Source organism: Hippocampus bargibanti, linkage group LG20, assembly GCF_051943395.1.
Source record: "Hippocampus bargibanti isolate YZ-2025 linkage group LG20, ASM5194339v1, whole genome shotgun sequence".
Taxonomy (NCBI): Eukaryota; Metazoa; Chordata; class Actinopteri; order Syngnathiformes; family Syngnathidae; genus Hippocampus; species Hippocampus bargibanti.
The window spans coordinates 6,245,477-6,503,557 of NC_142753.1; the positions used below are offsets into that span (position 1 = coordinate 6,245,477).

Below are 258,081 nucleotides of genomic sequence, written 5' to 3' on the forward strand. Positions count from 1 at the left end.
TGAGGGCGGCTGTACAAAAAGGCAAATCCTGCCCCTTCGTGGGAGGGAAAAACGATGCCAGAGGTCTGACCAGAGCTTGATCTGTACCCCTTGCCGCAAGAATAACCAAAACCAAAACACATTCGGGAATGGCAGTGAATGAGGTAATATTTTCCCTCAGATCCCTATTTGCTAATAATTGTCCCAAAATTTGAATTACTCCCTTCTCTGCAAATTGCTTTTTTATTTCGTGAAACTTCGCTGAACCCTCAAAGAAGACTCAACCTGCCTTAACTGTCTTTGATTTACTCCTCCATTAAGAAAAATGCCGGACACGCTCAACACAGTCGAATGCTCTGAACAATGCGGCCCTATTAAACTGCCGGCGCGGCAACCTGAGCATAACTAGCCGATAAAAATCATACCGTTATACAGAAAAAAATGGAGGTGGCTCATATCATCACACACGGATGTTACGGTGACAGCACGCATCGACACAGCGGCGCTAAGACCGAGTGACGGCTTTGCTTTGTTAGTTTATTAGAGGCTCCGAGGGACTGGACAGGCTATAGATCACGATGGCGCAACGCCGGGAATAAATCCATCAAAGCGACTTTAATAAAGTCGGGATTTGGCCGACTGGCTCAACAGATGAAACGCTTTACTTTAGGGTCCAGTGATGAAGGCCAAATTCCCGACAGTTCCCGTTGCCCGTTTATCAGATTTGAAGTCAAGTAAGCGGTGCGTCGCAATGTCAACCAATCTTTCCTGGTGATGTGGAACACAAGGCGGCCACAATGTATTGCAAAAAAAAAGGGGGTCTGAGATTAAGCGCTAAATTGACTTTGACCGGCGCTACACTGCAGCTGTTCAATGTTTTATTACTTTTTTTTTTTTGCTCTCGAACAGGAAGCTGAACAGAAAAATTATTTTCCAGGTCCTATTGGAATGGATGTTGAAATGCTAAATGGCAGGGTCCCGTTATTTATTACAAAAAGCAGCTTGCAGCGTTTTCAATTTGCCGTATCGGCACCGCTAATGTTAATGAACACTTTTTTGGCGAAGCACGAAACGATTTCTAATGTCTGTTTTCATAGCCAACAACATTAACTGTGATGATATATGGAATTCCCTGAGTTCTTCCTTAGATGATAACCAAGACAAAGCGGCAATCGGGTTCGCAGAGCATGACAAATAGCTAATGCTAGCTATTTCGTGCAAAGTTAGCAAAACATGCCAGTAGGAATAAAATAATTGAAAAAGCCTGAGAGAAATGAGCTTCCGAGTGAATTCACCTAGCGTCGCATGTGACTCGTAGTTCAGTTCTTGACTGAGAAATGGTTCCGCGGTAACGGCTATGTGTTAGTCTTTGTCTATCTCCTCTTTAGCGTCAGCGTCTTTGGGTTGCTTTGGATGGCCGGGGCAAGGCCCAGGTTCGCGTTTGGCAAAGGGAAGAAGGTGCTCTGGACTGATTTGTCCCCGTCATCCTTAGCAGCGGCGGTTTACTGTGTCAGCATGCAGAGAATTTACCTGTGGTCATCGAAAAAGCAATGGCGGCCATATATCAGCCTGCCGCTCGCAATACATCAGCTACTATTTCTTCTTTACACAAAAAGTGGTGAATAAAGCTTAAAGGTGGGGGCTAAATGTGCCGTCTCTTGGGGACGCTGGTGCACAGAGAACACGTTTGGAAGACGGCCATATGTCTGAAATAGATTTTTTATTTATCCCCCCTTTTCAACTTAGACGCGGTAAACAAAAAGCAGGATATGAAACAATATTATAGCATCAGCATTGGATGAATAACATATGTTCTGGTGAACAGCTTTCATAAAAAAGCTAAAAATTGCATCTTATACATTGTGCAGATCCAGATGTAAATAATAGGCAAATAAAAGCTTTAGTGTTCATCAATTGTCTAATGCATTTTCGTTCATCAACCCAAAGCGAGACTGAATAAATAAAGGAATGAAAAAGTAAATAAATACATAAATAAACACACACACATACATGACTTGATCCTTGGGAAAAAAATACAAACATACTGATCCTTTAAGGCACAAGTGTCAAAGCCAAGGCCCGGGGTCCAAATCTGGCCCACCACCTCATTTTATTTGGCCCGCTAAAGCAAATAAAACTTCATGGCGCTTGCTAAAGTCCGAACTAAAATTTCAAATAGTCGTCTGTAAACCACAATAACGTTCAATATTCTTGACTTCAGATTTCAAAACTAGTTATTCATTTATCTATAGCCAGTAGAACTTCTGAACAAAAGGAGAAGCCAAACCGACTGGTTACGACACAAAGTACGTACGCACAAAAAAAAAACATTGTCAAGGATTCTGCTTTGACAAAGAAACTTAACTGTGGACAGAACGATGTGTCAAGTTCAAGGTCTATGGGCCTCAGTGTCATTTTATTCGGTCTGTGTGAATCACATCAGCCAGTCCAGACGAAGCGCCGCTTGCTACAACACTTGCCTGGAGTCGTTTGAGCTCACGAGTGTACCTAACGTTGTGTACAACGAGCGTAGGCCACAAAAAAAGCATCGCAATAAAATAGTCTGGATGTCTGTCAGAAGCCATACCGCCGTAAGACCTGCCATATTCTGTACATCCAAACAAACAGCGGGCTGGGCTAACCCGCCATCTCCTGAGATCTGAAACGTCTCAAGAGCTGACTTTGAAAATGTCACAGCCCCAAGGGTTCAGATACTCTCAGATGAGCAATTTTACCGGAGAAATATGGCGAGGTTCAACTAGCGCGCTGTTGCTAGCTGTATTTTGTGGCCCGTGAAAAGGACGTGTCATGTCGTCTCGGTCAATCGGGATTTCCCCTGCCCTTTCCGTGGATGCAAAAGTGACAGAAAGTTTATTTTGCAGCTCTTTTTTCATTTCTTAGCTTAAAAAAAACATTCTTTGCTAACGTTCCCCTGCGGGACGCATTCATTTGCCCTTTGTCAACAAAACCAGACCCGAGGGGGACCCGAGTGCAGGCTGGAGGAACAAACAAACACTGGAAAGTACAATGCCAGGAATGACTGGCGAGCAGCTTTATAATCTGTCTTCGGGCTACATGCATGCCGTGTTTTTGTGTGTGGGTGTTTGCTTTGCTTCCGTCTGAAGGTAAAAGGTGTGCAGACTGAGCGGGAGACAATATGCGTCAGCCAGAGAGGGAGAAGGACTACTGAGGGTGAGTTCGGTGGATGGGAAGTGAATGAAAAATTCATACGGCTGCAGGTCCCAAAAGCCCTTCTGTCTTTGCCAAGAGTGCTCACTTTCAAACAGGAGCTGTGGGACTGTGCCAAAGAGATAGCAGGGCAATCGCACACCCGCATTCTAAAGCAAAGAAGGCCAGAGGATGTTCTTATCTCGGAATGGGAGTCTACAGAACAACAACGTCAGTACTTAGCGGTTTCAATCACTCACTCCCAAAAAAATTGTGAAATGAATGCGGATACGGTCCACGGCCTTGACAGTGTCCTGAAAAGTTTGATTAACTCATTCACTGCCATTCAGATTGTTTTTCGGTCATAGAAAATATGACGTAGAGCGCCATTCCTGAATTTGTTCGGGTTTTATTTTGTCATGCTTTGGTGCCGATAAAGCGCTTACCACGGCCTCTGGTAATGTTTTTTTTTTCACAAGGGGGCAGCATTTCCACTTTTCCTATGTTAGCGCTTTGTTCCAGCTTCAGCTGTTGTTAAAGCAGCCACCCCATAAACAGCCACCCTCATTTAGATCTCATATAACTCCAGGCCCATATAATTTAGGAATTAACTCTTTTTTATGAAGGAAGACATTTTAAACTTTCTAACGCTGTAAATAATGCTTATGTAGTCCCAAAACTCACTATTCTGTTGGTCCTGTAACTCGAGTGACAATGACAAAAATCCTGGCACTGGAGTGAACACATTTTTGCACATCGTCTGGCAGTGAATGACTTAAAATGTTTGCTGCAGACAAACATCATTGGTACGAATTAATAATTGTTCATTTTATCTGGTAGTCGAAGCGAAATTTAGGTGCAAACAGCCTTGAGATGAAAACAAAAACAAAAGCGAGGGCAGAACCGCCGTGTTGCCATAGCCACTGCGATGTCCTTACGCTGCCGAAGCAAGTAGGCAGAATGGGAAAGGGGTGGTGTGTGTAACTTTTGAAGCTCTCTTGCACTGTGCGAAACTGGGTCAGCAAAACATGCATAGGACCCAAAAATTTCAGTTCAACTCCTTCGCAAATGACGTCGTCAAGAATTTTGGGCGTTCCAGGACCAAAACTGCCCCATCCTCATCAGGTTTAACAACATGAATCCTTCAATCGTTGAGTTATTTTATTTCAATGTTGCGCTACCTACGTTACAATACTATTGGGAACCCGTAATTCACCAATCGATCGGAATAATTCAATTGCCTACCAAAAAATGGATCAATAATAACAAACACACTTCAGGAATATGCAATCTGTATAAAGATTTTCTTTTCCATCTTTGATTAAAGTAGAACAGAAAAAAGATGGGAATGGATATGTTCAAAGGAGATATTTTACTCTTGTTCAAGGCCTCAACTAGCGGATTCTTCGTTAGCTTGATGTTTGAAAAAGCTAAAAATGCAACATGTACGTACTCCCAAACGGATTACGTGTCAAGGTTGTGAAACTTTGAGGCACAATCCAGTTCTACTTTAACTTTATGACTTATGCCTCCCTTCCAAGTGGACACTAAAGAGACGTTAGTATTGCCTGAAACTTTTTTAAGGTTATAACCGTCGACACCTTTTGTTGACATCTCACTACTGAGGTGGTGAAGAAGTAGTTCATAAAGCCGTGTCCAAAATGCAGCCAGGGGGTCAAAAACGGCCCATGGTCAATTTTAATCCGGCCCGCAGCCTTCCATCATAAAATCGATGAGGTGCAGCCCACATGTAGAATCAATAAAATGTCCATGTCTCAAGTCATACACACAGGAAGCAATGGTTGTCTATGAACACATCCTTTTCTGCGATGGGAGCTTCAGACTCTCCCACGGACCCCAGGGGGGGCAATTGTTATGATCAACGGGATCTTTGACAGATGGACCCGCCAAAAGTACTTAATCACATTGAAAAGTAAGAGTTCTCATGCTTAATTTCTGTTTTCTAAAACCGTCTCATTAGTCATTTTGCTTCTACAACACTCTTTATGCTATAGCGCAATCAATGTCAAATTTCTTCTCAACATTTCTTGACTGACCCTCCGCAGACCGAGCTTTGTCCACACTTGAGGCCCGCGAGCATCGCCCGGGGCAGTACGACCTCAGCAGCTGTGCATGACACATGTTCCGGAGGATCCACCCATTTTTGCTTCATTTCATCCATCCTCATCCTTCATTTGACCGGAGTTGCCAACCATCTTCATTCCGCTTTGGCCCAAGCTGCACACCACCGCAAACAGGTAAAGCCACCAGAGGGCCACTTGTATTACACCCTTGACTTCCTGCGATTCTACAGCTACTATTCTTCTCCACATGGCTAAACTTCCGGAGAGTCAAGATGTTCCTGACCACCAAAGACATCTGTCCCAAAAGCCGTAAGCACAACGAGAGGAAAGTGCCAAACTCATTAAAGACAACATCTGGCAAGAGTAAGTTGGAAAGAGACTAACTTCGCAAACTTTTAAGCAAAGTGACCTGGGGGAATTTCAATGTCTCATCTATAGTGCATCTACATACAGTATTTTATTGACTAAATATATTCATTTTGAAGTTCCTCAAGAAGTTTTAGGAGACCTTTTTTTGCCCCAACCACTTCCATGAAATCCAAGTCACATCAACGTCGTCAAATTTCTAATCCGAATTTTTTGAGCAACGTCCTTATAAAAGATTACATTTAAGTCCAAGTAGGCGATTTATTTCTTAAAATTTCTGATTTGTACGGACCACCATAATTCATTGAGAAGATTGGGTCAAATGCCAACCCAAAGGTGCCCAGAAATCAAATCTGTCAGGCTTCATTTCGCCATTGTAAGACGAATAAAGCTTATCATATTTTATCTTAAATTCATCAGTCATATATGACTTGATCTCAGCAGTGTGTTCCATTAGCACACTGCTGGATTTATCTCGAAAATTCCCTTTGCATCTCATTTTACCCACTTTAGGATCCCGCAAGGTCATTAATCCCAATCACCGTGTTCATTATATGGCAAGCCATTATTCCACACTTTGTGTATCGTTTTTAAATCCCTGATACATGTTTCCCCACCATCAGTCCCGTTTTCTCAACTTGGACATTGTGTTGTTGTTGTTGTTTTTTTTTTTTTTTTTTGTTTTTTTTTTTGTCACGCTGCACTTTCTCAAACTACTCTGAGGGAAGAGATTTTAAAACAATCTCTTATCGACAACAAGGCATCAGCTTGGCAGTACGTATGGAGGACATGACTTTTTCTCAGGGTAAGTTGTTTTTTTTTTTTTTTTTTCTGTCTCGCCAGTTGCTGACTCGAATGTAATTCGGGTTTTTTAGCAGTAAAACCCTTCAATAGCCTTTCTCAAAAGTGCCCATTGATGCTAGATTGGGCCATTTTTTACTGTTTTGGCCTTGGCTGATGGACCCTGTCATAAATTTTCAGAATAACCGATTCCGACAGTCAAAGAATCTTTAAAATACAAAATACAAAAACCCGACAATTTTCCCCAACCTTCAATTTCAGTCCTGATCTACTGGTGAGATTCATACTTCCTTCTTTCCCTCCGTTGCCAAGCCGACAGATTTCACAGGTCAAGAAACCACTCAGATGGCTTTAATTAGCTTTTTCTGAAGTGAACGGGGTTCCGAAAAACAACACAAATCGTTCCGTCGATGCTCACTTTGAGCCTGCGTCAATTGTTTGGGTGTGAAGTCTAGAGTGGCAAAGAACTTTTAAAATTATGTTAAAATACATTACCCCCGACAAATGATTGATGTTTCAATCTGGCCACTGATTTTGCCTATTGTGTGTGGCCAGCGCTCGGCTCACTAAAGACCTTGTTTTGTTCAAACTTCACTGCCGGGAATCAACCTGTTATTATCTACGAGCATTCCAGGGGAAAGTAGGAATCCTGCAGAGATGCTAAAAAATGGAAATATGACCTTAGTTTTCGCTGTCAGATTAACATTGGCTACTCTTTACCACAAAATCTTCCGTTGGATGCAAAAAGCCGTCGCATCAAACCCATAACGGTGTTGTGCTTTAAGGGGTATTTTCAAACCATGGGTTTGAATTGAAGTCGTGGCAAAATGAGGAGAGGATTTATGTCGCTATGCAGTGGAGGAAGGGGGCAGCGGGGCATTTTGTCACATTCACAAAGACCGCATTAAGGCTTTGACCCACTTCATGACGAGCCACAATGATGCGGCCGCCTGCTCGCTTAATACTTCCATTATTGCCACTGTCAACTTCACTCTGGGTGGCATTGTCATCGCGGCCATGTTTAAATTTAGATACTCTATTATTAGCCAGTGGATCCCAGGAATGTTTATTGCGGGCATGCGGCGTATTTCAAAATCAGCTAGATCGCTCTAACCATGTACGTCGCATACCGTTTTTTTTTTTCTCCATCCAACGAGCTCACAGCCACCGACAAGTCCTCACAAACAAAATCAACACGGTTGATGGATCAACCCGGAGAAAATTAGTTGTCAGGGTACAGGAAGCCCTTCATTAGCCCTCCCTGCCGTCGACGGCGCTCATTTGGCCTTTTCCCCTCCCTGCTCTCTTTTCGGCTCTACGCGTGCATTGGTTTAAAGTTCGGCGTGCGGGGAAATGCATACAAGATAATTCCACTTTGGAAGATTGAGTTTCGAGAGCAGCCCACGACGTCGTTTTCATTATCAAGGGCATAATGATATGACAAGGTTACTTCCACAAAGTTCTAATCTCTATTTTCTCAACATCACAAACAATATTCCATCCATTTTGTGACATTTTGGCAAAATCACAGTCCTCAAACATGTTCCATTAGTCCAAAAACGCAGTATAACTGGAGCACGGAAGAGGGAGCATGTAACTCCATTTATTGCCGTCACTTGCTACCTGTTCATTTTACGACTGTGTACTTTTTTGTTTTCTTTTCAATCAGCAGTTAAAGGACAACCGACGTCACTTTTTTCAGAAATCAGAAAAACGTTTTATAGCATCTAAAATACCCAAAACACGCAGTATGATATTTTTAGTCAAATGCAAAACGCCAATAAAAATGACTTAAAGTGTCCAAAATCTGCAAAAAAATTGAGCTGCCAATTGGGCATTTTCAGAAAGTCCCGCCGCCAGTTTGTGACGTCACGCCAAGACGTCTATAATTGCTGGAGAATAAAAACAATGGCTTCAGATTCGGATAATATGCTTTCTCGTTACACATCCAGTTATGAATATGATTCAAATAGTTCTGAAGAGGAAAGCATACATGTTTGCCATCGATTAAAGAAGTCTTTCCGTGTCATTTTGAAGCCTCTGGACTGCAATGTAATGTCCCACAAAAGAGGCAGAAAAATGGTGACATGCTCCTGTGAGGAATGAATCAGCCCGTTTCCACAGGCTGATACATTCCTTGCATGGAGCTTGGACTGCGTCTGCTGGCGGCTTTTGGATGTAACACAAGGGTTTAAAAAAAAATGTACATCAAAATATATTGACGTGATGGAAAGACGCGACAATGCGTCTTTTTTACGGTCAGGTGGCAGTCCTTTTCTGACATCACGTGAGGACTCGTCACCAACTCAAAAACAAGACTTCCTGAATGTTCAGCGCGAGTCTTAAAACATAAAATATAGCTATATGCGGTGGAATGTTATTAAAATACACCCAGTAGAAGTCATTTGAAGCCATTTTAAAAATTATGGACACAACTTGTCCGGAGACGTCGGTTGTCCTTTAAATATCCGTTAAATCTCTAAATTGACATGATACATCTTCCTGCAGTCAAAACGCTGCAACTGACCTTCTTGCTGGAACTCGTAAGAGGGAGCATTTAACAATTATTGCCGTCACTTGCTTCCTGTTTGTTTTATGAATGTGCATTTTTTAAATTAAGTTAAATATCCGTGATTCTATCAAAACTGACGTAATACATATTTATGCATATGCAGTCAGAAGTCATGAGAATAGCCTGCGCCTGTTTTGGGCTAGCACTGGTCTTTTTTTATATGTAAAATACGAGCTATACGCCGCATTTAAAGACGATAAGTAAGGGGACTGACTAAAAAGCTCACTGACTTTATTTGCTAACAGTTGTGATTTATAAGTAAGACCACATGATTAACATTCGAAACCTATAAGCAAACAAGCCCACCCGCATCATGGCTAGCATAGAGATGCCCAACTACCCGCCTCGTGAACTGCAGACGAGACAGTCAAGAGGGCCAGGGAATAATTTAGGCATGGTAAAATGTGACCCACTTCGAAGTCGCGCTGACTGCAAGGTGCGCGAACGTGGAATAATATTTCCCGGAGATGCATCATGAATCTTCAATCACAGCCCCCACGATGCCTCACTTGGTACGTTTCGGCTCGATTTGCGAACGTCGAGGCAATGGCTGCACTGTGTCGTTTGCCATTGTTCAGCAAAATGTTGCAGGCAGCGAAACGCAACCCAAAATGACAGATCCACCATCCTCAGCGGTACATCACACAACCCGGGCCCGCAAGCAAAGGGATCTGTCGTCCCTCGACGCTGACGCGCTGTATTTATTTCCTATTTTTTTGCTGTTTACTTTGTTCTGACGCACAAATGGGGACACATGATGGACGAGCGCTCTTGAGATTGCGCATGGTTAATTAGATTGTGACAGGAAGAAAAAAACTGGATGAACCCCCTTTCTCAAGATTCACAGAGGAGCTACTTCTCTTCGTTAGTTTTGTTTGCATCTCCCGAGTGCAGAATTTACCACATTCATTCGACCCGCCTTCCAAATACTTCCAAAGACATCTTTCGATGACGGAGAGAGCTGCGGGGGAATTGGGAACAATTAATTTCAAACCTCCTACAAGGCATTTGCACATTTCAGCACAGATCCATACATCGAAAAAGTTATCTTGACAAGTGTTCTAAAGTTTTGTGACCTGAACTCAGGAGAAAAGCAACAACAACAACACGTGTAACTTGAAAGAAGCTCCTCTTGCACAACATGTACGAACGCAGGCAACGACATCTCAGCATTGAAAGTCTACTACCAGAGCCCCGTGTCACTTATTTTAACCCTTTAAACCATTTTAACCCCTATCGAACTCCGTGTCACATCAAAGTCAAATAGATATATCACACAAACTAACAATATCTGGCTTTGGCATCTCTGTGGAATTGCGTATATTTTTAGTGTCTGAGGGAAAATTGAGTTGGGAGATAGAAACGCTGCTCAGTGATCCATTCATGGACGACAACCTTGGTGGCCGTTGTGACAAATTTAGACAAAGTGTTCCGATAAGTCAATTTAGATCAGGTCAGTGGGCCACCGGAAACTTGTTAGTGTCTTGGACATAGCACAACATACAAAAATATAAAACGGAAGGACATTTAGTGGGTTAGAAATAATTTCGTGGCGGGCAGAATCCGGCGACTGAGCAGCTTTTCGCAACTGGAGGACTTTGCGCCGCACGGAAGGATGGAATCATTGTCGAAAGCTTGTCAGGTCGTGAGACGTGGACTGTCTAGCATGTATGTAAGCGGGCAGAAGTACTTGCCAGCCAAGCCGAGGGCATTGCGAGGTCATGATTTTGGTGTTCCGCAAGGAACGGTAGTAATGTGCCTTGACGTTGAGGGTGAGAGGCACGCTCATATGCCATCCGCATCAATCGCATGGAGTGCTAGTATTGCATTGCTAATGTCCATGTGGCTAAGAACCTGTTGTGAGAGAGAACCGAAGCAACAATGAAGCCCAGAAAGCAGATGCAGGCAGTGGGTAATTATTTCGCTAACGGCCAATGACAAGAAACAGATCTTCCCCTTGGATCCCAAAGAACAGAAATCATTATTTTTAAAAGCGAGTCATTTTATGCCGTACATTCCATTCTAACCCCCTTCCATTTCCACCTTCCATCTATCGGGGCGCTCATATGGAGCTGGAATAAGCATATGCGTAGCGTCCAAGCTAATTGGGCTTCATGGCGCGTGTTACCAAACAAGTCACTTGTTTAGCATGAATGGCGCCTTCGGTGGCATTGATTAAAAACACATCAGATTTCAGCGAATTCATTTCAAATGGCTTTAATTAATTGGGTGCGCGTGTTGGGCCCCACCGTCCATCCCTTGTGATTTGCAAGAGCTCCATGTTTTCTGTCGGGATAACGATGTGCTTTCTTACCGGCGCGGCAGCTTTGATATGTTAAAGCGCTCTGACGAATCGACGGGCGGCGGCAATTGAAGTGCATTAACTTTGCCTTGTAGGGAGTGGAGAAAGGTGGAGAGAGTTATCAACGGAGGCACACCGAGTGGGAGGAAAGGAAGCGATGGAAGGGGGGGGGGGCAACAGAGATGGAGTCAGGCAGCTATCAGAAGAGGAAAAACTGATGAGACAAGGACGACGGGGGCGCTCGACATGTACATATCCTCAATCACACCTATAAGGCTGTCAGTGCCAGCGGCGAGGCCATTTAGAGGCATAGGTGGAGTCATTGGAATGGGTGCATTCCCGTCCTTCTCAGCACTTTTTTATAAGATATATCTCGGGTTAGTTTGTTATTTATTTTGGTGTACTTCTCAACTACTGTGCCGTGACTTTCCTCATCTGTGGGGAAGAACCGGGAATTCGTTTTGTCACTCCATTTATTTTTCGGGAAATTTCATCTGTATGCAACATATACAGCTTAAGGGGAGTTTCTAATTTAAATAGTTCCAAGTTCAACTTTTAATTTTATTTATTGATTTGGAAATAATGCCCATTTCATATTATTTATTTATGTATTTATTTATTTTTTATATATTCATTCATTTGTGTACTTGCATATTTATTAAGTGATTTATTTGGAAACTATCTATCTTATTTTTTTTTTTATTTATATATCTATTTATTTCATTTTATTCATCTACTACTATTTTTTAATTTGTTCAGTTATTTATTTGGAAATTATATACATTTCTTTTTATTGTATTTATTTATTTAGTTTTGTTTTTTTTTTAAATTGTGACATCTTACGTATCTAAGGTTTTCTGCAAATGCTTTATTTTATTTTTGTGTACATTTTGAGGCTTGTCTTCAGCATCAACTCTGCAATGCCGGTGCACTAATTGCAGATGTTATGCAATGTGGCATTCTGCATTCTCCTTTCTTTAAAAATAAACAATAACAAGTAAAGTGAAAGAACAATCTCAGGAGTCGTTCCAGCAATGGGAACAAAATAAAAAAAGGAATCTCTATTATTGTTATTATTACTTTTTTTTTTTACCCCCGGCAATATTTTGCTTTTGCTTTTTCAAAGGTTTGAGTCCGTCTACAACATCACCGACTGGGAATTGCAGGTTGTTTGAAGATGACACTCGCTATTCTCATTGATGCAGAGTGTTTGGCACAATGGTTCAAAAAAGAAAACAAATATGAAAAGTTAAAAAATGCTCCTGATAAGTGACTCTCTTTTTAACCTTTCTTTGCAGATACTTTCTCTGCGGGGGATTTGAGTCAGGCATATAATAAATGATAGCAAAATCAGCCATCTGTTGGCTGATGCATTATAGATCCCAGGCTGTCGCTAGGGTGACAATTCGAGCTTTCTGTGGGTGGAGTTTGCTGACCATTCGCAGCGGCACATGAGCAGACCAACGCAAATCTACTTTTCCATTACGAGGTTACAAAACAACAACTACAAAAATAGATGCTAATTTTCTTTGGTGATATCGCCACATTTTTCTCACAGAGCCAGTCCAAATCCTGAGCATGTAAAAAGTTAAAAATGAATCTCTCCGGGGCTGTTTTTTATGACATGTTATGAAATGACACCGTGCATCAGGTGCACTGGGGGAAAATTAGACAGCAGATTAATTGCATCGAGTATGTGGCCGTCCCGCAACACACTATATAAATGAGCTCATTTCCAGACTGTCAGAGGCAAACGGATGACTTCATAAAAAAAAGACACCAGAGGACAGCGCTTGCGTGTGGAAGTGCAAAAGAGAGAAAGCCGGAGAAAGCCAAACATGTACACAAAAGCGTGTATCTTGGCGAAGTGTGATCAGTTTTCTGTCATGTTCGTCTTATTTGGGTTGCAGTAGAGATATAGACAATTCCCAATGACTTCTGTCAAGCGGCTGCATGCATCCATTGCGGTATTCCTGACCGACACCCCCATGTTAGGATGCCCGGCCCTCGCTTAGCAACGCTACTGATCAACTGATTGAATTAGCTTTTATTAGTCTTGCAGTGGAGAAATGTACATTTCACAGCAGCAAAGTGATGAAAAGAAGAGGAAAGGAAAGAAAGAAGTAGAAAAAATACAGGAGCTTCTGTAAATGCAGTCACTCTCGCGAAACCATCTTGAAGTCAAAAGAACAAAAAAACAACAAATAACACGACAACACAAAGACACAGACAGTCATTCAGTCTTAAGCACTTTCTGCACCATCAAGCTAAATGTTAAACGTAAACATGAGGCTGTAGCATCCATTGACAAAAAAGAGAGTGTCTCACATTTCCTGTCCTACGTCAATCCGCTTCAATTCCAAGCCACGACCGTTCCACATGCGCATCGGCGCTCTGCGCTGAAACATGATGATGATCATCAACCATGCAGGATAAGTAAGATCATTTGAGTGAATTTGTGACATGGATGATGCTCAACAAGCGCTTTATTCTCAAACAGACTCGGGCTTGACGACAAGATTCTTTCATAGTTGCTCTCTGCACTTCTTTTCATGGGGATTTTGGGGGGAGGGGTTAATCGCAGGGGCGGACCATGTCACTTTCAGTCATTTAATTAAAAACAGTGTGGAACTCAAAGTCAAAGTCATCTTTATTGTCAAATATGCTAATATGGATGACATACAGCACAGATGAAATGACTGTCCTCTCACTTATAATGACTATAATGACAAACATAATAAGCATGAAAACTGAGTCCCTCGTGAAACATTCGCACACACCTGCAGCCAACACCACCTCTCTCAGCGCTGTTAATGGACCTCCGTATTTTGAGCCCAACTAGCCCGTAGATGAATCTCATCGTCCATAGCGCCAAGCTAATGGATCGGACTTTCATCTTTTTTTTCATTTCTCTCGCTTCCTCTGGCCTGTCTCACGTTGCAGTGTGCTCTGCCGGTAGTGGAAGGTTGGAGTGCAAGCAACAAAGGAGGACGTGAAGGAAATGGGTGCATTGCTGTAAACGCTCTTAGAGCGTGTTTCGGTTGGCAAGAGGAGAGCTAACGTTGTCCTTGGCTCAGTCGTAACCACATCAGAGTGGTTCAATGAAACACGGAGTGTATTCACAGCTGCCCCCCCCCCCCCCCCCCACCTATGATGGGAAGGCAGCTTTGATGTAGTCGGGAAATGGGGATAAGATTGGGAGTGGGTTAGGCCACAAATGCATTAAAAAAGTTTCCCTGTAAAGGAATTAGCAATGAACTGTATTACCCATTTATCTCATTCAAAACCATTCACTAATTTATTTGGGAGTTGAAACTATGACATAGAGAGCCATTTTGGAATGTGTTGGTTTTATTTTTTCCTGCTTGGGTGCCGATAAAGCGCTGGCCATGACCTCCGGCAATGTGATTTTTTTTTTCTCTTCCACAGGGGGGCAGCATTTCCCTTCTTTCCATGTTATCACTTTGCCCCAGCTTCAGCTGTTGTTAAAACGCTACTGTATAGAACCCAAGACGTATATGTATTGCATTGTATTTTGCACAGTCACCCTCATTTCAAACTTGTATAATTCCAGACCCATATCATTTAGGAATTCTTTTTTTCCTGATGAAAGAAGATAGCATAAGGCAGGGGTCTCCCACGAGCAACACATCTTATTCAAATTATCAGGACCATTTTGATGCTGCTTCAGAGCTGGCTGATGAGCTGATCATTTGAATCAGGTGTGTTGCTCCTCCTGAAAAAGACAGCAAAAACAAAACAAGTGTTGCGTTTGAAAAGTAACTTTAAACTTGACATTATATTTGATTTTGAAGTCCTCGGGCGCACCACAGGGGCCTTGCCCATTTAATGTACTTCTGTTTATATTTTTCATTCTGATGATTATCCCCCCACTGAGGAAGATTCAATTTAGGCGCTGCTGAATATCTTCATAGCACATTGCAGAGAGATTCAGACCTGTAAAACGCGGGCATGTAAGGATGGAAGTTGCTCCCCTACATGAATTTAAACACACCCTGTAGCTATAATCTTATACCCACATCTAAGTGAACTCTTTCCCGGGTAACCTTGTGTAAAATTACGGACCCACTTTTCACAGTCGCTTCCAAAGACCCCTAATTTCACCGCTGATTTCCAGCCCTTGCATTGTTCCATCAACCTCAATGCTAACCCTCCAAGGAGAGCTGAGCCACCCTCAAGTCAAGGTGAAGTGAGGACATTTGATAAACTCGTAAACGGAAAAACTTGTATTTGCCGAGGAGAAATGTGCAAGCAGATTTACATTGTGAATTAAACGGCTTAAGTGTTTAAGAGGCTTTTACAGGTGAACTTGCCTGCAAATGAGCGAAGATGCCGGTGAACGACTTTCTCCTACTTTGAAGACGGAAACTGCCATGGCGGAGCGACTCGACCACGCAGCTGCAATGCAGCGGTGCTGGTGGGTGACATTTGACATTTTTGGAGGAAAATTCTAAAAAAATTATATTCAAGCCAAATATGTAAAGCCTAGTTCCAAAGTCATTTCAGGAAGTTACCGTCGCCACGTTTGCATTCCTCCGGCTTTTCAATTTGTCAATAATTTTACCCTTCTCAGTGTAATATTTTTTCCAGTCAGTCAAACTACAAATAACTGAAAAAAAATCTCGACAATCCAATGTTTTGTTCACATATTATGCCTTACTAAAGCTTTCCCCATCAGTCCCGCGAGATACATTTTTCATTTAAAGAAGTCACAGACTTTCCATAACATTATATTGTGATGTACTTATTACATCAGCTGAATAACAACGCCATTTGAGAGTCTTCCCGGTGCCGCGGGGGAACCACTATAAAAACTGACGCTCAGTCTTAGATTGCTTTAGTATAGTATATGTATATGGATCTAATAATAATATATGTTATATGGATCTAATAATAATAATGAAACTTTTCTGTCAGGTTTTATGGCATAGCTGTACTCCCGGTCCAAGTTCAAAAGTGAATCAGTGTATAAAATTTCCAAACGGCGTCCAAGAACTGCAGCGGCCATTTTTCGTTGTGTCAAGTTTTGCAACAGCTGGATGGAATGATGAATGACAAATGGAACAATTTTTACATCCCATGATCATCGGTAAGAAAAATCATCATGTCTGTTAATTGTTTACCGTAAACATCGTCATTGTCGAGTTACATAACAACGTCGGTTTATATGAACGGCTCTGGATTAGCCCTTCGTCTTGTGGTTCGTGCAGAGAGATATAAACTAGCGTAGCACTAAACAGTCCCAAACACTCTCTTATCCCCGCGGCTTAAGGTCTACCGGTACTTAGAGTAAGGCGAGAGATGGACGGCCCGGACCTCTTCCTTCACGTCAGGGGCCCGGGTTTGTGAGATTGGATGATACGATCGACTATCGCTCCATCCTGCGACATTCAAATAGCTAAACAAGACCCCTTGCATAAATACACCTATTACGAAACCCCTCGGACGGATTTATCACACCATTGTGGCGTTCTGACATATCCTTGGCCTCATCAAAGCGACGCCTACCCATGGTCACGGGTGAGGGACACGTGCGCATAGACGGACGTATGGTGCAATCAAATGCACGAAACGGAGCCCTCCATCAAATGCCGATAATGGCCATTCATTGTTTCCTACATTTTCTGTCCGGCTCACATCGCTAGCGCTCTTATCTGTCCACATCCTTGACACGTGATGATCAAATGGGTTCTTTTGGAGTTCAGTAGTCGACCCAGACTTCAATAGCACGTCTCCAAACCCCTGACCCCCATTCCATCACATCCTCACTCGCATCTTTTAATCAGTCCATCCCTCCATCACATAAGCTGCAAATGGTCTGAATGGACTTATATGACAAGACTGTCAGTATACAAACCTTGAAAGTAAAATGTTGATCCCCATGGCGACCTCTACCCTACCCCGGAGCTTCAATGACCTGAAGATTGTCTTTCAAAAACATAAGGTGTCCACATCTCAGCAGATGATAAGTCGACTCTTGAACAGCATGAGAGTCACGTTTCGGTTTGCGTTCAACAGGTGGCGCTGTATGGCCTCACCTGCAACTTCATCGGTGTCGGTTGTTTTAATTAGTGGCAGTAAAAAGGACTCCCGGCACGATCATTTAGTGTCGGGTCATTGTTTGTTTCATCCTGTCAGGTTTGTTGTGTCTTGTCTTGTTTTAGTCATGGTTTTGTTTGCTACTTTGGACATTCTTGTCCTGATGGCTTTGTTGTTTGAGATTTTGTTCCTACTGACTTTATTGAATACAATTTGTCAAATATACACCACTCCTCTACTCCTGCCTGCATTTTTAGGGTACACCAAGACCAGTACCTTGCGTCATCGTCAAGTAGAAATATATGCTTAAAGGCACACAACAAATTACGGAGACATTTTAATTTTTTTTTTTGCCGTAGTGTACCCCCTCATTGTTGGTCACGTTTTTCTCAATGAATTGTTTGACGTCAGGATATCGGCAGTGGTTCCGACTTTTCATGCAATAATATCACTGTGTCGTGAACTTTTTTTGACCGTTTCCTAACGTCATCGTCAAGCAGAAATCGATGCTCAAGGGCGCACGATGAATTCCAAATACTTTTTTTTTTGTTTTGCCGCAGTGTACCCGTCATTGTTGTTCACGTTTGTCTCGTCAGAATATTGCCCGACTTTTCCTGCTATGATATCACCGTGTCATGAACTTGTTTTTGTTTTTTACATTTCCCATAAATATCACCTGATGGAGTGAGGTAAACATTACAGGCTGTATCGCCAGTCATTTGTTGGTGGTCGGCGATATCGGAGGAGAACCAGTGCAGTGGTGTAAAATGCAGAGCTCAGTGTTTGCAATAAACGAGATATTCGTTGTAAATCTTCAGCAGCCAATGAAGCAATAAACATCCCAAACACAATCGGCTGCTACTTTGCTGCCGCCCGCGCATCTGTTTTTCCTCTAGCAGCAAGACGTGGTAAAAGTAGAATTACTGCCTTGTTGTTGGATGCCTCAGCCCACACATCAAAGTGCAGTTTAGATGCGTGTCATCTCGAGCTCGTAATATATGTGCTGAGGACTTTGACGGAATGTAATTACAGGAAATAAATATCACCCTTCTGTTCACTGAGTCGGCCTGCAGAATGAAAATATAACATGTTGTTGTTGACATTTAGCTCAATGGAGCCGTCAGGGTATGTAGCATATTTTCCACTGTATAAGGCACACTGGACTATAAGGCACACCCTCAATGAATGGCATGTTTTAAAAAATGTTTTCTATATATAAGGCGCACCGCATTATAAGATGTGACAGTAGAGGCTGGGGTTACATTATTTATCCACTCGAGGGTGCTCCGTGAAAGGGACTGCCAACACAGAAGTCCAATTTCGCCATCAATCCCGAAGCAGAGGTGGAATTCATTATTATTGTTTCTATCGGCGACTAACATCTTGATTATTCTTTTGAACAGAGCTTTGTTTTGATAAAGGGCAATGTTTTTTTTCTTATTTTTCTAACTCATTCACTCCCATTCAAAAAAATATTCTGGAACTGAAAATATGACATCGAGCGCCATTCCCAAATTTGTTCTGGTTTTTGGTTTTCTTGTATTGTCAATAAAACGCTGGCCATGGCCCATGGATATTTTATATTTACTTTCCACAAGGGGGCAGCATTTGCCTTTGGTCAATGTTAGCGCTTTGTCCCAACTTTAGCTGTTGTTAAACCGCTATATAAACCAATATGTATTGCATTGTGTTGTATTGTATTGTATTGTATTGTATTTTGTACAGTGTCCCCATTTCTAGCTCAGATAACTCCAGACCCATATAACTTAGGAATTAACTCTTTTTTTCTAATGAAAGGAGAGAGTCTATGGTTTCTAACACTGCATTGCATGTTTTAGTAATCATAAAACTCAATATTCTGTGGGTCCTGCAATTCAGCTGTTGTTGAAGGGCAATATGTATTGTATTGTATTTTGTACAGTGTCCCCATTTCAAGCTCAGATAACTCCATACCCATATAACTTAGGAATTAACTCTTTTTTTTCTAATGAAAGGAGGTAGTCTATGGTTTCTAACACTGCATTGAATTCGAGTGAAAATGACAAAAAGCCTGGTACTGAATGACACATATTTGCACATCGAGTTAACTCTATTTTGACTCTCTGATGAACTGTTTTGATTCATCTTTACAGAAATCAACATTGACATTGAAAGGAAAAACATGTTGGATTCGTCCTCACCATATAGCAAGAGTGCCAGGAAAAGAAGACTGAGGATGTGAGAACCCCGACGAAGGTGAGAGTGCACCATCTGTACCTCCTGCAATTTCTCACCTCACTGATCCACGACGCATTGACCTCATGACACCTTCTCGTTCCTACTGGCGACTTTCTATCAGGCCCATCACGCCCGTCTGTGACGCACTTGCCCGAATTGTTTCACTGTACTCCACATGATGAGGAAGACTTGTAGGAGGAGTGAATTTATGGTTTGTTGAAATAGCACGGTGTCTTGGAAATGATGGTGGCGTGGCCGCATGGCGAAAAGAGAGTTGACCTCCATTCTAAAAAGGGGGCGGCCTACAATCGGTGATAAATGAATGGAGCACTCAAATCCGGACAGTATGCTATCTGAAGACTAAACGTTTCGGGCACTTGGAAGGCGGAAAACGGTGTGAGGATGATTTTCTGTCGCGAGGGCATTTCATAACTGAGCACACCAGGGGAATTTCAAAGCATTTTAAGGCAGGGGGGTCACCAAATGTTCTCGTTTGAGGTCCGCGTAGAGAAAAACGGAACGGTGAAAGGCACACTGGAGAATTTTGAAAAACGCTAACGGAAGAACGTGGATAATATATGTATTGGCTTGTTCATTCCATCCGATTTCTGTGATTTGATTTAAAAAAATCTCACCTATAGAAAAAAAAATAACTTTAATAGGATTTTTTCAGTAATTTGAGGATCACAAACTCAGCCACAAGGCATATAAAGTAAAAGTACTCCAAAATGAGTTGCTGTCCCAGTGGATTGCTGAATCCACTGTTATTGCCAAACCTCTTTTTTTTTATTCAAAGTAGAATTGACTCTGAAATAAGGTATGCCCGTTATTCATGTGGGGGCACGATACATAATGCTCACGATCTCACTTGAGATTTATAAGGCAACGTGACCCGACGGATGGCCATTTTATCCGATTGAATGTCATGCAAAGCAGTCCATCAAGTCCAGTCCAATCCGTCACAGACTGTCCAAGCTACGCCGACAGGAGCTTTGTCTTAAAGTCTTGAAGTTAGGACGTGGCAAGCTGTGTGAACGATGGCCAACTAAATTGCAGACACCTCTGAATATCCAACAAAAAGATATCATCATATCATCATATGTGGGGATTTTTTTTTTTATTGTGGTCTGTCATAATAATTTGGTAGCCTCGCCCAATCTCTGACTGGAGGAGCTGCATTTTGTACGTTATTTTTAATGTTTTAATTTTTTTATGAAGCCTGAATAATGCATGTTTGCCCCCCAGAAGAAAATTTCACCTGCTATCACTGTGGGATTTATAAGACCAAACTGATGCGATCTTCGTTGATGAAAGTCATTTGAATACATTTTCAGGTTACGTTTAAAAAGCTGGCATGAACCTGGGGGGTGAGTAGTGCACATGCATTTTTTTTGTGTGTGTGTGTTCGGCGTGATCAGAGGAGTCATCGTGCTTGGAGCTCTTGCCAACTCTTCCCGTCAGTGTGCAAAAGTCAAGAAATGTAATGAGAGTTGACTGGGGGCTTTAATTGGATTTTTTAAAACGCTGACCGTGGAAAGAAACTGAGAAAGAGTCATCGTAGATATAGATAGTTTTTTATATATAGATATATTTTTTTTGCTTGCAACCACAGGCTCTTGTAAGCGTAGAAACTTTGGTAAGGGTCGTCCAGTACCATGCCCGACACCATCCATTCGTCGTAATTCAAAATAATCATCGTCTGTTTTTCTCTGTCTTTGTTCTTTTAAAGAACTTCTGTCCCAGTCTCCAAAAAAATAAATCAGAAAGTGACATTTGGATTTTTGTGATTGGATGTCTGTACACATGTTGCTCTGTGACTATAAGGCAAAGTGAGCAACAAAGAATTTGGTGTTACCAACGAATGGCGGTGAGTAATAACGGCAGTCTATATCAAATTATATACTGGGTGTATTTTCTCCAAATATCAGCATTCGGAGCACTATAGTCTTGCTTTCCAAATCCGAAACCATCAATTTTAGATTTTGTCCGACTTCACGCTTGCCACTCTGACGCTTGAGCATTTTTCTTCCCTCACTTTTTTCACTTTCCATGATTGAGGGGAGACAAGATAATATGGCCCTTTTCGTGCGCTGTTGGGGACAAGTGTGCTTGGCGAGACACATGACTACCGCCCCAAAAGAAGTATTACACACTAAGAGTCGGGTGCCTTCATCTTGAGTAACGTCCACTGAAACATGATTCAAGTCACGGCGACCTTTTATTTCATCCAATAGATTGTCTACCGTTTGGTCGCAGTTGGACGGAAAATGAAGGAAAAGTCAGTCAAACCAATAAGAACAATGCTTTACATTTGTATGTATATATACGTATGCATGTATTTTCGTTTGTTTCTTTGTCTTTATTATTATTTGTTTGTTTATTTATGTGTTAACATATTCGGGTCTGTTTATTTATTGCTTTATTTGTTTTTGTATTTAGTGATTTATTTATTTGCCTGTCTTCATGTATTTATGGATGTGTATATGTTCTTATTTATGCATGCATGTATGTGTTTATTTATTTGTTTGTTTTCCATTCTCCTTCGTTCGTTCCTTCTCTCGTTTATTTGTTTATTAATGTGTGTCTGTTTATTTATGTGATTGTTCGTTTTCTTTGTGTATTTAGGGATTTCTTTATTTGCCTATATGTTTATGTATTTATGTATGTATACATTTTATTTCTTTTCTTAATTATTGATGTGTTGATTTTTATATTTCTTTATATATTAATGTATCATTGCTGTTTGTTCAAAATGGCACCGGCGCACATTGTCAATATTTTGGTAGTATAAACCTCTACTTTAAAAGAAAATATAAATTCCTGTTTCTGCGTTCATTTTTGGCATGATTTCAATGATCCAGCCCACGCCCCACCCCCATCCGTAGTAGTTGACACCAAGCCATCAATTCCATTAGGCACTGGCTTGAATCGCCAAAACCAAATCTTCCCTGGAGAATATGTCTCCGATGCTGATAAAATTGAGCCCAGAAATAATCCTGTCAAAGTTCAAACTTTGCTTGTCCACCTTTTTAACTCTGTGATAACTTTTGGCAGTTATTCTTTGACACTTAATTACAGGCTGCAGTAATGCTAAAATAAAATAATCTCTGATGAAAAATTGGATTTGTCACCCTAAAAAGCCCAAAAAATGGGAAGTGGGACGACCAATCGGAATGATTTCTGAAGATGATGGAACCATATTTGCACGACTGCTTTCCATTATATTTCTTTTATAAATTCCCAGTTGAAAAGCCCCTTCTTCGCTAATCCACCCATCTAATCATAACCATCCGGTAATTTTAGTGCATGTTAAGACCTTCTTTTACAGTTTTAGATGATGTTAAAGCGTTATATAAATCAATATGTATTGTATTGTATAATCCTTCCTGTTTGTTTTTTTGCCCAAGCGTACAACATTGGTGAATATAAATTTATAAAACGCACCCGTGTACACTAAGTGAGTTCAGGAGAAGGTACGATGAGAAGCTAATGAGGTCGCATCCCTTTGGAGATAAGTGATGCTAATGGCAACTTCCGCGGTAATTCGTGAAATTGCCTCGGGCTTATGTCATTGAAAAGATAATGCCAACATTTAACATTTCCAAAGGGGAAGTCAGTGAGCCACAAACACACTTTGGTGTATCCTCTAAGGACTAGACACTTGTCGGCAGTTAAATTGCAATCAAATTATTGGCAAAAGCGCTTTTGGCAAAAAAATAAACTGCTATGGATTTCAGTTTAAAGATGCAAATTGGACGAGGAGCGGTTTGAATCGGAATAACTGAATTGCAGTCGTAAAATTACATTGGTGGCTTCGATATTTGCCCCCCCCCCATCCCACCAAGCCACAAGTGGATTCACTGGCTGTTTTCGAGGATGGCTGGCAAATTATACCGCACCAACCTTCCGTTTGTTATTTTACAACCAAAACTTTTTGAGGCAGGTGATTCCATCATCAATGATCGGGGGGGGGGACGTGAAAACCACGATGCAGCATAGTTTGTAGTTAAATAACAAACAGACTTTTAATTACGGCTGACTGAATTACAGCAGCCACATTAGGTGTCGTGTCTCCAGTTGATGGATCGGACTCGCTCTCCTGCTGGCATTTTCTCTCATCCGTCAACTCCCTGCTGCCCCATGGCTGTGATTGTATTACTCATTCTCCTGCATCATCTGTCATTTCCAGTCGCTGTGAAACATACCCACATACTGTATCAACGGAGGAAAGACATGGAAATTCCATATTCCTTCCCTTTTGGATAAAATTAGGCACAGCTGCCCAAATGAAGTGAATTGCGTTTAACTCATTGACTGCCAGACGTGCAAAAATGTGTCCACTCCAGTGCCAGGGTTTTTGTCCCTTGAATTCCAGGACCCTCAGAATATTGAGTTTTAGGACTACATAAATATTCAATCCAGCATTAAAAACATTAAATTCTCTTCATTCATCGGAACTAAAGAGTTAATTCCTCAATTATATGGGTCTGGAATTATATGAGCTTGAAATGAGGGCAGCTCTCCAAAATAAAATGCAATACATCCATATTAGTTTATAAAGCTGAAGCTGGAACAAAGCGCTAACATGGAAAAAAGGGAAATGCTGCCACCTTGTGGAAAAGAAAAAAAAACATTGCCAGAAGCCATGGTCAGTGCTTTATCAGCACCCAAGCATGAAAAATTAAAACTTGAAAACATTCGGGAATGGCAGTGAGTTAAAAAACATAATAAAGAAAAACAATTGCTATAAAAACAATGCTCTGTTCAAAAGAATAGTCAAGATGTTAGTTGGCGACACAAACAATAATAATCAATTCCACCACTGCTTAGGGGCTCATCGTCTAAATATCTATGCTGAAGAATAGTCACTTCGGGAATTTTACTGCAGCGGATTGATGAGTGTCGGGCATTGGCAAGCCTGTTGAAATGTTGTTTCAAAGTGAGCGCTTGCTGCAGACTTTGGGTCATCATTGTAGTCATTAAGCAGACCATAATGGGCCATGAGAGAGGCTGTTTTGCTTTGGCTTGGAGCCGGATGACCTACGGATCAGACCGCTATTACCAGCTAACAGATCGCACCATTATGTCCCTGATGGAGGGGAACAAGACAAAGAGAGAGAGGAAAAAAGTCACTTTTCTGCAAAGTAGTTTATGTCATGGAAAATATTTATTTTTTCGCATGCTTCAGAATGAAAAAAACAAATCAATCTACTTAATTGATTTAAGTTATTCACAGATGCAAGTTTTTTTTTTGACTGATTGGAATTTAATCAAAAACAATGGCAAAATATGATCAACTATTCGCTGTACTCATCCGGGACAACATTCATCTGGTGTTCTATTTTAAAATTAAGTCATTGTGACAAATGGCATGTCAGTGGCAGAGTCAAACTGGGGTGAAACAATCTTTCACCAGACAGGGCCCACCGTGCCCTTGTCTTGTGACCTTTTGTCTTATTCATCAATAACGTCACAATGTTTTCATCTGAAAATCATTTATACTGTACAGAATGCAGGATCGGCGACACATCAGCACATTTTTGTACAAAATGATGAATGATCGGGTTGGAGTGGGTTCCTTAGTCAGTGGTGAAGGTTGCGAGTCAACCTTGTGCTGACAGCCCACACGTCCGTCAAGTTTCTGACAAGCTTTTAACCATCGGGATCTCGGTCTTTGGGATTTGGATAACGGCTACTTGTTGAACTTGTTGAAATGTTTATTTAGAACTAAAAATTGTGTATTTTTTATGGAGGGAAAACATCTAGATTGGCATTTGAGATGTTGGTCCGTTTCTAATTCTTACCCTTGAAACTATGACTCACCAGCAAATTGAGAACTGGGCAGAAAATGGCGATAGCGAAAGAAGTAACCGTGTATAGTAAGGCATTTTAGCCAAGAAAAAACAACCATGTATACTAAGGCATTTTTAGCCGAAAAAAACCATGTATAGTAAGTCTTTTTTTTTTTTTTTTTTTTTTTGCTGTAAGGCGTTCTTAGCCGAAAAAAAAAACATGACTGTACATGGTCGTTTTTTTCGGCTAAAACTGCTTACTATAAATGGTGTTTTTTTGGGGGCTAAAAACGGCTTACTATACATGGTCATTTTTTGGGGGCTAAAGAGGTCAGTGTTGACCAAACCTTTTTTCCTCTGTTACATCATCTGCGAATGCCTGACTCATGTTGCCTGGTCACGTGATCTTTCCCACTCGACACAGTCATTTCGAAATGTAACTTAAGCACCTTTTAAAACTTTTCTTTAAGTCGACTGTTTAATGCTGGAGAACATCAAGTCATGCGTGTTTTTCGAGGGCAACGTTGCCTCAGTTTCGGATTGAGGCTCAGGCTGGAATATGTTGACTTTGCTGTCATCTTGTGGTCGTTAAAAGAACTTTGTTATTTTTGCCTAAGAACACCAGGGGTCACTATAACTCCACTTTGGCATTGCAATTTATGAGAATAAATGAATGAATAGATTAATGAAAGAATAAAATAAAATGATAAATAATAATAATAGATAAATACAATAATAAATACATGAATAAATGAATGAATAAATTAATAAATGAATAAATCAATGAATGAATACACACATAAATGAATAAATAAATGAATAAATAAATGTATGAATAAATGAATAAATAAATACATTCATTTAGCAATTGCAATCTAAACATTGAATGCATTTCAGTCATCCAGCAGCTGCGGATTTGGGAGGATTATGTGTTTCTCTGGGGGGGTGCATGCGTGCCAACAAATAACCAATCAGGGCGAGCCTGTGACTGTAAAGTGACCTTGAGAGTTTTGAAAGGCGCTTACAAAGGAAATATATTATTATAAATGGAGTTACTTGCTTCTTTCTACAATGTCATCATTACACCTCTGCCTCCATCTCACTCGCTCCCTCCCCCCTTACCCCACCCCTTGGTCCCCTAACCTCACAGTTGGATCTCGAGTGTGCACATACCTGCCGCCCCCCTCACTACCCCCCTCACATTTTCTCTAAATTCGTTTTTACCCCATCACTCCCCCTCAGCGTTGGCCTGGAAAGCAAGACGGGAGCAAGAAGAGTGGATTTGGTGAACCGAGGAGAGAGACAGACGGTGGAGAAGGATCATGGCTTCTCTATCGGTCATGCTGAAGTCCTGGGTAGTTTTGCAGACTCTGTGCCTGGTTCTGGCCCAAGTGGTAAGTGGACAGAGGGGAGTGGGGGGGGCGTGGGGGTTACCTGTTTGAAGCAACTTCTTTATGCTGAGGTCGCTGTTGTTTGGTGAGGGTTTTCTTCAGTTTTAGTTTGACAGGAGAGGTACTTGAAATCAAAATGATTTGTCGCTATCATTTGTGATGCAGGGGGTTGGGGGGGTAGTCACCTGACTCCAGCCGAATAGAAAGTAACGACCATGATGTGGATTCTTTGTTGGAAGTATTGCCCCGTTTGAACTTTCCTCTTGTCCTGGGTTTAAAATGGAGACCGTGATGGATTTGGGGTTTTCTGGGTGATGTTTTTCGACATGATATTCATTTGTCAAACTGTCTGTGCAAGCTCTCAGGAGTACAGGAGTGATCCATCAATGAAAAGGTTTATTCAGCCGTCATATGTACTTCTTTGAAGTACAAAGAAGTTGTCAAACTGAGAAGAAAATGCACTCTCCCCCTTCTTTTGTGGTTTTCCTCTCAAAGGAAAGTCCTGATGGGAATCTCTGGGAAGTAGCACAGAGAAACTAAGCAAACTTTGACTGCAAAGTGTTTAAAATAACACCCACATGCCATCTCTGTTGGATGTTGTTTTTTTTCCGAGTGAAGGAATAATGAAATGTTCTTAATTGTTTTCATCTTGGATTATGTTTTATATACGGAAGGATGGACGGTACTTTCATACATTGAGTATTCTCTGTGTCTTTACTGTATGTATTATATAATATTTATTTTGAACATTCTTATGAACATTTTATTTCATTATTATATAATTTAATTGCAATTTATAGTGTAAAATGCATCACATAAGTGAGATTGTGTGATGGCATTTCTTGGATTGTGGAAAGTCATTGATCCATATATAATTATAAATATATGACATCACTTGTTTTTTAATTGGATTATTTTCCATTTCAGCTCTCCTTTTTTAAAAGCAATTTTTATTTTAAATACATTAATATATTTTTTTCTAGTCCAATATTTTTTGGGGGTATGTCAACATAAATAAAATAGTAGTACGCTTCCCTTTAGAAGAATAAAAAATAGATTCATACAGATGTATCTAATATTTTTGTTCAACTTTTATTCACCTCCAGAGAGGTCCACCTGGTCCTCAGGGCCAAGCTGGCCCACCAGGACCTTCTGGCACTCCTGGGTCGGACGGCATTGATGTGAGTACCCCCCTGCCCCTGGTTTGCCGCCCTCCCCAGCCTCACTACAAAGAGCATCATTGTGCTAAAAAAATACCAACCCAGCAGTTGAGTGCAATACTCTAATTTAACCAGTAGAGGGGATTGCAAATGCAAACATTCCTACCTATAAAGGAGCTCTGTATTCAAGCAGAGAGACGTCTTTGACAAGCTCCCCGCCCCTGGCAGACCTCAGGAAAGGAGTCTGCAGTTGTGTCACAGTCATGTGATACATTTTGAGATGTTTCAGGTTGGGAAAGCAACAACTGCAGGCTGCCCGAAAAAAAAAAAAAAAAACATAGAACGCTGCAATGTGCTTTCGGTTTAAGTCATTCAGTGTCCTTCTTGAAAAGGAACAGTATGTCGGACATTCGGCAGCATTGTACCGAATTCAAAATTAATAACATGGCGGGGGGGTTCATGATTTTGGCCTCAACCATACGTGACAAATTTCGAGGCGGTTCGGTATCATTGTTTATTCCCCCCACCCAATTTAAACGAAACCTAAATCCATATATGCACACGCGTACAGATCAATATGTAGATGGATTTGGTTGTTCATCACTTTGGCTTTCCTTTATAATCAATAATTTCCTTATTGCAGGGAGACAAAGGTGCACCTGGTCCCCCCGGTCCACCAGTAAGCACTCATTTTTTATATTATAAATTCATGTAGAAATATGGCTTCCATTTATTGTTATATTTCTGTTTTATGTATTTATGTAATTATGATTTTTTTGTTGTGTATTAATTTGTTTGTTTATTTAATTCAGTTATTTTTTATTTGTATGGTTATTTGAGTTTTTATTTATTTATTTAGTTATTTGGCAGGTTATTTGTGTGCGGTATGCATTTATTTTTATATTTATGTAGTACAGTATTTATTGATTTATTCTTTTTAGGGACAAAAGGGAGAGCCGGGAGAATCAGGTCCTGATGGTGCCCCGGGAGAGAACGGCATTGATGTGAGAACACGGGAAAATGGATCGTTTACATTACAAGTCCTTTTTGGTTGTCACATGATGAGGTCAAAGGGTTGCACTTATGGTGTCTCGTCATGGTGCAGAGTCGCATTTGAATGGTTGATTGTGTTTATTATGGAAGCGCCGTGTTGATCTGATTGCGTTCAGTTAGCATGGTTACATGCTAACTGAACTGCATATGCGTTCTTTTTTTGAGTGTTTGCCCTTAATCCCCCTTGGAATCTTAAATCTTCTGTTTGTTTCCTAATGACCACCAAGACCTGTGTCAAGTTGAATTAAATGTCTGATGTTTTCAATGTGAATTCACGCCTCATGTAGCAAACAAAGTGGCCGACCTCTGTACGCATTTTCTTTCTCTTTTTTCCCTCTCTCCATCGGCAGGGTTTGATTGGTGCAAAAGGTGACCGAGGTGCAGTGGGAAGCCCCGGGCCGAAGGCAAGTGTCCAAAAATACATCCCTTCTTCAATCTTTCCCAACTTTAAAATGTACTCACGACTCAGGAAAAGGTACCCCCCCCCCCACCCCCCGTAAGATTATTTGATGAGAACTCCCAATTTACCGCCGCTACATTTAATGATGCTCGTTAAGGCATTTCAAACTTTGGCTGCTTCTGGCTTATTGGATTTATAGCACCTCATATCCATATATAACACCAATCTGCAAAGTAACCCGAATAGCTGACGCATTAATCAGCCCAAGTACATTGTGAAACATAAAAAAAGCATCTGAAATGTAATGGAGTGGAAGTATAAATAGGTTGTAAAGTGAAATGCCCAGTGTGGCGCTGTACTTAATTTGCGACGATGAATGGAAGAATAGGTAGGTAGGTAGATGGATGGATGGATAGATAGATAGATAGATAGATAGATAGATAGATAGATAGATAGATAGATAGATAGATAGATAGATAGATAGATAATTTATTTTATTTTATTTATTTATGGTTTCTTTCTCATCTGCAGGGTCGTCCCGGGTTAAGCGGTGAGCCAGGCAGACCTGTAAGTATGCGTTGATTTTTCTTCACATTGCTAATCAATTCAAACGAAGCACTTGTATCCGACAAATAACAAATATGGTCCGGGTAATGTTGAAATTACAAATAGGCCAAGCGTGAAGAGAGAAGATGGAATCGAATATATTTTCAACAGAAGCGGAATCTTATTATTTATTTATTTATTTATTTATTTATTTGGGGGGGGAGCAGACAGGCATGCCGAGATCACAATCATGTTTATGTTCTGAAAAAATGTCAATGTTATGAAATGTTTTGAAGAGAAAATTGGATGAGTTAAAAAATATTTTTTTTTTTTGCATATCAAGTGAGGATGAGAATTTCAATCCCAGCATTTCCTCTGGTAGGACTGTAATGTGGATTGTAACCAATAGGGGGCGCTGCGTCTCCATCAAGCTGACACTTAGCAGCACAGCCCAAACTTGAATTTCCGAGTCATTCAATGTGATGGTCGAAAAAAAAGGCGAGTGGGTGATGAGACACCAAATTTTGTGCCATTGGCTGTCCTTACCGCAAGAGGGCTCGCGTACTTAATTGTATCATTTATAATCACATACAAAGCGAAATAAACAGAAAAATCGACTGAAGGTTTATCCTTCTCTTGGGCATCACTGAAAGTCATTATGGTATATCGAGAATCGATAAAATAGAAATTCGGTGTCACTTGTCGGAAAAGTCATTGACCGCTTGTGCTTCTGGTTCACATACAGGGACCCGGACTCCCAGGACTGGCAGTAAGTTTTTTTGTTTATTAGATTGACTTTAGGCATCTGTTTCTAACTATTGTTTTGTTTTTTTTTTTTTGTTTCTGTTGTTTTGTTTTGTTTTTTTTGGTGGACTGAAAGTATTTGATTGTGTCAATTAATTATTCAGGGGGCTCCAGGTCCAATTGGGCTTCCTGGCGAAATTGGACCAACCGGACCAAAGGTCAGTATCATGAGCACAAAAAACACTTTTTGAAGCAACCAAACACCAAGTTCATCTTTGTGTTTGTACCTCCGGGCCCTCTAACAACCCCCCCCCCCCCCTGAATAGGGTTTGATGGGACCACCTGGGCCTCCAGGACTTCCTGGCCATCCAGGGAAGCCAGTAAGTCTTGAATGCTCATTCTTTGCTTCTAGTTGTCATAAAAACGTCTATTGTGGATTTTTATTTCAAATGTCTTATCCAAGTCGTGGTCCAAATTGTAAGTTATCCAAAATTGGAGGTTTGTTTACCAAACTTGTGGTGAGATGGGAAAATCATCAGAGCTATTGCGCAAACTCGCAACTCGCGGAAGACGTAACGGCGGTTCTATTGAGGAACAGAGGTAGAGGGATATGTTTATCGCAATAACCGCTGTGTACAAATGCACCGTACGCGCGTATCAGAATCAAAATCATCTTTATTGCCAAGTATGTAGAACACACAAGGAATGTGTTTCCGGTCGAACACGCTGCACTAGTATCATCATCAAAAAATTGCAAAGAGGCACTACACAGTTCCATTTGGGCTACTGTTTAAAGAGTTAATGGCTTGGGGGAAGAAACTGTTTAAATGTCTGCTGGATTTGGTCCGCATGGATCGGTAGCGCCTGCCTGAGGGGAGTAGCTGGAAAAGGTGGTGGGCAGGGTGCGGAGGGTCCAGTGGGATTTTCTGCTCCCTTGTTTGGATTCTTGCAGTGTGCAAGTCCTCGAGAGTGGGTAGGGTGGTGCCAATGATTTTTTCCGCCGTCCTAACTGTCCGTTGAAGTCGGATTTTGTCCATTTTTGTGGCGGCCCGGAACCAAACGCTGATGGAAGAACACAGGATGGATTCGATGACAGCCGTATAGAAATGTTGCAGCACCTCCTATGGCACGCCATGCATCGCCGTGAATCTTGCAGGTGTCCCTGCAGAGAAATCGCACTAATATCAACAGTTGGGGAGCAGGAGACTTTCAAGTGTATTTTCTACGGTGAGATGGAGTCTCCCGGATGCATTCGGGGGAAGTGGAGCGGTTGTCTTCAATGAGTGTGATGTTTCTGGCTCTGGGGAGTCTATTTGCGTAAATACCTCCCCCTTCCCCAAACACCCACCTTCTATGAAATCTGTGGGCTGTCTCTTATGACGGCGGTAACATGAATACATCGGCCTCGCTGGAGATATTTTACCTAAGCATACAGAGAAAAGGAAAGATGGAGAATGGGTGGATAGCTCTTTCTTACCAACTCAGAACAAAGTTTATTTATTTATTTGTTTGTCCGTTCATTTATTTGCTAATTTATTTTCTTTGTGTATTTGTTTATATATCTATGTATTTTATGATTATTATTGTTGTTGTTATGATTATTTATTATTTTATTGTATATGCTTATTTCGGTATTTATTTGTTGTATTTTTTACTGTATTTGTGTTTTTTTAGTTATTTAGTTTTTAGTTTGTAATTATATAGTTTTTAGTTTGTAATTATTTAGTTATTTAGTTATTTTTTAGTTATTTTGTTATTTAGTTATTTTATAATGTTTTTATTTAGTTATTTTGTTATTTAGTTGGTCAAAAAGGGGCAATAGTCCATGTCTCTGTCTGTCTTATCTATTTAGGGCCCACCAGGGAAGTTCATTGGTGGAGAAGAAGGAAGTGCCGACTTCCAGGTAAGACCTGGAACCTCATAAACGATATTCTCAAAGATGTCTTCAATTGACAAATGTCCCTCTCCCCACAACAGTGTCCTCTTAACTGTCCAGCAGGACCTAAGGGTCCACAGGGACTTCAGGGAGTCAAAGTGAGTGTCCTGCTTCGCTGGTTCAGGTTTCAGGACTCTGCCAAGGCTGAAACATTTAAATCTTGTTGATGTAACAGGACTTGATACCTTGAACCATTGTGCCGTTTAGCTTCCATGGTATTGGACTTTAACTGCAGATAAAAAAATAAATAACACATCTAATTTGTCATATTCAATTTTACGGTTTCTCTATAGGGCCACAAAGGACGACCTGGAATCCTTGGAGACTCCGGCAGTATTGGAAAACAGGTTGGCTGCACAATCTCTCATGTTCATTTCAGAGGCAAGATTACGTTCTAGTGAGGCACATGACTGCCGCTAATCTGGCTCTAGTGGTCGGACCCGTCAGTATCTGTGTGATCGGGATTAAAGGGCGGTGAGGAGCCACATATGCCAATGGTTCGTCTGCTCACCTCACCTAGCTCGATTTAAGCAGATCTAATGAGCGCAGTGCAAAATCTTGGGGGCAGGCGAGGTCACCTCCCCAATCGTGCAAACTCGACTACCAAGACATGTTGTGATGTTTCTCTGTCTTCAAAACGATACTCACCAGGACTCGGTCATACACCGTTTTGGATAGACTACATTTCTATGACAGAAATAATTTACCGTACATCAGTGGCGGGCCGTAGATGTAATCGCTAGGCCTTCAGTAGTGCTCCGTCTGAATCAGTCCAGACTGAAAAAAGTGTGGTGTGATTTAATACAAGTCCACTAGAGGGTACCATTAGCCAGGAAATAACTGACCGACCTTTCTTAATGATGTCCATATGGACAAATATAATTAACATCAGTCTGTGATTCAGCTATTTTAAGGCCAGGAGAAAAGGCTTTGCAGGCCTTGACGGTCCGCCACTGCCGTACATTAAGTATTGGCTAGCTCGCCATAGCACATTTTGTTTTCTCTACTCTATATGGATCAAAACTGTTTGTTGTCCTTCGATGCGTACTGAAGGAAAAACAAATCAATGTTTTCTCTCCTCATGCAGGGAAACAAAGGAGAAGTGGGCCTTTCCGGAGAACAAGGCATCCCAGGACCTTCGGTAGGGCAATCTTACCTACGCGTACTTAGTTATTCTCACTGAAGTGTTTTTTTTTTCTATTGACCAACTTTGTTTCGGTTATAAAGTCAATGTAGCTCTGACTTTTTATTTGATTTTGGATGTTTATACTCTATAGGGTCCAATGGGTGTAAGGGGTTATCCGGGAATGATGGGTCCAAAAGGAGAAGCGGTAAGAAATACAATTTCTTTCGTGTTCACGCAATTTTATCTTTCAAGGCACGGCTGATCTCATTTTTTTAAGAGCTCCAAGTAGGTGTAATACTTGCTATCCAACCATCATCCATTATCGGCACTGGGGACATATGGAAATGATGCCACCGCGCATCCCTGGCCTCCTCTAATGAGTCGGGGGTTATCTGGGTCCGCGGTGTCTCCATATGTAGTTAATGATCCTCCATAGCAATCTGTCTCACCGTTAACATTCGCCGTGTTAGCCAAGTTAGCGTCAAAGTCAAAACGGCCCCATGTTTTCCCCGCAGCTCCCATTAGTAGAAGGAGCTCACCACTAATTGCCCCCTAAGTCGCGATGAAGGGTAGCCGACCCCGATCTCCAGCGATTAAAAAGACTTTTTGTCCTTTTCCGTAGGGACCTCGTGGGTACAAGGGCATCAACGGACCTGTCGGGATTCCTGGACCTCCAGTAAGAACTCACACCAGGACAGGATGGTGTTGACGTTGAAAAAGAGGATGCGATCCTTTGAAGCAATCCGTTTCATTTTCAGGGTGAGGAGGGTCCTCGGGGTTCTCCCGGAGAGGCAGGAGACAAGGGGGATAAAGTAAGTGACCTTCTGTAACTCCAGATCCTTATAACTTAAGAATTAACCTTTTTTTCTGATGAAAGAAGAAAGTCTAATGTTTATTACGTTGCATTGGATGTTTATGTAGTCCTAAAAGTCAGTATTCTGTGGGCCCTGCAATTTGTTTGAAAATGATAAAATTCCTGGCACTGTAGTGGATACAGTTTAGCACATTGTCTGGCAGTGATTGAGTTAACATTCATTGCTTTTCTCCCTCAGGGCAGTCGTGGTATCCAGGGTCCGCAGGGTTCAGTTGGCAAAAAAGGAGAAAATGTAGGCGGTTCTTCATTATTCATTCATTCATTCATTTAATCATTCGTTGGAAGGGGGGTACCTGAGTAAGTTTGAACAGTCCACTCTTGAAATTTTCAGGGTCTACCTGGCATCGATGGAAAAGACGGTACACCTGGATTTCCGGGAATCAAAGTAAGGCTTACCCGCATTTGTCCCGATAGGAAACCAGACGGTGCGGAGTCATATATATATATATATATATATATATATATATATATATATATATATATATATATATATATATATATATATATATATATATATATATATATATATGTTCTTGTTTTCATTTTTTGGTAGGGTGGACCCGGCCAAGCTGGGATGCCAGGTCCTCCTGGGCCTCTGGGAACTGCGGTGAGTGATTTATGGAGACTAAAAAATCACCAAAACGAGATTGTCCGCCAACGTTCATCGTCATGCAAGGCCACGAAGGCGATCGTTGTAACGTTTTGCTTCCTAAATCCACAAGGGCAGAACACAAGCAAGGGTGAATACCAGCAGGAGGTAGCTGGCATATTTTGCTATTTTGTTTTCTGGGCTCTCCTCCAGGGGAATCCTGACCCTGTGACCTTACTTGTTATAGATTCAAAACTCCCAGAGGCAGCCTTCCTCCCCTGCCCCCTCCCATGACATTATGATTTATCACAATAAAACCGGTAGCTAGTCACGTTTGCGTGCGTCATTGGAGCCGCAATGTGACGCCGTGATGCATATCGCAATAATAAGCTGCGGCGGAATATACGGCAGAGTCACTGCGAGGAAAGGCTTTATGCTAAACCACAACTTGACGACAGGGGGATTTATTTCACTGACATGATGAGTCACACCCGTCAAATTGTTTTGAATTACCTCGGTGTTACAAGAACACGACAGAATACCTGCGACGTAGGTCACTCCTTGATTGAACGTATAACGTTGAAATTTTGTGTCTATAGGGCTTGCCTGGTAGTCCCGGTTCCAAAGGAGGCCCTGGAGTTAAGGTACAATTCCGATTTTACGCTCACGCTTCATTTTATGCCCCCGATATCTCGTTCACTGCCTGTTCTTAGGGTGAACCTGGACCAAGGGGTCTTTCTGGCTCATCTGGCGCTCCTGGACCTCTGGTAACGCATTCAGTCAAAATTGCGTCTTTTAATACGTTGGTCTTATACTGGACTCTTAAAATGATTTGTTGCTAGGGTGAACCCGGCGTTCCCGGTGAAGCTGGTATGGCAGGAGTTCCTGGTCCAAAGGTAACCGTCCTAATTTATACCCTGAGCAATGCAGACAGATGCCTGTCCGGGTACTCACCCCTATCTGCAAATCCAGGGAGACCGAGGTCAGCGTGGACCAGTGGGTCCTCAAGGAATCATCGGGAAATCTGTAAGCTGCATGCTAGCCTTTCAGTTTTTCGATTTGTTTATTTTTCATGTAGTAACTGTTCATATGTCGTATACGGTTGACAGGGGGGCAAAGGAGAGAGGGGCCCAATGGGTGTTCCAGGTGCTCAGGGTCTGAGTGGAACCAAAGGAGACAAGGTGTGTTGGGAAATACAGTATGACGTAACAGATGTGTCCTTAAGGGGGGAGTATTTATCCGTTGAGCAAAGCCCCCCACCCTGTCTAAACGACAACAATGTGAGGCAGCACTATTTGTCACCTTCACCATCCTTATCGCCCTTTCCTTCAATGTGAGGTCACATCTTCCTACCTCGTCTCACCTTATCTGCCTGGATCGCTTGCTTGAAATCAATATTCGCATTTGAGAAGATGTGTATTCAAAATCTATAAACATCTCATTTCAGGGATTCCAAGGGAAAGGCGGACCGAAGGGAGACATTGTGAGTTACGATTTAAAATGAATAAACTCAGAAAGTAAATCGTATTAGCGTGCATAAATTCGTCGTGTGAATTAACATTCCCTCACGCTCTTTTTTTTTTCTTGGGAGAAAGGGTGACCCGGGTGTTGAGGGATTAGCCGGCGAAAAAGGCGAAAAGGTAAGCAAGCAAGCAATTAGGGCTCAATTGAATGTTCGGAGATGACAACAGGGTGAAACATTTGCAACATTTGCACTTGTTGGAATTTGATGTAAAGGTCAGACGTGTTCTCAAGGTTGCCTTGGCAATAATGGAAATCGCTACAAAAGTTGTCAAGAATAAACTATTTTTGGCAATCTTTAAATAATTAAACAAATAAATAAAAACAAAGTAACAGGGGAAAAAAACAAATAAATAAATAAGACAATAAAAAATGAAAATATAAAATGAATAAATAAATGAGTAAACCAAAAAAGAAAAATGACATCAATAAATAAGCACAAAAAGAAATTAATAATAAATGAATAAATGAGTACATAAATAAATTTGACAAAAAAATGTTTTTTTTTTTATGTTGGCTATTTAATTAGCTGCATTAAATTTTTTTCTTAAACATCAATTATTTTTATTGCTCCGTCAGGGTTTGTCAGGAGAACCCGGACCTAAAGGACAGGTGAGCTTTGCTTCATGAATATTTCCATAAGATAAATGATGAAGCATGACTCCTTCTTTTGCATCACTTCATTCATTGCACATACCTGACAATCAATTCATTCAACATGGTGGGGGCTTCTTGCAGCAAGGAGTGAGGGGCGACCCCGGACACAATGGGCCGACGGGAGACCCCGGGAAACTGGGTGACCCGGGACCTGCAGGACTCCCTGGTCCCAGAGGACTGAACGGAGTACGAGGTGTACCTGGCATGCCGGGCATTCAGGGGTCGCCGGTGAGTCCAGTTCAAAGATCTTCACGCACCGAATGCCAACGCTTACGACACATTTGGATCTTCTTCCCCTCAGGGACGGGACCCCTCTGATCAGCACATTATTGATGTGGTGCTGAAAATGTTGCAAGGTGGCCTACTTGACATTTGTCCTTGAAATGACTTTCACCGTGAATATCCGACATGAATAAACTAAACAAGTGTTCTTTTTTTGGGGGGCGGGGGTAGAGAAACTAGCGGAAGTGGCCATGAGTGCCAAAAGGGCTGTGCTTGGTGGAGCTGGTGTAATGGGACCCCCGGGCCCTCCTGGACCTCCGGGATCACCTGGTCCCCAGGGGCTCCATGGTCTACCTGGATCGAGGGGTATTCCAGGCATGATTGGAGCTGCCGGGCAGATTGGAAACACTGGCCTTAAAGGTAAAATACATCAAGTCCCGAGAAAAAAATGGATTATTTCTCAGGGTACATCCGAGTTGATGTTCTTTCTTGTCAATGCCAGGAAAGAGAGGGGCTCAGGGTGACAGAGGAGATCCTGGAAAACCCCATCAAGGACCACCAGGACCCCCAGGAATTCAAGGCAAGTGATTTGAGGTCACCTAAAAGGCTCATGTGAACATAAAGCTTTTATGCAGATTTTTTTTTCGTGGGTGGGGGGCTGCTTAAGTCTACTTAACTCACTGTCATTCACAAATTTATTCGTAAATTAAAACTCTGACGTAGAGTGCCATTCCCGAATTTGTTGGGTTTTGTTTTTTCATGCTTGAGTACCGATAAAGCGCTGGCCATGGCCTCTGGCAATGTTTATTTATTTTCCACATGGGGGCATAATTTCCATTTTTTTCCATGTTAGCAATTTATTCCAGCTTCAGCTGTTGTTCAAGCACGACATAAATCAATATGTATGTATTGCATTGTATTTCGGAAGGCCACCCTCATTTCAAGCTCATATAACTCCAGACCCATATCATTTAGGAATTAACATTTTTTCTTAAGAAAGTAGAGAGTCTAAGGTTTCTAACGCTGTACTGAATGCCTATGTAGCCCTAAAACTCAATATTCTTTGAGTCCTGGAATTCAAGTGACAATGACAAAAACCCCGGCACTGGAGTGGACAATTTTTTTTGGACATGTCTGGCAGTGAAAGAGTTAAGGACGTTTCAAAAGCATCAGTAACTTGAGTCATTGCAAGGGATGGTCTGTAGGAATCAGGATTTCAACAGCGGAATCTCATTTAAACCGACGGAGAACAGCCTCCCACGTTAACGATACGCCTACGCGCAGTCCTCCAAATTCCGCGTGTACTTTGAGGAAATTAGCCAATGAGAAGTCACGCTAACCAAATCGCCCACGAAAAAAACGATTGACTGTTGCCCGCTCAGGTCCCCCCGGCGTTGACGGTGTGGCTCGAGACGGCAAGCCCGGCGACAGAGGCCCCCAGGGAGCAGCCGGTAATGCCGGCTTTCCCGGTAAGGCGGGTCCGCCAGGCCTGCCGGGCTTTTGCGAGGCTGCAATGTGCCTGGCGGCGTCTGCGTACACCTCTCCCAGACTACAGGAGGCGGGAAGCATCAAAGGACCCAACATTTAGACCTTTTCTCTCCGTTCACCAAGTTCATGATCATGGGGAAGGACAGAGACCACTTTTCTCACTTGAACATCATGAGCGAAGGGGGGGGGGGGGGCTGGATGTATGCCTCCCACCATCACCCTCCTTTTTTTGTTTTTTTGTTGGGAAAGACAAACCAGTGGGACATTCACTCTCCTTTAATCCCTTCGATCACAATGACAACAGAAGGTCAGAGCCACCCATACCCATCTGAGTTTTTCAGAAATCAGAATCAGAAAGCCTTTAATTACGGAAGAGCATTAGGGCCAGGTTGAAATATATATATATATTTTAGAGATGGAGTATTATTCTGAGAAAAAAAGTCACAAATTTGTGAGTTTCACACTTGCAAATTAGCGAAATTTAAAGTCACAAATTTGCTAGATTTAAAGTCACAAATTTGCTAGATTTAAAGTAACAAATTTGCTAGATTTAAACGTTTGAAAAATAAAACTTTTGGAATTTGAGGTACATCATTCGGTCGTGCGGTGGTTTAGCAGCCTAATGCTCTTCAGTAGCTGACGGATACGGTCTTGCTGAAATGGACGAGTTAATCAGTTGTTACTTTGAAATCAGGGATAGTAACAAAGAGTTCCTTCAGGTGTTGGCTCTGAATCACAAAATTGTGATTTCCACCCGCAGTTTGAAGAGGTGGTGTTGTGAACTCGGTCGCGGCCAAGAGTATTGACATTTTGTACGTAGTTCGGCCATGAAAACCTTATAAAATAAATGAATTACGCCATAACTGCAACTCCACAGGTACCCACTTATGTTCTGAAAATTATCTCGTCTCACAAGGCTGCTGACGCTAACCCACCGCACGACCGAATGATGTATCTCAAACGGCAAAAGTTTTTTTAAACGTTCAAATCTAGCAAATTTGTGACGTTAAATCTAGCAAATTTGTGAGTTTGAAACTCGCAAATATGTGACTTTAAATCTAGCACATTTGTGACTTTAAATCTAGCAAATTTGTCACTTTAAGTCTAGCAAATTCGTGAGTTTGAAACCCGCAAATTTGTGACTTTAAATGTAGCAAATTTGTGACTTTAAATCTAGCAAATTTGTGACTTTAAATCTAACAAATTCGTGACTTTAAAAAAGTCGCAAATTTGCGACTTTTTTTTCTGAATAATACCCCATCTCCAAAAAAAATATTTCAACCTGGCCCTAATGCTCTTCCGTATTTAATAGTCCCACAATGGGAAATTTTGCACATTTCTGCGGCATTTTAGAGAACATGCACATTTCCGTAAGATGGGACGGCAAAAGTAGAAAGTACATTTTTTGCGACATGGGTTTTATCGATGTAATATGTTGTGATTAGCGACCTAAAGCATCATCCCTCTCATGCGGCAAGCCACAGCCGGCAAATAAATGCCTTGGATGGGGCGGGGGTAGGGGTGGAGGGGGGTGGTAGTTGAGAAAAACGATGCAAAAGACTCATGAATCCGAAATGTTCTCTCTGTACAATACTTTTTGTCACCTTTATTATTGCCAATTGTAAGCTTGAGCGAAATCCCTTACCCCCCAACACCCCCCATCCCACCCCACCTGCGCCCACTTCTATCCTTCCTCCATTACCCGCTTTCTGCCCAAGTCTCATTTTTTTAGCAACTAACGACTACTTTATCTCTTCCTCCTGTTGCCTGGCAACGGCATATCCCAACGGACATTCCCATCTCCCACAATGCAGTGTTGTAAATCTTTGTAAATGTGTGTTGATTATTATGAAGCGGGGGGTAACAGTATGCGCCGATCAAAAAATAATAATAATCCAGAGATTAATCACATTTTCAGAATTAATTTTCCTTTGGTGTCTGAAATGTGTTTCCCTGTAGCCCTGTCAACATTCAGCGGGGTGTCAGCGATGATAAGAGAAGTTATTTATTGTTCCAAACGTAATCGAATGTAAAATCTTTTTTCCTTTTGGCTGTTCAAGTCAACTCAAATCAATAAAAAGGAACCTTTTATAAAATTCATTCTTCTTTATTATTATTATGTAAAAAAAATCTGCTTCTCCTATTGTCATTTAGATCAATTCAATCATTTTTTTGTACGAGGGTGGGTGGGGGTGAGGTGTGGGGGTGTGTTGTAGTTTGCAATTTGTCAACACTCATTTGGCGAGTTTCAACACGCTTGCTCATACATACTGTAAATCATGTCATTTCTACACACGGGACAAACCAATTGCACAAATATAATGCAATGAAAACAACAAACCTAGCTTTGCATATTCTTTTTTTTTTGGTCAAATGATTTATAAAAAAAATAATACGAGTTGCACAGCAATGTCTCGAAACAACATATACACAGCAAGCATGGAGAGTGACTTTGTACAGCCATTTAAAACGGTTTTCTTCTATTCAGAGAGTAGAATAGCATTTTGCTAGCTTGTGAATCCCCAAGCTAATAACTTCCATTTAACTAATTCACTGCCATTCACAAATTTATTCAGGAATTAAAAATATGACGTAGAGCGCCATTCTGTAATTTGTTTGGGTTTTGTTTTTTCATGCTTGGGTGCCGATCGAGCGCTGGCCGTGGCATTTGGTAATGTTTTTTCTTTCCCACAAGGGGGCAGCATTTCCCATTTTTCAATGTTAGCGCTTTGTTTCAGCTTCAGCTGTTGTAAAAGCGCTAAATAAACCAATATGTATTGCATTGTATTTTGGACAGCTGCCCTCATTTCAAGCACAGATAACTCCAGACCCATATAACTTTTTTTCCCATAGTGGATACATTTTTGCACGTCTGGCAGTGAATGAGTTCAGATGAACGACTTCAAATATTCTCTGCATCAAAGCGTGTCCAAAATTTTTGAGTACACAATTTCAAATTCTTCACTTGAAATTTGATTTGACAAGCTCTGCGCACGTATTGGTGGACAGTATTTCCATAGCGGTGGTATTACGTCGCTCATCCAATGTATTTAAAAAAAAAGCTGCTATGTATAAATAGAAATATTTACAAAAACGGTAAACCCCTCAAAGGGTGTCTACCCTCATCCATTCTCTTCGAAACCTAATTTCAAGTATGTTGTGACGGTGTGTGAGGCACTGCGATATGGGAGCTGCAAGCAAAGTGCGACAGTAAACATGGCTGCTTTTTAAACTCAACAAAGAAAATTGAAGAAAAAGAAAAAGAGATCTTTTCATCTTCTCGCGATTGGTTTGAAGGAGTGAAACATGGTGAAGAGAAGGTAAAAGAACAACAACAAAAATCGATATGAGAAAGAAGTGGAAATCGGAAAGAATGATGTAATTGAGATTCACCGCTTAGGTCAAATTTGGGAGAAGAGTCAATTGGATTCTTGTAAAAACAAAAGAACACGGGTGCTGTTCAATGACAAAGTTGAAGTTTGCGGTTCCGAATTACCGACTCAATGTCCTTTGCTTTGCCCGACCACTCCCCTCTTTGCACCCTCCACGTTTACCAGGGGCCCTTGACAGACGGGCCCTTGGGGCTGTATTCCACTTGCCGGCTCATACAGTCTGAAGGATGACACCGACCGTCGATTCCCTTTGAACCAGCCGGTCCAGGTGGACCTGGGATTCCAGGAACTCCTTGCAGGCCAACGGAACCCGGAGGTCCCATTTTACCATATCCTGGGCTACCCGGCATACCTGAAAGGTAAAACGCAACAAATTTAAGACACATTCTAGATCAGAGGTGTCCAAACTTTAATTGCAAAGGGGGCCAGATTTGATGTGCTAAAAATATAGGGGGGCTGACAATGGCGGATGTTCTTTGGTTGATTGTCGCCATTTTAAAACATTTTTAAAAAATTAAAATATCGTCATTTTGGAAAATTGGGAGGCAAGGCAACCATTCAGTCAATGGCTCCTATACTAATTTGCTATTCCAAATTGAGCCTCTAGATGGCTGCACTAAGCACACGCAGGTTACAGTGCTACTTCCCAATGTATTCATTCTACATCCGGGCTATATGTTATTGACCGCGGGCCACATTTGGCCCCTGCGCCGGACTTTTGACATGTCTGTTCTTGATGATCAAAGTCAGTACAGGTTTATTTCACTTTGCATACTGTCAACAAAACGATGGGCTGGAAAAAGATAAGAAACCCCAAATCTGTGATTACAGATCTCTACTTGTAACTGGAGCAATGCAAAGTTGTGAAGTAGCCCAGATGTTGACTCCTGACTTAATTACGACAGTAATTAAGTGTTTGAAAGTGATCATGAGCATAATCACGTTGGAAATTTTTAATCAGTGACTGATTAAACATTTTCAGAATTACCATACTTAAGTGTCAGGAGTGTTTTTTTCCAATTCTGTGTGAAACTAGGGCACTATAGTTGCAGAATTGAGTGCAAAAATATCACAAAGTATCTGATCTCAAAAACATGCCTTGTGAGGACTAGTTCTAAACCTAAATCACCTGGTGCTCCTGGCGGTCCAACATCTCCCATTTCACCCACACCCTTATCTCCTTTGGCACCCACTGGGCCCCTTGGTCCTAAAAATAATGACATATTTCGAGCGCACTACAACTTTTAAATGACCGATGACATTTAAGTTGGTCGTCTGTGATTCCTCTCACCGGCTGGGCCCTGGGGTCCAGGTCGACCTAGTCGACCGATCTGGCCTGGGATTCCAGGTGCACCGGGGGCTCCAGGATTACCGGGAATGCCGTCTTTCCCTGGGGGTCCGGGCCGACCGGGAGATGATACCATTTCTACAGGCATCTGCATACGAGACATGTAGTAGGCCATTCTCTCTGGGGAGATGAGATGCATCAAATGATTGCTCATGAACGATATCTAGTCACTGTCAAAGAAGAAAGTGAGTTCAAGAAGAGTTGATGCATCTAAAACTGTTATTTTGTTGCCTTGCATAGTTTATTGTGTTCCGTTACCGTGGTCATAACTCAAATCATCCTTCCTCGTTAAGGTCAATTAAAACGGTATTAATTGGTTTCAGCTTCACTTTGTGCTCTCTTGTGTTCGTCCCTCGTCAACCAGACGAATGTATAATGTTTTGACTTTCACAGGGGACTAAGTCTGCAGTAATATAGTTATTTATCGTAGAGGATAAATAATATTTACAGATGAGGATTGTTTTATTGTCCATCTACATCAAGGGTGTCAAACTCATTTTTTGCCGGAGGTCACATTGTAGTTACGGTTTCCTCTCTGGGGCCGTTATAAATTTGGCAAAGCCATTTGAATGTTTATTCCCCTGTACATATTACATATAGAGTGCACAACTAATTAATTAATAACTAGTCTTTAAATTTGCGTGAAACATAATTACTCTTATTGTGGTTTACATGGGACCATTTGAAATTTCGGACTTTAGCAATGATCACGGAGCATGATTTGCTTTCGTGGTCCGAATAAAATTATATGACGGCCATATTTGCCCCCCGGGCCTTGACTTTCACATCGGTAATCTACATTCATTGCCTCTCCGTTTGCCTGTTCATGTTGCATTTCGTTCATCTAGTTCTCAAACCTGCTTGATGTCTGTTTTTTTTTTTTTAAATACAGTGATTGTTTACTAGCTTCCAAGCTGCTGTGAGGTGTAAAATCTAGATTTTAGGAGGAGTCCTAAAATCTAGTTATTATCTATAAGTGTAACTATCGTAATAATAACATAAAAAAGAGCACCAGTGTTATGTAAATGTTCGTGTATGACGTTCCTCACCATCAAAAATCTTGATGACTTGCTGACGGATGAAGCCCTTGATTTCATCATAATTCACAACAGCCTGCCAAGTGATGGAAATCATTGGTCAAAGGTTTCAAACAACTCAAAGTATTTTTAAAATGTTGGTCGTTGCACTCACATCATTTCCCGGTGAGCCCGGAGTTCCCGGTAGTCCAGGTGGGCCAGCTGGGCCAGAGTTTCCCCTCTCCCCTCTCGGCCCGGCCGGGCCAATCATTGGCTGTGCATCTTTGGAGTGATATCCCAAGCCACCACCGGGGGGCCCTGGTCTACCTCTCTCCCCCGGGGGGCCTCTTTCTCCGTTGGCCCCTGGTTCACCCTTTCGAAAGATGGAGAGACAGCCATTCAGTTAGTTCCTCTAATGTTCTCCGTATTTGTGTTAACACCAAAAAAATGGCAAACACTATATCAATTCCCTTTCCGTAGCACTGTTCACTCTCATTGGATTAAAAAAAATGCAAAAAAAGCAGACTTGCCACATTAGGGAGAGTGATTTAGCGAGGACAAAACCAGCCGTAATGGACGACCCATGTTTACGTGTCATGGAAAGACAGGCGTCTCTTGAAGTAGAAAGCGTGGAAAAGAATCGAGGAGTCCGTTCTTGTCTTTCTCCTCTGTGCGGCTAAAATCCCTGACAATGGCGTCCTGTCAGCGTGACAAATAGCCTCATCTAGCATCTCCCTTTCATGCTTAATAGCATTATCCCCGAGGCGGCAAATAGCTATATCACTGTATACACAGACTGGAATTCCGAAGAAGAGATTGTTGGACGTAGGTGGCCGACTGCCATTGTGAAGGAGGCTAAACTGAGGTCAGGAGTGAGGATGATTTCACCAGTATTATCTGAGAGTGAAAGTACAAGCATGGGTGCAGAGTGGGCAGAAATGCGGAGAGAACGCATGTTCAGCAGTGCGCGACATTGGCCTGAGCGCCGGTATAACCTGAAGTCGTAAAAAAAAAGGCATCGACCCGCTTTTTTGAGATGTTCTGCTGACGGGGAGCACTTGCTGAGATGGCGCTTACCTTTTGACCTGTTTTCCCATTCTCACCAGGAAGACCCGCCAAGCCCTGAGGTAAAACAAAATAATGGGAAGAAAAAAGATGGATGAAATTGCCACAGAGGAACTGAACATGAAACTCAACGCTGGTCGTTACTCACGTCTTTACCAGCAGATCCGTCATTTCCTGGTTCGCCCTATAGAGCAAGAAAAAAGGTAAGAAAACATTTGAGATTACGTCTATATTTGCATGTGGATTCCAACACACTTGAATTGTGCTTACCATTAATCCTGGGTGACCAGGAGGACCTGGGGCTCCAGGAATTCCCGGGAGACCTCTCTCTCCATTCTGACCTTTATCCCCTTTTATCCCCTACATAGCCACCAAATGCATATTAATTATTCAATTATATCAATCATTGTATTCCCTTTATTCCCAAATTAAACAAAACAGAACAACAAAAAACATGCTTGTGAGAATGTTACCAATCCAGATGGGCCGGGAGGTCCTGGAGGTCCAGCTGGACCTGGTGAACCCTGTTGGTTCAAAATCAAACAGGATAACAGCGACGTGCCGTGCATTTGAAGCCCCCTTCACAATAGTCTAAAATAGAAATTAACCTACAATGTGACCAGATGGTCCCGGTCGTCCCTGAGCTCCTGGTGTGCCGGGATCTCCCTGGAAAGGTCACAGATTGAGATTGCAGTCATTGAGGTGGGGGGGTGGGGGGGGCTTTGTCTGCATGGATAATGGCGTTTCTCATTTTAGGATAAGGGAACACCCACCTCATGCCCTGGTCTACCTGGTGGTCCAGGTGGTCCTGAAATTCCAACTTCTCCCTGGAGGTACGAAAGGGTCAAAAACGTGCATGCGAGTGTGGAATGTAGCATTCATAAAATAACGACTTGGACACTAATCAAATTAAATTACAGGAATCAAATGATCATTTGTTGGTATCATTTTCTACAATTGCCAGTGGAAATAACTAATTAACAAAATAACCAAATCACTAATTACCAAATCCTTAATAACTAAATAAATAACTAAATAATTAAACAAACAGATAAATAAATAAATACATTAGCAGTCAACCTTTGCTCCTGGAAATCCAGTGTGGCCAGTTTTCCCCTTGAATCCCTAAAGACACATATTGCAGAACACAGTTAGCATAGCATCAAAACAAACTAAATAAACAACACAAAAGTACTCGCAAGTTTAAATCAAACATACGATAGTTTGATTTCCAAAGAGGAAAATCAACAAACGGAGAGGAAAAATCCAAAAACAATCAACTTTATTGGATTGCACACGGACGCCGACGGTGACTACACACGCGTAACCGTCAAGGAAAATACGATAAAATGAGATCATCCCAAATTGCCAGAAGCACTTATGTTAGAATCCCCTGTAATGTTCATACAATCCAACTATTCACATGAATATAGATATGATCATAGCGGATAATGGTCCACATGATGATCATCCCAATTGTGTTTGCTCGCGTTCAAGTGCTCGTAAAACAGGATACCTTGCAGCTGTGGCTGATGGAAATCTCATTAGTGCGGAACGTATTTGGTGATAAAACATTGACTACGACGCAAACACGATTAGCTTATTTGCAGTGTATGCCTGTTTCTATATATGTAAGGTTAAAGCTAACAAAACCAGCATATTATATATACATAAGTTGCATATACAAATGTTTAATTGAACAAAAATTAACATTCTTTATCTCATCCTGAATTAAATTCTACCAGGGCTAGTTTTGTGTGTAGCATACAGCAAGATGGACTTATTAGACAGTTTAGAACTCTGAAGGTGCTACTCACTGGCATTCCTCGTGGTCCGGCTGGTCCCGGAGGGCCCAGATCTCCCTGGCAAAAAAAAAACAAACAGACAAGAAATGAAGATAAAATGAAGAAAGCCTGCCCAGAACAGCTGCAAACAGGAAACATGCCCCATGACCCCCACCCCTCACCCACCTCCCACTCTATATCTATGCATATAAACATACCCGAAGGCCTGGTTTTCCGTCTTTTCCGTGAACTCCCTCAATGCCAGGAGGACCCTTTAATTGCAAACACAAGCAGCTGAGATCTCATAATGAAGTAAAATGGCTCCAATGTAGCACATGTTGAGTTATTAACGTTGTTTCTACCATTAGTCCTGGGGAGCCTGATGGTCCTGGAGGTCCAGTTGGTCCTTGAGAACCTTGCGCACCATCGTTGCCCTGTGAAAGAGAGATCAAAATCAATTCGTATTTGGGTACGATGCAAAATTCAATGCATACATTATACTCACCTTTTCACCCTTGAGTCCTTGGGTTCCTTCCCTTCCAATTTTGCCAGCAAGGCCAGGTGGGCCCTGAATATACATGAACAATTTCAGAGTTATTCTGAAAGTAATAAAGCGCGCACGTACCCTGAAGCGGTAAAGCATAAAACCGTACCGGAGTCCCAGGGAATCCGGGTTGTCCTTGAAAGCCCTTCAAACGTCACAGAACATAAATATCTTCAATTCCATTTTATACACCGTCATGTTGCTTATATCTACCTGATCACCCTTTGGTCCAACAGGTCCTGCTGGTCCGGTGTCTCCTTTACCTCCCTAAAAACAAAGACACGATTTATGATTGATGTCTGTCGATAAACTATTGAGTTTCTAAACAAAACGTCATGAAACACTGACCGGTGCGCCAGCCTGTCCTTGATAACCGGGGAGACCCGAAGGACCCTACAGGAGAAGATAACGTGAAACACTCCGAAAAAGACCCATTGTGTCTATCAGCAAGGATGGCAGTGTTGTTCTGTACCGATTCTCCTTTCTCACCACTCGCCCCTGGGCTCCCACGGTCACCCTTCAATCCCTGACAGAAAAAAATGGAGAACAGTCAATCAATTCCAGGTCACATCGCAGACACCTCGTAGCCAACCAAGCGATCAGATCTCCATCAGAGTCATTCTTCCGAGTATTTTGCTTACTGGCATTCCCGGAGGCCCCATGGATCCAGGATACCCCGGCGTACCCGAAGGACCCTGAGCGACAGTTCACCCAAATAATAATTTCATTTCTACAAAGCATCATTGGAAGGCATTGTTGGGCAGATACTTTCCTGTTCACCCTTGATTCCGGCGATACCAGCTGACCCATGCTCACCTTGAAGACCCTGATGATACATCGGCAAAGTACACAGTATGCATGTTTGAGAATATGTTTTTAGCTGTGTGCTGGAAGACTATTATCTGGGGAAAAAATGTTGAATTTAAAGTTCGTTTAGGTTTTTCTAATTGCCTTCATCACATTGTAATTACAGACGGTCCTAAGTTAGTGATTGCTAAACGATTGCGGAATAAGAAGTACTAAATGGCACCTGGCCACTGGCGCAATTCCGACTGCGATGATGCTGACTAAGGTATTCGAGGGCTTTTTTCACCTTAATACGGCGCAGGAGAAGCTCAGACCTGTTGTTAAGTCTTCCAACACGAAGAAAAGGTTATATAAAAATTATATTCGCGGTGTGAACCAAACATACAGGTGAACCAGATGGGCCCGGGGGACCTGGGAATCCTGGAGGACCCTGTAAACAAATAGCAAGAAGTAAATAAATCATATCCATAGCATAATACATATTTAAACTTTAGAAACAGTTTCAATGGACTACGCGGAATTTTCACCATGTTTCCTGGAAGTCCGGCTTGTCCTCTGTCCCCTTGCATACCCTGTCAGGAAAAAAATATAAAAGAACTCTTTTTAATTGTGAAAAAGGCTAGCCACGGTAACCTTTGCGGATGCCTACTTACAGGCTCCCCGCGTATTCCCTGTGCACCAGGAACCCCTGGAATTCCGGGTGATCCTGTGCAGGTGCAGGGGTCCTACAACGACCCCCACAAAAATAAATATCACGAAACTTTCACACAATCTCGCACAATGTGTCGATTGTCTGACCCTTGGATCTGTTGCCTGTAGTTTCTCCAGACACTGCAAGCAGATCATATAAATGCAAAATATTATTGTTTGCTCATCAGCAACAACAAAAAAAGTTGTTATTGTGTCAAATATTGATTAACAAACAAAAATAAGATTTGCTTTTGTTTTTCTTACACTATCACAGTTATCCAAGGGTATGACGCCAGGCTTGCCCTGGTCTCCCTTTTCTCCTTTGGCCCCAGCCATACCTGGCACCCCCGGCATCCCTTGGGAACAGTCCCCTACGCAGGCTTTCTGCGTTTTGGTGTAAATAATAACAATAATGAAGGTTCAAAACAATCTTTCAGTCTGAATAGAAAGAGATATAAAATCAACTCGCATCTCTGTCTTCGTCAGAAGCATCTTGAGGCAGCAGCTGTAAATGGGGCCGCTGTAAAAAAATAAATAAAAAAATGACTTTCAATGAGTTTTTGTCTTTGGAATTTCAATACAGGAGAGACCGAAGGCACTCGTGCGGAATGAGGCTCGCTCATTTTTTTCTGGTACATTGTGGAGTGCATATGAGGGTTGGCGCAACTAAGATGAATCAATTGTGATGCATTTTCATAAACACGCATGATACAAATGAACTGTCACCAAAAATAACGTTGCAAATAATAATAATAATAATAATAATAATAATAATAATAATAATAATAATAATCATCATCATCATCATCATCATCATCATCATAATAATAATAATAATTCAGAAAACACATAATAGTTAAAAAAATTAATGTAAACAAATACTTGAATGAATAGACAAGTAAATAAATACATAACTAAATACATAAATAAACAAATAAACATGAATAAATGAATACATGCATGCTTGCATACATACATACATACATACATACATACATACATACATACATACATACAGTAAAGTCTCGTTATATCGATATTCAAGGGAGTCCGAAAAAATATCGATATAACCGGGACTATCGATATATCCGACCCCGTTTGCATGTAATTTTCTCCGTGCCTGCATAGAAATAGTATCGATATAACCGGGACTATCGATATATCCGATATCGATATATCCGATATCGATATAGCGAGACTTTACTGTACATACATACATACATACATACATACATACATACATACATACATACATACGTACTAACGCACGCATGCACACAGACACACACACACACACATACATACATGTCAAAGATGTAAAAAAAATACATCAAAATGTAAACTCCAAAGCATCAAAAAAGACAGGAACAGAAGCGTGAATGTGATGTGATGATGAATTCACCAACACAAGGTCAAACCGACCTTGTCAACCCTTTAGACTTGTTCAGTGCAATGAAAGACCTTTTTCTTTTTCTCAAAAAGATCGTCTTCAATATCAATCCCAGAGCTGCCACCTTATATGTAAACATTTTGTGTTCATTGTAGGGTTGCTTGAAAGTCAATCGAAAAAAACGCCACCTCAACCCCTTTTCATTCTAATTTTACTTACGACGTATGCAGGCAAACCCGGATTCCCTGGTATCCCGTCGTTTCCAGGGATACCCTGAAAAAAGGAACTGAGGTTGAACGCATTTGTTGCCAATGTAGGGATAACCACGCCCATTTCCACCAGCGGTCAAACGTAGAGTCAAAGGGTGAGATTGAAGAAAAAAAAGATTGGAACTTTTTTCCTTCTCGTACGGGTAGTTAATGAGTCCACTAAAAAAAATAATAATAATAATAATAATTAGATTTGAACTATAAACTGGTTAATATTTCACAAATTTATTGTGGAAAAAAAACACTAGTTGGTGATGACTTTGCTTACATTACTGTTTTTGAAATAAACTAAAAAAAACACCTTTGACTCTGGGAGCACAAATACCAGTAAGATTTTATTTGAAGGCGTATCAGGGGAAAAAATACTGATATAGAACGGTAGACCTTCAAATAAGTCTTGTCTTAACAGACATTACCCAAAAGTTGGCCCGGTAGAGCTTCAAGTTGAGTTGAAGCGTGAAGCATTCGTGCATTTTTAGTTTTTTTTAAACGTTGAATGTTGATGACTCAGGTTGCACACCTGCCATTCCCTAAACTAATTCCAGCATGCGTTTTATGAGCCATCAATTGTCGAAGCGTATCAAATCCTCACTTAAGGACCCCAACCAAGCAAGCTGAAAGCCTCGACTGGAAGTAGCGAGAAGGAGACTGACCCCCACCCCTCTCACCAGTGCGTTCCCACTTTTCTTACCTGAGGTCCTTGAAGCCCGTTGGCACCATGAGTCCCGGGTGGGCCCGGTGGACCTGGTGGTCCTGGGGGTCCCTGCGACATATAGCATAAAGCGAAACGTAACATTGCACATTCAGGATTCAATAAAATGAACACGACTGCAATGCGGATCAAACCTGAGGGCCAGGCTGCCATGTGCTTATCACAGCCCCGGGGGCTCCCTGGAAGTGGTGTGTGGGAGTTGGGGGCAACAAAATCAAGCAGATTATCAAAACGAGGATGCATATAGCGCTCATGAGTTCAATCAATGTTTCTTTTGATACTCACAGGTCCTCCCGCACCCGACTGCATTGGCAGGATGCAGTTGCACTCGCCGGGGTCACCCTAAAAAATGCCAAGAATGTAAGTTGTCCGGTGCCAAATTTAAACCCATTTGACTTTTGGAAGCATGATTATTTTCTGCCATCGCGATCAATCGCACACGACCCTCTAGCTGGATGAATATGCTGAGTAATCGCCGAAAGTAATGTCGAATATGCGGCCCATGATCAATTTTCATCCGGTCCGAAGCCTCCGTCATAAATGACTGAATGGGTTCTCCAAAGTTCTAAAATGGCGATTTACAGTGCTACATTTTTTTTAGGTCACAAAAAAGACTGGTTAAATTAATTGATGGTATATTTAAAGAACATCCGCCAAGGTTGCCCCCCACTTCTACATTTTCACACACCAAATCGTTGCAAAAAGTTTGGACACCTCTGGCTTGAAGCAACTGCGGACAAAAGACTCTGGAACTGCTCTTGTTTACCAACCACAATACACTTGTCACTTCGACTGCTTCTCCGTCGATTGCCCCATAGCCAGTGTGTGAATGTGTGTGTGCGTGTGTGTGTGTGTGTGTGTGTGTGTGTGTGTGTGTGTGTGTGTGTGTGTGTGTGTGTGTGTGTGTGTGTGTGTGTGTGTGTGTGTGTGTGTGTGTGTGTGTGTAATTACCATCTGTTCCACCCTCTCATATTCTAACCCCTCAGAGATCACTTCATCCAAAAGAAAATGGTAGACTCACCTTGTCCCCCTTAGCGCCGTCAAGTCCCTGCAAGAGGGGATAAACACAAACAAACAAACAAACACACACACATACTTGTTTTTTAATAAAAAAAAAAGCTTGAGGCCGTTAGCTGGGCACAGATCAGGGGACCGTGGATGTGATTTCAAAAGACTGTTCTAGATCGAGGCGTTTATTTGTTGTTGCCTAAAATCAAGGGTGATTTCAAAAGAACACGGCACTCGGTGGCAGATTTTAACACAAGGAGGCATCAGAATAATCATTACCTTCCCAAACATTGTTTTTTTTTTTTTTTTTAAGACGATACCTAAATAAAACAACTCACAGGTCTGCCATCAGCTCCATGTGCACCTGGGGCGCCGTCTCTACCCTGCAGATGCAAAAGTCAAGAGTTGCATATGCAGCGGGCGACATCGAATGCTTCTGGAAAAGATGGCGACATACCGGTGGTCCAGTTACCCCAGAGCCCGCTGGGCCTTGCGGTCCTGGAGGTCCAACATCTCCTCTGAGACCCTGTGGAGAGAAAAACAGGAACCGTGTTGCATTGTATGACGACAAATAAAAAATGTTTGGGATAGTTGACCTTTTCTCCAGCGGGACCTGAGGGTCCGGGTGTTCCTCTGGATCCTGGAGGTCCCTAAATAAAGCATCAACATTTTTTTAGACTTTACTCCAAGTAATCAAAAAAGAAATGTGTGCAATGGCGTTGAAACTTACAACAATACCCGGCAGTCCTCTTGGTCCCTCGGTGCCCTTTGTGGGACAGTAAGAAAAGTCACATCAACAAAAGTATTTTCCAAATATGTCGGTTTAACTTATTCATTGCCATTCACAAAATATTCGGGAAATCAAAATATGACATAGGACACTCTTTCCGAATTTGTCCGGGTTTTGTTTTTTCATGCTTGGGTTCTGATAAATCCCTGGCCATGACCTCTGGCAATGTTTTTTCTTGTTCACAAGGAGCAGCATTTCTCTTTTTCTTCGTGTTAGTGCTTTGTTCCAGCTTCAGCTGTTGTTGAAGCGCTATATAAATCAATATGTATGTATTGGATTGTATTTTGTAGAGCCACCCCCTTTTCAAGCTCGTATAACTCCATATAATTTAGGAATTAACTCTTTTTGAATTAATTAATCAAACATGCATGGAATCAGCTTTTACTGGCCTGCAAAATATTGCTTCGAATAAATAAATAAATAAATAAAACCCTTCCTGCAGAATTCTGCACCGTGCATGGACTCAAACAATAAAACTTTTACTTTGAAACATCTTGACGTCGTGCGTGGTTGATTGAGGTCCAAGTACAGGTGCGCCCATTTGTTTGGAAGGTGCCAGTATCACGGCGAGAAGGACGACGGCGTTACCGGGACGAAACATTCAGAAAAATGGTGACATTTGGCCAACATTTAACGTGGGGAGACACCGGAGTTTTGCACGCCAAGCTCCAAGAACAACGAGGCGATTCTTTTGCAAGAGCGCAACCGAGGACGCAACAGCCACGATCGGTGTTGTGAGCGGCCATAACATCGCCCAAAACACGAAGGAAGGAGGAAATTTGTTCTAAAGTGCTTCGTGTGGACTCTGCAGCGCTACTTTGCAAGCAAAGAAGTTCAACAAATCCAGGTAGGAACCCTCCCTCCCTTTTTTTTTCCTCATGAGCTGTCATGTGTGCGTCATTTTGCGTCATGTCTATCATCCTACCTTCATTGGCCCATTGGAGAAACTCAAATGATGCAATTTTTATCTCACTGAACCACAAAAACAAAACAAGACACTGAAAGTAACTTGCTAAAATTATTTTCTCCAATGTTTGGCAGTTGTAATGTAAACGTTGCATTGTTGTATCTTCATGCAAAGTTACAATCTAAGAGTGTTGTGATGTGCATTTTCCCAGAAAATAGTAACAAATGTTGTGCATTAAGAATTATTTTTGTGTAATTTCCTGTATTAGTTTCTGCACTCTTGTTTTTCTAAACAATAGCGCTTAACCCTTTTTCTTTGCTGGCCTGTGACATCTGAGGAATGTATTTATTACTTGGTTTTAATTGTTGGCCTTTTTCTAATATCTCAGTTATAACTATGCTGGAGGCTGGGGGGTTGGGGTTTCTATCATCTTTGGAACCACTTCGTTGGGTGTTTGAAGCTAGCTCGTGATCCTCGTTAGGTTTAAAGCAATTTTGTTACTTTTGTTATTATTGTTGTGTGCATCTTGTTTTGATGCAAAACAGCTATTTGTGACTCCCGTGTGCTCCTAATACAAAAACTGATGGGGTGTCGGGGTTGCAGCTGGTCAAAAAACAGAAAATGTGTCCATATTATGTTGCAACTGATTCTATCTTACCTGTGAACCTGTTTGGCCAACTCCTACAGGTCCAGGTTCCCCCTGCGTAGTAGAGCAGAGCAACATTTTAAATCCATCCAAGCAAACGGCCAGGAAATGACATCATACCCTGCTTCCTTTAAGACCGGGAGGACCTTGTGTGCCTGGCAAGCCTGGTTTACCCTATTTAAAAAAGTAATCTAAAGTTATGTTATGTAATTAGCACACACACACACGCACACAAAATCTACGCACATTTTTGCCGGTTTTCCCCGTTCCCGGTGGGCCGGGTTCTCCTCTCTCTCCTTTTGGCCCAGGCACAGCCACACTGTCACCCACTGCAGTGCCCAGAGATGAACAGCTGGTACAAGCTTCACCCTGGCAAAACGCATCAATATCAAACTTGGATGCAGAAACCTCGAGGAACTAGCTACAATTAGCAAGTCCGTAAAGGGTGACCCCCTCCCCCGTTGCTAAACGGGGTCACCATTTAGCAACGGCTTCTAAATACCAATCATTCAAGTGCGTTAGCTTAAATCATGATTACCACATGACAGATTGCTCAGTACCTTTTCTCCCTTGAGACCCATTTGTCCGTCTCGACCAGGCTCTCCAGGCAGTCCCGGAACTCCAGGAGCACCATTGTCACCCGTATCCCCTTTGTCACCTTGGTCACCCTAAAAACATACACACACGTGGACATCAATGTATTTGTCTTTTCATCCATTCATTCCCTACCAGTTATCCCCAATCGGGTCGCACTACAGACTCGCCGCTTCCCTAGCCACGTATTTAATATGTTCCCAGGTGGGAGACATCATGGGTCATCCCCAGGGTCGCCTTCCTGCTATGCCCACATGCCCACAACACCTGACTTGGGAGGCATCCAGGAGGCTATCTTTATTAGATGCCCAAGCCGCCTCATCTGGAGTTGGGATCTTTTCTTTTCCGTCACGACAGTCATGCATTTCTCTCTCTCTCTCTCTCTCTCTCTCTCTCTCTCTCTCTCTCTCTCTCTCTCTCTCTCTCTCTCTCTCTCTCTCTCTCTCTCTCTCTCTCTCTCTCTCTCTCTCTCTCTCTCTCTCTCTCTCTCTCTCTCTCTCTCTCTCAGTATTGATATTTAGATCAATAGTATGTACTATGCAAATATATTGGAGATATTTTTATGGTTTTGATTGAGTGGCTAAAATGTGGGCACATTGCTACTTTTGAATCGGAATTTACAGATGATTTAAAGCAATCTGGCTAAGTCAATAGCTGAAATGTATTCACTATTTTGGAAGGTAAATGAAACCGAAAGACCTGATCATAATTCCGGTCAGACTTTTTGAAATCAGCCTTTCATGGCATCTAATCAGTTCCGATGGTCTAACGACCTACTTAGGCGTTTGAAGCCGGTTTTATGAGGCTTGGGAAAAAAATAAAAAGCAGGTTTATTTATGTACTTTCCTTTTTCGACTGAGACAAGGCCTGTTTAATGTTGTGTGAAATAGTTGATGGGACTTGAACCTTTCCGAATCTTACCTTATCTCCTCTCTCTCCGGCAGCACCCGTGGGGCCCTGGGTGGGTGTAATACAGTCAGGTGAGCACGAACATAAACACGTCCCGAAATCTCTGCGATTTATTTTCTCAATCCATTTGGCTTGAGTTGAGTCGTGACTATCGGCACCTGTTTGCCTTCCGCTCCAAGGCCCGGAAGCCCGGGGATGCCCGGAGGGCCCGGTTCGCCCGGGTTGCCTATTGTTCCCTCAGGCATTTTGATGCTGGCCGGTCCGCTGCCAACTTCGTACGGCTGGCAAGAGCCGCACTTGCCCTTGAGAAGGGCAAAAGAAGGTTAGGTCCATTCTCACAAAGACTTAGTCCTTATGTCTTTACTTACCGGCTCCCCTTTTTGGCCCGGAAGACTTAGACCTGGTAATCCAATCTCTCCCTGTAAATAGAAGAAAAGAAGGGAGAGCGTGTGACTGCAAAATTGGAGTTTTCTTTGTTGTATCCTTGGGAAAATTGCCATTATTCATTGTTGATGTTAATTTTGTGTCAATTAATTGGATTATTTCGGAATGTCGTCTTTATTGAAAGTAGGGCGAGATCGTTTTTGTACCTTTTCACCGTTGACGCCATCCTTGCCAGCAGATCCTTTTGCTCCAACTTTTCCCTGTTTTTTTTTTGAGACGATAATATTTTCATGTTTTGACAGGATCACGATTTAAATCGGCGCATTCTGTTTCAAAGAGCTTAATCCAAACTCACCGGCTTACCGTCAGGTCCTCTTCTCCCCGTGTTACCCTGCACACGATTTTTCGAATTAATACAAACATTGAGATGTGTCTTTTGAATTGGTTAATATTTCAGAGACGAGCGTGTAAAATGCATTTACGTCATTGCTATCTTTTTACCAAAAGCAACTCAAAAATAAATAAATACATAAATACATATTTTCTGTTGTCCCCGTAGTTAATTAAAAGACCTATTTAAAAACCAATCAATTCCTTCAAGCATAACCCAATGATTGAGGTCACCCAATTTTCCAATGTCCGTGTTTTCCGGTGTATAAGGCACACCCAAAGTCTTGCTTTTCTTCAAAAGATGACCCTGTGCCTTATACGCAGATGTACCTTATATGTATGAATAATATTGCGCCACAACAGATCTCGCAACTACTACAGACGCTCCCCAACTAGGTACAGACATTCCCCAATTTACGAACAAGATACATTCCCAAACGGTCGTTCGTAAATTGAATTCGTTCATAAGTTGCTCGAGTGCTATATTTTGTATTGAATGTATGTTTAAGACTTATATAAGAATGTTTAAGGGTTGTATAAGTAACTAGAATTGATTTGTATTGAAAAATAAACACTTTATAAAATATTTGCTATACAAAGATATGTACATGAACACCTTGAGAGATTACTACATAAGCTACTACAAAAATGTTCGTATGTACCGTTGTTCATAACTCCAATGGTCGTAAGTAGAGAAGCTGCTTTCCGAAAATTACTTTACGTACCTTCTCTCCTCTTGGGCCAGCTGGTCCAACATTTCCAGCATGTCCCTGCAAGCGGGGAAGAAAACATGAAATAATGCATGATTTTAACGTTGGTCCTTGCACGGAAAAGCACCGATGTAAACAAAAATGTCAAACCAATCGCAAAGAAACTCAATGATGGAATTTATTTCATGCAAGCTTTTCTGAAAACTTTGTGAAAGAAGTAAAAGTAATGTGGAGCAAACTCTAGACTTACTTGTTCTCCTTTTTGGCCTTTTGCTTGCAGAGTTTGTGCCCCCAGGTTTGGGGATAACTCGCTCAACGTGGGGCACACCGAACAGGGTTCACCCTGGACAAATACGTCACGGATAGGAATCAGTGTTAAAATATTATTTCAACACTGGCATGCCAAACTGACCTTTTCCCCTTTCACACCATCCGATCCTGCTTCGCCCTTAAAAAAAGACAAAAAAATCAAATTATAATTCATCATCGAGTCTTTCGCTGGGAGATGTCGTGTCGTGTTTAAAAGCAGACAGGTCACTGTAAATAGGCAGACGTGAGAACGTGCGAGCGTGGCAACGTACTCGGACAGGCTCGGTGCAGAGATTGAACAGGTGGGCTGTATGCGAAAGCACCCAAAGGAAAGTCATCCCTATTTTCCATCTGCTTTCCGAGCGTGTCGGAATGGGCTGGAATGCCAATGAGTGTGACCGAAAGAGACCAAAGTCGCAAATGAAGACCAGAGAACTGAACTCTATACCTTCTGTCCGCCCGTTCCAGCCACACCTGGAGTTCCCTGGTGAACACGGAGAGATGGCAGATTTCAGCGATTTGTCAGTCTTCAGCGAGTGAGGCCCTATCTCCCTTTGTCGCTCTCTGCTGCTTCCAGTTTCATGATCTTCAAGAACCGAGTGGAGGCGGAAGATAGTACTGAGTACTATCTTCCACTCACAATATTGAAAATCATATCATGTCGGATTCCATTTGAAAAGATTCCATTTGAAAGTGCCTGGAATACTTGTGGTAAATTACAGCTACAGGTACCACCTCTGGGCCACTATCATTCTGTAGAATTGTCAGGGAAAAAAAAACTCAATTTTGGGCGGTTTTCCAAATCTCAGTTATTGAGGTCACGTGATGAAAAATGCAGTCGTGGTTATAAAAAATGTCAACGGTATCAGAATGGACAGGTTCAACATACCGGTGGTCCTCTCTCTCCGATTCCTGGCAATCCAGGTTCTCCTTTGGAGCCCGTCATCCCTTGCAAAGCCACCGTGTTGCCGATATCCATGGGCAGCGTGGGGCACACTTCGCACGGGTCTCCCTGAAAATCAAAGTCAAGTACTCAGTGCAAGCGAGGCGAAATCCCACGGACATGCAAATGAGGAGATAATGAAATAAATACCTTTTCTCCTTTGTGCCCCGCTGGTCCTCTTGGCCCCTAAGAATTGATTGAGCAAGCATATAGTGAATAGTTTATGCGACTAATATTGAAATAAACCCGGTCACTGGAGTTTTTGCATCTTTGCATGTCTGGCAGTGAATGAGTTAATTTCTTGACCTTTTTCACAGCCGTCATTTTGATGGTATCATAACAAAATATGCAGAGGACTGAGCACACTTCTTTTTGACGTTCCACAACAACTTCGAAATATTATGTAAAACTATGCCAAAATGCACATCAAACAACAGTTTCCCATGAGGTAACAACTCGTCTAATGGTTCCTAGGACCTTCTTACACATTACTTCATTTCTTAAACATATCTCACAGGATCTCCAGGAAATCCATCAACACCCTGAGGTCCAGATTCACCCTGTTTAGGAGACAACATGATAGAGTTTAAAACAAAGTTGACAAAAAGCTAGAGCCAAATAACTCATTAATGGGTGACCCTACCATGTCGCCTTTTGCACCACCGGGCTCACCAGGAGGGCCCTTGAAAAGAAGACCATTATTTGCTTAAAACGGGTGTACAAACGTTTTGAAAAGGGGGCAAGATTTGGTGTGTTAAAAATATTAGTCGGGCAATTTTGGTGGATGTTCTTTACATATAATAGCAATTAATTTAAATACATTTCAGCGAGACATTCTGTGTTTCACATTTACTTTTTTATTTTGATGGCTGTCTTAAAAAGTTAATCCAATACACTTTCCTAACATGATTCTTTCATTTATTACCATCAAGCGTCATGCGGTAGTGAGTAAAATGGGGCTTTCGGGTGAGTTGATTTAGTGGCTTTACTTACAGCTGGACCTGGCTTTCCGACTCCAGGTGGTCCTCTAGGTCCGGGCAAACCCGGCTCTCCAGCCAAGCCTTCAGGACCCACTGATCCCGAGGTACCCTGTAAAAAAGGCCAACAAAATCTGGTTTATAACCATGCGACAGTGAGGGATGTGATTCACACGGAATGACAGAAAGATATTCGGGATAAAACCGAGCGCGGACCTTCTGTCCTTTGGGGCCTACAACGCAGATGGAGCCCGCTCGACCCTGGAAAATGATAACAGACAGACAAAAAAAATGTGATGGCGTCAGTACAGGTCAGCGACATCATCAATGTCAGCCTGAATGACGGAGCGACTTTGCTGAACCCCATGTGTGATAGATATATAAAAAAATAAATACATAAAATATAAATAAATACAAAAATAGTTACAAAAATTTTAATAAACGTATAAATAAACGTAAAACTAAATGTAAAACTAAACGTAAAACCAAACATAAACACAAACATTAAAATGAAATAAAAATGAATACAAACCTAAAATAAAATACAAAATAATAAAATACTAATATTTTTGTGCCTATTAATCATGTGCGCCAAATTCTGCCTGCCTTATTCAAGTCACATCACCAAGCACATTTATATTCCCCATGTCAGATGGATGGCGGCTTAAGAAAAATAAATCTCTCCTCCGCCAAATCCATCTGTCGCAAAAAAAAAAACACTTAACCCGGTGAACGACCAAATGCCGGAACCCTGGGAATATCTCAAAGCAGACGTAGACCTTGTAATTTGTTCCTCCAAACTTTTCCATTACGTCGGCAGAATCACCGCTCCGAACAGGCGAGATTAAAAAGTTTTAAATCTTCCCGAATGGAGATACGCCTGGCGCTCAAATGAGGCGGCATTGAGTTGAATGTATCATTGGGAGCATTTGTGGAAACGGGAATGGGAATTAAAACAGCCTGACTGTACAGGAACGTTTAACTTGTAAATCTTGAGAGAGAGGAAAACAAAACAATGAAGTAACAGAAGCAACACTTACATCCTTTCCTGGAGTGCCTGTGAGACCCTGTGGGCCAATGTCACCCTTCTGACCTTTCAGTTCCTGGTAAAAGGCAGATTAAAAAAAAGAGAAGATTATTAACTCGTTCACTGCAATTCACAAATTTATTCAGGAATTAAAAATATGACGTATTCCTGAATTCATTCGGGTTTTGTGTTTTCATGTTTGGGTGCCGATGAAGCGCTGGCCGTGCCCTCTGGCAATGTTTTTTTACTTTCCACATAGGGGCAGCATTTCCTTTTTTTTCCCATATCAGCGCTTTGTTCCAGCTTCAGCTGTTGCTAAAGCGCTATAAAAAAACAATATTGATGTATTGGATTGTATTTTGGACAGCCACCCTCATTTCATGCTCATATAACTCCAGACCCATATCATTTAGGAATTAATTAATTTTCTCTGATGAAAGAGGAGCGTCTAAGTTTTTTTAACGCTGCATTGAATGTTTATGTAGTCCTAAAAGTCAATATTCTGTGTGTCCTGGAATTCGAGTGACAATGACATAAACCCTGGCAATGGAGTGGCCACATTTTTGCCCATCGTCTGGCAGTGAATGAGTTAAAGAGCCTCAAATTAACAGGATGGTCCTCCCCTCCTTTCTTAAAACATTTTCACCTTGAACGTGGCTGCTTCGCCCCAGCTGGCTGGTAGTGCCTGTGAGGGGGGGGGGGGGAGAGAACAATTCAAATCAATGAGACAATTCTAGAAAAAAAAGTGCAGATGACCGGTGCAAAGCTAAACACGACTGCAACTGGTCATCCGTCCAATACGACAAGCAGTCAGAAATACACACAAACACCACCTGGAGTGGATTCATGCATAATGTAGATAAAAACACAGGCGTCACACTGAACTAGAACCGCTTTGACGCCGTCAAATCTTACTCAAGCCGAACCGGATTGACACTTGCGGAGCGGACACTCTGATGCATCAGTGAAACAAGCACACCAAGCATATCATCAAAAAAAATTCATCCAAATAGCGTTTTTAGATTCGCGGACCCATCGCGGATGATTGGCACCCATGGCACTCACCATCTCTCCTTTCTCTCCCTTCTCTCCCTTGGTGGTTGCCGCACACTATAGTTAAGAGACACACATTCGAGACCATTTTAGGCCAGATTTCAAACAACCGAATCATGGCCGATGTTTGTTTCATCAAAACGACTTACCGGACTTGAATGAACGCCAGAACAGTCATCACCCTAAGAGAGAAATGCGCTGTAAAAGGCTAACCCTAAAAGCTTTTTTTTTCATTGTGGTTCCAATGTCGCTTTTAACTGTGTGAGGCAATTTGAGGCTTGTCAAGACTTGAAACATTCCGCAGATGTTAATTCTTTTTGTATGCACAAAATGTGACTCACCCGGTTGCCTTTTTCCCCTTTGAAGCCAGAAACTCGAGCAAGATTTATGAGCTGAAACACACACAAACACACACCACCCGCCGTGGTTTACACGGTCTAATACAAAGTGACGAAAGCTACCGTTCATCGATTGATTTTTTTTATGTTTTAAACGACACACATGCATCACCTAAGGACGAAATATTGATTCGAAACATTTGCATGTTGAATCAAACAGCTGTTCACCCCGTACACTTCCAATAAAGCATAAAGATGATTTCTCAGTGTCTCTTGTCACCAGGTGGTGGCACTATTTCATAAAAATAAACAACCCTACATCCCTTCAGTTTATAGTAAAAACAAAAAACAAAAAAGATGTGAGGTGTTCTTGCGCACTCCCACATTAGCGTATAGCTATTGTGGGAGACGAGGATCAGTAGGAATGTTTCATTCCCGCCGCGACGCTCGCCTCCTACCGCTTTCCGATGTTTTGAAAGCGAAATCGAGAGATGACTCACCGTTTTCCAAGCTCTGGTCTCTGATAGCGGATTTAGTCAGACCCCCTTGCGGTTAAAAGCTTTGAGGCTTTCCCCTCTGCTGTTTACAAGGAGTAGTAGCTGAATGTCCATCATACAAATTGCTAAACTTTCTGTTTGGCGGCTTCAAAGGATTGGAACTTTTATTGTAGTTCTTTTTTTCCTTCTACATTCTTCAGTGTGTTTTATTGACTCAGCTATTATGTTATATTTGAAGAATAAAACATGGCCTGAACATGTCATACGTATTTTATAAGAGCAACATGATGTACCAGGAACGAAATGTATTCACTTTCATTATTTCCTATAGGAAAGGTGTTTTGGAATTGGAACAGCTTAAACGTCAACCGGGCTCATGAAGCGAAGTGAGGTTGCATTTCGTTTTTTTTTTTTTTTTTTTGGGGGGGGGTTATATTGCTCTCTATCTCTGTCTGTCACATCACTTGGAGAAGACATCTGTCTTTATTTGCTTCTTAATCTCCTTTTCAAGCAGATTTGATTAATTCACATAATTAAGTTCTATTAAAAGTTTGCAGAACAATAAAACTGTAAAGGAAATTGGTTTCAGGTGTAGTTCGAGGTGAATACAGTAAAAGCATAAACAAACATACACAAATACATAAATAAACAAATAAATACATAAATAAATGAATAAAAACTACAGTCCAGGAAGTCAATTTTTGGGCTCGACATACATGAAAATTCATAGGTTTTGAATAATAATCAGACTTACTTTCTGTGACAGGTCTTCGGATGAGAGAATGTCCTTGAAGTGAAGGGGAAAGGTCAGGGTTAGTCGCAAAAGCGAGATGGCGGCTGAATTTTGTTGCAATAGCATAAAAAATACAGTTTGAAGTAATACCTGGCTAAAATTATTTTCCAAGTCATTCTCTGCGGCTCGTCGACTCTTGGAGGCATCCGGTGGGCACTGTAAACACATAACAAAATATTTAGCATAAGAAAAACAATGAAAACAATTTGGCCAAATCTTACTTGAGCTCCTGGTATCTCACAGCACAACTCTTGAATGGCTAGGGATGGATCGCAATAGAGCACCACCTGCTGAATGTCCATCTGGTAGAAACAGAGGCGTGTGGGGCATATGGGGGGGAGGGTAAGATATACAATGTAGGCGTCAATGAGGCGGTAAACAAAGCTGAGAGCCAATTAAGCGCTCGTTTATATGAAGCGGTTGCAAAGCCCTTTGTCGGGAGGTTTTTGTGCGCTGGTGTGTATGAATACCCATTTCCCTATGTTCACCAAATATGCTTTCGGACTAATGAAGTTAATTGATCTTTAAACTAATATAAACAGCGGGATGACTGGATCTATTCATCTGTAATAGGCCCGGGCTCACGGCGTTCTCGCACGGTAGTCAAGATTTCCTCACCCGGAACATTGGTTAGCGTCCAGAATGCATACCCAAATATGAATTTGCAGACGTGCAAAGAGAGACTTTTCGGAAAGGTTGATTGGAGTACAACCAATGTTCTCTTATTCTCAACAAATGGGAAACGGAGGGTCTTCAAATCGGCCGATCTGCGACCAAAAGGCTTATCGGACCATCGCTATGCAGAATATGAACTATAAAATTAGCCAACATTGTTTGTCAAAATAAAATTTAAAAAGTAACATGGAAATTAAATGCCCATTCTGAGAAAAAAAGTTCAGAATCACCATATAGGGTTATGCAAACGTTTGGGAATGAATGAATAATAATACATGAATAATAATATGTAAATAATAAAACATAAATAATAAATAATAAATAATAAATAAATACAAACATGGTAGTCTGACAGTGCAATTCAATTACAAATGTACCTCTCCCCAAATAAGTACATACATAAATAAATATCAAATAAATATCAAATAAATACCAAATGAATATTAAGTAAATATTAAATATTAAACACACATTAAATACATATTAAATACATATTAAATAAATAAATATTAAAATAGAAATGAAATGGATTATTATTATTATTATAAAATAACATGTTAGTCAGACCGTGCAAGTCCATTACAAATCTACCTGTACAGGCCCGGCGTCCGTCGCCCGAATGGCCAACAGCGTATGTCCATCAATGGACAGTTTCTCACGTGGCTCCAGGGCCCTTGTGTCGACGGGGCCGCAGTCCACCACGAGTGAGGCGGAATCTCGCCGAACGCTCAAGGCCACCTTGTGCCAGCGTAGATCCAGCAGAGTTTCCACGGCCTCATTAGCGAACGCGCAGCTCACCAGGTCGCCCGGCACGTCTGCCCGTCTCGCTCTCAGCGACAGGGTGCCGTCTTGGCTGTTGAGGTCTACTGAGAGCTAAAAAAAAAAACAGAGTTCGACTTGAAGCTATGTGATGTGAAAGCGACAGAAATAGGTGTCAACAAAGACTAATGTGTTCAATGTGTGGAACGCGTACACACGCGGGGAGATTTTGTTTAAAAAAGGAAAGACATTAATTACACACGCGATCAGTGAAGCCAATAAATCATTTTAATGAGGGGACTCGGCTTCCATTCACCATGCATATTAAATAGTTAAATCTGGCTTCTCATGATTATAGCTACCTCAAGGAATACCTTGTCATGCAACACACGTGCGTGAATAACAACGATGAGTAAAACACACTATCGTTGAATTGGAATAATCCGACAAATAAATCGAGAGAGACGATTCGAAGGCGGAATAAGGTGGGTTAAGGCACCGGGATTGACACGGGAAGAATTGTAAGGGTGTTCAAAAGTTACGATGTCATCAATAGTTGTACTATCAGAAAGAAAATACAATTAAAAACATACCTGAGGGTATCCCTGCTCATCGGATATCTGGAGGAGGTAGGTGGTGTCTCTCAGGGCGGCCTTCTTTAAGGTCAAGGTGAATATGAGAGAGAATTCCTCGGGAAGACCATCAGGAAACACCTCACTATGAATACAGGAAAAAAAAAAAAAAAAGCGTTTGCGACGGGTGAAATGAAGGAAATTTGTACAGATTCAATTTTTTTTAGTGCGGGTATATTTACTTTGAAACAAAAGAAGTTGTTTGGCCAAGGCGTGTGACCTCATTGCACTCATTTGCAATGAAAGATGTGCCACGTTTTAATGTTTATTTCGGCTGTGGGCCAATTATTTCGGAATGTATAACCTGCGGAAGATCTAAATGTGTCGGTCTGTCGATCTGTTGGTCTGTCGATCGGTCTGTCAATCGGTCCTTCGGTCCGTCTGTCAGTCAGTGTGTCTGTCGGTGGGTGGTCTGTCGGTGTGTCGTCTATCCGTCTGTCTGTCGATTTATTTATTTATAATAAAAAATACAGGTCATTTCATTCGTTTGCAAAAAAACGGCTTTGCCTATTTAACGGAAGGGGACATACAGGTTTCCTGTGATGTGCCGGAAAGGAGAAATAACAAATGCGTCGTGCGCCCCGCGCAAGCTTTTTGATATGCAACGGTGGCTTTGTGATTCCTGTTTACTTTCTCCCAGCACATAGTGAAGATAGCGCCCGCATTACAATGCGAAGCGCACAATGAGTCAGTAGCCCTTTGGCATTTATATTATCCCGAGCAGATACGGCCCAGCAAGCTTTGCAACTCTGCTGTTTGGTCAAGGACATCGAAACACACAAATTCACCCAGACAATTATGAATGAAGGTGCGGTGAGGGATGACGGGTTTTCGCTAACATCCCCCGTGAAACGTATGCTTGATCAGATGGTAAATACTTTGAAATGCCCCCCCCCCCCCCCTCCCAATGCTTCCTTATGCAGTGAATGTTCGATGATGGCTGCCGGTTTTCAAGCTCATAATGTGATTTATGAGTGGAGGACGAGGCAAAGGGTGTGGAATGTAAAGGTGAGAAGGAGAGAATGGGGATCTCCAAAGAACTGGACGTTTGCTTAAAAAAACCTAGAAAACTGGCAAAAAAAATATGTAAAATTTCAATTATACGTTTTTTTTTGTCGGATACACAAATATGGTAACACTTGTCACGAACTCGGCGCGTAGTGATAAGGAATTGTGTTTTCATATATTTCAGAAGAGAGACGGTATGTCATGCAATGTCAAAATGGAGTTTGTCTCGCTGACGATTGCCATGAACGCATTCTATGCACACGCTAATCGTCATGCGAGGAAGGTGATAACGTTTTATATTTGTTAGGATGTTGAGCCTTGAGGCTGTGAGCCCCCCCCCAACCCCTGCCTGTTCTGAAATGTACTTTGGACTTTATATTACAGGACCAACAGTTCTTTTATCGCAATCTGCGTTACGTGCCACCATATCAGAAAATGGCTTTTCTCTTCTTTTCATGCCCTCCACCATCATTAAATATAAAAAAAAACAGGCCTAAAGCGATCAAATCCTATTATGCAGAGTGGTGGCCATTCTGCCGGTAACGCACAAATAAGACTGCCTAGAAACAAGCGGCTTCATTTGGCCGTCACTCATTTGCGAGTCGACGACTCTTGAATACATAGCAAAGAATTCATTTCCAATCACTCACACACCCACGGATCTCAGTCTCGTTACGGGTGAATTAAAAAAAGGCGCCTGAATGACAGCGAACGACGCATTTATCCTTTGCCGACATTGAGCCGGAATTATCAAATTAGCGCCAAAGCGTGCAATCACTTTAGTGGAGTGAGAAGCCTGAGAATAAGCCTGAGGGTTGGTTACTAATGCGGTTGGATCGGAAACGGTCAATCTGGGCCAAAACGACTTTGTTTTACACCACTATGTGAAAAAATACATGAATGCATGGAATTGAATGTCTGGGTGCTTTATCGGCAACCAAACAAGAAAAAACAAAACCAGAACAAATTCGGGAATGGTACTCTACTCCGCATTTGCAATTCCTGGATACATTTTTGAATTAGTTAATTCGTTGTGCTCTCTAAATGTAATATGTGAGATGGGTTCAACATTCTAAGGCTTCCCCAAATTCATAACAGCCCTTGAGAGTAAACCGTAACTACAATATAGCCCACGGCAAAAAATGAGTTTGACACCCTTGAATTAGAGCGAACAGAGCTATGAAACTGCTCTTGTCAAGGTTCGTAAACATGCTTTACGGTTGACAGATATGTCAGAAAAACGGTTGTAGATTGATGCAGGCAGGCGACAGGTTTTGCAAATACTAATCAAGGCGTCCATTTGACTATTTTTTTTTCTTTCGGTCTTTTCATACAACACGGCATCTCTAGTGGCGGGATGGAGGAAGTGGGCCATCTGGACATGCAATCAGACTTGCGTAGATATGGCATTCCCATTATCAGCGTTCAACTTACTCGGTGGGACGAATGAGAGGAGTCTTGCCCAAGCGCAGGATGACGGGCCCGCGAGGGTTGCGGATTTTTTTCACATCTTGATTCTTGAGAAGGGAGAAGCGCCTCACCAAATCAAAGCCTGCGAACGGTATCAGAACTCAGTTAGACATCCTCGCCAGAACAAGAGGAAAAGAGACTTGACGTCACCTGTGATGTTATCCGGCGGCGAATTTGGAAACTTCCATTCTTCCACTTGTAACGCCGGGCACGGAGCGTCTGGGGAGATAAATAGTAGGCCTGCGGCGAAGCGATTTGATTCGTACGCTTTGTCGGTTGATGAAACGCGTGACAATGGCGTCGGTTCTTGACTGCACGTTCAAAATGTATAAACAAAATGGATCCAAAATGATGTTAGAAAGAGAACGCTGCGCTCGATGAAACCAGGTCATAGCTGAGACGAACGCCATTGCCCGCGCCGCACTTGACAGATATGTTCACACCTTGTCAAAATGTACGATGGGGTTGGAGAAGAAAATTGGCGATGCTTAACAGACTAAAGGTGGGAGATTATGTGAGATGTGTAGAAAAAAACGGGGTGATTAAAGTAAGTAATCCTGTGAATCAAAGGCATTGATCGTTTTGGGGCGGAGGACTGAGCAAAAGACTATACTGGGCCCACTTTTATTTTGGTTGTGGAAATAAATTCTTTTTTGTCATGTTCAAACTAAAACTTACAAATCGCCGTTCAGTGGTTCATTGAACCCGAGTCAAGTATGTATTTTTCTTTTGGGATGTTAAATCAAACGTAAAAGATCAAGGCTTATTATCATCGCCAGAAGAAATAAACCTCCTTGCAAGCACGTAACGCTTTCATGTCACTCTTGTCTGGAGCTGAAATGACGACGGAAATGAGAGCATCATTACAATGAAGTCATTTCAGTTCAGAGAAGCTCGCTGGAAAGAAAAAAAAACAAATAAGTCAACACCTATTCATTTTGATGCCCTGCAGCATCTGCTCCAGTCGGCGCCAAGCCGCGAGACAAAGCACGAGCACATTGCGCCGCATGATGTGTTGTTGTCGACGCGCACAAATCAAGGTGTGGGCAACACCCGTCAGCGATAAGGATGGATTGGTAAGCAAAAGAGAAGGAAAAGAAAATCCCAAAAACTGTATTTTTAATTTTGCCGAGATTCTGCAAAGTCAGCGCCGAATGAAATCTCGCGCAGCCTCTCAAACGCTGCCTGTCAAAAAAAGAAAAGAAATGAAAAAAAAATCATAACACAAACACTGTCTTCATTTCGTATATTTCAAGATGAGTCAAGAGAAAACCTTTTTGCTGCTTAAAACTTTCAATTTTCCTTGTGTTCCTTTGCGATTGGCTGGCAACCAGTTCAGGGTGTGCCCAGCTGAAATAGGACGCAACACGCCCAGAGCAGAAAATGGCTGGATTGATGGATCCTTTTCTTATTCATTGGCTTTTGATACTTGATTTTTCCTTTGACTATCGTTCTGTCGATTTTTTTTTTTTGCTGTGCATTCGTCAAAACAATGAAACTAGCTCTTTGAGCATTTGTTTCTCGTGAAAATATTATAACCACCATATTACAAGAACATCTGTAAAAATCTCAACTTCAACCCACATTTTGTCACACCGCCAGTGGCGTCAAAAGTAATCCTTGCCCGTGGCAAGGGTCACCGCAACCCATTAGGTTCTGTGAGCTTCCTTTAGAAAATACACACTGTAAGTCGTTGTTCATTAGGAAGAGGAGGTGAAAGGTCTGCTCGCACCGTGTGGTTATTAATAAGGTGGGGAGACTAAGGTATCGAGTGCGCTTTACAGTGTGGCTTTCACTGATAATTGGACCGGGGTGCTGATCAGCCAAAAATTGGTTCTCTCTCATAGCTTTACAGTATGCCGGGCCATTAAAGTCACGCAAGGCACACGGAGGGCGTTGGCCGATGTCGTGGATTTAATACCGTCACTTTGTTGTGACATTGGGGCTCAAAACAAGGAGCGGAAAACCTCAGACTAAGAAACGGCAGGTGGATCTAAAAGTGAGAGTCTCGCACGAGGAGTCGCTCACGCTTCTGTTTGAAAGCAAATGAGCGACCATTCCGGGTTGTTTTCCCAGAGACAAAAACTGCAGCATAGATGAGTGGAAAGACATAAACCAACATTTTTAGAGGGCTAAGCACCCCCGTTAGAGCCCCCCTGGCTCAATTTTATTATACGACTGTTATTAGGGCACGCAAACATTAACCTTGAAAGCTTTGTAAACTGTTATGTGACATGTGGAGCAAATGTTTTCTATAGGAATCGGGATAGGGGGGTCAGGGTGAGGGGTGTCTCCATTGGAAATAGCAAAGCCCGACTTTGTGAGAAACAAACTGAGTTGATACTTTGACCAAATTGACCAACAAGTTCTTTATGCCCACCATCATATCAATAGTTATTCAACACACTTCAAGATCATGCTTTGTAAGGACATATGATTAGTTTTCAAAACGCAGGGCATATTTTAACATTGATTCTATTTAGTGAAACGGTCGTTGCTATATGTGTGAAGATGAGTGACAGACAGGATGGTGAGCGATTGGTGTGAGATTGCAGAAGAATTGACACGATTCAATCACTACGAAATGGGGTGTCGGAGGAATTCATATGGCGGAAAATAAAACATCATACAGGTGCTTTCAACAATACTTAAACGTCAGGGAGTTTGTGGAGGAAGATTTAGAGGTGAGTACATGAATCAAATACGTGACAGTTTACCTGAAATGAGGAGTCATGGATGGTAGAGAAGATTACGGAGACACGTTCAACGCATTGTTCTCCCATGAACTTGGGCACGAGTGACTGCCAGTAAATAATTGTTCCAAATATTTATTGATGAAGCAGACTTAAAGAACAGGAACGGATCGCAGAAGTGGCCTGCGCTCATATTCAGCCAAATGTGGAGACAACCAATAGCAAAGACTGATAATGATCCAAAATACGCCGCCAAGACAATGCCGGACCCTCTGCTGCACGGAAATGAAACATTCTTCAAATATCCTGAACCCAAACACGCATGATCTTCACTTTTCACAACTCTGAATGTCACATTATGGAGCGGATCTACGAAATAACTCGTAACTTCCCTCAATCGTGCGTCTGCGCTAATTAATTTGCCCGAGAGGACCAGTCCCCGAGGCTGATTGGCTGCAGTTCCCTAGCACAATTCCTCAACAGTAGTTTTAATTAAACCCGCTCCCCAGATGTCATGTCAGCAAATTAGCGGTAAATTGGGATTTGGCTTAATCGGACCATGTTTTTGCATCGCTGGCTGGCGCGAAAGGTTAGGTCCCCACTTGCGACGCGGCTTTCACTCGTAGCGTTGCGGCTAAAAGACTCGCGAGCTGGCTCTTGAAGAGAAAAGCGACCACACGTTCCAACCACACGCTGACCACCCTGCCATTGAGGGATGGCAGTTGAAACAAAGTTAGCCATAATCATGCTTTGTAAAACAGCTAGCATCGAGTCGTCGTGGCGAAGGCCTTTTTTTGTGGCTAGAATGTGGTCGTGAAGTTGAAGTGTCTAAGGTGTTTGTTGTCGACGAAATTGGCAAATGGAAGATTAATGGCGTGAAATCGTTATGATGTATGAACATTATCGGGATGAAAGTGATACATTGAAGGTAGATTTGACCACATCCATTCAAATATTGAGCATTATTCAATCAACATTCACCAGCTCTTACGGCTTCATTAATTTGAATATCTGCGGGTCCGGAATGATTTTCATTTCTGTGGGTCCGGAATGATTTTCATTACCTTATCAAGTACATATTTGCATTGTATTAAAGCCCAAAAACGAATCCGAGGCTTACCTTGCTCGGACGGAAGCGTTCCACATGATACGAGGCCAATGGCCAGCAGAGTCAGGCAGGGACAAAGAAGCCACATGCTTTCGCACGCCTCGCCTCACCTCAGCCAACACCTGATGGACAAATGGGCACAAAATGTCAAACAACCTCCCCCCCATCGTTTTAGCCTGCGCCCTCCATTCGGCTTTGTTTCCAGTGGCACACTGGTGCTGCAGTCAATCTCAAATAGACTGTGTTTATTTATGAGTGGTTCACAATCAATGCAGTTATGATGTACAGAGATAAACATCCTCATTATCCCATCCATCTGGTTGGCCTTTCACAGGGTGCAAGCATCATAAAAAACAAATAAACACACACATGTATGCAAATATGACAAACGTGCATCTGTTGAGCCACAAATAAGCTTGAGGAAGAAAACAATTATGAGATGATCCGGTCTCACAAATCTGATCATCCTCAACCCAAATGTGAATGAATGAATCAATGAATGAATGGATGAATGAATGAATAAATGAATGAATGCATACATGCTGCACACACACACACACACACCGGCAGGACAAAGTGCCGAACACAGAGATTCTCCAACTAACAGGAATGTCCAGCGTCTTCACCATGCTCCGGACGTCTCAACTTCGCTGGGCTGGCTACGTCAGCAGGATGTCAAATGATCGACTACCCAAGCGCCTTCTTTATGGAGAACTACACACTGTAGTGCGCTCGCAGGGTGGTCAAAAGAAACGCTCCAAGGACACACTCAAAGCATCAATGAAGGACTTCGGATTGGACCAAAACTCATTGGAGACACTCTCATAGAATCGGACAGCCTGGCGTGTGTCAATTCACACAGGAGCGGCAGCGTATGAGCAACAGTGTTCACAGACTGCCAAGACCAAGCGAGCACCATGCAAGGCCAGTTGCACCAACCCTCCAGCTCAGGCCTCTGCTCTGTTGTCCTGCCCTCACTGTCCAAGGACTTTCCGGGCTCGGATTGGCCTCATCAGCCACCTCCGAACGCACCATGCCCCCTCGTAAATGTGTACACAATTATAGTGAAGATGGTCATCTCTTGTCAAAGACGACGAACACACATTACATATGTACATACGTATTATACATGAATACATGCATACATTAACAACTAAATAAATAATTGAATGTGTAAATAAATACATATTTAAATAAATAAATAAATGAGGAAATAAACGAACAAATACATGGATAAATAAATAAGTACATAAATGAACAAATAAATACATACATACATACATACATACATACATACATACATACATACATACATACATACATACATACATACATACATGAAGAAACAAATGAATGAGTAATTAAAAAGAAAAACAAAGAAATAATCGAATAAATAATCACATGAATGAATGAATAAATGAATGAATAAACTTTAAATAAATAATCTCAACAACACAGACCAGATTTAATCCTACCATTCCTAGAAAACCATTTATCGTCAGCATCTGCAATCCTTCTCCCTTTTTTTTCTCTCTCGAGTTAAACATGACAATACACTCACATGAACGCACCACGCAGCCACACTGAGTCGCACTAACTCATCGCCGAATGACCCGCATTTGCCCTCAGCCGGCGAGAGAGGCTCAAATTGTCACAGAGTGTTTACACGTCAAGTGGAGGCCTCAAGATAGGCGAATGCACAAATTGCACACCTCAGTAAAATAACCGAGCCAAACCTCATGAAACTATATCCTCGCCCCTGAGGCTCCAAAGGTTAATCAAAGCATCGGATGGGTGTTTGAGCAGTTGACACCTGCCGCGATTATAGCTGGCCAGATAATCACACTAAATAAATTCACATAAAATGTAATAATACAGACCGTTCCAGAGAACGGAAAGTAGTGCATATAAAGTAGCTTGTTGCAACCATTTTCTGGCCATATTTTGTTAGCCTCCTGTTATGTGTCGCAAAAAACGATTTTTTTTTCACCGCCATTGCCACAGTTTCACTGCCACAAATCTGTCCAGAAGAGATAAAATCGGGACTTTTGCGAAACACCATTTGCAAATGCGAAAAAGAAAGTCAACAAATGTTTAAGTCACTGTATGACATTAACGCCAGGCTGAATGCTTGCAGTCCACGTTGCATTCTTCCATTTTTTTTTATGCACTGGACTTTGACTGCAAGGCTTTGATAGTAGATCCTCAGCAATAACTGGGAGCAACAGAAACTTCCAAACTAGCTGAGGCAACATCCCAAAGTGTGTTTTGCACAGGATAGGCTGAGGCAAGTATTCATGAGTCTTACGTTCTGGACAGTGTCCAAGAACTTGAGTAGTCGGTAATGAGAAACAGGCCGCTGCAGTTGCAGAGAAAGAGGAAAGAGGGAAGAAAGAAAAGAGAAAAAACGCAGGACAGTTAATCGCAAGCAATCCTCAGAGTGAGTCGACCCCACGTTGTCTCAAGTTACCAAAGACATGGACGCTTTGAAAATGCTTACACTGTAAGAAAGGGTGGGAGGGCTGGTGACATAACCTGGTGGCCCAGGGCCCATAAAATGCACGGCTGGGTTGAATGTTTTGTGATTAATCCCTCATGATATATTCACTATTGATTGAATGAATAGTCAGTGAGGGCGAATGGACGTTGCTGCAAGCCCCCTGTAGAAGCTACTGAAGCACATTCTGCATTTGTCAAAAACTCGTGTGTAGTATGTTTCCAGGATTGCATCACAAAGAAGGAAAAAAAGTAGCACACTCATCACTTGACGCGGCACTCTGACAGTCCAAAGGGAGATTGATCAAATTGTTGCAAAAGTATTTATTTATTTATTCATTTATTTATGTTGAATAAGTTTATTTCTATTGTGTATTTATTACATTTATCGACGTATGCATTTTTAGTGAGTTTTTATTTATTTATTTATTTATTTATTTATTACCATCTTTATTTCTTCATTTATTTCATTTATTTATTCATACATTCATTTATTTAATTATGTATTTATTTTATATTTATTTATTTCTATATCTATTTCTTAATTATTTTTTGTTTATTTTTTTATTGTATTTTATTTTATTGTATTTTATTGGATTTTACTTTATTTTATTTTATTTTTGGTGTATGTTGCTATTATGTGCATCGATTGTATTTGGAACTAAGCAGCGAGTGTTCTTAGTCCGTCTAAGTTACACAGCTGAGTCAGTCCCCCATTGTACCCGCCTCCCCTGCCTTCAAAAAAAAAAAAAACGCAAAGTTGATGTGAACTTTTTTTTTTTTCCTTTCGTGACTTTGACCTATTTCCCTTGCACTTGGTTGAAAGCTTGTTGGAGGTCTAGTATCTTAAAAAAGGACAAAATATATCCCAATTCCGTAAAAAAAACTCCGTAGTTGCACACCATGTCTGGCGACTAACAGCTCATTGAATACATACCTTGAACACTGGATTAAATCCGCAAACTTGTAATTACATGAATCCGATAATCGTTTGCGTAGCAAGATTTGATGTAAATCCAAAGTAATCCAGTTTTTGGGGGTCACTTTTTAATCCGTGCAGCGACTTTTCTTTTGTCTTGAGGCGTCCTCCACGGAGAAAGGGAAGAGGAGGAAAAGTCACGGCGGGAGTGGGTGTCCAACTTTTCCCCTCCCCTCTAATTCCCGAGTCTCTGCCTCTATTTTTTTCCCCCCTCTCTGTCTCAAAATCTTCCCCTTGCGCGGCTCTGTTCCTTTTCTCCTCGTTTTTCAAGAGGGAGATCCCTTGATGACATCATCACGCCTGTACAAGGAGGCCCGGGGGGACCTGGGTGGGGTTGTCTCTAATCTTTCAAGCGTCTTTCCTCCAGGACTTTTCTTACCTCATTTTTTTTCTTCATTCCGTCACGGAGAAGGTGTTGTTGCCATTCGGAACGGGGTTGGATCCTCGGTGATCGTGACCTTGCGGCTGCATTGTCATAAAGTAGAATTATGACAATCTCCCTCATTTGCATATGTTGAAGGATTGCATCTTTTTGCTGTACTTGTGCAGACTTGACTCAAAATTTGCCTGTGTATTGCTATTAAGTAGCAAAGACAGGATAGGGCGTTTGCGCCGTTGTGGATGGGAACGCGGTCAACTCACGTTTTGAATTCCCGAATAAATTCCTGAATGGCAGTAAATGATTTCACTTTTATGTGACAGTTGAAAAGAAGTCATTGTTGTTTGGTTGAGTGTTACCATTTTGAAAAAAATGTAAAAAAAAAAAAACAACACTATTTTAGAAAATTGGGGGGCTCGTTCGGTTAATTACTCCAATATTAATTTGTTGTTCCTAATTGAGCCTCTAGATGCATCATTTAGCACACGCAACTAACACAGCTACTGCCCAATGTATTCATTCTACGTGTGGGCCAGATATTATTGATTTCAATGGAGGCTGCGGGCCGAATGGAAATTGACAACAGGCCACATTTCACCCTCAGGCCGCATTTTGTGTGGCTTAAGCAAAAGCAAAAGGTGTGGTAATATTCCCCTTTTCAACTTCTCGTCTTTTCCAATTATCTGTCTCATTTGTCTCCTTCCAAGTCCACTCGTCCATCATACTCTGCACCACACGGTCTGCCATCCGTAACGTTCCTTATATCGACCCGTCGCCCCACCACCACCACCGCCGGGTCGCTTACCAGCTCGTTTCATTAGTAAATATCCCAAGCGCGGTGAGTGGATGGATTGTGGGCCTTGTCTTTATTGGCTTAGTTATTTCCACTACATGCTCTCGTGCTCCGCGAATGGGATGGGCGAAGCGCTGAAAGAGGGCAGCAGATCTTATCACAAGGCCAAACGCTGCAGAGGATTCGTGTCCCCCCCCCCCCAAAAAAAAAAATGAATAAAAAAGAGCACCATGTTTATCTTTTGTTCACCCCCCCAAACTCCATCCATTCACTTAAACTGTACCCCAAAAAAACCTGAATTGACAACATTCCCCTTCTTTTTTACGACCGCCTTGTGTTTGACCTCATTTTCCTCCATCAACCCTCGTCGACTGAGTGCAAGTGAGACTTGTAACGATTAAAATAAATACATAAATAAAAATGTGTTTGCGTGTCCACCGCCGCTCTGTTATTACGGCAATAAGGCACGGAATGAAGTTAAAATGCCAAACGGCCAGGCAAAAGACTCCCACTGCTGCAGCAAAAGGGGCATTAGAAGATACAAGATTAGCGGATGCACGGATTGTGGATTTAAGGTTGGGAAGCGGGGCAAGGGTATGATATTACTTCGGTCTTGTTTGCTTTTTGTGACAAGATAATAATAATACATTTACAGTAAAGTCTCGTTATATCGATATCGGATATATCGATAGTCCCGGTTATATCGATACTATTTCTATGCACGCACGGAGAAAATTACATGCAAACAGGGTCGGATATATCGATAGTCCCGGTTATATCGATATTTTTTCGGACTCCCTTGAATATCGATATAACGAAACTTTACTGTACTTTTATAAGCGCCTTTCAAAACTCTCAAGGTCACTTTTCAGTCACAGGATGAGTTAGCGTTCACTCAACCCAGAAGTAACTCAAATACATGTACAAAGCTAGCTAGCTAATAGATAGCCAATAGATAGAAAGCGAGGCAACTAGCTTTATAACTAATAAATAGCCAGCCAGATAGCTAGTTAGCTGGCCAGTTAGCTAATAGATAGCAAATAGAAAGCTAATAGATAGCAAATAAAACTCTAGCATATGAAAAAAAAAAACTTAAAAACGGAGGGTGGTTGAAGTTCAAACCCCCCCTTTAAAAATCAATAAAATACATAATTTATTTAAAGAGTGAAACACTATATAGGTTGACGAAAAGGCAAAAAAGGCGAACAAAAAAAAAAGAATTGAAGTACACATGACAGACGTCGGCCACGTGGACCCATTTTTTTTTTTTTGCCAACTGGCACATATTCCCAAATACAGCATTCGTGTCTCCCTCCCATCATTCTTTCCAACCGCGAGACGCTTTTGTAAAGGGTAAGGTGGGTGGGCGAATGGAATAAGCTGACTGGATCATACAGAGTAAGACGACAAAAGATGCAAAAAGACTGAATAGAAATACAATCGCGGTGTTTTTCCATTTCAACATCAGAAAGCATTGGTGATTCCCCCCCCCCCCTAACCGCCTCTTCCCATGTTTTCTCTTTCTGCCGGCTTGTTTTAGGCTTAAAGCTGTTGATACTCCCCATACGCCCTTTGTTTTTTTTTGCACAACCTTCCAGTGGGATGTATTAATGTCTTTTTGGTGGGATATTTTTGGCTCTATATTGGAAAGGTGGAAATGCCAACAACCCTGGCATTGGAGCTGATACAGTCTTGCACATCGTCTGGCAGTGAAATGAGTTAAGCATGTGTTTTGTTTCATTTTAAACATGAGTATCTCAGTTGAATTGACATTGAGAGTCAACTTTCCTCATTTTGTTGATTGTCGCCATTTTGGAAAATTGGCGGGCTCCTTCAGTCAATTAATTGGTCACATAGTAATTTGCTGTTCCTAATTGATCCTCTAGATGGCAGCACTCAGCTACTGCCCAATGTATTCAATCTCCATGCCGGCCAGTCATTATTGATTTTATGATGAGGGGCTGCACTTTGGAAATGTCATTTGTAAAGAGTTGTGACTGTATTACACGATCGTACAAAGTAATCTGACATTGAAACCAACCCCATAATATACTTCAAACTTGTTTAATATTTTTTACAGCAGAAAAAAATGAGGATGGCAAGAAATGGATATAAAAACAGATATGAAGCAAAAGATGAAGAATGCTGGTCAAAATAAATCATATGGAAGCAAAGCAGGCAGCAAGCAAGCCTAATCAAACGTGTATCAACCCGCTTTGAATGCATTCGTGACTTATTGATTCGAGTGAATATTTATCATGGTGTGAAAGGGTTCGGAAAAAAGCAGAAAATCAGGCCGCTGGCCAATATTCAATCCGGGCCAAAGAAAATATTCATTGCAAGGTCATCAACATATTGACTTTGAGAAGAAAAGGTTGGACACGGAGAATTGTCTATATGCAAAATTAAAGGACAACCGACGTTTTTGTTTTTTAACTGACATCAGAAAAACGTTTTATAGCATCTAAAATACCCAAAACACGCAGTATGATAAAACACCAATAAAAATGACTTAAAGTGTTCAAAATCTGCAAAAAATTGAGCTGCGAATTGGGCATTTTCAGAAAGTCCCGCCCCCAGTTCGTGACATCACGCCAAGACGTCTTGCGTTGCTGGAGAATCAAAACAATGGCTTCATATTTGGAGAATATGCTTTCTTGTTTCACATCCAGTTATGAATATGATTCAAATAGTTCTGAAGAGGAAATCATACATGTTTGCAATTGATTAAAGAAGTCCTTCCGTGTCATTTTGAGGCATCTACCGGAAACAAATTCCTTGTGTGTTCTACATACTTGGCAATAAAGATGATTCTGATTCTGATTCTGATCTGCATTGCAATGTAGCGTCCCAGAAAAGAGGCAGAAAATGGCGACCAAGCCCCCTGTGAGGAATTAATCAACCCGCTTCCACAGGCTGATAAATTCCTTATATGGAGCTTGGTCGCCCTATTCTGGCTCTTTTTGGTGCAACATGAAGTTTTCAGACCAAACAAGCACAGCAAAAAGCATTGGAGTGTGAAGGACTGCTACAATGTGTCCTTTTTTTCGGTCAGGGGTGTTCCTTTAGTGACGTCACGTACGGACTCGTCACCAACTCAAAAACAAGACTTCCGGAATATTCATCGCGAGTTTTAAAACGTAAAATATAGCTATATGCTGTGGAATCTTTGTAAAATCCGCTCAGTAGAAGTCATTTGAAGCCATATTACAAATTATGGACACAACTTGTCCGGAGACGTCGGTTATCCTTTAAGCTAAGACCAATAATAGCCGAGCTTTGAATTTGTGTGTTTTTTAATTCAGGTGTTGAAGTACCAGAAATGTTAACTTTCTGTCAAGTTGCTTTGCACGCATCTTCAGTTCCATACCCATGCAAATCATGGCTTCCTGAACCTCCTTTTCAAAGCCACTCCCAGAGGACACAGTCTTGTACCAAGAAGAAACAAAATCCCTGATAATCTTGTTCACCGAATTGTGAATCTTTTTTATTTTTATTTTTTCTGATGAGCAAACTCAATTTGTTCAGGTGGTCTATATATATATATATATATATATATATATATATAGGGCCAGTGTTACCAGCACAATTTAGTTCGCTGACGAATCTTTTCGGATGAGGAGAAAAACGTCCGACACCTACAAATAAGTAAAGATGACGGCTGAAGAAACCTTTTCCTTCAACCTCAGATGTTGAAATCAAAACAATATATTCAAATATCATTGACCATAAAACATACATACGCCATCAATGTATATCTTTTTGTTTCTCCGAGCTTTGGAAAACAGCCGTTGTTTTTCATCCCTGGCTTGCCACTGTGAATTAGAGAGAAGGTTAGTCTGCCTTCCTCTAAATGTTTCATGATGTTTACCAGCCTGTTTGTTGTGAGAGCAGATCAAGGGCAGGCCACTCCCATCGGCGCGCAGCGGAGGGGAAGGTCTCGCAGAAGGAAATGTTGGTGGGATGAATGGCCTGATGTGCAGCCGGAAGGGGCGTTTGGTGATGGATGCTCGGCTAGATGGAAACGGGCGTCGCGAATCCGTCGCGCGGATACACTGCGTTGTTGTATGCTGCTATTTTGTTGTCTGCTCAAATAACACGCATGTAGCAATCATGTTTGAGGTGTGCGGGAAAGAAAGCACGACGGTAAATCTATTTCAATCACCACAATACAGTCCAGGTGTCTCCAGGGCATTAAAATCCCGAATCAAGGCAGATCTGAAAAAAACAAACAAACAAACAAAAAAAAAACAGGGAGACGAAACAGCTGAACTGATTCAATATTTGTGCATCAGTGGCGAGCCGTGCATTTGACAGCTTGGCCTTCAGCAGTGCTACAGCATAATCAATCCAATCCTTCATTACTATTTAATACTATACAACCTTTACTGCAGCGACAGCTGCAACTGCGACTCATATAAAAAGTGCGGTATGATTTACTACAAGTCCACTAGAGGGTAGTGTTAGGAAGGAAATAAGGCCTGCGAGAAGGCCTTATGTGTCCACTCGAGTGGACACATTTTTGCACGTCTGGCAGTGAATAACTTAAGAATTATAATTAACATCAGTCTGTGATTCAGATATTTTAAGGCCAGCAGAGAAGGCTGTGTGCTGCATATCATGTATGTAGCATTTTTTAATTGAGTTTTTTGAAAGCAGTCTTAAAAGACTAATTTAAAACAGATTCTTATCTTACAGACAGTGTATTGTCGGTGTTCAAATACCTGACATGTTTCGGTGTCTACTTCCGCCTTCGTCCAATCTTAGAAGACTGTTCACTTAGCAACCCATACCCTCTGCCCCAGTAATCTTTTCTCGAGACTATTTGGAGCTCTGACATCTCCTCCTTCTTTTCCTTTCGGCTTTTCCCTTCAGGGGTCGCCACAATGAATCAATGAATCAATTCCTTTAATCCTAGCTGAAACCCTTCTATCACACATCACACCTGACATTTTTCTCCAGCCGCTCCAGCCTGCCCGGACACGCTTCTTCACCTCTTTTCCACACTCTCCATTGCTCTGGACAGTTGATTCCCATTTACTTAAAATCTTCCACCTTCTTTATCTCTTCTCCCTGTAGCATCACTGTTGCGCTTGGATCTCTATCATTCACACACATATATTCCGACTTGCTGCGACTGATCTTCATTATGTAGAATTTGCTGGCTTTGATCAAGGTTTCCCGCCGTCCGTCGCAAAGCAATTACAAGCAACAAAAAAAGAAAGAAATGCATCATGCTTCTATTGTGTCGTCTTTGTTCGTTCTTCAACTTGAAACTACTGGGACCCGGGAGCTATTTTGTTATTTTTTTATTTTATTTTTTACACATAAGATAAAAAATAACCACGGGGAACAAGAATAAAATAAGAATCATTACAAGAGAACGCCAAAGCCATACACAAATAACTATGCTAGATAAGGGAGAGGGGGGACGGGGGGTGTTGAGACGACATTCGTCTTTGTTTCAGAAAAAAATAGCTACATGTTTTATTAAAAGGGGGGTTGTTTGTCATAAAAAAACATCCCTTATATTTGTGTTTTTTTTCTGAAAATGATCAGTATGAGCCGACACGATTGGATGAGAAAAAGTAGCTTTTCATGTGCTTTTCGTTTGTCTCATCTGGTAGATCCAAAATGGCCCCTTAGGAATGTCATCCATATCGTCCTAATCAATGACACTCCCTCTCTAGCCCCGACCCCCTTTTTCTGTGCGTACCGCATTCCCCGCCACATTCTCCAGCTCATTTGTTCCATAATTGCCTCTTCAGCCAACATTCTCATTATCCTTTTTTAGTATTTCTATTGGGTTTTTATGAATCCTCGCAAAGGTCATGTTTGAGTCAAGCCGACTAACAGATGACTGCACTTTTTCAACCCCCACCCCTCCCCATCCCTCCCCCCGCATTTCGCACTCACTCCAATGAGCTGCAATCACAAATGCTGTTTTCTTTTCTCCGATTGCCGTGGCTGCAGTGTATTTTTGCTTCAATTGTTCATTAGTCTTCCACTTGGGGGCGTCCTGGGCATATGCTACCATGCAACAGAACCCCCCCCCCCCTCTACCCCCCCCCCCTTTCCACAATCTCTAGCATCACCATGAGTTGCGTACCCTCCGTCACCATCCCCTTCACGCCACCCTCCCTTCCATTCTTTAAATCAGCCGCAATAAAACAGATGCCACTGTGAAATGTCACTAGCATATCTCAAACCGCCAGAGCATTTACCCTGGTCCACCTCAGGTACCTTTCCCGCTTCTGCAAGGGGTTGGTAGCTGGGTGGTGGAAAAAAGGGGTTCTCGCAGGGGGGTTTGAATGATCATAGATTAAGAGCACTGAGGCAGGGGTGTCCATACTTTTTGCAAAGGGGGGCAGATTCGGTGTATTAAAAATCTAGGGGAGGGTAACCTTGGCGGATGTTCTTCACATATAACAGTAATTAACTCATTCACTGCCAGACGTTGATGGTCACCATTTTAGGAAAAAGAATGACAAATGAAAATCACCAATTTAGAAAACTAATGGCTCAATCAGTCAATAATCTGACACTATTTTGCTGTTCCTACTTGAGCCTCTAGATGGCAGCACTTAGCACACACAGGTAACAGTGCAACTGTATTCATTCTACATGCCACCGGATGTTGATTTTATAACAGAGGCTCCAGGATGGATGAAAATTGACCACAGGCCGCATTTGGCCCCCGGGCCGCACTTTGGATATCCTGCCTCAAGATTTTCAGGTTGATAACAGCGAAAGAGAGAGAAAGTGCACATTATCTTCGAGATGGGCAATATATCGGCAATAATATAAGTGAAGATGAGTAAAAAGAGAATTTCAGGCCATATCAGAATGTGAATGGTAATGGCGTTGTGCATTGATCTGCAAAGGTCGGTCGGGGATGGATCCAGACCCGAGAGTAGGTCGGAGCTACATCTCAGCGGGGCCGATTTGTTTGATAATAGACTAATAAAGCAGAGCCTTGCTCCCAACGCCTGTCATAAATCTTTCATTGTTATTCCCGTCTCCTCCATCCCTCCCCACACCATCCATCCATCATTTTCGCCCGCATGGCCATCTCGTGCGCACGATAGAAAGGGGCTTCATTGATGCGTTTTTGAATAGATAGGAGTTCCAGGTTAGATAATGGATGCAGCTAGAGCAATATCAGAGCTCTTAGTTGATGGAGTAGCTGAAAAGGTACAGCAGAGGACCTTTAAAAGCTGTTGTAAATAGGTTAAAAAAGATGGTTTGGGGGCTGTAAATAGCTGGCGAGCTTGTGCCGTTATACTCAAACCAACAGTTGCTTGACAATAGCCACTTTGCTGAGATTCTTTGTCCACCTTGGCTAATCTTTGTGGCTCCTCTTCATTGACTTCAGCATAATTCACCACTTCTCATTTACTTTCATTTCATTTTTTCTTTGTGAAGTCAAAATGTGGCCAGGTTTTGAAAAATATATAAAGCATCCTTTGCAACGCATAGTTTTACATGCAAATGAAAGAATATTTCTAATTATTGTAATGTTGGAATTGATTCATGAGATGGATCAAGTGTTGAGAATATGATTTTTTCAACACAGATTATGGACGCTAAAATAAAAATAGACATCCAAACGTTGCTATTTATCACCGATACATGAAAAATGTACATTAAGTTATTTGAGAGAACGGAACTTTAGGCAACTGTTTTTTTGTTCTTCAAAACCCGTTAAAAACGTGCAGCAAAACTATTTCCTTCAACAGCAAACAATAAAACAATCAGTTCATATCAACTCTGGTATCAAGTAAAATGATGGCAGAGTAGGAGTGGTATGCTCCCTCTTGCGAGTACCAGTCAACAAGCCAACGGCAGCATTCTGAAGCAACTGGAGATGATTCATGGAGGATTCCAGTTATCCATTGGAGACATGTTGAATGCATGATTGTAGCTTGTTTACTCATCTAATTACTGTCATTTTTTACAGTAGTGGGAAAAAAAAGACATGAAAAATGCCGGGGCATACAAGTACATATTCTTTCATCATACCTGTTGCAAAACGGAGCAATCAGAGCTCCGCCTTTGTGGCTGTTCAGGGCAAGTAAAATGAACCCACCTCGCCAAATTTGGAAAAAAAAATAAAAAAAAGCAATTTCTATCCTTTCTAAATGTCTCTTCCTGTCACATTGGCACAGCGCCGCTCTCTCAGCGGAGGTATGCGCGCATCCAGCTGGTGTGTGTCATGCTCGGCTGCTTGGTACTCCTCATTAATGGCCACGGTGGCCGGGAGAGCAGCTGGACACACATACACACAGACTTACAAAATATTCATTCCTCTGATTACCATAATGCGTGTCTCTCAAAAAAAAGTGTGGACAGGTGGATAAGGAGTGTTTGGGTTGCTGTTGTTTCACCATCTAAGCGCCGCAGAATGGCTTTCACGCCGATGGCCAAATGGCAGGTTTCCATTTCCGGCAAGGCAGAAAATGCCAAAGGGGGAAAGGTTTTAAGGCTGTATTTCGAATGACTGGAATTGTGCACTAAGTGCCTGTCAACAAAGGCGTTCGGCGCTGCATGTGTCCCACAAATTTGACAACTCATGACAGGCTGTCTAATGAACTAAAGAAGTAAGGCAACAGAAAAATAAGCTATTTTTATAGTGAGCACTAGATTATAGATTCATTTTAGTTGGCTGGCTCATACCACCATCCCTAACCCCATTTTATGGCACCCACCTCTCTCCAAAGGACTTTTTATTGTCATTCTAACATTATATAGGACAATTAGAGGTAAGATCGGGGCTAAAAAATCCGACCCAACCCGAGCCCGACCAATCAACTTAATTTGCAGGCCTGAGCCCGAAGCAAACCCGAAATGTCATCATTTCATGTCATTTGTGAGTACTCTGAGGATTTATAAAACAAATGAAAGCATTTGTCATGAAATCTAAGTTAAAAAAACACTGTATAAACAGTGACATCTTTTATATTTCTGTGAAGGTTAAATTTACCAACTATTTTCTATCATTGACGGAGATTATTTAAGAGTTGACGGAAAATTTAAGGTTGTCCGTCATTTTGAAGGCCGGTTTGTGTCATAAACCACAGCAGCAACAGGACGTCCTTAAGAAACGCGACACTTTAATAAAAAGAGAGGCAACAATACAGAAATACAATTAATGTGAAAAATAAACAAATAATAATATTCTTTTTTATAATAGGTCTTCCATTGTTTTTGTCTACATTTTTATAAACATTAAAAGAAAAAGTCTGCTAGAAAGAAAAAGTCCGCCGAGTTTGAACCCGACCCGACCTGAACGCATTGATTGACATTTTGAGCTGACTCGGGGATTAATATCTTACCTCTAAGGACAATATTGTGTCAGATGTTGCCCACTCGCCACCATTTTTTGTTTCATTTATTTTGGTATTTTTGTGTGTGTTTTTTTAGTTTAGTTTTTCGATTTTCTTTATTTTTTTTTTTATTTTTTTTTTTTGGGGGGGAGGGGCGGGGTTCTTTTGCTTTTTCATTGCCCAGCTAAGGGTTAAATCCGGGCTGGCTTGAAAAATAAATATGACTCGACTTGACTGACTTGCACCAACCATAAATGTCAGCAAACCAGTCGTATGGGCTGCAACATTTAGAAGAAGAATCTTAATTTTGCGACAACCATGATTTGAAACGGATAATGAAAAAGTCATCTAACACAGAAGCTATTTTGCCTCAGGCAAATGTCAGCGAGCGGCGCTTGGCGACCTGTAAATAAACATTTCAGAACAACATTAACAAATGGCAGGGATTATTAAATAGAAATTGTGCTGTGGATTTGTGAAAAACAATAGTGTTTTTGTTTTTCTGCAACGTTGTCTCGATAGGCTTGGTTTCTTTCAGGGCTAGTAAGTGTTTGGCAACTGGGAAAAGGAAGTGTTCTAATGGCGCCATTTAGCTAATGCTGTCGAAGGCAGCACTTTTGGGGCCCGGCAACACATGCGTACGTGAACAATTTTGCTCTTACTTTTAATCCGTAGTGAAAAGGATACGCCATTGCTGGTCCTTTGGCTCGATTATAAAAGAAAACTGGATAAATGTGTTTAGTAGCTGGAAGAATTCGCCAGGAAACCTACCCGACTTTAGTTAGCCGATCGTCACCCAGCGTCATTACCGCAAATTAGCTCGTATATTTCCGGTGTGATTTTCACCCCCTGCGCTGGAGTTACAGAGACACGCGATCAAAGTGTTTGTGGCAGCCTGCAAATAACCCCCGACAGCCTATAATTTCAATGTGTATTTGACTTTGCCTCAGCTGTCCTTCAGGCTCAAGCTGCTGACACCACGAACCACCAGGCGGACTCCGCTGCTTGTTTACCGACAACGGCTGAGCTCACTCGGTCTCTAAATCCTTGGTGGAATCATAGGAACGCACAGAGACTTGTTGATCAATGCAATGAGCCGATGTCGGAGGACGGAGGGAAGGGAGCCAAAAGTGAGAGAAAGAGAAAGGCCAGTGCCATCGCTCTTCCACCATGCTGAGGATCTAGATCCGCTGGGCTCCCGGGCTAAATTAAAACAACCGGCGTCTCATTGATTCTCATGCTGACAGGGACCATACATCACCTTATACATAGCCAGGGAGAGGGGACGAGAAAAGAGGGAGTGCAAAAGACGGGGAGGTTGAGCGGCAAGGGAGAAAAGGAAAAGAACGACAAAAAATAATGCAGTGGCACAAAGTAATATATCAGTTTTCTACTGTTTGAATCATAGCTTCCAATTTGCTACTTTCAGCCATGATGTGTTTAGATCTGTTGTTTTGTCTCAGCAACTAAAATGTTACTGTGAAGTAGACATCCACCAATTTCTTCAGACAAAGGCAAACAAACAAACAAACAAACAAACAAACAAACAAACAAACAAAGGTGTATAGTGCCACTTAGCAGTTTTTTTTGACGGCAGCGTGTTCTACCGGAAACAAATTCCTTGTGTGTTCTACATACTTGGCAATAAAGATGATTCTGATTCTGATTCTGAGAAATTCGTTGTTTTTATTTTCTTGTTTGGGTTCCGATAAAGTGCTGGCCATGGCCTCTGGCAATGTGTCTTCCCCTTCCACAAGGGGGCAGTATTCCCATTTTTCTCCATGTTAGCGCTTCGTTCTAGCTTCAGCTGTTTTTCAGGCGCTATATAAAACAATATTTATGTATTGTATTGTACTTTGAACAGCCGACCTCGTTTCAAGCTCAGATAACTCCAGATCCATATTATTTAGGAGTTAACTCTTTTTTTCGGATGAAAGAAGAGAGTCGAAGGTTTCCTACGCTGCAGTTTTGATGCAGTCGTAAAACTCAATATTCTGTGGGTCCCTTGAATTCCAGTGACAATGACAAAAACTCTGACACTGGAGTGGACACATTTTTGCACGTCTGGCAATGAATAACTAGTTTTCAATACTGAAGTCATGAATAATGACTTTTATTGTGGTTTCCATGGGACAATTTGACGTACGGACTTTAGCAAGCATGATGGAATTTCAAGTTTGATTTGCTGTCACGGGCCGAATTCAATGACATGGCGGCCTAGATTTGGCCCCCGGGCCTTGATTTTGTACACCTGTGCTCTAAACAATTGACTCCAGCCCTAAAAATGGTTAAAGGTAGGATGTGCTTTATTTCAGCCACATCCTGAGATTCATCAACCTCCCCAACACGTCGACCTCGCCTTCTGTTTCAGGCCATTTTCTGCCCTTTCATCTTGATCACCGCCTGTCACGATCACAATCCAAACCCCCCACCCCCCGCATGTCCTCCCAATACGAGCCGTCACGCCAAGCTCACACACGATGGGCGAAAGCAATTAATCAAGGCGCTTTGAAACAAGAGGCTGAATCAGAACGAAGGGGGGGCGTTGGAGGGGGGGGTGAGAAAATGAAAGGAACGTGCGGCGCAAGACGAACGGGCAAATAAGAAATCAGAGAGCTGGTTTCTGCCGTTGATGAGCTGCGGGGTTGCACCTGCGAGTGCATAATAAGGAATGTTTAGGATAGCGGATGGATAGATAGTTCACTGTATTCTCAATTCTGTACAACGGTCAGCTGTCTTTTCAAAACGAAGGTATTTTTTTTCTAACAACAGACAGTGTTTTAAATCTACAGCAGGCTTGGTGATCTTAGATAAAACGATCTAGGCAGGAGGACGAGCGGCCAAATTTATCGTGAGTGAAAGCTGTAGGCACTTTGTACTATCTCAGCATGATTTAATCTTGGTTTTACTCTTTCTACTATCTTTGTGACTGCTTTATTTCCTCTATAGGATCTCTGTCCATGTTAAGTGCTTTGTTTCAGCGTCAGCTGTTGTTCAAGCGCTATCTAAATCAATATGTATTGTATTATATTTTATGGTTGGACCCCACCTGGTAGTGTATCTGAAAATACAATCTTCTTTTCCTTTCGGCTTTTCCCTTCAAGGGGGTCGCCACAGCAAATCAGTGTCCTCCATCTTTAGAGGTTTGATCCGCATGTTTGTTTTGGCCAAGCTTTTATGTTGGATGCCCTTCCTGACACAACCCTCTGTATTTATCCGGGCTTGGGACCGGCACAAGAAGACTTGTGTAAAAATGTGTTTGAAAAAATCCTGCTAAGATAAAATAGCTTGTTTTTAAAATTCTTAACATTTTCGGGATTTATTATTATTTTTTTTCTTTTCATCTTGCGTCCTTGATCCCAAAAATGTCCGTTCGTCCATCCCGGATGGCCCATCTCCGGCTTTTTAGAAATACAATACAAGGTAGTGTATCCAAGATAATGTCAGCTGCTACTTTCTTCCATCTTACGGCCTTTAAATAGAGTGAAATGTCACACGCCATCAACCACAGACTCAAAATCGACACGTACCGTATGGAACGGAAAGGCCCCTTCTTGCGAAAACTCTTCCACCGCAACATTACTGAGAGCAAAGCGGTGTCCCCTACTGATAAAAAATCATTAGTGAGCGCAGCGGCGGGCCTCGAGTAGGTCCCTCAAAAGGACAGCAACACCCACAGCGAAAATGCTTCTTTATGTCCCGTTTACTCCTTTGTTTGGAGTCAATGGGGAATTATCACAAAGGATGTAAATAAATCAATCAATCAAAAGCCCGCACATGCTTGGTTCAAGTGGAACTGACCCTCGAGTGTGATGATCAAGCACAGATAGAGAAAATATCCCCCCATGCCCCATCTTCTACCTGCTTCTACTTTTAAGTTTCCGAATCTGGGAGATTGGTTGCAATTCCTGTCTGACTTTTCGCGCTTCGTTTGATCTTTCCCTGCCACCTGCTGCTTTTCTTGCGCTGCAAGGCCTTTCAATTAGAGGAAAACTGGAAATGGTCTTGCCCTCATAAATGGTGTTTTTCAGGGGGATCCAATTTTTGGGAAAGGGGCCATGTTTGTTAAAAATGGCAGACATTCTTTACATGTAATAGGAATTAATTTAGATCAATTTTAGCGAGACATTCTATATTTCACATTTGCCTTTTTATCATGTATAACAGGGGTGTCAAAGTCATTTTTTGCCGCGGGCCACATTGTAGTTATGGTTTCCTCTCGAGGGCCGTTATGAATTTGGGGAACCCATTAGAATGTTTAAATCCCTTCAAATATTACATATAGCATAAATGTAAATTTCACCACTGTGAGACTAATAAAGGCATATCCAATCCAATCCAATATAGAACACACAGAAAATTAATGAATAACTCGTTTTCAAATCTGAAGTCAAGAATAATGACTTTTATTGTGGTTGACTTCCAAAAATATGAAATTTTGGCTCAGATTTTAGCAATCATCATGGAATTTAACAAGTTTGATTTGCTTTCGCGGGCCGAAAAAAAATGATGTGGCGGGCCGGATTTGGCCCGCGGGCCTTGACTTTGACACCTGTGATGTATAATTTCATTTGGTTCAATTGAAACATCAAAATTGAACTGACATTCTTCTTTCTTCTTTTCCTTTCGGCTTTTCCCTTCAAGGGGTCGCCACAGCGAATCAGTAACCTCTATCTTCAGAGGTATGATACGCATGTCTGTTTTGGCCAAGCTTTTACGTCAGCTGCCCTTCCTGACACAACCCTCTGTATATATCTGGGCTTGGGACCGGCACAAGAAGACTTATGTCCCTTTGTGGCTACAGAACAAGCAACTCGCTCAGTGAAAGGCTCCCAAACACAAAATGGTCATCAGCACAGCAACAATCAAAAAAGCAAAAACTATACTGACCATTTGATGCTGTGATCTTACCATGAACTGGGCATGTCTTTCCCTATATTACATCACAAACAGGACTTCAAAGTCTACGTTTACAGCTCATTGATTATCTACTATTCACTCATTCACCACAGTGACCTCAGGGGCCATGAGCAAATTCAATAATAATAATAATAATAATAATAATAATAATAATAATAATAATAATAGTACAGTACTGTATATAAGAAGACTGGAATTAAATATTCATTTCAGTTTTTTACATTTTTTGTAACAGTTGAGCAGAAGTAATTGTTGTTTTGTTGATTGTCGCCATTTTAGAAAATTAAAAAAAACTGAAAATCGCCATTTTAGAAAATTAGGGAACGTATTCAGTCAATGACTCATTTACTAATTTGTTGTTCCTAACCGAGCCTCTAAATGGCAACACTTAGTACACACGTAACGGCGTTACTGCCCAATGTATTCACTCTCCATAATTATTGATTTAATGACAGAGGCTGTGGACCGGATGAAAATTGAAAATGGGCCGCATTTATCCCCCCGGCTGCACTTTGGTGTTGTTGGATACTGTTTGAAGACATGTCACATGATCTCAATAACCTCTCACTGTCTCTTGTCTTGCCATCTCATTCGTGGCTCTGTCCTGGTCTTGCGATTTCGTTGGTCGAATATAACCCCCTTTAATGTGTATTATTACTATTATTATATACAGTAAAGTCTCGTTATATCGATATTCAAGGGAGTCCGAAAAAATATCGATATAACCGGGACTATCGATATATCCGACCCTGTTTGCATGTAATTTTCTCCGTGCGTGCATAGAAATAGTATCGATATAACCGGGACTATCGATATATCCGATATCGATATAACGAGACTTTACTGTATTTGTTTATGACTGCTATCCCATAGTTGACCAACAGATGGCTATGCTTTATTTTCTTGACATTGCGTTGGGTTGTTGTCGCTTTCGGTGCAGGTTTTGCTTTCCGCACTTCATTATTTAAGTTTCATTTTACTGAGAAGTCGGCGAGAATAGACATGCTTTATCGCTGTACTGTTTAGCAAGAAAAAGACAAAAGGACAAAGACCAAAAACATCTATTCCGGACAGGAAGCGGGCAAAGTGGTTTGTACGATTTTATTGCATATGTTTTATTTAATTGATGTAAAGTCCAAATGTTTATGTAAATAATAGCTATAATTTTTATACTTGTTTGTAGTTCTACAGTGGTGGTGGTGAAGGTGGTGTGAAATCACATTAAAGAATTAACCATCAGTACAAAGAACCGGATTCCTCTGTTTGGAATGGAAGCACAATTAGAATTGCAATAAAAAACAAAAGATAAACCCTCGATTTTCTTTGGTTATTGACTCCTTAAACTTATTCGGCAGCATTTAGAGCTTTTTTGAGCTTCGTAACATGCGCACACATTTATAGCTTTGTGACCTTGGGGACAGATTATGCATTAATAGGACACGGGGGACCAGCGAGATATTTATATTGCGACATATTCCATCCGTGGGTTTTCACATCTTCATCCAGGGCGTCATTTTAGAGTGAAAAAAGAACGATTACAGGGTGTCCATATTCCTTCTGTCCAATATGTTTTGCAGGGATCACACAAAAAATGTATTTAATCCATTCCTTTCATAACTTTGCTGCTGTAAAATGTAAATTTCTCCACTGCGAGACTAATAAAGGCAAATCCAATCCTATCCAATGCCACCAGCAGATCGTCTACCCCCCGCCCCTCAGTGTATTGTCAGTCACGTGCATTTTAGTTTCTTGGCTTCTGTCGTTGTGTTCGTTTGCTGTTCCGCCCCGAGTGAAGTCATGTCAAGTTGAGTCTTATCTCACTGTTTGTTAGTAACTTTGATTTTAGCTTTTGGGTTTTGTTATTTTTGGTGTTTTTTTTTTTTGTATTTCTTGGGTCTTTGTTTTATTTTTTCCATTTGAGATTGAATTCCCAACCTGCTTCCCCACGTTTAGGTCGTCAACCGTGTCAAATTGCGACAATGTTGGTGTTGATTAGATGTTTGTTTTTTTGGAAATCATTTGAAACGTTGAACGTGTCAAGCTGTCACTTTGCATTGAGAACGCTTGGAATGAAAGAGCTGTTTGAAGTCAGCGACGAGGCAGCGTGCGTTAAATCGGGTTGAATTGTGCTTTATAAAGTGATTTTTTTTCAGGTTGTTTTGCAGTAGCGAGGCAATTAAATCCATAAATTATATTAAAATATGTCCCCCGGTTCAAGTAGAAGATTTGGTCTAAGCTTTCTATACGTTCCTTAATAGGCAACCTCCAAGCACTTCATGAAAATGACACACTCGGGAAGGAAAAATAATATTTGGCCCAATTTATTTATTTATTTCATGCATATTCATGAAATGTGTCCTCGCCATTGCCTTTTAAAAGAAGTGCTAGGGGTCAGCTCAAGCACATACTGAAACGCAGGGCGATTTATGCAGTGTTGTGGTAAGAACAAATTAATAACAAATTAATAATAAAAAACAAAAACAAAAAATAACAATAATTGAACATTATAATTTCTGGAAACTGCAAGAGAAGAAGTCAACCCTTGGGAATTGAGCATCCCTATTTTTCGAATCGTATTATTATTTTTTTTAATGGCAATTATCTGACGGATTTTGTGTAGGTCAATAAATGAAGACATCACATATCTTGCATGGATTAATTTGTTGAGGGAAACACATTGCAGCATGTTGCCATCTCCAACTATATTCACGATGTTGATGTGATTCATGAGTAAGGATGCTTGAAAGAAAGACAGGAAGAAGAGATGAAGCAATCTATTTCTATCATGCCACCGGCTGTCTTGAGTTGGCGCATGGAGGTTCTTTGAGTGGGATGAAATAATATTTCCATTCTCTGTGGAGTGAAATGGGGTCCCTGAACACATTCGCGTTTTTGATGCGAGGCCACACTTGAAGGCTTTCGGCGTCATCAGCGAGAAGAGGAAGATGACACGGTGACGAGGGCACGTTGAGTGGTGGGTTAAATCCAGCGTATGTATCCTGGATGTATCCATATTATATTAGCAATGTTTAAGAATGAATGAATGAACAAATACATAATTAAACAAATATATAAACACATGAATAAACACACAGAAAAAACAAATGGCTACATATATAAAGAAAAAACATAATCAACAAGTAAATAAATAAATACATAAGTAAATCGACCAATAACTACATAAATAACTGAATGAATAAATAAGTACATACATTGATAAACATAAATAATCAACTAAATAAATAAATGAATAAACCAATGAATGAATGAATGAAATTTGCAAAGTTAAACACATGGATAAATATATATACATATACCTACTAGTGGGCCTCAATCGGCAGTACATTTGCACCTAAAAGCTAGCAACCACTCATTTGACGACAATGAGGTTAAAATCTTAGCGAAAGAACATAGATGGTTTGAAAGGGGCGTAAAAGAAGCGATTCTTATAAAACAACAAAATCCTTCATTAAATCGGTCTGGTGGGGTGAGGTTCAATTTGGATCGTTCATACAATAGCCTGCTTAGGCAAAACAGGTTAGGCAACCTTCGCAATGCTGATGAGGGTCGTTATGCTGATGAGGTGATACCGGGGGCAGTGGGGGTAATAGGCCAGTCGTTAGTCAGGAATGTAGGAACAATCAGTGGGGCCACAGGGAGGGGTCCCCCGCCCCCCCCCCCCCCCCAACCTGAGAGTAGGGACCTATCATAGCTGTGTCCGGCGCCACCAGGTCTGGACATTAGGGATATATAAATGGGGCCGATACGACCAGTCAGACTTTAGTTCGCTGACGAAGCCTCTTGGATAGGAGGCGAAACGTCCGAAACCTTCACTTTTGTACAGATGACGGCTGAAGAAACCTTCTCATCGATAAATAAATAACCTGATCAATTTCTCTTGCAAGTGACACACAGATTTCCACCACAGGAAAACATGAACACTTTTTTTTTTTGTATTCAGTATTTATATTCAAGAAATATTACTTTCCTACCTGCAGTGATTCATCATTCCAAATATTCATCGGACATTAACTTTCCCCACAATCGATATATTTTTACGCTATTTGGACGAAGTGTTTACAACCAGGATGTGCATCTTACACAGCACTTTTGTGGCTCCTGTGAGCCATTATCTAAATGAAACATCTCAAGTCCAAAAAAATGAAGGGGACGGTATTGATTTTCATGGAAACGATGGCCCTGAACCCGATCAGACAGTTGGCATTTAAAAAACACTCGCTCTGTTGTTTTATAACAAGGATCTGCGGTACACGTGGGTCGTATCCTCGCCCTCTTGACACTTGCAATTTTATCTCCAACATGCTTCCCTCCTCGCAAAATACTCTGCAGGTTTGAAGCCACCTTGTGCATCCTAGTCCCGTCACCTCTACTTAGTTCTCTCAAGGATTATATTATTTGATTTTTTTCCTGGCCAAACATTAGAAGGCTAAATATTTCTAAAGAATGGAGCAAGTGCCGAGTATTTCTGGGTCGCCTGGCATGTGAAAGAGCCCGTAGTGGATTACATTAGCTGAATGCCGGCCACTAAATGATGCCAGCATTTCGAGAAGCCCCCTCGGCGCTTTGGAGAAGCGATTCATCCTGACGGGAAGTAGGTTGCTACGATATGTGACGAGGGTTTTGTTGAGAGAGCTCGGTAGAGCCGAAAGGAACATTTTAGCTCATTTTGAACACTCCAATCGGAAATATCACATGGTTGTTTCCCCGTTTGTATGATACGGACGATGACATTTAGCTCATTGGTTTGGATGTGGGACAGACATTGAATGCTATAGTGGGAATGGCTCCTTAGATGACCGCCATGGCTCTTCAATCGGAGGCAAATAACACAGGATTTGAGATTTTGGCAGCCAAAAACGCTGAAGCAGAGTGAATTCGGGTAAATGGACGAGATATTGAAATGCTACGTTGCCATTGGTGCATTGTTTTTCTAAGATCAAAGGATCTCCTGATATGTATTCTGCTCTATTCCAGTCGTGGGCATTTGCTTTCTCCATCTGTCATGCTGACAAAAAAAATGAAATAAAGAAATAAACTGTAAATAAGATTCAATATTTTTTATGTTGTAAAATCATTTCACATATTGTCGCTGTCAGTCAAAACGGGCCATTATGCAAGTCGGTCTTGAAGGACCGACTTGGGGGATTTTGTTCCCTCCTTTTGACCTTTGTTGCATCCTTTGAGATAATTCCCGTTGGTGCCCTCACTCCAGGTCGACTGACTCATCCAATCTACTCTTGATTACACATTACCCCTCACCTCGATACCCCGCTCCTCCCCTTACAGTGCAAAATATGGAGTGACTAACGTATGCGCACTTTTCATTGAGAATTCCATTGCTCATTGGATGCCCCACATTACAAAATAAAAGACGCAATTTGGATTTACATTCAAAACACACCCAGCAAATCATCCAATGGCCCTTTTTCACTGCACTTATGCCGCTACTAGTTGTGAAAATAAACTCAAATAAAGTAAAATAAAACTTGGGTTTTATGTCGGCATTTGTTCTGCACCAACTAAGCCCAGCAGCGGCCTTGGCGTCGTATACGTTTATTTGGGTAGAATCGAGGGTCGGATTGGTTCTCGTAAAGCTTCGGTGCTTATAGGAAATTCCAGAAATTGTGAGTAGACTGCAAATTACCCACAGATGCTCTTGCGGCGGTCTATACTGGAGGACTAAATGCTCAGACGGTGTGGAGGAAGTGAAAAAAAGACTGAATGGAAGCAGTTTGTACAGAATGGAAGAGCGAATATAGACATTTATTTGTTGTTGTTGTTTGCAAATGTTTTTTTTTACTCCAAAAATTGTGGTGGGATTGGCGTGTTTCAGCGCTTTTGAGGACCTTGGTGTCACGGCACGGAAAAGCTTTGTCACCACAGACTACCATACACTGCACTGTATAATAAAGTCACTTTATTTACCGTTGTGATGGTCATTGATGGCTTGATGGAATGGCGTTGTAGGTCGGAGGTCAGAGGGAATTGCTGTTTGGAAAGAGTCATTGATGGTTTATGGGCGGAGACTCACCTTCCATAAGGACTGTTGGTAACTCAACCTCTGGTGCGGCTTCTCTTCTTTGCTTCTTTGGAGACTCCTTATCATTTTTGCTGACTAAAAACCTCTTAATTGACACCTGTTGCTTTCTGACTTGTAAGGTCTTACGAAACTGCGGCATCACATTATCGTTCATCATGTTGATGATTCTCATAGCCACAGTCTTTTCTGGATGGAACTGTTCGATAAAAGCCTGCACATCATTCCACTTTGCTAACATTGCCTTGATGCGCTCACTTGATGCTACAGCCATCCGCTCATCCTCGCCCTCAGATGTTCTCTAACCATCAGTTGCTGGCTTTAAAATCCTCAATAAGCGCCGAACTTCCAGGTTGCCGCATAGCGATATCGGAGTGAATTAGCCGTGCTTTCTCGCATATAATTGCTTTACTCATGCTGTCGCTGGATAGCTGCTTTTCGTTAATCCAAATTAACAGAAGTTTTTCAACTTCTTCGATTGCCCGAGACCGTTGCTTTGACACACGTAAACACCTTTTGCAACAGACACACCTTTGATGGCTTCTCTGTTGCGGAGGATGGTAGCAATGGTTGACTTAGCATATCCATACTGGGCCGCTAAATCACACAAACGCACACCTCGTTCGTGTTTTTCAATTATCTCCTTCTTTTCCTCGACTGTAATCTTGTTTTGTGTCTTCTTCGGCTGAACACGAGCCTGTGATGTTGTCTTTTTTTGGTCCCATAACAACAAAATTATCTGTAAAAAACCTCCTTGGAGGCTATCGGCCTTTGCATTCAGAGAAAGGATAGAAAGGGGGTGTGGAAAGGTGGGCCGGCCGTCTGGGGTGCTGTTCGGTCGTGTGTTTTTGTGTTTTGTCATAAGTAGTGCTTATGCCAAGGTTTAATTTTCAGAAATTTAACGTTCGTAAACCGAAAAGTTCGTAAGGTGAGGTGTTCGTATACCGAAGCCCCACTGTATATATATTTTTTTAAGAAAAGTTTCAAACCATATGGGAGGACATTTCTTTAATCAAGCCATAGAAAATACAAAATGGTGGAATGCAATGTAAACACAGAGGATGTGCGGTGTGTCAAGGAGGTGGTATTTTTTTCCAATTGGGACCTGAATAAAAGGTTGGCGTGAGCAGCATGTTTTGTGCCCCCCCCCCCCCCATAAAGTAATCAAAAAATGGACACACACCATTTTTTTATAAAAAAAAGAAAAATACTGAGAAAAAGAATGTTTATGGGGGGTGGTTCGCAAAGGAAATAAATGAAAGTGGCCGCGTTTTTCTTTTTTTTTGGGGGGGGGGGGGGGGCAGACTGTGACATTTCCCCTCTCCTCTCGCTATAAAAAGAGCTGAAAGTCTTGATTTTATTTTCTCATCACTGAAAACCAACGTTTTCCCTTTTCTTTCTCAGCATCGGTAATAAACATTTTCTCTGAAATTCGCGTCCATAGTTTTTTAGTCCAAAAAAAGGTCAGGGGTTACAGACATGTCAAGTTTCTGTTCTTTCTTCTGAATAGTCTCTGTGAAAATATAGATTCGAACAGTTTTCTCATCATGTCTGACCACCACTCCAGCGCTGTGTGTGTAGTTCTTCTTTATTTTCTTGCTTTCTTTTTTTTTATGTGTGCATTGAAGTCAATATCTTCTGAAGCTTGATGTGTGCGCATGGATGGACAAGGGCAGTCACACTTCGGTCTGGAAGTCACCCTCGGAGGAATCCGGGGTGTTTGCCGAGGATGAGTCCCAGTTTTTATGGTGTAGCTCCATGCGGTCTTTCTGCTCCCCTGGTATGATGGTCAGCTCAGGGGTCATGGTCTTAAAATTGTCCCACGAGCTTCTTTCCTCGGGGGTTGATTTGTCCTGACAAAGGGATGGAGAGGACAAAAAAAATAATAATTAAAAATAACAGAGCCATGTAAGCTAACGTTCTAACTCGAAGTAAAACAGATGGATTACTGTCCTCCCTGCAGAGGGAATCTTGTCTTCGGGAAGCTGCTACTTGTTTTTTTTTTTTTTCCCGAGCATCCAGCAGCAATTTTATCCGTGTTGTTTAAAGTGGAGACAATGCTCAAAAGTGCCTTGACAAGGAGGGAACAGGAGCATTAAGATGATCCAATGCTTTTTTTAAACATAACATCTGTTTAGTCCCATTGACTTGGAAGAGAAATTGAAGCGGGCAGCTGCCCAGCCGCCTTTTGAAAATCAAGTACCCCAAAGTCCCAGTTGTGTGAGCTACAAAATATTTTTTTCAACCAACTATAGGCTGATTTAGTGAATATAAACATGGCTCTTTCACTCATTCACTGCCTGACGATGTGCAAAAATGTGTCCACTCCAGTGCCAGGCTTTTTGTCATTTTCACTCAAATTGCAGGACCCGCGGAATATTGAGTTTTAGGACTACATACATATTCAATGCAGCATAAAAAAACCTGAGACAATCTTTTTTTATGAGAAAAAAATAGTTAATTGCTTAGTTATATGGGGCGTGAGTTATCTGAGCTTGAAATGGGGATGGCTGTACAAAAGGCAAATGTTGCCCCCTCGTGGAAGGGAAAAAACATGGCCAGAGCTCTGACAAGTGATTCATCAGCACCCACCCCCTGCAATAAAAAACCCGAACATATTCGGGAATGGCGCTCCACGTCATATTTTCAATTCCCGAATCAATTCAGGAATGGCAGTGAATGAGTTAAGGGATGGCGTGAGTCGTGATTAAAAATTTTGAAATAGATGCGTAGAGTATTATTTGAAATGTGCGAAACAAGTGACAAAAGTTATTTTTCGTTTATTGCGAATTGTAAATGCTTCATCTGGGATAAAAATGTCAAAGCAGGTTTTCATGAACAAATAAATGATATCAGAAGGTCCCAGAAATTCGGGAATGGCCGTGCATGAGTTAATCTGATACATTTCATACATATCTATCGGTGATATTATGGTCCGTCCTCCTGGTTATCGTTGGACTTTTTGAAGTCATCAAAATATTTGTAGATTTTTTTTGTTTGTAGTTAGTTGATGTTGATGTATTTAGCGACCAAGTAGCAATCCACCATTGCCTCTGACTCCCAACCATTCGGCTCCATTTCACATGGATTAATCACAGCATAAAACCCATACAATACATGCACGCGGTTCTCAGATATCACCCCGCACCCACTCCGCACATGGAAAATGCATATAGAGGGGATTAACCATCGTCAGAAATTAAGCACCGGCTAAGGATTATTATTCAAATGCCATTCTTGTGCTTGTGGAGAAAATGATTTGCAGATTTGTGCTGTTGAGACAAAGGGAGGGCTGGGGGTGTGTAGGGGGCTGAAATGCCTCTTGCTAAAAATTAACCATTTTAAATAGAAGCAAATGAGATGGACTAATTGGGACCATGTGAGGTTTTTCTGGTGATCATCCACAGCCAAAGTTGTTTTTTGAGCATCCTTACACCTCCAAAATCCATTCCATTCAGCCATTTGTTGCGCAATCTACACGCTTATTCCCCAAATTAATCCGGGGAGCAATATTTAGCTTATTGTCATTCTTGCTGCGTCACATTCTGACAAGGACCCAATTTGCATGCTACCCGCTGACGAAGGAGCATTTTGTAAGGCAGGAGTGTGCGTCATACAGCACAAAAGCCCCAGCACGATACCACCCTTTTTAGGTTAACAGGATTGTGTTGCTTCTGCATGTCGATCCAATGCTTGTCGCCATCTATGCTGGGCCTCTGTTCCATCCATGCCCAAAAGCGACAGGTCATCCCGTTCACCCCCCCCCCCCTTCGAACCCCCGTCCTACCCCCCTCATCCCCAAACGCCCCAAACTACATCTCTGCCAGAAAGCCCTCTACTTACACTGGATGAGTTCTTTTCACCTCCAGCAGACGAAATGCTCCATCGCTTTTCCCTCTGTGGCAATAAAAATAAGGGTGGAGGCATGCACGAAGCGGCGAGCAGAGACACAGACAGGAAAAAAAAGAAAAAGAAAGGACAAATGAGAGAAAAGGAGGAAATCAAAGTCACTCTGCTATTAAACAACATTGCTCTTGCCACTGGCAGGTGAACAGGTGGCTTTTGCTTTAAGAGATCTATTTTTACAAAAAAAAAGACAGCATCAGAAAACCTAAAATTTGGGTCAATCGCAATATGACAAATATGACAATGTCGATAATTTATATGGTCACGATATTAAAATGTGAGCCCTAAAATGCATACTTTTAGTAATGGTGATGTGAATAAAAACAGGTCTTTTCTTCCCCATTAATGACAATATGTTTTAGTTTTCGACAAACTATGCAATATTTGAAATTTTTAAATGCAATAAATAAATAAATAAATAATCTTCATGTTGTCCTCAGGACTAATAATTATCCACTGTAAACATTAACTAATGAATTAATTGATTAATTACTTAACAAAGTAATGAATTAACCATTTATTTATGTATTTATTTATTTACTCCGTTAGTTATGTATGTGTTTATTGATGTATTTATTGATGTATTTATTTATTTATTTATTTACCCATTTATTTGTTTATTCATTTATTTCTGTATTTATTTGGGGCAATGAAGATTAGTCAATAGGCATCCGTAACTTTGGTCTAACATCCTTCGGCCCAACTCTTTCTCCATTGCATAACTGCTTCCCTCCCCCCTCTCCTCACAGAGGAGGAGAACAACAACAAAAAAAATGCATTAGAGGTTATTAATTTCACGCAGAAGCTTTGTTTGCTGAACCCTGCAAGTGGTCAACCATTTTGTGCTCAGCGTCAATCAAATTCCCCTCAAACAAGAAAGGAGCTCATTATTGGTGACAGACAGGATTAGCGGTGACTGAAACCTTGACTTTTTAAAATCGCCGTCAAAACTGTAATTGGCCTAAGGGTTTTTGAATATAAAAAAATATAATAATTAAATAAAATATGTATGAAAAGACAAAAAGCAACACACTTTTTTTTTGTGAGGAACATGTTCAGGACCAACTAAGCACACCACTAGCCCTGGCGCTGAACATTTTTTAGGGGGGTGTGAAGGGGGTATGAAAGGACAAAAGGGGTGAGTGGGTCCAACTTTACCTTTGTTGACTTGATTGGCTGTGGATCTGCTGCCTTTCTGGCGACACTCAAACTGAGACGTGACAATAAGCAACACAAAGACCCCCGTCAGCCAACAAAGCACATGAAACAGGGGGAAGGGGGTAGCAAAAGAAAGATCAATACAGCAAATTAAAATACAGATATGGAGGATTAGGCTCACTGAGGGAAAAATGTAAATGGCGTAACACATGGAAAAAATAATATTGAAAAAAAAAAGGCAAAAGCAGACTGAGTGGATACCAGAAATGTTTTGTTTTTTGTTTGTTTGTTTTTAAGGTCTCCCCTTTCTGAATTTGCATCTTCGTCAGCATGAGTAGCATCATTTAGCCTCTTATTTGAATGAAACGGGTACTCCAAGCAACCGAGGCCCTTCAAAGAAGCCAAATTAGAAGAATGTAGTCTGAATAAATTCCATTAGTCCAACACATTGCAAACAAACAAGCGAGCAATCAGACGCTCACTGTCTAGGCTGGAATGAGAAAGCCATGTGATACACGGCCAGCGCCGCCGCCGTCGCACTGAAAACACTCCCCATTGCCAGTTAATAAGCTTTTTACGCCTTCCCTTTAATTTCCCCAAATGAATTAACTCTTTCACTGCCAGACATGTGCAAAAAATATGTTCACTCCAGTGCCAGGTTTTTTATCATTGTCTCTCGAATTCCAGGACCCACAGCATATTGAATTATACGACTACATAAACATTCAATACAGTTTTAGAATCCTTAGACTCTCTTCTTTCATCAGAAAAAAACTTGATTCCTAAATGAGATCCGTCTGGAGTTATCTGAGCTTGAAATGAAGGTGGTTGTCCAAAATACAATGCCATACATACATATTGGTTTCTATAGTGCTTTAACAACAGCTAACATGGAAGAAAGGGAAATGCTGCCCCCTTGTGGAAAAGAAAAAAAACAGAGGCCATAGCGAGCGCTTTACCGGCACCCAGGCATGAAAAAAACAAAACCTGAAAACCTAAAACCTAAACCTAAAACCTAATTCGGGAATGGCGCTTCACATCATCTTTTCAATTCCCAAATAAATTTGGGAATGACAGTGACTGAGTTAATCGACTTAATCAAATGAATCGAGTTAATCTATTAAGACTCCAACTGTGTAAAGAAGGAGGGAAACCGTCGCGAGGTATGACGCAACCTGTGAGGACAAACAGAAGGGAATTAGAGAAAGGGTGGTGAGGCGGTGGAGGAGCCAGACTTTGTTTTACTGTCGGAATATAAAAGACCCTTTTGCTTAACTCCACCAAATTGATTTCTGGGACCTCCCTGGGTTTTAAGTGCAAGCAAATTGTCCACCTTCAATCAACAAGGGAGAGGGAAAAGTGGCTGTCAGAATAAATGATCTATCTTCAATTTATGAGACATCACCAAAGTACACACATTACCTTGACTAAATGTCCCTCGCCTTGCCAAAAACCATCAATTGTCGTTGTCGCGGTTAACTATCGATTCATAAAACCTTCACCCCTGAGTAGACCCACCGTTTTTTCATCCATTTAAGATCCATGTGCCCCCCCAATACATGTCAGCACTGGAAGGGGTCTACGCATTGGGCTTCATCATCGTCGCCATCGTAATTATCAGGCAGTTTGAAACTACCCAGAAAAGTTTCCGTCATCTTCAGCCATTTGCATTCGACACAGACGTGCGGCATCTCACCGCAAAAGGGGAGCCGAGAGCACCTCGTTTTATCAAGAACGCAGCGGGCGACGGCAGGCGGATACTGTATACACCTAATGAGAGCCACAAAATGCCTCTGTAATGCAGGCGTCCACCGCCAGCACAAGTACTCCATCATACGCACTGCCGGCAAATATGTGCAATATGTGCAATGACCCCTTCGGGTACCCCGCCGAGACAAAAAGATGACCGTTCTGGTTTTGTCTGCTAAAAAGCAACTCGATATCAAAACAACGCTACCTCTCGCAAACCTCCCTGACTGCATGTTTTATGGATGATCGTGACATAAATAAATAGATAAATAAACAAATAAATAGATTAGTAAATCCATGAAGAAACACATTCATAAATACATGAATAAATACATGAATACGTATAATAAATAGGTAGGTAATAAATAAATGAATGATTGAATAAATACATTAATGAATAAATACACAAAAAATGAATAAACACATCAATGAATGAATGAATTCATCGATAAATGCATCAATAAATGCATAAATAAATGCATAAATAAATACATTAATAAGTGGATTGATAGGTAAAACAATGAATGCTTGAATAAATACACGAATGAATAAATACACAGAATGAATACACAGAAAATAAATAAATAAAATAAATAAATAAATAAATAAATACGTGGATAGATGGATAGATGGATAGATAAACAAATAATCAAATGAATTAACTAATTAGTTAATTAATAAGTGGATAGATATATCCAAATAAATAAATGTGAATAAATAAACAAATAAACACACAAATCAATAAATACTTTGTTGTATTAAGTTCATCCTGTCAGAATCAGAATCAGAAAACCTTTATTCGTCCCACAATGGGGAAATTTGCATTTGTCTACTTGATATCTAATGTAAAACAGATGCTCTTCTTACAGACAGTGTACAGTGGATGGATGGATGGATGGATGATGGATGGATGGATGATTGTCACCATCGTCATCATCAGGCAGTTTGTGTGTTTTGATTTCAGTCCAAGTATGTACCACACTTAGATTAAAAAAAAAAGTATAGAAGACTTGCAATCAGAGGCTTAGCAGAAAAGTCAGTGATTGATTTTCATCGTTTGAGGTTAATGGGGAGCTTTGTGATGAAGTGTCTGCCTGCCTTCATGCGAGTTCTTTTCATTTGTGCTAATTGGGCATAACGATGACTCATTACTTTATGGCCCGTAGCGATCAATTTGGTAAACATTACCGATCAGGTAGCAAAAAGAAAAAAAAGAACCATGTGTATGTCTTGGATATCTTCTGGTATCTACTCATCTGCTGAACAATATCAGAACACGGATCCAACCTTAGCGGAGAGGGGAAAATGGATCAAGCCTTTTTAACCCCCAGCAAGCCTCGGTGATATTTCCCAGAGGCTCATATGCAGCAGCGCCACATGCACGCCGCGCAGTCTCGGTCGCTTTGCGGCCAACGGCCAAATTTATGGCGAGGTTATCATGCTTTATGAGGTGATTATGAATGGGTTCCTATGGGTCATTGTCTTTAGAATTTATTCTTAAATGATATTGGTTAGAAGGCTTTAATTCGGGTTTTGGGAAGGGGTGCAATAGCTTGACGGTTGGACACTCGACCACGTCAGGATGTATGTGACAGCAATAGAAGCACAAAAAATGGACAACTGTGATTTTCCAACACAGCTAGTGGCAAACAATGGCATTCACACAGATGAGGTGTTCCCATCCAAAACTACTTTATCTGGCACCGGAAGGGACTCTAAACGCACGAGGCTTACGTTGACTTTCTTTGTAAACCAAAGATGCTCTGCGCACGAGCGACGGTTCGGTGTTGTTGTGCCTTGGTGGTGGCGGTGGGGGAACCTGGTTTAGAAAAGGTTAAAAGGGTGTTTAGGACCTCGGTGACCGCATTGTTTTTCGTAACTTTGGAGAGTCCTGCCCAGAGTCAAGAAAATGACTGTATTTTCCGGACTATAAGGCGCACCGGACTATACGAAGTACCTTCAATGAATGACATGTTTCAAAAAGTTTTCCATATATAATGTACCATTTTTGAAGATATTGAAGGCTTTGCGGTACGCCTTACACACCGAAAATTACGGTACTCTGTTTTGTTGTCGTTACCTACAATAAGTCATGAATCGTGAGTGGCAGTGACAGAGAGGCATTTTTTTATAGGTAAGTCAAGCATTTGACTTTAAGAACGAGTTTGGACATTTATGGTTGTCGCTCACGTAGCCGACGTTGTTATCGTTGACATTTACCTGTCACGCGGCGAGGCACAGAGATTATGGGCGTTAATATGAAATTATTAAATCATTACTTCTGCCATAATTGTCGATGAAATGGAGGAGACACTCTACGAGAGAAAAAAACAAAAACGAACACAATGACAAAGGGGTACCAATCCCTACGCACTAGCTAATGTCACCCTCTCACACACACACACATGCCTCATTTGCATAATTAGTATACCGTCAGCACGTCCGTGTCTGGGGGTGACTCTCAAATTGAGTTGTTGACAGCGTCACAGAGAAATTGAACCTGGGTCCTGTCAAAAGGCTGACATTGATAGCATTAGCCGTGGAATTATTTGCAGTTAAGTGAACTGCCCATTTTCGTTTTCAAAATCAACGACTCGAATGCCGTTCGTATTGTGTTTTTATTGCACGGCCTGGCCAATATGAGCCGTGTCAGGCGCCATTTCTGAACTGAAATGAATGTGAAGCCATGTGAGGCCAAACCCCCCTTGGGGAAGCACACCGATAGAGGCCGCCCGAGTCTCCGTGGCCGAACTCTACGCTGATGAGAAGTATTGAAATCGTAATGAAAGTGCCCCTGTGAAGGTTAGCGCCTAGCGCGTCGGGACTGGCTTTCATCTGCCGCTGACTCTTTTAATGAGTCAAAGATGCCAACCCGAGAGCAACATCTTTCTCGCGCAATCACACACACACAGTCTTGTTCAAACAAAGTACACAAATTATGGAGTCTAACGACACATGTACTAATAACACACAGAGCCAAAGCAACTTTAGCCAAAATGCATGTGTTGTCATTGATAACGTGTTGTCTTTGCACAAGTCGGAATATGCAGAGTTAACTAATTATCGAAATGTGATTTTATCGCATGTTCGGCAACAGCTGGGATCATGTCTGTTGATCTGTATTTACCGCCATGAAAATTGATACACCTGATGTCAATTTCTGGGGGGTTGGTTGACTGAAAAATCAGTTCAGAGGTAAGCTATCGTAGCAATCTTTAAGATAGATCAGTTGATTATTTAATACATGTAAACATGGACGTTTACTTTTCCATGTCAGGGGGGCTGTGACAAATCGCAGGACTTAATGAATCGGTGCAGGGAAGCTAAATTTTAGATAGGTGGTCTTACCTTGAAGGTGGACAAGGCCCGGTCCCTGCTATACCTGTCTATGGTGTGGAACTTGGAGGAGTGGTTGAGCTCATGGTACAACTCAGAGTGTCTTTTGCGAGTGTGCATCACTTTCTGGAAGGGAAGAAAGGAAGGGGAGACCCCCCAAAATAAACCAAAGAGAAAATAAAATTAAGTGGAAGGGAGAAGGGGCAAAGTAGGGTGGCCAAAATGGGGCTGGGGTGGGGGCTTTGGTAGCGTGTGCGTACAGAGCGAAGGGAACTACGGTGATGGGATTGAAGATGGCCAATGGCTTGCTAGCTGATGCAGTTATGGATTTTGTTGCCCCTTTTTCGAGTTTGGCAATTAGAGGGCTTGTTTTAATTGCTCGTTCGTGAAAAAAGTTTAAGTGCTTATTGCGCCATGTGTATGATAATGTCATTTCATACGCACAGTTCCCAGCTTGACCTAATACAGCCCCCCTCTTGAAAATAATTTGCCTTAGCTTAAAAATCAAAGAAAAGGCTAAATGCTATGCTATGGTCATGCAACAGCCAGTTGTGAATCCACTTCACTTGGCAGAAACAACAATTAGTAGCTTGCCACATGTCATACAGACGCTAAAATCACATTCTCCAATAAGATCAGGAGTGAATTTCCAGTCTTGAAAAGAACCCGATCCGAAACAAAACCCCTCCAAGTTCGGAAAGACCATTTTTATTTGACTTTCACGTGGAAATTTGGACAAGACTGGAAATTCCCAGCAAAGCAAAGTCGTTCTACAGAGACCGTGACTAAGGCACAGACATACCACAGCCAAACGATGCTGTTCCGACAAAACCAGCCGGTCAACCAAATGCAGTCACCCAAAACTCAACTACAAGTAACTATCCAGACACACAAAACAATCTACTTTGCTGTTTCTTGAACCAGAATCCCCGCCAGCGACATTGCGGCATAATCTCTCTTAATTGTAGGATACCACGTGATCAAGCTATAATTTATCCTCACGTTCATTTGTTGAGGCAGAAATAAGGGCATTTTGTTGGAGAAACAGCATACGTCTGTTCCGGAACCGCTATTTGTATTGCATGCAGGGGAGTACAGGGGTGGGGGGGGATTATGCGATGCTCCGACGTACGCTAAATCAAGTCCTTGACGGAAGCACTAACGGAAGCCAAGACAAGCAGGTGATGACGGTCCAAGACCTTACCTCAAAGTCCAGCTCAGAGTATCGTACTCTTTTCCTCTGCAAGAGGAGGGGGGAGGCCGAAGGGGAGAGAAGAAGGCATCAGTATCCACCCCCATGATCTTGATTTCTTGCTCTGACCCTCACCTTGTCGTTATATATTTTTTTAAATGCTAATATGTTCTGGTTTCCCAACACGGGACAAATTTTTCAGTCTAGATCAGTAATTTCTAAAAAAAACCTTGAACCCAGCCTCAAGTCATCCACTCGCAAGCGACAATTTTGCAGCTCCGGATGGTTCCGGCTAATCTGCGGCCACGGCGCTGAGTGGCGCCATGTTTTTCTGTCTCGCAATCTGGAGAACATATTGTTGCTGGTATAAATATTGATGCCCACCAAAGAAAACTCGGTTGTGTAAATGTACCGCTCACAAAAGATTTCCGTGACCTATTGACTTACCTTGATTTATCTGTCGGATTTACCTGCCTATGACTTTATAACCTCAAGCAAAAAACTGAAAACGGTTAACAAGCCGCGGCTCCCCGTGGAATTCTTCTTTGACTTCCAAAACGCGTACCCACCTCGAGGGATCCCGCCAAGAAGCTCGCGTCTGCGTTGTTGCTGCCTAGGTTGCGCGGTAGGGTCCTTGTTCTCTCCACCGCGGCCCCCCCTGTCAGGATTTGTCTGACTGAAGGCCTCTGGCCTGGCTTGAACTGCAGCGAATGCCCGTGAGGATGCATGTGAACCCCGTGAGGGTGTACGAGACCCCCCGGGGCCATCAGGTGGCCGTGTCCGTGGGGCAGCGTTTTGATTGTCCCGTAAGAACGGTTCAGGTTCATGTTGATGTTCATGTCGCCCACATTGGATGGCACAAAATCAGCCGGGTAGGCTTCGCTCTCGGCAGGGTGGAGGGTCAAGGGGGACGGCGGAGGGGGGAATGGGGGGTCGTCCACGGCGATGTTAAGAGGCTTGTCTTCGCCTCCCAGTCCAAGAGCTCCTCCTTGGGAGGACGGCGCTGGAGGTTTGATGCTCACCGTCCGTCGAGGTAGGACCATGTAGTCTCCTTCTCCTCCACTGCCCCCTCCGCCGCCGCTACCCCCGCTTCCGGCACTTCCGTCCTGGGAGGTGTTGGAGGACCCGGGTGGCCTTGCCCACCCGAGCCCGCTGTCGGTGCACAAGTAGATGGGAGCGCCACAGCGTTGTTGTCTTTGCTGGTCGATATTCATCTCCTTCTTCAAGGAGGTCTCGCTCAGCTCGTTGAGCCCTCCAAGCTGTGGAACCTGAAGGAAGTACAGTTGGTACTACTTCACGTATATTCTTTTAAATGCGATAAAATCAACAGTTTACCTTTCATCCAGTGTTCATGCCGCCAGACTTCCCACAGTGGGAAACACATTTTCCCTTTTATGTTTGACTTGATTTGAGGCAAACTTTTGCAGCCTTGACGGATATATTTTTCTTTTCAAAGTGATGCCGGTGTTCCGGAAACTTGTCCGATGGCGTATTTTTTCAAAAGTTTTTTCTTGTGAAAAGTAAGGTTATCTCGAATGACAGCCTGAACATTAATCGCAATGGTAGCAAGAGAAGTGTCAAATATTTATCCGTGCTGTGTTTTGATTTTTGTTTTTGGGAGAACGTTTGCATTAATGGAGTTCTGGGACTACAAAAACATTCAATACATTGTTAGAATCCTTAGACTCTCTTCTTTCATTAAAAACGTGTTAATTCCTAAATTATATGGAGTTATTTGAGCTTGAAATGGAGGTGTCTGTACAAAATACAATGCAATACATACATATTGGTTCATATAGCGCTTTAACAGCAGCTGAATCTGGAACAAAGCGCTACCATGGAAAAAAGGGAAATACTGCCCCCTTGTGGAAAAAAAAACCCAAAATAAAACCCAAACTATTTCGGGAATGGCGCTCATATTTTCAATTCCCGAATAAATTTGTCAATGGCAGTGAACGTGTTAAGGAAAGAATGGCCATCCCCATACCTGCACGCCAAGGTTGGGAGGTGGGATGTTCCCGGGGAGGGAGCTGAAATTCACCCCGTCATGATGGGCAGCAAGTTTGGGGTCATCGTCATCATCCAGGGAGATCCGAGACAAGGTGCCCGTGATGGTGGCTGGGTTGCAGGTGTTCACCTCCTTGAAAATGACTGAAAAGGGACACGAGGTACGAAAGGTTCCCGTCGGGGGAAGCAAAGGCGCAGAGGGTGGAGGAAAAATCAGGGGATGAAGCATTAGGTTGTCAAAAGAAGAAGAGCGGTTGAAAGGGACACAATTTAGGGATCCTGTAGCTTTTAGTTATGTGAGCTCTAGTCGTATTCGCCACGACAAGTCAACCATTTCACAAAACACATCGATGCTATGTTGGTTTTACGTTGTTTGTGACCTTAAGCCCAGCATATAATTGGCTCGAGGGCCACCATTTTTTTTTAACAGCTCACAGAATGAGCCTCAATCCCCACAAATGAAATCGACCCAAATGCCTTTATTATCTCTGATCACGCAGGCATGCTGTGGCAGCATGCATCGATTCATGCCCAACTCATTTTTGTTTTTATTTTTTTTCTCCCCAATTTACTGCAATGCTGTCAATGGAAGAAATGTTGCTGGAGGTTCGTTGCCATGCAAATTAATTAGGACAGAAATTGTTTTTTTAGCTCCATGCTGCTTGTAGAAAAATACATCCAGGCTATATCCACACATAAACAGGTATTTTAAAAAATGTTAATTTAAAACAGATTCTTATCTTAGAGTCAGTGTATTGTCGGTGTTCAAATACCTGACATGTTTCGGCGTCTACTTCCGCCTTCGTCAGAGTGTCATGTCAGGTATTTGAACACCGACAATACACTTTCTGTAACATAAGAATCTATTTTAAATTAGATATCAAGTAGACAGGATGAACTTAACACAACTAGTATTTTTAAAAATATTGTTGTTTTGTTTCTGTCCAGCAACAAAATATGTATGAGAATGCTGCCAGGAAAAAAAAACTATGCTGTTACATTCACAAAAATCCATATATCCGTTTATGTGGCTATCGCCTCTTTTGAAATTGTATCATTCCACGTACGCCGTAAAGGGCCAACGGAATCATGCTTTGACCTCATGCTCACGAATGCCCCCGACCAGGAAACAAAGAGCAATTATTGTTAAAAAGGCATCCTTTTTTTATGAAGCGCAAAGTGGATTCGACTCATTGGACAATCGCCCTTATGCAAAACGCGATCTATGCACGCAAGAAAAAAAAAAGTGCCCCTTATAGAGTTGAATGTCGGTGCACATTCCACCATGATGTCTCTTATCCACTGGCTTTCATCCTCTCCTCTTTCATCTAGAACTGCTTCATATCATCGTGTTTGTACTCAAACCCCATAGAGTACATGGGGTTGTTAAGCTTGCACAGCTGTCCATGTTTTTATATTCCTGTTGTGTTTATTATTTTGCTTTGTGTTGACTATGATGTGAAGAAGCGCTTTGTTAGAGCTGCAGCTGTTGTGAAAGCGCTATATAAATTAGGATTTATTGTATTGTATTGTATTGTATGGAGCTCTGTAAAGATTGAAAAGTGGAGTTCTTGAGAATGACCCGGGGGGAGTTCATTCAAGTTTATAGTCGGGGATCAGGCAGGGTTAGTGCGGGTTAGGGCGACTTACATGGGTGTCCTCTTTCTGCAAGGTTGGGAGGAGGGGAAAGTGACTCCGTGTTAATCCTTCAAATGTACAATTGGATACATCCGAAAACATCCAAAAACACACATCTATTAAAACACACTGTTAACCACTTTGAAGTCACCAGTGTGGCATTTTCATGCGGGATTAAAATGTCACATTAAAGCAGAGTGTGATTGATAAGCGAGAGTAATTCATTCATGGGCGCGTGCGGTATATAATCCACTTCCATCTTGACGTTATTCTTATGTAACTGTGATGCCAATTGCATTGAACAAAAGAAATGGTGGGAAAACATGGCCGACTCACCTGTCTGGCATGCCAAGTCCACATCCTTCTCAAAATCGGTCTGAGAAAAGAAAAGCGAAGTGAGTGGAGAAAAGGAAAGAAAAAAGTGACTGGCTAGGATATGCACATTGACATGAGAAGCAGCTTGCATCAGATGAGCGATGAGGATCTCAAGCGGCCGCCTCCGTGCACCCGTTCACTATCAAATGAAGTTGTTGTTTTTTTTCTTCTTCTGACAAAAAGTCAAAACTAAGTCTGATCATCTTTACAACATCCTTCTCGAAACAGATCTTGCACAATCTGGGATTTGATAGTGAAGGAGTACCTCGTAGATATATATATATTTATTTTTCTAGTGGGTTTATTGCACTCATTGCAATTTATTCCCGCACAGCCACAGCTTGCTCGGTTGAAACTGACAGAAAGGTGCAATGTGTAAAAAAAGTGAACGCAATGAATTTGATGTTCGCATGATAGCGTCCGCGGCCATTTTGCTTAGCGCGGCAAAAAGCGGTGAAGGGGGAAACCAGTTTTCGTCCATATCGACGTAAAAACTGCTTGCGTGAATCACGTTGCGCTCGTATCACTAAAGAAATCATTTTATGCGCTCATTATTTGATATTGATATACTTTGCATTATTGTTGCATTATTGTTTTGCATTTTGCAATGCCGTCGCGTTGGATTTTATGTAATTATAAACCATTTAAAACTACCCAATCGTACAGTACAGCATCATTATTATATATTTAATATCTATATATTTTTTGTGTGTTTGTTTTATTTGTATTTTATTTAAATTTTTGTATTTTAGTTTGTATTTTAATTTGTACGTGTTATTGATTGAATTATGTATTTTTTATTGAATCGGGTATTTATTTATCAAATTGCTTGTCGATTTTTATTTATTTATGTATTTATTAGGTTTTTTTATTTACTTGTAGAATTATTTACTTTTTCAATTATGTATTTATTTCTTGAATTATTTATCAATTTCTATTATGTGTTTATCAAATTTATTGAATTCTTTGTTGAATTATTTATTGTATTATTTATTGAAGTAATTATGTCCTTATGAGCATATTTATGTATTTATTCATTTATTTGTTTGTTTATTGTTTTCGTTTATTTACAGATTGCACCTTTCCCCTCCTACCTATTCGACTGTCATTTTTTTTTTCTACTCGTGACATACTGTTTGGCCGGCAATGTGGTTGTAATTGTGGGCATTGTTGTTGTTGACGAGGCTTTGCTCGTGCAGATAGCCGAGACCGCGTCTGCGGTCGAGGCCGCCGTCGTTGCGGGGTAGACTGTGGGAACAGGCCTGCCGCTGGCACTCCGGCAGGACCAACTGTGGCCGGCACCCGGTCACGCACTGGCTTGTGCCGTAATGGGCCACATTTGGACCCTTCTGATGGTGCGGGAGAGCACAAAGTTGTCAGACGTGAAACCAAATTTGCGCAGCTTTCATAAGCGATCATCTTGTCACATCATGTTCCTTAAACGGAACATTTGATTCAAGTTGAATGAGGTGCCGTAGCGGGACGCTGTGCCAGGTAGGACGTTTCCAGGGATTAACATTGTAATGAGATTTCCTGTTGAGCATTGCAGGGGGGGGGCGGAGAGGGTGGATTCTTGCTACTTTGAATCAGCAACTGTCAAATTGTTTCAAATACGTTGTCTTTTTGTACTGATGACGCAATGGAAACCGGGAGAACAAAGTTCACTCATGCGCTTCCGTCCCTAATTGGAGGTTTATGAACACGCAATTGTCAAGAAAAGAATGAATTTTCCTGGAAATTCTCCGCTAGCTTAGCACAACTGAGGCTGATTAATTCTATAAAATATTCCATCAACTGGCAGAGTTATTAGGACAGTGTGGTCAATCCTCACAGAGGCATTCGGTGACCAATCATCTTTGTTGCAAAGATTTGTCATAGAAAAAAAAGATGTTAGGTAATAAAATAAGGTACAATCACTCCCTAAATTCGCATCTAAAAAATAACAACCTGATCGATCGTTAGTATGGAGGTGAATCCGTAACGGGATGAAATGGGTTTGCTTATTCACCATGATCTGCACCTGTCCGTTCTTGCAGGAGTCGGGAGAGTTCTCGCTGTCGTCTTTGCATCCCCCCATCCGACAGCGCATTGCATCTTGCACCTGAAGGGGGCGACAAAGGGTGGTGGTATTGAAAATATATAACATAGAGCGCCATTCCCGAATTTGTTGGGGTTTTGTTTTTTTCTTGCTTGGGTACCGATTAAGCGTTGGCCAAAGCCTCTGCTAATGTTTTTCCTTCCAGAAGTGGCCAGAATTTTGCTTTTTTCCATGTTAGCGCTTTGTTCCAGATTCAGCTGTTTTAAAACGCTTTATAAACCAATGTTTGTATTGCATTGTATTTTGACAGCTGCCCTCATTTCAAGCTCATATAACTCCAGACCTATATCATTTAGGATTTAACTGTTTTTGTCTGAAGAATGAAGAGAGTCTAAGGTTGCTTACGCTGCATTGAATGTTTATGTATTTTTAAAAATCAATATTCTGTGGGTCCTGGAATTCGAGTGACAATGATAAAAACCCTGGCACTGGAGTGGTCATGTGTGCAGTGAATGAGTTAATTGTGTACAAAATCAACCAGCCATTGATGGGCAAGCAGGCGTGTCATAACTAATCGACATCCGTCAGAAGCTTCATCGAACCCCTGACACGATTCACCCAACCACCCAGGATTCAAACGAACCCACGTTTAGAACAAAATGCTCTAACACGTGTACCGTCCTGGTGTCATATTTGCTTTTATTCCATTAAGCGTCCTGGCAACGCATCACAATTATTTGTTGAAGTATCATTTCTCATAACGGATTAAATCAAATAAATTGGATCGCGCCAGCCTTATTTTCCTTTCAGACTCCCCTGATATACCCCCCCCCCCCCCTCGCCACCTCCCTCCATGGCAGGAGCAACTTCATTTGTCAGCGTTGCCACTGTCAAATCCCCCAAAGACCACCACGGGCCGGGAAACAAGAGCACTCGGATAGCAAGTGATGCGAGAGCGAATGAGTGCATCTCCATTCTCACTGAGGTGGTCTTATGTGAGTGTACGCGGCGCTGCAAATGGATTGGATTGGAGCGGCATCCATGTCTGAATACTGCATGGGCGAGCTTATTGCCTCCATTGTTTCCTTGCATCCGTCCTTCTCTTCCGTCTACGCCTGCACTCGTCTTCGGAGGCCATCGTTGTCGCTGTATGTGTGCGGCGTCCATTTCGGACAATGACAAAAACCCTGGCACTGGGGTGGTCACATTTTTGCACATCTGTCAGTGAATGAGTTAAATGTGGCTTGCCGTTTTCATATTCACTTACGATATGCAAGCGGGTGATGCCGGATACAAGGAAGAGTGCAGGTGTAACAGCAGAAAATCCGACAATCGCTCTCCGTGTGGGCGTATCAATGGCGTCGAATCATATACGTGCATAATAACTTTAAAATGCAGCATACCCGGGAGGGCGCCGCAAAGCCCTTTGCAAATTCACATTGGGGAGGTATTAGCCAGCGACTTATCGTCTTATTCCATACAACATCTTGCTAAGCTCCTTAAAGCAGGCTTGGCTCCGATGGACAATGCGGTGGTGCGATCTGGCATTATGAAGACGGCGCACACCAACATTGGACATAAGCAGCCAGTTAATCCCCGTCAAGTCTGATCTGCTTGTGTTCCCATGCGCCCTTAACCTGACCTGGAAACTAGCATGAACTCTTACAAAATTCAACCCCACCTGTAGAAGAACACGATTGCGCGGGAATGGGACTCACCTCTCTCCGCATGGCGCAGTGAATGGTGATTATCACGAAACCTTGGACCGAGTCGAAGACGGCAAAGAGGACCTAAGGCGGAACATTTGACACCTGTTTAGTTTTTGCGCATATAGTTTATCAATCTCCGGGATCAATCACCTGGAAGAGTGTGGAGCGGCGATCGGTTATGGCCAACACAGCTGACATCCACGTGAGGGCCAGCAACGGAAGGACCACACAAGAGCTCCACAGAGACGCACTATAGAAAAGCAATCGGGAAGAACGAGGAATAAAGAAGGGAGGACATGAACAAAAAGCAAAATGCTGCCCCCTCGCGGAAGGGAAAAAAAACATTTCCAGAGATCTGACCAGCGCTATATCGGCACCCAAGCAAGAAAAACCAAAACCTGAACAAATTCGGGACTGGCGCTCCACATCACACTTTTTAATTGTGGAATACATTCGGGGATGGCAGCGAATGAGTTAATTAAAATTAAATCAAATAAAACAAAAATAAAGTACATTAAATTAAATCATATTATTAATCAAATTATTAAAGTACATACAATTAAACTAAATTAAAGTAAATTAAATTAACCTTTATTAGTCTCATAGTGAAGAAATTCACAACATTCCACATTGATGACATTTTATAGAGTAGACTGTTTGGAGTCCTTCAATCATCTCCAATTGGTCCAAAATGCTGCTGATCACCTCCTATCTGGATGGACCTCAGAGAAGCTAGCCCAGAATGTTTTGGCTCCCTGTAAATTTTTAGGGTCCGTTTTAAGACTGTGTTAATCTTTTAAAAGAAACATATTTTCATTTTGCTCTCTAAATGAAGGTTAAATTCAGATAGCATGCACGCTAGTTGATGTCCAACCATCCATCCTGCAACCAGAGCAGGAAAAAAAATCAAAAACTGTCGCTAACGTACACCACAAGTGCGATTACATCACAGCAGGCAATCGTCCGGAACACACATCTGAGCTCTGGGGCGGGCTCGTTTTACAAAAATACGGGCAAACTCAAACAGGTCATCCGAGGACGAGACTGATGACATGCAGAGAATTGCAGTACACTTGATTTACCGTGAGCGCTTTCAGGCTGCCGAACCACGACGGCACTTTACCACGTTGAGGTATGGCATACCGAAAGCCATCAGACTATGCAATCGGATGTTTGACAGCAATAGACTGCGCGAACTTCTGCTGGCCTCAAATCTCAGTAAAATCGTTGCGCGTTTAACATGTTATGTTATGGCATGGGTCACTTGTATTCTGCATCACCTGAGGACAATTGTCATAAAATCTGATCACTCGCAGTGGAAGCGTTGTTCCTTTCATTCTTCTTCTTCTTCTTCTTCTTCTTCTTCTTCTTCTTCTTCTTCTTCTTCTTCTTCTTCTTCTTCCTCTTCTTATTCTTAGTATTATTATTATTATTTTACTATTTCATATATTTATGTATTTATTTGTCAGCCGAACACATCTAAATGTCACCTTGTATAATTACCAACAGCTGGAGATTAAAAGGACGGTGCGGAGCGTGTGAAAATGTCGAAATGGAGAAAGAGAGACTTCCAAGAAATGAGACATGTCGCTACCGCACAGTGAAAGTCACATTTTTGTTTTTCTTTTCAAAATGACAATAATCACTTTTTTAAAATTGCTTTTTGTCATTGCGAAATGTGGATATAGTGGGCTGTGACGATCACTTTGTGGTTGCTACAATTAAAAAAAAAAAAAAAAGGAGGGGGTATTGGGGGAGCGTGAAAAGAGATGAAGATGGACTAACATGGCACTGCTGGCAGTGGAGCTGGAGAGAGCGGTGCTCGAGATCACGCCGCACTTGGAGCATTTCAGTAGAAGTCGGCTACGCGCCTCCACCGGGACACTTTGGGGCATATCGTGCACATGCGTACACGATACAAAACACGGTCACAAATAGTGAAGGTCGGGGGGTGGAAACAAATGTTCCATGTATCCAATGTACACAAGTGTGGCAGGAAAATAAGGGGAGGGAGGGACGTCACGATGAGCGGGAGTGGTAGGGGGGGAGAAAAACATAAGCAAATTAAAATCAGATTTTAAAAAGCAGAACAGAAGAAGAAAAAGAAATAAAAATACGAATTTGGAGTCAGAGTGTGAGGGAAAGACATTGCATTGACACAGATGGGAAATGTGCCGATCATCCGATTCTGCTACTGGCAAAAACGGACAATTCCATCAAAATTGAAATTTTGTTCGAATTTACATTCCAAATTTGATTTTGATCATTAACTCATTCACTGCCAGACATGTGCAAAAATGTGTCCACTCCGCTGCCAGGGTTTTTGTCATTGTCACTCGAATTCTACAGAATATTAACTCGATTGATTGCTCAAGTTGCAGATTCACCTACGCACATACACCCAACCTGTTTTTAACAGTTATTTAGTGGGATAGCGGAAAGGAAAACTGATTCATTTAAAAAAAAAGTCAACGACATAGGCTACCATTAGCGTAATGTCTTTTTCTTATGAAGCCAATGAAAGCAACGGGCTGTGATGGGATCCTAATGTAGCGCGGCCGCCGCATATTTTTATTATTTTCAACTTGTTTTTCTCATAATTAAACGAGAAATCACAAGGAAGTGCAAAAAAAAGATTATCAGTCTTTTTTTTAACTCATTAACTGCCGTTCAGGAATTTATTCGGGAATTGAAAATATGACGTAGAGCGCCATTCACAAATTTGTTCAGATTTTGTTTTTCCTTGCTTGGGTTCCGATAAAGTGCTGGCCATGTACTCTGGCAATGTTTTTCCCTTCCACAAGGGGGCGGATTTTCCCTTTTTCTCATGTTAGCGCTTTGTTCCAGCGTCAGCTGTTGTTAAAGCTCTATATAAACCAATATGAATGTATTGCATTGTAATTTGGACAGCCACCCTCATTTCAAGCTCAGATAACTCCAGACCAATATGAAATAAGAATTAATCCTATTTTACTGTTGAAAAAAGAGATTCTCAGGTTTCTTACGCTGCATTGAATGTTTATGTAGTCCTAAAACTCAATATTCTGTGGGTCCTGGAATTCGAGTGATAATGGACAAAAACCCTGGCACTGGAGTGGACACATTTTTGCATGTCTGGCAGTGTATGAGTAAAGAAATAGAATTTTTTGTTATGTTGTTCTTTTTGTGGCGTCACTGCAAGTTATTTTAATCGCATCAATGGTGTATAGCATTTGATTAGCATTCTGTGCTCATTTTCACGTCAGTGAATATCACGGATGGACTTGAAAGCATCAACGTGTCATAAAATGCCGGCAGAGTTACAAAAATCACCATGAATAACAGTTGTTTTGTAGTTTGTGTCTTGGGGCGGGAGGGGGGTGAGCGATTCAGACAAAGTGTCAAATATATTTGAAGCGGCACGGGTATGGTTGAACATGGCTTTGTGTGACTCGATGGGTTGAGTGTGAAGTCTACTTACCCCGCTCGCTGCTTTTTGGACTTGTCGGAGATGCCGTCTCGAGACATGAGCTTGTTAAACACCACGATTCCAATGAGCATATTCACCTGAGGGAGGCAAAAGGGGGGGGGGGGTGTTTGATGAAGATGGCGCTAATGGCTTGCCAACAGGGACTTTCATCTCCAATCGCATCTCCATGGCTTTGTGTTTTCAAGCTCTAGCGGAATCTCAGATTACTTTTGAATTGCAGTGATGATTTAGAAAAGGGAAATGATAAAGTGAATAGCGGAAAGGCTCCCGTGTTTTCTTTGGGAGAAATATTTCGAGCTTTATGCATAGTCTTGCTAACACCGGCGACATTGTTGGTGATGACTAACTTTAAAATTACTCATTTTAATTTTCCAGCCATGTTGTTTGTTTTTGTTATCTCTATCAGGACCTTTTTTTGCACAGTCAGCAGATTTGCAGTTGCAGAAAAAAATGAACGAACTGACTAAAGGTGAACTTTCTCTTTGTCAATGTGACGCCTGGAAAGAAGACGTGTTTGTGATGTCATGAGGGCTTCACAAAAAAAGCAAACTTTTTTAAACAATGTTTATGGCTGTTTGTGTGTGATTGATGCTGTAGGTCTCTATCGGTGATCATGCCAATCTGAATTAAGATTTATTTATATTTTTACACCCCACCACCCATCTCCCCCCAAATTATAGAACACTCACCAATACTATGAGAGCGGCGGGTCCGACGAAGGCATAAAGCAACCCCCCCTCGAGGGATAACCAGCAACTACAAGAGAAGAGGGAACATGTGTATTAACGCGAGAACGCAAATTTTGTGTTGTCAATTTGTAGGAATGCATAGTAGTGCTAAATCCCAATCTATATATTTTTAATATATCTTTTTTTTATTTCATTAATGTGTTTCTTTACATAAAAGCAGAAACAAGAAAAATAATTTTACATTTTGGGCCAGATGCTGCAACGCTGGTCAGAGTTTTACCTCCATGTCAAGTCGACATATTTATTTATAGCCCTGATACTACCCCGAGCCCCCCCACCCCGTTTTTCCCCTTATTTTTTAAGTCTGAGCGAGTTACATAATCTCTGACTGGGGTCGAGTGAAGCGGTACATCTCCTTTGCATCTGATCAGCATCTCTGCATTGCAGTAAGTCTGCGGACTGATCTTTCTGAGATTGCTACCGCAGCGTCGCACCCCCCCCCCCTCAAAAAAAAAAAAAAAAAAAAATAGCATAAACCGTCGCAAATAAACGGGAGGATTTCACCTCCCGTTTATTTGCGCCAGCCTAACTCTAATGAAGATGCATCGCTGCGGTGGAGGGGTGGAAAGGAGGGTTTGATCTCAACGCCATTTTCATTCAATCACAATAAATGTAACGCCGCTCTTTCATTTGGTGTTTCCTTATTGAACCTCCTGATGGTTAAAATGCCATCTGGAAACGATAAATTAACGCAGCGTGAAGCGGCAAGGCCGCCATTTTTTATTCTCGACCACCGGACGGGATGGTTAATCTTCTCCGAATTAGGCAGGGGGCGCTCTTTTTCCCCCTCTGTATATTTTGCTAAAATACATTTTTAAAAAGTAGTTTGTAAAGGGTGCATCGATCAGGAAAGGGCGGGTGGCGGCTACTCACTAGCTGGCGGTGCCGTAGCCTCTTGCTCTGGTGAACCCAACCGACACGGCGACGACTAAGGCTGGAAGACCTGCAAGGCAAAGAGAAATAAATCCAAAACTGTGACACGATTTAATTAGATTCTGAAAAAAAAGAATGTGAACCCTTTTCAATCGTCGACTTTCGACATTCTCGACATATTTGATGTGCAGCTAGAGGTCGCGCTGCGCCCATAAATCACCTTGCCACCTTGCTCGCATCCCATTTTTTGGTTTTATTTATGTCTGACATCTAATGGGAACGTTTTCTGTAAGTCATTTGATTCACGCCGTACATACATAGGTTTTAAGATATTGCATCCGATATTCAAAACATATGCATGAAATATGTCAATCGAGGTAGTAAGCGGCACGAAAAATGAATGGATGGATGTCAATCGAGGTGTGTTTGAGACCAAAGTAAGAGACTGGGTGTCCCATAATGGCCCGTCGTGAGCTTGATTTTATAAATGATCATGTTTAAAAATTGATTGTGGCCACCAAAGCGACGGGAACAACATTAACAAAGTGCGGACCTTGGGCAAAATGCGGCCCCCAGTCAGTTTTCTTCCGGCCCGCAGAACTGGAGTGGATGAATTTTTGCACATGTCTGGCAGTGAATGAGTTAGTTGAAATAAAAGTAAATATTTGTTAAACACAGACTAGATCGCTGTAATGTATTTAAATGAATAAACACCCCGGCCAACTGTTGCATGAATTGGAGGCTGCAAAATTCCGTCGTGCTTTTCTGTCGATATCTGACTGTACAAACATCTGCCGTATTTTCTTATCTGGGAAGACCATAAGCCTGGTGGCTGATTAGACCGCATGGATCAATAGGAAGTGGAATGAAGTGCGAAAAAACCTCGCCGGGGGTGGCTCTGATCTTATCGTGTCTTGGATTGTCCTCGAACGTTCCTGCAGGACAATGAAGGCAACAAGAGAGCCCCTTTTTACACCAAAACAAAGTTGGTCTTTTGTTGGGCGTTTGATCTTAGCTTCTTTGGTGCTTAACCAGTTCTTACAAAAAATGTGTTGGGCTTCAAAAAGAGCTAAATTGAGATTTTATTAATTCGTAATCTGTTACATTTGTACATGAAATGTCTTTGTCACCCCGTCCGCTACCTCCCGTCAGTCTGAATCCAAGTCATAAAAGCTTCCTCACAGATATTTGCAGTTGACTCCGGCATAGGGATGAGATCTTGTGTATTGGAAGTGAAAAGAGAGGGTTTTTTTTTCCTTTCTTTCTTTTTTCTTGCATCACAGTCAAGCGTGATGGCGAGTGCCAGCAAAGTGGAGGCAATTAACGCAAAGTTTGGAGGAGGAATACTCCAGCACGCCGCTAATGCTATTAAGTGTAGCCAAATTGAAATGAACAATCAGTGGGCTCGTGAAGATGGGCGGCATCGAGATTCATGTTGCGTCTCTATTTATTTTTTTTTATTTTTTGGGTGCATATTGAATGGCAAGATGAAAGCCCCGTCATCTGGCCGAGAAAAAGACGGGAATCATCCATGAAGAGAAACCTCATTGCAACAATTTAATTTTGTCTCCCGTGGCAGCTTTGAGTTGCTTGTTTGTCAGCTTTGAGAGAAATGAGAAGGACTGCTTGTTTCGTCAAGTGAAGGGACTTGGAGGTCCTCCGCAATAATTGGAGAAAAAAAAAAACACGGCGTTGCAGCAGGCTGAGGGTTGCGCTCGGTCCATTTTGTGAGAGAAATTGATCAACTGGAATTAACATTTTCAACCCAGTTTGAATCCCTAAGCTTTTTTTATCACCAAAATCCCCCACGCGAATGTAAACTGTCTCCATCTACCAGTTCAACAAACGATATTGAAATCCAGGTTCTGAATTCAAATAAAATAGGACTGAAAAACAAAAACAAAACAAACAAATAGATATAAAGTAAATAAATACGTAAATAGCCCAATAAATCATAAATGAATAAATAAATAAATAAATAAATAAATAAATAGCCACATAAATAAAAACTAAATAATAAATAAATGAGAAAAATGAATGAATAAATAAATAAACAAATACATTGTGCTAAGTCAATTCTGTCTTTTCTGAAATGCTACAATAGCTATCTGTATCTAAACTGTATAGTGCCACTTAGCAGTTTTTTTGACGACGATACTAGTGCAGCGTGTTCTACCGGAAACAAATTCCTTGTGTGTTCTACATACTTGGCAATAAAGATGATTCTGATTCTGATTCTGATCTGGCTGGCTGGCTAGCTATCTAGCTGGCTAGCTATTAACTATCTATTGACTTGCTCGCTAGCTTTCTATATATTGTCTTACTATTCTATTTGAGTTACATCGTTGAGTGAACCTTGGCGCGTGTGGCTGCCGCTGTTCACCCACAGAAAAACTTATCCTGTGACTGTAAAGTGACCTTGAGAGTTTGGAAAGGCGCTTATTAATGAAATGTATTATTATTATTAGTATTATTATTATTATTATTATTATTATTATTATTATTACATACATAAATAAATACATTAATACATAAATAAATATGTGAATAAATAAATACATGAATAAATACATAAATACGGCACTATAATAACCACAGTGGTCATTTGTGTGTAGCGTGTGCCACTCGTGAGTTCGACTCACCCCAGCCGAGGCACAGAAAGCGCTTGCGAATGAGTCGCGACCTCATTTTGCCGATGACCGCTAGGTAGGACTGCCAAGCTTCCGTCAGCACCCAGCAGAAAGAGGCCAAGAAGAAGAAATGAAGGAAGGCAGCAGTCACAGTACAAAGGCCCTGAGGGGAGACAAAATGCAGATGCATTTAATAAAAATGCTAATACAACGCTCGATATGTGCACTGATGCTCCTTATCTATTTCTTATGAAAAACTTATTTGGCTTATAGTCACATGTTCATTACAATCTTGACAGAAAATCTAATTCATACATGCAGTTTGCATTTCTGTGTGTTTATCGCTGTGCCGTACCTTGCTAAGCGTTTGTGATTGTCCCACCAAAATCAATAAATTGGAGGCCAGGATGGAAAGGCAAAAATTGACCAGGATGATGGACCTCTCTGAGCGGATATACCTTCCAATACACAGAATAGAAAAAAAGATAATATTTCTCCATAGATTGACTTTTACCATGTCAAAATTATTTGATGCAGGGGGAGGTGCTTACACGTTGCATGACGAAAGGCAATGTTGCATTAAAAAAAATGCCACATACCTCCAGAAGGCAGCATAGATAAGAAGCAGGATGAGCAGAGCGGAGCAGGAGACCCCGCAGCCCACCATCAGGGGCACTGAGGGCATACTGGTGGGACCCATTTCCTGATTAAAAAAAACAGATAGGAACGAATAATGAAGGGGTTGGGCCATTTCTGTTCACGGTAGCAGCCAATAAACATGGCTCCCATTGCGCTTGGCTCTTTGCTCGTCACTATGGCACTTGGCCTCTGTCCCAGAAAAAAATGGCGGCGTGAGGACACGAAACACCTCGCTTCGCGTTTCTGGCCGCGTTGGAGTTCTCCATCACAGTTTAGTCGCCATCTCTGTCTCACACGAGCCCCACGAGGTGTTTTAATGCGAATGACAGACGCGCACGCGCCACGTCGTAATTGAAAGGCCGCATGCCCATGAGCGCATCTGCTCAAGATGAGAAAGTTCAGCACCGAGAGTCCAAGGGCCAGTGAGAGAGGAAACATCGAGAAGGAGAGTGTCAAAGCTATCCTTTTTTGGTGCCCTTCAAAAGGAAGGCAATTTCTCCAGAGGAGAACGGAATAAGGATGGAATATCAATATGATATGCTCACAAATGCGGCGGGCCAAGTCGCAAACTCAAAACTCCTTCAATTTAGATTCTACCGCCGGCAAAGATTTCGAATCATGTTGAACTTGACACACAAAGGATGGCAGATTTCATGATGTATCGTATATGAGTAGCGCAGGGGTGTCCAAACGTTCTTGCCAATATGCATATCAAAATTTGATTGACTTTGAAAATTTTAATTAAAAAACACTTAACTTCACTTTTTTTAACACAAACTTTTCTATAACAGTTGAGCAGAAGTCATTGTCCTTTGGTTGATTGTCGCCATTTTAGATTTTTTTTTAATTTAGAAAATCACCATTTTAGAAAATTGACTAATCTACTGATGAGATTAGAGTCGATTAAAACAGCCTTTATTCATCTCACAGTGGAGAAATGTACATTTCACAGCAGCAATGTAAAGAAAGGAAGAAGTCGAAAAAACAAAATACAGGAGCTGCTGTAAAGGCATCCCATCTCGCGGGGCCATTTTGAAACCCAAACAACACTTTGCTGTTCCTAATTGGACCTCTAGATGGCAGTACTTAGCACATGCAGGTGACGGCGCTACTGCCCAATGTGTTCATTCTACATGCGTTCCAGGTATTATTGAATTCATGACGGAGGCTGCAAGCTGGATGAAAATTGACCTCATTCCGCATTTAGCCTCCGGGCCACACTTTGGACATATCTAAAGGAGCGGCTAGTCAGTTTGTTGTTCTTTAGCGTGAAGTCAATTACCCTGCAGCAGGTAATATAAAAAAAATATGATGTGATGCACCGCGAGCTAAACTTTAACAACAAATATAACATACCCCGTGTCGGTGTGCCTAATTATGTGGTTGCTAATTGCCGGGACATGTCAATGTTTTACCGGGTGAGTGATCGAATATTAAAGTACACAAGGTTGGAACACATTTCCTCTTAAATTACCCTCAAACAGACGCGGCTTAAGAAAAAAATATACTCGCTTGTGCAATTTACCCCGACTTACATCCACAAATCGTCCCTCAGCTCTTCATTGTGTCAATTTGTCCCACCGTGTTTTCTTTAATTAGTTGTGTTATGAAGGGTGATGCCATTATGCGTCTATTTCCATTCTGCCACGGTACAAATAAGCAAATACAAATTGGGCCGTAGGCTACAGTGTCATGCAAATGTCTCCTTTCATTTTTTATTCACTTTGTGTGTCTGTGTGTGAGAACCAAACAACGTCAGGGACCCCCCCTAATAAAATTAGAAGGTATGCATGCCTCTGCTTTATATGACCGAGTTCTCCTGAGCCCATCTGATTACCGTGAGATGGAAAAGCCAGATATTTTCAGCGCAGGAAGTATAACCTACTTAGCATTGCTCGCAAACACCCCTCCACTGGCGCAGACATGCCGATCACTGGAAAATATGGCAATGAATATGCAGTTTTCAAATTTGAAGTCAAAAATTATGACTGTTTTTATACAATAATAATACATTTCATTTTTAAGCGCCTTTCAAAACTCTCAAGGACACTTTACAGTCACGTGATTTTTTGTGTGCGGGCGAGCAGCGGCAGCCATTCGCGCCAGCGTTCACTCTACCCGGAAGTATGGTTTACATGGGACTATTTGAAATTTTCGTTGGAACTTTAGGAAGCATCGTGGAATTTTACAAGTTGGATTTGCTTTCGTGGGCCGAATAAAATGATATGACGGGCCAGATTTGGCCCCCGGGCCTTGACTTTGACACCCGAATTTTTAAGGATTGTTTGATTGCCTTTGTTTTTGCGTGCATGCCTGTTTTGTTTAGTTTTGTTTGGTTTTCATTGACTTGTGACGAAATGGGTGCAATGTCATTTGGGTTGATAGATCTGCACTTTAACCATCGTGACTAATACATTATTAACTACTGCGGCAAAAACTTACTGGGCTTCTTTCTCTCCGTATTCCTTCATTTTCCCTCCAAATTTCCACCTTTTTGACATTTCCGTTTACGCGTGGGCTCCATTTGTCCCACAATCTGCTTTGTAAGCCACATGACACCTGTAGTTACTCTCCTTGGATCTGTTTGTGTCTGGCTCGATTTGAAGCGTCAAGAGGGAAAATCGCTGGAAACGCGCCAACCGCATACACACAAACCCACATAGGCACAAAAGCCACTGCGTCTTTTGCCAGTCTCGGAGCGCTGTCTGACTGTGGTGAATATTTTGCGTATCTGGAAGTAACACAAAGTGGATTCCCAGGAAGGTCAGGGGGGGGGGGGGTCATGGAAAGGCGACACTTGGTCGGTAAAAGTGGAGGTGCACCATTAGATAAATGGGACTGGGTGGACAGTGGGGGAAGAGTAGTTGGCAGTCAGAGGAAGTAAAGCAAAGTGCTGTCAGGTCTTTGGAAAGTCTATTAGCACCCAATGCGAGAGTGGGTCAATCTATAAGAACATGCCCCCCTGCACTCCCCCCTAAACAACTTAAAAGCCTTTTTCAATCATGTCAAATGCACACCACAAGCCATGTGAGCTATTTATAGCTTGTTTTGCACCCTCAGGCTAACACACACACCCAGTCCTGATAAAATACTGACTGACTGTCCTCTTGACGGTTTTTCTCATCCATCACATGCACGCCAAAAAGTGACCTTTGCTAAGCTTAAGAAGAAAAATAAATAAATAAATAAATAAAAGAAGAAAATGAGTTTTGACACCTGCAAGGTTGCATGAAACATGCTCCTGTGACGATGGCGGTTTTCAATTTGCAGGCATCTTCGTATGTGTGGCGAGGTCATAATATCTTGATTATTTATAGATTTTTTAAGTCAGACACATTGCAGTCAAACTTTACCCCCACCATCCATCAAATTCTCACGATTACGACAAGATGCTAGGACCTGGAGTCTGCTGCCATAATCCAACTAACAGAGATGCCGTCTAAATTTATACTACGCAAACAGTTCACTGACCTGACCCGTTGGTAGTAGCTGTCTAATTACCCCCCCCCCCCTCCCCTCCCCTTCACACACCCCTCTATCAGAGTATGCACTGGTGACTCACCGGCTCTTTAGCTTGCTGTGCTAACACAGCGTAGGTGGATATCCTGCTGCACAGGCATTTGGTTTGGACGGTCGTTGATGCAAGCGTCTGGCAGCCTTCTGTGCCCCAGTTTTCAACGCCAGCTTCCCTGGAGGTGGAGGGTGGGTGGTGTGGGGGGTTGATGGAAATGGAATGGCATAGGGGACATAAACAGGGATTGTGAGTATGGCCACATCAGTGTATGTTCTCTTCGGTGAGAGAGAGAAGGAGGGACAAAGTGTCTCAAGGGTCTTCCGCCCAACAACTGACAGGGCTATAATTCTGTTTGTGTTTTGATGACATTTGTTGTTCAGGGGGAGGTTTGGGGTCTTCCGTTGAACAATATCTCTATTCACGTTCGAAATAAAATTGATGCGCTACTCTTCAAATTCAGAAAATTTCTTCCTCTCGGCTATGAGGGCAAAGCTCTCCCGTCTGTATCATATTTGGGAAATGAGTTGGAAAACAAAAACAAATCGCCAACATGGAAAAACCAGAAATGCTGCCTCCTTGTGGAATGGAAAAAAACACTGTCAGAGGTCTGGCCAGCGCTTTATCGGCACCCAAGCAAAAAATTAGGGAATGACGCTCTACGTCATATTTTCAATTCCCGAATAAATTCGGCAATTGCTGTGAATGTGTTAACATGTCCACTATTCGCTTTACTAAGCCTTTAAAAAGATGAAACATAGACAAAAAAAGAGCCGATTTGTGTGACAATCTGGCTGGTGAAAGATTTCAAAAGATGCATTTAGGTGAGACACCTTCACCTGATTGCCGTGCTAAATAAAACATAAGCGCCGCACCGAGGCCCACCATTCTTTTCCCTCTGGGGACCATAAACGTCCGCGCCAAATGTCATGGCAATCCATCCAAGTCTTCCAGCGATATCTTTTTTTTTTTCTTCACACGGCAGAGTAAAGTCGCAGAACAAGCAATAAATTGAGACAGCAGCTACACTACAATACGCGTGACGAATGATTTTTATTTGTTTTCAAATTTCGATTTTGTTTTTTACTGAGCTCCCATTTAATGTTATTTTCACTGTTTGTGTGTCAGCGAAGCCAAAGTTGGTAAATGACCCTCTGAGAATCAGTAAAAATTGACCTTTTATGTCTCCACAGTATAAATTGGCACTGATTCTTGACTGAAAGGGCACCCTATGAAAGCCAATTGCACCCTATTAAGTAAAGAAAAAGGTTAAACATGGTATGAATTTCCAAAAGTGATGTTGTCAAAGAAAGGGATTTATCTCAATGCAGGTAAAGCAACACGTTTATGGGCCTTGCTTGTAAACGCTACAAAAAATAATGTTGCTAAAGGTTCCAATGCAACATTCGTTCACTGAATCCTGAGTCAGAGTAAACCAAAGTCAGCAAACATTATCCATGATTTATTTAATATCAGCAACGTGCCAATATCATCACACGTTTACACAGTCATTAACGTGCTAACGATTGAAACTGGAAGCTCATTTACGATGCTATGAAATACCTTCAAATACGATTTATGAGGCTGAACATCCGTTTTTACACGTCATGTAACATTTTAGGAATTGTCCATTTCTTTGGAAGGTTGTTAGAAATGCACATTGAGTGGCTGTGCCATTAATAATGCTCGTCTCTTGAATCATAATCCAAAACATAAATACAATCTCTTGATGTGAAATTACCAATTGATAGATTAGTGTGGCGAGTTTACATACAGTAGATGATTATATGGACCCAAGACAGACTAAAATGAACATTTAATCAGACACAGAATTAAAAACTCGTGGGGGAGACAGAAGGAGAAGCCTGCAATAATTAATAATTATTCCTCATTGATTCCCGGCCAGTCAGAGCAGCTCCCCTGACCCACTTTTAAATTCTGTGAAGTGTGCGATTTACATTGCAGCATTCATCAATCAGTTTATATTTAACTGAAAGATCCCCACTTACGGATGATGTCGAGTTGGCCGCTGCAAAGCCTTCTAATGATACAATTTTATTACTTTTTATTTTACGTACATTATAAATTATATTAGGTGTCTAGAATTATTACGGACAATGTAATCGAAGAGTTATTGGGGTCCCAGAATGCGTTTTATCCATGGACAGTCAGTCGACTTGTCATTCCCGCGTCATCCACGTTGGAAATAAAAGTTGGAGAAACTGTACACAGAGGCCTTCATAACATCCATTATGCAAAGCGCACTTATAGACAAGAACATCGGCCAAAGATGTTTCATGAACGTCCATGAATATGTACTTGACCCACATATCGACGATGTGCGATGTTTATTTATTTATTTATTTATTTCCCCTTCCGCTGTCTCTCACTGAGACTGCCGCAGTTTAGAAGCACAAGAACGTGCGATTATCCGTAGCTTGCGGGGATGTTTATTTACAGGGCAGAACAGCCTCGTGTTTCTAAATGTTAACCATGTTGTAAAGTGAAATATTTAGTGGAAGCTAACGGAAGGGCGTCGCGGTATATATAGAGTCAGCATTTCGCATGCGTACGCCGTGCCAATCGCTTAGTCGAAAGGTTAAGTGACAAATGTATCGTGTCGTTTTCGCCATTTGAAAATGATTTGCAGACACGATATTTGTCAGAAAGTCTTAATAAAAATGTACATACTCGAAAGTCCGTTTTCTCCGTGCTTCAGTTGCGAGCGGCGTGCTTTGTCATTGACCTCCATAACCCCTGAGCTAATTTCCAAATCTTCTTTTCAAGGGATTATCTTTCTTCCTGACATGCAAACCAGAGCATGAACCAGAAAGCAGAGTTGCGGGGTTTTCCGCAACTCTGCTTTGGCCTGGGCCTGACAATTCGACGGACGGCTGTCTCGATTAATACGGACAGGCAATATGGCTTGAAAGAAAGTGATTCATGTGGAAACCGGATTATCAATCCTCTTGTGAAGGAGAATGGAAACATTTAATAATTGTGCAGTCATGACTGATCATTTGAAAGCCAAGATTTGAGCTTACATTTAATCTTTGAAGTTTTTGGAAAAATTGCTTTTGCTAAATAAATAAATAAATACATACATGAATGAATAAATAAATAAATAAATAAATAAATAAATAAATAAATAAAAAGAGCAGGCAATGTCGGAGATGCTACTTGGAGACAAGTGTGGCCTTTCAGCCCACATCCAGTATCACAAGATTAAGGAGGATAATGGATGTGTAAACTGTCTTGTACGTATCCGCCTTTTCCATATTCATCAGGTTACGGAGACACCGCTGGTAGATTTTGCCGTGCATGGAGAGATCACTTACCCTTCCCAATTGTCCAAAATTCAAAAGTGAGGAGAACATATTTTCCAATGTCGAGACAAATGCGTAATTCTGAACCGTCTTCCCATCAGTGTGTTATCCAGACGGAAACGTCAAGGGCCTGCCTGTATATCCATGCGGTACGCCAACAGACGCAAGTCACTGGTCAGACTTGTAAACACGCTACTTTGAATTAATCCCAGCAAACCGCAGCTGTTCAAAGTCACCAAAGCCACCAGAAAAATAAATAAATAAATACATAACTAAGCCGAGAAAGATCCTCAGGAAGAACGCGATTCTTGAGAATCCGAGCCGTCGTAGGATAATGCGCCACAAAAGTCGCTTTTGATAAGTGATGGGAATGAGCCTGCGGAACATCTGAGACGCCCAACCGAGGCAGATCCCGCGTAAGCCCTACTGGCCGACTCCCTCTGATTCGCTGTTTGACACACTTCTGAGCCCTTCTGCTCAGTCAGATGGGAAAGTGGAGCAATCCCCATCAGCCCGTCCGTCCCTCCCCGCCGGCTGATATGCGTCTAATACGCTAAGTGTGTTCCATGGCAAGTATTTGCTAATGCCGCGGATGGGAAAATATGGAACAACGTGGATCAAGTAACCGTTCGCATGATTGGACGTGAAAATGACATCAGATGCAAGGGGGATGAAGAGGGTGGGTGGTGGTCTCCTGGCTTAGTAATAAGGATCATATGATAAAAGAAATACAGTACAGCCTTTCGAAAACTCATTTTACATCGCGTGGAAATTCTGCCAGCCCGCCCCCGATTAATCAATAAATAGATAAATTGATAAATGGATAAATAAATAGACTGACAAATGAATAAATACATACATACATAAACAAAGACATAAACAAATACATAAATACATAAACAAATACATAACTACATAGATAAATACATAAATAAATACATAAAAAAAAAAAATACATACATACAGTAAAGTCTCGTTATATCGATATTCTCGGGAGTCGGAAAAACTATCGATATAACTGGACTATCGATATATCCAACCCTGCGGCATGTACATTTTCTCCTTGCATTCATAGAAATAGTATCGTAATAAGCAGTACTATCGATATAACCGATATCGATATAACGAGACTTTACTGTACATAAATGCATATGAATATGCATACATACATGCATACGTACATGCATATTTACATGCATATGTAAATGCATACATAAATGCATGCATAATAAATACGTACATACATAAATAAATAAAAGCAGAAGTAAATAAATGCATAAATACACAAATAAATGAAAACATAAATAAATACATTAATGAATACATAAATACATTTAAACATAAATAAATACATAATTAAATAAATACATAATTAAATAAATAAATACATAAATAAATGGCTGTCGATATGTTGCAAAAATGAATTAAACTAGAATGGTTCAGAATCAGAAAAATCAGAAACAGAAAACCTTTATTTGTCCCACAATGGGGAAAGTGCATTTTTGCAAATTTGTTCAGTGGCAGAAACAGCTTACGCCTGCTCGCCAATGTGCAGGACTGTGTTGTTGAAGTCCAACCAACCATCAATAAGGGGAGACAAGATGCAACACAAATAACTCGCAAGTAATTCAAATTGCCAACGCGAGAGTAAGCGGCAATAAAACACCGGTCGGCCAAGGCAATCTGAGCGGAGCTACTTTTGAACTATTCACACGAGGAAGGAGGGTGTTTGCTTACACAGCGTCATTTAATTAACACAAACAGGAAGTGCAGGGTAACGTCGTTAAACCCGCCTCGGTCCATTAATCAAACGAATGTGGCTGAACACCGGCGTGAAATCAGAGAAGCATTGACTAGGCATTGCAGCGGGAGGGAAACGTTTAAAAGAAGATTTCAGGGGAACTCACGGGTTGCCGTAGTCCCACACCACACACTGAGCATCGGATGTCCCCTGCAAGACAAGAAGGGAAAGTAATCGGTTAGTGTTGAAGCTTGTAGCCTGAGCAGAAAACCGTCAAAACCATGCGACAATGACAACCGAGCTAAAACGGCCATTTTGAAGGACCACCGAAATGAACAGCTGCCATTTTATTGTATTCTCCCAGTACAGAAGTTCTGGGTTCAATTCCCACTGCAGGCTTATTTGTCTGCAGTTTGCTTATTCTCCGTGTGCCTGTGTGGGTTTTTCCGGGTACTGTGCTTTCCTGTAAAGCACTATATAAACCAAAATGTATTGTATTGTGTACAGCTGCCCCCATTTCGAGCTCAGATAACTCCAAACCCATATAATTTCTGATGAAAGAACATAGTTTAAGGTTTCGTACGCTGCATTTAATGTTTATGTAGTCCTTAAACTCAATATGCTGTGGGTCTTGGAATTCAAGTGACAATGACAAAAACCCTCGCGCTGGAATGGACAAATTTTTGCACATGTCTGGCAGTGAATGAGTTAATTGTCCTAAGATGTCATTGTTAGCATTGCTACTTGTTTTTCTATGTGTGCCCTGATGTGGGCTGGCAACAATTTTGGGGTAGTGGCCCCCAACTGAAGACAGCTGGAAAAATGAATGGATGGATGTTGAAGTACTCGCTCAATCGATTAAAAAAAAAAACACAACAGAGGTGGCAAGAATCAATCCCAAGTATTCGTCAGAGGATCAATAACTGTAACCGACTCATCACAACCTGTTTCGTTGGTGATCCCCGTATTGATTATCTTCCGGTAAAGCCCACTTTTTTTACCTGTTGTGAGTCTTTGAATTGTAAACGGTTGGAATTAGAATTGATGGATGACTAAAAGACGAGGTATGAACATTGCAGTTTTTACTTAAGCGACGACGCTCAGAACAATAAATTGGAACATGCATGCTTGTCTTTGTCTTGCATGAGCAATTTGCATTTGGGCTCCCCCTTTTGGCAAACCGTCGTAGGAAGCTATTCACAATTTCTGAATACCAACATGGTTGTATGTGAACATTCAAGACGGACTCTTAAGAGTGAGTAAGCCGCAAAGTTGCTTAACCTTTAGGGACCAAAAAAAAAGTTCACAACTAATCTTCCATGAACAAGGAAAATTCCGGGGGCACCGACACAGGCTGGACTCGTCAAGATAGAAAGATGCAAGATTTATGCGGCGACCCAGATTGATGGATGACAAGAGTCCGCTTCGCATGCAAACTGCCGCCGCTGACATCAGACGTCGCTCGGTGTGTGTTGGAGAGCAGAGATGCGCGTTAGTATTCGGCCATCAATCAAAGCGCATCGCGCCTGACTGCGCATTACGGCGGGATTGACAACAGCATACTCCCGCTGTGCAGATGTGTGGCATCTGCTTGTTTGATATCCCACAAAAATGCCGCTTGTTTTATTCAAACAAACAACTGCTCTGAAATTATTCCTATTGTATTTTTATTGCCACGGCAGGGCACCGAAAATCTCACTAGACCCTCTGGACACTGCCTCGATTCAGGCCGTGCCATCAGAGCACTTGAGATTCAGCGCAGCCTTTTTCCTCCGCCGCCGCTTGAGTCCTCAAACACAAGTAGCTGGAGAATCTCATTTGACTTACGTTGAAAAGGCTAGCAAGCTCCACCACCACCACGGGATCGCTAGGCGTCAACTCTGGTCGTATTGTCACCGTGAGGATCTTGGAGTTGATCACCGCCGGTTGGCTACGGGAGAGATTTAGTATGACCGCGATTGCAAGAGAGATTCTGGTCGACATACAGGACATGATAGAGAATGAAAAGCTAGCATCTGGCGGAAAAATACAAATGCAGTTTTTGTAGATCTAACACATTTGCAGATGAAAGCAGATAAGCAAGAGAGACAATATACTGAGGAAAGACGGGTGAGAAAAATACGGCATGGAATTAGATAGGGAAGAAAGAGCACAGAAATAGAAAAAGGTATCGAGTGCGGCGCCATGAAAAGTTTTCAAAGTGAAAAGTTGCATCAAAGTCAATAGAAAGTTCAAGATGGGAGTTTAAAAAAAATCACAGTCAGAGTGGCGTGCTTGAAAGCCGTGAATGACGTTTGAACGGTGAATCTAATGAGCGGCACTCACTTTGGTGCCGGTAAAATATTGCCCAATGTCCGGTACAAGATGGCTCCAATGACGTAATACATTGTAGCCTCGGAATCTGTCTCCGCCTCTGCAACACAAAAACATTGTATTTATTTATTTAATTCATTTATTTATTTACTTATGTGTTTATGTATTCACTTGTGTGTTTATTTATACAATATTTCATTTATTTATTCTATACTTTATTTATTTGCTGATGAAGTGATTATTTATTTATTTATTTATTTATTTATTTATTTATTGATTTATTGATTTATTTATTCACATGTGTTTATGTATGTAATTCTTTATATCTTTAACAGATTGGATTTGGCATTTCATTTGAAATATCTGCAAGTCTGCATCAAAGACTGAAACATTAGCGGTGAATAGTACGATGTTTCAATCGGGATTGGCTCCAGTTCACCCGTGACCCTGCACAATATACGTTACCTCAACGGCATTTACTGAAAGTCAAGGTTTTGTCTAGTCGCCGTCGTCATTACGCCCACGCTGTTGTTATTTCCACTCGGAAGCATTTACATCCATCAAAGGCTCTTTCTTCTGTTACGACAATCCTTTTGGTGTTATGTCATAAATGGAAAAAATAGTGTGCCCTACCAAGGACAAGCTGTGTTCTTCTCTAAATGTCATTACGACTCTGACGTAAAGGAGAGTGGCGAGCGAAAGGGGAATACCAGATGAGTAAAAGTTCAGACGCTCGGATACCCCTCTGGGAAACCACCTGGGTGGTAGGGAGGGTGGAGAGCTTCTAAATAAAAGAACAAAGATCTACATTGCCCAGAAAGATCACATTTAATTAGCTTCGACTCAAACGAGAATTGATTGACAAAGTCGTCTCCCAGTATTAAATCAAAGATGCCCCAGATTGTCGTGCAGAAAATTCACAGATGGTTACGAAAAACTTGACTTTTTGGTGAGATTTGTCAAAGTTAGCTGTTGCTCCCTTGTATCTCTGATTACGACCCCAGAAAGTGGATTCCATTGACTCCGGGCGCGTAGGCCGAATCCCTCTCGGAATGTTGTCATGGTAGGTCGGTGGGAAATTTGAGGCTTAGCTAACGACTATTGGGTGCTGTGACAATAGTTCCCTGAAAGGTACCTGAATCGCCACCATGTAGTGCGCCTGATCTCTGTTTTGAAGCTTTGCCGTTAAAAGACTTTTGCTGCGTATAAAACTCACAGTTTCAGACATTGACATTTTGCGGAATAGGCTTGTAAAGATGATATATGACAGGATGTGAAACACCGATCCTCGGACACGCATGAAGTCCTGGCGGTATGTTAGGAACGCTGGTCATAACACATCAGTTTCTGTGGTTGTGTCTCGCTACCTTCATTTGGGACAGTAAAGACCTCCTTGGGGATGTAGAGCTTGTCCTCTGCAGTTCTGGCCCAGTCCTTCATCCCCCTCCGGCCCTTCATGGGGAAGTTAATATCGCTGGAAACCGCTGACACGGGTTCCCGCTGGATGGTTATCACTGTTCAAACAACGGATAGTCATACTTAAAATTCAGCAGTGTGTGAAAAGCACAGATGTTTCTCGGTTAATGACGTTGTGAGAGTAAAGCCAAACATTCCATGAAACTGAACAGGATCCAGTCGAACCTCGTTTAAGACGCAACCTCCTTTTCGCTCTCATCGATTTTATGTTCACATTCCAAAGCCTTGTTTTATCTTTGTTGCAAATTTGCCAATTTTATTTACAACAAACATTGTTATAACTTAAGCATAGTGATAAGGCTTTCGTGAGGATGAAATGTACAGTGCGGGAGTACCACCTTGTTGCCTAGCAACACTCCCGATGGACTCTGGCTCAAGATTGCAGCGTTGCAAACCAGAAGAATCAAAAACATTGTCGTTGACATGTTTCAGATTCCTTATGTCCCTACCAGGGAGGTTGTGACACGGTTTGACTGGTCTCTGTTTTTTCTTGTGAATAGTTCCACGATACGTACTAAGGTTGTTGGTCACCACTAAAAAACTCTGGAAAGGCTTTTGGGCTTCACCAATGAGATGGATGAAATCTTCTAAAATCCTCATCAACAACGCGGCACCAGGAGCGACCTGGAAATGAATTAAAAGATGGTAAATATTGTTGCGTTAAAATGTACTGGGTTTCAATATCGGGGGGCGAGCAGTAATGGAATATTTTTAGGGCGGACCAATTCAATGTTTTGGGGATTTTTGTGGAAAATATGCAATGGTAGCTAGGTTGGATAAGTAGTTTTAAAACTGCATTGAATAGTATGCATCCATTTTAAAAATGTTTTACATGTCTTAGAATCGGGGGGGGGGAACACACATTTTCGTTATGGGACGCTTGAAAAATTGCAGCTTGTCTTGGCAGCATGACTAATCTCAACGTTATTTATTACCCATGACAAAAATAAGTTGACATTGTGGTGCACATTTCAGCAAGAATTCTGAAAGTTGACACATCTGATTTGCTCTCTCGGGCCACATAAAGTGACGTAGAGGGCCATATCTGTCCCTGAGTTTTGATTTTGACACAGTCTGAGGATTTCACCTCAAATGAGAGCTTATTTAGGTCAAAATACTAATACAGTTGATATTGTTGATTGTGGGGACAGGTTGTACTATGTGAGATGCGAGACCCCCCAAGGCCCACTCTAGGTGAGGCAAAGTCTCACGGTCCCCCAAAACAAATCAACAGGCTTTACCTGATGCACGTCTTCCCACTTGTCCAAGTTTTCCATGTCCAACATTTGACTGATTATCTGGAAAAATTTCTAAGAGCAAAGCAAAACGGGTTGAAAAGCAGATCTCGGAATTGTAGTCCGTGAGAACCGACGTCATAACTTTCTGTCTGACCTGCACGTCGTCAGGAGCTGGGATGTAGGTTGCTCTTTTGAAGGTGTCCGTCACATTTCGCAAGATCTCCGTGGAAAAGAGAAGGTCGCCACTGTGGTAGCTCCTTCTCTGCAAGAGCTCCAGGAGACTTCTTACGATCTGAGACATGCCCTCACCAGCCAGGGTCCTCTGACCCTTCGCGAGATGCTCTCGTAACTTTGGATGAGAGGGAAGCGGACATGGAACATATTTTTCAAACACTAAGAATGCAACAGACATAAACAAGGTCTTTGAAGATAGTCAAACATCCGGAGATGGCGATTTATCTTGCCTGTGGTGAAAATAGGCAAATTGTACAGAGGCTCGAAGCAGTCAAGGCAAAAGAAGAACGTAAAATGTGTGTGGGTGTGCATGTTTACAATGTGTGAAATGCAGAGTGTGTAAAAAAAACAGAGAGAAGATAACATCAATCACCAAAAATTATTGAGTCACGCAATTAGTTGAAGGTTGGAACAGAAGGTAACCATGCAATCACCCCCCTCCACTTTACACCCCCCCCCCCCCATATAATCTCCTACGCCATAATGGAGGAGAGGAAAAGGTGGAAGTTCACGAAGCTTGGGAAATTCTGTCTGATGAGCACATTCATTAGCTATGTCTATTAATTGATAAGTGCGGGTGTGAAGTGGGTGTGGAAAAAAAAAAGCTAATTATAGATACTGGAAAGCCGAGAATAACAACACGACAGCGAATCGACTTTGGTCGTGCGTTAAGATAAGTTGATAAATGCCCTTTTTGGTCTTAGCGCGTTGTTCAAAAATGTGTCGACTCCAGTGCCAGGGTTTTTGTCATTGTCACTCGAATTCCAGGACCCATAGAATATTGACTTTTTGGACTACAGAAACATTCAATGCAGCATAAGAAACCACAGACTCTCTTCTTTCATCAATTAATTCCTTAATGATATGGGTCTGGAGTTATCTGAGCTTGATATAGGGACGGCTGTCCAAATTACAATGCAATACATACATTTGTTTATATAGCGCTTTAACAACAGCTGAAGCTGGAACAAAGTGATAACATGGAAAAAAGGGAAATGTTGCCCTCTTGTGGAAGGGGAAAACCATAGCAAAAAGTCCGACCAGCGCTTTTTAGGCAACCAAGCATGAAAAAAAAAAAAAAAAAAACCGAACACATTCGGGAATGGTGCTCTACGTCATATTTTTGATACATTTTTGAATGGCAGTGAATGAATTAAAATTAGGCAAGGCTCAGCAGATGTACAACGTTGGTGATGCAGTGTGTGCGTGTGTGTGTGTGTGTGTGTGTGTGTGTGTGTGTGTGTGTGTGTGTGTGTGTGTGTGTGTGTGTGTGTGTGTGTGTGTGTGTGTGTGTGTGTGTGTGTGTGTGTGTGTGTGTGTGTGTGTGTGTGTGTGTGTGTGTGTGTGTGTGTGTGTGTGTGTGTGTGTGTGTGTGACAACAACTTACAGATATATGCAAATATCTATATTCAGTTGAGATGCATCTGGCGAAGCTCGGAGGACCCCAGAAAGCAACTCCATAATTGTCCAGCATACAACGACGACTAGCAGATCCTAAAAGCAAACAGCCAAAAACATGAGAAAAATATTATTTTTTTGGACCGCGAAACCGACATTGAAGGAGGAACAACGAACCAGTAGCATTTGTCGGACACTTGTTGTAAACGGTTTCTCCGGCAGAGGCTTTCTTCCATGACATGGCGAGGAGGTTCTCGTCTTGACAGATCTGGTGCGGCGCTGCGACAGCAAATAGGATACAAAGGGAAATTGAAATCAAGTGAGATGGCCTAGTTGGCCCCATACCGCAATCACCAGTTACAGTAAATGTGATTCTAATCCAAATGTTAACATATGTTAGTATGCTATATTGCCATTTATACTATATACTATATATTCAAAGTAATTAATAGTTGCAACATGATAATGCAACATGATAATTTCCACTTTTTTTCCCCAGCAATTATTTTAAATAAATTTCAGCTCCGTGTCGCATTTGACAATTGAAATTTCATATTCACTTAATTTCACTTTTTAACACATTTTGTAACGGTTGAAAAGAAGTAATTGTGTTGTTGATTGTCGTCATTTTAGATCATTTGTAAGAATGTAGAAAATTGCCATTTTAGAAAACGATTGGGTGCATTCACTGAATGACTCAGCTACTAATCTGCTGTTCATAAAATATCCTCTAGTTGGCAGTACTTAGCACACGCAAATAACAGCGTTACTGTCCAATGTATTCATTCTATATGCGGGCTTGATATTGTAGATTTTTTTTCGTGGAGGTTGCAGGTCAGACGAAAATTGACTATGAACCCCATTTGGCCCCGGGCCATACTTTGGACATTGGGTCAACATAAATAAAAAAGTCTCTCCCAAAACAGAATAAAATTGAATGTTCCTCTGCAACCGCTCCCGATTTCATTCATTTACACACAGTTCACTGCTCCCCTGTCATGTCGCTGCCCCCCCCCCCCCACACCCTCCCAACCGCCAGTCCAGTATCTCACTCCTGCTTCATCTGAACGCCGCCTCGCTTCCTCTTTCATAACCCCTGATGAAACAAATGTGAGCGAGTGCTCTGACGATATTCCAAGGGAGGGTAGATGAGTGCTGGCAAGATGAAGAGGGATGAAGGCAAAGCAGAAAGCAATAGGTGGACGGGAAGATAATATGATATCACCTCCCCTCGCTGCGCCCCCCTCCAAGCATTTCCACCACTTTTCACGGCCGAAATGTGCCTTGAGAGTTTTGTTTTTTTTGTGCACTAGGAGCTCCATCATTAGAGTTTTATTTAGGCATGCTGTTTGCTGCGAGGCTGACACGTCACAATGAGCATGTCGCCCTAATAGGGCGGGGCCGGAGGGGGGGGGGGGGGGGTACCAGAGTGCAGTTAAATCACACGTCGTAGAAATAGGCAAATAATCATCCCTGCCTCACACTGATTTGAATGTCCTGACTTGGAACAAAACAAGACATACAAAAATGTTGATATTCCGAAAAGGGCAAACCAACCAGGGCACTTTTTTTCGTTACAAGACCGGACCTCCTCCGCCGAGCCCTCGCAAGGGTACCCTTGCTCCCCGTTGCCCTCGCACATCCTGGAACGTCGTTGCCATCCAGAGTCGCATGTCTTGCTGCAAAGGCTCCAGTGGTTCCAGCTGCCCCAGTTACCGCCGCCTAGATGGGGAGCAATAGGGAGGAGGGGGGGGATGTATATTGGGGATACGCAGAAAACTTCAAACTATTAAAATTGTGATTGAGAAGCTTTTTGGATTTCTTCGCATGGGAATTTCAGCCACAATGAACCAATTTCAAGACTACTAGTATTTACAATAGAATTTTGTCCCCCTAACAACCCTCCCCCATCCCCCTCCCCTTGAAAAACTGTGCCATGACTTTCAATCACATGTCCAAAGTCCGGCCTAGGGGCCAAATGCGGCCCGTGTTCAATTTTCATCCGGCCCGCAGCCTCCATCATAAAATAAATAACGTCTGGCCTGCATTTCGAATGAATACATTGGGCAGTAGTGCTGTTACCTAGCGTGTGCTAAATTCTGGCATCGAGTGGCTCAATTAGGAACAGAAAATTAGTGTAGTAGTCATTGATTGAAGAATGTCCCCATTGCAAAAAGTCTGTACGTCCCTGCCTTAGATCATATGAGTTGCACGCTTACGTCATATCATCGACGAGGCCGTGAGGGTGAATGCGAAGCCCTGATTTGCACGCCTTACCGGTGCATGAAGGGTTGCCACACTCTCTGCTCTCTTGATGGGGGCCCTTACACTCGGCCCACCCGTGTACGGAGGCGCTGCAACGTCTCTGCCTCTGCTGGATGCCCGTGTTACAGGAAACGCTGCATCGTGACCACGGCCCCCACTCCAACCACTTGCCCTCCACTGGCGCCGTAGAAGTCGCGTGATGCGGAAATTGGGGGAAATATGATCCGTTTTTTTATTTTGGGTGGATATTCCGAAGGGGTGAAATAGAGGAAAGAAAGACAGGAGTGCAGAGATTAAACGACTTTTGTTAAAAGGCCATCAAAACAGGTTCATCAAAAAAAAAAAAAAATAAGAGTGCAGGTGTTATTTTGGTTCCCATGAACAGCATTTTAACGTCGCACGTGTTGAATATTTAAATCTGTTATGAAAGACCCCACTATTCCTTTTATGCTGCTTCTAGGTTCATACAGAGTGTTGCATGTTGATAACAAATGTATTTCTTGACTTGTTTGTGCATGAATAGATGGACTTTAAAAATAGATCGACTTGGTTGCCTCTCAAATGATCAACGCTTACGCAGAGTTGAAACAAAGCCCCATGACGTACATTATGCAATCAAAGTCCACACCACCGTTCAGATGTGCTCGAAAAAGCATCGGCGGATTCATCGAGTTGTCAAATGAAGTAACTCAAAAGCCCCCGAAATTACAACCATCAAAGTCAAATTGTTTGTCAGGGCCTTGAAAGCGAAGAATCCAATTTTTAGTGTTAGAAGGTACCTGTAATATGACAATGGCCCTGGCAAATCGGAGACTTGTCTCACACCTCCCCTTGGGTGCCGAGGTTTTTTTTTTTTTTTTTATAACTCCCTTTTTTTTTTTTTCTTCTTGCTGGGGTGCAGATAAAGCGCTGGCCAGACCTTTGGCAATGCTTTTCCCTTCTACAAGGGGGCAAAATGTCCTTTTTTTCCATGTTAGCGCTTTGTTCCAGCTTCAGCTGTTGCTAAAGCGCTATATATATATCATATATACAGTAAAGTCTCGTTATATCGATATCGGATATATCGATAGTCCCGGTTATATCGATACTATTTCTATGCACGCACGGAGAAAATTACATACAAACAGGATCGGATATATCGATAGTCCCGGTTATATCGATATTTTTTCGGACTCCCTTGAATATCGATATAACGAGACTTTACTGTAACTCCAGGCACATATCATTTAGGAATTAATCCTTTTTTGCTGATGAAAGAAGAGAGTCTAAGGCAGGGGTGTCCAATGTCGGTCCTCGAGGGCCGCTGTCCTGCCTGTTTTCCAGCTCTCCCAGGAGCAACACACCTGATTCAAATGATCAGCTCATCAGCCAGCTCTGAAGCAGCATCAAAATGGTCCTGATGATTTGAATCAGGTGCGTTGCTCCTGGGAGAGCTGGAAAACAGGCAGGCCGGCGGCCCTCGAGGACTGACTTTGGACACCCCTGGTCTAAGGTTTCTTACGAAAGTTTATGTAGTCCTAAGACTCAATATTCTGTGGGTCCATCAGGTGTCTGACCTCTTTGTTGAATAGAATCAAGTATTAGACAACATTCTGCACTATTTTGTTGAATATCAGAGAAGCATTTGAGACAGTAATTCATAATGGAACCTCATTGAACAGTCCTAAAATGGTTTAGGTTGTACTCGAGGAACATATTTATTTTGGGAACCACCGGATGTTTTGACTCTGATATAATAGAAAGCATGTGGTGTTCTTCAAGTGTCAACCCGCAGTACCCTTTTGGTTCAGCGTAATAGCTGAAAGTAAAAGCCACCTAATGTGCACATAAAGGAACAGAAACCTTCAACGACACAACACTTGATCACGTAGTGCACTTGAAGAGCAAAATTCAGTAAAAAAAAATATATATATATATTTATTTTTGCATGATATTTGACATGTTTATCTGACGAAAGAAGTTATCGGTGATCGGCGTAGATGTCTGTATGTATTGTTCCGGCACAAACACCTTTCAAATGAATCCACCAATGTCGCTAAAATAGATTAAACAGGAAGAGACCAATTAAGCTAAGTACAAATTTGCCTTGTTCCTCCGCCAAAAAATTAGTTTAATGTGACAGGCGTATATTCAGAGAAAAGGCGATCATTCAAAGCACCGTTGTCGGCACAATGAAATGCCGGTATTCATTATTTCCAAAGTCATTTGCCTTTTAACTTTGCTATGCCCATCGATGCTCGACACACATTTGTCTAAGCTCAACCAAAATAAAAGCAATTTATGGCTTTATCTTCGTGTATTTGTCAAATAAAAGCTCCAGCGGGAGGAACATTGCAAAAAGCACTTTCTAGAATTGTAGTTTTTTTAAATATATGTATTTATTTCTGAGAGTGTCCATAAACTTTCCATTTTAATGTCAGTACTTTCATAATGTGTGACTTTTAAAGGGCACCGATAATGCAAATGCATTAAGGATAGCTAAAATCGACATATTTTTTGGGGAATTCTACGCTTTGGAGCAGCGTTTATTTTGTAGCAAACGCGCTTTAACTCATTCACTGTCATCCCCGAATGTATTCGGGAATTCAAAATATGACGTGGAACGCCATTCCTGAATTTATTCGGGTTTTGTTTTTTTGTCGTGGGGATGCCGATAAAGCGCTGGTAAGACCTCTGGCAATGTTTTTTCCCTTCCACGAGGGGGCAGCATTTCCCTTTTTTCCATGTTAGCTTCATCAGTTGTTAAATCGCTGTATAGATCAGTGTATGTATTGTATTTTGTACTTCCATTTCGAGCTCAGATAACTCCAAACCCTTATAACTTAGGAATTAACTCTTTTTTTTCTGATGAAAGAAGGAAGTCTAAGGTTTCTTACGATGGATTGGATGTTTTTGTCGTTCTTAAACTCAATATTCTGTGGGTCCTGGAATTTGAGTGACACTGACAAAAACCTTTGCACCGGAATGGACGCAGTTTTGCACATCATCTGGCAGTGAATGAGTTCATAAAAAAGTATCAATCTGACACGAGAATTCGATGGAACCGTGAAAGCATGTTAGTGAAGAGGTGCAGGCCTAATAGATCATCTTGGCGACAATAACAGAAAGAACTGCTTCCGCTCCGTAATCCAAACTGAGCCAAACATGGACACAATGGAAATTAATTTAAAGTAAAAAAATACAAATAAATAAAATAAAAATACGATGCCCGAGTGATCATGCACACACGCATTAAAACGGGCCAAGGGGGCCAGGGGGGAGCAGCATGGTCAGGTAGTGAAATGTTAATGGACATGATACTAACCAGGACACACTGCTATGTTGCAGAGTTTGGTCTGCATCTCGGGCCATCCGCAAGGCACGGCATCACCTTCGTTCACGCACTTCCAGGTTCGAGTCCTGGTGCCCCGCCCACAACTCACTGAGCACAGACTCCATGAGGACCACTCGTGCCACAGTCCATGCACTGCAAATGTCCATAAAAGCACCCCAAAAAATATATGTATATATGGGGATGGGAAATGGGGCATTAACGCCGTTAGATGTCAATTGAGAGAAATGTGATAGATTGATGAACACAAGCACATTCCTTAGGGAACTTCATTTCAGGCAAAAAAAAAGATGGAGGCCTGGGATGGGCATAGTCATGCAATAATGCGGATTTCATTCAGACTATTACTTACCAACAAAAACTCACAACCAATTACTGCTCTAAGCTAGCTTTGCAAAGTTCCCCCCATCCTACTTGGGCTAATTTTAGCCGTTGAGGTAAATGCGAGTGGAATAAACGAGCGGTGGTATTGCGCAAAAAAAAACGTGTCAATAATAAATGTGACCTCAAGCCTCCTCTTGCGTTGCTTTATCACTGAGCTTAACGTGAAGCGATGTCGACTCGATCTGATTTCAACGCGTCACGTTGGCTGCGCAATGTCCAAAGTGTACGCAGATGAACGTGACGCATCATTTGGTAGACTTTACAAAAATATTTCGGAAGAGGCCGAGGCAACCAACCCATGCGTGTTCACAATGGTCTAATCAAGGAGAAAGATGTCTGTGACTTATTTTTGATGGAAGCGCGACGGAATTTGGACAAAATGGGTAAGAGAAAAAAAATGAGGATGAAGATAGTTGGCCTTGTTGAGCAAAGCTAAATAAATCATTGCAATAAATGTTTAAGTTTACTTTGTGAAAGATGGCTCAGAGGAGCGGGGAAAGGCGGAGGCGCAGAAAGAAAAAAAGTGTGCGGATAGATAGCGGGACATTCATGGAGATTTTAAACAGAGTCGTTGTCCCCTTGTACATTGTCAGAAATTGAAATAACGCAGTATGAGGAGTTTTTAAACCAGAGGTGTCCACATTTTTTAACTTGCTTTTTTTAACATTAGCTTTTTTTGGAACAGTTGAACAAAAAAATTGTTCTAATTTAAAATAGATTGTTTTCTTACAGACAGTGTATTGTAGGTGTTCAAATACCTGACATGTTTTGGCGCATACTTATGCCTTCGAAGTATACGAAAATATATATATATATATATATATATATATATATATATATATATATATATATATATATACTTCGAAGGCGGAAGTATGCCGAAACATGTCAGGTATTTGAACACCTACAATACACTGTCTGTAAGAAAACAATCTATTTTAAATTAGATATCAAGTAGACAGGATGAACTTAATACAACAAAAAAATGTTCTTTTGTTGATTGTTGCCATTTTAGAAATAGAAAATCGCCATTTTTTGAAAATGATGGATCTCATTCAGTCAACAACTCAGATGCTAATTTGATCTTCCTAATTGAGCCTCTAGATGGCAGCAATTAGCACATGCAGTTAACAGTGCTACTGCCCAATGTGTTGATTCTACAATCTACATGCAGGCCTAAAGTTATTGATTTTATGACACAGGCTGTGGGCCGGATGAAAATTGACCACGGGCCGCATTTGGCATTTAAAAGAATGAGTTCAGTGATTGCTACGGGCTTATGGTTTGCTTAAAAAAGAAAAGCCCACACTCATACGCCTCACTCATACGCCTTTATCATCAAAGCAAACTTCAAATAGCGCCACGTTCGCTGACAGCACTAATCAGACCCGGGTTATGTGTCGTTTCAATATGGGAACTCGATGTCCCTTGAAAATGTATTTTAATAATTAAACACGCTCATTTAATTACATATACATTATGGAATCAGCTTGTAATTTTTCATCAGTAACATGTGCTGCAGCAAAGCCGTAATAAGACTCATGCATCATATTAACCCTTAAGATACACCATCATTACCGGCGTTTTAATGTGGGGTCAAAACACAAGATGTTGCATTATTCATCTTCTAGTGCTCAGGAGTTGCATGTCGCCATGAACACAAGCTTTGCATCCTTGTTCCCGGTATCATAGTATTTTTTTCCCTGTTTTAAATGTCACCAAATCTACGGCAAATCAGCATTTGCTAAATATAACAGAAGCTATGCTGCAACTTTACGGTTTCGTTTGATTGCCACTATAGAGAAGATGTTTTTATTTTTATTATCTAGTTTTTATTGATTTTTATTATCTTTTATTTTTATTTATGTTCATTTATTTCTCTTTTACTTCTTTTCATTTGTTTTTTATTTGTGTTTTATTTCATTGTCTGATTATTTATTTATTTATTTATTTGTTTGTTTGTTTGTTTAGTATTTTTTTAATTTATTGCGGTCATGTCGCAGGCCCTGGGAAATTGACATTGGGCCGCAATTGACCCCCTGGCCGTACTTTGCACACCACTAATTTATCACAAGTGAACTTTATACGGCAAATGAAAGTGAGAAGGGAGAAAAAAAAACATTTGCTCGACCACTTACTGCCTAGTTGTTTTTAACACTGACAAGAGCATTTAGCTAAATTGACTTTAAATTGGGGGAGGTTTAACCATGAAGGGGTGGGGGTAAAAACGGCCTTCGGGGCTTCATTGCTTTTCGCGTATCACATTATTTCTCTGCTGTTGCATGTGAAAATGTGCACAGAGATGCCCACCGACAGATGAAACCAATCGTCGTGCAAAAACAAAAGAAACTCGTTAAAATGGTGTCGCGGCGCACTCGTAATTGAAGGGTTATTTTTAAAAGTCAATTACACCAATCTCATGAAAAACATGGCTGTCTCTTTGCTACCACCCCCACATTTGCCATTGAACTGAATTTGTCGCGGTAGGGCTATCCCTGGGGTGTCCCTCCACTCTCGACGGAATGCAACAAATCGTATGTGGAACAACACGGCAGGCGATGTCCCATCAAAGGAACGGCGGAGAAATTAATAATCAACACTGAATGCAAAAAGCAAAACGCTTTGACGTACAAATCACACTTGGCGGATTTGAATTAAAACATGATATGACTTTCATTACGCGCTGACGAGGAGGCTGGGATGTTTCTCTATTATCCGTTTTGACCATTTCGGACAAAGATTTGAATTCTCACATGCGTCACCGATTCCGCCCCCATTTCAAGCTCAGATAACTTCAGACCCATACAATTTAGGAATTAACTCTCTCTTTTGTGTTAAAAGAAGACAGCCTAAGGTTTCTTACGCTGCATTGAATGTTTATGTAATTTATGTCATTTTGAGTGACAGTGACAAAAACTGGACACATTTTTGCACATTGTCCGACAGTGAATGAGTTAAAATTGAATAACTGTCAGTGTCTTTTGTGTTATGTTACATTATTTTGTTTTTGTTTTTGTGACTTCAAATAGGCGCTGTAAGAGTGGCCTTTACAGCAGCACCCGTATTTGTTTTTCTACTTCTTCCTTTCCTTTCCTCTTACTTTCATCACTTTGCTTCTGTGGAATGTAGATTTCTCCACTGCGAGACTAAAAAAAGGCTAATCCAATCCAACTCCGGCATGACGTCGTTTCAAGTCAATAGTCGCGATAAATACTGGCATTTTGTTTCAATCCAAGACGAAAAGGTGCCCGGGGAGCCTACCTGAGCTAATTATCCCGGGTTCACCCGGACAGGAAGCTGTATTGTTGCACATGCGCGTCTCCCGCAGGGCGCCGCTGCACAGCGTGCCGTACGGCGACGAAACGCACGATCGCGTCCTCACTTGCCAGCCGTGGCCACAGGTCAGAGAGCACACGCTCCATTGAGACCATTCCTCCGCTGCGGGGTCACCTGGAGATTTGAACACAGAGGCTAGCGCGTAGAGGCTAGCGTTTAGAGGCTAGCGCTTAGAGGCTAGCGAGGAGGGGGGCATTCGCTCGTTGAGCAATTTGAGAACTTTGGGTTGGGTACTAAAACAGCTGGGTTGTGGAAGCATGTATGCAAAGTCTTGAGAAGATGCCATGTTTTTTGTTTATTGAAAAAGCTATGCTAGTTCTTCGCAATCCTATCTGATTTTTCCCTCGAAAGAGATAATGAAGTCACCCCGCTTCTCTCTGAATTGTTGTTTGTTTTTTTCCAAGCACCGTGTTCTTCGATAGAGGCGTCATCACGTGGCAGCGGAAGAAATCAAATTAATTTCATGTCCTTTAATCGCATTACATCTTCATTAACATGCCGTGAGTCAGGGTTTAAGCTCATCTCCGGCGCCTGGAGGAATGTACCAATGGGAGTGGGACGGGTACGAGGACAGAGAGAGCCGCGGGTTTTTTTTTTTTTCCCTGACAGAAATGGGGCTTTTCTGCTGCGCGCAGTAGGACCAGCCACGACGGATGCGTGCGCCTGCTCGTCGGCGCAGGTCGCCCTATTCGAAAGGAGGTCAAACTGCCTACAGGAATAATGAAAAATGTCACGTCTGTTAATAAGTAAATAAATAAAAAAGGCAGTACAGCTCACTTTTCAACTACATTTGACTTTTTTGGGCACTTATATGATATCATGTTTTTTCTGTTCAGCTCTAGTGACATTTTCACCAAAGACAGCAGTCAACAGAGCCATGCGTTACTATCTATGCAAATTAGGAAATTGAGATTTCTTTCTCTTTATCACTCTGTATATATTTTGTATTTATTTTCAAGACTCCTTATTTTGGGGCTGTGAACGCACACGTTACACACCTGTCTGTGCTTGAAACACACCTGGCTGGTCAGCTGATCTTGGTCGTTGCGTCTTCACCTTTGAGTCGTCATCGTACGGGTCTGAAAGAAAATAAGATCTTTTGAATGGTGTATTTTTTGGGGGACTCGATTAACTCATTCACTGCCACACTGCAAAAAAAATGTGTCCACTGCAGTGCCAAGGTTTTTGTCAGTCACTCAAATTCCAGAACCCACAGAATATTGACTTTTCGGACTACAGAAACATTCAATGCAGCATAAGAAACCATAGACTCTCTTCTTTCATCAGAGTTAATTCCTAAATGATATGGGTCTGGAGTTATATGAGCTTGAAATGAGGGCGGCTGTCTAACAATGAATATGTGGTTTATATAGCGCTTTAACAACAGCTGAAGCAGGAACAAAGCACTAACATGGAAAAAAGGAAATGCTGCTCCTTTGCCAGCCACCATGGCCAGCCCTTTATCGGCACTCAAGCATGAAAAACAAATTTGAGAATGGCGCTCTACGTCAAATGTTCAAGTCCCGAATGAATTCGTGAATGTAAGCGAATAAGTTAATTGTGTATGTTTTTGTCTGTGCGCATTTTAAATCTGCAGATTATCAATATTGGGGTTGAGAAAGCCGCGTCAGCAGTAAGGAGAGAAAAAAAATGGAGGATGAGGTATAATCAAGCTGAGATCTGCTTATCCCAAACAAGGTTGCTTTTGTCAAACGTTCGTCCAAATAGAATGATTGCCTTTGATTTCAGACGTAGCGGAAGTGGAAACAAAAGCAGAACGTCAAAGCCCGTTATCGCCCTCTGCAAATCTTTTTTTCATTTCTCGGCAAGGCGATCACGAGACAAGTGGAGGGCAAACATTGAAGTTACTCACTTTAGGGTCAATAACGTAACGATTATGATGATTGCGCAATGTTCAGACTGTTTAATCACCACTAATCAATCAATAAATTAAATTGCAGTAGCACGCAAATGCGCAGTGGGCTCACAGCTTGTTTATCAATGCTTGTTTAGCCGACGCTTCGGTTTTCGGGATCCGGTTGATAAGCTTGAAGCGCTAGATTTGACGATGACAGGCATAAATAAGGAGACGCCGGGTGCAGACGTTGTTTTGATAACCCGCGTGACGTGTTAAGATTCCACTTGTGGCGTGTCAGCGTGATGTTCATTTAGGGAGCAAAGGATGAGAGACGTGGCGATTGGGATTTTAACTCGCGGGGAGGGGAAACTGTCACTGTGAAGCCGGCGGAGTCACTGTCGTCTTGACAGTGATTGGGTGGTGCGGTGCATCAGACTGGCAAGGCCTGTAAACAGTGTTTTGTTTAGTTTTTTTCTTCTATCGTGACATTTTTAGAAAAAAATGTTTTTCTGAGAGCCTTCTTGGGAAGGTGGCCAAATAAATGATTGGCAGATGTGTTTTCGCCCAACGGCGCTTATCGTCGGAGATGGGCATTCCGTTCCCAGGACGGACGGTGGATGAGAAGATTTGGAAAAAAAATGGGCGGGACTGAGGACGAAACGAAAGTTTTGGTCTGGCGACCCATGTGAGAATAAAGAATCAATGACTGAATCAATGAATTAACATATGAATGAATCAGTGGATGATTCAATGGATGAATCAGTTAACGAATCAGTGGAAGAATCAATGAATCAATCAATGAATTATCAGTGAATCAGTGTACGAATCTGTGAACAATTGTATAAATGAATCCTTGAAAAAATCCGTGAATCAATCAATAAATCAAGGATTAGTAAATGGATCAGTCAATGAATCAGTGAATAAATCAGTGAATGGATAAGTGAAGGAATCAGTAATTGAAATCAGTGAACGAATCTGCGAACGAATCGGCGAATTGTGTAGATGAATCCGTGAAGGAATCAGTGAATCAATCAATGAATCAAGGATCAGTGAATGGATGAGTCAATGAATGAATGGATAAGTGAATGAATCAGTAATTGAAATCAGTGAACAAATCAGCGAACAAATCCGTTCACAAATCCGTGAACGAATCAGTGAATCAATCAAGGAATCACGGAATCAAAGCAGTTATTGAAATGCTAATATAGAGTTGCGTATCATGATACATCAAAACATGAATGTCATTTTTAGTTTGCGTTGCACATCGTTTGCTTGCGACTTTACATCACGGAAGGACACTTCTTTCTTTTTCAAGCCCTACATCCATTCTCGCTATTCACTCTCTGGTGCTCGTCCATTTATTCCAGAGTCCATCTGGGAAGTGTCCAAGCTGATGGAAGCAGACTATAATGGACATTTTATAAGCTACTGGACAGATAGATCTTGCTTACCCCTACCCCCCACGCCCCCTTCACCCTCCACCCCATCGCCAGCTCCAAAGCAAATATGAGATTGGCACAGGACAGCTTCTCCCCGGCTGTGAGGACCTCAAGGACATTGGTGTGCTTTCAAAATGGATTCCCAATCGAGTTTTCTCACGCCGGCGGGTTGCCTGTGTTTTTTTTCTCGTCCTCCCTTTTGACGCAATCCCAAATAGGTGCAATGATGCTCGCTGGCCTCGCTTCACTTCTTGAAGCCAAATTGATGACATGGCATAGTAGATATTGGTCTACTCTATCAACCCATTGCCTGTGTTGTAATTATTTTAAAAAGTAGGACAGACTTCTGTCAAGATTAAAAGCACAACACATTGTGACGGCAACAATAATTTGGAAAATACACAAAAGTATCAAAAAAATTCTGCTGAGGTTTGCCTATGCAGGAAGATGGTGTTACCATAGCGACATGCGCATCTCGACGCTAGGAAGGAATTTAAGAGGTATCAAAGACATCAAATCTTGGGGGGGTACGGATTGTAAACTGTTGTCCAGTCTCAAGATGCTCCATGTCTCCGGTGTGATGGAATCGTTTAATTTTTAGTGGCAGCCGAATTTATCGCGTCCATGCGTGACCACGTTTCGAGTATTCAACAAATAGCTGCGACAGAAACGCATTCATGATTAAATTCCTATACAAACAAACTGATTGCTTGCGTTCGGGTCGATTTAAATCACAGGCCAGAACGACTCCAGAGACTGGATTATTCATTTATTTTGTTTCCATAATTCATATCACACAAGCACATGATGAGGCTGTACATTCGCCATATGTTGGTTCATTGCTTAGTAGGAAGAGGGTGGAGAACAAGCCAATTGAACACTAATTGTTGTTCTCGGATGCTATCCGGACAACGTGTACGCTCTAGTCGCGCAGAAAAATGAGGAGGGGGAGCATTTTGAGGGAATCGTTTCAGCACTTATAGACATGCATTCATTTATTTGGTCTTTTTTATTAATGATCTGCTTTGCTGAGCAGTTTAGTTTTGCTATGTGATGTTTGTGCGGTTGTTAGGATAATGTTAGATGGCTTTTTCATGTATTCATGACATATCATCGCTTTCCTCCAAATATGAGAACTGCCCAGCAAGTGACCAGTAAATTCAAAATGGCCCCCAAGGTAGCAACATGTCTTCCACAGTGTGTAGTTGTCCATACATAGCAATTGAACTCCCTTAAATAGCCCAAGGTGAGAACACTCCAGCCTGCCTGCCTCATTTCAGCGCTTACCGTGTCGACAAACACTCTTTAATTCTGCTTCCCTGTAACAAAATGGTTCCAGGTAATTTGCTGCGAGAAGAGAAAACATGTTGAACGTGCACTCGGTAAATCGCATTCAGTCCGACGAGGCTAATCGGCAGTGGTTACGTTGACCAAAGAGAACCTAATGCGTTTCTGCTTGAAAGAATTTGAACAGTCAGGGAGGACGGTCATGAGCATCCGCCATTTTTTTGGTCTTGAAGTGGCAGTTCATCAAAATGATTTCTTCACCTGATTACGTCTTTATGTTCAATGTTGAGCGCGATTTGCTGGTTCAACTGAGGTAGACTGTCGGAAAGAGCCTTGCTTGCACTTTAAGCTAGTTTGGAATCAATATGCACCGCTGTGCTGCAGAGATACAGAATGACGACTGTCGACGATGCGATATACTCGAAGGCAGATAGGAATGGTGCCAGATACGGCAAATTGCCCCGTCGATCAGCGACCCGTCATTCCTGCAGAACACCCCCGCACTTGCACTCAAGCCATTGCTGCAAAATGGGGTTTTCGAAAATCAGCGCCTTTTACCATAAATCGAGGAAAAGGTTTCTTCAGCCTTCATCTGGATTGCTGTGTCGGACGTTTCGCTCCTCATCAGAAGAGCTTTGTCAGCGAACTAAAGTTGTGCTGGTAACCCTGGTCCTATATCCCTAATGGATATGCCAGACCACTGCTTTGATACGTCCCTGCTCTTAGACCAATACCACGTAGGCTTAGTCAAGCTAATAAGGTGAAACCAGAGCCAGGGAAAGAACAATAGATGTAATCAGACTTCATTGGCCAATAGACATAATCAGACTCCTTAGGCTGATACTGCGTAGGTTTAGTCACGCTGCTGTCGCTACTGTTATTCTTTTCTTCTGTCATTCGGGTGTGCATTTCGGCAACCCCATATCATCGGATGACCCATTGCGAATTACAATTCCAGTGAAATGCTTCGACCGGGGCTCAATACCAAAGAAAAGAAATTTGACGCAAGTCGCGGCAGGTATACTTTCGGCGCCAGCGCTACTAGCCCTTCTGGAGCGTGACATAAAACGCATCATGGAATGAAAAGCAAGATTAGCCCCAAGATCGACCAAGTCATGCTTTCAGGGCCTCCCTTCTTTCCACAGACGAGCTGTCAGCATGAGTTTGGTTTGAACCGGAGTGCATCGCAACAAGCGCAGCCTATGATCGACACCTCATATGCACTGAACAATCCTCATCTGTAAATCCATCAAATAATTTTTGGGCCATGGTTGCGGGAGAATGTCATAAATTTGACTGGTCAGTCTATGTTTTCTGATAAAAAACAGATAAGTGAAAGCGATCCCATCTAGCAATTACGAACTGTCAGTCTCATTTTTACGAATAAGGTAAAATATCTTCCAAGATGACCAGAGCGGTCCAGTTGTAACCAATTCAAATCCCTGAGCAGAAAATGACCGTATGAATAAGAATAAACCTCAAGCGCCCCCGTCGAATAATCCAACAATCTCAGAGCATGCCGATGTAAAACTGAGAGTTGGGAAGACATCCGCAGGCCAGGGGTTAGTTTCATCCACATGGCGCTTCCATTCTTCAGGCTAAAAGGTCAGCCTGGATTTTTTTTTAGCCATCTGCATAAGCCTTGAGGTGATGTTGATGGAAATGAGACTGCTGGATTCAATCGTCATCTTTTTATTTCTTTATTTTTTTCTGAACTTGGGAAGGTTGGAGGGGTTGGAGCCCAGTCACGCTCCTCTACCAGTTGAACCCCGGTAACTTTAAACGAGCCCCAGCGGTCCTCATTACCCTTTGAGATCTCCCTAGACACTCTCATGAGTACAGATGCACTCTTAACGCACTCGCGACGCCCTCGTAGATAGAATCGAGCGCCACTCGCATGGACACCGCTGTTGTATCTATCTGCCGAAGTGTTCATAAAAAAAAAAACGTTAATTTGCCATCGTTTACGAAAAGCAGCTGTCCGGGTCTTGTAAGCGGTCATTATCAATGACGCTCAGACAGCCCAAAAGGTTTTGAAATGACGAGAGTCCAAACTGCTTGGAGTCAATTGAAGCTGTCATTGCAGCGTTGCCAGCCCGTCCGCGATGCCTTCAAGGGCATTTTGTAGGAGCGCAATATGAGTTCACACCGTATTTACCTCATTCACTGTCAGACATGTGCAAAAATGTTCCAGGGTTTTTGTCATTGTCACTCGAATTCCAGGACCCACAGAATATTGAGCTTTACAACTACATCAACATTCAATGCACCATAAGATACCTTAGACTCTCTTCTTTCATCAGAAAAAAATAGTTATCTAAATTATTTGGGTATGTAGTTATATGAGCTTGAAATGAGGGCGGCTGTCCAAAATCCGATACAATAGCGCTTTAACAACAGCTGAAGCTGGAACAAAGCGCTAACATGGAAAAAAGGGAAATGCTGCCTTCTCATGGAAGGGGAAAAAAGTAGCCAAAGGCCATGGTCAGCGCTTTATCAGCACCCAAACAAGACAAAACAAAACCTGAACAAATTTGGCAATGGCGCTCTATGTCATATTTTCAATTCCCGAATAAATTTTTGAATGGAGATGAATGAGTTAATGAATTGTGATTTTTTTTTTTCTGTTAATTTAAACATCATGTCAGAGTTTCCGCCTGAGCTTTTGTCAAGTTCATTGGAAAAGGCCATTGCGCTCACTTGCAAAAACACACACTGACGAGTCACTGGGGTCAAGTTGTAATTTGCTGCTTTTTCAAATCGTTTCCACACTTTATGTTCTTGTTCCTTCTAATGCGTGCTAAAGATTGGCCTTTCTTTGTAGCGTGAACGTCGTTTTGCCGCGTCCTTTGTGAATGATGCCTTTTGATAAAGTGCCGTGAAGAGAAACATTGCCTTTGCCACTTCTTTGATTCATTAGCGGTGTGAGAAGGCATTCGCTGCAGGCAGATCTGGGCTCCCGTTGCCGGGGTGGCTCGATAGTTTGTTATTATCGTCAGGCTTTGCCCTTCACTTGCAGCAATTCCGCCCTTGCTCTTAATCTTATGTCACATTTACGCCACAAGACGCAAAGAAAACATGTTTTCTTTAAAGCAAAGATACTGAACATGCAAACAGTTCGACGACATTATCGGATCTCTCTCTCTATCTCTGTTTTTTTCTATCCATATCTCTTTCTGACAAGTTTGCTGCAGTGCTTCAGGGACAGCTAGCTTGTCGTAGAGGACACGTTGACGACTATTGATCCATACCGTCTCCCGAAACCTTTGGGACCTGTACGTGTGAGTCTTCATAAATGCTATTTTGTGTGTGATCTTGTTGAATCATGTGAAAAAAAATGACATCCGCTGTTATTGTTGACTGGTTGATTCATAGCAATAGTGTAGATCACAGTAAAGTCTCGTTATATCGATATCGGATATATCGATAGTCCCGGTTATATCGATACTATTTCTATGCACGCACGGAGAAATTTACATGCAAACAAGGTCGGATATATCGATAGTCCCGGTTATATCGATATTTTTCCGGACTCCCTTGAATATCGATATAACGAGACTTTACTGTATATCCGAAGTGAGGCCCACGGGCCAAATGCGGCCCGTGGTCAATTTGCACATCTGGCAGTGAATTAGTTAATTTAGAATCATGGAGCGCTCAGGCTTGCTGTTTTGAAAAATATATACATTTTTTGTAAATATTTGGTCATGAATAGAATTTTATCAATGTGGTTCCGAGACGATAACCTCCCGTGATCGAATGCACACTGTCAAGGACGTTTTTTTTCAGGGCATGTGAAATACCCGATCGATCGTTTCCTTTCACACACATTTCAAATGAAGACACAAACAAAAAAAAAGTGTTTTGTCTCACCGACGCCGACCCCTATCATGATGGTGAAGATGCTATTGTCTTAAATTGGCAAAGCATCGCCAAGTGGAGACATTGGAAAACGGCATAGCCACCCGCCAATGCCGCCGTCCATCTAGAAACTCAAAGATTCCGATTTCTTTATCTTGTCGTGATTTGTCAATTGGCCTTCTTTGCCCCCGGATAGATTTAATTGCCACACACCGGCTGATGACACTAATGTGCGCTGACTAAACGAGAGCGAGAGGCCGGAAAAGAGCTAGCGAGAGAGAAGCGAGCCACTTGTTGTCAAGTAAGTTGGACTGAGCAAGGATGGCAGTGTCTGTCACAGGGTGGACGGCTACCGAAACGAAGGAAGAGGGAAAACGGTGGGAAAATGATACGTTTCAAGGCTGGCGGTAATTGTGAAATGGAAAAGCTTCATTGCGACATGCACGCCTTCCCAAATGCGTTTTGTGACGCTTTGCCTCCCTGTATTAGGATAAATAGGCCTTGTCTATCATGCAAGGTTGTGTGTGGCAAACAGATTCTCCTTCACGTCTTGCCAGATCCACACAAATGAGCTCGCTGGGAAGGGGAGCAGGTTGATACTTGAATGTCAAGGACATATTTGGGGGAAACTGTAGGCAGGTGCCGCGCTTGGAAAATGGCTGCATTCATCTTGATTATTGAGCTCATAAACCGACAAGTCAATCATTTGCACTTTTCAGTCGGCAGATTGTAATTTCAGAAATAGAAGCGATGAAAAAATAGATAAATAAATGAACAGATAAATAAAGACATAAATACATACATACATGCATACAGTATATGAACTAAATAATTAACAAAATAATTAACAAAATATATGTAATTAATGAAATAATTAATGCAATAATTAATGAAATAATTAACAAATAAATAGATGAATAAATAGATAAAATAAATAGATAGATAGATAGATAGATAGATAGATAGATAGATAGATAGATAGATAGATAGATAGATAGATAGATAGATAGATAGATAGATAGATAGATAGATAGATAGATAGATAGATAGATAAAAAGCTAAATAATTACCAAAATGATGAATTAATAATTGATTAATAACTAAATAAATAGCGGAACGATATGATAATAAATAAATAAATAGTTTTTGAACTCATTTGCTGAAAGTAAAGTGCCAGGTTTTTTGTCATTTTCACTCAAATTCCAGGACGCACAGAATATTGAGTTATTTTAAGAAAATTGTATGACAACGGAAGGTGAGTGACAGCGCAGCATCCGAGATAGAAACCTCGAAGATTGAAAGCAAAAAAATAGCAATTTGGAGTGACATGTCAACGAAGGAAGATAGAAATCCGGGGAGATGGGCGATAAAGGCACCAGTGGGGGAAATTAGCTCACCTCCCAAGCGCTCCCACGCATGCTCGGCTCGGGGGGGGGGGGGTCGAGTGTATGTACACTTGAAGTGGATGACAGAATAGCTTGGGAGTCGCACTATATCTCAGCAGGCTCGGTCGGTGCTGCTTCTGAATGATTGTAGAGCAAATGAATGGGAATGTAAAACCCAGATGTATGACCCCCAGCCCCCACCCCCAACACTCACATGTTCTCTCTTCCAAAACGCACGCACGCATTCTACATCACACTCTCGGTCCGCTGACTCCTTGTCGAGCTCTAGTGGCTTCGTGTGATCGATTTAACTGTAGAAAATAGCCTCGCGTCCCATCGTGCACCTGTGCCCATGATGTGCTGCAATCCCCCAGAGTGTTTACATTGGACTGTTTACCGCGCGTGTGTATCCATTCGCTTGTTTGAGCGCACTTTGCGTGACCGTCTGAAAAAGTAATAATGCAAAAACACAAATATTCCCTTCCAAATTCCAACTATTCAAATCCCCGTGGCATGTGTGTCATTTTTCATGAATATCAGCCTCTGGGGCGGACGCCTTTGCCCACGACGTGAAGCTTTGCGACAAAAAAAAAAACATTTAATTTGTACAACAAATGAGCCACCATCCGCCGGAGGAACGCCGCCAAAGGTCGTAAAGTAAAAATAAATGTCTTGGAAATTTCTGATTATGCCGTTTTGTATGTTCTGGAACAATGTGGCCGTGTCTGATCCATGTATGTAACCACGCCCAGGCAAATATCAACTGTCAATCAAATTTGAAGTCCATCGTCATTTTGCATCATAAATAGAGACTGGAACACACCAAAGTGTGTCATTTCTATGCCGTGAGGCACTCTCAATTGGCCTGATCGACACAAATTTTGCTGTCAAGTCGGACTTCATTCTTCGCCCGGTGTTGTCCGCACACTCACGGCCAACAAGGCACTCTAACATAGCTGCAAGTCTACAGTAGATTCTTCCTAGCAAGGTGTACTATTGTTTCCCCACCACCCTATTTTTTCATTTACTTGTATTCGACCCTTATTTTTAAATGTTCCCTGTATGTACGCGAGGCAGACCACAAGGCGCTCACTGTCACCGGTTAAGAATTTGATCACCTTATTAGAATTCCGAGCTTCCTCCCGCATCTTCCGGCCAGCCGTTTCAAATAAAGCACCGGGTGATTTTTGACAAATGACGTTGTAATTGCTTCAACAGGTAGTTGGCTAGCGCCGCTCATAAAATACAGCATTGCTACGTGACCGTCGCGATGCAAAGATAGACGCTAACTGTGTGTGTGTGACGAAAGCACAGTGTGTGGAAGGACCTTTTTCCATGAGCATAAAGAGGCTCAGTGCTGATCCCCGTCAGAGAGAAAGCCATCGCTCATGAGCGCGGAATACTAATCGCCGCCGCGTTAGTCACCCACCAGAGACACTTGCGCTTTTCCTTCATTCATTTCATTTGTTATAGAATGTCGGATGAGAAACAATTACTCATGTTCATCGATGGAGGCACGCCATACGAGCGGCCATTACTCAGCGTCAGCACAGTGGTGTGTGTTGGGGTGGCTTATTAGGGGTATTAAAATGCACGGGTGTCCTTTTATGCCTGCGTGGTGCTCAGGGTGGGTACAAACTAATGAAAAAACAGATTCCAGTCATTCTGACATACAAACGCATGCCACACCTCTTTAGAAAGTGATTATAGGGAATTAATAACGTTCCAGAAGATGGAATGTGTGATTCTTTGGGCGCGGTTGAGTCTGGAGTATGAAAATTAGCTATTTGAGTATGCACCAATACAGTACAATGTGAGGAAACTGTCAAATAAACGTTGACGTGTCACACGAAAGTGACGAAATGACAAAGACGGAATGTTTTTTTTTTTTTTTTTGTCTGTGAGTATCTGATCCCCTTGAATGAGGCAGGAACTGGTACTCGCCCATCCCAAACGAGTACAACTCACAGTTCGTTTTGTCAGACAGTACAGACGACATGACTTTTCCCCTTTTCAAGTCATCCCCGATGTCCCCCCTAATTAGCGATCACCGAGTTACCTGTCGTGTTCCTAAGTTGTACGGTGTTCGTCGTCTGTCAACCGTGTTTTGTTGAAAATCGCACCTAATCTCTGATCTTACAAAGAGATCAGTTGCTGAAACATGTTCAGGATATTGTTGTTCGGTAATTATCCAATTTTATTCAATTTTAGCGGTTGGGATAAACACATAGTGCATACACACCAACAGGAGAGGACGTCCCCACAAGGGACGGTTGCGACACACATGCATGTAAATCCCCCCTCGTGCTGTGTTTAAAAATGGACTCTGCTCCTCATGTTTGACGCACCGATGTATGAACGACCATGTGCATGCGCATGGTTGTCAAATATCATCTTGTCCCAACGTCAGACAAGCAAAAAAAAAATCAGTTCTGAACACACTGTCACGCATGTGCAAACATTCATGCACGCGGTATACCAAAGTGCCCAGAACGACACTTCCCGGGCCATGAGGGGAAGACCCGGGGTGATCTAAAATATACATCAGAAGGCTGGAATTTTGATTAGCACATCTTTTTCATGAAAGGCTTGCAGCGTCCACTTGGAGCTGATTATTTTAATTGAAGGTTGTCATGCAAAATTCAAACATTGCATAAAAAAACATGGCTGTGTGTAAAGGCTAATAGGAAATGCAGCCTAACATTTACATTGTTGGCAGTTTCCCTGAAAATGTGGTCTTACCTTGCCGAACGTCTCTTGGCGCAATGGCGATCGCATCATTGGAATGCAACTCCGTCACGCAGCAGTCGTCCGGAACCGTCGACCCATTGCGGTAGCTGTGAGGGGTCTCGGGTATGAGCGGTACAGCAGGTGACATGATGTTGTGATTGGGACATATGCAGCCCGTTTGCGTCAATCCGCAACCATCCCTCGTGGGAACAGCCTCTCCCTTGCGGTCGCCTGTTCGTAAGCATTCTTCAAACCATCGGCAGAGGACGCCGCAGGTGAATTGACTTGAGTTCTCGTTGTTGATGAGCAACACCTCCACCAGCCTCATCTCCAGTAAATCCTCAGATACCTGAGGTTCGTCTGCGGCCGGATATCTGCTTAGACATAGTTGGACGAAGTTCTTATCAAATTGCAGGAATGAGTAAGGAGCATCAGCATTGGATTGTCTCCGACAGAGATCGACGACTTCCTGATCCCGAGCCGACGCCGCCTCGAAGTGAAGCGGACAACTTTGATTGGCCAAATGGTGATCGAGGGAAAGCAGCATGGGGGAGTGCGTCCGGCAGACGGAAGGGTGGCGGTTGAAGCGGAGGTAGAGGGAATATTTTGTGGGATCCGGGTTTTCCAGGGACCAGGAACACCCCGGAGCCCTGGAGGGGAAAAGCTCCCTTAGGGAGAAAGAGCCATAGAGCACCCCGGCGACTAAGCTGGAGCACGGCGTCGAGATGGTCGAGATGGTCGAGAGGGGTCCCGCTACCCCGGCGCTGGGGATGACGTCGGCGGCAACATTGGCCAGGGCGGACAGAGGAGCCAGAGCGAGTGCTGACACGACGGCTAGCGCCCCGAGCGCAGCCAGGAGTGAGGACAGCACAGACAGATATGCCCCACCAGCAGTGTTCATCCTATGACATTCGTCCTGTAGGAACAGGACAAAAATGGTGAGAAGAAAAGGTTAGAAAACCAGGCGGAACTCTCTTGGCTTTGGGTGAGCACACATGTTCAAATGACTGGAACTAAAAAGGCATCTGGGCATTAGGTAGCTTTTCTACCCGAGTTCCCATGTGGTATTTTGACCCACTACGACTTGTGTTTCTGTACAATGTTCCCTCACCACCAAGTCCCGACGATATATAAACGAATCGATCCTTATTGCGGAAAGCGTGCCATCACTGGCGTAATTTAACTTGTGTACTTTCGGGCAGAATTTTTTTCTTTTTTGTCTTCAGTTTAGAAGAAGAATAAGACGGGTAGTCATGGCAACTAGCTTACTTTTACACAATAAAGTGGATGAAATCTCTAGGATAGTGGCTACAATGGAACATGGGATTCTGGTTACACTGAGCCACTTTCAACTACAAGGGAGAAATTTTAATGTCGGGCGTTTTGCCGTCCTTGTGTACTTTCCTCATTAATTTCTGAGCGCAGCCAATAATCAGTCACTCGTGCTGCCACGGTTTGTTTTCTTTGTACTGCCTAACATGTCGGGCTTGGATGCTTCATGATTGGGGCCACCCCGTAGAACCAAAGGACACATTTAAACAACGTCCAGAGTTTACAAACGCTACTAGAGGAACAATACATGGTCCCCGTGTTGAGGCAGCAGTGATTTGAGACCGGTGGAGTACAGCTCAAATGTTTATGTTGGAAGGGAATTTGGACTCATAGACTGCACATCACACACATTAAGTAGCGCACGTAAATATTTAAAGTGTTTTCGTGCGGAAGTGATTTAGTTTCCGTTACGTATTCGGGATACTCGGCGTATCTTTTCCGTCACAGGAGACTGCCGAAGTGGTTCAGAAATGATGATAGTGAAAGGAGGGCGTGTGGTAGATCATATGTTTCCACACCGCTGCACCACTTGAGAGTATAAGAGGTTCAAAACATTTTTTTACATGCTCCATAATCAACACAAACATACACCTTTCAACTGTATTATAAAAGCAGGCTTCCGGACATGTGACTGAAGGCCTTGTTTTGGTTGTTTACTTATAATATGCATATATAATCGCCCAAAAATGAAGTTTATGTTAAAGTCGGTGATTAGTCATACTTTGAGAAACTATTGAATAAATAAGTTTAAATAAATAAATAGAAAAATAAACAAATATATAAATATCTAAATACACAAATACTTAAATATTTAAATGCATAAATAAATACATAAGAACATATATAAATAAATAATACATTAATACATAACTGCATAAATACATACATAGATACATACATAAATACATAAAACCTTAAATGGTAACTTGCTGTTTTTAAAATGAGAAGCGCCTTTCAGATATTCAAAATACAATGCCAAAAGACATGACTGTATTTAATGTAATTTAATGTTATTGAATTGAATTTTTAATTTTAAAACGAAGACCAATCCGAAGTCCAGTGAACATTATTCGCCAAGCCATGCATAGGTAAACCCAACACAGATTTTACGGATGAAAAGAAGCCAAAAGCGTTAAGCAAATAGTTTTTGGGACAATGAACAATGAATATTCCTACATGCAAGAACAGGCCCTAAAGTGCTGTCTTCAGCTCCATTCTGTCCCACTTCACTCTAAAGCAGCACTTTACTGTGGGCACAATAAATATTCATTGGCTCGGGTGTCTTCTTCTTCCCCCCTTCCACCTTGACATTAATATTATCTCAGAGGAGAACAAAATCAAGAATCTCCCTCTTTGGGCCTGAATCAGCGCACCGTCTCCTTTTAGCCTTGTCTTCAGCATTTAATACACTCCAAGCGACAACATGAGTCATCTGATGTTTGTCTCTGCCGTGAAAAGCCGTCCGGCGCATAATCAAGACACGAAAAGAAAGTCTCCGCACACTTTGGCACGATGATGGCCTGTTTGGATTTCACAAAAGTGGTTCGGGATACACTGGAAAGTAAAATCCGAAGATGAGAACTGGGCTTTTGAAGTTTGTATTTTGCATTGTTTTCAAGACTCGAGATTGCAAAAGAGAGTTTTGGTCGACTACATACATAGTGCCAATACACCCATGGCGAAAACTGACATTGATCGTGTCAAGTTTTCCACTTGAAAGTGCCACAGCATTTTTTGACAGGTTATGCTTTGGTCATAGCATGTCAAGTAAGTATTGGGTGAAAAATTCCCATTTGCCCGTCATGAGAAATGCCACAATAGACGTACCCCTACTTATGAACGTTCAAGTTACGAACAATGGCAAATACTGTATGAACATTTTTGTAGTAACATATGTCGTATTCTCTTCACTTGTACATGTACATATCATTATAGAGCATATATTTGATTAAATGATTATTTTTCAGTACAAACATTACATGTTACTTATACAAGCCTTAAAGGACAACCAACACCACTTTTTTGTTTCCTAACTGACATCAGAAAAACGTTTTATAGCATCTAAAATACCCAAAACACGCAGGATGATATTTTTAGTCAAATGCAAAACACCAATAAAAATGACTTAAAGTGTCTAAAAACTACTTCAAATTGAACCCGCAAGTGGCCAGTTTCAGACGGTCCCGCCCCCTTGTTCATGATGTCACGCCAAAACGTCTTGCCTTGCTCGAGAATCAAAACATTGGCTTCAGATTCGGAGAAGATGCTTTCTTGTTACTCATCCAGTTATGAATATGATTCAAATAGTTCTGAAGATGAAAGCATAAATGTTTGCAATCAATTAAAGAAGTTATTCCATGTCATTTTGAAGCATCTGGACAGAAATGTAGCACCCAAAAAAGGCAGAAGATGGCGCCAAAGCTCTGTTGGAAATGGGCTGATTTGTCTGCTGGGAATTTGTGTCAGTGAATATTACATAGTTAGTAGTCTTGGTGCAACACAAAACGATTCACCATCGCATTATTTATGTGTTTTCCTTCTAATTTCGCCATCAATACGGATCAACATGAAGTTTTCAGACCAAACAAAGTACCCAAGATGCATTGTGTGTCGCTTTCTCGGTCAGGGGCATTCCCTCCGTGACGTGATGTCAGGAATCGTCACCAACTCAAAAACAAGACTTCCTGAATATTCAGTGCAAATCTTAAAACGTAAAATATATCTATATGCGATGGAATCTTTGTAAAATATGCTCAGTAGAAGTCATTTGAAGCGATTTCACAAATTATGGAAACAACTTTTCCAGAGGCGTGGGTTGTCCTTTAAACATACTTATATAAGCCTTAAACATACATTCCATACAAAATATAGCACTGAAGCAACTTAAGAATGAATTCACCTTACGAACGACCGTTCGAAGCGTATCTCGTTCGTAAATTGGGGAGTGTCTGTAAACCAAGGAAAGCTGGAGAGGGGCGGCTGGTCTAGTGGCCTTTCCGTGTAAAATTGATGATAAAAGGTTTTAGCAGAACAAAGTCAAATCGTGTCAGGATTGGCCTTGCAAACGCCACCAAAGTCTCTCGGGCATCTTCACACCCTTAACTTTGTCTTGTTGGGGGGTGGCTGGAGAGGCGGTGGGAGGCGAAAAACTAAAGGTCAGCATCTGTTGAGTGTTTGGAATACAATGCAATGTGACACATATGCGCGTGCAGTCACATCCCAGTAACCCCCCCTCCCAAAAAACAACAACAACAAATCCCTTCATAATTCATGCCTGCGTACAAGACGGCGCGTGCGGGTTGGCGAACATTAGCATAAATCTAAATGTCTGCTCACACGTTGCGGTCGACGCAGGTAAAGCGATTATGTATTTGAATCTTTTTTTTTTTCAGAACATACCCAACAATAGATAATCTTAAACCAAACAATCTTTTTATTATTGTGCAATGTGGAGAACTTGGCAGGTAGATAAAAATTATTCTAAAAAAAGCGTTATGGTACTTCCGGATCAACCTGACTCAATTAAAAGTAAAATACTTCTTCCAGGAAGAAACGAAACGTATTCAATGAATTCCAAAATAAAATAATAATAATGATGCAATAAGATATGGGTGAATGACTTGTGAGATCACTTGAACTCAAAGGGGAGTAAATGAAATCTTAAATAAAATGACATCAGGCATGAGAATACCAGCCCGGATAACCTTGACAAAGCGGCGCAATAGTTCACGCGAGCAATAGCTCAAAGTGACACCCGAAAATTGCTTTTTATTGCCTCGCAAAAAAAAGAAAAAGAAAAGAAAAAAATAATTGAGATAATGTACATTGAATTATAACCACTCTGGCAGGTGTGAATAAACTCAGAGTAACTTTCGAGCAGTCTTTGAAATTAACTAATTCCCTGCCGTTCCCGAATTTATTCTGGAGTTGAAAATATGACATTTTAATTTTATTTTTTCTGGCAAAACAGCAGCTTAAATGGTGGAATGATGTGTTAATCTTTGGACTAATTAGGAGCTAACAAGCTAATGCTACTCACTGATCCAAAGTAACCAGACACTGGATGTTTTGTTTTTTTAATCCATCCAGCTGGGAAGCAATCAAACTTCCTCAATGCATTTATTCGTGTGCGTGTGTGTGTGCGTGTGTGTGCGCATGTGTGTGTGTGGTTATTTCGCAATCGCTTTTCTTTCTGCAACATCTCTCGGCTCTCATGAGCGGCCGTTTTTTTTTCTTCTTTGCAGTATTGCCAGCCACCACGGGTATTTATTTTATTATCTCCTTAGCGTCTCGGTTGCCTCTTCTCATTTTTTGGTGGGGTAGCTGGGATCAAGAAAGAAGGAAGAGCTGACGTTGTGCTAGCTTCTTGTATTGTTCGTTTCTACACAATCAGAGCAAGGATGGGAAGACGAGTGTGAGCGATGGGTGTCATAGTTGGATTAAAGTTATAAGTGTACATCAATTGCAATTTTTTTTTGTAAGTTGTCATTTGTCATTTGAAGGCGACTGGAGGCTCTCAATGGAGAAATTCCCAAACTTTGGCTCGATATATTCTGCTGTAGAAATGGCGAGCTGTCCAATCCCAGTTTCCTCTATGGGGCTCATTAGCAGCTGGCTCTGGTTATTTCCATGCGGTCGGTGGGTCAGATATGGAATCAATAAACACACGAGGGTCTTGGTACGCATGCCTCGAAACCCTGTTGAGATGTGCCGTGTCAGCAAAAAAAAAAAAAAAAAAAAAAGTACACAGAGAACCTTCAAGGCAACGTGGTTTCAGCAGCACGTGTCCATCCGCGTGATGGCTGTCAGGCCGGAGTTAATTGGGTGAAGTTAAAAGTGTCAAACGTGACTCGATGAAGGTCGTTTTTAACGACGGTTTATGTTTCTATCATATATGGATTACATAATCCCGCACGGTGTCAATCTGTCAAATCGTACCCGCTTCAGAGTTGTATTTTTTTCCAAACGAGTCTCCGCTCTCTAAACTTGAATGCATTCACCTTCACTTATCTGTTTTTTTGTTTTTTATTTTTTCTCCGTGTTCACCTTTTCTCGTTCAATTTGACAGCTGCCTTGAGGTTGAAAAAAAAAACAACAAAAATGTCATGCCTTCTCTTTTGGGTGTGTATGCCATCTCGATTTAGGTCTGTCTTTCAGAGCGCGTACTACACTATGCCTTACGCATGATGGATATATTGAGTAAAAAAAATAGCTGAAAAAATGCATTCTAATAAGGGTGGAGGGGGGTGATCAAACGGCACTGATTATTACTCGCATCGGTTTGTATTCCATGAGCCCCAAATTCAAATATAAGCCTGCCTATTAGAACACAGGTGTCCAAGTCAAGACCCAGGGGCCAAACCTGGGCCTCCACATCATTTTATTCAGCCCGTGAAAGCAAATAAAACTTGGTATATTCCCAACCAAAATTTCAAATTCCCACAATAACTGTCATTATTTTTTACTTCAAATTATTAAAACTAGTAATTCATTATATTTTTTTGTGCGCTCTATATGTCATATGCGGAGGGGATGAAACATTCGAATGGCTTCCCCAAATTCAGAACGGTCCCTGAGAGGAGCCCAGAAGTACAATGTGCCCCCCAACCCCGCGGCAAAAAAATATGTTGCTGAGAAATTAATCAGCCTGTTTCTACAGGCTGATAAATTCCTATCATGGAGCTTGGTCGCCCTCTTCTGGCGGCTTTTTTGGTGCAACACGAGGTTTTCAGACCAAACAAATCCAGCAAAATACATTGACGTGATGGAAGGACTGCTACAATGTGTCTTTTTTTGGTCAGGGGCGTTCCTTCAGTGACGTCACGTACAGACTCATCACCTAGTCAAAAACAAGACTTCCTGAATATTCAGCGTAAGTCTTGAAACGTAAAATATAGCTAGATGCAGTGGAATCTTTGTAAAATACGCTTAGTAGAAGTCATTTGAAGCCAATTTACAAATTATGGGCACAACTTGTCCGGAGACGTCAGTTGTCCTTTAAAGAAACACAAAAAGCCAGCCAGTTGACAAAAAGCCAACACCGACAACCCATAATTGCATAATATTTTGAGTACCACTTCAAATATAAGCATCAGAAATAGGCTAAAAAAGCTGGAACCCAGCAAGTTGCTACTTGCAATTTTACTGTTGATTAACAGTTTGTTATTTTCCCCAAAAAAAAACACCTCAAGGTGATGGATCACCGCGATTGTCCAAATGTCGATTTATTTTTCTTCTTCATGGCAGGAAATAAATAACGTCTTCTGGATGTTTAGTAATAAAATCAATCCAAATGCTAATGGTATTTTTTGGAAGGGGGAACAAATCTCTGTCTTTAATGATGCAAGAATGAAAAAGAGTATAAACGTAGCTGTCATTTTAGTCTTGTGGAATTAATAAAACGCGAGACATTTATTGAAGGCCTCAGCAGCCTAGCTAACTTCGCTCCAGGCCGAAGTTACAAAAGAATAAATACATTGAGCACTTTGGCATTTTTATTCATCGCCTGACCGATTGTGGTTGTTTAAAACGCTGTCGGCGCTGATCTGTCGCACTAGCATGCCATTAAAAATGGATGCGGCGCAAAGCCATCTCCAGCCAGTTAACGACGCTTATATCCGATATATATTGTTCATTGGCAGAATGGCAGTGAATAAGTTAAATAACTTGACTTTCTCAGCTGCCTATAACTAAAAAGTCCAACGGGAGCGAGTTTGTTTCCCTCTGCTCCAACGGGAGTCGGAATGTTGTTTGAAGGTTTGCCACGTTATTCGCACGTCGTTGTCCACGGGGGGAAACATGCATCATGTTTTTCACCGCGCTTGTAATTGGATTAGATTTGACGTTGCTGACTTTCTTTCACTCCGAGAAAAGTCCACGCCGCTTACAGAAAGCCTTTGGGGTGATTGGCGTTTTGGGGAAAAAAAGCAGGCAAAGTCAAATAATATCTTGTAAACATTTGTCGATTTTAATTAGTGGTATCTTAATCTTGGGGATTGAATGTGTTCTGGACAAGATCTGAGAGATTTTCATTGTACTCATGTCAACATAAACAGGAAGTCCCAAATGATGGGTCTTTCTAAATCGCCAAACATGTTAGCACTTTGTTGCAGTTTCAGCTGTTGTTAAAGCGCGATATAAACAAATATGTATGTATTACATTGTATTTTGGACAGCCGCCATCATATAAATCAATATAATTTACGAATGAACTCTTTTTTTCTGTTGAAAGAAGAAAGTCGAAGGTTTCTTCTGCTGTATTGAATGTTTATGTAGTCCTAAAGGTCAATATTCTGTGGGTCCTGGAATTCAAGTGACAATGACAAAAACTCTGACACTGGAGTGGACACATTTTTGCATATCGTCTGGCAGTGAATGAGTTAAGGTTTGAGAACTGGAGACGAACGACAAAGTCTAATTTTGTACACTCAAATCTGTCATATACGAAAGCAGAAGGGACTCGAGTGGTGCATTCAGGTGCACTCAGTTTTGTCGAAAACCGATTTTCGGTTTCAAACAGAGACATAAAAAATGTTTTTTTTAATAAAAAACTACATTTTTTTCCAGAACCGAGACATTCTAAACCGAAGTTTGACTCTACCTCTGAAAGTAACAAAATGGTGGTGCGGCTGAAAGCCCATTTCGTATTCTTGAAGTTGTATGAAGTATATTTCGGCGACATCGAGCACTCCCGAGAGTCTTCTCGGAAGTGCCATAAAAATAAAATGAAGCCACTTACTGCTGAAAAATCGAGCCAACCATTGAGCAAGTCGAGACAAGTCATTCGCCGTCTGATTGATTACGCTTGTGCAAATTAAATTAGCATACGGCACGTATATTCTGATCCGCTCAGTCCGTATCGAACTTATCGTGTATTTGTAACTCTTTGAAGTGGTATTGAATGAAAGAATTCGAACAACACTGCGAGACCCTGTACAAACGCATACGGGCAAGAGCGGAGGGGGTTATTTCCTTGATTTAATTGCCAATTATATTCATGCCTCGGTCCCTCGGTGTGCTATCGATTCGAAAAATAAATCACGGGCTCAAACAAAATGTTGAAATACTCCCACAGGGTTGTGACTGACAGTAAAGCTCTATAGCGCGTTGCATACACGGGGCTAGTTGGAAGTTCAAAAGGAAACATCGGAGTTGCAGTCGGCGACAAATTCAAGATTAAAAAAAGGAAATTAAAAATGAAGTGAGGCATTCAATGTGCCTTGGGAAAAAGCAAATACAAAGACTCGCTTATCAGAGCGGATGCAAATCTGGAAGAATCGTATTAAACGGAAAAAAAAAACATGCGCGTTTAGAAAGCAGCTTGATGTGAGATAAACATATTTTTAATCCGCAGCTTTGTTTAAATGCAAAGTCCCCTCCTGCTGAAGAAGGAAAAAGCCTCAGGGAGGGGGGGCAGGTCACTCGTTTTAATGCCAATTTGCCTTTATTAGTAGCCGGGTGGGCGAAAAAGAAGGAAAAAAGGGCGGAGGAGAGAGTTTCTGGGAATTAAAAAGGGAGGGATTGATGTCTCTGACTCCAAGGTCCTCTTTTTCCCCGTCTTCCGAGTTACCATTTTTTGTGAACACTGCGTGCCGATAAAATAAATTAGGAGGTTAGGGAGAGACGAGGAAAAGCCTTTGCAAAAGATGAGAAACGACGTGGCACTCTGATTATGTGCCTGGATGCCAAACGGGCCCCATTTGGAGCCGAGCTACATTTTAAGTTTTTTTTGCCACTGCTAGATACAAAATATTTTGTGACAAAGTGATTTTCTTCCAAAATGGATGCCGTTGTGGTATTTATTTATTTATTTATTTATTGTTCTCGTGTGTCTATTTATTATTTTTTATTTATGGTTATTTTTGTTTGTAGGTGTATTCATTTCTTTATTTATGTTTATTTTTGGTTCATGTGTCTATTTATTTATTTCTTTTCCAGCTCATCACGATTATATGTTCCAACGTGTATGAACATCAAGGTTGTCACATGACACTTGAGCCATTTCTCAATATACGACAAAATGAAAACCGAAATGGGGGGCATGACAAGAGTATCCTCGAGACTATTCCTTCAAGGGCAACAACGCTCTAGCCGGACGGCGTGATTATGCGTGAGCGCGACCCCGATTTTCATCCGGTATTTCCCCCTCAGTCAAAGCCTTGACTGCCCAATTGTCTGTTGATGTCGTAATCTCGCAGTTTATTAGTTTGCTTGATTTCAAAAACCATCATCGATGTACACTCGCCGGCCGGAAACCCGTCGGCCGTCAAAAATAGCTTTTCGAAGCGCCATCTTGACTCAATATAAAGACCTCGACATCCCCAAGTGGACATAATCCCCACCCCCTAGAGGGCCAGTGATATTTAGTTCCCATAATCCTTCACTGCGGCAATTCACTCCCCTTCCTCACAAACATTTCAATGCCCCGGGGATATTTTTGTGCTTATAAAAACTAAAAAAGATGTGAGTATCAAGTGTATTAACTTCCCGTCAGGTACGAAATCTCACGCAAATAGAAGCGTGCAAGCACATGGAAGTACATCATACAGTAAATTTACCACAGCAACGCCCGCCCCGAGCCTCGACATTAATAGCTATGTTAATGCGGCGAAAAATGCCAGCGCGTTGGCTGGAAAACAGACAGACGCTCAATATCATATACGACTCCCCTCCAAGACACTCGATAGAAGTCAATAATTTCCCATAGCATTGGGATCATGGTTCATGTGGCATATATCACACACAAACACACCCACGTACACACACAGAAATGCATACAAGCACATAACAAGGCATAGTAGTGATTATTTGTTCCTGCCTTACTTCCTAAAAGTTGATTTATTGTCGCAATAAATGTCAGAATGACAAAAAAGTACAAATTTACTGTCATGCGCTTTATTTCCGACTCCTCAAATCCTCCATGGGGCATCTCCAGTTGGGCCAAAATACTGCTGCGTTTCTTTGCCTGTACTCGTAAACTGGGATTACATAACACTTGTTCTGCATCCCTTTACCCCGTCTTTAAAACTCGCCTTAAAGGACAACCGACCTCTCCGGACAAATTGTGTCCATAATGTGTAAAAATGCTTCAAATGACTTCTACTGAGCGTATTTTACATGGACTCGCGCCGAATATTCCGGAAGTCTTGTTTTTGAGTTGGTGACGAGTCTGTACGTGACGTCACTAAAGGAACGCCCCGGACTGAGAAAGAATCAGAATCAGAATACCTTTGGCTATTTTAGATGCTATAAAAGGTTTTTCTGATGTCAGTTAGGAAACAAAAAAGTGATGCCTGTTGTCCTTTAAAACTCATGTTTATTCTTTGGCATGGGACTTTGTACTGTCCTGTTTTTTTTTTTTTTTGTAAATTTGGAATATTATTGTTTGCTGTTCAATGAGTTATTCTCCGCTTCATGCACAGGGGTGCTTATTTGAAATTGCCCTGTCAATAGAGGTGAGTTTAGTTGAGGTCGTGAAAACTCAGCAGAATTTTGTTTTCACGAGCACTCATGAGGTCAAGGCCAGCGAGTGAGTTTTACACTTCCCCCAGCTTGTACGCCGTCAAATTTGAAATGAATTTTTCAATAGCACAACAGAAAATAAATGAGCAAAATCAGATTCCTTATCTCCCAACTTTCAATCTTCAAAGCAACGCGTGGCAATAGATGAATCCGGTGAACTTTTCCTCCCTGGGAAGAGGAAATGGGAAGTAGCGACTCAGCGTATCGCATTGAGCCGCCTTACAGTCAGATCAGTTGCAGTTAAAATGGAGGTAAACACACTTCCCGCGAATCAATTCAGGAGCCGCAGGCACCAAAAGCTTAGCGACTTATTTACACGTCCATTCACTGTAGCAGACGTGTAGCGGGAAACCAGTTTGTCAGGAGAGGAACTAAAAATGTGCCCACTCTAGTGCCAGGGTTTTTGTGACTGTTACTCAAATTCCAGGACCCACAGAATATTGAGTTTTAGGACTACATCAACATTCAACGCAGTGTAACAAACGTTAAACTTTCTTCTTTCGTCAGAAAGAGACAGTTATTTCCCAAATTATATGGGTCTGGACTTATCTGGGCTTGAAATGGGGGCGGCTGTCCAAAATACAACGCAATACATACATATTTGTTTATATAGTGCTTTACCAACAATTGAAGTTGTAACAAAGCGCTAACATGGACAAAAGGAAAATGCTCACCCATCGTGGAAGGGAAAAACATGGCCAGAGGTCTGACCAGCACTTTATCAGGACCCAAGCGTGAAAAAAAACAGAAGAAATTCGGGAATATATTCATAATATACCACCTTTCGATGAGCTCAGATTGAAATGTCATCAGCATCGTTTGAATTATCACAAAAAAAGATTTTTTGGCCGAGAATTCGATGGCTCTGGAATTTAGTAATACTTTGATGGACTGGATGAATTCCCCCCCCCCCCCCCCCCGCCAGTGTGACCAGTGGCTCGGCATTAAAGACTTCTCCAAGAGGCGAGGGGGATTAGTTAGAAGAGGGATTTAAGGCGCATCCCTCACTTGAGAGGCTAATCAAATATCCAGCCTCTCATCTCACTCATACCCCCCCCCCCCCCCCTAACACTCCCTCCACCCGCATCCTGTTTACTCAGCCAGGACAAGCTCTAGTCTAAAGTGACATCGACCAACATTGCAACCCGTTGTCTGGAATTCGCATGAGGCCACCGGGATTTAGGTACAAACACAAATAGACAACACTTTACCGGGGGAAGAAAAGGTACAGACGCTCCCCAACTTACGAACGAGATACGTTCCGAACGGTTGTTCGTAAGGTGAATTTGGTCATAAGTTGCTTCAGTGCTATTATTTTGTATGCAATGTATGTTTAAGGCTTGTATGAGTAGCCTGTATTGGTTTGTAAAGACAAATAAACATTTAATCAAATATATGCTCTATAAAGATATGTACATGTACAACTGGAGAGAATAATATTCATAATAATACATTTAATTTATAAGCGTCTTTCAAAACTCTCATGGTCACTTTTCAGTCACAGGATAGGTTTTTCTGTGGGTGATCAACGGCAGCCACATGCGCCAGCGTTCACTCAGCCCAGAAGTAGCTAATAGATAGCAAATGGCCAGCTAGGCAGCTAGCTAGATAGCCATACCAAATATGTTAGAGAGAAGAGAGAGAAACACACAGTATATGTACATGTACGTAATAAGATAACTAAAATGAAGTTTCACTTTTCAACATAAAGGCAAAAATGTTCCGTTGTTGGTAACTCGAAGGTTTGTAAGTCGGTGATTGTCTGTACTTAATATCGCACCGGTTATTTCATCCACGCTCTTTTTTTTTTAAAATTCTATTCTTGGACTTACTCAGGCGGCGGCGCCTTGCCATTTAGTTGAGCGCGGGCTTTATTGGAGCAAAGGACGATTGATTAAATGACAAACGGCGAACGGCAATGACATGGAGCACAGCCAAGTCGAGTTCTGACAGAACAATTAGACCCGGGGACATGTTTGAAAGGACATCCGTGGAAATTACGTTGTTTTTTTTTTTAGCTTGTCAGCGTCACCTTGCGTTTCTTTTGGAATCGTAGCATCTGATGATAATCCCGTGTATAGTCAAATAGGCTGCTGTTTTTTTTTTTTTTTTGTTGGGCGGTTTTCGTAGTTTTTAATGACTTCAATTTTCATTTGTTGGATTGTCTGTTGTCTGTTTTTATTGTTACAGATGTTATAATTGTCAGTTTTTGTGTTTTTCAGCAGAAAAAATACATTGGGCGTTCACCTCAATTGAATTTTGTGACCTATATGTTGAACCGCAGTTTGACATAATTACACACATTGTACCTCTATATTTTTATGACCTGATTTTGTGACATAAAACAACTTGCTAAAATTTAGATAGCCTTAATTGTGTCATTAAAAAAAGCAAGTTGTAGGCCTCTCGTTAAACGGGCTTTGCTGCATCCTCTTTAGGCAATTGCTCACAAAAAAAAAACTCAACGACGGCGTCTGTTGCAATAACTGAGCAAAATTTGTTTCTGACGAGCCTCGAAAGCTTTGAAGAGCTTGCAATTTTCTTGTTAATTTCGTTGTGATTCGTTTTCAGTGCCAGTGATCAAACAAGCTATTCATGTTGCTTTTAGGCTTTGAGTTCCTTGAAAAAGAGTCTTTTTTTTCCCTGAAACCACTGCTCTGTCGCCTGAAGATTACAGGAGCTGCTTTGCGCATTAATCCCGCACCGCCCCCACACATTTATATTTATAATAGCCGGCTAAATCGTTGTACATTTGGTAACCATAAGCCCGAAACTCATCACCTATTATACTCTCATTTTACATGCAGCAAAAGAAGGCCGGAGATCATTTCTTCCCGCGTCTGTGATGGAAGCGCGTTGAGATTTGCTGACATTTAGCTCCTTTCCTGAAGGTAATTAGATCATCAAAGAAAGAAGAAAAAACGATCGGCCTAGGTTGAAATACGGCTCAAGTATGGGGCTTAATGGTCTCTAAATGGAGAGCTGGAAATCTATTCTGCACGATAAATAATGGCCGTTCGAAGAAGCACCCAAAAACAGGCAGGCCAAATGTGGCCAATGTACTAAACCCACCGCAGTGATTCGCTGGCTCGGGACCGTGTCGGGGTGGCTGGCTGTCATATTAAGTCATCTTATGTTCTGAGGAGGGGGCGGGAGTGAGTGGCACAGCTGAAACTGGAATTTGGCACTAAAACCGTCACTAATGCTAATTCCAGTGGGGCTCATAAAAACATTCAGCTCTGATAACTCCACAAATGTATATACAGGCAGTGGGAGGGGCTACTTGCTTTCCCGTTGAAGTCCAAAGTGCGGCCTGGGGGCCAAATGCAGCCCGTGGTCAATTTTGATCTGGCCCGCATCGTCTTTCATAAAATCATTGTCTGTAGTACTTTTACTTGCATGTGCTGGCATCTAGAGGCTTCAGTAGGAACAGCAAATAAGTCAATGACTAATTGACTAAGACACCCCCAAATTTTCCATTTTTTTTCAATTTTCTATAATGGCGACAATCAACCAAAGAACTATTTCTGTTAAAAAAATTAAGTGAATATTTCAATTTTCACTGTCAATTAAATTTATAAATGCATATTTTAAGTGAACAAAAACACATGCTTAAGGTAGCTGAAATTAAAATAAAAAAGCCAAAGTGAAACAAAGAATGGCTCGCTGAAATGTATTTTACTCATTCGTTTTCACAAAAGTGAATGAAGCAGATTTGTGTACTTTTGACAAATTTGACGACAGTGAGGTTAAAATCTTAGCGAAAGAAAATAGATGGTTTGAAAGGGGAGTCAAAGAAGCTATTTTCATAAAACAGCAAAACCCTTCACTAAATCGCCATGGTGGGCTGAGGTTTAATTTGGATCGTTCTTACAACAGACTTCTTAGACCAAATAGGTGTATGTAATAGGCAATATGCTGATGAGGTGATACCAGCACAAATGGAGCAATCAGGCCATCCGTGGACCCCATAATCAGTCTGAACAATAGAAGTAATCAGTCTGGACAATAGAAGTAATCACTGTAGCCTCAGGGAATAGGCCTCCGCTCCCCCCAACCTGCTCTCAGGTTGGGGGGCCTATCAGAGCAGAGGTCTGGCACCGCCACATCTGGACAGTAGGGATATATATAGGGCCGAAACCACCAGCAAAAAGATTTTAATTCGCTGACGAAGTCTCTTGGATAAGAAGCGAAATGTCCGACACCTTCAAAGAAGTACTGTTGACAGCTGAAGAAACCGTCTCATCGATGGACCACTCCTGTATGACTGAGAGCTTACACAGACTTTTTGCGTGATTTCTTCGGGATTGGCACTTGCTCTGCTAATAACACCTTGTGGCTTGCCGTCATATTTCCCAGAAATTATTGCCGGCGCAGGCAATGCACTGGGATCAAAACCGCGGCCAACGAAAGGGCAGCGAGCTGGAGGAAAACAAACGTGGGACAACAGAGACATCTGACATCTCGCAAACACTATCGCTCCGCAAATTTTGAGTCAGAATACGAATGAATCTTGCCATCTGTCATCTTTTGGAACCGATACACAAAATCGATATTCCCTACCTGAAGTTTATCGGGAAAGGGCGTCAAGAAAAAAAAGAGGTGATTCTTAAACAAAAATAATATTGACGAAGCTTTGCGAGTATTTTTTTGGCTCGGAGTGGTTTTTATTCGCTCAAATTAGGCGGCTGTAAACAAAACGCGGCTTGGAATTGAAACGGATTTATGTGGGACAAGAGATGTGAGACAATTTTTTTGGTCAATGGAGGCTACAGCTTCGTGTTTACTTTCAACACACTAGCTAAATACTTGAATGAGTTAAGTTCACTCGTTAGCTTGACAAGTTGTTGCCAGCCATTACTAACCGTTATTGGCCCATCGCATGATGTGCTTATCTTCAGCGCGGTTTGACCGGATCCATTTCAGCTTACGTACGGAGTAAAGACGGGGTACGCTTGGATGGACGTAAAATCAATGGCGGCGCTGACATGGAAGCAGACAACACCGATCATTCACGCCTACGGCTCAGCGTTGCCAATTAACCTTTTGCCTTGCCCGCCACCCACAAACGAATAACCTTCTCGCCGTCACGCCACGATGCCGGAAATGACACCGGCGTGATGCCCGTGTGAAATACCAGGACGCGCGTAATGGAACGGAGCACTCCGAATACCGTAACATCCAAATTCCTGCAAGAGAGAAGGCGGTTATGAATTTGCGAGGGGGGCTCGATACGGCGCTGCGAGCTCAACGGTGCGGCGCCGCGGAGGTTGCTGCAAATAGTCTCCATGGCAACCCCACACAGTCAGACCGTACACACCTGGTGTGTTGTGAGGCCACTCAGCAGGCTAACACTCGATAATTCCAACTGCCCACACCTTCCAAAAAGCGCACAGCGAGAAGCTTTGGTGAGCCAAACTTGGAGAGCCACTCCACACAATGGCCGCCTCCTCAAAGGCAAACAATATGTCGCCGCTAAACAACAACAAAAAAAGGACAAAAACCTAACATGCATCGCAACGCATTTGGCTGTTGATGCTCTGAAATTGGACCGAAAAATATTCACCGTCTACTTACAGTTTGAGGAAAATTGTATGCTAGAAAAGCTGTATGGCAAGATGGATGTCCAAAGTGCGGCCCGGGGGCCAAATGCGGTCCTTGGTCGATTTCCATCTGGGCCGCAGCCGCGGTCATAAAATCAATAAGGTCTGGCCCGCATGTAGAATGAATACATTAGGCAGTAGCTCTGTTACCTGTGTGTGTGCAAAGTGCTGCCATCTACAGGCTCAAGTCGGAACAGCAAATTACTATAGGAGTACATAATTGACTGAATTCCTGAAATGTTTCAGGTTTGGTATTTTTCTTGTCTGGGCGCCGATAAAGCGCTGGCCAGACCTCTGGCAAAGTTTTTCCCTTCCACAAGAGGCAGCATCCCTTTTTTCCATGTTAGCGCTTTGTTCTTGCTTCATCTGTTGTTAACGAGCTATATAAACCAATATGTATGTCTTTCATTGCATTTTGGATAGTCGCCCTCATTTCAAGCTAATATAACTCCAACCCATATAATTTAGGAATTAACTAAGTCTAAGGTTTGTCACGCAGCATTGATATTTATGTCATCCTAAAACTCAATTTTCTGTGTGAATTCGAGTGACAATGACAAAAACCCTGGCACTGGAGTAGACAGATTTTTGCACATTGCACACTCCAGTGAAGGAGTTAATAGCTTTTTGTACAGCGACGAATGTTTTAGCGACGAATGTTTTAAAGCGCTGCGGAAATACAATTGTTTTGCATGTCGTCTGAAGCACCCTGAGTTAAATGTGCGCGATAGAAATAATAATAGATTTTATTTATAAGGCACTCTGCATTTGGAGACGATTCTCCAAGGGGCGACTGCGGGTAAGAGTAAACAGAATAGCAATAACATCAAACAATAGATAAAAAGAACAAATGACACCGAAAAATAAATAAATAAACAACTAACTAAATAAATAAATAAAATGAAAACGGTCGGGCATAAACCCCCTTGGGGAGTCGACGTCGTGAAAAAGAAAAAAATAGCATTGCGCTAGCGTCTGGCTGTGAAGCGCAATGTTATGAATTGAAACGTTAACAAGTCGTTTGCAATTCATTAGCGAATTCCAATACTGAAATAAAGACGTTTACTGTCTGGCGGCAACGAAATGACGCAGATTAGTTTTTTTCCGGTTTACTTCATAAATTGGCGTGTTGACTTATCGCAGTCAGACGCCTTTGTTGGTATTCCCGTGAAATGAATCGACGCTTTGTATTAAATGCAAAACTCATATTGGAAATGCCAAAGTTGGTGACGCTTTTGATGAATTGCAATCGTTTGGGCGAGAATGCGCCGGCGGGAGTGGGGGGTGGATGCCACTCAATCTCATTTTGGATGGTGGCCCCGGCAAGGATCAGGAAGTCCAATTCAGAGCCAAAGCGATCCACATAAGGAGGCTCATCCTAGACAAGCTGGAGAGTCCTTTGCTGATTCCGGCCCAAATTGGCCAGCACTGCTTCAGCGCAATTGAAATGAAGCCGGGATGGAAACGGGGGGAGCCCGAGTGTCAAAACCGAAATCCTCACCTGAACGGAGCGCCCAATATGGTGGCCGGGGATACGTTCACCAAACGCCAATGGCGACAGATAGCAAAATGGTGGCCTCCCATTGACTGAACGGCGTGACTAAAGCGTCGTCCCTGACTGCTGTTTGTCCTCTACTCAGCGGGGTTACAAATCAGCCCTGTGGCGCTCATCAGCCATCATCCCCGGCCGGGTTGCTCATCACTGCTAAAAGGGGACACGGCCCCGTCGGCTCCATTAGTTCGCAGTTGCAGCCCGAAGAAATAAAAACAAATGAGATCATTCACTGAATCTTTAATAATAGTTTTCAGTGCTCCTGGTGGGGATGCAGGCAAGATTGTTGTTGTTTTTTTCTTTGTGTTCAAACTCCATTGCAGTAACATGCAAATTGAAATGGCCGGGTGACAATGTGATGGTTTCTCTGACCAACGTCAAATTGTTGTCAAAGTGAGTTTGTAGACATTTGTAGTTCAACAAGAAACACAACATTAATAATAATAATAATAATAATGATGATACTATCATTATTATTATTAATAATATCATTAATAATAATAATAATAATAATAATAATACTATTAATAATAATAAAAATAATGCTATTGTTATTAATAATAATAATAGCGATAACGACGATGCTGACGGTGACAGTGATAATGATAATAATAATACACATAATTATAATAATAATACATTTTTATTAATAATAAAGTAATAGGAATACTAATGACAATAATAATAATGATGATAATAATAACATTGATAATAATGATAATAATATCAAAATAATGACAGTAATACAATAATTATAAAATATCCTAATAATAATAATAATAAATGAATAATCATAAATTAATAATAACACTAATAATAATGACAATAATAATAAAAATATAGAAAAACATTTAACTTTAGCCCACACCAGATGTGCATGACTTTCCTACTCCTTCTACTACTACTAATAATAATAATAATAATCATCATCATCATCATAATAATCATTATCATAATAATCATAATAATAATCATAATAATAAATAAATAAATAAATAAATAAATAGTAGCACATGCAGGATTGGGGTGCAATGACACCACACGTTAACCAGCGTTGTTTGTTCAAAACAGAAACCAAATTTCCTATTGTCCAGACTGTCTATAAATAAATACATAAATACATGAATACATAAATACATAAATGAATAAAGTGCTGGGAAACTGATCTAATAACCCCCCTGCCCGTCAGTTTTCTAATGTATTCATTTCAGGGAAGTAGCACCACCTGTTGTCGCGTAGACACAATGTCCTGCAGCTGATCTCAGATTGAAATATAATTCTTTAAGGATTGCCTTGGCTCTCTGAAAAAAAACATAACTGAGCTCAAGTGGCTCGTCGGGGTGATTTGAATCCGCTTCTAATGCGTGATGGAGCGATAAGAGAAGGAGAATTGCAGCAGTGGCTGCTCTGAGCTTCTTTTGGAACTGGGGAGGGTTCACAACCTGCTCGCCATCCACCTTCAGCATCACCGAAACACCTGCTTGCCAGGAGATCCCGTTTTTTAAATCGCAGCAGGGATCATAGCAAAGAACATTCAGAAGACAAACCAGACCTCCCCGCGTACGTGAAGTGATCACTTATCTCCCCAAGGGGGGTTTCCCACCATGTGGTTTAACCCTCCCTTGACCCCTATTGATCCACATGTAGAAATTGTAGCATCCGTTTGGCATTCCGGGCTGTTGCTGTGGAGATGATCGGCACACGCTCATGATATGTTTTTTTTTTTTTTTCAGCACACTGACAGGAGAGAATGTGACTCACTCAAGTGTGAGTCTTCGGTTGTATTGCAAGTTATTGGTGATGTAGCAACACGAGACACTTTATTGGGCACAGCTGCATAATTTTACACTGTAGCTCAACCAGTAGATATAAAAAAAAAACAACGACATTTTTAGCGGTTATACTTGCACTGCAAGATATGGGAAGGTGTTTTAACTCATTCACTGCCAAACATGTGCAAAAATGTGTCCACTACAGTGCCAGGAGTTTTTGGATGACAGAACAATTTCATACAGCATTAGAAACCTTAGACTCTCTTTTTTCATCAAGACATATGTCCCTTTGTGGCTACAGAACAAGCAACATTACACACGTGTGTGAGTTTTAAATTAGGATGGCTGTCCAAAATAAATGCAATATATACAGATTAGTTTAAATAGTTATTTGACAACAGCTGGAGCAAAGCACTAACATGGACAAAAGGGAAATGCTGCCCCCTTGTGGAAGGGAAAAATGCCAGAGCCCATGGCCAGCGCTTTATTGGCACCCAAGCATGAATAAAATAACCCTAACAAATTCAAGAATGGCGCTTCGTCATATTTTTAATTCCCGAGTAAATTCAGGAATGTCAGTGAACGGGTTAATGTCTGTTTGTAGTGTGTTCTGAACAAACAAAAGGCAGGGGGCGAGCTGAAGTATGACAAATGTGCCCGTGCAGTTGCACACGACTTCCAACTCAGACCGCCAGCCTTGAAAATGTCGCTAAAAGCAATCTCGATTTGAATCTCGCCATGTGTGGCTAATAAAATGGTCGGCGAGCGGGACTGTTTGTCACAGTGCGGCTGCGGCATTCGCTCCATCAACTCGGCGTGCATGCGGCATCGCGGAGGTCTGGGGGGGGGGGCACCGTAATCTACATGAATTGGATTACCTGATCGTTGTCAGAAGTAGTTATTGGATGCAACGAGTAATGCCCGATGGTTTCCGTGGATCCAGATGAAGTTTGTCATCCATGACACGTCTCGGCGGGTGCAGAGAGCCACACAGACGATCACTCCATTCATTCATTCATACATTCATTCATTTATTCCTTCAATCTGAATGCAGCTCCAGAATTTTGTGGGTTTTTTTTCCACACGTTCATGTTCTTGGCCAGCTTCTCATAAGTAAAAAGAAAGAAAAAGTGGGAAGGAAATGAAAGGAGAAAAAAAGGGATGGTGACAAGAGGGGGGGGCTAAATCATAAAGTAATCGTAAATCGAAAGGGAAATAAAAAATCAACAGGAAAAGAAAAGCAAAAGGGGGAGAAAAGCGGTGGGGTGGCAGCGTCGTTGCATCGGTTTTCAGGGAAAAAAACATAAATCCATGTCATATAATCTCCATGGTTTTCGTTTATATTCCAAAGCAAAGAGAAAAGATGCAGCAGCAGGGGGGGTGATGGGGGCAGCCAAGTGGGAGCTTTTTTTCACCGGTATTCCAAGTCCAGGGGACCTCTTAATCTGATGCCCCCAAAAAAATGAAAGAAAAACTACAAAAATTCAAATAACCCCCACCTCTCGACCCCCTTTGGCTTTATCCACGCAGTCATAGCGGGGAAGGGGGCAGGAGGGGCGATAACGGCGAGATTATCCACAAGCGACGGATCTCAGTCGGCATCTGCCTCCTCTGCGGTCGCTTCTCAAGCGGAGGAAGGATGCGCGGTCCCGCTGCCCACCACCGGGAAAGGCGCGTACGCGGAAGACCCCTCCCCCCCAATAACCCTCCCCCCCCCACCCTATTCGTATGCCGCCCACTCCTGCGCGCATCGTGAGTATTGACGTCCGCAAAAAATGCTGAATCACACTTCCATGCAACCTTGCTCATCACACTCAGAATCCAAACGGCACCTGATGGGATGCTCGTTGAAAAAAATCCATCCTTATCGTCTAATAATGACGATTCAAAATTCAGCAAAACATCCTTCAAAGCCGATTCGCTCGCATCCTTGTCCGACAGGGGTGTCAAACTTGTCACTCGATCTCGTGCGAAGGATTTATATGTGTCACTAAAGGTGCATTGTTGCGTTTTGTGGTTTCAGCACCATGGATAGCTCATGGGAACTTTAATATTGACTTATATTGCAGCGGTGTCCGAACTTTTTGCAAAGGGGGGCAAATTGTGTGGTAAAATATAGGGGTGGGGGCTTCTTTACAGATAACAGCAATTAATTGAAATACACTTCAGCGAGCCTTTCTGTGTTTGTGTTTGCTTTTATATTTTTAATTTTCCGCGATCTCGCGCATGTGTTTTGATTCATTTGAAGTATGCGTATTCATTCTACATGCGGGCCAGACATTATTGATTTTATGACGGAAGCTGCAGGCCCGATTAAAATTATTCACGGGCCGCATTTGGCCCCCGGGCCGCAGTTTTGATTGATGGGGTCTCGAAAATTTGAATGACTCAATTGCATTCCATCAAATTATTCCACAAGGATTTATGAAACTGGCAAATAGACTCATGGCGTATCTTGCCATACATCCCAACACTCAGTTGGCTAATCTATTGCAGGAAGCAGCGCTGACCTGCACGCTTCAGGAAGCAGCTAGGTCGGCCCTTATTGTCCATGCGCCCGAGACGCGCGTATACCACATGTAACTTGCAGCAGCACAAGTCAGAGGAACCCCTTGACCCGATTAGCCGACATCTGCCGAAGCCGGAGGGGGGCTTCCAACTCCTCCCCCTCCCGTACGGCTGCTATAGGAAGCGCGGTGAAAAAGTCGAAGGGTCATCTCGCGAAGATGCTAATCAGAAACATGTTTTTTTTTTCCTTTTGCAGATGGTGAAAAAAAGTTTCGCGATAAACATGGTGAATTTGATTGGACTTTGAATTCAGTGGTTTTTTTGTTTTGTTTTTTTTGTTTTGCTTTTTGAACTCAAACGGAACTCGCATATGGCCGGCCGTTTGTGCGTGTAGTTGCGTCTACGAATGCCAAATATAATTTATGCGTGAGAAATTTTGTAAAAAGCATTGGTCTATGAAGCGAACGAAATTCCTTCCCTGATCAAATGTGACAATTATGATGGCGCCCGTGGGTATAAAACACCCTTGCGGCTCTTCCCACCCTTCCAATCCATTGCATTGTGCTCTTTCTGACTGCCACCTTCTCTTTTCATCCGCCGGGCCGCTGCCCTTTCTTCTCTCATGTAAGCGGCGCTTCCACTTTTGTGCATTTGTTTTCACTCAGAACGGATCCTTCTCCCCCTTTTTTCAGTTTAGCGTTGTTTAACCTACTTTTACTTGAGGAAAGCTGCACGACGTGGGTTTAATATGAGAAAATCTGTCACGATCTGGTTGGCGACTGACGGGTGGCGCTATCGACGCCGCCTGCACCTGCACAGGTGTTGGTCGTTCCAATCAGTGGCAGTTAAAAGGACTCCCGTCGCGCCATTCGTTGTCGAGTCATTGTATGTTTGCTTCAACCTGTCAGATTTTGCTCCTGCTGACTTTATTTAATACAATTTGTCAATTACACCTCGCGCTCCCTCCTGCCTGCTTTTTTGGGATCGACCACCATCACCACCATGCAAACCGTGAGAAAATCAACCGAAGGTTGCCATTCGTTTTTGTACAGTTCGGGTCTGATTTGTTGTGGCCTGTGTATGACAAAATCAGAGAGATAAAGAAATCATAATCCACACGAAATCCTAGAACGTGGAGCTCAATAAGAATTGTATTGATTGTATAGTAAGGCGTTTTGAGCTAAAAAACAACCATGTACTGTATTTTATCCCCCCCCCCCAAAAAAAAACAACGACCATATATATTAACGCCAATGAATGGAAACTGATCAATTAATAATGTCACATGATTCATCTAATGCAATTTTTGGAAAATGGAGAGACGATTGATTCATGAAATTCTGAAACATGACATCATCAATTACTTGGCATCAACAGATGACTACACCCGAGATGCGACCCAAAAACAAACGCATTGCCGTGTGACCTAAACCCTCCTTATCTTCAGCTCTTTGCTCAACTTTTCGATGATCTTGAAGGAAAAATATTTTCTTTTGTCTGACACAGACGGATCGCGAGGTCGCCAGGTGCCTCCGGTGGCCCCGGCGTGACTCGCTCAAGCGTCTCCTCCGTCCATCTCCGTTTTTTTTTTAAGCTTACCCGTCTTCATAAGCATCCATCAGCTGGCCCGGCCCACCGCTCGTATATCTTGTGCGCCGCCTCCGTGGCATCTCTCCGGACACGCTCGGCACATTTAAGAGCATCCGTCGCCGAGCGTAGACCGCCGTGAGTCGCGCCATCCATCACCACTCGTTGGAGGCCGCATGAGCGCGTACACAAAGAAAGCTCGATTTTATTTATTCATCAGGCTCCTCGCGTATTGATCCAATCATGGCCGTAGTTGAATACAATTAAACCCTAATAATCCCATTTCACAAAAAAAGGCAATGTGGAAAATAAATCATTCTGGAAACATAACATCTAATGACAAAATACTCCGAATTGAACTTTAATGGCGGATGACTTAGGAAGCCCTTTTGCACTCCATCACCGCAAATTGGGCAGAAGGAAGCCGTCAATCAAATCCAGGCCGACAGTCGTGATGACGCTTGATCTTGCCCTCAAGGAGATGACTTAGCAATTTCATACCAGCCCGCAGAAAAACACCCATCACCCTTCAAGAGCTACAACGGCGGAGGAAGTGCTGGTGGTTTCATCCTCTTGTATGATCGAATCGGGATGAGATTGTTTTGCATAATGGCGGAGGAGAGAAGAACTTTCCAAAACCAATCGTGGACCTGTTGAACACTCAAATGGACACACGCTCACCACGCTTTCACACTTGCACTTTGCTGCAGTGCACAAAAAATAAATAAAGGGAGGGAGGGAGGAAAGAGGAGAGAGGGTGGGATCGAGGGAGGGAGCAAGAAGGGAAGGAAGGAACAAAGGAAGGAAAGAAAGGAGGGAGCAAGAAAAGAAGGAAGGACGGAAGGAAGAAAGGGAGGAAGGAAGGGGGAGCAAGGAAGGAAGGAAGGAAGGAAAAGAGGGAGGGAGCGAGGGGGTGGGAAGAAGGAAGGAAAGAAGGAAAGAAGGAAAGAATGAAGCTCCTTGATGACCCTCCTACTGTCCATTTAGACCCCATTCCCACTCCACCCCCCCCCCTTCCCTATTTGCCACTTTGCGTTTTCGCCCCAAGACGGGTCTTGTATGGGCTCTTAACTAAATGGAATCTTTGCTTTGCGAGCCGGGTCATGCCATAGACGCCACGCTCCAATAAGCACCACAAACCGTAAACGGCCAAGGCCACCGCTGCCGTTTCCTCGGCTGTTTGTAGCCGCACATGAGAGAGTACACAAAGCCACACAGATATGTAGTAGAAATCATCAGTAACGCCACTCCTCCCTCCAATAAAAGCAATTTCTTGCACAAAAATGATGATATAACCCCATGCAACCCCCCCCCCCCCCCATTCGTCTGCAATAAAAGGCCTAAACGGCATTCTAGGGGGAATTGTGAAAAGACGAGCCTACAACTCAAAAGAACTGCAGCAATGCATGCACAACTCCCGTTTTGGATGTGTTTTTTTAGCCTCCTTTCATAATTTATGCACTTGGTGTCTTTTAATAGTCGAGCTCCTAAGAATCACGACTGTTGCTTGCTAACACAGAAAAAAAACACAACAACACAAACACCGCCAAATTTGGTCCTGGCTGATGAAATATTCACAAAGATAAAATAGGTTGTTGTTTGTTATCCGGATGACATCTGTGAGGAAATGTCGCGCTCTCCAAAACTCGCCGCGTACAAGGAAAATAAAGACGGAAAGCAGTCGGAAACACGCTTTCACGTTGTGGACGACTTGCAGCCAAGATTAAATATTTACATTTACTATCTGCTGCTTTGAAGAGCATTTTTTTAAATCAGTTCAAATGAGGGGAGACCGCATCCTTTCGTTTTTTTTTTTTGATGGACAGGGGAAGTGGAGAAGCCCACCTAGCAAACACTGATGAGTGAGTGAAGAGCAAACTATAATATGATATGTAATCGCCAAGCAAACACCCGTAAAGTTTAGTCAAATACATTGGATCATCCTAATTCGACACTCAAGACGTAACGGTTCATTGTTTGAAGAAACATTTTACTAGAATCGAAAAGCCTATCGGGACAACAGTTTGACGCTAAGTGCAGTGTGAAAACGGTCCACCTGTTCCATGGCTTTGACTTTAAAACCAAAACAACATCCAGGCGTTGGACGGTTTCCTGTACATCCTTTCAAATGTACCCAAATATGAGGAAGTAATATCGTATCCTGGCATGATGGCTTGACGGCTTCGCCCTGCACAAGACTAAAAGCATCTTAACGAATTTGCACCAGGGCGGCGGTGCTTTCTTCAGGCAGTTGGATGGATTATTCATGAAGAAAACATTTTGTCATGCTCTTGGCAGACCGACGTTTCGCTCCAGTCGAAGGGATGCGGCAGGTTTTTATTTTTATTTTAGAACTTGACACATTCCTTTCAAAAAATGAATAAAAAAAGGAAATTAACACTGCAGGGCAACCCTTGAATGGAAAGAAGCATGTTGCATCCAAATATCCCCCAATGTAGCAAGTGCGATCTAGCGCAGCATTTATTTCACATATCCAAAATGCGGCCCAGGGTCCAAAAGCGGCCCGCGGTCAATTTTCATCTGGCCCGCAGCCTCCGTCATAAAATCCATAACATCTGGCCTGCATGTAGAATGAATATGTTGCACTGTTTCTTGTGTGTGCTATGTGCTGCCATCTAGAGGTTTAATTAGGAATAGCAAATGTGTATAGGAGTCATTAACTGAATCAGCATTCAATTTTTCCAAAATGACGATTATTTTGTATTTGACAAATGGTCAACAAAACGGGCTTTGAACAGTTGTTAGGGCGGCTCGACTTGCACCCAAACAAGTCGTAAAATTAGCTCCAAATGTTCCGGTGGGTGTACAATGTTTAAATTGAAGCAAACTGTCCTAACAACGGTGACGATTATCTCCATTTTGCTGCATTCCGGCGACTGAAAAGACAATCTCCCCATTCAAGCCAATGAGATGAAGCCTGGGAATTAAACAGACTTTTTTTTTTTAAATACCACTCAACAATCGCCCTGCCAGAGCGTGAGATGAGCTTGCAAGATCAAATGAGATTCAGGACAAAGTCCCCAGATAACTCTCCACCAAGATAGAAATGCAATGAGGAAGCAGAAAGGCAGAACCGTCCTCATTTAGATAGGCACTGTATGCCAGAAAATTGGCATGATCAGGAGTTATGTCATGTTAATTAAGGTGCAGGCGAATAAAATGAAATTAAATCAAATAAAATGCAGGATCCAGTCTTCCATAGTAATCTGTAATTTACCTGAAAATGTTATTTATTTATTTATTAATTTATGGTAAATATACCTTGCTGAAGATTTTGCTCCAGTTGACGTCATGGTTCACAATGCAATGTTTGTGTTACATTGTCTGCTAAAAGCCACGTTGACTCCTCCTTCTAAGCGCCTTTCAAAACTCTCAAGTACACGTTACAGTCACGGTATAGTCCGAAGCACGAAACAGGCTTCTGATTGGCTGCCGTACCGAGTATGCAAATTGCCAAACGGACGTTCGTTTGGCCTGATTCGTGCTTTGGACTATACCGTGACTGTAAAGTGTACTTGAGAGTTTTGAAAGCGGCTTCGAAAGAGAAGTCCACGTGGCTTGAAGCAATTTTGAAAGTTGTACGCCCGATGTAAAAGTTGTACGCCCCGGGCCTCCGGGCAGACGTTATTTCAAACACTGTTAGTTAGTTAGTTAGTTAGTTAGGTAGGTAGTTGGTTTGTTGGTTGGTTGGTTGGTTGGTTGGTTGGTTGGTTGGTTGTTGGTTGGTTGGTTGGTCGGGCGACTAGTTTTATTTATTTATTTATTTATTTATTTAGTAATTTATTGAGTAATTTATTTGTGTGTTTTTATTTATTTATTTGGCTATTAAGTAGCTATTTATTTATTTATTTATTTGTTTAGCTATTTATTTTTTAGTTATTTATTTGTGCATTTATTTATTTCCTTATTGATATAGCAATAAAACAAATTTAACATGCGTGAATGCTAGCCCCACCACCACCACTCCAAGCCCCCCCCCCCCCCCCCCCCCCCCGTCAGAGTTGCATCTAGCTTTGACACTTCTCGTCTTTCGCGTCAATGAAAGTGAGCAGGAAAATGGCTGCAGGACTATCGTCAGCCACTTACCTGCACCTCGTATAGAACATCCACTGGCAGCTTTAAAGGTGGATGTAAGGATGCTTTATGTTACGTGCACACACATACATGACACACACACGCACACACACACACACATGTTGAGTGACAGGACACGCAGTGTGCAGGCTTGTGTTTGACTGGCGGCAAGATAAGGAGAGCAGATCCTTTTTAAAGTGCTGATGGAACAACACGCTATCAAAGTGGATCCGCGGACATGCCAAATGATGAAAAGAGGAACATTCCGTAACCCAACCTACTCCCCTCTGCCCCCTCGTGTTGTTGACATTTCCTTCTGGGAAAACTAATTTACACCTAATCTTGAAGTGGGCCTTTTTATGTCTGAAGCCAGTCATAGTGTCCCCATTGAATGACTGAACCTGTTTCTGATGTCAATAAACAAATTAATGAATAAATAAATACAGACATAAATACATACATAAATAAATAAAACCGAAAAAGCCCCAGTTGATTCAGCAGTTAAGCGGCAAAGGGCAGTCAAACGTGTTTCCTATTCATATTTTTGCATATGTCGCCTGCAGCGTTTTGTTGTTGTTGGACTTGGCGCACAGGCTGGCGTGAAATAAAACGCAGATCAAATTAGTCAGCGCAAAGACGCCGAGAAATAAAACACACGGTCAAATGTTGATGGGATTGGATTCAGCGTCGAAAGTAGGCGACGCACCCGTGACCATTTCTCGCTTCGAATTTGCGATGCTAGCGGGAGAGCATCTTTCATGGCTTCCATGCGGCATCTGATTCAGAGTTTGGAAATATTGTTGCTGTAAAACACAATACGTAGTGAATCGCAAACTGCATTAGCATGATGTTCAATTTGTTGTTCAAAGCATCCATCACCCCTTTTCTTCACGACAAAGTCATTGTCAGTTGAATTCCAGGACCCAAAGAATAATGAGTTTTAAGACAACATAAAAATTCACTGCAGCGTAAGAAACCTTAGACTCTCTTCTTTCATCAGAAAAAAAAGACTTCATTCCTAAATGATATGGGTCTGGAGTCCAAAATGCAATACATACGTATTGTTTTATATAACGCTTTAACAAGAGCTAATGCTAGAACAAAGCGCTAACGTGGAAACAAGGGAAATGCTGCCCCCTTGTCAAAGGGAAAAACCTCATCAGAGGCCATAGCCAGTGCTTTATCGTTACCCAAGCATGAAAAAAACAAAAGCTGAAAAAATTCGGGAATGGCGCTCTACTTTATATTTTCAAATCCCAAATACATTTCTGAATGGCAGTTAATGAGTTAAGGAATTTGATTTTATTAGACTAGACATAAGAGCATTTTGCATTGGTGTCAACACACAAAAGAAAAAGAAAAAAGTGCGATCCAAGGTAGCCCGCCTACCTTGGATGGAGGCGGAGGTTAGGGACGGGGGAGTGAAGGGGGGTGAGGGACGATGCCGCTGTTGCTTAATTTTCCTGTGATTACCGGGGAAGGTCAAAAAGAACAACATCCCCATTTCTCTCTCATATACACACACACTTATTTTTCAAATCAATTTGTAATCCCCAGTGACTTCTTTCTGAATAAGTATCTTAATCAGTGTTGAAATGTTACATTAAACAAACCAAATTACACTTGATCATCGGGATACAATAGAAAGCTCAAATGGCGACAGCGTTTCTTGTATTTGACTTGAACAACAAAAACCGCAGAGGCCCTAGGATTGAGCCCAGGGGATCTTTTTTTGTTTTTTGTTTTGATCACCATGGACAACAGCGACATTGTTAGCATTTGCCAGCGCTGAATTTGTCTACGAAAGGGGGGGAGACTTGTCACAAGAACATGACTTTGCGAGCGAGGAAAGAACTTGAAAAGAAACGACCGGGCGGCAGCAAATAAGCTTCGCAAGCCGAGCGGCAGCTTGTGGCGCCAGCTAATCAAATCAGAGCGACTCGTCAAGCTCTGGCTGACATTGCGAGCCACAGCAATTAGGGGATGCCCCCCCCCCCCTTCGACGGAGAACGAACGACTTTTTGCTCGGGGCAGATTGACACATACGGTCGCCGTATGCGAGTGTGAAATCACAGAAGCGCAATCGTAACGCATGCGAAGTGTTAGCAGCGTTGAAATATGTGCAATCTGCGAATGTGCGAGATTGCTCGGCGATAACGACGCTCCTCTTTATGAGCTTTGCTGGCCTGATGAACCGGCTAACTTGGCCAGGTCGGCGTTTCTGCGGAAGCGTCGGCAATGAGCATCTATTATTCACAATATAATTACGCCACACGCCACTTTGTCAGCCAGTCGATCGGAGTCCTGCTTTTTACTTCACCTCAAACCGAAGAAGAATCTGAGCAGCGTTCAGGTATCACATTGTGTGGCGAGCACACAGAATGACAACAAAAGGCTCCCGGTTTTAAATAAAAGGGAGGCAGCCGTTTTCGATCCCGAAACTCTCAGCGGATAACTTCTAATGAATCCCTGTGGGACTTATTCAATCCGAATTAATGACATGGAAAATGAGAGCTTGAGGAAGGGTGAAAGAAATAGCAGCACCCAAACAGTTGCCAACGGCTGGTAAGACGAAAGAGGATAAACGATTCAGGCTTGGGTGTTGAGAGATGCATGCAATCAAAACTCGCTTAATTCAGCCTGTTAACTCCTTCACTGCCATTCACAAATGTATTTGGGAATGTGAAATATGACGTAGAGCACCACTCCCAAATTAGTTCGGGTTTTGTTTTTTCTGACCTGGGTGCCGATAAAGCATTGGTCAGACCTCTGGCAATGTTTTTCCCTTCCACAAGGGGGGAAATTTTCTCATTTTTTTCCCATGTTAGCGCTTTGTTCTAGCTTCAGCTGTTGTTCAAGCGATATATAAATGCATTAATGATTGTATTAATTAATGTGCAAAGTATCAAGCAGAGAGTGGTTCAAGTGAGTACAGAGCTTGTGCGCATGGGTCGTGAGCGCCTGCCTGAAAGGAGTTTCTGGATAAGGTGCTGGGCAGGGTGCGAAGGGTCCAGTTGGATTTTCCAGCGCTTTTGTTTGGATTTTTGCAACGGGTAAGCGGTGCCAATGATTTTCAAGTCGGATTTTGTCCATTTTTGTGGCAGCCATGAACCAAACTGCGATGGGCAAAATGCAACTGGGAGGCATTGTTTATCCCGGCGTCGTTGGCAACTCACGGGTGACTAAATGCCAGATGTGAGCGTAATTAAGAATGCGGACGGCCTTGATTACTCGCAGTTACTCGTGCCCCCGATTGCTACTGTGTGAAAATAAGAAGAGCTGAGTGGGGAGCTCGGCAGGAGTTTATACTACATAGATTGGGGTATATAAATACAATGATACTTCGGCTTACAAACGCTTTAGCTAATGAACTTTTCACCTTACGAATGTTAAATTTGCGAGAATATAATCTTGGCATACAAACCTATTTTTGGGAAACACACGGAGCGCCAACATGAGTGATGTGTCGTTCGCAAACGAGCCGGTTCTTGGAGCTCCTAACAAGGAGCTGAAAATGAAAGCCGATTTTTTTTTTTCCCTCTATTCCCAGTCTTCGGTTCAAACCGCATGTGATTGGTCAAGAGCCATGGTAGAGGAGGCAGGAGACACACGCAGCAGGGTTACAGCACAGAAACACACGCACACACACACACACACACACACGAAAGGAAAGGCGACAGAGCTTCAGACAAAAAACTTTGAAAAGGTGGATAGAAGACACAGTGAATTTTGGACTCGTGTCAACTTTATTGATAGTTCAAAGGCAGAGTGTAGACTGCAAGGTTGAAATATTGCATCAACCAGGCTGTGCAAATAACCCGCACAAACTATCTGTATAATTTGAAGAGAAACTACAAGCAAGGGAACCAGCTATTAATGAAGTTTCTAGTGTGTCCACCTGCATCTGTTGCTGTTGCAATATCACAACTTCTAAGATGTACAACCTAGAGCTCCTTGAGATGCAAAAAGCTATCCATTCCATCAAGCCATTGACCATCACAAAGGTAAATAAAACGACTTTATTATACTGTGCAGTTTATTTCTTTAATTACAATACCATAGCATATTTATTATACATAAAATAAGGTATATTGTGTGTAATTTTAAGTCTTTTGTGGTGACCTGGGAACAGATTATTCTCATTTTAATGGTTTCCGATGGGAAATTAATGTTTGGAATACACACTTTTCGCCTTACACATACTTTCTGGGAACCAATTAAGTTGGTAAGCCAAAGTATCACTGTATATAAATAGACTTAAAGGACAACCGACGCCTTCGGACAAGTTGTGTCCATAATTTGTAAAATCGCTTCAAATGACTTCTACTGGGCGTATTTTACAAAGATTCCACCGCATATAGCTATATTTTATGTTTTAAGACTCGCGCTGAATATTCAGGAAGTCTTGTCTTTGAGTTGGTGACGATTCCTGACGTCACGTCACAGAAGGAACGCCCCTGACCGAGAAAGGACACATAATGCATTTTGCAGTACAGTAAAGTCCCAAATTCCCAGCAGACAAATCAGTCAATTCTTTAATCGATTGCAAACATGTATGCTTTCCTCTTCAGAACTATTTGAATCATATTTATAACTGGATGAGTAACCAGAAAGCATCTTCTCCGAATCTGAAGCCATTGTTTTGATTCTCGAGCATGTTAAGTCCTGGCGTGACGTCACGAACAAGGGGGCGGGACCTCCAGAAACTGGCCACCTCCGGGTTCAATTTGAAGTAGTTTTTGTACATTTTAAGTCATTTTTTATTGGTGTTTTTCATTTGACTAAAAAAAATCATCCTGCGTTTTGGGTATTTTAGATGCTATAAAACGTTTTTCTGATGTCAGTTAGAAAACAAAAAAGTGATGTCGGTTGTCCTTTAAATAGAGTCAGGAGTGCGTATCGGCTGTCATAACAAAACATGTTTTGTCCCACGGGGAAGCCACGCAGTGACGCAAGAAGTTCACCACCAGAAGGTTTTCTCTGGTTGCGTGCATGCGTTATTTTATTTGATTTTGTCGTCCTTCCCCTGAAGGAACTTTTGCCTTCTGGCTGCACAATTACGGGAAGATGTCAATCAAAAAAGCTTACACGCAGTTGGCCCAGAGGATTGCTATTTAGACCTGAGAAGTGAAAAAAGGTTGATTTAGATTTGTTTTCTGTTTTGCCTTTGTTATTTAATGACTCGCTATATCATTTAAAACTCTTGACGTAGATCTTTCTGGTGTGAAGTTTTCGCTATGCGCGGAATTCGTGGCCAACTTCAGATTGCCTGAAGGTATCAAGGTGAAACCCAAAGTGTTGCAACATAGGTGAGATTTCCGGAGCGTGGCTCTTCTATTGCATGCAAATGTGTTTGCTTTCTACATTTAGCTTGTTGTCGACATGCACATTTCACCATGATGTCCCTGATCCATTGGAGGAAAGACGCTTTGATCCTCTCCTCTTTCATTGAGAACTGCTTCATGTGACAAAGAGGGTACAGAAAGTGCTTGAGAATGAATGACTCTGTGTCTTTGTGTTGTCATATTGTCTTTATTTATTTAGGTTTTTTTGGTTCTTTTGACTTCAAGTGTCTGCCTTTCCAGCAGCTCATGTATTTTGTTTTTCTACTATCATTCATTTCATCACTTTGCTGCTGTGAAATGTAAATTTCTCCACTGCGAGACTAATAAAGGCAAATCCAATCCAATCCAAATGCAACTGTTGGGAAGATTGCACAATCGAGACCTTGTCGTGTCGTCTGTTAACAACAAAGAAGACGCTATTTGTTTTCTGATGTTTTTTCTTTTTTTGCCTCGGACAGTCATAAGCGGCACATAAGTGGAAAACCGTGAATGTTTTTTATACCCAACCTATCACGGGAGGTCATTGTAGGTATTAGCTAGCTATTCGCTAGATTGCTAGCTTTGTATCTATTTGAGTTACTTCCGGGTTGAGTGAACGCTGGCGCGTGTCGGTGCTGCTGCACACCCACAGAAAAAATACGGATCCTGTGACTGCAAAGTGACCTTGAGAGTTTTGAAAGGCGCTTACAAATGAAATGGATTCTTATTATTGAAGCTTTTTTCCCTGCAGTCTCATTTTCTTTTTTTGTATGCATTTAATTGAATCCGAGGTTCATTCCAGCCATTCTCCGAAACGTGTTTCAATGAAAATGAGAATGTCATAAAAAGCGGAAATGAAAGGCGGCTATCCGCCGTCGATTTGTATCCTGTAGGCATCACAAGCCAAGAAGGTGTCAGATGTCTCATTCTCCTCCTTGACAGCAGCGATCCAGGAAGTCACTTTTACCCTTCCCTTCCCCCTTTCCGTTTCTTCTATGAGATTGTTTTGCATCTCAACATGGGACTTTTGATGTAAGTGAGAGCGTCAAACGTGATGCGACCCAGTGATTGGAACATATGTCATTTGGGAGGGGTGGGGGGGGCACTCGGGTCGGAAACGACTGCGCGGAGATGTTTGAATGGAAAATGAAAGCTTTCATCTGAGACCGCCGCTTCCTATTATGACGCAAAGTCTTTGAAATGTGCATCGGGTAGGGCTTCTTTTCAAGAGAAGGAGCAAGTCTGAATACATCGGGGGAAAAAAAATAAAACAAACAAACGGAAAAATGGCTTAAATTGCCAAAAGAGCCCATTCGTCTTAATTAAATGGCATTCTTAAGGAGAATGAAGCAAATTGAACAATGCGACATGTGACCGTGAAACCACATCCACGATCAAATGGGTTTTATTTGTGCTTGTACTGAATTCATAAAAGTGAAGGAAGGAAATGTAAATTCAATTAGTATGCGGTTTATTAAAACAAAAAAAACATGACATGGGAATACATAATGACTCACGCATTGGTTTTACAAACAGCAAGATGTTGATTTTCATCATCTTAAAATGAAAAGAATGTTTGGGGAAAGTATTTATTCGTCTTGAAAGAGTAAAAATGATTTGGAAAATTGGATAAATAGGACAATAGTGAAGTATATTGTGACAAATATTTGAACTAATGTGTGGGTTGATGGATGGATGGAATGATAATAATAATAATAATTGTAATATAGTCACAGGACTTTTTTTGAGCGGGTGAGTGGCGGCAGCCATTCGCGCCAGCGTTTACTCTACCCGGAAGTAACACAGTAGCAAAGTTATGAAAGGAAGAGGAAAGAAAGGAAACAACATATAAATAAGTAAATAACAAATAATGGGATGGATGGATCGATTGGCACGATCAAATCTAGCTGATTTTCTTTATTTGCGCCCATGTGTCTATTTTCAATTCACTTCAGTGTCTCCTATGCAGATGCAATCAGAAACACCAAAATGGCTGACTCCTTTTCCCTCCGGTCTGACTGACTGACACCCTAATTTTGCCCCGATGTTCGCTGCACCTCATTAATACACCAAGATGAAATGAAATACAGAAAAAGACTGCTTGTGTCGGTCGCAGACTTTCACGTTGGCTGGATGTCGTCACGAATAGCGGAAGACCAAATTGACAAAGCTCGTTTCTGACCTTTCACCCTCATCGGTCCTATTTTAGTATCCCAGCATCAGGGAACTCCGATCCACGGGCAAGCACACTAAAGGGGAGGAAAATTAAAGTCATGAAAAATCGATACAAATATCAAATTGGAAAAGGTCAGAATGAGACAAAAATTCGGAACCAGCGCAAGCGTCCAAAGGCAAAGTGTCACATTTGCTTTGTTGCCATCCGATTGACAGCTCGCTTTGTTTTGTTTGGAATTTTAATGTTGATATGACACATTTTGCCCAAATGTCATGGTCCTTAATAATAATGAAAAATGCATTTCATTGTGAATATCATTGTGTGTGTATATATATATATATATATATATATATATATATATATATATATATATATATATATATATATATATATATATATATATATATATATATATATATATAAAATATATATATATATATATATATATATATATATATATATATATTTTTTTTTTTTCATTTCGTATTGAGTTGTAAATAGGAGGCAAATGATGTAAAAATAGGCTGCCCTTTTTTTTCGTATTGTTAGTTTAGTTCAACAAACATAAAATCATCACAACTTTGTCATAGAACTCCCATGCAAACATGCACCCAACGATAGCCGCCCGAGCATGTTATTATGCGAGAAATACTGTCCACGTTAACCCACGCAATGCAGACCGTCCGCTCCCTCCTCTGCAAAACAAAACACACAAACACACGCAGGCTCTTTACACTTATTGTGATGACTGTCATGGTCTCCCCCTCCTAATTGGCAATTAAATTGCATCTGCATAAGCAATCAGAGAAAGGCCAAGACAGATGTGAAGATGTAAAAAATAGGGAAGCTTGTTTATAGTTTTCCTGCCAATAACTTTGTCGTCTTTTGTAGAGGACGTGAAATGCGGTCAAGGTGAGCCTCAACTTCCCTCGACAAACGTTTACACAAACGAAATAATTACACAAATAAAAAGTTGATGTGGTGCGTTCAAAATCCTTGTGAATAACGACTTCGTAAAAACACGGGTGTCAATTATCCAAATGCTGTACTAATGGATCCGTATGGGATTAGAATGGTTTGTTCTCATTCGAAATTTAAGGGTCTGATTCCAGTTCTGCCCTCTTTTTGAGTTTACAAGTTTACCTTTTAAAGTCAAACATTGGTTTTTGACCATAATCTGTTCCAGGTACCTGTTTGAAAACCGATTTGGTTGAAAACCGAAACATTTCCCATGATAATCAATGTCTATTATTTTTTTTGTCGTGATTGAATTATACAAATATGGCTGATCATAATGGAACACGACACGAGGAAGTGACGTACATATAAGGAAGCGGCGGAGGGGAGGAAGTCAACTTGTGCATTTGGGTGCACTCGGTTTGGTCGAGATTTTTCGTTGTAAACTGAGGCATAAAAAAAAACTGAACTTTTTGGCCGAAAACTGAATTGGTCGAGAAACGAGACTATTTTGAACAGGGTTCAATTTTTACGATAGTAAATCGCCTTCAACCGGCTAGCGAATGCAAAAGCACTCACATCCCAATGCCTGATCAATATATAGCCTCGGACTCACTCTGCTAGCTTTGCTAATAACCTAGCTTGACGTGTTACGACCTTGACATCTGTTACGTTGACCAGATAAATGCAATTGAAGACCTTGGCTAACGTCATGTTAGTGATGCACTTTGTTTTTCCATCTTTGCTCAACACGCATAAAATAAAACAAACAAATAAGCGGCTTATTTCTGATTGTGTCCAAAGTTTGACTAGATGAAAAAAAAAACACAAAAAACAGTCAAACGTGAGCTTGCCATTGCAAAATTAGATGGTATTTTCCCTCGGGGCAGCTACATTCTTATTTCCCCCCTGTCACCCAACACCGAGATAGCGCTCTCGGTGTTCTTAACAACCCGTGTTGAAGGGTAGTGAGGAAAAAAACCAACAACAACACCCTGCGGCAAAATAAATGCAAAGCAACAATCAAAGCGCCATCAAAAAGAATCAGATTATTGGAATGGCTGATTGCTATGCACGTGTTTGCCCGTGAGTGCAGGGCTAAGGGGGGACGAAGGGGAGGGCAGTTCTTTTGATAGAAACCGATGTGGGGTTCATGTGCTGATGACCGGCTAAAAGTGGCCAATTAGCTGCCGAAAGCAGAAGAGCAAACAATCAGCGGCGACGAGCAGCCGGCTTGATTGCCAAGGTCACAAGGAAATCTGAGGTAGATGCAAGCGTTACGTGATGTGGCGCCGACATTTTTTTTAAACCAGGAAATCTAAAAAAAATCGAATGTGAAAATTCGTGAAAACAAATCCAGCAGCCATTTTTATTTTTTCATGCTCTGGTCTTGGATTGGATTAGCCTTTATTCGTCTTGCAGTGGAGACATTGACATTTCACAGCAGTAAAGTGATGAAAGGAAAGAACGAAATTAAAAATGAACAAAATACAGGCGCTGCTGTAAAGGCGGCCACTCCCGCTGCGCTATCTTGAAGTCAAAAGAACAAAAAAACGAAATACAAATAAAGTGACAACACTAAGACACAGTCTGACAGCTACCTCCTAGGGCGCCATCTTGGACGTCTTCATGATAGCACCTTGGTAGCATGTTTCCATATATACACGCACCCACACACATTTTGCAGATCAAACACACCCGCAACCTTGCTTCTCGGTGTTCTTTCTTCATCTCTTATATTAAGCCTGGGAATCATGTTTCAGGACAAAACTATTGGTTAGCCTGGCTTTTTTTCCGGCAATGTCTTTGACTTAACTTGACATTATCTAAAGGGCAAAAGAATGTGAGGAGGCGGCAGTCTCCTGCAATCTCGCCGGCTTCTTCCTCACTTTTTCATATATATTTTTTTTCTTTTTTCCTCTGTGACGTTTTGTTCTCTAAGTGCTAGCGTGAAGGGAAAAAAGAAAGGTAAGCTGAGGCAAGTGGCGTTTGAGTCAAAGGAGATATGACATTAAATTAATCAAACAAATGTGGCTTGTGGAGATAAAGTACGGTGGGACCTTGGCTTACGAATGTAATTGGTTCCCAGACAGAGTGTGTAAGGCAAAAAGTGTGTATCCCCCAAAAAAAATTCCCATAGGAAACCATTAAAATGAGAATAATCCGTTCCCAGGTCCCCATAAAACATAATTTTCTACTTTCTAATTTTCTAAGCCTTAAAATTACACAAAATATACATTATTTTATGTATAATAAATGTGCTATAGTATTATGATTAAAGAAATAAACTGTACTGTACAATAAAGTCATTTTATTTACTTTTGCGATGGTCGTTAATGGCTTGATGGAATGGAGTGTTTGGTTTCCTCAGCGTTAAACACTTGATGAGGAACATAGGCTTCTTTCGCCATCTTGAGGAATGACCCCTTGTAGGTGCTTTCTCTGTGATAATTGTATCTAGTTCATCAATTGTGATCTGTTTAGCTGGGTTCATAGCTTTTTGCTTCAATTGTACAGTTGACTTGTACGGGTTATTTGTGGAGCCTGATTGATGGGATATTTAACTTTCCAGTCTACACTCTGCTTTTGAACTATCAAAGTTGAAATGGGTCCAAATTTCACTGTTTTCTATCCATTTTTTCACCATTGTACTTGTTTTTCCCCATTTTCTTTTTTTTCTGTTTCAAGCTCTGTCCTCTCCCTTTTGTGTGTGTGTTTTCTCTCTGTCTGCCTGTCTCTTTAATGTTTAACCCCCCCCTCCACACACACACACTGCTGGATTCTTGACCAATCACGTGGCTTTAACCAAAGATGCCATTTTGTTTTTTGGAGAACGGCTCTCTGTCTATAACCCCATGCCCCACTGCTGCGCTCTTGATCAATCACATGGCTTTAACCGACGACTGGGGGCGGGGAATAGAGGACAAAAAAAAGTCCACTGCCATTTCCTTGTTTGGAGAATGGGCTCATTCACGAACAACACTTCTCTCATTGTGGCAGCTCCGTGTGTATCCCCAAAAATAGTTTGTATGCCAAGGTAAAATGTTCATAAATGTAAACCGAAAAGTTCGTAAGCCAAGGGGTTCATAAACCGAGGTCCCACTGTACTTCAGGAAGAGGTAAGAGGATGGAAAAATCCTCAATAGCTTTTTTTTTTGTTTCTTTCAGAGAATGTGAAATTTAAGTGTGCATGTTTGTGGCCTTTAAGTGGGTCACCTTCACGGAATTTAAATTTGGCAAATCCGTCTCTGTTTTATGACGGGCAGCCGTGTTTCGGATATTGTTGTCAGTGCATGAAATAGGGAGTCCCCATTTTGCGTGTACAGTTCCCGCCTGACCTTTATGTAGGTCTTGGTCCTATCGAGTTGACAGAAGCTTTTGTGTTCGCTCTGAGTCACTGCATATGGTGTTCCACAAAGCTCAATTTCGGGGCCTCTGCTGTTCTCACGATACCTGCTGCTGCTAGGTTCTATCTTAAGGAAACATTTTCTTCCACTGCTATGGAGATGATTGTTAGATCTATGTTCCACTGGGTTTAAAAAAAATAAAAAGAATCATAAACTCAGTCACTGCCGTTCATTGATTTATTCGGGAATTGAAAATATGACAGAGCGCAATTCCCCAATTTGTTCGGGTTTCTTTTTTTCTTGTTTGGGTACCAATAAAGCACTGGCCATGACCTCTGGCAATGTTTTTTTTCCCTTCCACAATGGGGCAGCATTTCCCTTTTTTCCCATGTGAGTGTTTTGTTCCATCTTCAACTGTTGTTAAAGCGCTATATGAACCTATATGCATGTATTGCATTTTGTTTTGGACAGCTGCCCTCATTTCAAGCTCATATATATCCAGACCCATATCACTTATGAATTAACTTGTTTTTTCTGATGAAAGAAGAGAGTCTAAGGTTTCGTACACTGCTTTGAATGTTTATGTAGTCCTAAAACTCAATATTCTGTGGGTCTTTGAATTTGAGTGAAAATGACAAAAACCCTGACCCATTTTTGCTCGTCTGGGAGTGAATGAGTTAAGGCCACTTTTATCCTGCCTGGAGGTAATCAAAAACTCCCTTCTTCCAGTTCGCATCTATCCATTAACGGTGCCATTTTGGTGCAAGCACAAATCCGTGGCGGTGTTAAAAACAAACAAGCATCCCGGTTCTTAATTACCAAGCACCTTCCAAAAATAACAAGCGGAGTCCCCGGAGACAGGGAACAAACAAGAGGAGTGGTTCAAACTTAACAATTGCGAATTCAGCTGGGATGTTTTAGTAGCGAGAAAGTTCCACTCGATGAGTTAATGGACGGCTCTTTTATGGGAAGATCTAAACTGTGGGTGAAATTAGCCTGGAAAAAGCGGCAGGATGGGAGGGAATTGGCAGTGGCTTCAATCGTCCATCCACCATGAGGGACGCCATCATGTTATATTTGGTTGAAGCAATGATGGCAATGCTCTGCTCTCTTTTGGCTTAAGAAAATTCAAAACATGTTTTGATTTTTGGGTGTGTGTTTTTTTTTTTGTTGCAGAGTGCAGCATGATGGTGAATTTTGTGATATAGCAGATGGAGCCGGTCAGTGTCCCCAGACTAGAAAGCGGAAAGGCGATGACCACGAAGGAACTCGCTGCAAGCTGCTCTTTGAGTCAAGAGAACTCTGCGCCACGCAATTTCCCCAAAATCAAACCCTGCCGAGTTCAACGGGAAGGCTGACATGCTACGGCAATTGCGACTCAAGTCGGGTAAGTGACTTTTGCGGGAAAGATGACCTTGGGTCGGGTCGTCGGGAGAATCTCACACTAAATGTTGTTGCATCCAGATGAACTTGTTCACTGCAATTCATGAGTTGAATAGTCACTTCCAGGCCTTCTTATTCTGATTCGGAAATTTCTGCCAAACGCTTGATTGGGGGTTTAGTGACTGGGGCGGAAACAAACATCCACCAAGTCAAAGTCTGTGCGAGGCTTCCATTTCGCTTTCCAAGTTGACAGGGAAAAAATTGAGAATAGCGCCGATTTCAAAGGAGCTAATGTTTGTTTCAACCGCCATTTTAATTCCATTACAGCACAATGATCAATATCCCACCCCATTTTCCCCCTCCACCTCTCTGCAACTATTTGCATTCATGAATAACATATTCGTTTTATCAAGCGTATTTATTTTCCTCTTTGACCTCCCCCCGGGAGCAAACATATCAACAAATCTTCCTTTTTCGCAACATTTACGAAGCATCGCCGCCATGAAAAATGAATCCTTTTTTTGCTTTTATGTGATTTATTGTGAGTCGGGACAGTGTTTTTTTTTCTCTCTCTCTCTCTTATCTTTGTTTACCTTCACGGTGGGACGCCTCATGAATAGTTGGCGGTTATGGCACTCGTTTGTGTCGTTTGTGTTTGACAAGCCACAAATCATGAAATCATATCAATGATGTTGTGACAGCGACAGCTTTGTCACCGATCGAGAAAGCGGGAATGCCGTGTACTGTTTTGCAACATCGGACTGGCGACCCATAGTCTTTTTTTTTTCGGCTCAGCGACCAAATAATCAATTCCCATCTATTCGCGGCAGTCTTTTTTTTTCATACTCAAATTGATGTTTCTGTATTCCCTGCGGATTGGTAAAAGAGTACCTTCATTGATTAACTCAAAATTTGGCTTCCCACGGCGGGAAAATTGTGTCAAGAGGTGCAGGCGGGTTATAATCCCAATTTTTGAGGGCAGATGGAGTTTCAATTTGGCACTCCCACCCAGATTGCCCCCCTCCCCCCCCGCCCTAGGGCCCCCCACTCCTCTCTCTGTTCCTCCATAATCCTCGGAGGCAGTGCTGACAGCAGAGGTATGATGGAGGAGAAGCCCGTTGGAGCAGAGGAGGGAAATGATCTGCTAATGGTACACTCTCTCCCAAAGGACACCTGCTTACACTCTACTACCCTGCCACGCACTTTGTTGCTGTGTGTGTGTGTGTGTGTGTGTGTGTGTGTGTGTGTGTGTGTGTGTGTGTGTGTGTGTGTGTGTGTGTGTGTGTACACATGTCTTTTGTACTGCATATCTTTTTTACCCCTTTCAATCATTTTTCCTCTGTTCGCTTTAACATCATGTTTCCATTCAACTAAAAGCCTTCCGCATCCATTTGACTGGGGGAGGAGGGGGGTGGGGGATTCTGACGGACGAGTCTGAGCTTCAGCAATAGTCGGTGCATCAACATCACATCGTGCGGGGCTACAAAAGCAAATGAATAAATGAATAAATAAATAAATAAATAAAAATAAATGGACACAATTCAACATTCAATGCAGCGTTAAAAACCTTACTCTTTTCTTTCATCAGAAAAAAAGAGTTAATTGCTAAATCATAGGGGTCTGGAGTTATATGAGCTTGAAATGAGGGCGGCTGTGTACAATACAATGCAATACATACACATTGGTTTATATAGCGCTTTAACTGGAACAAAGTGCAAACATGGAAAAAAAGTGAAATGCTGCTTCCTTGTGGAAAGGAAAATACATTGCCAGAGGCCATTGCCAGAGGCCATGGCCAGCGCTTTATCGGCACCCAAACAAGAAAAAAAAAAAACCCGAACAAATTTGGGAATGGGACTATACATCATATTTTCAACTCCCGAATAAATTTGTGAATGGAACTGAATTTTATTTATTTATTTATTTATTTATTTATTTATTTATTTGTCAAATTTGGGGTATTTCCCCCAGCACACCCTATCCGCAGTTCCGTTGCGGCGCAGCAGCTTTTAAATTCAGGTTGAGGTGTCACTTCAGGTCGCCGTGGCGACCGCTGACCTGACAGCGCAGCCGTCCATTCGCAGAGAGATGCAGAAATAAAAGCCTCGACCCGGATCAGTGAAGCATCCGACACGGTCACTGGGGCTTTTTTTTTTTTGCTCTCCCGGGCGCAGGCTGACTATCTGTCACTCAAACTCTGAGCACGCGAACCAAATGGCGAAAAAAAAAAAAAAATTGAGCTTTGTGAGATATGGGATATGTGAATATCGAAATTCGATTTCACCATTTAAAGGACAACCGACACCACTTTTTTGTTTCCTAACTGACATCAGAAAAACGTTTTATAGCATCTAAAATACCAAAAACACGCAGGATGATATTTTTTAGTCAAATGCAAAACACCAGTAAAAATGACTTAAAGTGTCTAAAAACTACTTCAAACTGAAACCGGAAGTGGCCAGTTTCAGAAGGTCCCGCCCCCTTGTTCGTGGTGTCACGCCAAGATGTCTTGCCTTGCTCGAAAATCAAAACAATGGCTTTAGATTTGGAGAAGATGCTTTCTTGTTATTCATCCAGTTATGAATATGATTCAAATAGTTCTGAAGAGGAAAGCATACATGTTTGCAATCGATTAAAGAATTGACTGATTTGTCTGCTGGGAATTTTTGTCAGCAAATATCAAATAGTTGTTCGGTGTAACAGACAACGATTCACCATCACGTTATTTATGTGTTTTCCTTCTAATTTCACCATCAACACGGATCAACACAAAGTTTTCAGACCAAACAAAGTACCGCAAAATGCATTGAGGTGATGAAAGGACTGCTACAGTGTGTCCTTTCTCGGTCAGGGGCGTTCCTTTCGTGACGTGACGTCAGGACTCGTCACCAAGTCAAAAACAAGACGTCCGGAATATTCAGCGCGGGTCTTAAAACGTAAAATATAGCTATATGCGGTAGAATCTTTGTAAAATACGCTCACTAGAAGTAATTTGAAGCGATTTTACAAATTATGGACACAACCTTCCATCTTTTAATGACCAAGCAACTTTTATATAAAGTGTACAAGCCCCGCCCCCAACCTTCCTACCCCTTCGACAATGTGCGACAATATTATAAAGCACTAAAAGAGGTGATTCAAGGATGCGGCGGCGATGAGTAGCGTTCCGATTTACAAGCCGCTCTACGGGTTGCCATTTAAATATCCAGAGAGAACAGATTGTGGTGTTCAATGTCAGCACTTTTCTTCTCTTTCGTCATCTTCAGCCTTTCCGCAAAGTTTTCACAGAAAACATGTTCATGAATTCATGAGGTTCAGGGATATATTATTTTCTCTTCATGTTTTAAGTGTTGAGGAACAAATCTTTTTTTTTTAGTCTAGGTGACTTTGTAGTAATTGATCTTGTCATCATGACAATTTTTTTGGACACCGTGGCATTGCCGCAACGAAAACGACTTTTATATAAAGACGTACAGGATGTGACGTCATGTAAAGGCGGGCAGGAATTGATGTCATGCAAAGGCGGGCAGAATGTGACATGACAAGAAGTCCAAGAAAACAAAACGATCCGAAAAGAAATAGAAAAGATATTTAAAAAGTGTTTGTATCGTAAATTGCCTTAACACAAACATTGTTCATAAAGTAAATAAACAAACAAATAAATACACAAGTGCAGAAATAAAAGTGTAAATCAAGAAATTGATACCTATTTATATAAATATATAGACAATTAATTAAATAAATAAATACATAAATGTGTTGTTCATTAAGTAAGTAAATAAACATATGAATACACAATCACATAAATAAATGTGTAAATAAAAAATAAATAGATAAATATAGAGATAAATATATAGATAAGTAGATAAATAAATACATAAATAATATCTGTATAAATAAATTAATAGTTAATGAATTTTAGTTAATTTAAGTAATTTGAGTTAATTAATTTATCTGTATAAATAAAGAAACAGATAAATATATAGATACATATATAGATAATTAGATAAATAATACCTGAATAAATATATGTATAAATAAATAAATACATATGTGTATAAACAAATAAATAAATGAATAAAGAGACGGATGGACGTATAGATGGAAAGATGGATAGATGGATGAATGTTGATTGTTGATCATGTGTCGGGGGAGGGGCGTCACTGAGCATTTGGACAATCAGCCAAAGAAAGTTGCGAATGTCTGAGTGTGCGCGGGTCTGATTACAAGGTGTGGGATGGAAAAGAGCAGATGGACATTGTGACTAACGAGCGCCGGCGCTCCTAATCAAGGCTTTGCACTCGATGCGCTGGCAATAAAAGGTCACCTGTGATGGATTCAAATGAAGGGATTTAACAGAAGTGACCCTTTCAAACCCAAACGTCCATCCATCCATCCATCTGAGCATCGAGTTCAGCATGTCACTGTTATATGTTTTACTCTCTCGGTCTATCGGGAGGAGCCATTACGTGGAGGAAAAACACAAGCTAGTGACCTCTGCTGTGTGTGGGGGGGTTCAGAAAGTCCTCCCAAAAAAATTGCAACTGCAATTAACGTTGTCATTTTAATCGTCACATTTGAGTACCTTGAAGCTTTGTGCGTCTTTATAAAACGCCGCTTTGAATTCACAGCCGCCATCCGTTTGCCAACGATTTGAAAATCAATAATGCCAGAAATATTCGTCTCGCGCGGCTAAATAAAGAATAAAGAAATGCAGTTGCCGTGAGAACAAAACTGAGCGCTCTATCCGACTCTTCGTTTGATGTGAGTCACTCAAGACAGACGCCAATGACAAAAAAATAAATACATTCATGGTAAAATGCACCTCTTTAGCACGTGACGTGTTAACTGGTTTCGGGACTCTCATCTATTTCCTCTCACATATATTTAAAAATGTTTTATTTATTCAAACGGTACTAATGAGCTTGTTTTTGGAAAGCATGTTTGCGCGAGAGTACAGAGCCGCTAATGAGGTGAAGGAAAGCACGCTGCAAACAGCGCCTCCTGCTCGCCAATCCGCACGCCGATGACGGATGTTGCCATGCCCACCGACGTGCAATTAGCGGGCGGTGGTCTTTATCCATTTTCAGCGCTGCAGTTCGGTTTCTATCGATATGGTGAGAGTTGTCGATTAAAGTTCTTCGAAACAGTTGGTGTCCAAACTGAGTCATTTTCAATCGAACCCTGTTTTTTTTTTATTTTCTCATGCGCATATATTATGTTTCACATAAAGAGAATGTGGTTGAAGAAACTCCTGAGAGGTTTCAGGATGAAACGGAACATTGCGGAAAGGCAAAATTGCGACAAATTCCTCCCCTGACTGGCCGATGAATCTAATCTCTGGTGGGCATTGTGTCGATCTGGCTTTCTTTTTGGGCAGCTCTTTAGATCCAAATCCCCCCCAATCCCTCCTGAATGAATTCCTCAAGGATGGACGCAATGACCCTCTTGGATAAGCGCTTTCACTTAAGCCAATGCTTCCAAATGTCTCCGCCGACACCCTTTAAATGAACGATTGGTCGGAATTTATTTTAACTCCGTCCATTGACATTTTGCGGGATATGCGGAAGCAATTACGGACTCTGTGAACGCCAGCTGAGATACATCGCCAGTTTAGATTCGAAACCTCTCGACGGTGTCAGAGTTTGATATAAGAGCTGGTCCCAAACGTCTCCTTGTTTTTCATCCATGACGATAATCCCTTATTTCCAGGGAGGGAGTTATGGACAGGAATAACACCATCTCATTGTCACTTGATTTTCCAGGTGGCCAAAACAGCATCCGATGAGGGAAAATTGCCCTGCACAAAAACTTTTGAAGTCGCGATTCTTTTTGGAAACATCCGCGAACATGCGCAACTTTTTAAGTGCGGTCAAGTGAGGTGAAAGTAAAGTTGTCTGAAAGGCCACCGAGGAAACAAAAACATAAGAGGGAAATTAGAGCAAGACAAAGTCATCTGGTCTCAGTCGGGCTGGTAAACAGTTGAGTGTGATACCGTCTTGTAAATTGAACCCTAATAGGAATCAGTTCGCGAAGGAGAGTCGCCAAATGGAAAGAGGATTGCTTTATTTTTTTCACCAGCTGAGGCCCGCGGTATCGGCCTTTTTCTTTTGGGAACAAATTAACAATTTACATGTCTGCACTGCTTTCGCGTGCGAGCTGCAAAATGGGGATCAGTGATGGTGGGAAAGCCTGGACACTGTGAACTTTAAACAACCTTGAGCCCCCTTTTTTCCTGTCAGGAGAAAATCAAGACTTGGATTTCAATAAACAGGAGACAGTAGTAATGGCGCTTGGTAGCAGTGGTCCATGTAGAACTCATCTTGTGGCCCCCTATCTCAAACCAGAACAGCAATTTTTATACCGGGGTCTAAACTGGACCATGATTTGAAATTTTAGACATTCCCTAATATGTTTGTGTAAACTCTCAGTCGTACATGAGCGGTCCATCAATAAAAAGGTTTCTTCAGCCGTCATCTGTCCTTCTTTGAAGGTGTCGGATGTTTCGCTCCTCATTCGAAAAGCTTCGTGTGTGCTCTGGCCCTATATATATATATATATATATATATATATATATATATATATATATATATATATATATATATATATATATATCACTAATGTACAAAGGTAGTGGTGCCAGACCTCTGCTTTGCTAGGTCCCTGCTCTAAAGTTGGGGGGAGCAGTGGACTACTCCCTGAAGCTAATCTGGTTAATCTGATTCCTTCTTTTTTACTGTCTGAATAATGTTCTATGACTGGCCTTGATTGCCCCATTTGCACTGGTATCACCTCATCAGCATGACTAAGCCTACGTGGTAACAATCTAAGAAGTCTGTTGTAAGGATGATCCAAATTAAACCTCAAAACCACCATTGCGACTTCGTGAACGGTTTTGCTGTTTTACAAAAATGGCTTCCTTTACTCCCCTTTCAAAATTTACTAATTTTTTACTAATTTTTTACTAATTTACTAACTAAGATTTTCACCTCACTGCCGTAAAATGAGTGGTTGCTAGCTTTTAGGTGCAGATGTGCTGCACCTAATCCCTAATCCGTGTTTTTTAATTAGGTCGCTGGATAAAGTCAATTTAAATATGGGTTGATGCAATACAGCTACATATATCAATATGCCTTTCTTGATACTTGTATTTGTACTACTATGTACAGTTTTTTATGAAATGGTTTTGCACATTTACAGTATAAATTTGACATTTTTATTTTACTATGCTTAGAATATCTTGTTTTCTATCCTTTCACCCTCCCACACCCACCCCTTTCAAATTGCTGCTATGGACTGCAAAGTTCCCCATTGTGGGACGAATAAAGGTTTTCTGATTCTGATTTACTTTGGAGTCAGTCAATCCTCCATCGATCTTCTCCAGTTGGTCCAGAATACTGCTGGTTGCCTCTGGAATGCTACTGTTTATGTCCGTTTGTGCTCACAGTGGGAACGCTGGACTAAAGAACGGCGGAACTGAACCAGGACCATAACATGTTCCGCATTGCAACCCCTTGTAGAGTTTTGCTAGTACGCCTTATCTCAACAGAGTCAACCATCCCCCAAATGTCCTTGAAAGCGTGCACACTAAAGAGAATATCCAGTTGTTTGTTGTGATTTTTTTCCCCCACCAAATGGTCGACAGTTGTTGATTATGTTGAATCATGTGTGTTGAGTGTGCGTTCGGAGCAGAGTGGTTCCGGTGAGCCGCTTGATAAGGGGTGGGCCATTACGTTCTCATTAGTTCGGCTTCGATGCTCCTCGCTAGCAGCGCAGCTGCCCTTGATCCCCGAACGCCGGCACGATCGGTCCTGAAGGGCCATCTAAATTTCCTTAAATATGACTCCCCCATCACGCCTCATTTTCATTTGCGTTCAGCCGAGTGTCTTCCAGCTCATCGGCACTGTCTGGACTGTTTGACTTCTTTCTCTCACCCAGTCGGTGTGTTTGCAGTCATGCCACAAATTAATAATGAGGTATCAAGTGTCATCTTGAGGGATTATTCCGATGTCAATGATTTGTGTGTTCAGCCATTCTGAAGTCGATGCTACTAAGGCACTGCAGAGTCCAGGTCCCCATTGAAATTATTGATGTTATTTGATAGTCCGGCATTTGAGTTGACTGTGTTTGCATTTTGTCACAAATTTGAAAAGCCACGAATAATAACAATTTGGAGATGTTTCAATTTGTTTTAACTTTAACCGGCAGGATTATAACTGCCTTCCATATAACGTTTTTAAAATGTGCAGATTCATCCCGTTTGTGTAGAACTCCACATCCGTTGCCAAATTCACCCATGTCACCCTTCCCCGCCCCTGCATTTTTCCCGAGGCCCCCGCAATTAGCGACTGCGCTCTGTCTCCGATGCCAAGCTGGAACAGGACAATCCTCGAGATTTCATTAAAAAAAAACCCAGTTTAAGGTCCCATAAGCCTCAGGAGACATGATGATGGAGGGCTGAATGTGTGTCAGGAGCAGGGGGAAGGGGGGTGGGGTAGTAGAGGCGAGTCATCCAGATTCTCCAAAAAAAGAAAAAGGACTTGGCTGCATCATTTATTTAATTTTTTTCAGTTTAGCTTATTTTTGCAGGCTTTATTTTTTGGACAAAAGTGCAGAATGTTGTTTGGCTAGGTCAAGTGTACTTAATGAGAGGTCCAGTGTCTTGATTTGTTTTTGTCACCACTTCTGTTTCGATAATTAGCTAGTAAATAAATTAGCACACGAAGGGGAAGCATGCCAACCTGAACGAAGCAAAATGCTGATTTTAAGGGGCGGCAAGTCGAGAAGATCTAAATTGGTCGAGAGATCGATTGACTTGAAAGTAGCGTTCGGTGGTCGGTCACTTCCCAGTCGTTTCTCTGTCACGTCAACTCTTCAAAAGGGCGACGCGAGCAGCGGACGGCGTGCCGAGCAGTCGGCCATTAATAATAAAGAACTCCATCCCATCGGCCATCAAATATGCATGAAGTCGAACCGCAGAATGCGCAGGTATCTGTTTCTCAAGGAAAGAAGTGAACCTTTCGTTCACGTCGACACGTGTCACAACGCAGTCCCGTCTGCTAGAAATCAGAGCCTGGCGTTTGCTTTCAAGTAACATGGCACCTTTCCCCTCGAATAAAAAAAATCTAAATCATGAGCACAATGTGGAGTTTCCATATAGTTATGGGGGGGTGGGCGTCATCACAACAATTAGCTTCCCCTATTGAAATGTTGGTATATTTTAACATTGAGGAAATTTATGTTCTCAATTATGATGCCGGGAACCAAAGCATAATGAGAGCAAACAGTCCACTGAAGTGGTTCGGTGGATTCGCAACATTCCATTGTCTTGCCAAATTTAAACTGCCGTGGCTTTTTGCTTTCCCAAACAGATTGTCTTGAAAAGATGTCGGGAGGCATTGGGGGGGGGGGGCTCTCTCGTAACAACCTGCAAGAGTTCTTCAAGGCTATCACTCGTCTCATCACGACAAAAGGTCAAATTTAATTGAGTCTTTGAAGGAACTCTCAATGATCGGTGTCAGTCTGACGCGGAAAAATGATTTTGTATTTATTTATATTCCTGCAACATCCGTTGATCCCGTGGCGGCCATTTTGGGACGCAACCATGCTTAAGCGGCCTGCGTATGACGAGTCCCGAGAGACCAAGCGGCTAAAAGCCATCATCGCCGAGACGTGACACACTCGGACACATCTGGCGATGCCCATGCAAAACGCGCGCATGCAAATGTACGCATGCAAATTTGACTCAGTATGTACGTCCACGAACGGGGAGGCTCATGCGGAACTATCGCAGCTCGCGCACGTGTGTGGGTGCACACACGCGAGACACGTGATTTAAAGGAGAACACGAAGGAGCCACGCAATGTACTTTCAAACCAAATTGGATTAAGGCTGTCGTCTAATGTTGAACAAGCATAAGGAGGGGCCTTCCCTTGAAAGTTTGCGCTAAAAGGGGATTGAAAAATGGCTGCATTCCGGTTTGGAGATAATTCACATTTGACATGGATGACAGAACACGGATTGTGGGGGGGTAGGATGAAGAAGGCTCAACATCCCGAAAAGATGGTCCTGATCCTGATCAAACCCCCCCCCCTTCTCACTCCGTTGTCTCTTCGACAGAAAGGTCTTCATGGTGCAAGTCATATATTAGGGGGGTAGAAAGCAAGTTCAGCAGTAAGGCCACTCCGGGAGAGGCTGTAGACGGCATCCACGGGTTCCTTGAGATTTGAATAATCCTATCCCAGTTTTTAATCTGACCCGGTCCTGTAAATTTGCCGTTTGAACCCGCGGTTCAACCCAATTATCCCGATCGTGTCATGCGTGCCCCCTCCCATCACCTCCACTCAGAAATATTTACTCATAACTAAATGATTGAGCAGCATCTTCGATTGCGCTCAATTTGCCTTAATTTATCGATCAGGGATGAGCTGATTGTTATTGATTTCTTGCCTTTTAATTGGGGTAAGTGGTCCTTTTCTGTAGCAATTCCTCAGTTAACCACGGATGTCATCTGTCATAGAATTGATTAAGCGGCTAAAGGAGGTAACTAGTATTGATCCTAAGCTGCCATTGTGGTTTTGGAGTGTTTTTTGTTAGCGGCGTGTCTGCATGACATCCACCTTTTACAGAACTTTGATTTAGAAATGGGATACGGCAGCTCCAGTTTTGACACGCTGGGTGATTTCCATGCTTGTTAAGCACTCAGTATTTTTATAATACAGTAAAGTCTCGTTATATCGATATTGGTTATATCGATAGTACTGCTTATTACGATACTATTTCTATGAACGCAAGGAGAAAATTTACATTCCGCAGGATCAGATATATCGATAGTCCGGTTATATCGATATTTTTTCCGACTCCCGAGAATATCGATATAACGAGACTTTACTGTATATATTTTTTAAATCATAATGGAGAGATTCTGTGATCATAAGCCCCTTCTCCTTCTTGGCAAATGACAAGTTCATAAATATCAACAGAAGTTGGAGTCTAATAAATCAGGAAGATCATTTTTTTTTCTCCACTAATTTACATTTGAGTAATAAAATCCTGCATAATGACATCATGTGTCAAATCTCGCCGTAACTCGATATGCCGCATTTCGTATTGCCATAAAAACAGTTTTTGTCATTGTCACATGATTGTATGCGAAGTTGATCAGATCTCGCAGGATGATGTCCCAACACCGATGGCCACGCACACCAGAGCATTGATTGATTTTGTGAGATGAATGAAAATAGCATTCGAGCAGCCCGAAGCGCCTCAAGCGTGTGTAATTATTGTTTTCTGTGGCTACGGTGCGATGAAGAGCTTTTCCTTGACGAGCTCCTGCGTCTAACTGTCTTGGCAATTTCCAGCCGTCTTTCAGATGCCCTCATTAATATGACTGACACGTAATGTCTATCGAAGCCAAACACTCGTCAAGATAATCTTTGAGTTTATGCTGCGTAATACACGAGTTCGACACGCATCAATGTTGGCTTTCATGTCAACATCTTTGGCAATTCCTCATGCTTCACCATTTAGCTCGGTGGCTCGCGGATGCCATTTACAAAGCGGAGTTATCTGTCGACTGCATTGCGGGTTGTACAGAACAAATATGTCGTTATTTTTGGACCTAGAGGACGACGTTTGATATAAAAAATCATAAATTAATTCGGGTCAAACAATCATATGTTCCAAAACACTTCATAGCTTACCTTTTTCTTTTGGAAAAGGCGCTGTATTCTCCCTACTGTTTCTATTCAGTGGGCTCTTCATGCGCCCGTCTGACAAGAGACTGACAGGCGGGCTCCCCATCGCGTTTCCCTTGATAAATAAACGTGAATGATATTGAGTCTAACAATAAAATACCAGAATGCACTCTAAATGTGGTTAGAATTACAAATGAACTGACAAAGATGACTCAATGGAGACACTCGGTGGAGTTACTTGGATTTTTTTTAAACCGATGTATTTATTTATTTGTTTATTTGTATTTAGGTAATTTTGTTTGCCTAAGAGGAGTTGTGAAAACTCACCAAATGAAAAAAAATGTAGAGAAGTATCAAACTTGGCAACGGTCTTTAGAGTTGCGCTTCTGGGTTTCGCTTTTGCACATTCTTTCCGGTCTTATAGCCAATTCCATATGTAACTGAGTGTGTGTCAATAAATAATGGAGGCAGGCATATGGTGCAACAAATGTAAAACGTTTGCGAGACTAACAAGTGTGATCACTTGAGAAAGACATGGGCTGGAATTTTGAAGGGGGACTTGAACAAGCGGGACTTCGGTGAGCACTAGTGGGAGGGCCGGAGCGGAGGTGAAGCACGGCCATCGAAGCGGAGCAGTGGAGGGATCAGTTAAAAGACAACTGACACCATTTGTTTCCTAACTGACATCAGAAAACGTTTTATAGCTTCTAAAATACCCAAAACATATGTCACCTTTAACCTTCAATGGCCCGTGACCTATGTCACTGGAAGTTTTTGGCACTTGGCTGCCCGCAATTGCTGCTTGTAATCTTTCAGAAAAACAATATTGAAAATCAATAAATGAAAATCTCTACATTTTTGGTGTAGTTCCCTCAGGGGAATATACATGAGATGAATTTGCATTTAATTCCTTCTCCGCTTTGCAACATTTTGTTATTCATGAAGCCCTCTTTTTTTAATCACAATCTTTACTCTCAAAATAAATGGAGGAAGTTGGTTGTGCTCCATATTTCCCGTTTATTCTCACCTTGCTGATGCGCTATGTGGCCATGACTAATGTGTGTTTTATGTTTTTGAGATGCGTGTGGGTATCTTGTTACGTTTTCTAATTGGATATTCTTGTCATAGATTTTCACTAAAACATGGTGCTCATTGGTGATGGATGTGGTGACAATACATCACTCGAATTGATGAGAAGACAATGTTTTCAGCTGGTTTTTGTCAGATATGTTTTGTTTGTGTGGGACTTGGGAACTCATAAAATCTGAGCAACTTCTTTGTCAAACTAATTAAAACAATCCATCCATTTCTAGCACCACTCCAGTGTCGCGGCTAGTTGCTGAAGCCTATCCCAGCTGACTTGTTGCGGAAAGCAGACGACCCCCTGAACTGGTCGTGAGTCAGTCACGGGCCACACAGAGAAAGAGTAAGAGAGATAACCATTTGTTGATCCCATGTTTAAAGCACACAAATCAGGAAGTCAGGTGAGTCTACCCAGAGCTGCTCCGACCGAATATAAGATTAATAAAAATAAAACATTATTTGTCTCACATTGGAAAAATAGTCTCAATTTACATCGGCAAATAAGTGAAAGAAACCGAAGAGAAAAAGGGATATACTCTAAGTAATTTTAAATGATAAAATATAACTACAGTAAAGTCTCGTTATATCGATATCGGATATATCGATAGTCCCGGTTATATCGATATTTTTTCGGACTCCCTTGAATATTGATATAACGAGACTTTACTGTATTTTAAAATGGGACCAGGTTTTCAGGTCAGGAACGAGTGGCGATACCTCTCCTCTTTTATTGTTTGTCTATATAAGATCAAGCATAGATATAGATGGATGGGTAGATCGATTGATTGTATAGTTTTGTATTATTAATATACACAAATAATTTTTTTATATGGACTGGCCCGGATAAATGTAATTTCCATTCATTATAATGGGTAAAACTGATTTAATACACATGAGCAAGTTCCGATGTCACTGTATACTTCCCGAATTGCAAAATTCTGTGTCATCAGTTTTTCTTCCACACAACCCTTAAAGTAGCTGGTGAGGGCGAAAATGGGAAATGAGCGGGCTGCACGGGCAAAGTTTGCATGTCCTCGGGTTTCTGAATTACTGCAGCTCGCTGACTTGACACGGCTGGGAATGAAAAGTAAGTGAAGAAAAAGTAAAAAGAAAAAAAGGGAGAGGAGGAGGAAGAGGAGGATGAGGGAAGCTGAGTTGCGGCAGAGAGCAGAGGTTGATGTGCTCATTTCATTCCCTGTGCATGATCCAGGTGACAGGTAGCGGTGCAGAAAATGTCAGTTCTCACAGGTCTCCTCCCGGGGGTGTTTGGTTGCGGAGGTAGAGCGTTGCCATCATTCATCAATGTTTCTTTTTGTCTGAACGCACCCCTTTTTGTGCGTATTGTACTGATGTCTTATGACCAGATACAAGATACTATTATGTCGAAATACTTACGTTTGGTGGGTTAGGGGAGGGGGAGGTCATGTGTATTGTGACTCAGCAAAGTTGTCTGATTGTTGACTTGTTGTTTGCGTCAACCAAATTTGCCTTTTTTTGCCACAATAACTCAGTTAAAACTCAACGATGGGAGATTATGAGCACACTCAGCAGCACTGTCCATCCAGGCAACTGTGATTTTTTTTTTCTTGTAGTGACATATTTTGCTGCTGTGAAATAAAAATTTCTCCACTGTGAGACTAATAAAGGCAAATCCAATATAATCAATTAATCAATCAGATTTGACAACTAGAATGAGAATCCCATTTGTTGCTGTTTGAGATGTTGAGATATGTGTCATCTGCCTAAACCTTGGATTCAATCCGAAGCGTTGCTTTCTGTTCCGCCTTTTCCGCCTGAAAGTTATGATTGTTACTTTTTCTGTTTCTTCATCTTGGAAATGGGAACGGAAACTGAAAATGGCCGCCATGATTAGAAAGTGAATTGAAGTGAAATGGCAGAAAACTGCACAAGCTTGTACCTGAAAAAGCACAGGTGTCAAAGTCAAGGCCCAGTCAAACCTCCTTCCTTCTGACACCTTGACGTGCGCCGGCATTTATTGATGCGTCTCCCAAGAACTGTACTTAAGCCGCTTGGCGATAGCGTCGCCTGGGATAGAAGATTGGAAGGATGGAGTGGTTGGCGAGGGAAATAAACTGACGTTGCACACGAGTGCTTCGTTTATAATAAAGTAGTGCAATAGGCAATTACATTAGGGGCACAACGTGAACGCTCGTCTTCCATTGCACGTTGTCAACCATCTCATACACTTTCAGGACCTTGTCCGCCCCTCCCCCCAGACTAAATGTAGCGAGCCATCTCTCAAATCTTATCAGGGAAGAAGTCAAGGACGGGAACTTTTGTTCTGTCCACTTTTTTAGACTGTAATAATGCTTCGTTTAGTGCGGGGATGGCAGATTTATGGCGGCGCCGCTAGCCAGTCGCAGCACCTGCGTCCAACGTCGCGCCGTGAGGTGCTGGATGTAATTGAGTGGAAACGGACTTGCGCACAAGTTTAACTGCAGAATTTTAGTGGGGTTGGAATGAAGGCAGGAAGGGTCAAGGGATGCGGATGCAGCAAATTGCCAGACGTCATGTTAAAAGGCAGCTCGGTTTGCCTTGTGTCGGAAGTTAAATCGCTCTGTTTGAGTACAGTTTGCTTTACTTGGACAAACTTGAATGTTTCATCCCCGCCACATATTACACACAAAACGCACAACAACAAAGATTACTCATTCACTGCCACTCACAAATTTATTCGGCAATTGAAGATATGACGTAGAGCGCCATTCCTGAATTTGTCTGTTTTTTTTCTTGTTTGGGTGCCGATAAAGCGCTGGCCATGGACTCTGAAAATGTTTTTTTTTTCTTTTTCACAAGGGGCAGCATTTCCCTTTTTCTATGTTAGCGTTTTGTTCCAGCTTCAGGTGTTGTTAAAGCGCTATATAAAATATGCATGTATTGCATTGTATTTTGGACAGCCGTCCTCATTTCAAGCTCCTTTAACTCCAGACCCATTTTATTTAGGAATTAACTATTGTTTTTTCTGGTGAACGAAGAGAGTCTAAGGTTTCTTACGCTGCATTGAATATTTATGTAGTCCTAAAACCCAATATTCTGTGGGTCTTGGAATTCGAGTGACAATGACAAAAAAAACAGCACTGGAGTGAACACATTTTTGCACATCGTCTGCAAGTGAAACAGTTAATGCAGAATACCAATTTAATATTGATACATGTGACACAAACTGACCCCCCCCCCCCCTCACTCATGACATGACATAAAACTTAACTCTCGACATGAAGCGCATCTGTTCTTGCTGTGTCCTCTCCATTGACCCAAAGTATTAAACGTATAGAAGGCAAAAAAAGGTGATTAGAATCAAGTTTAAAGAGGCCAATGTGGCGCATATTACATTTTGACACAATCCATGCAGACATTTCATTGTTCCAAAACACATCTGTATGTGTTGTGTGTGTGTGTGCGTGTGCGTGCGTGCGTGTGTGTGTGTGTGTTTATGTGTATATGTTTAGCATTTCAATCGACAAGGAAAGTCAGCCATCATATACAGTGGGTGGCAGATTTGTCTTGTTTGCTGCTGTTTTATGAAATGAGAACGTCCTTTGAATTCAAATTACACTGACGGAGGAGGGGAGTTCAGAGGATTAATGGAATCTTTTTTTTTTTGCACTGGGGTCAAAGGGGGAGTAAATGCATTTAATCCTCAATATCCGGGGAATGGGAAGTTAAAGTCTTTTGTTAACCCTTTGGTATTAAATCTCGAGGGTTAGAGGTTGTTTTTATTTGATATTTATTCTTATTTGTGGTATATTGGCCTTAGATAACATCTGAATATTCCCAGTAACATTTTCAATACAGTGTTGCTTGTCATCCTCTGTTATTTTCATTTCGCAGGTTTTAGCTACATTATGTTCCATAAACGAATGCATCTATTACGTACTTACTTTTTTAGAAGTCTATTGTCACCCAAGCCAGGAGAGAATGGAGCATCTTCCTTTGGGGATTGCAGTGTTACACCATTGACTCCCCCCACCCCCACACATGACTGAGAATAATTAGCACCATCCTTAATTAATGGAACGGAAATCAGAAATTTACAGCGCATCTCGGGGGGGGGAATTGCTAGCAGTGTATGTCGATTTAAAAGTAGGGGAAAACATTTGGCACAGCAGCTTTATCCATTCAAACATGGCTGTGGGATTACAATAAACGACAGAGACATGAACAACAGGACTCCCGGGATTAATAAAGAATCTGACAAACAAACCAGAGCAAAGTACAAAAACAAACACACATTGAGATGCGGGTGGCAAAGCAAGAATGCAAGCAGTGAGACAAATGGCCCGCTAGAAGTATGGGGGTGCCAAAAAGGCCTAAGCAAATTAGTCAAAATCAGAAGAAGAAGAAAACGGATTTTCTGCTGTCTTCATTGCATAGGCTGTCACATTTTTGGGGAGTGGAAAATATGAACATTTCTCTACACTGAAGTAATTTCCTGGAAAAATAAATAATAATCATCATCATCATAATAATAAATAAAATTTGTAGTAACTATATTTTCCTAGATCAAAATTGTTCCTTTTGTTACTCTGTATCATGTCTGTGTTAATTCTGCTCCTCACGTGACTCTTCTCTCTAAATTATTATTATTATTACTATTATTATTATTATTATTATTATTATTATTATTATTATTATTATTATTATTATTATTTGCATTATTATTATTATTTGCATTATTATTTGCTTTGTTATTAGTGTTAATATATTTTTGTTATTGTTTTGATTATTATGATTATTGTTGTTTTTATTATTGTGTATTTTCATTGTTATGATTCTTAGATTATTTTATTTTATTATTATTATGTGATAATGATTAATATTATTATCATTATTATTTTCTCATTGCTATTATTTTTAATTGTTTTTGTTGTTTATTACAATGATGATGATGATTATTATTGTTATTATGATTACTATTAATAAAATTGTTCAATTTATTAAATATATATCCCTTTTCAGTAGTTTTACTACACACAGGGTATCAAATTGGACTTGGATTTTGGTGTTAGCATCAGGCAGAAAAATGCCCCCCCACCCCCGGAAAACTGATTTTGGATCTTGGTACTAAAAGTTTGGCAGATAAAATACCAATACAAAAAATTCTGCGCTCGGTAATGGCCACATCTGTTTGAATTGCTTTGACTCATCTAACTGGGCAGAAACTTTGCATTCATAAAATAAATTATCCAAAGGTAGTCTTTATTAAATGTAAAATTCGAGTTCTGAAATTAGCTACAGGCTCGGAAAACCACAAGGGGGGGGCTTCTCTTTTCCACTTGCCAATGTTTTCCAGACAACAGACGTCTGGGGACATCCAGATGTTTGCTGACCTGGAAGTGTACACTGCCAGCAGCTGCCATCCCATCGGAAGAAGAACACACACAGGAGAAAGAAGTTGGATTTTTAAATCTTATAATCTTTGCTTAGTTTTTCCTCTCAGTAAACTTCAGCCTGTGAAATGTATTCCCCGCTCTGTCGTGTTTTGGGAGGGGGTGTGATGGGGTGCTCCATTTCTCATTCTCTGTTTTTACCAGCATGAATTTCATCAGTGTGTGAATTTAAATTGTTTGGAACTTATCTACGGCACTTTCTGCGCTCTACTTCATTATTCATCTCCACACAACGGTGGTCTCGCCGGCCAAATTTGAATTGAAAATGTATTTATGTATTTTTTTGGGCTGCTCAAAATGAATCACCGAGGAAGAGGGAACCTGGCAGCGGGGTGTAGGGTCGAACACATTTAACGAACTTAGTCAGCCAAGTTTATCTGATAACAACATTGAGGGAGTACGAAAATGACTCGCAAGCACAGCCACCGGATGTGCAGTTGCAACCCTACAGCGAAGATAAACACAATTTAGTGATATCTTGAAGCTTGAAAATAATCTATCAGCCTTCCCCTTGTATGTGGCATCCAGAGCATCGGCCCAAACTATGTTCCGAGTCACACGGGGATGTTGGGAGGCAGATGTCCTCTGTCTGTGGCTGGCTGAAGCCGAACATGGCGGCGTGTGTGTTTGACCATCTGAACGGGGGGTGCTGAGGGGGTCAGACTGGCAGGTCGTGCACAGTCCGAATTGTAAACATGGTGACTGAAGAAAATACCAAGACTTGGATTTTGGCCTCGCTCATCAAATATCCAGACTTTGGCTTGGTCCTGCCCACTTGTGTTTGCCACAATTCCTTAACTCATTCACTGCCAGACAATGTGCAAAAATATTAAAGTCAAAGTCAGCTTTATTGTCAAATATGCTAATATGTATGACATACAGCACAGATGAAATTACTCTGAAATTCTGAAATTAATTACAGAAAAAATGTGTCCACTCCAGTGCCAGGGTTTTTGTCATTGTCACTCGAATTCCAGGACCCAGAGAATATTGAGATTTAGGACTACATAAACATTCAATGCAGCGCAAGAAACCTTAGACTCTCTTCTTTCATCAGAAAAAAAGAGTTCATTTCTAAATTATATGGGTCTGGAGTTATATGAGCTTGAAATAAGGGCGGTTGTCCAAACTACAATGCGATACATACATATTGGTTGATATAGCGTTTTAACAACAGCTGAAGCTGGAACAAAACGCTAACATGGACCAATGGGAAATGCAGCCCCCTTGTGGAAAAGAGAAAAAAATATTTCCAGAGGCCATGGCCAGAGCTTTATTGGCACCCAAGCATGAAAAAAAAGAATCCAAACAAATTCAGGAATGGCACTTGACGTTACATTATCAATTGCCGAATAAATTTGTGAATGGAAGTAAATGACTTAAAATTGAGTCGCGTAACACTATTCTCTCCTTCCCGAAATGTCGGAAAATGGGGCCAAATGTCACCACTGAATTAATTTCACCACAACACAAACAAGCCAACAGATGTCCCATCATTTTTGCCCTCCCTCCTGGAAGCCGGGCAACTAGTCAATATGCAGTTTCAGTCCATTTCATGTACAATTTGTTGGTCATTAACGAAATTTTCACCGCTACCTGACGATCAAAACAAAACAGGTTTGACGAGGCGGCTTCTATTGATCAGTCCTATTAAACGCTAATCCTGACGGCTTGACGAGTGGCGTGCATTGAAAATAAATACCGTTGGAGTCTTCAGTGGAAATGAGAATAAATAATTCAGAGAGGGTAATGAATTGATTGATTCGTACCAATGTTTTTCTCTGTGGGAATTCTCTTTTCTGCCCAAACAGGTCAATTTTAAGATAAATTGACCTTGCCCTGACGACAATACAAGGTAGTACAAAAAGTGTCGAATGATGTTGAGCGATTACTGCATATTGTGACCTTGCAATGACCTTCATGTCGTGTCTCCTTTTTGTATGTGCCCAAACTTGGCTTCGTAATGTTGCTTCATTACAAGAGAGATTGTTTTTGTGTGTGTGGGAGAACAGATACGGTGTCGTGGTTTAAGGGCTGGAACCGATGTGCTCGTCCGTCTGTGAAATGAGGAGCTGTTGGTGGGAGGGTGTGGGGGGGGGGGACAGGAGGATTGGACTTACCACACAGACAGTAACTTTACGGCAGCTTTGATGAGATGCTAAAAAAATCAGATTTCACGTGAGAAAGCCGTTTAAAAAAAATTGGTCATTCATTTAAAATGTTTTAGTTTGTTGTTGACTTTGTGGGCAGGTCAGGATGTTGGCAACTGTTGTTGAATTTCAATCATCTTTTTTTTTGGATGCCATCTTTTGAGGGGTTAACTGGGTTATTTCAGCATTTCAAGTGGTTAAAAAAAAGGACATGATTGTTAACCCGCACCGGGATGCCCATTTGACCCATAGCGGGATCAAAGGTCAAAACGACAGGGTGGCGGGGGTATCTCTGTTGGAGCACTTGCTATTTTCCCATGATTGATGCTTTGGCTGTGTGCTCCATTTTTCGTGATCTTTTTATATATATATATATATATATAGATAGATAGATAGATAGATATCACATTTGCAATGCGAGTTTCCGCGTAGTGATTCGGTTTGACATTCGAAGCTTGTTTTCTTGACAAGGACGCGTATATGTGCTGTTTACTTATTTATAACAAGTCTTTTTTTTTTACGGATCCAATTTTCTTGTGACTGCAAATCAGAACTCATTTTTCCCATATTTGCTTATTTCCATTTGCAACAACATAGAGCCATCGCATGAACGAGCAAAAATGATTGCGGCGGTCGCCCCGATAGCCGCAAGTGAGAAAAGAATTGAGGTCACGGTGGCGCGACATTGATCAGAAAGTCCAGGTGGATGACACTTGCTATTGATACGGCCCGCTTAATGTTGTCGTGTTGGCGACATCTGATAGACTGCGTGCCACTTTGGAGGTTTGCGACCCGTTCGCGGTTAGCGGCTGATGGTTAGCGGTAGCATTTCAAGATTAGTATTCAGTCCATTCGTTTTCTCTCTCGAAATATATGCATCATTCTTCAGTTTTCTATTTTTTTTCATATATCTTTTGTGAGCAGATTGAAATATGTGCGGCTGTGCCACGAGAGAAATGCTTGCATATTTTAAAAGGAGAGCAATTTCAAAAAGCTATGGTAATGTTTTTTTTCCCCAGATACAAAATATCTTTGCAATTTTGAAGTCTATTCATCCTCCGACAAAATCATATATTGGCAGACAGTCGAAATACATTACGTATTCCATCAAAACTACAGATAGGGACGAAGAAGGTCATTTCACAAGGTTCAACCGCACATTTGAACCTTGATAAAAGTATGCTTCTTCAAGAAGAACTTTTTTTTCATTTTGCATTCCAGAGCAAACTTAGCTGCTCAGAATGAAACATGTTTTGACTACGAGTCGTCTTTGCAGTTTGAATCGTTCAATAATCGTTTCAATGACGCCATCACATTTTTCCATCACATTTTTTCAATCCGAAACATCCTTGTCAAAGTGGCGCAAACTAAAGAGGCAACCTCAGTTCCTCGGACAAATTATGTCCGGAGACGTCGGTTGTCCTTTAACGGTGACAAAGCTGCAAGAGCATAGCAGCCTCAAGCAATCCAAATCGTCACGTGACCTGCGACTCTCCCGTGTGCTATTTAGAAGCGATGTCGAGAGATTATCTCACTTCCGAAAATCCAAAAGTAGTCATCAAATAGATGGGGATCACTCCTCTGTGACACAAATAGACAAATAATCATTCTCATTGACAATAGAAACGATATGTCATTGCTTTCTTGACCCAATTTTGTCTGTTTCAAAAAAAAGTCGGCCCTTTTCCTTCTTCCAGTTCTCCTCCGATGAAAATCTACAGGCGGCGGGTGAAACTGTATCACACCCTTAACCGCGATCCACAAATTGAAAGCCGCAAAGAACGAGGAAATAAACAACTAATAGGATTACGCTCTGTATTAAAAACCTCGCTTGGCGCCCGTGTGGCAAACATTTGCAAAATGCCCTTGTTAGCATGTACAGCCGCTCACGTGTTTCTGCAGCGCCATTGATAAGAGCGTTACGGCCGCGCATGCTAAAGGGAGTCGGCTAATTAAAAGCCAGCGCCAGCCTGATTCAGAGGACAAAGCCGACGGTCCCTGCGGTGCCGATTTGAATGCATAGAAATTAGTTTTGTTATTGTTTTTTCATATTGGAGTTTGGTGCATAACAAAAAACAAGACCGTTTAGCGGCGCGCTACTTTGTAGCTTACGCGCAGTTGTTTTTGCAAGCAGGGTTGGGGGGGTGGGGCTTGTGTGACAGAAATCAGCGAGACCGCATGCAGGTTTTGTCCCTCCGCCAGAAGCGATCGATAAGGCATTACGGCCGACGCAGGAGGAGAAAACACGATGCGGCAACAGAAGTCGTTCTGGACAAAATCCATTTTGGGGGAAGCCTATTTTTCCACAAACACATTGACGGCTAACAGATGAGTTGCAAGAGACTAATATGGGTGACTCAAAACTCCCGCACCGCAGAAGAAATGACGCAAATGATAGGTATTTTTTTCTTTGACAAGGCCAGTTGATGACAATTTAAGCATTGGCGCTATTGAAGAAGGGAAGACAACTTAAAGCACCGTCGCTTTCAAAACAGAAAAGATTGGACGGCAAAAACATATGTGTCATTATGCACAGAAACGAAAACGAAAAAAAAAGCATTTAATATCCCTTTATGAATGCACACCAAGAAAAGTGTCATGCTGAGAACAAGAACGTTCTGACAGTCAAAATGCTTCTTGAATTTCATTGTATCGGTGGGGGAAAAAAAGAGAAATGACAGAGACAAGCGCTTGGTTTGAATTGTTCTGAAAAAAAGAGAAAAAAAATCCCATTTGCATCACATCAGAAAAAAAACTTCCCATCCTATTTTCTATTCATGAAATATAAAAAAAAAAGAAAAAAGATCAATGATTCTTTTGAAGCCTCTCATGTCAGCTGACAGAAAATTCATTCTGTAGCCAATTTATATGTTTTGTCCTTTAAACGCTACAAGCAATAATGTGATTGAAATTAAATTTTAATTAATTAATTAACCAGTCAGTTAATTAACTCATTCACTGCCAGCCGATGTGCAAAAATGTGTCCTCTCCAATGCCAGGGTTTTTGTCATTGTCACTCGAATTGCAGGACACACAGAATATTGACTTTTTGGACTACATAAACATCCAATGCAACGTAAGAAATCTTAGACTCTCTTCTTTCATCAGAAAAAAAGAGGTAATTCCTAAGTGATATGGGTCTGGAGCTATATGAGCTTGAAATGAGGGTGGCTGTGCAAAATACAGTGCAATACATACATATTGGTTTATAGAGCACACTAACAATAGCTGAAGCTGTAACAAAGCGCTAACATGGGAAAAAAGGGAAATTCTGGCCCCTTGTGGAAAAGAAAAAAACATTGCCAGAGTCCATGGCCAGCGCTTTATCGGCACCCAAACAAGAAAAAAACAAAACCTGAACAAATTCAGGAATGGCGTTCTACGTCATATTTTCAATCCCTGAATACATTTGTGAATGGTAGTGAATGAGTTAACTTGAGATGTGACTCGGGGAGGGGAGCTGCGGTGAATGTGTGAGAGATGTTGATTAATGTGCGAGAGGACACTTGTCTATTGGATACTCAGTGTGGCGCTTTTGTGAAAAGTGATTTGAGACGTAGCAGGATTTCCTGCTCTGTAAGCAGGTGTGTGGGCGCAGGAGGTGCGTGTGTAGGTGTGGAGGGTGTGTGTGCGTGTGTGTGTGTGTGTGTGTGTGTGTATGTGTGTGTGTGTGTGTGTGTGTGTGTATAGGTGGCATTTGCTCACCCACACGTACGTTTTTGCTACATAGTGGGGCCATAGTGAAACACTTGACACACAGATACACACGTTTTTGCCTCATGGTGGGGACTTAGTGTGTGAAGCATCCCCACCACACCACACACACACACACACACACACACACACACACACACACACACATTCTATTTTAGCGAGACTGAAATGAAATCCATGTATGTATTTACCCTCCTCATTCAGATGAAGTATTTGCTGTGGTTGGATTGTGCGACGCAATCCTGCAAGGTAGCCTGTAATCCTATTCAGGCGGGGTCGTGGCCTCCTTCTCAGGAAAATAAAAAACCCAGCGCACAACATCAGTCTGACATTTTCCCCCTGTTGGCCAACGGTCTACTTTGTCAACGTTTGTGCGGCCGCGTGGAGGTCACTGATTGCGTCTCGACCTTTTGCACCGCACGCGTGGTAAATGACACGCGGGTGCTGAAAAGCCTGTACCTGTTGTTGTATGTTGGAGAAATCGAACGCCGTCCATCTTATTTCAAGCCGTCACAAGAAGGCTGTGCCATTCCAGCAGCCATGTTGGTCCTTCAACAAATGAAAATGTCATGCTGCCGCCGTTCATATACCAGCATGTATATGGGTTTTCTTGACAAATTTACATTTCGGGCCATCGGGGACAAAAACGTCGTTGCCTCGGCAGCCACGGTGAAGATATTGAGAAGGTGCATTTGGGCGTTCACGAAGCAGCAAGATTGGCTTTGGCTTCTCTCGGTTGTTCCTTCTGCCATGTTTCATACATTTTAGCTCCTCAAGGACTCCTGCTGCCCTGTGAGCAGTATTGCAGTTTGGGTTTGACACTACAGACGCTCCCCAATTCCCGAACGAGATACGAACGGTCGTTCATAAAGTGAATTTGTTCGTATGTTGCTTCAGTGCTATATTTTGTAGAGAATTTATGTTTAAGGCTTATATATATGTTTAATGCTTGTATAAGTGACCTGTATTGAAACTGAACAGTACTGTATTGTACTGAAAAATAAACATTTAATAGAATACATGCTGTATAAATATATGTATATGTATAACTGGAGACTACAAAAATGTTTCTGTACCGTTGTTCGTAACTGGAATGTTCGTAAGTAGGGGCGCGTCTGTGCAAAGAATGACTGAATCCCAACCTATGACTGAAACCCAATGTGACCAAAAATAAACCATCAAAGACGAAGCTTTGTTTTCCGCGCCCACTTTCCCCGTGTTGTTTTTTGCCCTGTCACTCGTCATCCACCTTCCCTGAAATGCGTTACCCCCCCACCCCCCCACCCCAAGGCTTCGGTTTCACACATTGTGATTCACAAAAATGTCACTCCTCTCTATTTTGCTTCACACTTGTATGCCGACGGCTCTTCCATTCGTCATTGTGTGCATCTTTGCGCCGCGACATTAATGCCACCAATCGCCTCATAAGTGTGATGAAATGCCACCAAAAGTGGCTTTTGGAAAATGAGTCGCAGAGACGGTGATTCACTCACCAACGGGTCCTTTTCTGGCTGTGAACTGGACCGAGAGAGTCCTTCGAGAGAAAGTCGAACCTTGAAAGCGGCTTATTCGCCCGGGAAATGTCAACACGGCAGCACGCACTTGCTCATTTTGTCTCATTTGGTGTTCCATGACGTGCATGAAAGAAGGCCAATAAATATGTTTTGGATTCAGGTTGATTGTCAATTGGGTGTTGAGTTGGCATCAGTGTGACGTAAACGCTACCAAAGTTTTCATATTGTTTTTGCGAAATATCTCAAAATACGCCCCTCAAAATATACAGTATAGGAATACATTTTAAAATTCCCATCTGCCCAGTAGAATAAAAATGATTAGCGGGGAAAAAAACCTAATTGAAAACCTGAGCGAAAATGTCCTTCATTTTTCATCTTTCAATAAATTAAATAATTTAGTTCATGAATATCGTACATGGTATTTAAGGGTTCATTTTCATTTATTACACAAGAACGAGTGAGCCTTTTTCATGTAGATTTTTTTTTTTCAAATCACTCAGAATTTACTTCAAATCTTAAAATAAATAATACAATATAAAACTAAATAAAGAAATAAGTTAATAAATAAGTAAATAAATAAATAAGCAAATAAGTAAATAAGCAAATGAGTATGAGCATACATTAGTAAATAAGTAAACAAATAAGTAAAAAAATATGTAAGCAAATAACTAATTAAGCAAATAAGTAAGTAAGCAAATGAGTAACAAAATAAATAAGAAAATAAATAGAATAGGTTAGTAAATAAGTAAGCAAATAGATAAAGAAGTAGGCAAATAGGTAAGTAAACAAATGAGTAAATAAGCAAATAAGTAAATAAGTTAGTAAATAAGTAAATAAATAACTAAATTAATATGCAAATCAGTAAATAAATAACAAAATATGTTCGCCAATAAGTATGCAAATAAATAAATAAGTCAATAAGAAACACAAAATATGATTTGATTTGGACAAGTTTGCACAGCCCAGTCCTTTCTGTTATTTTTTTTTTCCTGTTAATTAATTTTATTTGATATAGTGCCATGTTAAAAAACCTCGGAACATTCATCAGGAATATAATTTTTTGGTGCATTTGTTTGTGTGTAATATCAATTTGTTGCATATTTGGTGACACAGAGTGCAAATAAAGGAGGCAGCTGAAAGGAGTCAAACATTTGGGAATGTTGAATTAGCGTTCGAGCTGCTCGCTTTGCTTGCAAATATTTGCAAATGCGCCTTTGACGCCCCCTCCCCTAAAGTACAGCAGGTGGAGCATAATGCCTGCAGCATTTTGCTTCTATTACTTCTGTATTGAATTATTTTACAAATAAATAGTCCGAACGCCACCTGTAATGCTAAAATCTGATTATCAAGAAAAACTCATGTAAAAGAAAATTGGCCAGAGTTCTCGTGGCGGGGTAAGTCAAACGAAATAACTCCCATTTATCATGATTGGAAATTAAATCAGCAACATTCGGGACAAACGCATATCAAGTTGATTTTGTGGGCCCGTTAAACGCATCTGTTGATTCTTTACAGGCTGACTTTGAGTGCTGTGTTGCCATAAATGCCAACAGCTCTTCCAGCCGGGCCCACCAATGGCGTCGCGATACCTCTGGCAAGTTGGCGTCAACGAAAAAGCGTTAAAACGTGACCAAATGGCAACATTGCGGTTTCAAAGTCACGTTGATGAAATAGAAAAATGGACCGAGAAAATAATATACAGGATCAAACTGCTGCTTGTCGGAATATTGTCAGCCCCAACAATACGGTGCTCGACTCAACCGTAGTGCATTTCAAGGGCACTTTGAAACAACCAGTGCTCGGTGCAAAGTGATTTACATGGAGCAAAAATAACATCTACAACAACAAGTACATTTATAGGACAAAGGAAAGCACAAAAAAACAGTTAAAAGCTCAAAAGACAACCGACGTCTCTGGACAAGTTGTGTCCATAATTTGTAAAATGGCTTCAAATGACTTCTACTGAGCGTATTTGACAAAGATTCCACCGCATATAGCTGTATTTTCCGTTTTAAGACTTGCGCTGAATATTCAGGAAGTCTTGTTTTTGAGTTGGTGACGAATCCGTATTGACGTCACTAAAGGACCGCCTCATGACTGTAAAAAAAAGACACATTGTAGCGTTCCTTTCATCACGTCAATGTATGTTGCTGTACTTGTTTGGTCTGGGGACCTCGTGTTGCACCCAAAAGCCGCCAGAAGGCCAGAAGAGGGCGTCCAAGCACCATATAAGGAATTTATCAGCCTGTGGAAACGGAGGTGGCCACAGGAGGTCACCATTTTATGCCTCTTTTTTTGTGTGAGAGAGTTCTCCCCAATGTTGCCTCAAAATGGCACAAATAAATTATTTAATCGATGGTAAACATGTATGCTTTACTCTTCAGAACTATTTGAATCATATTTATAACTGGATGTGTAACAAGAAAGCATATTCTCCGAATCTGAAGCCATTGTTTTGATTCACTAGCAATGCAAGACGTCTTGGCGTGGCGTCACGAACTGGGGGCGGGACTTTCTGAAAATGCACAATACGCAGCTCAGTTTTTTGCAGATTTGCATTTCACTAAAAATATCATACTGCGTGTTTTGGATATTTTAGATGCTATAAAATGTTTTTCTGATGTCAGTTCAAAAACCAAAAAAATGACGTCGGTTGTCCTTTAAAATCAAGTCTAAAAAAAAGCCAAAGAAAAAAAAAAAGAGGATTTTCAGACGAGGGGGTTTGCCGAACGTTCATCACGCGTTGTCTGTCACCGTTTGTCACCTGGTGAATAAACTGTTGACGCTGAGGGACGAGACGGGAGCAAAAACGTGAAGAGCATGGGAAGAAAGGAAAAAGGAGGAAAGGAGGAGTGGTGGAGCATGATAACCCAATTTGTGAGTGGCGAATGAAGAGTGTGACCCGAAGGTAAATCACCGTGGGGCATAGCAAATAAAATCAGGATGGGAGGGGGGGTGGGGGCGTGAAGAAAAACAATCTGGACTGCTGTAAATAAAAGCAAGCAGGCTTTGCTGGCAAAAATAAAACAAACAAACACAGAAATAAATAGATACATAAATACAGAGCTAAATAAATAAACAAATGAATAAATAGCAAAAGAATAAAAATAAAGGAATAAATGAGCAAAAGATAGATAAATGAATAAGTTAGTAAACAAATAAACAAATTAATAAATAAATATATAAATACAAAAATGGATGGCTGATAAATAAAAAATAGATCATAAATAATAGTAATAATAAATTTCATTTTTCAGCGCCTTTCAATAAATAAATGAATAAACAAATAATAAAAAGAGATAAATGGCTAAATGACTCAATGTATAAATGAATGAATAAATTCATATTAAATAAATGAATAAATAAACAGAAATACACAAATAATAAATAAATAAATACATAAATGAATGAATGAATGAATGAATGAATGAATGAATGAATGAATGAATGAATGAATGAATGGGTGATGGGTTCGGTTGATTTTGTTTGGGTGTGGCGGGTGAATGGATGGGTGGTGGATGTTGGGTGAATGATATGATTGTGAACTTTAAAGCCCCATTTTTTTATGTTTCTGTTTTGCAATAATTGTGCCGTTGTTGTTTTAAATTGCCTCATTTTTTGTTGTTGTTGAGTGCTTTGATCATTTTTATTCCAATGTACCATATTTTCCGGACTATAAGGCGCAACTTCAACAGATTTTACAACTTTTTTTTTTCCATACACAAGGTGCGCCGCATTAGATGGTGCATGCTCAGCTTTTAAAATTGAAGGAAAAAAAAGAAGACTTTTATGTGCGCCTCATTGTGTGGAAAATACAGTAAATAGAACCAAACCCAACCCAGTTCTCATCAAGAATCCCTGCACAACAGCTGCCCGGTTAATGTGCTCATTTTTATCCCCACTTAACATGCATCAATAAGAAATCGGCGTCATCCCAACGCAGAGTATCATTCCGCTGTCCTCTCAGTGTTTCCCATTTGGCTGTGGAAAGACATCGCTCAGCACTTTGTTCCTTGTCGCACGCCACAATTCCTGAGCGCATATTCCGTCGTGTCTAACGGGCACCCAAATAATGACCCAACAGGATGCGACGAATTAAAAAGGATGACAAATGACCTCGGCGCGGCTAATCTACCTCAACGGGGAAATCGCTTCTCTTTCAAAGCAAGCTGTCCGTTCGTGGCGGCCATGAACAAACAAAAGCAAAATGGCGTTAAGCAGATACAGTATTTTCTGCAAAAGATTTTTTTTTTCAAAAGCTGATCATGCGCCTCATAATGCCTTATGTATGGTAAAAAAAATATAAATAGGTCATTCATTGAAGGTGCCCCATATAATGCGGTGCACCTTATGTATGGAAAAGGTTTATAAATATGACATCCGTGATTAATTTAACACAAAGCGGATGAACATCCCCCCCTGAAAGCAAAAACTGTGCAGAAAAGTGAGGTTTCACTGCTGATAAGTGTTTTTCATATTGCACCTGGACCACTCAGCCGGCCTCCTTGAGGGAAGGGGGGGTGATAAGATGGATCCAGGAAATGACACATAATGGAAGCTGAGAGGGTGAAGAAAATATGATTTTTGATATCATTCCAGCACAATTTACAGCATTTTCTGGAACATTTGTATTTAGCTTGTAAATGGAAATGCCATCCGCAACCCAAAAAAGCAACAAAACGTTTTCAAAGGTTTTCACACATTCACTGCCAGACAATGCGCAAAAATGTGTCTACTCCAGTGCCAGGGTTTTTGTCATTGTTACTTGAATTCCAAGACCCCTCACAATATTGATATATTTTAGGACTAAATAAACATTCAATGAAGAGTTATAAACCTTAGACTCTCTTTTCTCATCAGAAGAAAAAGAGTTTCGAAAGGCTGGCTACCTAGCTAGCTATGTAGCTGACTACTTGGGTAGCTATATTTTTATTCTTTCTATTTGCTATTCGTCTGTGTAAGCTCTCAGTCATGCAGGGGTGGTCCATCGATGAAAAGGTTTCTTCAGCCGTCATCTGTACTCTTTTGAAGGTGTCGGACGTTTGTATTTGCTATCTATTTGCTATCGATTCGCGATCTAACTAGTTGGCTACCTAGCTAGCTATATATTTGCTATCTATTTGCTATCTAACTAGCTTGCTGCCTACCTAGCTATCTATTTGCTATTCGCTATCCAACTAGCTAGCTATCTATTAGTTATCTATTAGCTAGCTACCTAACTTTCTATCTACAGTAAAGTCTCGTTATATCGATATCGGATATATCGATAGTCCCGGTTATATCGATATTTTTTCGGGCTCCCTTGAATATCGATATAACGAGACTTTACTGTATTTGAGTTATTTGAGTGAACGATGGTGCGTGTGGCCGCCGCTGCTCACCCACAGAAAAACATATCTTGTGACCTTGAGAGTTTTGAAAGGCGCTTACAAATGAAATGTATTATTATTATTATTAAATGATATGATATTATTAAGTGGTATGAGCTTGAAATGAGGGTGGCTGTCCAAAATACAGTGCAATACATACATATTGGTTTATATAGTGCTTTAACAACAGCTGAAGCTGGAACAAAACGCTAACATGAAAAAAGGGAAATGCGTCCCCCTTGTGGCAAAGAAAAAAAACATTGCCGGAGACCATGGCTAGCGCTTTATCGGCACCCAAGCATGAAAAACCAAAACCCGAACAAATTCGGGAATGGGGTTCTACGTCATATTTTCAATTCCCGAATAAATCAATGAATGGCAGTGAATGAGTTGAAATAGTATAGTAGTATAGTATATAGTAATAGGCCTGTAACACATCAATACCCTACCTACCCTCCCCTGCCCTCTTATTCCAGAGCCCTAGCACAGTTCCCTTCTTTTTTACGACTACCATTAACATACCTTTGATTGCACATGTGTCTTATCTTCTATCCACCTCATTTCTCATGCATACTGTACATACCTCCTTTTTTTTTGGGGGGGGGGGGGGGGCGTCCTTTTTTTTCCTCGTCAGCAGTTCGGAATGTTCACTTAACAATCGCCCCGGATGCCATTACGACAGTAAAAGGAAATGTCTTTGAAATGAAAATCGCATGCACGGCAGAGCCTGGATGATGGTCTCCCGGAATCTCACTTGAGGAACAAGTGTGTTTCGTTCCATCTGCAAGGAAGAGGCAGACAGCCACCCCCCCCCCTCTTGCTCCCCCCCAGAGCCCAAAGTTGACAAACAGCTGCACCACCGCCCTCCTAGCTTTCATGTGCGCCATGGTTTTTACTTTCATCTGCCTCACACTTTGAAATGACGCCTTTATTTACTCGTCATTCCATGCAGAGGAAATTGCTCGCTGCCATTTTCTTGATGATGCCTCCTCCAGATTACAAGAACACCTCCATGGCACCGCTGGCTTGATTGCAGGAGAAAAAATGCCGCCCCTCACAGACTTTGTGGTGCGATATCATGTTTAATTTATTCGGGAATTAAAAAGCGTGACGTGGAGCGGCATTCCCAAATTTGTCCAGGTTTTATTTTTTCTTACTGATAAAGCACTGGTCAGACCTCTGGCAATGTTTTTTCTTCCACGAGGGGGCAGCATTTGCCTTTTGTCCATGTTACAGCTTCAGCTGTTGTTAAAGCGCTATATAAATCAATATATATGTATCGCGTTGTATTTTGTACTGCTGCCCCCATTTCAAGTTCAGATAATACTAATACTACTACTACTACTACTAATAATAATAATAATAATAATAATAATACATTTCATTTCTAAGCGCCTTTCAAAACTCTCAAGGTCACTTTACAGTCACAGGATCCGTTTTTCTGTGGGTGAGCAGCGACAGCCACACGGGCCAGCGTTCACTCGACCCGGAATAACTCAAAAAGATAGAAAGCTAGCTAGCTAGTTAGCTAATATATAGCTAGACAGCTAATAGATAACTCCAGACCCATATAACTTTGGAATGAACTCTTTTTTTTCTGATGAAAGAAGAGAGTCTAAGTTTTCTAATTCTCTATCGGATGTTTGTGTAGTCCTAAAACAAAATATTCTGTGAGTCTTGCAATTTGAGTGACAATGACATAAACCCTGGCACTGGAGTGGACACATTTTTGCACATCAGCTGGCAGTCAATGAGTTAAATGTGACCAAATAGATGATCATCCGCGCGAACTAGTGTTATTATTTAATGTATTCACCTCTGGTGCGGCGTACGGCTCCTCGCTTGCTCGTTAGTTTGTCAAGTTAATTTAAAGAAGCTTGTGGCCTTTCGGATCAAAAGTTGAGGAAGATATGACTTGGCGCTTGCCCATTTTGTGTGTGGGTGGGGGTGGCTTCATCCATTTCTCCATAATTAGTACAAGCCTGTTAATTAAGTCTCAGCCCCCCCCAGCCCACCCCCCATGTTGCACTTTTCAAAGCGCGACTAAACCGGAGGGAACACGGGTTCCATGTCTTATATGGAAAGACCCACTGATCTTTGAGTAATTATCACTTACTGTGCTAATTCTTCACGACCACATCAATGCCACGCTCGACAAGCCGGGGTCCGCCTCACAAATGTGTCAAATTAATTATGTGTCTCTCTTTAAAAAAATAAATAAATGAAATGCAGATTAGATAAAATGTGGAAAAAGAAAAAGTCCATATGTATTTTTCAACACCAGGGAAATATTTCATTTTGGACGTCAAATCGAGAAAAAGAGGCTCCTTGACACCTCATAAATCCATCCAAAGTCAGAAACTTATTTGTTTATTGCTTTGGGAAAAAGGTTTTTCTGTTGTTTTTTTTGTGTTTTTGCTTTTTTTCAAAGCTATGAACAACAACATTTACGATCTTGATGAATAATAAAAACGCAGTCATTTACTAAATGACGAATTTGGATATTTAACTGGCGCAAAGGAAACAAAATGGCCACCGATCGTATAAATAACACGTCAAAGTGTTTAATTAAAGTGAAGAGCAGCACTTCCATTTTTCCTCCCGGTGACGTCGGACCATCAATCAAACTGCAACTTTTTTTGTCGAAGCGAGCGGTCGTCATGGGCACCTTTCAAACGTGCGGCGTTTCTTGTACGCCTCCCATTTAACGGCAAAGAAATATGAACGTTAAGGATTTCCAAGCCGATGACCTTTACTGTGATTTGTTGGCAGAGACTCGCCGCCGCGACTTGGCCGTTAAGTCCCGAAAGCTGACAAGTGAGAACGATCAATTCTCAAGCCAGTGTCGGCCGCCGCTTGTTTCATGATGAGCAAAGGCAATTTATGGATTGGAGAATTTGATGCCATGCCGTAAAAGTCTTTAATTGAAGCACGTAAACGTCCAAGGGGATTTCTTTAACAAGCGGCGGCCTTCTGGGTCAACTTTGGAAAAGGAAGCTGTCTAGCGCGACTTTGCGTGGTTCACTCAGTCAAAATGGCGTCTCAACTCCTCTAGTGAAACTTCATGGGCGAAAAGACTCCCTGGAGTAGGAAAAAATAATTTCATAATAATAATAATGCATTTTATTTCAAGCGCCTTTCAAAGCTCTCAAGGACACGTACAGTCACAGACAAGCATAGATACAATAATAAATAAAATACAATTATAAATAGAATAGAATACAATAGAATAAAATACAATTATAAATAGAAACAAGAGATAGAGTGACACGGAAAATTCACTAAAGACATTCCTACTTTTCTGATCCCCCTACCAAAAACAAATAAATACATAAATAGATACATAAATAAATCAGCATATAAATTGATTAATAGATCAATATATAAGTAGATTAATTGATTGACAGATTGATAGATTAATAAATTAATAGAATAATAGATGACTGGTTAATCTCTTCATCGATCAATGAATTGACAGATTGATAGATTAATAGATTGATACATTAATAGATTAATGGATTGGAAGATAATAATAATAATAATAATAATAATAATAATAATAATAATAATAATAATAATTGTTGAGTGGGTTAATATCTTCATAGGTTAATATCTTCATAGATTAATAGATTGATATATGAATGGATTGATAGATTAATAGATTAATACAATGATAGAATAATAGATTAATAGAATAATAGATGAATGGGTTAATGTCTTCATAAATTAATAGATTGATATATTAATAGATTAATGGATTGGCAGATTGATAGATAATAAAATAATAATAATAATAATTAGAATAATAGAATAATAAATGAGTGTGTTAATATATTCATAAATTAATAGATTGAAAGATAATTTGATTGATAGATTCACAGATAAATGCATAGATAGGTTGATATATGATTAATAGATGAATAGACAAAAAATAAATAAACACACAAAACAAACTAAAATACATACATACATACATACATACAGACAGACAGACAGACAGACAGGCAGGCAGGCAGGCAGACAGACAGACAGACAGACAGACAGACAGACAGACATAAATAAATACACAGACAGACAGACATAAATGCATATAACTAGCTATATGAGGTGTCAAACCAGTGTATGGTCTTACTTGCACTATTGTAATGAAAATAAAGACTACACATATGTTTTGCGTGTGAGTTTCCATCCGAGATGAAATCCTACTTTTTCTTTCACTTTTCACAGGGATTACTGGACGTGTGCGTTTAATTTTCAGCTTCGACCATGATGCAATCAACTCTTTCAATTACATTGATTAATCTGAGCCGTGACAGTCTTGCCATGAGCAATTTATGAAGAAAGCAGCCATTTGTTTTGAGTGCGTCTGCGTGAGACAGCTTTGAAAAGCGGGCCCGCGTGATAAAATGGCGTCAATGCTTCCAACGCAGCGTTTCTATGACGACGTGCAGGTCCCGATAACACAAGTTTGATGAAGGCGCAGTCGTGAAGCTTGTATGTGAGGGAATGGCCATTTTTGTGTTTGGGTCAAGATTGATTGATTCATCCCCCAAATTAAGATTGGAGATCATTCCAGAAGACTGCATTTCATTTTTTCATTTTTTTTTGTTTCAATATAAATCACACGTCTCTTGTAAATTTAAAGACAAGACGGTGGAAAAAAAATCATTGGCACCGCTCTACCGACCCTCGAAGGCACTGCAAGAATTGAAACAAATGAGCAGAAAATCCTTCTGGACCCTGGAGTTAATTCCTAAATGATATGGGTCTGGAGTTATATGAGCTTGAAATGAGGACACCTGTCCAAAATACAATGCAATACATACATATTGGTTTATGGAGAGTTGAAACAAAGTGATAACATGCAAAAAAGGGAAATGCTGCCCCCTTTTGGAAAAGAAAAAAAATATTGCCATATGCCATCGCCAGTGCTTTATCGGCACCCAAGCATGAAAAAACGAAATCCGAATAAATTTCGCAATGGCGCTCCTCGTTTAATTTTTCGTGATTGGCAGTCAATGAGTTCATAGGACATCTTTGACCGCGTTTGATGCCGCGGCTGACAAGCGCGAATCTGCGTGATAGCAAATTCAGGATCTATTCAGGATTTAGCCTCCGCGTTTTGTTTTCCGCCGCCGCCGCCGTTCTGTTGTATTATTTGTTTGTTGGTCTTCCTTATTTTGCTGCATGTAATTATATTGATGACATTCATGTTAGCGTTTTCCTTATTTTTACTCAACCTCCATTTCGATATTGACGCCTGCCAGCTGCAAAGTGCTTGTATTAGCACCCACCTGCATCCCCTTCACACATCTCCGACGCTACTTCAGTCTCACTAATCGCCGCAATCATAACGACGGCCCGTCCTCCGCCGCGTGAATGCGTCGATGCAAAGGTTACAAATGAAACAGAATGTATTCGGGTCACAGCGCCAAATGCTCTTAGAACAATCTTCATTTCCCGGGGGGGTAATAAGGATGCTGTAGAAATGTCATTGGGGTGACACTTCCTGTTTACTATTTTTGCATATTGACACTCGTGCGGGCGAGGAAGCATTTTTATGCAGTGGAGGTGGGCTCGGGTGCTCTTCTCCTCTGCCGCTTGATTTTTCCGACATCCTCCATTCTTGAATACAGTCAGTGTTAGTGTGGTATTCTGTTTTAGATAGCAGATAGAAATGTTCTAAAGATGTGTTTTTTTATCTCCATAGGGGCATTTTTTTGCCGCGGGCCGTGATGAATTTGTGGAAGCCATTAGAATGTTTCATCCCCTTCACATATTACAACTCGAGCACACAACAAATTAATTATTAACTCCTGCACTGCCAGAAGATGTGGAAAAATATGTCCGCTTCAATGCCAGGGTTTTTGTCATTGTCACTCAAAAATCCACGACCCACAGAATATTGTGTTTTAGGACGACATATAAACATTCAATACAGCGTTAGAAACCTTGGACTCTCTTCTTAGACCCTCAACTCCGCAGCCTGCGCTTTGATGACTTTGTGTTATCTCATCAGCAAGTTGTTTCAATCATCCATTCATTCCTCTGCCTGCTCTACGCATCATCTTGCAAAGCACTTTTCAAACATACAAAGAGCGCCCGCAATCGCTTTTTGATCAGACGCTCTAGATTAATTATCCTCTCATTTACATTAAATGGCTCATATTAGCGCACTGTTGATTTACCCCCCTCCCAACACCCCCTTTGCCACTCAGAATATAATTCATCATATTCCAACTTGGTCGTATGATGTGGAGGGAACACAGCCTGCATGCAAATGAACGCCGTGGACTTGAACGAGAAATTGATGGCTTTTCTACCATGTGTTTTATTTTAATGTTAATTATTCACGATTAACTCATTCACTGCCAGATGATGTGAAAAAATGTGTCCACTCCAGTGCCAGGGTTTTTGTCATTGTCACTTGAATTCCAGGACCCACATAATATTGAGTTTTTGGACTACATAAACATTCAATGCAGCGTGAGAAAGCTTAGAATCTCTTGTTTCATCCAGAAAAAAAGTATTGAGTTATAGTAGATTGAAATGAGGGCAGCCGTTGAGAAACTGTGCATTGCATTTCATAAGAGGAGTGAAAAAGTGCATGGACGTTCTTGGTTAGCGTTCTGTGGGAGATGCAGGGCCTCTTGTTAGGGAGAAAAAAATGGCTGACCGTTTGTCTTCACTTTGGCTTCACTGCGGTGTGTGAGACAGCGGGGGGGGGGGGTATAATAAAGACTACACGAGAGGCTGGGCATTATTTCGACTGATGGTTTGTTATAATGAGTTTTTTTTTTTTTTTTTTTTTTTTTTTTGGGGGGGGGGGGGCTTATTTGTGTCATTTGGCTTTTTCAACGTAGCTCTGCAAAGGGCAACATAAAACTCTAGCCCGCCTATAATTCGTCCCATAAATGATTTTTTAAATGAAATTAAAACTTCAAGCTTAGCAGTTACGCGACTGCCAGAGAATTTAAGATCGACGAATCCACCCTTCACCGAATACTCGCAAACAAGACTTTCCACTCTCGCTTCAACGTTGACATCCGCTTCCGATACCGCTTCACACCCAAAAATCGATAGCATGACTCTCATCATCTGGGTGACATAATTGCCGTGCCGTGTATTTGTAAGCTGTGAAAAGGAAGCCCAGAGAGTGGCGTAATCATACATGGTGACTTTTAGCGCTTTTAGGGTTAAAAATAACAAAAATTGAAACACTTTGCCCGATACCTGAAGGGATATGGAGCCAATCGAACAGTCAATGAGGAATGTTTGTATGTTTCAACGCTTTAGCTTCATTTGTGAGCTACAGGATGTTAATATGAGCCGTTTGCCCTAACAGAGGAGGGGGTGGGGTGCTCGACTACGGAGCAAAGAAGCTACGAATTCAAGTGCAAGGGACTTTTTTCACATGTCAGGGGAGATATAATTTATGACTGTGAACAATTATTTGGCTTCCCCTGATGAAATTTTGCCCCCCACCCCCGACATGCAGTCGTGGAGCCCTGCTGTCAGGTGCGTTTTAAGTTGTGGGCATTCCAATGCGCCGTCGGCCGTGATATCCTGTGGCAGGTAGTCTGCCCCCCCCCCCCCTCCTATTCAATGCTCTCCTTCTCTCTATCCACTCAACTGGAAAACCAACACTGTCACACCTGGGGAAATTAGCGCTACTGCTCGGATACTTCCTAATTCGGCCAAATTTAACATGGAGAGCTTTTAAAAAGGACGGTCAGGTGTCAAGGAAATGTGACAGTGCTTGTTCGGGATAGTTGACTTGAGTTTTCGGGATAGTTTACTTGAGTTTTCGGGATAGTTTACTTGAGAATAAATAAATAAATGAATAAATACAGACATTAAAATTACAGAAATAAATGAATACAGAAATAAGCGTTTGTACTCGCTCGGGCTTAGTGTATCCGTTGCAAGATTGCCTCGCTTCATTTGTTCACATGACGACACATCAGATCGTCTTTTTGAAGCTCACAGATTATCAAAAAAATCAGAATCAGAATCATCTTTATTGCCAAGTATGTAGAACACACAAGGAATTTGTTTCCGGTAGAACACGCTGCACTAGTATCGTCGTCAAAAAAACTGCTAAGTGGCACTATACAGTTCCATTTTGGCTACTGTTGAAGAGTTCAAAGAGTTAATGGCTTGGGGGAAGAAGCTGTTTAAATGTCTGCTGGATTTGGTGCGCATGGATCGGTAGCGCCTGCCTGAGGGGAGTAGCTGGAAAAGGTGGTGGGCAGGGTGCGGAGGGTCCAGTAGGATTTTCCGCGCCCTTGTTCGGATTCTTGCATTGTGCAAGTCCTCGAGAGTGGGTAGGGCGGTGCCAATGATTTTTTCCGCCGTCCTAACTGTCCGTTGAAGTCGGATTTTGTCCATTTTTGTGGCGGCCCCGAACCAAACGGTGATGGAAGAACACAGGATGGATTCGATGACAGCCGTGTAGAAATGTTGCAGCACCTCCTGTGGCAGGCCATGCTTCTTTAGCAGCCTCAGGAAGTACATTCTCTGTTGGGCCTTTTTCAGGATAGAGTTGGTGTTGACCTCCCACTTCATGTCCTGGGAGACTGTGATTCCCAGAAACTTGAAGGTCTCAACGGTTGACACAAGGCAGTTGGATAGTGTGAGGGGTAGCTGTGGTGATGGATGTTTCCTGAAGTCCACGATCATCTCAACTGTCTTGAGCGTGTTCAGCTCCAGGTTGTGACGGCTGCACCAGAGCTCCAGCTGCTCCACTTGTTGTCGGTACGCAGACTCGTCGCCGTCTTTGATGAGACCGATGACCGTGGTGTCGTCTGCGAACTTTATGAATTTGACAGCTGGGTGCGTAGAGGTGCAGTCGTTTGTGTAGAGAGAGAAGAGCAATGGAGAGAGGACGCATCCCTGCGGGGCTCCAGTGCTCGTGGTTCGTGTTGTGGATGATATATTTCCCAGTCTGACCTGTTGTGTCCGTCCTGTCAGGAAGCTGAGGATCCACTGGCAGATCGTGGGGGACACACCAAGCTGGAGAAGTTTGGGGATGAGGAGTTCTGGGATGATGGTAAATGTATTGATATTAAATCAATCGATGAGATGCCAGACATGGAACAGGCCAAGCATTCCAAGTTTGATCATCTCCAAAATCCGAGCTCGGTTGCTTTTTAAAGGATGAATAAACAATCATTTGATCTGATAGACACCAACCCCTCCGCTTGTTGTGGCTCACTCAGCACATTACCTAGGCCGCCGATCACGAACGCCACGTCTGAATAAGGAAACAAGATTCCCTTTGAGTGCGGCATGGCGAATAATTCAAAACACTTTGCCCTGGTGTCGTTCCGACTCGTCCCGTCTGCTCCCAGACGCTCGTGCAAAGCAGATCCTGTCAGGGACTTGGCTAATCGCGGAAATGAATGACACATCCTCCCGATGTTCGCCGGTCATCATTGACATTCCAAATGAGTCATTTGTGTTGCGAAAACCCCCGAAAGCATTCCATTTGGAGTTGACAGCGCATTTGAGGCTGCAGGCGAAACTCCCCAAATCTATTCGGCAGTCAATTTGCCTCTCTGACTCTGATTATGAGCATTGCTATAGCGGCCGTGTTTGATAGTGACTGTAATTTAACCAGACAGTCCAATTTCTCCCTTCACACACGCTCACCGTCCAGCTTTCTACACACAAGCAACTGCCATTGAGGCTATAACACACACCCAAAATCACTTTCCAGCCTTTATGAATGGAATATCGCACGGAATCTAAATATGATTCCGCCCGCTAAGATGACAAACAAAAGGTCTGGAACGTAGCCGGCTAGAACATTTTGACCAAATTAAAAGTTCTCAACGGCTAGAAGAAACATTTCCGATAACATCTCCTCGGCTTTCCTTTCATCGCTTCTCGCGTTCGTCTCTAGCATCCCTATCAGTCATTTTGTCGGCATTGCCTGGCCACGAACTGATTGTAATAACACTTGGGTGAATAGTGCAATCAGCGCAGCGGCCATGCATGATTTTCCTGAGGGATCGCTCGTTATGTCATGACAAAGAAGAGAAAAAAAAATAGAGCAGCAGCCGCGTGAAGACAGATTGGTGTCAGATGTGGCCGTGTAGCGTAAAATGCAATGCTGCCATTAAATGCGCTCTCTTGTGTATCTTTGAATATAGACAACAGCCTCCTTGCTCACTATCCCCACCTTCACTTTTCGTAACTCACTTTGTGGCCTGTGTTTTTTTATGTATTATTTTTTTTGACGATGTTTGGGCATGTCTTGAACGCCCCCCCGAGTTGTAGTTTGGAAACCGTTGGCTTAAGAAATGGTACGTGTCATTGCGGTAATGAAAGAGTTACATTAAATCGGGGGTCGGCAACATGCGGCTCAAGAGCCTGAAATTCAAAAATGCTGATGGGGCAGGATTTGTGTCATCGGCGGCGAACCACATTTCTATTTTTAGGGCGGGATGCCCCTCAAGAAGACTGTTGTTCAGTAAGTAAATAAATAAATAGATAGATAGATAGATAGATAGATAGATAGATAGATAGATAGATAGATAGATAGATAGATAGATAGATAGATAGATAGATAGATAGATAGATAGATAGATAGATAGATAGATAGATAGATAGATAGATAGATGCATTGAAAAATAAATGAACAAATAAAGAAATAAATAGAGACATAGATACATTGATAAATAATTAAATAGACACATTGATAAATAAATAAATACATGAATATATGCATGCATAAATAGAAAAATAGATACATAGATAAATAGACACATAAATAAATAATAGATACAACAAAATAAATACAGAAAAATTAAACAATAATTAACATAACACAATAAATATAGTATATAAATACATTAACAAGTACATGTATGCATACGTGCATGCATACGTACCCACATATGTACACACACATGCACACACAGACACATACATACACACATATATATTTGTTTTGTGCATAAGGATACAGCTTATGCACAAAACACAAAGCAAAGAAACTCATCACCTTCCTCCAAAGCGACCTACCATGGGAAGTCTGCCCGTGCATGTCTGTTTTGTTTTGTTTGTTTGCGTACGCACGTGCATGTGAGTGTGAGAGAGTGTGACGTGGCGAGCATGTCATTCTGGAGCAGCGCGACCTCATTCTGTCATGGTGCCAGAACGCCTGATTCACAAGCGACGTTGTCCTCACTCCTCACTAATGCGTGTAGAAAAAAAACACCCAAAATATACGTACTGTGCGTCATTGTGAGTAAAATCGACGGTGAGCAGACGATCGAAATGGGAGTTTCCACGCAACTTCCACAGTCGATTAGGTTGTTCTTAATTACCGCTTCAGAATCGGCATGTTGGTTCATCTCACAAAGTTACTGCGAAGCCACAAAGTGCCGAGGTTAATTTAACATGAAATATCCCAATACATATATGAAACTTTTAAAAAATAAATGAATGGAAAATGGATACATGGATGTATGAATAAATAAATAAATACATACATAAATATACACAAATATGAAAAGAAATACAAATAAACAAAAATGTGTATAAATAAATATAAACATATATAAATACATATGAATACGTAGAAATACTATATATATATAATAAATAAAAATACAGTAAAGTCTCATTATATCGATATTTTCGGGAGTCTGAAAAAATATCGATATAACCGGACTATCGATATATCCGATCCTGCGGCATGTAAATTTTCTCCTTGCGTTCATAGAAATAGTATCGTAATAAGCAGTACTATCGATATAACCGATATCGATATAACGAGACTTTACTGTACATAAGTAAATGACTAAATAAATAAACCCATAGATAAATAGATGAATACATACATAAACGCATAAATAAATAGACAATTAATTAACTAAAAATAAATACATAAAAAAATACATAAATGTGACAATAAATACAAATACATGCAAATAAATACAAATAAATGTAACCATATATAAATAAATATGAATCAATACGAGTCAATAAAAATCTATAAAAATACATAAAATAAATCAATAAACTCATAACTAAATAGATTAATAAATAAACCATAAATAAATATAATAGAAAATGAACTAAGTAAATAATAAATGAATACAAAACAAGATAAATACATGAATAGATGAACAATACGTAAATACATAATTAAATAAATGAATGAACAAATAAACAAACAAATACATAAATATGTGAATATAATACATAAATAAATACATGAGATGCATGGTACTTCTTAGCATCCATTGTTACAGGGCATTGAACCCCCAACCCCCCCTGCCAACTGAGGCCGGCGCCTTTTGAACACGAAGCAGTGACAAACGTAACTGCCGTGACACCGAGACAAGCCAAAGCTCTCCACGGATCACCTCAGGGTGTCTTCAACCTCACATCTTCTCACGGCGCCGGCACTTGAGAGGCGTTGTGCAAGATGCTCTGCTGTCAGTGCGCCTCGGGGTGTCCGGTCTCGACAAGATGCCATTTATATATTTTCACTCGGAATGATTCATCTTTCCAGGAGGAAACCATTTTTGCCTTGATGTCTTCTCTCTCTCTCCCTCTCTGAGCTTGCTTGACGCTTGCTGGCCACCAGCCAAAGCGTCGGGGTTTAGTCGCGGTTCAGTGCCTTGCTCAAGGGTTACCCTGCCCACCCTCCACTTGCAAACAAACATATTCACCACCTTCAGGGTTTCCTGCACTCGAAATGTAAGATGAGCATGCACAGAAGCTCCATTTGGCTCTTAAACGGAACACTTCCTGCCGAAACGCCCCCCGGCGGAGGAACCGAATGCTCGTGTGATTTTCAACGTATATAGTTCGTGTCGGATTTACACAAGCTGCGCGTACATATAACATTCGGAGGCGGCATATGTGGAGTAAAGCCACGCTATTTGTAGCTCAGGTGCTGTTTTCTCTGTTTGGCATACAGTGGAAATCATGGTGGCGGGTGGTGGGAGGGGTCCAGGATCTCATTTGTTTGTGTATCTTTACCTGGTGTTTTGATGATTAGCTTGCGAATTGGATCTTATTTACCCTATCTTGTTATTTCGGCGAGGAAACAGCAAATCCATAACGCTTTGTTACATAAGCCCGATAAAGTCCCATCAAACGGTTGTCTGTGATCTCCATTTAAAAAGGGGACCTCAAGTACCTTTGCATTTTTTTCCCCGCTATTCCTCTTACTTTCACTCTTTACGGAGGGAAAAAGTCTATTTGGAGAGTAAAGTGTTTGCACAGGCCATTAACTGCAGCTAATGATAATAAATTAGCGTTGCGTCGCTCCACCTGCTCCACAAATGCACGTCTCCGGTGTCTTCGTACAACACTTGCTAAATCTTTCACTCCATCGCCGTTACTTTTTTTTTAAGCAAAGATAATGTGTTTGTTTAAGAGAGTGGAAAGTGGAGAGGTTAATAGGGTGGAAAGCATTAGGGATGCTTCGAACTTATTTAGACTCCCTTGTAAATGTTCATTAAAAGTAAAAATGAGGAAGTAAAAAATAAATAAACAACCGTGGCTCACTACATATTTGTACCTGGATAGATTGACAAAAGAAGGGAAAATCTAAAGAAAATTCTTGCGAGTCAAAATGGGAGTTTGGTATTATTATACAGGCCGCCACCCATTTTTATTATGTACGTGTATGTATGTGTAACAAGAAATGTATGTGTATGTATGTCTTCTTCTTGGTGACGAGTCCGTACGTGACGTCACGAAAGGACCGCCCCCTGAAAAAGACACATTGTAGCAGTCCTGCCATCACGTCAATGTATTTTGCTGGACATGTTTGGTCTGAGAACCGTGTTGCACCCAAAAGCCGCCAGAAGAGGGCATCCAAGCTCCATATAAGGAATTTATCAGCCTGTGGAAGCGGAGGTGGCCACTGGAGGTCGCCATTTTGTCCCTCTTTTTTTGTGTGACAGATTTTCCCCCAATGTTGCCTCAAAATGGCACATATAATTCTTTAATCGATTGCAAACATGTATGCTTTCCTCTTCAGAGCTATTTGAATCATATTCATAACTGGGTGTGTAACAAGAAAGCATATTCTCTGAATCTGAAGCCATTGTTTTGATTCTCAAGCATTGCAAGACGTCTTGGCGTGACGTCACGAACTGGGGGCGGAACTTTCTGAAAATGGCCAATTCGCAGCTAAATTTTTTGCAGATTTTGGACACTTTAAGTCATTTTTATTGCTGTTTTGCATTTGAATACAAATATCATACTGCGTGTTTTGGGTATTTTAGATGCTTTAAAACGTTTTTCTGATGTCAGTTAAGAAACAAAAAAGTGATGTCGGTTGTCCTTTGAAGCTCAATATTCTGTGGGTCCTGGAATTTGAGTGACAATGACAAAAACCCTGGCACTGGAATAAACACATTTTTGCACATCTGGCAGTGAATGTGTTAATTAAAAATAAGAAACAGTCATTCCTGTAAATAAGGAAACATAGCCCGTTGTCACCTCGCCCACCCCCTGACTGTTTTTTTCTTCATGCTGCTGACGCGCTTTTAGTAGGTCAACCCCTAAAGGCTGGACCAAACTTGCACGCAGGTACAAAGCGTCAGGCGTATTTCCAGAGACGCAGGGCTCATTAGGCGAAGAACAAAAAGATCACACTCCGACAAGCCTCGCATTTCTAATGAAGGGAAACTCCTCAATTTGGTCTCGTACCTATTCATGCCTAAAATAGAAAGTCGAGGGGGGTAGCAAAGTGCTAGTGCGCCTCGGATGATTTGCGTCAGCCCGTGGGGCTTCACAGCCACCAGGGAGTGTTTTTCGGGAGACTCAGTCGGTCTCCGTCCTCTCAAAAAGGCACTATGATGCTCCCCCTACCTTGATGCATTCAATGGATTTCTGTCCCCCTCGTAAAAATCTAATTCCATTCTTATGCCAAAGACCAGAAGGCGACGAATAATTAACAATGAACTCATTCGCTGCCATTTCCAAATTCATTCAGGATTTGAAAATATGACGTGGAGCGCCATTCCAATATTTGTTTGAGTTTTCTGGTGGGTAGTGGGGTGCCGATAAAGCGCTGGTCAGACCTCTGACAATATTTTCCCTTACACAAGGGAGCAACATTTGCTTTTTGTCCATGTTAGCGCTTTGTTACAGCTTCAGCTGCTGTTAAAGTGCTATATAAATCAATATGTATGTATTGTATTTTGCACAGCCGCCCTCATTTCAAGCTCAGGTAACTCCAGACCCACCTCACTTAGGAATGAACTCTTTTTTTCTGATGAAAGAAGAGAGTCTAAGGTTTCTTACGCTGCATTGAATGTTTATGTCGTCTTAAAACTCAATATTCTATGGATCCTGGTATTTGATTGAAAATGACAAAAACCCTGGCACTGGAGCGGACACATTTTTGCACATCGTCTGCCAATGAATGAGTTAACAATTAGTCTGACCCATATCCCACGGTCATGAAATTTCATATAAAACCAAGCGACGGTGTTACATTGAAGCCTATGACAGAAAATCATTGACAAGCACATAGGAAGCTTGATTCTTTTTGGAGTTTGGAAGGGAATGGAATCTGAAAAGAGAGAGAGAAAGAGAGACGGATCAGAGAAGCCCACCTATCAATAATGCACGAGGATCACAAACTCCCCCTTGCTACTCTCTCAGTCTGTTTTATAAACTTTATCCGTACGGCTGCGATGTTCATGTGTCACGTTTGCTCAGTTTAACAAGAAATGGAGATGCTTGATATGATTCAATATGGGGAGTGTTGGGTGTCTTCATAACGTCCCATGTAAAACATCCACCAACTGGGGCATCACTTCTGAGGGTAGCAAATATCTCATCCAAAGTCTAATTACGTCACCCTGAATCGGATTTTCAAAGGCTCGGCTGGAATGAAGGCCCAGACTTTTTTTTCAAGGAAACGACAGTTTGCGAAGAATAAAAGAAAATATTGCAATCTTTTAAGACTGTTACATAAAAAAAGTGGAAGTCGTCAAGCCGGATGGCTTTCGGGCATTGACTAATATCGTGTCTGCAGGCACAAGGTCAGCCCCCGCAGAGGACCACTTGTGTCTACTGTGTGTTGCTTTGTAGAAGCGGGTTCGGTAAATGATACAACTTCTGGATAGAGTTGAGGTTCTTTATTAGGACGGCTGTGTTGGTTGGAGGGAGAAGGCACTTGACATGTGTGCCTCTCGTAGGCTCTCATCAGATGACTTACAGCAGCGCGCATGCTGCTTTGGTCTATAGCCAGGCATCACTAGTCGAACAAGCAAATACGATCTCCCTTTCTTAATTGAATTCTTTAATTTTAACAAATGTAGTGAATTTAACTATGTCGGTAATTAGCAAATTTAAACTTGAATAAAGTCTTTCAAATTTTGCAACCGTAAATGAAACATTCACATGAAACATTCACGTCATCTTTTCACCTCATGATCACTTAGAAAAACAATTGCTCATATCATTACATACTGCAAGTGTGTACAAAAAGTGGACAGCAGATACATTTTTGATTTGTATTAAAAGAAAAATTGTTTCATTATTACAAGAAGTGAGGAATACAGTCAGATTTTTCATTTTAATGTTTATTTTTTTATATATATATTTTTTCATAATGTTTTCATTTACAGTAAAGTCTCGTTATATCGATATTGGTTATATCGATAGTACTGCTTATTACGATACTATTTCTATGAACTCAAGGAGAAAATTACATGCCCGCAGGATCGGATATATCGATAGTCCGGTTATATCGATATTTTTTCCGACTCCCGAGAATATCGATATAACGAGACTTTACTGTATTATAAAACGCAATTTAAAATGCATCCACTAGACTCTAGTGACGAGCGGGAGGTGCGCTCCTTCCATTCAACACGAGAGGCGATCAAGACCGCCTACGAAAAACGTAAATCAACCATCATTTAACGAAACTACAAATATTGAAAATAAAACATCAAAATAGGACATCAAGCGAAGAAATCCCAAACTAAATTCTCCTGTAGCTTTTCGATCGCCGCAACCGTGAACAATTCCAAAGTCACGCGCCTTGTCAGGCCAACTCGTGTTAGCATCTTGGCATTCAAGCCACGCTCGCCAAAAGTAAACACAAAAGTGAGCAGAAGGGAGACATCCAATCAATCCTCCAAGTCGAAGCCACGCTGTGACAGGAACCCCACCGCATTGTTAATGCCATTCGCCGAGGACCGGATTCATCACCGCCGTGACGGATATTTTGCGATCAAGCCGCCTTCTCTTCGCGCCGTCTGCTGTTCCACAAACATCAACAGAAATAGCAGGTGCTCTATTTCTAGCAAGCGTACATTGGAGGAACAAAGAAGTTTGTTCTTTTTTACCTCATACAGCTCAAGATTTTACCTTGACCCTAAAAGGAAGTCCAAGATGGCGTCCGAGTAGGCTCACAAGCCTTTTTTTTGTTTTCATCTTGCCACTTCTTTTGTCATTTTGTGTAGAATGGATAGAGATTGTTTGTCAGCATTTTTGGCCACGACATTCATAAAGGAGGAGACTGTGATGAGGCGGTTGTGCTTTTTCGGCGGCATGAATATGCCAGCACCGTTTTTGATCGGAAGGATAGTCGGTGCCATTTGACGGTCATTGCTGGACAACTTTGGCTCAGCCCTGTCATGGGCAGCATTCCCTCCGCGAGAGTGGCTGCCTTTACAGCAGGTCATGTATTTAGTTTTTCTACTTCTTCCTTTCCTTTCCTTTCTTACTTTCATCACTTTGCTTCTGTGAAATGTAAATTCCACCAGCGTGAGACTCATAAAGTTAATCCAATTCAATCCAAAATTGGCTCCCAAGAATTTTGATTTCGGATTTTGGAAAAACTCAACATCCTGGGTCTCCAGGATTTACACATATGAACGACCCCGTTACGACGGCTGCGCGGGGCTACAGAGAGGCGGACCGATTCTGTCCTTTGCGCGCCCGTTTAGCAGTCATAAGCTCTCCTTCACCGTTCACTTTTAAATCAACACAATAAGTGGCTGTCAGAATGAATTACGGCCGCTTTTCAATAAGTATACCTTTCATCCAACATTTGTAATCTGCGCCGGTTGAGAAAGCCGGAGCCGTAACTGCGGTTGGAAGTGGGGGGTGGGGTTGACCGGTTTAATTGAGCGTGCGATTGGAGAACGCAGTGAAGGGCGATGGAAAAAAGAAACGTAGATATATAATTCCCCCTTCCCACAGGTGTGAGCTGATTGGTCAAGTAGCAAACGAAAATGGGCTCGTATTTGTACCTCAACTAAGATGCTTCACTATCGGAAATAAAAATCGGGTGCAATAGGTTGGTCGTTATGAATGACCACCTGCATCGACATGGAGGAAAAAAATGGAAATAAATAAATATGACTGACTTTTGAGCAGAAGGTTTTTTTTTTATTTCACCTTTAACAAGCAGTGTGCAGCCAGTGCGCTGGATTAGCCTGTCAATCAATGCATCCCATTGATTTTCATTCTCATAAAATTCTCATTTGGTCTGCATTGCAGGAAAAAAAAAGATTAACTCATTCACTGCCAGATGATGTGGAAATATCTGTCCTCTCCAGTGCCAGGGTACAGATATACTGTTAAAGCTATTTTCAAGAAAAAAAATTGACATTATTAATAAATTAAAAAAAGCATTGTCAGTTCTTTCCTGGCTAATGCTACCCTCTAGTGGCCGTGTAGTAAATCACACCACCCTTTTTTTAGTCTGTATTGATTCAGATGTAGCAGTACTGAAGGCCTAGCGATAAAATTCACGGCCCGCCACTGTTGGTCGATAGCTCGTTAGATCGTACGCGGTAATCCTTGCGTTGTTTTGAGGCTCATTGAGGTGCAACATTTATCAGAGGCTTGTTACTGCATAAAAGTGCGCAAGAAGATACTTCATTGAGCAGAAATTATGTATTTAAAATGTGAAGGAAAAGTCAAATTAGCTGCTTCCACTACTTTCCGCTAGCTAATTGCCTGCAAATCTAATTGCCTGTTGAATCCAAGTTTTTATTATATTTAACTTACTGTACACGTGGGAATGGAGTGCATTGATGTTTTCCGATCCCCGCCTCAGTCGGTAAACAATGGCTCATTACTACACTCTGGGCTCGGAGTGCCACGGTTTGGCTTGATGAACGTCGAACAGCACTTGTGTCATGGTTTATAACACCTTCCGCGGGTGGTGCGCATAAATGGACGACTCTGCATGCCCGCGGATCAATGCCTCCGACTTGCGACTGGAGCAAATGTTGACCTTATTGGAGCTGTGTGAGTGCACTTGTTCCAACTTAATGAGCACGCTGGGGAAGGGGATTGGGGGGGTCATATCATACCGTCGCACCAAATGAGGGTTTTTATACATATCTGTCAATATGTACCACAGATTGCTGAAAATGTTTCATCAATTCTATGTTGTGAAATTAACAAAATTAAAAACATTGAAATAAGGCAACACATACTATGAAAATGTGATTTGAACTCATTCACTGCCATTCCCAAATTTCTTTTGGTTTTGGTTTTTCTTGTCGATAAAGCGCTGGTCAGACCTCTGGCAATGTTTTTTTTTTCCCTTCCACAAGGGTGCAGCATTTGCCTTTTATCCATGTTGGAACTTTGTTACAGCTCCAGCCGCTGTGAAAGCGTTATAGAAATCAAACAATAAATGGATCGTATTGTATTTTATATAGCCGCCCCCATTTAAAGCTCAGATCACTCCTGATCCACATAACTTCGGAATTAACTATTTGTTTCTGATGAAAGAAGAGAGTAAGGTTTCTTACTGTATTGAATCGTAGTCCTAAAACTGAATGTTCTGTAGGTCTTGGAATTTGATTGAAAATGACAAAAACCCTGGCACTGGAGTGGACACATTTTTGCACATCGTCTGGCGGTGAACAAGTTAAAATCTGATAGCTTCTTTGCAGTTTTGAATGCAAATGCTTTACTGGCGCTGTCGTGCGTACTTGAGCATAGAGGCGCTTAGTGGCCGCGCTATTTTCGCCGCTCAAAGGCGATTACGAAGCAAAAGTATGACTAAAATGTTGCGTTGGCAAAGAAGTGAATCTTGAAACTCTTAATACTAATGGCACGGCTAAAATAATTGCTGGAATGTAGATGATTTCCTCCCATCCATCTATAATGGCATAATTAAAGTATTTTATCCAGTGTCATTTCCATATTTTAGACACACACACACACACACACATTGTGGCAAATTGCCGAACTACCCTAATTGAAATTGCTGCAACCCCCGGAAATGTGTTACAGTATTTGCAAAAACGAGCCAAATCACTACAAAATAGCTGGAAAGTAAAACAGCAACACACTATCAAATATTTAATTCTGGCTTCAATGTAGTTGCACTATAGTACCTACAAATGGTCTTTGCATTATGCGAAAATGTGTTATTTGCAAAAATGGGCCAAATCACTACAAAAAAGGCGAAAAATATGGCTGTTTTTTTCCCCATTCTCCCTCTTCTTAACATTTTGATTTAACCCCCTGCCCCTTTTTTTTAAAAGACAAGCCAGTTTCCATATTTAAATGTCAACACTATGTTTCTCTCTACCAGTGGCTCCATTTGAAAAATGTCTCCCCAAGGACAGGTCCTTATTTTCTCTGAGTACACTTTGAAATTTGTCTTTAGCACGCAAGAAGCGTGCTGCACATACAAAACACACAATAGATGATGACATAAACCTCACACGGGATTTCGTTAAATGTTCATGCCAGAAAATGTTGCTAGCTAATGTTTCCGCCATACAGTCTGCCCATTACCTTGACTTGGATAAAGTCTCGTCGCTTTTGCATGTATGTATTTATTTATTTATTTATTTATTTATTTATTTAAATATGTATTTATTTATTTGTTTGTTATTTTATTCGTGTACTTGTTTATTTGCTTTTTATTTATTTGTTTATTTATTTATTTATTTATTTATTTATTTATTTATTCATTTTTAGATGTTTTATTTATTTATTTAAATGGTTTATTTATTTATCTATTTCTCCATTTGTCCATCTATCCATTTATCTATTTACCTATTTATTTATTTGACTGTTAGCTTTTTTTTTTTTATAAATAAATGTTTATTTATTTAGTTAGTTAGTTAGTTATTTATTTAAATATGTATTTATTTACTTGTTTGTTATTTTATTCGTGTACTTGTTTATTTGTTTTTTATTTATTTATTTTTAGATGTTTTATTTATTTATTTAAATGGTTTATCTATTTATCTATTTCTCCATTTGTCCATTTGTCCATCTATCCATTTATCTATTTACCTATTTATTTGAATGTTAGCTTGTTTTTTATAAATAAATGTTTATTTATTTATTTATTTATTTAGTTAGTTAGTTAGTTATTTAGTTTAGTAATTTATTTACGTATTGTTTGTTTGTTCATTCATTTATTGTTTGTTCATTTATTCATTTATCTATTGGTTATTTTTTATTTATTTATTTGTTTGTTTATTTTTATTTTTTATTTATGCATACTCTTTATTTATTTATTTATTTGTGTGTGTTTGTTAATGTATTTGTTTATTTGGATGGCCACATTAATTGGTGTCTCGCTATGTCTTGCCGTCGAGTTTTGGATCTGTCATCACAGCTGTCATCCTGTCATTTGTGTTTTTTTTTTTTTTTTTTTTTTTTTTGGGGGGGGGGGGTGTCGAGTTTCGATTTGAAATACGTCCGCATCTGACGTGACGTGCAACACCTCGCGTCGTTGCTGCTGAGCGTCCCTTCCAGCGACGCTTTGGGGCAAAGCCCAATTATAAAATGCCGTGACAGACAGAGGAGAGGCAGGCGCATCTTTGTCGTCTTCAACTTTTTTAAAAAAATTCCAATTCCTGAAACGTTCCAATTCAACACACCAAGTAGACTTTGTATTGCGTAAACAAAATGTCGTCTTATAAAAGTGAAGGAATTCACAAAATGGAGGCAGATGTTTCGTTTTGGTCCTCTTTTGTATTTTTTTATTATTATTTTTGACCACACAGAGCTTTGGGGACTTCATTATATGACTGATAAATGATAGAAAGGCAAAGCAAGAAGGAGCAGTCGGGACCATAAAAAAAAAACATCTGGCGAGATCTTCAAAAGTCGATGAAACAGCATTTACGAGAGCGAAGAGGCGCGACGACAAACGACGGCGAGCGGCGTGACGGAGAGAGAAATAAGCAAAACAAAAGGCAGGGCTATCACAAGGATGCTTATGAGGATGAAACACATTTGGTGGGGGGGGGGGGCAAGGGATTTACGAGATGGATCAAAGTGGCGTCTCTTTGCCACTGGGAGAGCGACGAGGCCATTAAAAAAGGGGGGGGTAGAAGACCCTCCGCTGCGCCTCTTTAGGGCTGTTGAGGAGTTTTACGTCGGTTGCTGATGGCCGTCGGGGGTCCTTTCACCCTCGTCAGCCTTTTCATCCGCTTGGACTCCCGCCATTTTTATCTGTGTACACTCCCCCACAGGCTACCCTCTGTAATTGGCAGCCGACGGTTCTGCCATCGCCACTTGGGTTTTTTTGCCCATCTTAGAAGGCTTGTAACGCAATCTGGCTCGTATTGTCGTCTACGGATGGCTTAATTTTAACTGATTGACTGCCATTCACAAATTTATTCAGAATTGAAAATATGACATTAAGCGCCATTCCCGAATTTCTTCGTATTTTGTTTTTTCATGCTTTGGTGCCGATAAAGCGCTGCCCATGGCCTCTGGTAATGTTTTTTTTTCCACAAGGGGGCAGCATTTCCTTTTTTTTCCCATGTTAGCGCTTTG

At 41.5% G+C, this 258,081-nt stretch overlaps 3 protein-coding genes across 26 annotated transcripts; 1 reads left to right on the top strand and 2 right to left on the bottom strand.

Annotated features, from left to right (window-relative positions):
• The first annotated feature begins 14,467 nt into the window (after nucleotides 1-14,467).
• col9a2 (collagen type IX alpha 2 chain) lies at nucleotides 14,468-41,148 on the top strand. 3 transcript variants are annotated; one of them, XM_088987002.1, is made up of 35 exons: nucleotides 14,468-15,710; nucleotides 16,211-16,382; nucleotides 19,465-19,567; nucleotides 26,584-26,735; nucleotides 27,839-27,913; nucleotides 28,536-28,571; nucleotides 28,834-28,896; nucleotides 29,296-29,349; nucleotides 29,877-29,912; nucleotides 30,637-30,660; nucleotides 30,800-30,853; nucleotides 30,962-31,015; nucleotides 32,488-32,538; nucleotides 32,613-32,669; nucleotides 32,865-32,918; nucleotides 33,659-33,712; nucleotides 33,849-33,902; nucleotides 34,320-34,373; nucleotides 34,456-34,509; nucleotides 34,750-34,803; nucleotides 34,903-34,956; nucleotides 35,125-35,178; nucleotides 35,760-35,804; nucleotides 35,874-35,927; nucleotides 36,003-36,056; nucleotides 36,133-36,186; nucleotides 36,270-36,341; nucleotides 36,608-36,643; nucleotides 36,756-36,800; nucleotides 37,261-37,293; nucleotides 37,420-37,566; nucleotides 37,640-37,694; nucleotides 37,792-37,980; nucleotides 38,063-38,140; nucleotides 38,943-41,148. In XM_088987002.1, exons 4-35 carry the CDS (start codon nucleotides 26,664-26,666, stop codon nucleotides 39,146-39,148), a joined length of 2,076 nt encoding a protein of 691 aa, XP_088843128.1. In that variant the 5' UTR covers nucleotides 14,468-15,710; nucleotides 16,211-16,382; nucleotides 19,465-19,567; nucleotides 26,584-26,663; the 3' UTR covers nucleotides 39,149-41,148. The 3 variants fall into 3 exon arrangements, with proteins under 3 accessions (XP_088843128.1, XP_088843129.1, XP_088843130.1); XM_088987003.1 differs by lacking the exon at nucleotides 16,211-16,382; XM_088987004.1 differs by lacking the exons at nucleotides 14,468-15,710; nucleotides 16,211-16,382; nucleotides 19,465-19,567 and having other exon boundaries at nucleotides 26,520-26,735.
• A 145-nt stretch (nucleotides 41,149-41,293) lies between these two features.
• col16a1 (collagen, type XVI, alpha 1) lies at nucleotides 41,294-76,500 on the bottom strand. 3 transcript variants are annotated; one of them, XM_088986996.1, is made up of 70 exons: nucleotides 76,119-76,500; nucleotides 72,698-72,807; nucleotides 69,035-69,124; nucleotides 68,849-68,966; nucleotides 66,368-66,491; nucleotides 65,607-65,888; nucleotides 64,562-64,642; nucleotides 64,431-64,496; nucleotides 64,302-64,334; nucleotides 63,054-63,104; nucleotides 62,862-62,894; nucleotides 62,725-62,769; nucleotides 62,306-62,344; nucleotides 61,673-61,735; nucleotides 60,849-60,893; nucleotides 60,649-60,744; nucleotides 60,299-60,337; nucleotides 60,171-60,215; nucleotides 59,806-59,841; nucleotides 59,602-59,724; nucleotides 59,161-59,196; nucleotides 58,816-58,851; nucleotides 58,654-58,746; nucleotides 58,419-58,463; nucleotides 57,659-57,694; nucleotides 57,510-57,563; nucleotides 57,288-57,338; nucleotides 57,078-57,221; nucleotides 56,932-56,967; nucleotides 55,977-56,084; nucleotides 55,663-55,785; nucleotides 55,537-55,590; nucleotides 55,429-55,470; nucleotides 53,804-53,839; nucleotides 53,670-53,723; nucleotides 53,531-53,599; nucleotides 53,412-53,456; nucleotides 53,087-53,113; nucleotides 52,351-52,407; nucleotides 52,200-52,244; nucleotides 52,045-52,116; nucleotides 51,304-51,357; nucleotides 50,164-50,214; nucleotides 49,959-50,078; nucleotides 49,803-49,835; nucleotides 49,658-49,729; nucleotides 49,532-49,576; nucleotides 49,390-49,434; nucleotides 48,969-49,023; nucleotides 48,839-48,891; nucleotides 48,670-48,723; nucleotides 48,546-48,590; nucleotides 48,411-48,464; nucleotides 48,307-48,342; nucleotides 48,159-48,221; nucleotides 48,016-48,087; nucleotides 47,872-47,925; nucleotides 47,687-47,731; nucleotides 46,950-46,994; nucleotides 46,643-46,696; nucleotides 46,482-46,535; nucleotides 46,343-46,393; nucleotides 46,140-46,229; nucleotides 46,018-46,053; nucleotides 45,882-45,926; nucleotides 44,980-45,177; nucleotides 44,838-44,901; nucleotides 43,732-43,908; nucleotides 43,570-43,647; nucleotides 41,294-42,792 (listed from the first exon to the last, which is right to left on the bottom strand). In XM_088986996.1, exons 2-70 carry the CDS (start codon nucleotides 72,771-72,773, stop codon nucleotides 42,599-42,601), a joined length of 4,785 nt encoding a protein of 1,594 aa, XP_088843122.1. In that variant the 5' UTR covers nucleotides 72,774-72,807; nucleotides 76,119-76,500; the 3' UTR covers nucleotides 41,294-42,598. The 3 variants fall into 3 exon arrangements, with proteins under 3 accessions (XP_088843122.1, XP_088843124.1, XP_088843125.1); XM_088986998.1 differs by having other exon boundaries at nucleotides 69,035-69,103; nucleotides 76,119-76,497; XM_088986999.1 differs by lacking the exon at nucleotides 51,304-51,357 and having other exon boundaries at nucleotides 76,119-76,499.
• A 22,737-nt stretch (nucleotides 76,501-99,237) lies between these two features.
• adgrb2 (adhesion G protein-coupled receptor B2) lies at nucleotides 99,238-184,640 on the bottom strand. Of its 20 annotated transcripts, XR_016113473.1 has the most exons (38): nucleotides 183,876-184,638; nucleotides 162,230-163,133; nucleotides 150,656-150,736; nucleotides 149,583-149,771; nucleotides 145,911-146,072; nucleotides 142,619-142,783; nucleotides 141,899-142,063; nucleotides 140,519-140,620; nucleotides 140,331-140,437; nucleotides 138,864-139,058; nucleotides 138,713-138,781; nucleotides 137,987-138,095; nucleotides 137,363-137,509; nucleotides 136,008-136,095; nucleotides 135,510-135,612; nucleotides 133,849-133,892; nucleotides 128,667-128,793; nucleotides 125,065-125,168; nucleotides 124,821-124,923; nucleotides 124,478-124,628; nucleotides 121,836-121,905; nucleotides 120,903-120,969; nucleotides 120,205-120,290; nucleotides 118,530-118,628; nucleotides 116,895-116,994; nucleotides 116,754-116,825; nucleotides 115,006-115,098; nucleotides 114,131-114,346; nucleotides 112,959-112,998; nucleotides 112,635-112,649; nucleotides 110,965-111,128; nucleotides 109,547-110,245; nucleotides 108,990-109,025; nucleotides 107,798-107,911; nucleotides 106,184-106,268; nucleotides 102,701-102,752; nucleotides 101,480-101,533; nucleotides 99,457-99,489 (listed from the first exon to the last, which is right to left on the bottom strand). XR_016113473.1 is itself a non-coding variant. In XM_088986984.1 (37 exons), exons 2-36 carry the CDS (start codon nucleotides 163,116-163,118, stop codon nucleotides 101,496-101,498), a joined length of 5,061 nt encoding a protein of 1,686 aa, XP_088843110.1. In that variant the 5' UTR covers nucleotides 163,119-163,133; nucleotides 183,876-184,638; the 3' UTR covers nucleotides 99,350-99,489; nucleotides 101,480-101,495. The 20 variants fall into 20 exon arrangements, 17 of the variants coding, with proteins under 17 accessions (XP_088843121.1, XP_088843108.1, XP_088843111.1 ...); XM_088986984.1 differs by lacking the exon at nucleotides 106,184-106,268 and having other exon boundaries at nucleotides 99,350-99,489; XM_088986995.1 differs by lacking the exons at nucleotides 102,701-102,752; nucleotides 106,184-106,268 and having other exon boundaries at nucleotides 99,238-99,489; nucleotides 183,876-184,637.
• Nucleotides 184,641-258,081: the final 73,441 nt, after the last annotated feature.

Excerpts from the sequence above, each read along its gene's own strand:
- col9a2 (XM_088987002.1), top strand. The coding sequence starts at position 26,664 with ATGGCTTCTCTATCGGTCATGCTGAAGTCCTGGGTAGTTTTGCAGACT. Across the intron at positions 35,928-36,002 it reads CTGGCGCTCCTGGACCTCTG|GGTGAACCCGGCGTTCCCGG; the intron begins GTAACGCATTCA and ends ATTTGTTGCTAG. Across the intron at positions 36,644-36,755 it reads GCGGACCGAAGGGAGACATT|GGTGACCCGGGTGTTGAGGG; the intron begins GTGAGTTACGAT and ends CTTGGGAGAAAG.
- col16a1 (XM_088986996.1), bottom strand. The coding sequence starts at position 72,773 with ATGTGGCTTCTTTGTCCCTGCCTGACTCTGCTGGCCATTGGCCTCGTA. Across the intron at positions 60,894-61,672 it reads CAGGCACTCCAGGAAAGGAT|GGTCGAGCGGGCTCCATCTG; the intron begins GTAAGTGTTGCT and ends ATCATTTTCCAG. Across the intron at positions 57,339-57,509 it reads ATGGCGTCAACGGTGAAAAG|GGAGAGATTGGATTACCAGG; the intron begins GTACAAAAACGA and ends TTCTATTTACAG.
- adgrb2 (XM_088986995.1), bottom strand. The coding sequence starts at position 163,118 with ATGAACACTGCTGGTGGGGCATATCTGTCTGTGCTGTCCTCACTCCTG. Across the intron at positions 142,784-145,910 it reads CAACATAGCAGTGTGTCCTG|TGGAGGGCAAGTGGTTGGAG; the intron begins GTTAGTATCATG and ends CTACGGCGCCAG. Across the intron at positions 115,099-116,753 it reads ACTGCGCCATGCGGAGAGAG|GTGCAAGATGCAATGCGCTG; the intron begins GTGAGTCCCATT and ends CGCCCCCTTCAG.